Source organism: Haliotis rufescens, unplaced genomic scaffold, assembly GCF_023055435.1.
Source record: "Haliotis rufescens isolate VD_foot unplaced genomic scaffold, xgHalRufe1.0.p SCAF_12, whole genome shotgun sequence".
Lineage (NCBI taxonomy): Eukaryota > Metazoa > Mollusca > Gastropoda > Lepetellida > Haliotidae > Haliotis > Haliotis rufescens.
This window is the reverse complement of record NW_025963802.1, coordinates 26,292,197-26,564,512: the sequence shown is the minus strand read 5'-3', so window position 1 is coordinate 26,564,512 and position 272,316 is coordinate 26,292,197. Positions and strand designations below refer to the sequence as shown.

The window sequence follows — 272,316 nt, the reverse complement described above, 5'->3', positions numbered from 1 at the left end:
TTCACAAGACGATAGACATTCGTCCCGGGATTGACTAGCATCGACAGTCAGTGCACTTTATTCAGTGCAATCATCGGGGGATCGGCATTCAGACTGGGACCAACGGACATCTCACTCTCGACACCGAGGTGATTCACCGAACATCCCACCATCGAAGGTTCCTCGTACTTCCGAACCTCGAACCTCCGAACACCGAACCTCCGAACCTCCGAACCTCTGAACCTCGAACCTACGAACATGGGGCCTACGAACATCGGGCCTCCGAACCTCGATCCTCCGAACTTCGAACCTCCAAACCTCCAACCTCCAACCTCCAACCTCCAAACTTGAACCTCCGAACCTCATCGAACTTCCGACCCTCCGAACCTCATCAAACATTCGAACATCGTGGAACCTCCGAACATCGCTGTACTCCTGAGGTGCGACAGTCACGTTTGAATCGTACATCTTCGGACAAACAAAAGAGATTCGAGCCTCGTTGAACCTCTGAGGTTCAACGAACATCATCGAACCGAACTTCGAAGGACATACGGACTCCTAAGTATCAACACACATCAACGGGACACGAGAGTTCATAAGACCTCCAAGGAACGGAGACATTCGAGAGACTCCCCTAATAGTGACGTTCACCTACAGATCGTTACTCGTCTTATGACAGGCGAGAGGATTATCGCTCATCCCCTTATCATGTCTCACGAAGAGACTTTTCAGACCCATCACGTCTAGGGTCGGAGGATGAACGCTACAACGAGTCTATTAGCCACCATTCATCCTACATGTCTCGATCTTCTCCTTCACTCACCCATCCGGAGTCTCGACCAAGAGATTACCCTCACACTTTTGATTTTCATCAACGTGGTGATTACCCGTGGAACACTACTTTATATAGTGCCTACGCACATGAGTTGGAACGATACCCACACTACAAGTATCCCCACCCTCCATGGCATGGGTATCCTCATGAATCAGATTACAGACCTTATCGGTCAAGCCACTTTTCCTCTTCTCGTCATGAGGATTCTCCTCGGCGACATAGAGATAGACAACTCAGATCAGCTACCGTTAGTAGATGTCCTTCAGCTAAAGATAGGCAGAGTTCTACTTCACCTACTCATCGTACCGGCTCCCCATCGACGCCCTCCTGTTTCCTCTGAATCACAGACTCCTGAAACATCACAAGCTCCATCTCAAGCTATCCCTACATCATGGATCCCTAGCGAACTTTCTGCTATTCCAGCAGAACAGATTCTTTCTCTGTTACAGGCTGTAACAGCAGCATGTCTTCCCCAACCGGCACCTGCTGTACCAACTACGGTACCTCCATCTGCATCGACACCCACTACATCCCTTTCAGTGGATCAACCACCAGAATCAGAGTAATCAGACCACTATACCTCCCCAGCTTCGTCTTCTGGGAGCTTCGACAAAGCGGATCCGATCACTGTACTTATCTGGATAGCAGATAAGTTACAATTGTTAAAAAGCACTTCAACGGAGGACACTTTATCATCATTTGTTGTGCCTTCAGCCTCGTCGCCAAACATCACACTCCTTCCGAGACCAGTCCTACAGGATATGGCCACCAATTTAGACAAAGCATTTGGATCCTTTCGCCATCTTCGTGATCGGCTTCAATCTCCACGCTTTGTATTGGCAGATGCAGGGACGCATGGCTTGTCTACAATTTCTCCCGAACTAGATGGTGACATCGCAACATTAGCTCCTAAGCGTCCATACTCAGCTTCTTCAGTGGATGACAGGGACCTCGTTCACCTCGACACCACTGTTCGAAGGACCCTCCCGTTGGTCTCCACTATTTTATCAGCAACTGAAGCACTTTTTGTCGGCTCTAGCTCATGCATCTTCCTCGGAAGAATCCTGTATTCGAGGTGCTGTGACCCTCATCCAGGATAAAACGACAGCTATACTAGACCTCCTTGCTCACCATGCGGGATCTATCACTTCTCTTCGTAGACGGGGGGTGTTACAACATTGCTCATGGGATGATCAATTCAAAAACAGGCTGTACCAAATGCCATGGTCAACACCCTCCCTTTTTGCTGGGCGCATACAGGAGGTCGCCCATGAAGTCCAAAGAGACACTTCCCTGCAAGTCACTGTTGACTTACTTCGTCTCCAGAGAAATCAACTGGATAAACAAAGGAAAGACTGAAGACGACCAACCTTTACTCCTTCTCAACAAGACCTTAGAGAAGTTTTGAGTAATAGGTCTGCTACTTTTCGTGGCCGTGGCCGAGCACGCCAACATCAGCGAGGAGGGAAATCAGGCGGACGCACCGTCTCCTTTTCAAGGACTAAAGGAAACAAAAACTCTCCTAAGCCAGGAGACACTAACCACAAATGACTCACTACAACAGCAGAACGACAGGGACCTTCCAACTCCAGCCATTCCGATTTTCTCGTCTCCCGTAGGCGGAAGACTAGGCACGTTCGCTTTAAACTGGACCATCCTAGACGACCCATATGTGTCTCGTCTCCTACAAACAGGTTATCCTCTACCTCTTGCCACCACACCTCTGACGACGTGCAAACCGCCTCAGCATCTGTATCCAGCCAAACAACTTCCAGTTCTCATAGACGCCATAAACACGTTACTTGTAAAGAAAGCAATAGAGTGTCTGGGCACTCAGCCAATGACACCAGGGCTCTATTCTCAAATTTTTCTGGTTCCCAAGAAAAACAGTCCTCAACTCCGTCTCATCTTCAACATGAAAACCTTCAACAAACTATACCTACAGACTCCTCCACACTTTCGCATGACATCAATCGCTCTACTACGAACGATTATTCATCCCGGCGACTTCATGATCAGCCTAGATATACAAGACGCGTACTTGCACGTCCCTATCCTGCCAGAGCACCGCCATTTTCTTCGGTTTGTGTTCCTAGGCCAACACTACCAATGGTGAGTACTCCCATTTGGAATTTCTTCGGCCCCGTGGCTATTTACTCGCCTCACAAAACCCATCGTCAAGTTCCTACACACTCGAGGCATCGTCTTCGAAACGTACATCGACGACTGCATTCAAGCCAACAAGGATTCGAACACTCTACTTCATCACCTCGATTTCTCTCAACGCCTACTTCATCAACTAGGTTGGATCATCAACCCAAAAAAGTCCGAAACTATTCCAACACAACATCTCCAGTTCATCGGAGCCCTCTTTGACACGAGTCTGGGCAAGATGTTTGTACCCCAAGATCGTTGGGAGAAAATCCAACGCCTCGTTCCATTGGCACTCAAACAGCCACTTTCCTTACGTCAATGGCAACAACTTCTTGGTCTCCTAACATCAGCACAAGCCCTCACCAAGAGAGGTCAACTTCACTTACGGCCAATCCAGTGCTTCCTCAATCCCTTCCTTCAGGACGACGATTGTCAGGTTCTAATATCTCTTCCAAACCATCTACACCCACACCTCAAATGGTGGTTAACTCCATCAAATGTCTGCGAAGGAGACTCCTTGCAACCATTCACCCCGACCCTCCACCTGTTCGTCGACGCCTCAACCGTCGGATGAGGAGCTCATTGCCAAGACCTACAAGTGGCAGGGCGGTGGTCATTAGAAGAAAGCCAGCTTCACATCAACAATCTAGAATTCAAAGCAGTGATTCTGGCAGTGTCTCATTGGTCAACACTCCTTCAGTCCTCCACACTAATGATTCAGTCAGACAACCTATCGGTCGTGTGGTACATAAACAAGATGGGATCCACCAAGTCAACGTCACTTCTATCTCTAGCACTCGACTTCTTCAAACTGATCGACTCACTCAACATTCAAGTTCCAGCGAGACATATTCCCGGCATCGCCAACGTCATAGCCGACTCCCTGTCCCGACCCGACAAACCATCTCCCACGGAATGGCGTCTACATCCCGTGATTTTTCAATGGATTTGCCAGTTATTTCTGTGCCCAGACGTCGACCTCTTTGCAACCCGATTCAATACTCAGCTATCCCGGTTCGTATCTCCTATCCCAGACCCCCTAGCCTGGGACCACGATACGTTAGCAATCCCATGGGAAGGACTACATGCTTACAGAGTGCGTTTCGAACGAACTGTACATGGGAAAGTATTTTTGGGACTACGATGGGATTTCATCGCCAAAAATCAATTCCCTGGTCAACCCGATCGACTATTCAGTATCCTACCGTTGACTGCCCTCTTAAACCCTGACGAAGACATATCGTTGTGTCCGGTACGTGCACTTCGAATCTATCTGGAAGTGGCGAAACCACTTCGTCGATTACATAAGAGGTTATTCATCCCGCTCTCTGCGGCAGCTACTACGGAAGTATCCCGTACCACAATCTCGTTTTGGATACGCTCAGTGATCCTTCGAGTCTACACCTTCACTGGCCTACCTGCTCCAGTCGCATCTAATCCTCACGAAACCCGTGCTGTCGCTTCCACCATGGCACTTCACAGTAATTGCTCCTTGACCGCAATTATGGAGGGATGTTTTTGGAAATCCGATACTGTGTTCGCATCCCATTACCTCCGAGACATCTCAGTGACGGACGTTCAAGGCCTTCACCAGTTTGGACCCTTGGTACTCGCACAAAAGATCTCCAAGACACACCTGCGCAGATAGGGAGATGTATAACCAGATTTTCATTACATTACATCCATCTCTATTTATAATAAACATTTGTCATGATTATTGGTGTTTATTGTATTCATTCGGGCTTCCCAGACTGAGTATCCGGTTGGAGGGTATAATCACTCGTCTGTAGAGACCTTGGTCTTCAACTTGAAGTCGTCATTAGACGCTCCCGATTTCGGTGTCCTGATCCCTTATTTCAAACACCTCTGCTTTAGGTATGTGTGTTGAGTAACTGATCGATGATCCTTTTGTGGATATTGTTGATCGTTTCCTCTTCTCATTTTTTACCCATGATTCAATCACTGACATGATTGAGGGTTTGACGAAGCGATAAAAGAGATGCCGAGCGGGTCCAACCTATCGTCCTCTGGAGATAGGAATACCCCGTCATGTAGATTCGACGACTGGATGTATACTCTCTCGAATATAAGTCGTACTCGTTCGTTTTAGACATGCGATTACGCTTGATTACGTTTGAACATGTTACACATGTTGTACCCGACTTATTGTGTTTCAATTGTTCACGTATCAGGATCTCAACATTCTTTGAGAGTGTTCTTCTTATCCTGTCTACGAGTTGTTGTTTTTGGGGTTGTTTTTTTTGTTTTTTTGTTTTTTGTCTTACGACACTTAACTGTGTTACTGTATTAAGTATTGTACCACTGATAAGTTCCAGCTTCCTCGTAAATATCCTACGGTTGTGATCTATAGACAAGGGAGTTGCGCCCCACTATCCAACCGTGGGATAAAATGCATAGTGTGAGATCGGATAAGTTCAAAAATTTGAAAATATTATTAAAAATTGTATATTTATATACTTATCCTATCTCACATATGCCTACCCGTCCATCCCCACATCGCAATTCCTTAGTCTATATGCTCTTGAAAGAGAATGAGTTGACTGGGATAGACATGTGATCAGTGCAAGAAGGTCAACCAGCATGCATAGCGCGCATGACCCAGATCTGGGAGGTGACTGTGGCAATGTGAGGTATGACAGGGTTAATTAACTTTAGAAGCTGGAAACTTTTATTTCAGATACGTTTCCACTCAGAATCGAAAGAAGAAAGAGAAATGCATAGTGTGAGATAGGATAAGTATATAAATATACAATTTATAATAAAATTTTCAATTCTGCATATTCTGGTTGATCAAATGACACATAGTGTGATTCTCTATGTAACAGTGTTAGATATTATTGTCAAGTGCTTAGACTACTATTAAAGCATAAGCACTTGAAAATAAGACACATTTGGTGACATATCTCACAAAATAATTACTCCAAAATGTTCATGAAACTCAACAAAATGATCATAAAGTTAAGGCTACCAGTTTCGATCGTCATTGTGATTGGTATGATGAAGTAAAGTCAATATTTTCTTTTCTGATAAGTCAGTGCTCTGTAATCCATAGAACTCACCAAAGTCAAGTGAGCCTTTGTCATGACCTGCTTGTCCAGCGTCTGACATCATTGTTGGCTTTGTCTATGAACATCATCTCCTCAGAAAACTATGGACCAATGAAGCTGGAACTTCACATGATTATTCAATGTTTACTACTGAATTTGTTAAGAGATTACAATCTATTTTCAGCATGGCCACTGTGGCAGTGATATTGAACAACCCATTAAAAGTCAACTCATGTGTGCCGGTAGTTAGTATTAGGGCGTAACAAGTTTTTATTTGTAACATAATGAAGTTTGACCTTGATTCCAGCTATACATCCCGGTGGGGATTCAAGGTTAGAATAGGTCCCCATCAACATTTGCTGGTCATAAGAGATAACCAAATTGATCGGGTGCACGTGGTCAGGCTCGGTGACTTGGCTGAAAGCATGTCGTCGTACCCCAACGGCCTGGATCTTTGTTCACAATGTCAATTACATAATTGTCTGGTCCAGACTCGATCATTTACACATTTCAAAAAAAGATGACAAATCTACTTACAAGGTAGAAAGCTGAATCATTGCGTGAATGGTATGGCTATAAACAGATTCAAGTTTGTTCAAGGCTTCATGATTGGCTGTCAGCCTAGGTATTATAGACGATGTTGCAAAGACTGTCTTACTCCTTTTCCTCAGAATATATTGCACTAAATATTCAAAAGTCATCACACAAACTTGCCATCATTGTAAGGTTGAAGTGATGTAAAATCATCAAAATTGATAATTGACTTCTTTTTAAAGAGAAAAGATTAAGCATTTATTCTGAGAAGTCACATGGCCAAGAGAGTGGAGACTTTGTGCGAATGACAATACATACTTTCATATGTCATTTGTACCAGAAAGTCAAACTTCCAGGTCACTACATACAACTGATGAATATTTGAAATGGATTCAAGTTTTACAATGTAATGGTGTCACCAAAGTGAAATTATGTTGCATAGGGGAACAGTGACAAAAAGTAGGTTATTCTGTGTAACAGGATTGTAACATCAATAGCAGATGACACTCCCACCCAAAAGCAAATATACTAATTCAGCCATCAAATAAAGAATGCATGAGGGACTCCGAGGTAGGGTGTCCCTTGTATCTATAGCTGATTGTTTCATTTGTGGCAGACATACATAATGTCGCAAGAGTGAGATAATGCCCTGCTGATGATGTTACCATGTAGACTTGATTATGTCAAGGGATGCTGCCCATTGTATTGTCATGGTTCTCAATTTCTTGTGGTTTCCCACTTGACTATAGCAGCTGTTTTGAGTTTATATATTTTCATAATAAGAAAGGCTTAAGTAATGAGCTAGAAGGAGAAGGAATAATCTTGGTGAATTCATATCACAAGATTAATGTGTTAACTACATGATGGTTGTCCAACGCCTGAAAACAGACCTCCCTGAAACTGACGCCATTATGACACTCATTCCAGATAGAAATACAAACACAATTGTACTTAATGTTGAAGAAGCTCTTTCTCCAGCTGCAAGCCAAAGGCAGCTGAAACAATTCAATGTATAGATGCGAAGACATATTTCAACAGCAACAGCAGCATCATTGAAGATGGAGAAAACTACTTATGTAACAAGTGTGGTGAATGTTGGCACTATTCATGCTATCCCTTTGTACACAAACTTCATGACATAGTAATAGAGCCACAGGTTTTTTAACTTACCAGAATGTTTCCGGAATATTTGAAACATTAGATCATGAATAAATCAACATACATAAGTTGTCATACATTCTGCCATGTTAAAATCAAATGAACAAAAAAATACTGGTAATATGGTTTGACTTAGGTCTGCTGGTGAAAAAGAATATATTCATGAAAATGACGTTAATTAACATGATGTTATTTTGACATTACTACAAGTGGTATAAAGCTGAATAAACTAGTATGTTCTCCCAACATCAGCAAGTAACATTTTATAGGGGAGGTATCCAGTTACTGGTTATGTAAGTGCATACATAATACTTAATCTGTGAACACAATAAAACTCATGTATGAAAACCCTTGTGAAATGATCCTTCAAACTTAGTCACACATGGCCCAGTATTGTTATATTGGTGACAGGTAACTGTGCACTTGGTTGTGCCAGTCTTGGGCTTTTGTGCCTGAGGGTTTATGATATTTAAAACCCGCATAGGTGGCATAAGGTTTTTAAATATGATAAAAACCTGAGGGGAAGTGTTTATCTAACTTATAAACCCATTAAATAAACTCAAAACAACATTTATCAACATTGTCAACTTTTAAACGTACTTTCCATGAACCTTGGGAAATGAACGTAAAATATGTGCAGCTGGCGTAGGGTACCAGGACACATCATTTCCTCAGCGTGGGAAATAGATGATGCTGTGTTCACCAGGACATATCTCTCACCAGTGTGGGAAATAGACGATGCTGTGTTCACCAGGACATATCTCTCACCAGTGTGGGAAATAGACGATGCTGTGTTCACCAGGACATATCTCTCACCAGTGTGGGAAATAGACGATGCTGTGTTCACCAGGACATATCTCTCAGCAGTGTTGGAAACAGTCAATGCTGTGTTCACCAGGACATATCTCTCACCAGTGTGGGAAATAGACGATGCTGTGTTCACCAGGACATATCTCTCACCAGTGTGGGAAATAGACGATGCTGTGTTCACCAGGACATATCTCTCACCAGTGTGGGAAATAGACGATGCTGTGTTCACCAGGACATATCTCTCACCAGTGTGGGAAATAGACGATGCTGTGTTCACCAGGACATATCTCTCAGCAGTGTTGGAAACAGTCAATGCTGTGTTCACCAGGACATATCTCTCACCAGTGTGGGAAATAGACGATGCTGTGTTCACCAGGACATATCTCTCACCAGTGTGGGAAATAGACGATGCTGTGTTCACCAGGACATATCTCTCACCAGTGTGGGAAATAGATGATGCTGTGTTCACCAGGACATATCTCTCACCAGTGTGGGAAATAGACGATGCTGTGTTCACCAGGACATATCTCTCACCAGTGTGGGAAATAGACGATGCTGTGTTCACCAGGACATATCTCTCAGCAGTGTTGGAAACAGTCAATGCTGTGTTCACCAGGACATATCTCTCACCAGTGTGGGAAATAGACGATGCTGTGTTCACCAGGACATATCTCTCAGCAGTGTGGGAAACAGACGATGCTGTGTTCACCAGGACATATCTCTCAGCAGTGTGGGAAATAGACGATGCTGTGTTCACCAGGACATATCTCTCAGCAGCGTGGGAAACAGACAATGCTGTGTTCACCAGGACATATCCCTCAGCAGTGTGGGAAACAGACGATGCTGTGTTCACCAGGACATATCTCTCACCAGTGTGGGAAATAGACGATGCTGTGTTCACCAGGACATATCTCTCAGCAGCGTGGGAAACAGACGATGCTGTGTTCACCAGGACATATCTCTCACCAGTGTGGGAAATAGACGATGCTGTGTTCACCAGGACATATCTCTCAGCAGCTTGGGAAATAGACGATGTTGTGTTCACCAGGAAATATCTTTCTCCAGTGTTGGAAACAAACGATGCTGTGTTCACCAGGACATATCTCTCACCAGTGTGGGAAACAGGCGATGCTGTGTTCACCAGGATACATCTTTCCCCAGTGTGGGAAACAGACAATGCTGTGTTCACCAGGACATATCCCTCAGCAGTGTTGGAAACAGTCAATGCTGTGTTCACCAGGACATATCTCTCAGCAGCTTGGGAAATAGACGATGTTGTGTTCACCAGGACATATCCCTCAGCAGTGTTGGAAACAGTCAATGCTGTGTTCACCAGGACATATCTCTCACCAGTGTGGGAAACAGACGATGCTGTGTTCACCAGGACATATCTCTCACCAGTACGGGAAACAGACGATGCTGTGTTCACCAGGACATATCTCTTCCCCAGTGATAAGGATCATCAAGGGAATAAAAAAACGTAGTTCTCAGTAAATTGCAATCACGATACGATCGCATGTTTATGGTCTGATGTTTGTCCAAACAAATTCGAATGGTGTAGAGTTCACCTCTTTCATCTGCGCCGACAGAACGTAATGGACTGATGTTTAGATGTGGTTAGGGACACTGCTGGATTACTACACATCATTTTGGAATTATGATGTCTTTTTTGTTTAACCTTGATGTCAAATAAAGGTGATTATGTTGAAAGAAACATAAGTCAAGAGTGGTCACAAAAAGACGCACGATCCTATCGGTTAGATATGAATAAACGTTATGGAAGGTAGAAACCAAATGGCTCTACTGAAGGAGTTATTAGTAACAGACAGTTTACAAACAAAATACACAACAATGATAAAATGTTGGTCGTTCACCCAACTATTAATCGTACTTACCACCAGGTAAGGCTGTTAAAACATGGCAGTCATCAATGTTATCATGGAGGTAATCAACCTCACTGCTTGTCCTCTCCTGGTGACTAGGTCCCGCCATACTCTTGGGGTAATCAACCCCAGTGACAAGTTCCCATAATCATCAGGGGGTAATCAACCCAAGTGACTAGTTCCAACCATCCCCTGGGGGTAATCAACCCCAATGACTAGTTTCTACCATGCTCTGGAGGTAATCAACCCCAATGACTTTCCCTACATATTCTGGAGGTAATCAACCCTAATGACTAGTTCACATCATCCTATGGGGGTAATCAACCCCACTGACTAGTTTCTACCATGCTCTGGAGGTAATAAACCCCAATGACTAGTTTTTACCATGCTCTGGAGGTAATCAACCCCAGTGTTTAGTTTCTACCATACTCTGGAGGTAATCAACCCCAGTGACTAGTTTCTACCATGCTCTGGAGGTAATCAACCCCAGTGACTAGTTTCTACCATGCTCTTGGGGTAATCAACCCCAATGACTAGTTTCTACCATGCTCTGGAGGTAATCAGCCCCAATGACTAGTTTTTACCATGCTCTGGAGGTAATCAACCCCAATGACTAGTTTCTACCATGCTCTGGAGGTAATCAACCCCAATGACTAGTTTCTACCATGCTCTGGAGGTAATCAACCCCAATAACTAGTTTCTACCATGCACTGGAGGTAATCAACCCCAATGACTAGTTTCTACCATGCTCTGGAGGTAATCAACCCCAGTGACTAGTTTCTACCATGCTCAGGAGGTAATCAACCCCAGTGACTAGTTTCTACCATGCTCTGGAGGTAATCAACCCCAATGACTAGTTTCTACCATGCTCTGGAGGTAATCAACCCCAGTGACTAGTTTCTACCATGCTCAGGAGGTAATCAACCCCAGTGACTAGTTTCTACCATGCTCTAGAGGTAATCAACCCCAATGACTAGTTTCTACCATGCTCTGGGGGTAATCAACCCCAATGACTAGTTTCTACCATGCTCTGGGGGTAATCAACCCAAATGACTAGTTTCTACCATGCTCTGGAGGTAATAAACCCCAATGACTAGTTTTTACCATGCCCTGGGGGTAATCAACCCCAGTGTTTAGTTTCTACCATACTCTGGAGGTAATCAACCCCAGTGACTAGTTTCTACCATGCTCTGGAGGTAATCAACCCCAGTGACTAGTTTCTACCATGCTCTTGGGGTAATCAACCCCAATGACTAGTTTCTACCATGCTCTGGAGGTAATCAGCCCCAATGACTAGTTTTTACCATGCTCTGGAGGTAATCAACCCCAATGACTAGTTTCTACCATGCTCTGGAGGTAATCAACCCCAATGACTAGTTTCTACCATGCTCTGGAGGTAATCAACCCCAATAACTAGTTTCTACCATGCACTGGAGGTAATCAACCCCAATGACTAGTTTCTACCATGCTCTGGAGGTAATCAACCCCAGTGACTAGTTTCTACCATGCTCAGGAGGTAATCAACCCCAGTGACTAGTTTCTACCATGCTCTGGAGGTAATCAACCCCAATGACTAGTTTCTACCATGCTCTGGAGGTAATCAACCCCAGTGACTAGTTTCTACCATACTCTGGAGGTAATCAACCCCAGTGACTAGTTTCTACCATGCTCTGGAGGTAATCAACCCCAATGACTAGTTTCTACCATGCTCTGGGGGTAATCAACCCCAATGACTAGTTTCTACCATGCTCTGGGGGTAATCAACCCCAATGACTAGTTTCTACCATGCTCTGGAGGTAATCAACCCCAGTGACTAGTTTCTACCATGCTCTGGAGGTAATCAACCCCAATGACTAGTTTCTACCATGCTCTGGACGTAATCAACCCCAGTGAATAGTTTCTACCATGCTCAGGAGGTAATCAACCCCAGTGACTAGTTTCTATCATGCTCAGGAGGTAATCAACCCCAATGACTAGTTTCTACCATGCTCTGGAGGTAATCAAACCCAGTGACTAGTTTCTACCATGCTCTGGAGGTAATCAACCCCAGTGACTAGTTTCTACCATGCTCTGGAGGTAATCAACCACAATGACTAGTTTCTACCATGCTCTGGAGGTAATCAACCCCAGTGACTAGTTTATACCATGCTCTGGGAGTAATCAACCCCAATGACTAGTTTCTACCATGCTCTGGAGGTAATCAACCCCAGCGACTAGTTTCTACCATGCTCTGGAGGTAATCAACCCCAATGACTAGTTTCTACCATGCTCTGGAGGTAATCAACCCCAGTGACTAGTTTCTACCATGCTCTGGAGGTAATCAACCCCAGTGACTAGTTTCTACCATGCTCTGGGGGTAATCAACCCCAATGACGAGTTTCTACCATGCTCTGGGGGTAATCAACCCCAATGACTAGTTTCTACCATGCTCTGGGGGTTATCAACCCCAGTTACTAGTTTCTACCATGCTGTGGAGGTCATCAACCCCAATGACTAGTTTCTACCATGCTCTGGAGGTAATCAACCCCAATGACTAGTTTCTACCATGCTCTGGAGGTAATCAACCCCAATGACTAGTTTTTACCATGCTCTGGAGGTAATCAACCCCAGTGACTAGTTTCTACCATCCTCTGGAGGTAATCAACCCAAATGACTAGTTTCTACCATGCTCTGGGGGTAATCAACCCCAGTTACTAGTTTCTACCATGCTGCGGAGGTAATCAACCCCAGTGACTAGTTTCTACCATACTCTGAAGGTCATCAACCCCAATGACTAGTTTCTACCATGCTCTGGAGGTAATCAACCCCAATGACTAGTTTCTACCATGCTCTGGAGGTAATCAACCCCAGTGACTAGTTTCTACCATGCTCTGGAGGTAATCAACCCCAATGACTAGTTTCTACCATGCTCTGGAGGTAATCAACCCCAGTGACTAGTTTCTACCATGCTCTGGAGGTAATCAACCCCAATGACTAGTTTCTACCATGCTCAGGAGGTAATCAACCCCAGTGACTAGTTTCTACCATGCTCTAGAGGTAATCAACCCCAATGACTAGTTTCTACCATGCTCTGGGGGTAATCAACCCCAATGACTAGTTTCTACCATGCTCTGGGGGTTATAAACCCCAATGACTAGTTTCTACCATGCTCTGGAGGTAATCAACCCCAATGACTAGTTTCTACCATGTTCTGGACGTAATCAACCCCAGTGACTAGTTTCTACCATGCTCAGGAGGTAATCAACCCCAATGACGAGTTTCTACCATGCTCTGGGGGTAATCAACCCCAATGACTAGTTTTTACCATGCTCTGGGGGTTATCAACCCCAGTTACTAGTTTCTACCATGCTGTGGAGGTCATCAACCCCAATGACTAGTTTCTACCATGCTCTGGAGGTAATCAACCCCAATGACTAGTTTCTACCATGCTCTGGAGGTAATCAACCCCAATGACTAGTTTCTACCATGCTCTGGAGGTAATCAACCCCAGTGACTAGTTTCTACCATGCTCTGGAGGTAATCAACCCCAATGACTAGTTTCTACCATGCTCTGGGGGTAATCAACCCCAATGACTAGTTTCTACCATGCTCTGGGGGTTATCAACCCCCGTTACTAGTTTCTACCATGCTGTGGAGGTAATCAACCCCAATGACTAGTTTCTACCATACTCTGAAGGTCATCAACCCCAATGACTAGTTTCTACCATGCTCTGGAGGTAATCAACCCCAATGACTAGTTTCTACCATGTTTTGGAGGTAATCAACCCCAATGACTAGTTTTTACCATGCTCTGGACGTAATCAACCCCAGTGACTAGTTTCTACCATGCTCTGGAGGTAATCAACCCCAGTGACTAGTTTCTACCATGCTCTGGAGGTAATCAACCCCAGTGACTAGTTTCTACCATGCTCTGGGGGTAATCAACCCCAATGACTAGTTTCTACCATGCTCTGGGGGTAATCAACCCCAATGACTAGTTTCTACCATGCTCTGGGGGTCATCAACCCCAGTTACTAGTTTCTACCATGCTGTTGAGGTCATCAACCCCAATGACTAGTTTCTACCATGCTCTGGAGGTAATCAACCCCAATGACTAGTTTCTATTATGCTCTGGAGGTCATCAACCCCAATGACTAGTTTCTACCATGCTCTGGAGGTAATCAACCCCAATGACTAGTTTTTACCATGCTCTGGACGTAATCAACCCCAGTGAATAGTTTCTTCCATGCTCTGGAGGTAATCAACCCCAGTGACTAGTTTCTATCATGCTCTGGAGGTAATCAACCCCAGTGACTAGTTTCTACCATGCTCTGGAGGTAATCAACCCCAATGACTAGTTTCTACCATGGTCAGGAGGTAATCAACCCCAGTGACTAGTTTCTACCATGCTCTGGAGGTAATCAACCCCAATGACTAGTTTCTACCATGCTCTGGAGGTAATCAACCCCAATGACTAGTTTCTACCATGCTCTGGGGGTAATCAACCCCAGTGACTAGTTTCTACCATCCTCTGGAGGTAATCAACCCCAGTGACTAGTTTCTACCATGCTCTGGAGGTAATCAACCCCAGTGACTAGTTTCTACCATGCTCTGGAGGTAATCAACCCCAGTGACTAGTTTCTACCATGCTCTGGGGGTAATCAGCCCAAATGACTAGTTTCTACCATGCTCTGGAGGTAATCAACCCCAATGACTAGTTTCTACCATGATCTGGGGGTTATCAACCCCAGTTACTAGTTTCTACCATGCTCTGGAGGTCATCAACCCGAATGACTAGTTTCTACCATGCTCTGGAGGTAATCAACCCCAATGACTAGTTTCTACCATGCTCTGGAGGTAATCAACCCCAATGACTAGTTTTTACCATGCTCTGGACGTAATCAACCCCAGTGAATAGTTTCTACCATGCTCAGGAGGTAATCAACCCCAGTGACTAGTTTCTATCATGCTCTGGAGGTAATCAACCCCAATGACTAGTTTCTACCATACTCTGAAGGTCATCAACCCCAATGACTAGTTTCTACCATGCTCTGGAGGTAATCAACCCCAATGACTAGTTTCTACCATGTTTTGGAGGTAATCAACCCCAATGACTAGTTTTTACCATGCTCTGGACGTAATCAACCCCTGTGAATAGTTTCTACCATGCTCTGGAGGTAATCAACCCCAGTGACTAGTTTCTACCATGCTCTGGAGGTCATCAACCCCAGTGACTAGTTTCTACCATGCTCTGGAGGTAATCAACCCCAATGACTAGTTTCTACCATTCTCTGGGGGTAATCAACCCAAATGACTAGTTTCTACCATGCTCTGGAGGTAATCAACCCCAATGACTAGTTTCTACCATGCTCTGGGGGTAATCAACCCCAATGACTAGTTTCTACCATCCTCTGGAGGTAATCAACCCCAATGACTAGTTTCTACCATGCTCTGGAGGTAATCAACCCCAATGACTAGTTTCTACCATGCTCTGGACGTAATCAACCCCAGTGAATAGTTTCTACCATGCTCAGGAGGTAATCAACCCCAGTGACTAGTTTCTATCATGCTCAGGAGGTAATCAACCCCAATGACTAGTTTCTACCATGCTCTGGAGGTAATCAAACCCAGTGACTAGTTTCTACCATGCTCTGGAGGTAATCAACCCCAGTGACTAGTTTCTACCATGCTCTGGAGGTAATCAACCACAATGACTAGTTTCTACCATGCTCTGGAGGTAATCAACCCCAGTGACTAGTTTATACCATGCTCTGGGAGTAATCAACCCCAATGACTAGTTTCTACCATGCTCTGGAGGTAATCAACCCCAGCGACTAGTTTCTACCATGCTCTGGAGGTAATCAACCCCAATGACTAGTTTCTACCATGCTCTGGAGGTAATCAACCCCAATGACTAGTTTCTACCATGCTCTGGAGGTAATCAACCCCAATGACTAGTTTCTACCATGCTCAGGAGGTAATCAACCCCAGTGACTAGTTTCTATCATGCTCAGGAGGTAATCAACCCCAATGACTAGTTTCTACCATGCTCTGGAGGTAATCAAACCCAGTGACTAGTTTCTACCATGCTCTGGAGGTAATCAACCCCAGTGACTAGTTTCTACCATGCTCTGGAGGTAATCAACCACAATGACTAGTTTCTACCATGCTCTGGAGGTAATCAACCCCAGTGACTAGTTTATACCATGCTCTGGGAGTAATCAACCCCAATGACTAGTTTCTACCATGCTCTGGAGGTAATCAACCCCAGCGACTAGTTTCTACCATGCTCTGGAGGTAATCAACCCCAATGACTAGTTTCTACCATGCTCTGGAGGTAATCAACCCCAGTGACTAGTTTCTACCATGCTCTGGAGGTAATCAACCCCAGTGACTAGTTTCTACCATGCTCTGGGGGTAATCAACCCCAATGACGAGTTTCTACCATGCTCTGGGGGTAATCAACCCCAATGACTAGTTTCTACCATGCTCTGGGGGTTATCAACCCCAGTTACTAGTTTCTACCATGCTGTGGAGGTCATCAACCCCAATGACTAGTTTCTACCATGCTCTGGAGGTAATCAACCCCAATGACTAGTTTCTACCATGCTCTGGAGGTAATCAACCCCAATGACTAGTTTTTACCATGCTCTGGAGGTAATCAACCCCAGTGACTAGTTTCTACCATCCTCTGGAGGTAATCAACCCAAATGACTAGTTTCTACCATGCTCTGGGGGTAATCAACCCCAGTTACTAGTTTCTACCATGCTGCGGAGGTAATCAACCCCAGTGACTAGTTTCTACCATACTCTGAAGGTCATCAACCCCAATGACTAGTTTCTACCATGCTCTGGAGGTAATCAACCCCAATGACTAGTTTTTACCATGCTCTGGACGTAATCAACCCCAGTGAATAGTTTCTACCATGCTCAGGAGGTAATCAACCCCAATGACTAGTTTCTACCATGCTCTGGAGGTAATCAACCCCAATGACTAGTTTCTACCATGCTCTGGAGGTAATCAACCCCAGTGACTAGTTTCTACCATGCTCAGGAGGTAATCAACCCCAGTGATTAGTTTCTACCATGCTCTAGAGGTAATCAACCCCAATGACTAGTTTCTACCATGCTCTGGGGGTAATCAACCCCAATGACTAGTTTCTACCATGCTCTGGGGGTAATCAACCCAAATGACTAGTTTCTACCATGCTCTGGAGGTAATCAACCCCAATGACTAGTTTCTACCATGTTCTGGACGTAATCAACCCCAGTGACTAGTTTCTACCATGCTCAGGAGGTAATCAACCCCAATGACGAGTTTCTACCATGCTCTGGGGGTAATCAACCCCAATGACTAGTTTCTACCATGCTCTGGGGGTTATCAACCCCAGTTACTAGTTTCTACCATGCTGTGGAGGTAATCAACCCCAATGACTAGTTTCTACCATACTCTGAAGGTCATCAACCCCAATGACTAGTTTCTACCATTCTCTGGAGGTAATCAACCCCAATGACTAGTTTCTACCATGTTTTGGAGGTAATCAACCCCAATGACTAGTTTTTACCATGCTCTGGACGTAATCAACCCCAGTGAATAGTTTCTACCATGCTCAGGAGGTAATCAACCCCAGTGACTAGTTTCTACCATGCTCTGGAGGTAATCAACCCCAATGACTAGTTTCTACCATGCTCTGGAGGTAATCAAACCCAGTGACTAGTTTCTACCATGCTCTGGAGGTAATCAACCCCAGTGACTAGTTTCTACCATGCTCTGGAGGTAATCAACCACAATGACTAGTTTCTACCATGCTCTGGAGGTAATCAACCCCAGTGACTAGTTTATACCATGCTCTGGGAGTAATCAACCCCAATGACTAGTTTCTACCATGCTCTGGAGGTAATCAACCCCAGCGACTAGTTTCTACCATGCTCTGGAGGTAATCAACCCCAATGACTAGTTTCTACCATGCTCTGGAGGTAATCAACCCCAGTGACTAGTTTCTACCATGCTCTGGAGGTAATCAACCCCAGTGACTAGTTTCTACCATGCTCTGGGGGTAATCAACCCCAATGACTAGTTTCTACCATGCTCTGGGGGTAATCAACCCCAATGACTAGTTTCTACCATGCTCTGGGGGTTATCAACCCCAGTTACTAGTTTCTACCATGCTGTGGAGGTCATCAACCCCAATGACTAGTTTCTACCATGCTCTGGAGGTAATCAACCCCAATGACTAGTTTCTACCATGCTCTGGAGGTAATCAACCCCAATGACTAGTTTTTACCATGCTCTGGAGGTAATCAACCCCAGTGACTAGTTTCTACCATCCTCTGGAGGTAATCAACCCAAATGACTAGTTTCTACCATGCTCTGGGGGTAATCAACCCCAGTTACTAGTTTCTACCATGCTGCGGAGGTAATCAACCCCAGTGACTAGTTTCTACCATACTCTGAAGGTCATCAACCCCAATGACTAGTTTCTACCATGCTCTGGAGGTAATCAACCCCAATGACTAGTTTTTACCATGCTCTGGACGTAATCAACCCCAGTGAATAGTTTCTACCATGCTCAGGAGGTAATCAACCCCAATGACTAGTTTCTACCATGCTCTGGAGGTAATCAACCCCAATGACTAGTTTCTACCATGCTCTGGAGGTAATCAACCCCAGTGACTAGTTTCTACCATGCTCAGGAGGTAATCAACCCCAGTGACTAGTTTCTACCATGCTCTAGAGGTAATCAACCCCAATGACTAGTTTCTACCATGCTCTGGGGGTAATCAACCCCAATGACTAGTTTCTACCATGCTCTGGGGGTAATCAACCCAAATGACTAGTTTCTACCATGCTCTGGAGGTAATCAACCCCAATGACTAGTTTCTACCATGTTCTGGACGTAATCAACCCCAGTGACTAGTTTCTACCATGCTCAGGAGGTAATCAACCCCAATGACGAGTTTCTACCATGCTCTGGGGGTAATCAACCCCAATGACTAGTTTCTACCATGCTCTGGGGGTTATCAACCCCAGTTACTAGTTTCTACCATGCTGTGGAGGTAATCAACCCCAATGACTAGTTTCTACCATACTCTGAAGGTCATCAACCCCAATGACTAGTTTCTACCATGCTCTGGAGGTAATCAACCCCAATGACTAGTTTCTACCATGTTTTGGAGGTAATCAACCCCAATGACTAGTTTTTACCATGCTCTGGACGTAATCAACCCCAGTGAATAGTTTCTACCATGCTCAGGAGGTAATCAACCCCAGTGACTAGTTTCTACCATGCTCTGGAGGTAATCAACCCCAATGACTAGTTTCTACCATGCTCTGGAGGTAATCAACCCCAGTGACTAGTTTCTACCATACTCTGGAGGTAATCAAACCCAGTGACTAGTTTCTACCATGCTCTGGAGGTAATCAACCCCAGTGACTAGTTTCTACCATGCTCTGGGGGTAATCAACCCCAATGACTAGTTTCTACCATGCTCTGGGGGTAATCAACCCCAATGACTAGTTTCTATCATGCTCTGGAGGTAATCAACCCCAATAACTAGTTTCTACCATGCTCTGGAGGTAATCAACCCCAATGACTAGTTTCTACCATGCTCTGGAGGTAATCAACCCCAATGACTAGTTTCTACCATGCTCTGGAGGTAATAAACCCCAATAACTAGTTTCTACCATGCTCTGTGGGTAATCAACCCCAATGACTAGTTTCTACCATGCTATGGGGGTTATCAACTCCAGTTACTAGTTTCTACCATGCTCTGGAGGTAATCAACCCCAGTGACTAGTTTCTACCATACTCTGAAGGTCAGCAACCCCAATGACTAGTTTCTACCATGCTCTGGAGGTAATCAACCCTAAGGACTAGTTTCTACCATGCTCTGGAGTTAATCAACCCCAATGACTAGTTTTTACCATGCTCTGGACGTAATCAACCCCAGTGAATAGTTTCTACCATGCTCAGGAGGTAATCAACCCCAATGACTAGTTTCTACCATGCTCTGGAGGTAATCAACCCCAATGACTAGTTTCTACCATGCTCTGGAGGTAATCAACCCCAGTGACTAGTTTCTACCATACTCTGGGGGTAATCAACCCCAGTGACTAGTTTCTACCATGATCTGGAGGTAATCAACCCCAGTGGCTAGTTTCTACCATGCTCTGGAGGTAATCAACCCCAGTGACTAGTTTCTGCCATGCTCTGGGGGTAATCAACCCCAATGACTAGTTTCTACCATGCTCTGGGGGTAATCAACCCCAATGACTAGTTTCTACCATGCTCTGGGGGACATCAACCCCAGTTACTAGTTTCTACCATACTGTGGAGGTCATCAACCCCAATGACTAGTTTCTACCATGCTCTGGAGGTAATCAACCCCAATGACTAGTTTCTATTATGCTCTGGAGGTCATCAACCCCAATGACTAGTTTCTACCATGCTCTGGAGGTAATCAACCCCAATGACTAGTTTTTACCATGCTCTGGACGTAATCAACCCCAGTGAATAGTTTCTTCCATGCTCAGGAGGTAATCAACCCCAGTGACTAGTTTCTATCATGCTCTGGAGGTAATCAACCCCAGTGACTAGTTTCTACCATACTCTGAAGGTCATCAACCCCAATGACTAGTTTCTACCATGCTCTGGAGGTAATCAACCCCAATGACTAGTTTCTACCATGTTTTGGAGGTAATCAACCCCAATGACTAGTTTTTACCATGCTCTGGACGTAATCAACCCCAGTGAATAGTTTCTACCATGCTCTGGAGGTAATCAACCCCAGTGACTAGTTTCTACCATGCTCTGGAGGTAATCAACCCCAATGACTAGTTTCTACCATGCTCTGGAGGTAATCAACCCCAGTGACTAGTTTCTACCATACTCTGGAGGTAATCAACCCCAGTGACTAGTTTCTACCATGCTCAGGAGGTAATCAACCCCAATGACTAGTTTCTACCATGCTCTGGGGGTAATCAACCCCAATGACTAGTTTCTACCATGCTCTGGGGGTAATCAACCCCAATGACTAGTTTCTACCATGCTCTGGAGGTAATCAACCCCAATAACTAGTTTCTACCATGCTCTGGAGGTAATCAACCCCAATGACTAGTTTCTACCATGCTCAGGAGGTAATCAACCCCAATGACTAGTTTCTACCATGCTCTGGAGGTAATAAACCCCAATGACTAGTTTTTACCATGCTCTGTGGGTAATCAACCCCAATGACTAGTTTCTACCATGCTCTGGGGGTTATCAACCCCAGTTACTAGTTTCTACCATGCTCTGGAGGTAATCAACCCCAGTGACTAGTTTCTACCATACTCTGAAGGTCAGCAACCCCAATGACTAGTTTCTACCATGCTCTGGAGGTAATCAACCCTAATGACTAGTTTCTACCATGCTCTGGAGTTAATCAACCCCAATGACTAGTTTTTACCATGCTCTGGACGTAATCAACCCCAGTGAATAGTTTCTACCATGCTCAGGAGGTAATCAACCCCAGTGACTAGTTTCTACCATGCTCTGGAGGTAATCAACCCCAATGACTAGTTTCTACCATGCTCTGGAGGTAATCAACCCCAGTGACTAGTTTCTACCATACTCTGGGGGTAATCAACCCCAGTGACTAGTTTCTACCATGCTCTGGAGGTAATCAACCCCAGTGACTAGTTTCTACCATGCTCTGGAGGTAATCAACCCCAGTGACTAGTTTCTACCATGCTCTGGGGGTAATCAACCCCAATGACTAGTTTCTACCATGCTCTGGGGGTAATCAACCCCAATGACTAGTTTCTACCATGCTCTGGGGGTCATCAACCCCAGTTACTAGTTTCTACCATGCTGTTGAGGTCATCAACCCCAATGACTAGTTTCTACCATGCTCTGGAGGTAATCAACCCCAATGACTAGTTTCTATTATGCTCTGGAGGTCATCAACCCCAATGACTAGTTTCTACCATGCTCTGGAGGTAATCAACCCCAATGACTAGTTTTTACCAGGCTCTGGACGTAATCAACCCCAGTGAATAGTTTCTTCCATGCTCAGGAGGTAATCAACCCCAGTGACTAGTTTCTATCATGCTCTGGAGGTAATCAACCCCAGTGACTAGTTTCTACCATGCTCTGGAGGTAATCAACCCCAATGACTAGTTTCTACCATGCTCAGGAGGTAATCAACCCCAGTGACTAGTTTCTACCATGCTCTGGAGGTAATCAACCCCAATGACTAGTTTCTACCATGCTCTGGAGGTAATCAACCCCAATGACTAGTTTCTACCATGCTCTGGAGGTAATCAACCCCAGTGACTAGTTTCTACCATGCTCTGGAGGTAATCAACCCCAGTGACTAGTTTCTACTATGCTCTGGAGGTAATCAACCCCAGTGACTAGTTTCTACCATGCTCTGGAGGTAATCAACCCCAGTGACTAGTTTCTACCATGCTCTGGGGGTAATCAACCCAAATGACTAGTTTCTACCATGCTCTGGGGGTAATCAACCCCAATGACTAGTTTCTACCATGCTCTGGGGGTTATCAACCCCAGTTACTAGTTTCTACCATGCTGTGGAGGTCATCAACCCCAATGACTAGTTTCTACCATGCTCTGGAGGTAATCAACCCCAATGACTAGTTTCTACCATGCTCTGGAGGTAATCAACCCCAATGACTAGTTTTTACCATGCTCTGGACGTAATCAACCCCAGTGACTAGTTTCTACCATGCTCAGGAGGTAATCAACCCCAGTGACTAGTTTCTATCATGCTCTGGAGGTAATCAACCCCAATGACTAGTTTCTACCATGCTCTGGAGGTAATCAACCCCAGTGACTAGTTTCTACCATGCTCTGGAGGTAATCAACCCCAGTGACTAGTTTCTACCATGCTCTGGGGGTAATCAACCCAAATGACTAGTTTCTACCATGCTCTGGGGGTAATCAACCCCAATGACTAGTTTCTACCATGCTCTGGGGGTTATCAACCCCAGTTACTAGTTTCTACCATGCTGTGGAGGTCATCAACCCCAATGACTACTTTCTACAATGCTCTGGAGGTAATCAACCCCAATGACTATTTTCTACCATCCTCTGGAGGTAATCAACCCCAATGACTAGTTTCTATCATGCTCTGGAGGTAATCAACCCCAATGACTAGTTTCTACCATGCTCTGGACGTAATCAACCCCAGTGACTAGTTTCTACCATGCTCTGGGGGTAATCAACCCCAGTGACTAGTTTCTACCATGCTCTGGACGTAATCAACCCCAGTGAATAGTTTCTACCATGCTCAGGAGGTAATCAACCCCAGTGACTAGTTTCTATCATGCTCTGGAGGTAATCAACCCCAATGACTAGTTTCTACCATGCTCTGGGGATAATCAACCCCAGTGACTAGTTTCTATCATGCTCTGGAGGTAATCAACCCCAGTGACTAGTTTCTACCATGCTCTGGAGGTAATCAACCCCAGTGACTAGTTTCTACCATGCTCTGGAGGTAATCAACCCCAGTGACTAGTTTCTACCATGCTCTGGAGGTAATCAACCCCAATGACTAGTTTCTACCATGGTCAGGAGGTAATCAACCCCAGTGACTAGTTTCTACCATGCTCTGGGGGTAATCAACCCCAGTGACTAGTTTCTACCATGCTCTGGAGGTAATCAACCCCAATGACTAGTTTTTACCATGCTCTGGAGGTAATCAACCCCAGTGAATAGTTTCTACCATGGTCAGGAGGTAATCAACCACAGTGACTAGTTTCTACCATGCTCTGGAGGTAATCAACCCCAGTGACTAGTTTCTAACTTGCTCTCGGGGTAATCAACCCTCGTGCAGTTTCATCTCTCAGTTGAGTCAGTTCTGTCACAGTGTTTCAAGTCGAGTGCTGCATCAATATTGTATGTGTCCTCATACAGATCTTATATTGTTACCGTTTCTATAAATCAATCAATAAGTAATCGTGGGGAAAATGAGTCAGGGTCACGCTGACCGGGAATATGGATACTGGTCATCCGTGCTGTGTCTGTATCAACTTACAAAGGTATCGATGTATGTTGGCACAGTGTTGTCGTACAGAAAGGTCATCTATCGATACAGAATGATACATTTAGTACACAGTGAGCAATTGATCAGTACATGCATGTATTTGAGAGACCGCCATTGTTACTTGACATAACACACGTTATCTGGAAATTATTCTGGTTGGATCTCACGTTGAGGATGAGCTACGCCCCCTCATTAAGTATCGAGTTTTTTCTGTGCCACTCCACTTCACGGTCGGGATATAAGAAAAGACAGACAAGAAATAAAAGCTTCGTGGTCCAGAGTACATTGAATTGTTGTAACCTATAACTCAACTGGCGTGTAATGTCAGGTGCGCTTATGTAGCCGCAAGTCGACTGTTGTCCGTCGTCGTCTTAAGGAGTTTGCATTTTTTATTTTTCTCTCACGTCAGCCAGGACAAAACGCAAAGGGACAGAAACCATTTGGGTGAGATGGTCGCCATATGTAGTTTGGTATTAGTCAGAGGCATTTTGATCGGAAAATATTGCAAAAACTGTAATTTACGTGAATACGTTACCTCTAATTCTTGGGGATCACACTATCAAATCTTTAGATATTCAACAGACGTCATCTTCACATCCAACAGATCTAATTAGTTTTGATGTAAACCCTATCCTCTGTGTCGATGCAACAGCGGATGCGCAAGGCGGGAATGTGTCACTTTTTTCCTATGTGTACTGATGTAAACCTTTTTTATCACATCCAAACACTATTGGGTTCCTTTTTCACACTTTGAGAGCAGGCGTCAACAGATCGGTGGTATGAGAAGCAAGATCGTTAACATAAGTAGTTAGCTTAGAAAGGTATTGTGGGAGGTGGACTCTCCCTCTCCATCACCATCCGGTGTGTGTTCTAGGTGCGGTGTTGACCAAGTGACCAGGGATCCCCACCCAAGAAGTCAGTCAAGGAAAAAGAAGACATTTTTACCAGGCTCGAGATGTACATATTGGAAACATCTGACTAGGGAGACGTATGATACACTTTCTGAAGCCCGTGGCTTAAAACCTAGACCATCTGGGAAGACAAGATCGTTGGTGAACAAGTTGTATGTTCCAACTGTGACAAAGCAGAGGATTAAATCAGAGAAGGTGTCTCTTTCTGGTATGAAAAAGTCCGCTTCAGAGTGACACCAGGGTGACAAGCGTGACGTTCATACCCCAGCTCACGAGACAGATCATGACAGATCGTTTTCAACCATAGATTACCATTCGCCCAGACATACCGATCTTCCCGAGGCAAGAGAGTTAACTGACTATTAAAGTCCAGTTTCCACCCTTGTCGAACTAGGCTGGTATTGTGGAGTTACATTTTGGCTGGACTAACAAGTCTATGCATAGTCCAATCAAAATCGCGCACCGAAATCGAAATCCGGTTCGTAAACTGTCGTGCATATTTCGGTCGATTGCAAGATTTGCAAAGCATGTGCATCGCCAACTCGTTGTCAGCAGATATTTTCCAAATCTGTTCATGTTTTTAATCAAGGTGCTCATGTGATTTGATGCATTTCGCGATGTAAGACCCCTTTTGTCACAATATAGATCTGGATCATCGATCAGATCGTCCTGACTCGGCGCCACCATTTTGTGTGAAGCAAACACAAGTGATACGAGAGGTGGAATGTGATTGGCCTATAAGAGAGGCTTAGAAGTTACATAACTGGTAATAGCCACTGGTGGCGCTACGATCGAGCCCAGTGAATCCAGCCTAGTTCGGCAAGGGTGGAAACTGGTTCAGTCAGTTAACTCTCTTGCCTCGGGAAGATGAGACATACCGGGTAAATCGAGGAAGGGAACGGTAGGAAATATCAAGACTCTCACATTTCTCCATCTACCCATGATTTACATGATAATAATCGTCCACCACGATCGTCTAGTCGCAGGTGGATATGATTTCATTGTCAATCCCCCAGAAATTATCCACTCAACTAACCAGAAATTTTAACATTCCAACGTCAGTATGGCATCTAGACTCCAGAAACGCCTGGAACCTGGAAACTACTCGGTTTAACGGGATCCACCAAAGGAAAAGACATGTGGCTCCAGGGTGGAACTCTTTTCGTGGCCAAACTTGGAAAGATAGAGCATCACGCCAAAGATGAACATACCTTCCCAAAACGTGACAGAAGCCAAGGTAGAGGCGTCTTCAGAGGCGGACTTTGTTGTTCATGACTATGGTCCCACAGGCTCATCCAAATCCTGTAGACCTTTCAATTCGATTGCAGATTACCAGTTTTCAACATAATGCAAACCCGGTGTAAGGTGCCAAAATCTACCCCCCTTCAGAGTATACCTGGGCAGATTATGGGAGCTCCCAGAATCTACCCCCCTTTCCCAGAATCTACACCATAGGGGGTACAATCTGGGAGTTACCAGAATCTACCCCAGTGTAGATAATAATAAATTGTTATTCTACCATGAATTTGGAATTTACTCGATTCTGATTGGTCAATCAGAGGCTATTAAATCACAATAACCCCCTCTGATTGAAACAGCTGGTTTGACGGCCGCATCACCGCGGAAGCTAAAATTCATAGAATAGTACTATTTTCAGTCATTGTCGGTAGGCATATTTAAATAATTATATTTACAATTACAGGTTACAAAATGCACAGATGCGGTTACTACAATATTCAAAGGATGTGTGGCAATACAATTCGTGCAGAAAAACACGACAGAAATCAACAAAGGGAATGTATTTACGTTTTGGAGACAACAGAGAGCTTGGAATTTTGGCGCTTTTCTATATAAGACTGTGACGTCATATCGTTTGCGTCACAATGAGCGATATGATGTCATAATGGTGACGCGCGATGTAGAGCGAAAGTCTTGCAAAGCTTGCTTTGTTTTCTTTAGGGATGCCCACCTCATGTTAGCTTACCAAGTTGTCGTGCTTATATGCTTTCAATGCCTGTCATATGTTCGATTGAAGTATTACGTTGTAAACAAACTGCTTGAGTATGTACAGCGACATATTTTGTTCGGTGATTCCGTAATTCAGATCGGTAACCCACTCAAAACACTGAACTCAACCTATGCCGCTTCACTCATATTTGCTAACACCAAAGAGTTCGCGTTTTATTTAGTCATGGTAGAATGGAGATAAACATACTGTGTTTTCAATGTAGAGCTAGGTTACCTGCAGATTTAACCGCGCTAAATTTAACATTTGAAACCTCACGCTGCGCGTTCGGTTCCAAATTCAATTTAGCGGGGTTAAATCTACAGGTAACCTAGCTCTACATTGAAAACACAGTATGTTTATCTCCTAATCGAATCCAAAATTCAAAATGTTGTTTTATACATGCAACAAATAGAGAAAACTAACATAAAATATAAGAGCAATTTTATTCTGCAAACCAATATCCATTGATTCCATGAATTATGACAATGTCACTGGACATTTATTACAACGTTAAAGTGTTCATGGAGGTTGGTCAGATACACTGCACCAATGGAGAGCTTCTCAAGCGTGAATGATGCTGGGTAGCATAGCCATTTCAGCTCCTTTCCATAATGGGTATAGACAGCAATGTCAGTGGTCGTCTGATGCAGTACGCTGAAAATTGCAAGTTAATAAACAACGACCCCTGGCTTCTCGACATTGTAAGAAGAGGGTACAAGCTTCATTTCCTACAAAGCCCAGCCCGTAGGGCGCCGTTTCCATAGGCAGAAGCCAAGCTAGCAGCCGTGAACTTGGCCACACACAAGCAACTAGACTACAACCGAGTTGCCGACCATCTCTACGATTCACAGTCAACGGACAGATGAATTCCACATTCTACCGTTTGACATGTCAATCGCTCCATGGTTTATTGGGTATTACCACCCCCTTCATCGGGTTTGCTCAACTGAGTCTAGTAAGACTTCACGACAACATCAATGACTTCCTATCGGCCAATCTAGAAAGGTAAAAAATCAAGCACAACACACTCCTTCTAATTCAGCTACTCTCATATCCGGGGTTCCTTGTTCACACCTACAAGTCAGAGCAACAACCAACTCAAGACATCGTCTATATAGGTGCAAGATTTCAACTTCCCAAAGGTATCCTAGCACCTCCAGAGGATAGATACACAAGGGCCAGAGTAATAATCTTACATGCACACGACCAGCAGTGGGTGAATGTGATGTCTAGGCACTCTTACATCTCTCCAAGATCTCACTCACAGAGGAAGGCTGCAGTTATGTCCCTTCCAAGCCTGGGTGAACACAACCAGAGATCTAGAACTAGACGAACTAACTCAAACTCCCCCAGCTCAGCTGTTAGGACTACATTGGTGGCTACTACGCCACAATGTGATGCCATGTATACCTCTCATTTCTCCGAATCCACAACATCACCTCTATATACAGATGCGTCGGGCGGGGGTTGAGGCTCTGACATAGATGATGTCACACAACGTCACAAGGGAAGTGGTTAGCCCAAGACACGAACACCTATCAACTGTCTGGAGATGAGAGCTATAATCCAAGCAATCAAGGCATGGCGACTACGGCTTCCCCAGTCGTCAGTAAAGATAGCGAGCGACAACACCACAGTGGTAACATATTATGAGCATAAAAAGCACGGAGATTACGCGGTTAATTGATTAAACATGCTTGCAGATTGCCTCTCCTGGAGGAACAAGGTCGTGCCCACCGAATGGTCCATCCATCCGGATGTATTTAAATGTGGGACACGCCACATCTCGATCTCTTCACTACCTACCTCAACAACAGGCTTCCCGTACAACGGCCGTGACAATCGTGATACCGTGACTTCCTACTCCGTCAGAAAAAAGCTGTTGGTTTTTGACATGGCACTATTGAAGATCAGCACTGGCCTCTGTACTTCAAAGTGATGGCCTCTCTATAGGTATATTCATCCATCACTAAAACGACTCTTGAATTCATTTTCACTTGAAGACAATGAAACTTCACGCACATTGCCAAAATGGAATTTGTCAGTACAAATTCATCACAAGCAAGCCTTTGTCAAAAAAGGCCTTTGCAAAGGCTACTGTGGCAGGATGGCTCAAAACATGCAACATGTCAGACACACTCTCTACACCAACATGGGAGGTTTGCACAGCTCACGAAATTAGAGCCTGTCTAGATGAAACTCCATCGAACAAGTGGTGGTTAGCTGTCATTGGAAATCCCACAATGCGTTTTCTAACTTCTACTTGCGTGACGTCAACTCGATCTGGGGGGCTATTCACTTTGAGGTCAGTTGTAACAGTCCAGGTGGTAGTAACCCAGTAACCGCTCATCCCTTCTCTTGGGAGAAATAGCCTTTAAACCTAGTCTAGTGGTGGAGGGCAGGTCGCTGGCTAACGTCTGGATTCAGAGATCTTGGAGATATATAGCTTTCTGCATGATCGTCTACGGACGTAACACTGTACACTGTCAGATCGGTCCACGCCAATAACATGTTGGTTTCATCGTGCGTGTAACCTGACAAAGTTGATATTTTCATGACTTTCGAGATGCCATAAACATGTACATGTATATTCTACACATACATGTAAGTATGGACTATTTATTAAAGAAAACATTCATTTGTATTATGTAATTTGTCAAGAAAATATGGAAATGTATACCTTCTAACACACGAGTATGCGAGTTGTTTAATCGACTATGTCACCCAATGACGGGGCAGCGAAACGTGTCCTGTATTCAATTATGAAACACCTGAGTACATTTTTCATATGCTCATACTTTACAGAGGCATTCAGGGCATATGTATTGACAAAACCAGCCAATTAGTTACAGGTTGTATGGAAAACCATTCCTTGAACGAATGAAACCTTTTTTAAACTTCCCGTGAAGCGACATACCTTGCTTGTTTTGGAGGTGTTCATTTTTTGTCCCTGATGAAAACGAGATATGAGTAAGAGGTTAAGTCGACATTGCTTTTTGGTGGAATCAGTATATCGTCTCATTGACGTATATTGGTGCCATAGTTCATGTCACTGCAATGAAACATGACATTTCGAAGTTAAATTACATAAAACCATACACATAAGTTTCAGTTTAACCGGCTTCCTCCTGCCGCTATATTGGAAGCATCACACAAATATAGGCACCGCGTGTCAACTGACTGCTGTCCACCGACAAACATATCCAAAAGCCACGTCCAAGGTTAATTGTCGCGCGGCTGTATGATGTCCACTCAAAAATGCAATAATTATTTCAAAGTGAAAAACAAACTGCATTAACTGATAAAAAAACCGTGCAGAAATAGCAAAAGTACTCATTAATCATTTTTTATTTGGGTTGCTGTGGGTAAATACCTAAGACACGCTCACACAAGCCTTCTTGTGTGTCACCCGCACGTGAAACTCGTGCCAACTCGTGGTATTCCCGACAGGTGATACGTTCCTGTGAACAGGTATGTTATTGTCTTAATCGAAATCTGCCATACACGCATATGTGTTCCAAAATGGATTAGATGTTCAAACAAAGACTTTAGTAAGTATGATGCTTCTTGTGGATGATTGCTTGGAGATAGGTATCGTGACAATCGGCATTCGAAATAGCTACCTATCCATCAGTATATCCGGTCGACAGAAAGGTTGACCACTGGCATTGATGCATCCAGTGTTGATCACTTTCTTCTATGGGTAGATATTAGACACTAATATACATCCGGACAATTCTTTTTGATCGTTCTCGCCTACATGTAGATGTTATACATACTCACTCGTCATGACAATTCTCTTTGATCATTCTCATCTACATATACATGTTATACATACCCTGGTGGTGTTATTTGACAACCCTCATCTACATATAGATGTTATACATACCCTGGTGGTGTTATTTGACAACCCTCATCTACATATAGATGTTATACATACCCTGGTGGTGTTATTTGACAACCCTCATCTACATATAGATGTTATACATACCCTGGTGGTGTTATTTGACAACCCTCATCTACATATAGATGTTATACATACCCTGGCGGTGTTATTTGACAACCCTCGTCTACATATAGATGTTATACATACCCTGGTGGTGTTATTTGCCAACCCTCATCTACATATAGATGTTATACATACCCTGGTGGTGTTATTTGACAACCCTCATCTACATATACATGTTATACATACCCTGGTGGTGTTATTTGCCAACCCTCATCTACATATAGATGTTATACATACCCTGGTGGTGTTATTTGACAACCCTCATCTACATATAGATGTTATACATACCCTGGTGGTGTTATTTGCCAACCCTCATCTACATATAGATGTTATACATACCCTGGTGGTGTTATTTGACAGCCCTCATCTACATATAGATGTTATACATACCCTGGTGGCGTTATTTGCCAACCCTCATCTACATATACATGTTATACATACCCTGGTGGTGTTATTTGACAACCCTCGTCTACATATAGATGTTATACATACCCTGGTGGTGTTATTTGACAACCCTCGTCTACATATACATGTTATACATACCCTGGTGGTGTTATTTGACAACCCTCGTCTACATATACATGTTATACATACCCTGGTGGTGTTATTTGCCAACCCTCATCTACATATAGATGTTATACATACCCTGGTGGTGTTATTTGACAACCCTCATCTACATATACATGTTATACATACCCTGGTGGCGTTATTTGACAACCCTCATCTACATATAGATGTTATACATACCCTGGTGGTGTTATTTGACAACCCTCATCTACATATAGATGTTATACATACCCTGGTGGTGTTATTTGACAACCCTCATCTACATATAGATGTTATACATACCCTGGTGGTGTTATTTGACAACCCTCATCTACATATACATGTTATACATACCCTGGTGGTGTTATTTGACAACCCTCATCTACATATAGATGTTATACATACCCTGGTGGCGTTATTTGCCAACCCTCATCTACATATACATGTTATACATACCCTGGTGGCGTTATTTGACAACCCTCATCTACATATAGATGTTATACATACCCTGGTGGTGTTATTTGACAACCCTCATCTACATATACATGTTATACATACCCTGGTGGTGTTATTTGACAACCCTCATCTACATATAGATGTTATACATACCCTGGTGGCGTTATTTGACAACCCTCATCTACATATAGATGTTATACATACCCTGGTGGTGTTATTTGCCAACCCTCATCTACATATAGATGTTATACATACCCTGGTGGTGTTATTTGCCAACCCTCATCTACATATAGATGTTATACATACCCTGGTGGTGTTATTTGACAACCCTCATCTACATATACATGTTATACATACCCTGGTGGTGTTATTTGCCAACCCTCATCTACATATAGATGTTATACATACCCTGGTGGTGTTATTTGACAACCCTCATCTACATATAGATGTTATACATACCCTGGTGGTGTTATTTGCCAACCCTCATCTACATATAGATGTTATACATACCCTGGTGGTGTTATTTGACAACCCTCATCTACATATAGATGTTATACATACCCTGGTGGTGTTATTTGACAACCCTCATCTACATATAGTTGTTATACATACCCTGGTGGTGTTATTTGACAACCCTCATCTACATATAGATGTTATACATACCCTGGTGGTGTTATTTGACAACCCTCATCTACATATACATGTTATACATACCCTGGTGGTGTTATTTGACAACCCTCATCTACATATAGATGTTATACATACCCTGGTGGTGTTATTTGACAACCCTCATCTACATATACATGTTAAACATACCCTGGTGGTGTTATTTGACAACCCTCATCTACATATAGATGTTATACATACCCTGGTGGTGTTATTTGACAACCCTCATCTACATATAGATGTTATACATACCCTGGTGGTGTTATTTGACAACCCTCATCTACATATAGATGTTATACATACCCTGGTGGTGTTATTTGACAACCCTCATCTACATATAGATGTTATACATACCCTGGTGGTGTTATTTGACAACCCTCATCTACATATACATGTTATACATACCCTGGTGGTGTTATTTGCCAACCCTCATCTACATATAGATGTTATACATACCCTGGTGGTGTTATTTGACAACCCTCATCTACATATAGATGTTATACATACCCTGGTGGTGTTATTTGACAACCCTCATCTACATATAGATGTTATACATACCCTGGTGGCGTTATTTGACAACCCTCATCTACATATAGATGTTATACATACCCTGGTGGTGTTATTTGACAACCCTCATCTACATATACATGTTATACATACCCTGGTGGCGTTATTTGACAACCCTCATCTACATATAGATGTTATACATACCCTGGTGGTGTTATTTGCCAACCCTCATCTACATATAGATGTTATACATACCCTGGTGGTGTTATTTGACAACCCTCATCTACATATAGATGTTATACATACCCTGGTGGTGTTATTTGACAACCCTCATCTACATATAGATGTTATACATACCCTGGTGGTGTTATTTGACAACCCTCAACTACATATAGATGTTATACATACCCTGGTGGTGTTATTTGCCAACCCTCATCTACATATAGATGTTATACATACCCTGGTGGTGTTATTTGACAACCCTCGTCTACATATAGATGTTATACATACCCTGGTGGTGTTATTTGACAACCCTCATCTACATATAGATGTTATACATACCCTGGTGGTGTTATTTGACAACCCTCATCTACATATAGATGTTATACATACCCTGGTGGTGTTATTTGACAACCCTCATCTACATATAGATGTTATACATACCCTGGTGGTGTTATTTGACAACCCTCGTCTACATATAGATGTTATACATACCCTGGTGGTGTTATTTGACAACCCTCATCTACATATAGATGTTATACATACCCTGGTGGTGTTATTTGACAACCCTCATCTACATATACATGTTATACATACCCTGGTGGTGTTATTTGCCAACCCTCATCTACATATAGATGTTATACATACCCTGGTGGTGTTATTTGACAACCCTCATCTACATATAGATGTTATACATACCCTGGTGGTGTTATTTGACAACCCTCATCTACATATACATGTTATACATACCCTGGTGGTGTTATTTGACAACCCTCATCTACATATAGATGTTATACATACCCTGGTGGCGTTATTTGCCAACCCTCATCTACATATACATGTTATACATACCCTGGTGGCGTTATTTGACAACCCTCATCTACATATAGATGTTATACATACCCTGGTGGTGTTATTTGACAACCCTCATCTACATATACATGTTATACATACCCTGGTGGTGTTATTTGACAACCCTCATCTACATATAGATGTTATACATACCCTGGTGGCGTTATTTGACAACCCTCATCTACATATAGATGTTATACATACCCTGGTGGTGTTATTTGCCAACCCTCATCTACATATAGATGTTATACATACCCTGGTGGTGTTATTTGCCAACCCTCATCTACATATAGATGTTATACATACCCTGGTGGTGTTATTTGACAACCCTCATCTACATATACATGTTATACATACCCTGGTGGTGTTATTTGCCAACCCTCATCTACATATAGATGTTATACATACCCTGGTGGTGTTATTTGACAACCCTCATCTACATATAGATGTTATACATACCCTGGTGGTGTTATTTGCCAACCCTCATCTACATATAGATGTTATACATACCCTGGTGGTGTTATTTGACAACCCTCATCTACATATAGATGTTATACATACCCTGGTGGTGTTATTTGACAACCCTCATCTACATATAGTTGTTATACATACCCTGGTGGTGTTATTTGACAACCCTCATCTACATATAGATGTTATACATACCCTGGTGGTGTTATTTGACAACCCTCATCTACATATACATGTTATACATACCCTGGTGGTGTTATTTGACAACCCTCATCTACATATAGATGTTATACATACCCTGGTGGTGTTATTTGACAACCCTCATCTACATATACATGTTAAACATACCCTGGTGGTGTTATTTGACAACCCTCATCTACATATAGATGTTATACATACCCTGGTGGTGTTATTTGACAACCCTCATCTACATATAGATGTTATACATACCCTGGTGGTGTTATTTGACAACCCTCATCTACATATAGATGTTATACATACCCTGGTGGTGTTATTTGACAACCCTCATCTACATATAGATGTTATACATACCCTGGTGGTGTTATTTGACAACCCTCATCTACATATACATGTTATACATACCCTGGTGGTGTTATTTGCCAACCCTCATCTACATATAGATGTTATACATACCCTGGTGGTGTTATTTGACAACCCTCATCTACATATAGATGTTATACATACCCTGGTGGTGTTATTTGACAACCCTCATCTACATATAGATGTTATACATACCCTGGTGGCGTTATTTGACAACCCTCATCTACATATAGATGTTATACATACCCTGGTGGTGTTATTTGACAACCCTCATCTACATATACATGTTATACATACCCTGGTGGCGTTATTTGACAACCCTCATCTACATATAGATGTTATACATACCCTGGTGGTGTTATTTGCCAACCCTCATCTACATATAGATGTTATACATACCCTGGTGGTGTTATTTGACAACCCTCATCTACATATAGATGTTATACATACCCTGGTGGTGTTATTTGACAACCCTCATCTACATATAGATGTTATACATACCCTGGTGGTGTTATTTGACAACCCTCAACTACATATAGATGTTATACATACCCTGGTGGTGTTATTTGCCAACCCTCATCTACATATAGATGTTATACATACCCTGGTGGTGTTATTTGACAACCCTCGTCTACATATAGATGTTATACATACCCTGGTGGTGTTATTTGACAACCCTCATCTACATATAGATGTTATACATACCCTGGTGGTGTTATTTGACAACCCTCATCTACATATAGATGTTATACATACCCTGGTGGTGTTATTTGACAACCCTCATCTACATATAGATGTTATACATACCCTGGTGGTGTTATTTGACAACCCTCGTCTACATATAGATGTTATACATACCCTGGTGGTGTTATTTGACAACCCTCATCTACATATAGATGTTATACATACCCTGGTGGTGTTATTTGACAACCCTCATCTACATATACATGTTATACATACCCTGGTGGTGTTATTTGCCAACCCTCATCTACATATAGATGTTATACATACCCTGGTGGTGTTATTTGACAACCCTCATCTACATATAGATGTTATACATACCCTGGTGGTGTTATTTGACAACCCTCATCTACATATAGATGTTATACATACCCTGGTGGTGTTATTTGACAACCTTCATCTACATATAGATGTTATACATACCCTGGTGGTGTTATTTGACAACCCTCATCTACATATACATGTTATACATACCCTGGTGGTGTTATTTGACAACCCTCATCTACATATAGATGTTATACATACCCTGGTGGTGTTATTTGACAACCCTCATCTACATATACATGTTAAACATACCCTGGTGGTGTTATTTGACAACCCTCATCTACATATAGATGTTATACATACCCTGGTGGCGTTATTTGACAACCCTCATCTATATATAGATGTTATACATACCCTGGTGGTGTTATTTGCCAACCCTCATCTACATATAGATGTTATACATACCCTGGTGGTGTTATTTGACAACCCTCATCTACATATGGATGTTATACATACCCTGGTGGCGTTATTTGACAACCCTCGTCTACATATAGATGTTATACATACGCTGGTGATGTTATTTGACTATCCCCATCTACATATAGATGTTATACATACCCTGGTGGTGTTATTTGACCATTCTCGTCTGCATATACATGTTATACATACGCTGGTGATGTTATTTGACAACCCTCATCTACATATAGATGTTATACATACCCTGGTGGTGTTATTTGACCATTCTCGTCTGCATATACATGTTATACATACCCTGGTGGTGTTATTTGACAACCCTCATCTACATATAGATGTTATACATACCCTGGTGGCGTTATTTGACAACCCTCGTCTACATATAGATGTTATACATACCCTGGTGGTGTTATTTGACAACCCTCATCTACATATAGATGTTATACATACGCTGGTGATGTTATTTGACAACCCTCATCTACATATAGATGTTATACATACCCTGGTGGCGTTATTTGACAACCCTCATCTACATATAGATGTTATACATACCCTGGTGGTGTTATTTGACAACCCTCATCTACATATAGATGTTATACATACCCCGGTGGCGTTATTTGACAACCCTCATCTACACATAGATGTTATACATACCCTGGTGGCGTTATTTGACAACCCTCGTCTACATATAGATGTTATACATACCCTGGTGGTGTTATTTGACAACCCTCATCTACATATACATGTTATACATACCCTGGTGGTGTTATTTGCCAACCCTCATCTACATATAGATGTTATACATACCCTGGTGGTGTTATTTGACAACCCTCATCTACATATAGATGTTATACATACCCTGGTGGTGTTATTTGACCATTCTCGTCTGCATATACATGTTATACATACCCTGGTGGTGTTATTTGACAACCCTCATCTACATATAGATGTTATACATACCCTGGTGGTGTTATTTGCCAACCCTCATCTACATATAGATGTTATACATACCCTGGTGGTGTTATTTGACAACCCTCATCTACATATAGATGTTATACATACCCTGGTGGCGTTATTTGACAACCCTCATCTACATATAGATGTTATACATACGCTGGTGATGTTATTTGACCATCCTCATCTACATATAGATGTTATACATACCCTGGTGGTGTTATTTGACCATCCTCATCTACATATAGATGTTATACATACTATGGTGGTGTTATTTGACCATTCTCGTCTGCATATAGACGTTATACATACCCTGGTGGTGTTATTTGCCAACCCTCATCTACATATAGATGTTATACATACCCTGGTGGTGTTATTTGACAACCCTCATCTACATATAGATGTTATACATACCCTGGTGGCGTTATTTGACAACCCTCATCTACATATAGATGTTATACATACGCTGGTGATGTTATTTGACCATCCTCATCTACATATAGATGTTATACATACCCTGGTGGTGTTATTTGACCATCCTCATCTACATATAGATGTTATACATACTATGGTGGTGTTATTTGACCATTCTCGTCTGCATATAGACGTTATACATACCCTGGTGGTGTTATTTGACAACCCTCATCTACATATAGATGTTATACATACCCTGGTGGTGTTATTTGACCAACCTCGTCTACATATAGATGTTATACATACCCTGGTGGAGTTATTTGCCAACCCTCATCTACATATAGATGTTATACATACCCTGGTGGTGTTATTTGACAACCCTCATCTACATATAGATGTTATACATACCCTGGTGGTGTTATTTGACCATTCTCGTCTGCATATACATGTTATACATACCCTGGTGGTGTTATTTGACAACCCTCATCTACATATAGATGTTATACATACCCTGGTGGTGTTATTTGCCAACCCTCATCTACATATAGATGTTATACATACCCTGGTGGTGTTATTTGACAACCCTCATCTACATATAGATGTTATACATACCCTGGTGGTGTTATTTGACCAACCTCGTCTACATATACATGTTATACATACCCTGGTGGTGTTATTTGCCAACCCTCATCTACATATAGATGTTATACATACCCTGGTGGTGTTATTTGACAACCCTCATCTACATATAGATGTTATACATACCCTGGTGGTGTTATTTGACCATTCTCGTCTGCATATACATGTTATACATACCCTGGTGGTGTTATTTGACAACCCTCATCTACATATAGATGTTATACATACCCTGGTGGTGTTATTTGCCAACCCTCATCTACATATAGATGTTATACATACCCTGGTGGTGTTATTTGACAACCCTCATCTACATATAGATGTTATACATACCCTGGTGGCGTTATTTGACAACCCTCATCTACATATAGATGTTATACATACGCTGGTGATGTTATTTGACCATCCTCATCTACATATAGATGTTATACATACCCTGGTGGTGTTATTTGACCATCCTCATCTACATATAGATGTTATACATACTATGGTGGTGTTATTTGACCATTCTCGTCTGCATATAGACGTTATACATACCCTGGTGGTGTTATTTGCCAACCCTCATCTACATATAGATGTTATACATACCCTGGTGGTGTTATTTGACAACCCTCATCTACATATAGATGTTATACATACCCTGGTGGCGTTATTTGACAACCCTCATCTACATATAGATGTTATACATACGCTGGTGATGTTATTTGACCATCCTCATCTACATATAGATGTTATACATACCCTGGTGGTGTTATTTGACCATCCTCATCTACATATAGATGTTATACATACTATGGTGGTGTTATTTGACCATTCTCGTCTGCATATAGACGTTATACATACCCTGGTGGTGTTATTTGACAACCCTCATCTACATATAGATGTTATACATACCCTGGTGGTGTTATTTGACCAACCTCGTCTACATATAGATGTTATACATACCCTGGTGGTGTTATTTGCCAACCCTCATCTACATATAGATGTTATACATACCCTGGTGGTGTTATTTGACAACCCTCATCTACATATAGATGTTATACATACCCTGGTGGTGTTATTTGACAACCCTCATCTACATATAGATGTTATACATACCCCGGTGGCGTTATTTGACAACCCTCATCTACACATAGATGTTATACATACCCTGGTGGCGTTATTTGACAACCCTCGTCTACATATAGATGTTATACATACCCTGGTGGTGTTATTTGACAACCCTCATCTACATATACATGTTATACATACCCTGGTGGTGTTATTTGCCAACCCTCATCTACATATAGATGTTATACATACCCTGGTGGTGTTATTTGACAACCCTCATCTACATATAGATGTTATACATACCCTGGTGGTGTTATTTGACCATTCTCGTCTGCATATACATGTTATACATACCCTGGTGGTGTTATTTGACAACCCTCATCTACATATAGATGTTATACATACCCTGGTGGTGTTATTTGCCAACCCTCATCTACATATAGATGTTATACATACCCTGGTGGTGTTATTTGACAACCCTCATCTACATATAGATGTTATACATACCCTGGTGGCGTTATTTGACAACCCTCATCTACATATAGATGTTATACATACGCTGGTGATGTTATTTGACCATCCTCATCTACATATAGATGTTATACATACCCTGGTGGTGTTATTTGACCATCCTCATCTACATATAGATGTTATACATACTATGGTGGTGTTATTTGACCATTCTCGTCTGCATATAGACGTTATACATACCCTGGTGGTGTTATTTGCCAACCCTCATCTACATATAGATGTTATACATACCCTGGTGGTGTTATTTGACAACCCTCATCTACATATAGATGTTATACATACCCTGGTGGCGTTATTTGACAACCCTCATCTACATATAGATGTTATACATACGCTGGTGATGTTATTTGACCATCCTCATCTACATATAGATGTTATACATACCCTGGTGGTGTTATTTGACCATCCTCATCTACATATAGATGTTATACATACTATGGTGGTGTTATTTGACCATTCTCGTCTGCATATAGACGTTATACATACCCTGGTGGTGTTATTTGACAACCCTCATCTACATATAGATGTTATACATACCCTGGTGGTGTTATTTGACCAACCTCGTCTACATATAGATGTTATACATACCCTGGTGGAGTTATTTGAATCCCTCATCTTCATATAGATGTTATACATACGCTAGTGATGTAATTTGACCAACCTCATCTACATATAGATGTTATACATACCCTGGTGGTGTTATTTGACCATCCTCGTCTGCATATATAGATGTTATACATACCCTGGTGGTGTTATTTGACACCCCTCGTCTACATATAGATGTTATACATACCCTGCTGATGTTATTTGACAACCCTCGTCTACATATAGATGTTATACATACCCTGGTGGCGTTATTTGACAACCCTCATCTACATATAGATGTTATACATACCCTGGTGGCGTTATTTGACAACCCTCGTCTACATATAGATGTTATACATACCCTGGTGGCGTTATTTGACAACCCTCATCTACATATAGATGTTATACATACCCTGGTGGTGTTTTTTGACAACCCTCATCTACATAAAGATGTTATAGATACCCTGGTGGTGTTATTTGACAACCCTCATCTACATATAGATGTTATACATACCCTGGTGGCGTTATTTGACAACCCTCGTCTACATATAGATGTTATACATACCCTGGTGGTGTTTTTTGACAGCCCTCATCTACATAAAGATGTTATAGATACCCTGGTGATGTTATTTCATCACACCCATTGCAAAGTTATTTTGTCAATCTGGTCTATTGGTGGATGTTATGCGGTTATACTCACTGAAGCTGGACGTTATACTGTAATACTCACTAAGGGTAGGTGTTATACTGTAATAATCACTAAGGGTATATGTTATACTGTATTACTCACTCAAGCTAGATGTTATACTGTAATACTAACCCTGAAAGTGTTATTTGAGAAATCTCGTCTATATGTAGATTTTATAGTGTTAAACACACCATGTCAGTGCTATATCATCACTGAGTTACGTACATCTGCTATTGTGCATTACCATATTGAAACATGCACTATGTTACCCTGCAAATAGGGTCCTGCGGAACACACCAGCCTTTCGTCCTATCCAAACTGAGAATGTACTGGTCCTTGCAAACATGGCGAATAATGACGCTGTTCCGCCTGTTGCCGACTAAAACAGTACAAACAACTCCAGTGTCTATTGCTTCATTTTTGTCCATTTATTCAACTGTTGGAAAATGGATACATTCAAACTATATTCCTATTCTCCCATCTGCTCTACAAACTGCGGCATTCATATCATTGCAGCTGCATTCGTTATTCTGTTTCCTACTGACAATAGCTGGTTCAATATTCATGGCTCACTAGTGCCTGCTGACCGGGCCCGTTATTGAGACGTGGGCAGCGTATACACGTTTTTTTCCCCAGTAATCTATACAGATGCATGTTATTCCTCAAATATACAACGATATTTTCTTCTTGTGATTAGTCTATACGCAAGGGTATTTCAACGGTTTTATACTTTGCATGTGCACAACCTACTCGTTCTATGAAATCGATACCATTTATTTCTAAGCTTCATCTCTTCATAAACGTTGGTTAAATGTATTCCTGACAATACATTTTGGTTTTGATTCAGTTTGAGACACTTCTGTTGGCTTTACAAGATTTTACAAATGTTTCACTTTTTACATGTATGTGAAGCGGGGCAATATAAGTGTACATGATTTCGTTGTTTTAAACCATGTTCAATGATTAAATGTTCATATCAAGTAGACCGCCTCCGTAGTCCTGTGGATAGAGGGTCAGCCCTCAGAGTGGAAAGTCGGTGGATCGATCAACCGCCGCATCAAACCAAGAGACTTCATAAAATGGTACTTGTTGTTACCCTGCCTAACGCTCGGCATAAGGGGATAAAACAAGTACGTGCGTGCGCCTGTGTGTACATTATATTTCCAAAATGAAATTCATTAATTCTTTTAACTCAATGTCCAAGACGCCCTCACAAAAGCTGGTACGTACGCACATGCGAAAATTGTTATACATGTTACAGTATAACATTTCTCGTATCTAGCTGAAACATCAAACAGACATGTCTGTCTTCTACTTAGTGCAGATAGGCTACATGATCAGTCACGCTCCGAGTGTTATCAAACAGACAACACGATATGAGCAGAAGTTGCTGTAGACTTAGTTTACGATTGCCCATTATGATTATATTGGTTTATGATTATCAATACTTGTTCAGGGGGCACGGGTGGCCCAGTCGTCTAAGGCGCCGCGATTCGCTGTGCAGAGTTGCGTCCCTTGGGCACGCCAGAAACCTATGGTTGTTGGTTCGAATCCCGGTTCGCCCCGATTATGTTTCTAGGTTTGTCAGCACCGTACCCGTGCTCGTGGGTTTCACCGAAGTCGTAAACGTCTGATACCTGCATCACTTCGGGCTTTCCTCCCACATTAAGCTGACACTCCGTGATATAACTGGAATACTGTTAAAAGCGGCGTAAAACCCAACTCTCTCACTCACTCAATACCTGTTCATGTTATCTGTAGCGTGAGGTAGCCTCACTATTTGCAATACAAAAGTGCCTATGCAGAGTTGCGGCCCTTAGACGTGCCAAAAATGTACGACAAATGGTGGGTTCAGTCCCCGGGTTCGCCCTGATTGTGTTTCTGTGTTTGTCAGAACTATTCCCATGCTCGTGGGATTCATCATCCCAGCCCCGTTTCTCCTCCAACATCAAGCTGACTCGCTGTGGTGTTACCGAAGTACTATTCAAAGCGTCGTTAAAACCAGGCTTACTCGCTGAGAGCGGCTCTTTTAAAAATTGAGACAGATAAATATACACAGTTATCTATGTGTGTGTTGCGAGTGAGTGAGTGAGTGAGTGTGGTTTTACGCCGCTTTTAGCAATATCCCAGGAATATCACGGCGGGGGACACCAGAAATGGGCTTCACACATTGTACCCATGTCGGGAATCGAACCCGGGTCTTCGGCGTGACGAGCGAACGCTTTAACCACTAGGCTACCCGACCGCCCCGTTTGTGTTTTGAAGTGTCCTACATTGTCTGCAGGTGCGCCATTGTTCTTTGCTTGTATTCTGCGAACGGAAGAGTCAGTATGTATCGACTGCCTTACACTTAAAACACATCTTAATACATATGTGTGATGCGTGTAAGGCCATACGTATTATTCTGGGCAGACTGGGGCTTGTATTTCTCTTTTGTAAGGCTGGAATTAATTAACATTCAGAGTGTATGTGACTTCAATGTATGTGCCTTTCTGGTAAGTCGAATCTAATGTACATATAAATGGTGTGTGATAATGCCGTTTGTATCTGCCCGATTTCTAATGGTATGCGATATACCGCGTCTGTATTGTTCTGACTCGTTCTGTATCGACCGGCAGCATGTAGTGATGGCTGTCACTGGCACAACTTGTTAAATATTACAAGTTCAAACAGAGACAATATATAATAGTTTATCTATTATATGGTCTCTGGTTCAAACAACCCTTTATATACTCGTTCTTATTTCTGACTGAAGGCTTTATGCTATAAATGATTAAGAAGATTAGATTTGATAGTTTGATTTTTTTTCTGTTTTGTGAATATAATATCAGATGCTTAATAAATCTTCATACATGTGCAGTTTTCAGTGAGTCAATGGATGTGTAAAAACCAACAAAAGTTACCATCGTGTCGGGTACTGTCTGTGGGCCGCGAGAGAGTAGAGCGCGGGGCAGATATAGTTGGTACTGCTAGCAGTACTAAAATCAATAGCCAGCTGGCTTTTACCACCAGCACAGGAGGTAAGCATTGACCCGCACGTTATGGCACAAACGGCATGCGCGGCAATCTCTAACATGGCTATATCTGCAACTTATTTGTACTTTTGATTCTTCGTTTTTGACAATTAACGATGGACTGTTGATGGTCCCTCCAGGTAGTGTGAGTTATCTCCCTCGTGCCTCAGCTCGTGTCGCGAGAGGGCGTCGGATTAAGCCGAGACTAGTGCACTGAGAAAGTTGAGAAGAGCAATGGATTTACTTAGGTGATAATACGTCAAGTGAAAAATCTCAGCATGGCGCTTCAAGTCGTGGTTATTGGTGCCACCAATGTGCCGAATCCAGAATCATTCGGGAAATGTGACCCTTATGCCACCATAGACTTCCAAGGTAAGTGGAATTACTTCTAAGCGAAAAGTTATCAAGCGGAGGTCACCGGCTTCCCAAGCATGACTGTAAACACCTACTGGCGATCTTTCAGTATAGATATTATATTTGGCAAAATCTTATCATACAAAGTAACTCAATGTTTCTCTATGTTTCGCAGGTGCTCGGAAAAAGACACAGGTCATAAAATCTGAACTTGACCCAACCTGGAATGAGGTATTTAATGAAAGTTATTTTTAACTTAACAATGTGTTCAGTGGGCGTGGTCGCCATGTAGTTTCGACGTTGTGGGAGCAGGGGTGGGGTTTATGTTTGTTTAGTGGATTGCTTGTCTGCATCCAGATAATACCCAAATCAACATTGTCATACAATTATGAAAAGGAGTACCTTGTGAGAAGTCCAGAAGAATATATAAATTCCATGGGCAGTTGACAGATTCAATAAATCAAATTTCAGTGTTGGATGTGTCACCTGCCCTGCCTGCACAATGATATATATAACACTGTATACATTAATGTAAATAGTTGCAAATGGTGTAGGACCATGTGGTATAGTGTAGTGGCATATATTCATACATACAGGTGTGGCTAATCACTGCCATAATGTATTGATAATTAAAGTCACTTTCTTTTATGGACAGTTATGATTGCTTTTTGAAAAAGTTTTGTATATTAAAAATGTACTTTAAGAAAAACATACATGGTCACTGAAGCAGTGCAGCATAATTGGTATGTTGATGTACGTTTGGCTGTAAGCTAATGTTTTTGGCCACTGACTGTATGAATAAAAAATACATGTCAATGGGAGTATCTGATTGTGCTAATCAATTTTAATTACTACTCACACCTACTTAGATAGATTTTTTAAAGATATTGGCTATATTTTGTTTATATTATTATTAAATATGCAGTGAAGTAGTTTATGAAAGTGTTGGTGAAGGTATAGTGTGGGTAGGCATGTATGTTAGCATGACCAGTGTATGTTTATGTATGTGAGTGAGGTATGTCAGGCATGTACATGTAAAGAGAGTGTGGAAGGTAGGATGCTGGAGACAGGTCCTTTTGTCCCAGGCATACGTTTGACCTCAGCACACTGTACTGTGTATGTGAACCTGTCCACTCAGCAATGTCTAGCTAAACCTTTAGTTACTGCCTCTTTTCCGCCTTGCACTCAGGTTGAACCAAGTAGTAAATGACCTGTGTCACTGTGGCCTTCCTCTCACCCACGTCATCCTATCAGCAATGTTCAACCCAACTCTCTAATCTCCATACTTATGTCTTAGGGTACATATATATCCTTAGGACAGACAGGGGTTACAACAAATATTTTTGGTATTAGGGTTTGTATCGGAAGTACCCAGATGAATCCCTTGAAATAGGTCTAATTACCAATGTCAAGTACACAGTCACCAGGGGCATAGCTGGGGGAAAATAAATTGTAAGCAATTATAATGCAGTACTTATTTTTCTTAAACACTCATAGCACTTATCAAACACAAACACAAGCAGACCAGTGCAACATATCTAAAACAGAAATATCACGAAATATCCTTACCATGTTCCGTTTCATTATTGTGATCAAACCCAGATATCTTCATAAAACAAAAATTGTCAATGCAAGAGAATAACCACTCCAGATTGTCCACCGAAACATATTCCATCTGGCATAAATTGCAAAATAGCTGTGAAAACTAATTGAATTGACCACTGAAAATCCAACACGACACCCAGTGTTCGCGAAAAGGGTAAAGGAAGTGTAACGAGCAAACAAGAACATTGAACCAACTCATCAAACACAATGTTGACGCTGTTAGTCGGGTCAACCTGTAAATTAACCAAAAATTATCTTACTATAACAAACAACTGAAAGAAGAACACACTGAAGTACTTTTAAATTTTTTTTATTTATTTTGTTTTTTAACAATTTTGATGTGTAAGTTACACCACTGGTCTCAAAGGTAATACCCTACGGATCTCAAAAATACATTTGTAGCATGGGGAAACGTTTTGTGCACACTTGAGTCATGTTAAATGTATGCCACAGACATTGTTTCTGGGTTTTTTACTCTTTGTACCATTTTTCTTAACTTCAAATGACTAAGAAGTTATTATTTTGGTAGTTTTGATTTATTTTAGTTATACTGTTGAGTACACATTTCCAGGAGCTTTCCATATATCTATAAACACATGGTATGGTTTCCAAAAGGTCACATGGCCAGTCCCTAATGCTCTATGGTTGAAAATTATGTTTGAACATGGTTTGGAGATTAATGTGAGATGAGTAGGGAGCTCTACAATATCTGACTGTGGTAGAGATAAATAGATGTGTACAATAAGATGCTCAATCAGCACATACGGAAGGTGCTTGTGACATGAGCTGAACACGCACTGTATGTTGTGGCCATGTGCAGGAAACTTGGAGCTTGATAGATGACAAGTTTGGCTCTATAGGGCAGTGATATCACTAAACTATTGCTGACTTGAGGCTCAGCTACTCTGTCAGGACTGTATTTCTTTGTGCCAAGTCAAACATGTATTCGTCAGGAATGGTTTGCGACTGGTCTACCCTTGCATATTGTACATGTCTACATGTCAGTACCAGAAGTAGACGACTCTCAGAAAGTTTTCAAGTTGCTTAAACACTTTGTGGGACCTCATAATACTGACAAGATTCTGTTTTGTTGTATTTTGACAAACTTTCAGATAGGGAATAGGACTTGGCTGTGAGTTTCCTGTGTTGTTGACTGCTATGAATGTAGGAGGAAATATCTACTACAGCCTGGAGTTGAAGGTCAAAGAGCAGTGAAACCAGACTAATCATGCACTGCGACACTGTAGTTATCACATTACTCAATCAACATAATTGGTGCAGCAATAGTTTCCTACAAGATCAAAGCCACAAGTATGATATGTGTGTTGTGTGTGTTTTGTGATTGTGTTGTGTGATTGTGTTGAGTGATTGTGTTGGGTGTTGTGTGATTGTGTTGTGTGATTGTGTTGAGTGATTGTGTTGGGTGATGTGTGTGTTGTGTGTTGTGTGATTGTGTTGTGTGATGTGTGTTGTGTGTGACTGAGTCCAGGAGAATGTGCTGAATGCAGCTGTGATGGCCTGGGGCAGTGTACTGTGTCATAGATAGGTAGACCTGGTGGGCTGGGCCTGTCGCACACCACACAGCCATATGGCCCAGACTATACAGTACATAAGATTACCCATATTAACATAAGTAAATTCCTGAATGATTCAATCCTGACTGTGTCACTTATAACCAGTTTCTAACAGGATACCTTGTAACAAGATACTTGACACACAGGAAGAACAATCATTACCTCAATTACCTGTGTTTAAAAACTGCCTTAATTGGATAGAAAAGTGCAAGTAGGTTACATGTTCTATGTAATGGGTGTCTGAATCTTTGAGGATGATATGTCTAGGTTTCCAGTTTTGTGTATCTCATATCTGACCTCCACCTACCCCAAAACACTAGTGATACTGCTTATTTGGCATATACACTGCAAATCCATTTGTGTTAAAATTCCTTTCAGTTTTGAGTTTAACAGTTAATAACCATACTGATTTTTATGAAAAGTATTATGAGTTTGATCCCCAATTGTACATATAGGCAATATAAAGACGTCCAGCTGGTTACAGAGACTCATGGTGGATATCCTTTTCATTGATTTTACTACAGCAAGGTTTTCTTTTCTAGAAGAAGTAAATGTTCAGAGAAATGATAGATGCTGTATGCATTATTAAACAAGCAGCACTTGTCATCATGAGTCATTAAGCTTCTTGGTATTTGTAAAACTGTCATTTGTTCCTGAACTGAGTCATTGTCGGAGGCCGTACTGATTCACTGGGGCGTAATCTATTCGAGTTGGCAATGCAAAATGTAACAAATTTTGTTGTTCTTAGGACAGATAAGTCTTCTGATCTTATGGACAACATGATATATGAACATGTGTAGGCCTGAAATCGAAATAGTACATTGTGTTTGTCCTCGTACATAACATATTTTGTCAAAAGAATTCTTTGCTGTTCCTTTCTTGGTTTGGTTTTGTATTACAGAAGATAATGCGTGCATATACCTCGTTTGATTCGATTGCCGCTTCTATATTCTGCTAACTTGTACAAAGCTTTCTTTCTCAATATTCTTCTTGTATGGTAATAAGTATGATCAAAGAATTTCCTTCCAGCTTATAAAATGATTCAGCTTCATTTTTTTACCATCTCGATTTCGAAAATATATTTTATCAAAAGAAACCCCCCACAGAATGCACATATAGCTTCTACTCCCTTTTGGGTGCTGATGGCATAGCACTCATGAACTACAGCACATTTCGGAATAAACCATCTGATTAGAATAAGACTGACACTTTCACTAAACCATGTCATCTACCAAAGCTGCAGGTAGATATATTTGAAGGTGTATGTTCTTTATGCCACTATGTGACAAACAATGATTGTGGACTTGGCCTTAGCAGAGACCATATAATAGAGGGACGGCCCTCACCAACAGTTTATCACTAACCATCAGCGCTACGGTCTGGCATGTAACTGATACACCCCGACACCCTGCTGTTAACCTCCCTGTACCGCTGCAGATGCGCAATAGATGCGCAGACATTCACGACTGACCATTCTGGTAACCACGTAAACAATATTACATAATATCCGGGGTAAGAGTTAATTCCCTTAGCCGAGATTTCTCCGACTACGACCAGCGACAATCCAATAAAAGGACGTCTCTTAGCGGATTACAAAGATTTTTGTATGATATCTCTCATTAGCACATGTCAGTTGGCTGCAAATTATTTGCTGAACATGTGTGTCTTCCGGGACATTTATTTCAATTTACATATCTCATTTTATGCTGCAATTGTTAACTATTATAAATAAACAAATATACCAAATCTACTACGAACGCCACAGAAAACTACGATCCGGTAAATTGCACAGGAACTCAGGAAGTGTAAATAAAACTCATTCAGAAGCAGGGAAGACACTTGTAACATATCACCATATTCCCGATGTTCACAAAATATATCTCCAGATTAACTTCATATCTTATATTAAGTCCAGACTAGATTTACTTGCAAAAATGCATGATCACCGACTGGTGTAAACGCTTTACTATTAGCCAGAAAAAAAATGACGCCATATTAATGTTTTTATTTCATGTAAATTCGCTACTATTTTATAATGCTAATAGTTCCAATGAATTAAAAATACACATTAAACTACGAGCGTTGTTAAATGAATTTTCGATGTGTCTGACAATGGGCTTCGAAAGAATCAAATGTTATTGGTTAATGCCAGTTTGGGGCAAGCAGTGATAATAGGGTTTGCCGGAGCGAGATAAGTTTGACACCTTCGACCTTGTTGTCTGGAACTTCTCTCCCGACGACTGCCGATATAATCCTTCTTTTTTCTTGGCATTTACAAAGCAAATGATAATTTTATAATACAAATATTTCATGTAACAGATTTTTATTTTTGTATGATGTTTTCATTGTTGTGTAAATACACAAAGTAAGTAGTACCTTCATCATATTTACATTATTATGATTGGGTTTAGGCCAAGATCATTTTGCTCATAATCAATATTTACACGGCATAAAATAAATAATTGATTAAATGTAGTCATGATTAATACAGACAAAATCTTCAGAAGATAACAAATATGTAGTATTGTAGTATGTAGTATATGCGCGATATGTGATAGAAGCCTAACTGAAACAAAGTTAAACTTACGAAAAAATGGCGAAAGCAAAGGTAAAAAAAATACGCGTCTTACAAAAACAATTCTAATATCATACAATATAAGTCACTTTGTATAATGTTTCAAAAGATATATGCGGATGATAATCACAGACAAAATACATGTTATTTCGTCTGCTATATGGTAATTTAATTTAAAATATGTGACGTAAAATATGGCCTTGCGCCAAAAATCATACAAAAAAAACTACCGATCGTACCTAAATAACTTTGGTACCAAGCCAAAGGGGAAATCGTGATGAATGTAAAACTATTTAATTCAGGACCGATGATAGGAACACATTCGTCTGAAAGCATGCGGAAATTAAGAGTTGTGGTGTAATTATTTCGGGAAAAGTCAGATTTAGTCCCATTTCTTGAGTCAAAATCTGAAATATCGCATCCGCCCTAAATTTGTAAATGGCACTAAGCCAATTTTTAACATATATCCTTTTTATACACCTTGGTAACCAAGGACTTTCATTGCGAATTAGAGGCCGTTATTGAAAATTAAAATCTGCACTTTTGCCGATTTTACATGTGCGCCATTTTGTTCTCTCGGACAAAGACAAAGCGTGATCACAGTCATCAAATACAGTGACAACGACATGCTTTAGGGCACCAACAAATCTCAGTTGTAATGTTAACAATGTTAAGAAATACATGAGTGTAATTTTGTTTTGTAAAATATATCTTTTGCATGGGAAAAAAAGGCGACAGCGATGACTGCAGTTAACGCGTTTCTGCTCGCTTCCGGACAGGCTGCGCAGTACAAGCCGTAGCACTGATGGTTTCGCGCATAGGCTAGAGGGCCGTCCCTCTATTATATGGTCTCTGGCCTTAGTAAGAGTTCCAGTGCCCCTCTCACATCTGTTACACTGGTTACAATCCAGTCCAGGCACAATCAGGAGGATAATGGAATATTTTGTGTTGGTCAACACTGACAGATGCACCATGTGCTTGATATTAATATGTAAACCTAAATAATATCATTTATTGCATTGCTGTAGTAGCCATACCTACATGTGGAGGCACGTGGAGACGTGTATTTCCAGCAGCCTGCGGCCACCTGTTGCAGGGATAACTCCACCACTGGGGGTGGCTTAACAGTCACAAAAAGCGTCTCAGTGTTAAATATCCCAATGAACATGCACTGGTTATCAATCAAGCAAGTATATAATTAGATAATGGAAATGGCCGACATCACCATTGTCCAAACTGAACTTTAGTTCATGCCACACTGTACAAGATGCATCTGCAATTGTAACCCCAGGAGTAGATTCTTGGTGCACACATTTCTCGCTTTTGCTGTGTGTACATATCACTTTTCAGTGATTCTGGGTCCTTTATTCCTAGTCTGTGAACTGATCCATTTCAATCAGGTGATATGTCATGTTGTTGTTTTAGATAAATTGAGAAACAATACAAATGGAACATGTTTTACAGCACCATGACCTTCCCCCTCCTCACACTTTTATGCAACTAAAACTGGATGCAGAATCCTCTTCTGATTACTTCTGCAGTAAGCATGCTGTATGTGTACAGTCGTAAGCATGCTGTATGTGTACCGTTGTAAGCATGCTGTATGTGTACCGTCGTAAGCATGCTGTATGTGTACCGTTGTAAGCGTGCTGTATGTGTACCATCGTAAGCATGCTGTATGTGTACCGCCGTAAGCGTGCTGTATGTGTACCGTCGTAAGGTTGCTGTATGTGTACCGCCGTAAGCGTGCTGTATGTGTACCGTCGTAAGCATGCTGCATGTGTACCATCGTAAGCGTGCTGTATGTGTACCGTCGTAAGCATGCTGTATGTGTACCGTCGTAAGCGTGCTGTATGTGTACCGTCGTAAGCATGCTGTATGTTTTCTCTCGTAAGCATGCTGTATGTGTACCGTCGTAAGCATGCTGTATGTTTTCTCTCGTAAGCATGCTGTATGTGTACCGTCGTAAGCGTGCTGTATGTGTACCGTCGTAAGCATGCTGTATGTTTTCTCTCGTAAGCATGCTGTATGTGTACCGTCTTAAGCGTGCTGTATGTGTACCGTCGTAAGCATGCTGTATGTTTTCTCTCGTAAGCGTGCTGTATGTGTACCATCGTAAGCATGCTGTATGTTTTCTCTCGTAAGCATGCTGTATGTGTACCGTCGGAAGCATGCTGTATGTGTACCTTCGTAAGCATGCTGTATGTGTACCGTCGTAAGCATGCTGTATGTTTTCTCTCGTAAGCATGCTGTATGTGTACCGTCGTAAGCGTGCTGTATGTGTACCGTCGTAAGCATGCTGTATGTGTACCGTCGTAAGCGTGCTGTATGTGTACCGTCGTAAGCATGCTGTATGTTTTCTCTCGTAAGCATGCTGTATGTGTACCGTCGGAAGCATGCTGTATGTGTACCGTCGTATGCATGCTGTATGTGTACTGTCGTAAGCATGCTGTATGTTTTCTCTCGTAAGCATGCTGTATGTATACCGTCGGTAGCATGATGTATGTGTACCGTCGTATGCATGCTGTATGTGTACCGTCGTAAGCATGCTGTATGTTTTCTCTCGTAAGCATGCTCTTTGTGTACCGTCGTATGCATGCTGTATGTGAACTGTCGTAAGCATGCTGTATGTGTACTGTCGTAAGCGTGCTGTATGTGTACCGTCGTAAGCATGCTGTATGTTTTCTCTCGTAAGCGTGCTGTATGTGTACCGTCGTAAGCATGCTGTATGTTTTCTCTCGTAAGCATGCTGTATGTGTACCGTCGTAAGCGTGCTGTATGTGTACCGTCGTAAGCATGCTGTATGTTTTCTCTCGTAAGCGTGCTGTATGTGTACCGTCGTAAGCATGCTGTATGTTTTCTCTCGTAAGCATGCTGTATGTGTACCGTCGGAAGCATGCTGTATGTGTACCGTCGTAAGCATGCTGTATGTGTACCGTCGTAAGCATGCTGTATGTGTACCGTCGTAAGCATGCTGTATGTTTTCTCTCGTAAGCGTGCTGTATGTGTATCGTCGTAAGCATGCTGTATGTGTACCAACGTAAGCATGCTGTATGTTTTCTCTTGTAAGCCTGCTGTATGTGTACCGTCGTAAGCATGCTGTCATACGCCAGCTATGGTGCAACCTACTAAGCATGGTATGATGTTTATTGTAGCATCATGATGACACTGGCATCATGCAGCAATCTGGAAAATCTGTCACAGGAAATGAATAATAGCCTGATGAGTCTGAAGTATGTGATGTGATTAAACATGGTAAGGGTGACCATCTGAAAATAAACTGTTTGGGTACACTGGAAGCACCACATGAAGAAAATAGCATTAAACATCACATAGGAGTGGTGGGGGTATTACTCAAAATGGTAAATTAATAGGTATTTCCTGACAGATAGACTGAAATGTAGACCTTTAGACAGTTGCCATTACAGTAACATGATGCATCAGTGGCGTCTCAGAGAACCAGGACAGATGACCTGTCTGATGGTCATTCCTCTGGGTGTACATCGCAGTCTGCCTGGTCACTCCTCTGTGTGTACATCCCAGTCTGCCTGGTCACTAATCTGTGTGTACAACCCAGTCTGCCTGGTCACTCCTCTGTGTGTACATCCCAGTCTGCCTGGTCACTCCTCTGTGTGTACAACCCAGTCTGCCTGGTCACTAATCTGTGTGTACATCCCAGTCTGCCTGGTCACTAATCTGTGTGTACAACCCAGTCTGCCTGGACACTCCTCTGTGTGTACATCCCAGTCTGCCTGGTCACTAATCTGGGTGTACATCCCAGTCTTCCTGGTCACTCCTCTGTGTGTACATCCCAGTCTGCCTGATGACTCCTCTGTGTGTACATCCCAGTCTGCCTGGTCACTCCTCTGTGTGTACATCCCAGTCTGCCTGGTCACTAATCTGTGTGTACATCCCAGTCTGCCTGGTCACTCCTCTGTGTGTACATCCCAGTCTGCCTGGTCACTAATCTGTGTGTACATCCCAGTCTTCCTGGTCACTCCTCTGTGTGTACATCCCAGTCTGCCTGATGACTCCTCTGTGTGTACATCCCAGTCTGCCTGGTCACTCCTCTGTGTGTACATCCCAGTCTGCCTGGTCACTCCTCTGTGTGTACATCCCAGTCTGCCTGATGACTCCTCTGTGTGTACATCCCAGTCTGCCTGGTCACTCCTCTGTGTGTACATCCCAGTCTGCCTGATGACTCCTCTGTGTGTACATCCCAGTCTGCCTGGTCACTCCTCTGTGTGTACATCCCAGTCTGCCTGGTCACTAATCTGTGTGTACATCCCAGTCTTCCTGGTCACTCCTCTGTGTGTACATCCCAGTCTGCCTGATGACTCCTCTGTGTGTACATCCCAGTCTGCCTGGTCACTCCTCTGTGTGTACATCCCAGTCTGCCTGATGACTCCTCTGGGTGTACATCCCAGTCTGCCTGGTCACTCCTCTGGGTGTACATCCCAGTCTGCCTGGTCACTAATCTGTGTGTACATCCCAGTCTGCCTGATGACTCCTCTGTGTGTACATCCCAGTCTGCCTGGTCACTAATCTGTGTGTACATCCCAGTCTGCCTGATGACTCCTCTGTGTGTACATCCCAGTCTGCCTGGTCACTAATCTGTGTGTACATCCCAGTCTGCCTGGTCACTAATCTGTGTGTACATCCCAGTCTGCCTGATGACTCCTCTGTGTGTACATCCCAGTCTGCCTGGTCACTCCTCTGTGTGTACATCCCAGTCTGCCTGGTCACTCCTCTGTGTGTACATCCCAGTCTGCCTGATGACTCCTCTGTGTGTACATCCCAGTCTGCCTGGTCACTCCTCTGTGTGTACATCCCAGTCTGCCTGATGACTCCTCTGTGTGTACATCCCAGTCTGCCTGGTCACTAATCTGTGTGTACATCCCAGTCTGCCTGGTCACTCCTCTGTGTGTACATCCCAGTCTGCCTGATGACTCCTCTGTGTGTACATCCCAGTCTGCCTGGTCACTCCTCTGTGTGTACATCCCAGTCTGCCTGGTCACTAATCTGTGTGTACATCCCAGTCTGCCTGGTCACTAATCTGTGTGTACATCCCAGTCTGCCTGGTCACTAATCTGTGTGTATATCCCAGTCTTCAGCAACCCATGCTTGCTGTTAAAGGCGACTATGCTATGTCGTAAGAGGCGACTAACGGGATCAGGTGGTCAGACTCGCTGACTTGGTAGATGTGTGTCATCCTGTCCAAATTCTGTAGATCGATGCTCATGATGTCAATCCCTTGATTGTCTGGCCCAGACCTGATTATTTACAGACCACCGTCATATAGCTGGAATATTGCTAAATGTGTGGTGTTTAACAATAAACAAAAAAATATTCTGTGTGTTGATCTCAGTCTGTTGTTGGAGCAGTGCTAGATGGATATGTTGGTTCTGTTGTCCTCGTGCATTGTTAGACCAGCACTTGGGACAATGGGGTGTCCTTGCAGTTAGAAGGCTTGCTTATAGTGATGAAGACCGGAATTAAATTCCCCACTTAGGGACAATGTATAAAGCCCCTTTCTGGTGTCCCCCTGCTGTGACAGCAGCATGAAACCATACTCACTCACTTCAGCAGCGACCCATGAAGATCTGGGGTAGAATAGTTCTTCAGCAACAGGTGACTATGCTTGTCGTAGGAGGCGACTAACGGGATCAGGTTGCTCAGACTCCATTACTTGGTTGATGCATGTCATCCTATCTTAATTGCGTGGATCGATGCTCATGATATTAATCACTGGATTTTCTGGTCCAGACCTGATTATTTACAGACCGCCGTCATATAGCTGGAATATTGCTGAGTATGGCATTAAACAACCAACCAACACTAGAGCAGCACTTGACAGATATGTTGGTTCTGTTGTCTCTGCATTTTTAGAACTGCACGAGACGGACATGTTGGTCTCACACTCACAAACAATCTGCACATAGTAGTGGCACAAATCATTTAAACACAAAAATATGAAGCACATATTTTATACATAATTTGTTGTTTGCAATTAAGATTATGCCTAATTATTAGTTTTATTCTTAAAAGAAATTGAAGTAATGATGACATCCCCCCCAAAAAAAGACTGAGTGGGAACCAAGACTTTCCAGGATACACCCTGCATCTGTGTCCCCCCAACTTTCCAGGACACATCCTGCATCTGTGTCCCCCCAACTTTCCAGGACACATCCTGCATCTGTGTCCCCCCAACTTTCCAGGACACACCCTGCATCTGTGTCCCCCCAACTTTCCAGGACATACCCTGCATCTGTGTCCCTGACATTCCAGGACACACCCTGCATCTGTGTCCCCGACATTCCAGGATACACCCTGCATCTGTGTCCCTCACATTCCAGGACACGCCCTGCATCTGTGTCCCTCATATTCCAGGATACACCCTGCATTTGTGTCCCTGACATTCCAGGACACACCCTGCATCTGTGTCCCTGACATTCCAGGACACGCCCTGCATCTGTGTCCCTCATATTCCAGGACACACCCTGCATCTATGTCCTTGACATTCCAGGACACACCCTGCATCTATGTCCCTGACATTCCAGGACACACCCTGCATCTGTGTCCCTGACATTCGAGGACACACCCTGCATCTGTGTCCCTGACATTCCAGGACACACCCTGCATCAGTGTCCCTCACATTCCAGGACACACCCTGCATCAGTGTCCCCGACATTCCAGGACACACCCTGCATCTGTGTCCCTCATATTCCAGCACACACCCTGCATCTGTGTCCCCGACATTCCAGGATACACCCTGCATCTGTGTCCCTCACATTCCAGGACACACCCTGCATCTGTGTCCCTCATATTCCAGGACACACCCTGCATCAGTGTCCCCGACATTCCAGGACACACCCTGCATCTGTGTCCCTCATATTCCAGGATACACCCTGCGTCTGTGTCCCTGACATTCCAGGACACACCCTGCATCTGTGTCCCTCATATTCCAGGACACACCCTGCATCCGTGTCCCTGACATTCCAGGACACACCCTGCATCTGTGTCCCTCACATTCCAGGACACACCCTGCATCTGTGTCCCTTACATTCCAGGACACACCCTGCATCTGTGTCCCTGACATTCCAGGACACACCCTGCATCAGTGTCCCTGACATTCCAGGATACACCCTGCATCAGTGTCCCTTACATTCCAGGATACACCCTGCATCAGTGTCCCCGACATTCCAGGACACACCCTGCATCTGTGTCCCCCCAACTTTCCAGGACACACCCTGCATCTGTGTCCCCGACATTCCAGGATACACCCTGCATCTGTGTCCCTCATATTCCAGGATACACCCTGCGTCTGTGTCCCTGACATTCCAGGACACACCCTGCATCTGTGTCCCTCATATTCCAGGACACACCCTGCATCCGTGTCCCTGACATTCCAGGACACACCCTGCATCTGTGTCCCTCACATTCCAGGACACACCCTGCATCTGTGTCCCTTACATTCCAGGACACACCCTGCATCTGTGTCCCTGACATTCCAGGACACACCCTGCATCAGTGTCCCTGACATTCCAGGATACACCCTGCATCAGTGTCCCTTACATTCCAGGATACACCCTGCATCAGTGTCCCCGACATTCCAGGACACACCCTGCATCTGTGTCCCCCCAACTTTCCAGGACACACCCTGCATCTGTGTCCCCGACATTCCAGGATACACCCTGCATCTGTGTCCCTCACATTCCAGGACACGCCCTGCATCTGTGTCCCTCATATTCCAGGATACACCCTGCATTTGTGTCCCTGACATTCCAGGACACACCCTGCATCTGTGTCCCTGACATTCCAGGACACGCCCTGCATCTGTGTCCCTCATATTCCAGGACACACCCTGCATCTGTGTCCCCCCAACTTTCCAGGACACACCCTGCATCTGTGTCCCTGACATTCCAGGACACACCCTGCATCTGTGTCTCCGACATTCCAGGATACACCCTGCATCTGTGTCCCTCACATTCCAGGACACGCCCTGCATCTGTGTCCCTCATATTCCAGGATACACCCTGCATTTGTGTCCCTGACATTCCAGGACACACCCTGCATCTGTGTCCCTGACATTCCAGGACACGCCCTGCATCTGTGTCCCTCATATTCCAGGACACACCCTGCATCTATGTCCTTGACATTCCAGGACACACCCTGCATCTATGTCCCTGACATTCCAGGACACACCCTGCATCTGTGTCCCTGACATTCGAGGACACACCCTGCATCTGTGTCCCTCACATTCCAGGACACACCCTGCATCTGTGTCCCTGACATTCCAGCACACACCCTGCATCTGTGTCCCCGACATTCCAGGATACACCCTGCATCTGTGTCCCTCACATTCCAGGACACACCCTGCATCTGTGTCCCTCATATTCCAGGACACACCCTGCATCAGTGTCTCCGACATTCCAGGACACACCCTGCATCTGTGTCCCTCACATTCAAGGACACACCCTGCATCTGTGTCCCTTACATTCCAGGACACACCCTGCATCTGTGTCCCTGACATTCCAGGACACACCCTGCATCAGTGTCCCTGACATTCCAGGATACACCCTGCATCTGTGTCCCTTACATTCCAGGACACACCCGGCATCAGTGTCCCCGACATTCCAGGACACACCCTGCATCTGTGTCCCTGACATTGTTTGGTTTGGTGGTGTTGTCGCCAGTCCCTCAGTCCGACGCGTGTCAGTGGAGATGTTCAGTTGACAGGGTTTCCATGAAGCTGATTACAGCATGACAATCAGAGACATCAATAATGCACAGTGTCAGTCAGGGAAATTGTTCAACCATACCTGGAGGAAACAATACAACTACATCAGCTGGTATTAAGGTTACCAGTACATATTATAGATGCACAATGAAGAAATTGTTAGAGAATTACAGCAACAAATAAGAAAGGCTGGAATTAGATAGTGACAGTCAGGGTCAAAGTCTGTTGTATTAAATAACATATAATCACTGATAATCCTTCCATCAGATAAATTTAAGACTTTCCCTTGTGATATATGAGGTATCAGATGATATTTTACCATCATCAACAATATATGTATATAACATGTAAAAAAAACTATATCCTTATGATAAAAAGCAAACTATACAACTCAATGTCACTTGTATGGTCATTCACCCAGGAAATGGCTTGTTAAATACAATCATGTTGTCCTCTCAAGACCACTTGCCTGCTGTGCAGAGCATGAAATCAGCAGAGCATTAAATGACTAAGAATTCAATATAAGCATCATTCCCAGTAGACTGACAGTAGGCCCTCACATCAAGGATGTCTAATTGACATGATTAAGGAGCTAGTGTTGCTAGTGGAGAAGATTCAGCCAAGGCCAGATGTTCCCTATCCCTGGCCAGATTTCCCCCCCTCAAATTTAGACCAGAGAAGGTTCAGCCTAAGGCCAGATGTTCCGCATCCCTGCCCCCCACAAATTGAGGTGGGGAAGGTTCAGCCAAGGCCAGATGTTCCGCATCCATGGCCCCCCACAAATTGAGGTGGGGAAGGTTCAACCAAGACCAGATGTTCCGCATCCCTGGCCCCCTCAAATTGAGGTGGAGAAGGTTCAGCCAAGGCCAGATGTTCCGCGTTCCTAGCCCCCTCAAATTGAGGTGGAGAAGGTTCAGCCAAGGCCAGATGTTCAGCGTTCCTGGCCCCCTCAAATTGAGGTGGGGAAGGTTCAGCCGAGGCAAGATGTTCCGCGTTCCTGGCCCAATCAAATTGAGGTGGAGATGGTTCAGCCGAGGCCAGATGTTCTGCATCCCTGGCCCCCTCAAGTTGAGGTGGAGAAGGTTCAGCCAAGGCCAGATGTTCCGCGTTCCTAGCCCCCTCAAGTTGAGGTGGAGAAGGTTCAGCCAAGGCCAGATGTTTCTGCGTTCCTGGCCCCCTCAAATTGAGGTGAGGAAGGTTCAGCCAAGGCCAGATGTTCCGCGTTCCTTGCCCCCTCAAATTGAGGCGGAGATGGTTCAGCCAAGGCCAGATGTTCCGCGTCCCTAGCCCCCCACAAATTGAGGTGGAGATGGTTCAGCCAAGGCCAGATGTCCTGCGTTCCTGGCCCCCTCAAATTGAGGTGAGGAAGGTTCAGCCGAGGCAAGATGTTCAGCGTTCCTGGCCCCCCACAAATTGAGGTGGGGAAGGTTCAGCCAAGGCCTGATGTTCCGCGTCCCTGACCCCCCACAAATTGAGGTGGAGAAGGTTCAGCCAGGGCCAGATGTTCCGCGTTCCTGGCCCCCTCAAATTGAGGTGGGGAAGGTTCAGCCAAGGCCAGATGTTCCGCGTTCCTGGCCCCCCACAAATTGAGGTGAGGAAGGTTCAGCCAAGGCCAGATGTTCCACGTCCCTGGGCCCCCACAAATTGAGGTGGAGAAGGTTCAGCCAAGGCCAGATGTTTCGCATCCCTGCCTCCCTCAAATTGAGGTGGAGAAGGTTCAGCCAAGGCCAGATGTTCCCCGTTCCTGGCCCCCTCAAATTGAGGTGGAGAAGGTTCAGCCAAGGCAAGATGTTCCGCGTTCCTGGCCCCCTCAAATTGAGGTGGAGAAGGTTCAGCCAAGGCCAGATGTTCCGGGTTCCTGGCCCCCCACAAATTGAGGTGGAGAAGGTTCAGACAAGGCCAGATGTTCCGCATCCCTGGCCCCCCACAAATTGAGGTGGAGAAGGTTCAGCCTAGGCCAGATGTTCCCTGTTCCTGGCCCCCTCAAATTGAGGTGGAGAAGGTTCAGACAAGGCCAGATGTTCCGCATCCCTGGCCCCCCACAAATTGAGGTGGAGAAGGTTCAGCCAAGGCCAGTGCTTCCCCACTCTTACTTCCAACCTGTGCTAGTTCCATCTCATCCTAGGCCAGGTCTTATACACTGTGGTCATACCTCCCAAGGTCTTTAAACATTTATTGACAGGGGAAATAGTTTTTTTAGACCTGGCCTCTCCCCTAATGGATTTCTCCAGGAAAACCATATTTTATGTATTTCTCATATTTTTAGAAAATTTATGTTCTTCTTCAAATATTTGAGATATTGCTCTACAATACTGAAATGTTCCTATTTTTATAATAAAGTTATATGAAGATGTTCATGTTAACTGATGATTGACAGATGTTAAGCTTCTATGATGCCCATGATATTCATGAAGTTTTTTTTGTGTACTCGTTTCTCTGTACTATTCAATAATGATTGTGGCATTAAACAACAAACAAACAACATGATACTCAGAAGTACGAGGGGTGTTCATTAAAGATTTCCCCTAAACCACTTAGGGTTATCATAATTGGTTGAAATTTCACATGTGTAATGATACATGTATCTATGCGTTATGTTTGCAGCACCGAACTATTAATCTTACCACTTTTACAGGTGTTATGATCGAGTAGGGTGTGACAGTGGAGCCAGTAGAATACAGAGCAGTGATTAGGTTTTTATATTTGAAAGGTCGCACACCAAAAGAAACTTTCGATGAAATGAAAGCAACTTTTGGGGAAGATGCCCCATCATATGACGTTGTTAAACACTGGCATTGTCAGTTCAAGTGTGGTCAGACATCTGTGGAAACAGCTGCCATTCCTGGTCGCCCCCATTCAGCCATTGATGAGGACACTATCCATCAAGTGGAGACCGCCATTTTGTATAACTGTTCGCCAGTTAGCACAAGATGTCAAGATCAGTGTAGGGTCTGTGGAAAAAATCATCAATGACAATTTGAACATGCATAAGGTGTCTGCACGATGGATTCCCATGTTGCTCACACCTTTCCAAAAGCAGGAACAAGTCAATTGCTCAAAGGATCTTTTTGACATGTGCCAAAAAAAACAGGCAAACTTTTTTGACAGACTTATCACACAGGATGAAACATGGGTCCATCACTATGATCCTGAGACTAAAGTTCAGTCGATGCAATGGAAGCATGTGGAGTCACCACCCCCAAAGAAGGCACGTGTCCAACCCCTCTGCAGGCAAGGTCATGCTCACGGTGTTTTAGGACCAGCACGAAGTAGTTATGATGGATTTCTTGGGAAAGGGTACCACAATTACAGGAGCTTATTATGCTTCACTGCTGCAGAAAGGGTGGGACGCTATCAAGCTTAAGAGGTGTGGCATGCTGACCAAGGGTGTCCGTCTCCTGCAAGACAATGCTCCAGTACACAACTCTCATGTTGCCCAGACAGAAGCATCCTTCCACATCCTCCTTACTCTCCTGACCTTGCACCATCTTACTTCCACCTCTTTCCAACCATGAAGTCATTTTTGAAGGGAAAACGTTTCACAGATGATGAAACACTGATTTCTGAAGTCAAGTCCTGGTTTGAGACGCAAAATGAGGGCTTTTACAAACGAGGTCTCCATAGTTGCATAAAATGATGGGAGAAGTGTGTAACTCTTGGTGGTTCCTATGTGGAGAAAGACTAATACCTATGCCAAGTTTCATTCTACTAGGTCCATCGGAAGTTGGTCAGGGGAAATCTTTAATGAACACCCCTCGTACATTCCATTCTCATGTCAATCTGAGCCTGTCCCTTCAGTGTCCAGGACTGACTGATGTAAGCTCCACTCTGATGTCATACCCACCCCATCCCTTCAGTGTCCAGGACTGACTGATGTAAGCTCCACTCTGTTGTCATACACACTCCACCCCATCCCTTCAGTGTCCAGGACTGACTAATGTAAGCTCCACTCTGATGTCATACCCACTCCACCCCATCCCTTCAGTGTCCTCGACTGACTGATGTAAGCTCCATTCTGATGTCATACCCACTCCACCCCATCCCTTCAGTGTCCTGGACTGACTGATGTAAGCTCCACTCTGATGTCATACCCACTCCACCCCATCCCTATAGTGTCGAGGACTGACTGATGTAAGCTCCACTCTGATGTCATACCCTCTCCACCCCATCCCTTCAGTGTCCTGGACTGACTGATGTAAGCTCCACTCTGATGTCATACCCACCCCATCCCTTCAGTGTTCAGGACTGACTGATGTAAGCTCCACTCTGATGTCATACCCACCCCATCCCTTCAGTGTCCAAAACTGACTGATGTAAGCTCCACTCTGATTTCATACCCACTCCACCCCATCCCTATAGTGTCGAGGACTGACTGATGTAACCTCCACTCTGATGTCATACCCACTCCACCCATTCCCTTCAGTGTCCAGGACTGACTGATGTAAGCTCCACTCTGATGTCATACCCACCCCATCCCTTCAGTGTCCTGGACTGACTGATGTAAGCTCCACTCTCATGTTATACCCACCCCATCCCTTCAGTGTCCAGGAAGGGGCGGTCGGGTAGCCTAGTGGTTAAAGCGTTCGCTCGTCACGCCGAAGACCCGGGTTCGAATCCCGACATGGGTACAATGTGTGAAGCCCATTTCTGGTGTCCCCCGCCGTGATATTGCTGGAATATTGCTAAAAGCGGCGTAAAACCATACTCACTCACTCACTCAGTGTCCAGGACTGACTGATGTATGCTCCACTCTGATGTCATACCCACCCCATCCCTTCAGTGTCCAGGACTGACTGATGTAAGCTCTACTCTGATGTCATACCCACTCCACCCCATCCCTTCAGTGTCCAGGACTGACTGATGTAAGCTCCATGCTGATGTCATACCCACCCGATCCCTTCAGTGTCCAGGACTGACTGATGTAAGCTCCACTCTGATGTCATACCCACCCCATCCCTTCAGTGTCCAAGACTGACTGATGTAAGCTCCACATTGATGTCATACCCACCCCATCCTTTCAGTGTCCAGGGCTGACTGATGTAAGCTCCACTCTGATGTCATACCCACCCCATCCCTTCAGTGTCGAGGACTGACTGATGTAAGCTCCACTCTGATGTCATACCCACTCCACCCCATCCCTTCAGTGTCCAGGACTGACTGATGTATGCTCCACTCTGATGTCATACCCACCCCATCCCTTCAGTGTCATGGACTGACTGATGTAAGCTCCACTCTGATGTCATACCCACTCCACCCCATCCCTTCAGTGTCCAGGACTGACTGATGTAAGCTCCACTCTGATGTCATACACACTCCACCCCATCCCTTCAGTGTCGAGGACTGACTGATGTAAGCTCCACTCTGATGTCATACCCACTCCACCCCATCCCTTCAGTGTCCTCGACTGACTGATGTAAGCTCCACTCTGATGTCATACCCACTCCACCCCATCCCTTCAGTGTCGAGGACTGACTGATGTAAGCTCCACTCTGATGTCATACCCACCCCATCCCTTCAGTGTCCTGGACTGACTGATGTAAGCTCCACTCTGATGTCATACCCACCCCATCCCTTCAGTGTCCAGGACTGACTGATGTAAGCTCTACTCTGATGTCATACCCACTCCACCCCATCCCTTCAGTGTCCAGGACTGACTGATGTAAGCTCCACTCTGTTGTCATACACACTCCACCCCATCCCTTCAGTGTCCAGGACTGACTGATGTAAGCTCCACTCTGATGTCATACCCACTCCACCCCATCCCTTCAGTGTCCAGGACTGACTGATGTAAGCTCCACTCTGATGTCATACCCACTCCACCCCATCCCTTCAGTGTCCTCGACTGACTGATGTAAGCTCCATTCTGATGTCATACCCACTCCACCCCATCCCTATAGTGTCGAGGACTGACTGATGTAAGCTCCACTCTGATGTCATACCAACTCCACCCCATCCCTTCAGTGTCCTGGACTGACTGATGTAAGCTCCACTCTGATGTCATACCCACTCCACCCCATCCCTTCAGTGTCCAGGACTGACTGATGTAAGCTCCACTCTGATGTCATACCCACCCCATCCCTTCAGTGTCCAGGACTGACTGATGTAAGCTCCACTCTGATTTCATACCCACTCCACCCCATCCCTATAGTGTCGATGACTGACTGATGTAACCTCCACTCTGATGTCATACCCACTCCACCCATTCCCTTCAGTGTCCAGGACTGACTGATGTAAGCTCCACTCTGATGTCATACCCACCCCATCCCTTCAGTGTCCTGGACTGACTGATGTAAGCTCCACTCTGATGTCATACCCACCCCATCCCTTCAGTGTCCAGGACTGACTGATGTAAGCTCCACTCTGATGTCATACCCTCTCCACCCCATCCATTCAGTGTCCAGGACTGACTGATGTAAGCTCCACTCTGATGTCATACCCACCCGATCCATTCAGTGTCCAGGACTGATTGATGTAAGCTCCACTCTGATGTCATACCCTCTCCACCCCATCCCTTCAGTGTCCAGGACTGACTGATGTAAGCTCCACTCTGATGTCATACCCACCCCATCCCTTCAGTGTCCTGGACTGACTGATGTAAGCTCCACTCTGATGTCATACCCACTCCACCCCATCCCTTCAGTGTCCAGGACTGACTGATGTAAGCTCCACTCTGATGTCATACCCACCCCATCCCTTCAGTGTCCAGGACTGACTGATGTAAGCTCCACTCTGATTTCATACCCACTCCACCCCATCCCTATAGTGTCGATGACTGACTGATGTAACCTCCACTCTGATGTCATACCCACTCCACCCATTCCCTTCAGTGTCCAGGACTGACTGATGTAAGCTCCACTCTGATGTCATACCCACCCCATCCCTTCAGTGTCCTGGACTGACTGATGTAAGCTCCACTCTGATGTCATACCCTCTCCACCCCATCCCTTCAGTGTCCTGGACTGACTGATGTAAGCTCCACTCTGATGTCATACCCACCCCATCCCTTCAGTGTTCAGGACTGACTGATGTAAGCTCCACTCTGATGTCATACCCACCCCATCCCTTCAGTGTCCAAAACTGACTGATGTAAGCTCCACTCTGATTTCATACCCACTCCACCCCATCCCTATAGTGTCGAGGACTGACTGATGTAACCTCCACTCTGATGTCATACCCACTCCACCCATTCCCTTCAGTGTCCAGGACTGACTGATGTAAGCTCCACTCTGATGTCATACCCACCCCATCCCTTCAGTGTCCTGGACTGACTGATGTAAGCTCCACTCTCATGTTATACCCACCCCATCCCTTCAGTGTCCAGGAAGGGGCGGTCGGGTAGCCTAGTGGTTAAAGCGTTCGCTCGTCACGCCGAAGACCCGGGTTCGAATCCCGACATGGGTACAATGTGTGAAGCCCATTTCTGGTGTCCCCCGCCGTGATATTGCTGGAATATTGCTAAAAGCGGCGTAAAACCATACTCACTCACTCACTCAGTGTCCAGGACTGACTGATGTATGCTCCACTCTGATGTCATACCCACCCCATCCCTTCAGTGTCCAGGACTGACTGATGTAAGCTCTACTCTGATGTCATACCCACTCCACCCCATCCCTTCAGTGTCCAGGACTGACTGATGTAAGCTCCATGCTGATGTCATACCCACCCGATCCCTTCAGTGTCCAGGACTGACTGATGTAAGCTCCACTCTGATGTCATACCCACCCCATCCCTTCAGTGTCCAAGACTGACTGATGTAAGCTCCACATTGATGTCATACCCACCCCATCCTTTCAGTGTCCAGGGCTGACTGATGTAAGCTCCACTCTGATGTCATACCCACCCCATCCCTTCAGTGTCGAGGACTGACTGATGTAAGCTCCACTCTGATGTCATACCCACTCCACCCCATCCCTTCAGTGTCCAGGACTGACTGATGTATGCTCCACTCTGATGTCATACCCACCCCATCCCTTCAGTGTCATGGACTGACTGATGTAAGCTCCACTCTGATGTCATACCCACTCCACCCCATCCCTTCAGTGTCCAGGACTGACTGATGTAAGCTCCACTCTGATGTCATACACACTCCACCCCATCCCTTCAGTGTCGAGGACTGACTGATGTAAGCTCCACTCTGATGTCATACCCACTCCACCCCATCCCTTCAGTGTCCTCGACTGACTGATGTAAGCTCCACTCTGATGTCATACCCACTCCACCCCATCCCTTCAGTGTCGAGGACTGACTGATGTAAGCTCCACTCTGATGTCATACCCACCCCATCCCTTCAGTGTCCTGGACTGACTGATGTAAGCTCCACTCTGATGTCATACCCACCCCATCCCTTCAGTGTCCAGGACTGACTGATGTAAGCTCTACTCTGATGTCATACCCACTCCACCCCATCCCTTCAGTGTCCAGGACTGACTGATGTAAGCTCCACTCTGTTGTCATACACACTCCACCCCATCCCTTCAGTGTCCAGGACTGACTGATGTAAGCTCCACTCTGATGTCATACCCACTCCACCCCATCCCTTCAGTGTCCAGGACTGACTGATGTAAGCTCCACTCTGATGTCATACCCACTCCACCCCATCCCTTCAGTGTCCTCGACTGACTGATGTAAGCTCCATTCTGATGTCATACCCACTCCACCCCATCCCTATAGTGTCGAGGACTGACTGATGTAAGCTCCACTCTGATGTCATACCAACTCCACCCCATCCCTTCAGTGTCCTGGACTGACTGATGTAAGCTCCACTCTGATGTCATACCCACTCCACCCCATCCCTTCAGTGTCCAGGACTGACTGATGTAAGCTCCACTCTGATGTCATACCCACCCCATCCCTTCAGTGTCCAGGACTGACTGATGTAAGCTCCACTCTGATTTCATACCCACTCCACCCCATCCCTATAGTGTCGATGACTGACTGATGTAACCTCCACTCTGATGTCATACCCATTCCACCCATTCCCTTCAGTGTCCAGGACTGACTGATGTAAGCTCCACTCTGATGTCATACCCACCCCATCCCTTCAGTGTCCTGGACTGACTGATGTAAGCTCCACTCTGATGTCATACCCACCCCATCCCTTCAGTGTCCAGGACTGACTGATGTAAGCTCCACTCTGATGTCATACCCTCTCCACCCCATCCATTCAGTGTCCAGGACTGACTGATGTAAGCTCCACTCTGATGTCATACCCACCCGATCCATTCAGTGTCCAGGACTGATTGATGTAAGCTCCACTCTGATGTCATACCCTCTCCACCCCATCCCTTCAGTGTCCAGGACTGACTGATGTAAGCTCCACTCTGATGTCATACCCACCCCATCCCTTCAGTGTCCTGGACTGACTGATGTAAGCTCCACTCTGATGTCATACCCACCCCATCCCTTCAGTGTCCAGGACTGACTGATGTAAGCTCCACTCTGATGTCATACCCACCCCATCCCTATAGTGTCCAGGACTGACTGATGTAAGCTCCACTCTGATGTCATACCCACCCCATCCCTTCAGTGTCCAGGACTGACTGATGTAAGCTCCACTCTGATGTCATACCCACCCCATCCCTTCAGTGTCCTGGACTGACTGATGTAAGCTCCACTCTGATGTCATACCCACCCCATCCCTTCAGTGTCCAGGACTGACTGATGTAAGCTCCACTCTGATGTCATACCCTCTCCACCCCATCCCTTCAGTGTCCAGGACTGACTGATGTAAGCTCCACTCTGATGTCATACCCACTCCGCCCCATCCCTTCAGTGTCCTCGACTGACTGATGTAAGCTCCATTCTGATGTCATACCCACTCCACCCCATCCCTATAGTGTCGAGGACTGACTGATGTAAGCTCCACTCTGATGTCATACCAACTCCACCCCATCCCTTCAGTGTCCTGGACTGACTGATGTAAGCTCCACTCTGATGTCATACCCACTCCACCCCATCCCTTCAGTGTCCAGGACTGACTGATGTAAGCTCCACTCTGATGTCATACCCACCCCATCCCTTCAGTGTCCAGGACTGACTGATGTAAGCTCCACTCTGATGTCATACCCTCTCCACCCCATCCCTTCAGTGTCCTGGACTGACTGATGTAAGCTCCACTCTGATGTCATACCCTCTCCACCCCATCCCTTCAGTGTCCTGGACTGACTGATGTAAGCTCCACTCTGATGTCATACCATCTCCACCCCATCCATTCAGTGTCCAGGTCCGACTGATGTATGCTCCACTTTGATGTCATACCCTCTCCACCCCATCCCTTCAGTGTCCAGGACTGACTGATGTAAGCTCCACTCTGATGTCATACCCTATCCACCCCATCGATTCAGTGTCCTGGACTGACTGATGTAAGCTCCACTCTGATGTCATACCCTCTCCACCCCATCCATTTAGTGTCCAGGACTGACTGATGTAAGCTCCACTCTGATGTCATACCCTCTCCACCCCATCCATTCAGTGTCCAGGACTGATTGATGTAAGCTCCACTCTGATGTCATACCCTCTCCACCCCATCCATTCAGTGTCCAGGACTGACTGATGTAAGCTCCACTCTGACGTCATACCCTCTCCACCCCATCCCTTCAGTGTCCAGGACTGACTGATGTAAGCTCCACTCTGATGTCATACCCTCTCCAACCCATCCCTTCAGTGTCCAGGACTGACTGATGTAAGCTCCACTCTGATGTCATACCCTCTCCACCCCATCCCTTCAGTGTCCAGGACTGACTGATGTAAGCTCCACTCTGATGTCATACCCTCTCCAACCCATCCCTTCAGTGTCCAGGACTGACTGATGTAAGCTCCACTGTGATGTCATACCCTCTCCACCCCATCCATTCAGTGTCGAGGACTGACTGATGTAAGCTCCACTCTAATGTCATACCCACCCCATCCCTTCAGTGTCGAGGACTGACTGATGTAAGCTCCACTCTGATGTCATACCCACTCCACCCCATCCCTTCAGTGTCCTGGACTGACTGATGTAAGCTCCACTCTGATGTCATACCCACCCCATCCCTTCAGTGTCCAGGACTGACTGATGTAAGCTCCACATTGATGTCATACCCACCCCATCCTTTCAGTGTCCAGGGCTGACTGATGTAAGCTCCACTCTGATGTCATACCCACCCCATCCCTTCAGTGTCGAGGACTGACTGATGTAAGCTCCACTCTGATGTCATACCCACTCCACCCCATCCCTTCAGTGTCCAGGACTGACTGATGTATGCTCCACTCTGATGTCATACCCACCCCATCCCTTCAGTGTCGAGGACTGACTGATGTAAGCTCCACTCTGATGTCATACCCACTCCACCCCATCCCTTCAGTGTCCAGGACTGACTGATGTAAGCTCCACTCTGATGTCATACACACTCCACCCCATCCCTTCAGTGTCCAGGACTGACTGATGTAAGCTCCACTCTGTTGTCATACCCACTCCACCCCATCCCTTCAGTGTCCTCGACTGACTGATGTAAGCTCCACTCTGCTGTCATACCCACTCCACCCCATCCCTTCAGTGTCCTCGACTGACTGATGTAAGCTCCACTCTGATGTCATACCCACTCCACCCCATCCCTATAGTGTCGATGACTGACTGATGTAAGCTCCACTCTGATGTCATACCCACCCAATCCCTTCAGTGTCCAGGACTGACTGATGTAAGCTCCACATTGATGTCATACCCACCCCATCCCTTCAGTGTCCAGGACTGACTTATGTAAGCTCTACTCTGATGTCATACCCACTCCACCCCATCCCTTCAGTGTCCAGGACTGACTGATGTAAGCTCCACTCTGTTGTCATACACACTCCACCCCATCCCTTCAGTGTCCAGGACTGACTGATGTAAGCTCCACTCTGATGTCATACCCACTCCACCCCATCCCTTCAGTGTCCAGGACTGACTGATGTAAGCTCCACTCTGATGTCATACCCACTCCACCCCATCCCTTCAGTGTCCTCGACTGACTGATGTAAGCTCCACTCTGATGTCATACCCACCCCATCCCTTCAGTGTCGAGGACTGACTGATGTAAGCTCCACTCTGATGTCATACCCACTCCACCCCATCCCTTCAGTGTCCTGGACTGACTGATGTAAGCTCCACTCTGATGTCATACCCACCCCATCCCTTCAGTGTCCAAGACTGACTGATGTAAGCTCCACATTGATGTCATACCCACCCCATCCTTTCAGTGTCCAGGGCTGACTGATGTAAGCTCCACTCTGATTTCATACCCACCCCATCCCTTCAGTGTCGAGGACTGACTGATGTAAGCTCCACTCTGATGTCATACCCACTCCACCTTATCCCTTCAGTGTCCAGGACTGACTGATGTATGCTCCACTCTGATGTCATACCCACCCCATCCCTTCAGTGTCCAGGACTGACTGATGTAAGCTCCACTCTGATGTCATACCCTCTCCACCCCATCCCTTCAGTGTCCAGGACTGACTGATGTAAGCTCCACTCTGTTGTCATACCCACTCCACCCCATCCCTTCAGTGTCCTCGACTGACTGATGTAAGCTCCACTCTGCTGTCATACCCACTCCACCCCATCCCTTCAGTGTCCTCGACTGACTGATGTAAGCTCCACTCTGATGTCATACCCACTCCACCCCATCCCTATAGTGTCGATGACTGACTGATGTAAGCTCCACTCTGATGTCATACCCACCCCATCCCTTCAGTGTCCAGGACTGACTGATGTAAGCTCCACATTGATGTCATACCCACCCCATCCCTTCAGTGTCCAGGACTGACTGATGTAAGCTCTACTCTGATGTCATACCCACTCCACCCCATCCCTTCAGTGTCCAGGACTGACTGATGTAAGCTCCACTCTGTTGTCATACACACTCCACCCCATCCCTTCAGTGTCCAGGACTGACTGATGTAAGCTCCACTCTGATGTCATACCCACTCCACCCCATCCCTTCAGTGTCCAGGACTGACTGATGTAAGCTCCACTCTGATGTCATACCCACTCCACCCCATCCCTTCAGTGTCCTCGACTGACTGATGTAAGCTCCATTCTGATGTCATACCCACTCCACCCCATCCCTATAGTGTCGAGGACTGACTGATGTAAGCTCCACTCTGATGTCATACCAACTCCACCCCATCCCTTCAGTGTCCTGGACTGACTGATGTAAGCTCCACTCTGATGTCATACCCACTCCACCCCATCCCTTCAGTGTCCAGGACTGACTGATGTAAGCTCCACTCTGATGTCATACCCACCCCATCCCTTCAGTGTCCTCGACTGACTGATGTAAGCTCCACTCTGATTTCATACCCACTCCACCCCATCCCTATAGTGTCGATGACTGACTGATGTAACCTCCACTCTGATGTCATACCCACTCCACCCATTCCCTTCAGTGTCCAGGACTGACTGATGTAAGCTCCACTCTGATGTCATACCCACCCCATCCCTTCAGTGTCCTGGACTGACTGATGTAAGCTCCACTCTGATGTCATACCCACCCCATCCCTTCAGTGTCCTGGACTGACTGATGTAAGCTCCACTCTGATGTCATACCCACCCCATCCCTTCAGTGTCCAGGACTGACTGATGTAAGCTCCACTCTGATGTCATACCCTCTCCACCCCATCCATTCAGTGTCCAGGACTGACTGATGTAAGCTCCACTCTGATGTCATACCCACCCTATCCCTTCAGTGTCCTCGACTGACTGATGTAAGCTCCACTCTGATGTCATACCCACCCCATCCCTATAGTGTCCAGGACTGACTGATGTAAGCTCCACTCTGATGTCATACCCACCCCATCCCTTCAGTGTCCAGGACTGACTGATGTAAGCTCCACTCTGATGTCATACCCACCCCATCCCTTCACTGTCCTGGACTGACTGATGTAAGCTCCACTCTGATGTCATACCCACCCCATCCCTTCAGTGTCCAGGACTGACTGATGTAAGCTCCACTCTGATGTCATACCCTCTCCACCCCATCCATTCAGTGTCCAGGACTGACTGATGTAAGCTCCACTCTGATGTCATACCCACCCCATCCCTTCAGTGTCCAGGACTGACTGATGTAAGCTCCACTCTGATGTCATACCCTCTCCACCCCATCCCTTCAGTGTCCTGGACTGACTGATGTAAGCTCCACTCTGATGTCATACCCTCTCCACCCCATCCCTTCAGTGTCCTGGACTGACTGATGTAAGCTCCACTCTGATGTCATACCCTATCCACCCCATCGATTCAGTGTCCTGGACTGACTGATGTAAGCTCCACTCTGATGTCATACCCTCTCCACCCCATCCATTCAGTGTCCAGGACTGACTGATGTAAGCTCCACTCTGATGTCATACCCTCTCCACCCGATCCATTCAGTGTCCAGGACTGATTGATGTAAGCTCCACTCTGATGTCATACCCTCTCCACCCCATCCATTCAGTGTCCAGGACTGACTGATGTAAGCTCCACTCTGACGTCATACCCTCTCCACCCCATCCCTTCAGTGTCCAGGACTGACTGATGTAAGCTCCACTCTGATGTCATACCCTCTCCAACCCATCCCTTCAGTGTCCAGGACTGACTGATGTAAGCTCCACTCTGATGTCATACCCTCTCCACCCCATCCCTTCAGTGTCCAGGACTGACTGATGTAAGCTCCACTCTGATGTCATACCCTCTCCAACCCATCCCTTCAGTGTCCAGGACTGACTGATGTAAGCTCCACTCTGATGTCATACCCTCTCCACCCCATCCCTTCAGTGTCCAGGACTGACTGATGTAAGCTCCACTCTGATGTAATACCCTCTCCACCCCATCCCTATAGTGTCCAGGACTGACTGATGTAAGCTCCACTCTGATGTCATACCCTCTCCACCCCATCCATTCAGTGTCCAGGACTGACTGATGTAAGCTCCACTCTGATGTCATACCCTCTCCACCCCATCCATTCAGTGTCCAGGACTGATTGATGTAAGCTCCACTCTGATGTCATACCCTCTCCACCCCATCCCTATAGTGTCCAGGACTGACTGATGTAAGCTCCACTCTGATGTCATACCCTCTCCACCCCATCGATTCAGTGTCCAGGACTGACTGATGTATGCTCCACTCTGATGTCATACCCTCTCCACCCCATCCCTTCAGTGTCCAGGACTGACTGATGTAAGCTCCACTCTGATGTCATACCCTCTCCACCCCATCCCTTCAGTGTCCAGGACTGACTGATGTAAGCTCCACTCTGATGTCATACCCTCTCCACCCCATCCCTTCAGTGTCCAGGACTGACTGATGTAAGCTCCACTCTGATGTCATACCCTCTCCACCCCATCCCTTCAGTGTCCAGGACTGACTGATGTAAGCTCCACTCTGATGTCATACCCTCTCCACCCCATCCCTTCAGTGTCCAGGACTGACTGATGTAAGCTCCACTCTGATGTCATACCCTCTCCACCCCATCCATTCAGTGTCCAGGACTGACTGATGTATGCCCCACTATGGATTCGTTGACATGGTATTTCCTGTGTGGGGTGGGGTGGCGTGCAAACACAAATCAGTTGGTTCATATCACCAAAGCTATTTCTGAATTAGCAACACATGAGAGGCTTTAGTTGTTATATACTGTTGATTATGATGGTTTGCTGTCATGGTTATCTGTGTGAAGTAGTTGCTGGGTGGGTGTACCTGGTACAGAAGTCTGTACAGGTGTTGTGTTGTCATCATTATCTCTGAACATCAGTGTGGGGGCTGATATGACAGATACAACACAACATCCTGTTGAATGATAACCCTGTACTGTAGATGGGAATGTCTTGTTGTCTGGCTGTGCTATGGGTATAATTAACATTACATTGGATATGTGTTTAAGGCCAAGAAACCCTGTGTTGTTGTCTTTGACAACTGATGTCCATGCATGTTTAGCTCATGGGTAACAGAATTATTTGAGGTATTGTAGGGATTTCAGTTCAGCAGGCGATCTCTTTTCTTGGAAAATACAGATTGAATATCTGGTGCATATATAGAGAGCTGACCTGCCTGTCAGAGACAAGAGTAGTCGTGTATATATAGAGAGCTGACCTGCCTGTCTGTGGGAGACAGTTGGGAGACAAGGGTAGTCGTGTATGTATATAGAGAGCTGACCTGCCTGTCTGTAGGAGACAGTTGGGAGACAAGGGTAGTCGTGTATATATAGAGAGCTGACCTGCCTGTCTGTGGGAGACAGTTGGGAGACAAGGGTAGTCGTGTATGTATATAGAGAGCTGACCTGCCTGTCTGTGGGAGACAGTTGGGAGACAAGGGTAGTCGTGTATGTATAGAGAGCTGACCTGCCTCTCTGTGGGAGACAAGGGTAGTCGTGTATATATAGAGAGCTGACCTGCCTGTCTGTGGGAGAGAGTTGGGAGACAAGGGTAGTCGTGTATGTATATAGAGAGCTGACCTGCCTCTCTGTGGGAGACAGTTGGGAGACAAGGGTAGTCGTGTATGTATAGAGAGCTGACCTGCCTCTCTGCGGGAGACAAGGGTAGTCGTGTATATATAGAGAGCTGACCTGCCTGTCTGTGGGAGACAGTTGGGAGACAAGGGTAGTCGTGTATGTATATAGAGAGCTGACCTGCCTGTCTGTGGGAGACAAGGGTAGTCGTGTATGTATATAGAGAGCTGACCTGCCTGTCTGTGGGAGAGAGTTGGGAGACAAGGGTAGTCGTGTATGTATATAGAGAGCTGACCTGCCTGTCTGTGGGAGACAGTTGGGAGACAAGGGTAGTCGTGTATGTATATAGAGAGCTGACCTGCCTGTCTGTAGGAGACAGTTGGGAGACAAGGGTAGTCGTGTATATATATAGAGAGCTGACCTGCCTGTCTGTGGGAGACAGTTGGGAGACAAGGGTAGTCGTGTATATATATAGAGAGCTGACCTGCCTGTCTGTGGGAGACAGTTGGGAGACAAGGGTAGTCGTGTATGTTAATAGAGAGCTGACCTGCCTCTCTGTTGGAGACAAGGGTAGTCGTGTATGTATATAGAGAGCTGACCTGCCTGTCTGTGGGAGACAGTTGGGAGACAAGGGTAGTCGTGTATGTATATAGAGAGCTGACCTGCCTGTCTGTGGGAGACAAGGGTAGTCGTGTATGTATATAGAGAGCTGACCTGCCTCTCTGTTGGAGACAAGGGTAGTTATGTATGTATAGAGAGCTGACCTGCCTATCTGTGGGAGAGAGTTGGGAGACAAGGGTAGTCGTGTATGTATATAGAGAGCTGATCTGCCTGTCTGTGGGAGACAGTTGGGAGACAAGGGTAGTCGTGTATGTATAGATAGCTGACCTGCCTGTCTGTGGGAGACAGTTGGGAGACAAGGGTAGTTGTGTATGTATATAGAGAGAGCTGACCTGCCTGTCTGTGGGAGACAAGGGTAGTCGTGTATGTATATAGAGAGCTGACCTGCCTCTCTGTTGGAGACAAGGGTAGTTATGCATGTAAAGAGAGCTGACCTGCCTGTCTGTGGGAGAGAGTTGGGAGACAAGGGTAGTCGTGTATGTATATAGAGAGCTGACCTGCCTGTCTGTAGGAGACAGTTGGGAGACAAGGGTAGTCGTGTATGTATATAGAGAGCTGACCTGCCTGTCTGTGGGAGAGAGTTGGGAGACAAGGGTAGTCGTGTATGTATATAGAGAGCTGACCTGCCTGTCTGTGGGAGAGAGTTGGAAGACGAGGGTAGTCGTGTATGTATATAGAGAGCTGACCTGCCTGTCTGTGGGAGACAGTTGGGAGACAAGGGTAGTCGTGTATGTATAGATAGCTGACCTGCCTGTCTGTGGGAGACAGTTGGGAGACAAGGGTAGTTGTGTATGTATGTAGAGAGCTGACCTGCCTGTCTGTGGGAGACAGTTGGGAGACAAGGGTAGTCGTGTATGTATATAGAGAGCTGACCTGCCTGTCTGTGGGAGACAGTTGTGAGACAAGGGTAGTCGTGTATGTATATAGAGAGCTGACCTGCCTGTCTGTGGGAGACAAGGGTAGTCGTGTATGTATATAGAGAGCTGACCTGCCTGTCTGTGGGAGACAGTTGGGAGACAAGGGTAGTCGTGTATGTATATAGAGAGCTGACCTGCCTGTCTGTGGGAGAGAGTTGGGAGACAAGGGTAGTCGTGTATGTATATAGAGAGCTGACCTGCCTCTCTGTGGGAGACAAGGGTAGTCGTGTATGTATATAGAGAGCTGACCTGCCTGTAACTGGGAGACAGTTGGGAGACAAGGGTAGTCATGTATGTATATAGAGAGCTGACCTGCCTCTCTGTAGGAGACAAGGGTAGTCGTGTATGTATATAGAGAGCTGACCTGCCTCTCTGTAGGAGACAAGGGTAGTTATGTATGTATAGAGAGCTGACCTGCCTGTCTGTAGGAGAGAGTTGGGAGACAAGGGTAGTCGTGTATGAATATAGAGAGCTGACCTGCCTGTAACTGGGAGACAGTTGGGAGACAAGGGTAGTCGTGTATGTATATAGAGAGCTGACCTGCCTGTCTGTGGGAGACAGTTGTGAGACAAGGGTAGTCGTGTATGTATATAGAGAGCTGACCTGCCTGTCTGTGGGAGAGAGTTGGGAGACAAGGGTAGTCGTGTATGTATATAGAGAGCTGACCTGCCTGTCTGTGGGAGAGAGTTGGGAGACAAGGGTAGTCGTGTATGTATATAGAGAGCTGACCTGCCTGTCTGTGGGAGACAAGGGTAGTCGTGTATGTATATAGAGAGCAGATCTGCCTGTCTGTGGGAGACAGTTGGGAGACAAGGGTAGTCATGTATGTATAGAGAGCTGACCTGCTTGTCTGTGGGAGACAAGGGTAGTCGTGTATGTATAGAGAGCTGACCTGCCTGTCTGTGGGAGAGAGTTGGGAGACAAGGGTAGTCGTGTATGTATATAGAGAGCTGACCTGCCTGTCTGTGGGAGACAAGGGTAGTCGTGTATGTATATAGAGAGCTGACCTGCCTGTCTGTGGGAGACAGTTGTGAGACAAGGGTAGTCGTGTATGTATAGATAGCTGACCTGCCTGTCTGTGGGAGACAGTTGGGAGACAAGGGTAGTCGTGTATATATATAGAGAGCTGACCTGCCTGTCTGTGGGAGACAAGGGTAGTTGTGTATGTTTATAGAGAGCTGACCTGCCTGTCTGTGGGAGACAGTTGGGAGACAAGGGTAGTCGTGTATGTATATAGAGAGCTGACCTGCCTCTCTGTTGGAGACAAGGGTAGTTGTGTATGTATATAGAGAGCTGATCTGCCTGTCTAAGGGAGACAAGGGTAGTTGTGTATGTATATAGAGAGCTGATCTGCATGTTTGTATATATAAACAACTATCCTGTCAGGGCACTTCACATGAGTTGAGGATTGGGTTTTTATTTATTGGCTTTATGAGGTTCTGTTTAGCAAAGGTACAGGTCACTATTCAGGATTGTTTTGTCATGGTTTTGTCATTGTACATTTCTGAGGAATGTTACCTCTGGAAACATGAGACACGATTTTTGCATGAATATGTGGACTCAAATCTTAGATCAGTGTCAGTCATGATCTGAAAAAAAGCTCGTTACAAAACTTGTCTAAGTTAATTATAGAAGCAATTTTGATAGCTTGATGCAATTGTCATGTAAACATGCATGTTTTTAGTGTAAGTTCCAGTACACATGTCATACATTAATACATTAACAAGATGAACTGTGATCCATTTCAGACATTTGACTTTGACCTCCAAAGTGTGGGATTGACTGGAGGTGAGGAAATTATCGTTACCATCAAGGATTGGGAGAGAGTTGGAAGAAACCGGTAAGATATTAGTAACAGATGCAGGGTGACATATGTGATATACATATATATGTTATACAGGTTTGATATGCCTGTCTGTGTGATAAAGATGGAAGAAAAGGATGTTGGTGTTTGTATAAAGAGCTGGCATGCCTGATGGACAAAAGGGTGGTGGTGTATACTTAAGAAATAAATGAAGAGAGGGAGTTGTTTATCGTACAATAAAACACTGCAGGGAGAATAAACCATGAGGGACACAGATCGTGAATTCAGATACCAATATTTCAGCAAGTGCAAAGGTCACCGGATCTGATGTCAAGGACAGGGTTTTCTGCTGATAAACTTTCGTAACAAAACTTCTGAAATATTTCTCGTGTCACAAACAGAATAAAGACAAATCACTGCATGGTATCAGTAATCACCAGCAATAGGAAATAACAATGTGACTCTGCCGATATAATTGGCATATTAATTAATCCACTTGACCTTGCATGCTCCTATTACCTGGAAATGGTAGACGATGAATCAACATGCCATATGCAACTTTCTCGGTATCTTTTATTTGAACCTATGTTGATGTTATGGTGAATATAAATGTAACTGATGTACACGCTGATTAGTTTGTCTATAGATACATCTATATATAGATACATCTATAGATATCGTCAATTTGAAATGATCACCCTCCACAACAGGTGCGCAGAAATGGGCATGACAAAACATGTTTCAAAATAACATTCATGGGTTGGTGTATATGGAGGATATACACAAGTGCGCCCCTCATTGTTTTTTCTCCCTGCAGTGTTTTATTGTACGATGCACAGGTAGGAAGTTCAAGCATATTCTCAAAATCCTCACGTGGATTTGTTGTACCCTTTCTCCAAGTACGAAAGGTTTAGTGGTGCATATATAGAGAGCTGACCTGCCTGTCAGTGGGTGACAGTTGGGAGAAAGGTTTAGTGGTGCATATATAGAGAGCTGACCTACCTGTCAGTGGGGGACAGTTGGGAGAAAGGTTTAGTGGTGCATATATAGAGAGCTGACCTGCCTGTCTGTGGGAGACAGTTGGGAGAAAAGTTTAGTGGTGCATATATAGAGAGCTGACCTGCCTGTCTGTGGGAGACAGTTGGGAGAAAAGTTTAGTGGTGCATATATAGAGAGCTGACCTGCCTGTCAGTGGGGGACAGTTGGGAGAAAGGTTTAGTGATGCAAATATATAGAGAGCTGACCTGCCTGTCTGTGGGAGACAGTTGGGAGAAAAGTTTAGTGGTGCATATATAGAGAGCTGACCTGCCTGTCTGTGGGAGACAGTTGGGAGAAAAGTTTAGTGGTGCATATATAGAGAGCTGACCTGCCTGTCTGTGGGGGACAGTTGGGAGAAAGGTTTAGTGGTGCATATACAGTGATCCCTCACTACAACGCCACCTTCGGGGTCCAAATAAGTGATGAGCGTTGTAGATGATCAGCGGTTTAACGAAGGTCGGGTTGCAGGTGGTAGATGACCACAAAACAGTTTACATGCTCTGCCTACCTAACACGATCTACGTAGCACGTTTCAGAAGTTATTTATGATTCATTGTGTAAAAAAAGAATTGATCGAGTAATTAATATGCGCTTTTAAAAAAGAAAAGAAACACATCATATCCCTTCAGGTGAATAAGCAGGTAGATCTATAACAAACTTGTCAATAAAAGTATGAAATTTGATATAAAACATCACTAGACATGATGATTTACCATTTAAAATGTATTTCCTGCTCTCAAGGCATTGATTTATACGCAGAGATTAAGATTACCACGTGTATTTTCTCGTAGATTAAGCCAGAAATAGCAATCAGTTGTGCACATGTTTCCTCCCAATCTACCGGTGATTCAGTTAAAACGTACCCAGTGATACAACTTTTAAGAAATCTGATGCAATGGTGGGAAGAAATTGTATCTGAAATTATTATTTTATCAGGAATAATATATTCCAATATTGTGTTATTTTAGTTGCAGCTTCCACCATATATACTTAAAATTATAAGAAACACAAGCGTAGCACTTTGGTACAGATTGTATGCAGGATTGTTTTTGACGTATGGAACGATTTTGACCAGTCACCGTAGGGACTTCCCACGCTACATGTATCTCGATTGCGAAAACATTATGTTGACATTTAACAGTCAAACTGCCTCAAATATGACTTTTAGCGAGTCATGGTACTGCATTTATGATATGTGTATCCATTCTCTTGCAACTAAAGTTTGTTTCAAGGCGTCAATAGCGGTAATCTGACCGTGGTTGGTGTAAATAACGGTGAGTTGTGCGATCTACCGATCACCTCGCATACGATTTCGCTGAAATTACTGTAAACATTATTATTATTTTTGAATGAGGTTTTGAATATAATTAAAATAATAAATTGCAAACATTAGTCCAGATTAACAATGAACATTTTTTTTATTACTAGATATGATAATGATAGGATCAAATTGTGTACTTCAGTTCTGATTTGTTGACTGGTATTGCCGGTGTTACATGATCGCGGTGATCAGCTGATAATGTTTTCTGAGATGGGGGAAAACATCACATCATTGGAAAACTTGAGTTTATTGAAAATGTTGGTAAATTTTGGGAACCATGCTTTACCTTGCGCTATGAACGAATTAGCGCTATATTGAAGGGCACAATAACATGGGAACACTGTATACCATGGTATACAGAGCTGACCTGCCTGTCTGTGGGAGACAGTTGGGAGAAAAGTTTAATGGTGCATATAAAGAAAGCTGACCTGCCTGTCTGTGGGAGACAGTTTTGAGAAAAGGGTAGTGGTGTATATCGAGAGAGAGAGCTGACCTGACCTGCCTGTCTGTGGGAGACAGTTGTGAGAAAAGGGTAGTCGTGTATATATATAGAGAGCTGACCTGACCTGCCTGTCTTTGGGAGACAGTTGTGAGAAAAGGGTAGTTGTGTATATATATAGAGAGAGCTGACCTGCCTGTCTGTGGGAGACAGTTGTGAGAAAAGGGTAGTGGTGTATATATATAGAGAGAGAGCTGACCTGACCTGCCTGTCTGTGGGAGACAGTTGTGAGAAAAGGGTAGTTGTGTATATATATATATAGAGAGAGCTGACCTGACCTGACCTGCATGTCTGTTGGAGACATTTGTGAGAAAAGGGTAGTGGTGTATATATATAGAGAGAGAGCTGACCTGACCTGCCTGTCTGTGGGAGACAGTTGTGAGAAAAGGGTAGTTGTGTATATATATAGAGCTGACCTGACGTGCCTGTCTGTGGGAGACAGACAGTTGTGAGAAAAGGGTAGTGGTGTATATATATATATAGAGCTGACCTGACCTGCCTGTCTGTGGGAGACAGTTGTGAGAAAAGGGTAGTTGTGTATATATATAGAGAGAGCTGACCTGACCTGCCTGTCTGTGGGAGACAGTTGTGAGAAAAGGGTAGTTGTGTATATAGATATAGAGAGAGAGCCTGTCTGTTGGAGACATTTGTGAGAAAAGGGTAGTTGTGTATATATATAGAGAGAGCTGACCTTACCTGCCTGTCTGTGGGAGAAAGTTGTGAGAAAAGGGTAGTTGTGTATATATATATATAGAGAGAGAGAGCTGACATGACCTGCCTGTCTGTGGGAGAAAGTTGTGAGAAAAGGGTAGTTGTGTATATATATAGAGCTGACCTGACCTGCCTCTCTTTGGGAGACAGTTGTGAGAAAAGGGTAGTTGTGTATATATATAGAGAGAGCTGACCTGCCTGTCTGTGGGAGACAGTTGTGAGAAAAGGGTAGTGGTGTATATATATAGAGAGAGAGCTGACCTGACCTGCCTGTCTGTGGGAGACAGTTGTGAGAAAAGGGTAGTTGTGTATATATATATATAGAGAGAGCTGACCTGACCTGACCTGCATGTCTGTTGGAGACATTTGTGAGAAAAGGGTAGTGGTGTATATATATAGAGAGAGAGCTGACCTGACCTGCCTGTCTGTGGGAGACAGTTGTGAGAAAAGGGTAGTTGTGTATATATATAGAGCTGACCTGACGTGCCTGTCTGTGGGAGACAGACAGTTGTGAGAAAAGGGTAGTGGTGTATATATATATATAGAGCTGACCTGACCTGCCTGTCTGTGGGAGACAGTTGTGAGAAAAGGGTAGTTGTGTATATATATAGAGAGAGCTGACCTGACCTGCCTGTCTGTGGGAGACAGTTGTGAGAAAAGGGTAGTTGTGTATATAGATATAGAGAGAGAGCCTGTCTGTTGGAGACATTTGTGAGAAAAGGGTAGTTGTGTATATATATAGAGAGAGCTGACCTGACCTGCCTGTCTGTGGGAGACAGTTGTGAGAAAAGGGTAGTTGTGTATATATATATATAGAGAGAGAGCTGACCTGACCTGCATGTCTGTTGGAGACATTTGTGAGAAAAGGGTAGTGGTGTATATATATATAGAGAGAGCTGACCTGACCTGCCTGTCTGTGGGAGACAGTTGTGAGAAAAGGGTAGTTGTGTATATATGTATAGAGAGCTGACCTTACCTGCCTGTCTGTGGGAGACAGACAGTTGTGAGAAAAGGGTACTGGTGTATATATATATAGAGCTGACCTGACCTGCCTGTCTGTGGGAGACAGTTGTGAGAAAAGGGTAGTGGTGTATATATAGAGCTGACCTGACGTGCCTGTCTGGGGGAGACAGTTGTGAGAAAAGGGTAGTGGTGTATATATAGAGCTGACCTGACGTGCCTGTCTGTTGGAGACAGTTGTGAGAAAAGGGTAGTGGTGTATATATAGAGCTGACCTGACCTGCCTGTCTGGGGGAGACAGTTGTGAGAAAAGGGTAGTGGTGTATATATAGAGCTGACCTGACGTGCCTGTCTGGGGGAGACAGTTGTGAGAAAAGGGTAGTGGTGTATATATAGAGCTGACCTGACGTGCCTGTCTGTTGGAGACAGTTGTGAGAAAAGGGTAGTGGTGTATATATAGAGCTGACCTGACGTGCCTGTCTGGGGGAGACAGTTGTGAGAAAAGGGTAGTGGTGTATATATAGAGCTGACCTGACGTGCCTGTCTGTGGGAGACAGTTGTGAGAAAAGGGTAGTGGTGTATATATAGAGCTGACCTGACGTGCATGTCTGGGGGAGACAGTTGTGAGAAAAGGGTAGTGGTGTATATATAGAGCTGACCTGGCCTGCCTGTCTGTGGGAGACAGTTGTGAGAAAAGGGTAGTGGTGTATATATAGAGCTGACCTGACGTGCCTGTCTGTGGGAGACAGTTGTGAGAAAAGGGTAGTGGTGTATATATAGAGCTGACCTGACGTGCATGTCTGGGGGAGACAGTTGTGAGAAAAGGGTAGTGGTGTACATATATAGAGAGAGAGCTGACCTGACCTGCCTGTCTGTGGGAGACAGTTGTGAGAAAAGGGTAGTGGTGTATATATAGAGAGAGAGCTGACCTGACCTGCCTGTCTGTGGGAGACAGTTGTGAGAAAAGGGTAGTGGTGTATATATATAGAGAGAGAGCTGACCTGACCTGCCTGTCTGTGGGAGACAGTTGTGAGAAAAGGGTAGTTGTGTATATATATAGAGAGAGAGAGCTGACCTGACGTGCCTGTCTGTTGGAGACAGTTGTGAGAAAAGGGTAGTGGTGTATATATAGAGAGAGAGCTGACCTGCCTGTCTGTGGGAGACAGTTGTGAGAAAAGGGTAGTGGTGTATATATATAGAGAGAGCTGACCTGACCTGCCTGTCTGTTGGAGACAGTTGTGAGAAAAGGGTAGTGGTGTATATATAGAGAGAGAGCTGACCTGCCTGTCTGGGGGAGACAGTTGTGAGAAAAGGGTAGTTGTGTATATATAGAGAGAGAGCTGACCTGCCTGTCTGGGGGAGACAGTTGTGAGAAAAGGGTAGTGGTGTATATATAGAGAGAGAGCTGACCTGACCTGCCAGTCTGTTGGAGACAGTTGTGAGAAAAGGGTAGTGGTGTATATATAGAGAGAGCTGACCTGCATGTCTGTCTGTGGGAGACAGTTGTGAGAAAAGGGTAGTGGTGTATATATAGAGAGAGAGCTGACCTGACCTGCCTGTCTGTGGGACCCCCCAAAAAGAATGTCCAACCAACAATGCATACCTGGTATGTTTGTAGGAAACACATGATGTATGTTCTCCATATCTCATTTGGGATCTGACTTCTGACATAAAACAAACATGTACCTTATTTCATTTGTTGCCACAGTATGTATGTTTGAGTAAATTAATGAGATCAGTGCTGTGAACTCACTTGTTAATGCACATGATATCAATCATTGGATTGTCTGACCCAGACTTGAATATTTACAGATCTAAGTCATATAGCTGGAATATTTCTGAGTGCGGTGTTAAACAACAATAAAACAAAATGTTTCTTTCCACCCAAGATTGTGTGTATTACAAGTTTTTGTAAATATCTTCCAAAACATGCTTGAACATTTTATAAGTTATGACAAATATGATTCATTCCAAGCTTGTATATTATTATCTTACACTATTTCAGTATATCAATTAAGTGACATTTCTTAAAGTTGTGGATGTAAGTCTCCAACAGTGTCAGATCATGTGTCAACAATGCTCAGTGACTTATTCACCTGTAAACCCTAGCCATGTTATAAGAATCTATTGTCCCATAAAGGTCTTCAGCAGCCCATAAAAGGTGGCTATGTTTGACGAAGGAGGCGACTAACGGGATTAGGTGGTCAGGCTTGCTGACTTGTTTGATGTATGTCGTCGTATTCCAATTGCGTGGATCAATGCTCGTGATGTCAATCACTTGATTATAGACTTGATCATTTATAGATTGCCGTCAATAGCTGGAATAAAGCTCAGTGTGGCATTAAACAACAAACAAACAAACAAGAATCTATTCCTCTTGTAAAAGTACCACAATATATGCTACAGGATGAAAGATGTAATGAATACGTGCATCAAAGTAACTAGATTGTGATTAAAGTATTATCCTTGCTCAGCCTGCAGTATCTCAATGAATTTGTACATGTTTGGATGCCACCCCTCAATGATTTGCGTCGACCCAGTGCTCAGTGATATGTGTCCTTTGTGACAAAGTCATCTTTGGTGTCAATGGTGGTTGGGCATCCTCTTTGGGAACATTTCCAATGAATGGCGGTTGACATCTGGTCTTAATCATCAACTTGTATCCGGCAAAAACCAAGTGCCCGACCCTCTTGGAATTGGGAATGAACTGTGAGCGGAATACTGTTTCTTGTCTGTTAGTGTTCCCTCTAGGATTCATAAAGGGCAGGGTATCTTCATAGAAAAGGGGCACTTCATAAACTAAAATGGGCATAATTCTTATGAAACTGCTACCTCTATTATATATCTGCCATAAATCCTGTATTTTGGCTTTAATCACACTTACTAAAATTTTCAGATTTTCAAAAGACATCCTCTTCACTGTCGATTACACACAATTAGTTGCCACCAAGTAGTTCGTAACAACCCATGCTGTGACATCACAATGGCAGCAATATCACTTTTTTCCTGTGTGTGCTAGAGTTAACACCTGCTATAATAGTAGTAACAATCTAGCACTTGGTATTAGGTCACATTAATCATAGATTATTCTCATAAGATTGCTACAATAACAGACATATAAATAAATATATATTTAAAGTAATAGTGCTGCTGGAAGAGACTACACGCACGTGAGTATAGCTGGTTTTGGGATTGTGAGGTCGCCATGCAGTCTCCCACCCCACCTGGGTGTAAAAAGTGGGGTCGATTTATGATCATGGGAAATCCTCACATCCTCACATCCACACATCCACACATCCAAAGAGATATTCTCCAAAATGTCAGAGGCAGCGACTAACACCAAGAGGAGAGAGGTGGCAAAAAAAAAGGTTGACAAGATCATCACTGAAAAATCAACCCCATCATCTCCTGCTCTCACACTGAATCTCATCCAACAACTTCTGAGAGAACAGCAGGAGATGATGAAAGACATGCTTGACTCTAAGCTGTCGGATATGGACGCTAAGATCGCGATGGTAGCTCTGGCTAAGACTACCAGATCTTCTTCCACGGCCATGGGCCATGCTACACAAGATCTACAAGATGAGCCGCACGGCCAGGCCATGGGCCACGGCGTGGATCCCGGTTACCAACCCATGGACCAGTCACCAAGCCAGCCAGCACTAGACCAGAGAACAATACTGTACGGGAGCCGCACGGCATCCAGGCTGTCCACTGCAACCAAGCCAACCAGCCATTCCAACTAGATGCTGTATGGCCCCACGGGCCTGCCTCCCACAGCACTCCAGCTAACTGATAAGCCATGACGACAGCCACGTTGAATGAACATTACATTATCAGCATCACGTTTCAAGGATTTAGCACCGGTTGCCAGATACTACAAGGATATTGAGGCATATATAAATAGGTTCGTCGCCGGAATCAGACACATCATACCGCCTCTACAACCATCCTTGCGCCGTAAACTTCCATGACTATTAGGATCGATCAAGATGGACTAATCCACAGCCTCCATGACTCTATCGTCAAGATGCAGGAAGATTTACTAGCATCCCAAGTCTGGACATCCTCACAGTTACTGAGGCTACAGTAACAACAGCTCATATCCCAGATTAGGTCAAGGGCCGTATCTAGCCAGACCAAGAAGTTTGTGACGTCACAACCCATATCAGTGACCATAACTTTCAATGGGAAACTCAGAAATGTGATAGATGAAGTGAAACAAGATACAGCTGACGTTTCCAGACTTCCACCACAGACCTTGCGGTGAGAGCTCATGAGTCATCACATACTCACAAGCGACCCTGGGACCATAAGTCAAGTGCGCCCAAACAGCCTCCTAAGAAGATGTTTGTCCCCTCCGGGCAGGATTCGTTCCAACCGAGGCGGAGGTACGACAAGCTACAATCTTCGCAGGACTCTTTTCGCCAGCCAGACTACAAGAAATAGGGATATAATCGCCCTGGAAGATCAAGCGGCAAAGGGGAAAGAAAATTCTGACTTCCTTACCCCCCTCTGACATTATAGACCTTTTTGTCCTGGTTACGTCTATGGATTGGTATTTATGCCTACCGTTTTTCAACATAACACCGACCCCAGGCCCAGTGGGAGGGCGCCTTCTGTCATACGTAGAAAATTGGTAGCAAGTTGTGCCTGACCACTGGATTCTAGGCGTTGTGGCTCATGGTTAGAAGCTACACTTCAGGAAACATCCGAGCCTGAACATTCATGCCATGGGTCGAAGATTTTACCTGACCAGTGCCAAGTTAGCAGCTGCAGCATTGGCCATCAGGAAACTACGGAAGAAGCGAGCCATTTCGGAGTCAACTAAAGGAGTCCAACAACACCAAAGGTTTTAATTCCCCAGTCTCTTTAGTCCCGAAGAAGAACACAACCAAGGTGAGGGTGATAATAGATATAAAGACCCTCAACAAGAGATATCTAGTGAAGCCTCCAAAATCCATGATACAGAACTTGCGGTTGACGTTGAGTGAGTGAGTGAGTGAGTGAGTATGGTTTTACGCCGCTTTTAGCAATATTCCAGCAATATCACGGCGGGGGACACCAGAAATGGGCTTCACACATTGTACCCATGTCGGGAATCGAACCCGGGTCTTCAGCGTGACGAGCGAACGATTTAACCACTAGGCTACCCGACCGCCCCCGCGGTTGACGTTGAAGAAGGTAGACTGGCTTATCAGCCTAGATCTTACAGATGCATATCTTCATGTCCCGATACACCCATCATCTCGGAAATATCTACGCTTCGCAATCAATGGCTGACACTACGACACACATTTTATACATCAGAGAAAGATTCCAGCTTGACAGGGAGTATCTATGTCCACCAGAGGATCGATTCGACAAGACTATAAATGATGATCCAATCAATCTCAAGTCAACCCATCAAGTTGCTGAGGTGGTGGATGTGTCTGCTAGGCAACTTGACATCTCTACGAATGTGACCTTCAGAGGAAGACTGAGGCTACGTCCTCAACAGACATGGGTCAACTCTATACGATTGAAGGGCGTAGAATTCCAGTCTCAGTTACCTCCCACTTTGCTACAAGACCTTCAATGGTGGAATCACAGAGAACATGTGATGAGTGGCATCCCGCTGACTTATCCTACGCCAGAACATCATCTATTCACAGATGCGTCAGATTCCAGGTTTGCTATGGTCAAAATCAGCAAATATAACGGTAAATCTAGTGATAATATCACATATTTGACGGATTATTGACATAGCATTCTCATTTTCAAGTCCTTAAGGGGAATTTCAGAGGAAATTATCTCAGTAGGATGAGAATCAGTACATTATGGTTTCCAGAAGAGGATTGCTGTCAATTACACAGGGACTTACTAGAGGCAGATCAAACGGGGGTCCCTCTGGTATATTCTGGCAGATATGTAATAGAGGTAGAAGTTTCATAAGAATTATCCAACAATAGTTATTGTTAATAACTCTAAGAATACTACTTCTATTACATACGAATTACTTCCTCCCACCTCCCCAATTCATCTACCTCTAGTTGGCGATGAGGGGAAAAAGTGATATGGCCGCCATTGTGACGTCAGGATGTGGGTAGTTATGAAACTACTTGGCGGCAACTAAGTGTGTGTAATTGACAGTGAAGAGGACGTCTGTTGAATATCTGAAAATTTGAGTTTGTGTAATTGAAGCCAAATTACAGGATTTATGGCAGATATGTAATATAGGTAGTATTCTTAGAATTATTAACAGTAATAACTTTGTTTGATGTTGGCAGGATTAATGATAAAATAACAAAATTAATAAAAACAAATGTTTAATAACTTTGTTCATAAGTTCCATTATTAAAGTACTCTAATTTTAATTCAAGATTTCAATATGAGAAAATTGTGTTAAGATCTTCATTTATTATCATGATTACTGTCATAATTTTGTCCTTGTACGTATTTCTCACCACAAAAAGTCAACATGGTCAACAAGGCAATTAGTTCAAAGGTCCAATGTAGACACTTTATAACATTTTCACAACTCAATTGTACATCATTCCACTATTAAGCTTCATTGTAAATCTCACCCCATGTTCACATAAACACAGCTAATACAGTTCATACTCTTCTCTTTTTCCTGGAAGAGTATTTGCCCACAACTATGTTCAGGACAATGTCAGATGCAGAAGAGGCATTTTCATTCTTATCATCAGAAGTCTGTTGCAATTCTGGATGCTCAGTCTGTTCCTGTGATCTGCCACTATCATCTTCACTCTGGAAAATACTCTATCAACTTCAGAGGTAGACAGAATTACACTTGCATGGATAGATAAAAGTTTCACAATGTTTGTTTGGGTATATATTCCCAAGTTGAGGCTTGAGGCTGGTCAGTGTCTTCAGGGTGGTTGATTGTGAACTGGTGTCAAGTTCCCCAGAATACAGCCCCTTAACTTGACTCCACTCAAGCTGTGTCTGGGCCACATCAAGTCCAAAGTGCTCTGCCAGCTCTGGGATCTTAAAGAGACAAAGAAGTACACACATGTAATCATAATACACATTTAAAATGCACAGCTAAACAATGGTTTAATGTGTAATAATCATTTCAATAAACATTAATAATATTGTAATTCTTGTAGTGAAAATAATTTCATTCAAGTTAGAAATATACCTTGTAAAATAGTTAACAGGTGATTATATACTCAACAACAAAAGTTCCTGTGACACCAATATTTTAGTGTATTTTTCAAACAAGTAAAGTTTGGTTTTCAACATTGTAGTACATGTATGGAATCAAGTCACAAAAATGCAACTGCTACAGAAAAGCATGCATTCCATGCAAAAGTTGACTTTTATGCAAGCCCGATGCATTCAACTCCCCAAGAATGGGGATAAAAACGTGCACTAACGGGATTCCATATGCATTGTTTATCATCGTGCTGACAACAACCACTCAGAAAAACAACAAAATTACACAATTATTCAACATTACGAAATGCCATGCCTGTCTGAAAATGAGCGTCTGCAAGCCAATGGTATGCTTCAAGCAGGAACGAGTCAACGTGATGTTGCAAGACAATTTAACGTCAACAGAAACACCAGACGAATGCAGTCATAGACCATCCTCGGAGTGGCAGGCCACACATAACCAATAATCGAAAAGACAACTGGATTTGAACAACACACCTATGAAATCGATTCCAGCCAGCAACAGTGACTGCAAGAAGCATCCCTAGCCTTCAACGAATATCTTCACAAACCGTACGTCGTCGCTGGATTGTCACAAGAAGACCCGTCAGACGTCCAATTTTGACAGGAAACCACCGTCAAGCACGTCTACAGTGGTGCAGACAGCATCTACGCTGGACAGCCATGCAGTGGGGACAAGTTCTATTTACTGACGAGTCTCATTTGCACCTCAGCCACAGGGATGGTCGGATTCGAGCGTACCGACATCGAGGTGAACGTTTCGTCAATCATTGTGTCATGGAAGAAGATCGGTTCGGGGGCGGCAGCGTTATTGTATTGGGTGGGATTTCAGCGAGACAGAGGACCCGTTTGATAATGGTAGAGGGAAATCTCAATGGACAGCGCTACCGTGACGAGATCATCGGCCCTGTTGTTCTACCGTTTTTGCGTCGCCAACAATGTTGGCGGAGGATATAGAAATGGGTTCCGTCCGTGTGTGCATGTGTGCGTGTGTGCGTGTGTGCGTGCATGTGTGCGTGTGTGCGTGCATGTGTGCGTGTGCGTCCCAAAATTGTTTCCGGAGCATAACTCAGAAAACGTTAAATATTTCTCTACAAACTTTGCATGTCTATCAGACTCATGCTGAACTGGTACCTTTTGCTATTTAGGAATTTTATAAATTTATATTTTTTACGTTTCCATGGCAACAAGTTGGACTTAGGTTCTATAAGGGTGCTGTTCATTTCCGGAGCGTTCGTTTCCGGAGCGTAACTCAAAAACCATTTAATACTTTCTTACAAAACTTTGCATGTCTACTAGGCACATACTGAACTGGTGCCTTTTGCTATTTTGGAATTTTATAAGTTTTTATTTTTTACGTTTCCATGGCAACAAGTTGGACTTAGGTTCTATAAGGGTGCTGTTCGTTTCCGGAGCGTAACACAAAAACCGTTAAATAATTTCTTACAAAACTTTGCATGTTTACCCGACACATACTGAACTGGTGCCTTTTGCTATTTAGGAGTTTTATAAAAAATTAATGTTTTACGTTTCCATGGCAACAAGTTGGACTTAGGTTCTATAAGGGTGGTGTTCGTTTCCGGAGCATAACTCAAAAACTGTTAAATATTTCCTTGTCAAATATTGCATGTCTATATATAAAGCACATACTGAACTGGTGCGATTTGATATTTAGGAATTTTATTAATGTTTCTTTTAGAATTTCCATTGCAGCTATTTTGACATGGCCTAAGAGAAATGTTTGGTCAGTTACCTGGTTTGGGACCATAACGTGTTAAAATGGGCGGGGGATATAGATGACTTCGTCGACTATACTCTTGTTCAATGTAATATTGGTTACTGCTATATCTCCTGACCACAGAAAGTCTGGATGGTTTTACTTCTTTTCAAATCAAGTCAGATGTCAGATCTTAACTGGTATGGAGGAATCTCATTGTTAAGTATTTTTGGAAAAGTTTTGACTTCTCTTTGAGAAAAGAGACTACACATAAAAATAGATATAAATGAACTTCTCTGTAACACAAGTCAAGAATTTAATGCCATTGTTGTACTTGAGACTGAGATGCTGTTCTTGAGATGCAAATAGTCACAATAGTTGAGAGCTTTGCCTTGGTCATGTGTTTGTACTCATTCTTCAAGGTGACTATTTATGTTTTCATTACATGATGCCTAAATCATTTGAACATTTCTGAGTTAATCAAGCAATAAGAATATGGCAGAATGGGTTTCATAACATAACCATGATTTTAGTTGAAGTTGTTCAGGTCAAATATTATTTGATTGGAAAGCCCCACAAATCTCCTGTAATGACAGAGTAAGGAGGCTTAGCCCAGGCTTGTCACACATTGGAACACACATTCACAAGCAGGAGTCAGGAAAATGCAAGTGAATAATGTTTCTATTATCGTTTCATATTTACATGTAAATGTCTTTTGCCACAGAATCTGTCATGCTTATTCAGACTCCGTGATTCTCAGTAATCTGTATGTGTAGTGTGCAGTGACAGCCTGCTGGGAGGCAACTGGATGTACCACTGGTAGTAAGGTCACTGCCTTCTATTATATATAAATATCACCATCTGCAATTAGAGAAGCAAGGCACGGTTAAAACTCAGCCCTACATGGTGGTGTGCTTCTAAAACAGTACTTCTTGGGGTAGGTATGTGGTTTAATATATGGTCTATATGGATTCATTGTTGTATGTATTTTACACTATACATGAAGGGTACTGGGTAGATGGACTGACTGCCTTTGAACTGAGGTCATGTGTTATACATGCAGGGCATTGTGTTGATGTAAAATCTGCCCATGGGCTCCATCATGCTGAGGTCATGTGTTATACATGCAGGGCATTGTGTTGATGTAGAATCTGCCCATTGGCTCCATCATGCTGAGGTCATGTGTTATACATGCAGGGCATTGTGTTGATGTAGAATCTGCCCATTGGCTACATCATGCTGAGGTCATGTGTTATACATGCAGGGCATTGTGTTGATGTAGAAACTGCCCATGGGCTCCATCATGCTGAGGTCATGTGTTATACATGCAGGGCATCGTGTTGATGTAGAATCTGCCCATTGGCTACATCATGCTGAGGTCATGTGTTATACATGCAGGGCATTGTGTTGATGTAGAATCTGCCCATGGGCTCCATCATGCTGAGGTCATGTGTTATACATGCAGGGCATTGTGTTGATGTAGAATCTGCCCATGGGCTCCATCATGCTGAGGTCATGTGTTATACATGCAGGGCATCGTGTTGATGTAGAATCTGCCCATGGGCTACATCATGCTGATGTCATATGTTATACTACAGGGCATTGTGTTGATGCAGAATCTGCCCATGGGCTACATCATGCTCCATCATGCTGAGGTCATGTGTTATACAAGAAAGGCATTTTGTGGGATGTGGTAAAAATATAATGAAATGTCTACACACTTACATCTTGTATTTAGAAAGAAAACAATGTAATGTACTCATTCAACTGAGTGTTTGGAAGTTGCTTTGCTTCAAGAAATTTGCTGTTCACATGATTACTTGTATGTACATAGTAAGTCATTAAGATTAATATATTCAAGGTAAATATATTAATTTGATGAAAAATGTGCTGAATTGCTATGTACAATTAGCACATGTCAATTGTTATGACAGCACCAGTGTTATCCCTGCATCTGATGTTTGTTTATTCCGATGCTGTTGTGATGTAGAGAGTGTATTACAAAGAGATTACAAAGGGCAGTAATCTGTTTCTTACACACCCTAAAATTGCACTTTTTTAGCATCGAATCGATGCATTTTGTCTGTTCTCATGATCGCAGTGGCACATTAATACATAGTACAACGGTCATGAATGACGTCGTCCGACGTACTGCTTACTATTCATAAATAATGTGACCCTCCACCTGAACCTAAAAACGTTTCCGCCATCAGTGGATTACAAAGGCGATGATGATAGTGCAAACTAGATAAGATCAAAGAACCCACATGAGGAGGATTTTCGTCGTTGATTGAGGGATGGTCTATACATAAATGTGTCATGTAAGTAATCAGAAACAATCAGACAATCTGTGTACTGTTATTTGTTTTTATGTTTTCCAATCTAACCAAGAGAACTTGTCAGAAATGCAGATAACTATCGTCGTCATTGTGCGTGACTTTGCATCAGTCATGGCATCACACAGGTCGGAAACTTTTACGATTTCTGTTGAATTTACCTGATCATTGTAATGTATATATTTTTAATTCCATAAAAATCGTGGTACGAAACTCTTCCCACAAATATTCTCAAATGCGTCAGCCAATGTATGCAACAATTAGACGAATAGATCTCTCAAAATAGGAGAGTGTAAAATCTGAAGTTACATCACAAAAAGTACAGTTTTCCGAGCACAGTGTTCCTTTCCTCACCGACCGCCTCCGTGGTCTAATGGTAGAGCATCTGCCCGGAGAGCGGAAGGTCCGGGGTTCAATCCTCAGCCGCGTCATACCAAAAGACGTTAAAAGATGGTACTTGTTGTTACCCTGGCAGGCGCTCAGCATTAAGGGGCTAAAACAAGGACTAGTTGGCTCGGAGTCAGTATACTGTGTCTGAGTGGGGTATTCATGTTAACCTGCGGCATGGTATCTCAGTGTGCTAGCACTATAAATCGCTATTAGTCTGGACTAGTACAAGCAGCCACACACACACACATACACGTGCATGCATGTCGCTATATAAGTGCAATAATCTTGGACGCGACGTTAAACCCCATTTCACCTCACCTCGTTTGCACACCTAATTTATTTCGCTTGATGCCATCTCGATAATTTGTTTTTGTGACTAAGACCATTTGTCATTTGGTTCCAAAATGTATGAGAAATTCAGGGATGCATGTATAGCAGCTGAGTTTGAAATGTACGTGATTTAATAGGTGTCTGATAACCCGCATACATGAAATGTGATTTTGTTAGCACTATCCAATATGGCGGAAAATGCACTTCAGCGTTCATGTTTGCTAATTTCCAAAACATTCTAAACGATTCCAGGTTCCAGATTTCCGTGATCACTATAATATGCTATTTTTGAAATTCAATCCTTCGACTAAATATCCGATATTCAGATTTCTAAACACACGGAAATTTTGCTTTGTCTAAAATGACAGTGGATGATATCACAGAGGAGGGAATTTCCAACAGAATTCAAAACGTTTCGTGTGCGTGATGTATTTTGAATTTTAATATATGAAGGTGACTGACAACAGTGATCAACGTCATCATAGGACACACAGCTTGTTGCCTTCAAGGAAGGTGAGGGGTAGATCTCCCGTCATTCCTCCGAAGAGATAGCTTCTACACATAGTACAATGGAATTGTAGAGGACTGAGAAGTAATATTAACAATTTACAGCTCTTAGTTCAGGATTTCAGAAAACGTATCTAAAGCAGACAGATATTTTTAACTTACATCAGTTTAATGCATATCATTATTTTTCCTATGGGTGAAAGGGCCACTGGAGGATCTTCAGTCATTGTTAAGAATGATGTTATCCACAGCCCTGTTATACTTAACACCAATCTACAAGCCGTTGCAGTTTGACTTACTTTGAACGTCGTTTTTAATTTGTTCTCACTGTATATTCCGCCTTCTTCCAGCTCTTCAGCTGACTGATCTTCAAGCTCTCAATGATCAACTCCCCAAACCTTGTATAATCATAGGTGATCTAAATGGCCAAAACCCACTCTGGGCAGGTAAAAACACAAACACTATGTATTAAGGTAAAGCACTTGAAGATTTCAATAATGGCCTATGTATATTTAATGATGACTCAAGCACTTATCAGTATCTTACAACTGGGACCTACTCTTCTCTGGATTTGTCACTTATCATGGAACTGTTCTGGGTGAACAATACCTTCCAAATGACGTGCTGGTTTTCTTGGGGAATTAGTCAGCAAAGAGCCAGAGTCACAGGAGACTAATCACAATTTTATTTACAAGAACAATTAACAATTTACAATATACTTAGATAATAACTGAGGGTGCCACAGAGAGTCGGTACAACACTCTGGGCTGTGGGAGAGAGGTCTGCTTGGTAAGTTGGTCAAACCCCTTCTCTGCCTAAAACCTGCCTACAGTATGTATTTAACAAAAATTTAAACAATAGAAAGGAATGTGATTGGTTGATACGCGATTGGTTGTGTCCTAAGCTAAATGGATGGCTAGACAGAGGGGAATACTAAATCCTGTTTATCCTGTTGGACTGGCACTAATCTTGTTGACATATTTACTGGATGCTTTGAAAGAGATTAGGGTGTCACTATAGATGAGCTTGTGTGGGGGCTAATCCTTAATGCCCTATAGACGAGCTTGTATGGGGGCTAATCCTTAATGCACTATAGATGAGCTTGTATGGGGGCTAATCCTTAATGAGTCTTAATTGAAATAATGTTATTCTAATATACCCCGGTAGGTGATGACAGATATACTTAAATAAATATCCTTTGTCTGGGAGATGGGATCTTGATACCTTAGGCTAGCATTTATCTAAAAGCTTCAAATCAATTAAACTATGTAGACGTAACTCTTGTCTTATTGAATAGTATGTCTAGAAGATGCGCTCCCATTACCTTAGGCTAGCAACCATCTAAAAAAAGCTTTAACTGAAACTACTGATATTTTATATATGCATTTTTCCTAATGATATTTATTACTTAAACTATAATTATATGAAATGATGTATAAATATTACACCATGATAACTCATAAAAGCACTTGATGTAGATCTAATTATTATAAGATAACTTAGTATAAATGTTATCCCATGATAACTTCCCCTCCGTCTGAAAAAGTTTGGACCCCAAACGTGTAAAAAAAAAATAATTAAGGCTTAGATGGACAATGTATAAAGTTAAACTGGTAGTAGTGAATAATAATTATTATAGAGTCTCTTTGATATAAGGAAACATAATATAAAAATGCTGTCATCAGGGATTCTGGATGTGGAGCTGGCTTGTCTGGGCAGTCTGTATTGGTAGTTTTATGGGTGATGAAGGAGGCCTTGAGTTCCACATCCTGGATTGGGGTTGTAAGATAGTAGGCTGTGTCCATGGAGGTTTTACATGGAAACAAAGAAAAGAGAGTTAGCATGTTCAAATACTATGTCATATATAAATACTTTCTCAGTTTGTCTGTAATAACTAGAAAATAAAACAAATATGATAATTATGATGTAAAAGATCGGTACATAAATATTACTAAACGGTGTCATGACCAGGAAGATGTATTGGCGGCAAATTACAAAAGTATATCATGAAAAATAGTAATATCCTTCTATTTTTGGATACAATCATTAGACGCATTATATATGCATCTATGTGCATGTGCATATAACAAGTGCATTGGTTTATTACGCTAATACGGTATACAAAAGGTGTATATCCTTTTTAGAATTCTTTGTTAGTTTTCGTAACTATTTGGTTTGCCTTTTTTTTGTTTTGGTTCATGTCAATTTGTTAGGTTTGGTTTATTTTAATTTGGTTTGTTTCGCTTTGCTTCGTTTCGATTTTCGTTCAGTTCAATTCGGTTCAATGCAATGTAGTTCGGTTTCATTCGGTTTGCTATATAGTTTGATTTGCTTCGGTACGATTCGCAGTATCGGTTGCTTTGGTTTGGTTCATTTCATTTAATTCACCATAAGGTTCGTTTCGTTTCGATTCACGGTATGGTTTGGTTTGGTTCACTTCATTTTCGTGATACGGTTCGTTTCAATTCGGTTTGATTTGCCGTACGGTTTGATTCGTTTTGTTACGGTTTCGGTTCGTTTTGGTACGGTTTCGGTTTCGGTTCGTTTCGCTTGGTTTTTGAGATTGGTTGATCAGGTCAATGCTCAAAATTTGTTGTGATACAAATAACTCAGATGATCAGGCTGATGCCATTTGTTCTCAACTGGCGACCCATAGTGAAAAGACTGGACACAAGAAAACATAACAAGATACAGCTAATAACTGTTTCGTGATTTGCACCGTTTATTTAGGAGATTTTGTATTTTGCACAGGAATATTTTCAATTGGCATTCACAAACATATATGGGGAGTTGATCATAAAATGGTGAACTGGGTCTATAGTGTATGCTTGTAGCACGGTAGTAAAACCTGTCGATGTTTCCCAAGTCCCCATGTGGAAAAATAACCCTTTTGGATTTATAGATTGGTAGTTCAGTCGGATCATATGGACAACTGTCTACTTTAACGGGCCACTTAGAAAGATCCTTCCAGCTATCATCAAGGTAGCGCTGTATGAGGTGGAGAGGAACACTTTCAAAATAGCGTGTTTGGTAATCATGATGATCATCTCCATATGAGACCTTGACATAGCAGTCTCCTTGAATAATTTCAATGCCCATTACTCTTTCTATTTCATGATCTACATTTCGAAGGTGTTTTGGAAAAATTGGATATGGTTTGACGTCTAATTCTATGCATGGTTTGGTGTTCTCTTGCTGGACATTCCCTGACATTGTATTCCCTGACAGAACATTGACTGATTTATTGTCTTGTGCTGAATCCTTTTGGTCGAAAAACTTATGATTCTTCAGTGGACGTTTTCGTCGTTTTCCTGACATACTTCTTTTGAGGTGAAATTCTCTCCGAATGGAGTCTGGAATGCTGCTGCCATACTCCCATGTGTTTCCTCTTTCTGGATCCTTCCATTTCACTCTGTAGTAGATTTTGCCATTTGCTCTCTTGGAACTAACAATTGAGTGGATGTCCTCTGGATTGAAGACCTGAGGGATGTCCTTGGTTTGATTACCTGATGTTGGACTTGGAGGTTGTACCTGGCTGTCGTCGGGTTGTTTTCTGGATTTGGGCTGGTGATGCTTACTATTCACTCCTCTTTTCCCTTTATTTACCTTTTCATTTACCTTGGTTGGAGCACTAGGACCTGGTGTGGCATGATTTTCCTTCATGGTTGCCGTGGGACTGGTAGGTTTTTCTGTTGTACTTGAAGCAGGGTTTTTCTTCTTTGTTGGGGTTTTTTGCTTCTGACTCTTGTTGCTGGAAGTACCTGCCTTTGTTTTGGAATTGACCTTCTTACCTTTCTGTTGTGGAGGTGATTGATCAGTTGCCTGGTAAGTTGAACTTGTTGGTGGGGAATTGTTGCTGTCAAGATGAGTATCATTGACTGGTTCCTCGTTGTCATCCATGACTCCTGAATCTATGTTACTGGGGTTATTGAGGTATGGTTCTGGAGGATACTGTGGACGATCAGCAGGATCAAAATATGGCTTCAGACGGTTGGCATGGACCAGTGGTTTGTGAATTTTGTCGTCAGAACATCGGCGCAGTTTGTAGGTATAATTTGGACCTGTATGGATGATATAATAGCTACCATACCACTTTTTGGTTAATTTGTTGGAAAGGCCTTTTTCAACTTTTTGACAGTAAAGCCAAACTCTTTGACCTGGGGCGAATTCTGGTTCTTTAGCCTTTCTATTATATTGTTCTGAATACACCTCCTTAGCCCGAGCAGTGTTTTCAGCTGCGATTGTTCTAGTGATTTCAAGCTCCTCAAGCAAATTGGAAAGATAACTTTTGTTATTGTGGCCTAAATTTTCTTTTGGAATTAATGCTACATCTTGTGGAGCTCTCATTTCCCGGCCGAAAAGCATAACATATGGGGATTTTTGAGTTGATGAATTTGGAGCCATCCGATAGGCCATCATGATGCCAGGAATAAAACGGGGCCAATCATTTTGAGACTTGTTACAATAGGCTCTTAGTGATTGATTGATGTAAGAGTTGAGCCTTTCTACACAGCTGTTTGTTTGAGGATGGTATGGGCTGGTATGGGTAAATTTAATTGCCAAAAGTTCACAAATTGCTTTGATAAGTTTGGACATGAAATTCTGACCTCTGTCTGAAATTAAGGTCCTTGGAGCGCCATAACGACAAATTATTTCTCTGACGAAAACATCTGCTACCTCTTTGGCTTCTTGGGTCCGAAGTGGAAAGGCTTCACACCATCTAGATGATGCATCTGTGATGACCAAAATGTACTTGTACTTATCTGGTGTTGTTGGCAGGGGACCGAGAATGTCAATGTGCCATCGGGTGAAGACCTCTTCTACAGGTAGTGGACGAAGTGGTGCCTTCTTGCCATGGTAGTGCCTCTTGGTCTGTTGACATACCTCACATGTCTGGACATAAGTAGCAATATCGCTGTACATTTTGGGCCAGTAGTACTTAGGTCTCATGGTGTTGTGCATCCTTTCTTTCCCATGGTGGCAACCGCCAAACTCTGAGTCATGATAGGATTGCAGGACTTGATTTCTGAGGGTTCTTGGGACTGCCAGCTGTTTAATGAACTTGTCTGCGTGGCCTTTCTGTCTTTGTGGAACAAATCGGTATAGGATGCCTTCATCAATTTCAAAAGTATTGGCTTCAATAAGAATCTTTTGACGATCCTTTTCATTTTGTGGAAGGACTTCATCCTCTTTGTAGTCAAAGATTTGGATGAAATCTGGACAAATCCTTTGTAGGTGACGTAAATTTGGATGTTCTTTTATACTTACTTCAACCAATGTGTCTTGGGTAACATCAGCATTTGAAGCATGTAATGCTGCGACAACATTAACTGGTACTGACTGATAATCCTCTTCATATTCAAAGGTGGCTGACCAATGTGTTTTCTGTGTGTCTGATTCTAAGTGATTGACAATAGGTGTGCAAATATCCTCAGTCTGAGTTGTCTGTGTGACCTGTGTGGATGAATGGGTGTTTGGCAAGATTGTATTGCTAGTTGATTTGCTTTGCTGAGTTGAAGTTACTGAGAAGACTGTTTTCTCAGCATCTTCTTCTGTCTGATCATTACAGTTAATATTTTCCTCATATTCCCTACGTGACAGAGCATCAGCATTCCCATTGGCTTTGCCGCTGCGGTGAACAATGTCAAAAGTGTAGGTAGAAAGTTCCAAAGACCATCGTCCTAACCTACCTGTGGCATCCTTGATGGATTTCAGCCACTTCAATGCTATATGATCAGTGTAGACTGTGAATTTGGAATTTGCAAGGTATGGACGAAAGGATCTAATGGCTTCAACTAGAGCTAAGCCTTCCTTTTCTGTAATGCTCCAGTTCTTTTCGCTGCCATGAAGAGCTCTACCACCAAAAGCTATTGGATGTTCATTATTTTTCTCGTCTTTTTGACTCAAAACAAAACCTATGCTCATATCACTGGCATCAGTTGCAAGAAGAAATTCTTTGTCAAAATTTGGATACGCCAGAACAGGTGTATTACTCATAGCATGTTTGAGTGTGTTGAATGCCTGATCACACTCAAGTGACCATTGGAACTTTGGTTTCTTTCCTAGTTCTGCCTCCGAATGCTTCTTTAGCAAGGCATTCAGTGGTAGCGCTATGTGAGCGTAATTTTTCACATACTTCCTGTAGAAGTTCGTGAGACCTAAGAAGGAGCGAATCTGCTTTTGTGACTTGGGCACTGGAAAGGTTCTAATTGCTTCAATCTTTTTGTCATCAACTTGAACACCTCCACATGATAAAACATGACCCAGAAAAGAAACTTTGTCCGTTGCAAAATTGCATTTGGATGGCTTTAGTGTTAATTTTGCCTGTTTCAGATAGTAAAATACTTGCTCCAAATGTTGGAGATGCTCTTCAAAGTTTTGGCTGTAAATTATCAAATCATCAATGTATATCAGCGCAACCTTAAAAAGCAATTTTCGTAGCACTTTGCTCATGAGCTGTTGAAAACAAAGTGGAGAATTAGTCAAACCTTGGGGCAATCGTTTGAATTGATAAAGGCCTTGATGGGTGACGAAAGCAGTTTTATGCTTTGAATCTTCATGTAATGGCACTTGGAAGAAGCCATTAGCAAGGTCTAAAGTTGAGAAGATCTTAGCATGTGCATTTGCGATGTTATCAATAACATCATCAAAAACAGGAAGAGGCCAAGACATTGGTAAAGTGACAGAATTCAACTTTCTGTAGTCACAAACAAATCTATATGAGCCATCGCGTTTTTTGACTAGGATAATTGGAGCTGAATACATAGAAGTAGATTCCTCGATCAAATCATACTTCAGAAAATCATCTATAAGTTCTTCAGTGACTTTTTGGAGATGAGGAGATTGACGATATGGTCTACTCTTAACGGGTTGGTGGTTGCCAGTGTCAATGATATGTTGGTGCATGTCAGTCTTACCTAAATCTGCAAGACTCGTTGAAAACATGTTTCTATTTTGTCCCAAAAATCTAAGTAGTCTGTGTCGTTGGTCTGGAGTCAGTTGTGTATTGGTCAAATCAAATCCTAATTCTTGTGCAATTTTAACGTAATCCCTGGTGTCATTGGCTCTCTTCTCAGTGGTGTGAACGGTACTGATGAATGGTTGGTCAGAGTCGATTTCATAAACAGAGCCCTGTTCTATGTAACTAAATTTGCCTACAACTGTACCCTTGTCAAGAACCTTTTCTTCTTGGGAGGGATTCATAAGCCTAAATGTAGCAGTTTTGCTTTTCACTTTGGAAAGAGTTCTACCACCTGCTACTTCAGAATGAGCAGTGAGGGAAGCAATGGGTTCAATGAGGATGAGAGAGTCCTCTTTGGTCTCTGATAGTCTAACCTTGAAATGAATTTCACTCTGAGGGGGGATGTAAATCTGATCTATTGTTTTTGCTAATCCACTAATCTCTTGTACTGAATTGGCTATGAAATTGATATATTGCCTGTCTGAGGTGCTGTTGTTAAGTATCAAGGAATGACAGCTATAATCTAAGACTGCATCATTGTCATCAAGGAAGTTTTCACCTAGTATCACTGCCTCTGGAAGTGTAGGCAGAATGTGGAATCTTTGAGAAAATTCCTGATCCTCAATGACAAAATCTAACACAACTGAACCTAACACTTTATGCAATTCGCCGCCAACACCTTTAACCTGTGGAAAGGGTGAGTTTCCAAGAGTAAGGTTTTCAAAAGCTGTGCTAAGAAAAGCAGACGAAATACAAGAAATGGATGCCCCTGTATCTACTAAACAATTTGTTGTTTTTGTGCCAAATTTTGCCTGAATTACACTGTTGGCAAGGGGCGTAACTAAAGACACTGTTGGAATTTCACTTTCAAAGTTACTTTCCATTCCAGACTCCATATTTGCCATGACACCTATTAGTATGTACTGTACTAAATTAAAGGATGACAAGTATTCAACAATGTATTACTTACAATATTTGAAGACTTTTTCTTCCTTTGTTGGTGTCTTTGGAGGAGTTGGTTGTCTTTAATCCAGTGTTGAGGTCAGAGGTAGATGCAGCTTGCTTGTTATTCCATCAGATGATCACGGTTGGGCATGTCCTCCAATGGGTTCTTGTAGCTGGTCGTAGTTAGTTCCTGGACTCTGTGGTTCCGAAAACGATGATTCTCCGCCAAATTATCATGGAACTGTTCTGGGTGAACAATACCTTCCAAATGACGTGCTGGTTTTCTTGGGGAATTAGTCAGCAAAGAGCCAGAGTCACAGGAGACTAATCACAATTTTATTTACAAGAACAATTAACAATTTACAATATACTTAGATAATAACTGAGGGTGCCACAGAGAGTCGGTACAACACTCTGGGCTGTGGGAGAGAGGTCTGCTTGGTAAGTTGGTCAAACCCCTTCTCTGCCTAAAACCTGCCTACAGTATGTATTTAACAAAAATTTAAACAATAGAAAGGAATGTGATTGGTTGATACGCGATTGGTTGTGTCCTAAGCTAAATGGATGGCTAGACAGAGGGGAATACTAAATCCTGTTTATCCTGTTGGACTGGCACTAATCTTGTTGACATATTTACTGGATGCTTTGAAAGAGATTAGGGTGTCACTATAGATGAGCTTGTGTGGGGGCTAATCCTTAATGCCCTATAGACGAGCTTGTATGGGGGCTAATCCTTAATGCACTATAGATGAGCTTGTATGGGGGCTAATCCTTAATGAGTCTTAATTGAAATAATGTTATTCTAATATACCCCGGTAGGTGATGACAGATATACTTAAATAAATATCCTTTGTCTGGGAGATGGGATCTTGATACCTTAGGCTAGCATTTATCTAAAAGCTTCAAATCAATTAAACTATGTAGACGTAACTCTTGTCTTATTGAATAGTATGTCTAGAAGATGCGCTCCCATTACCTTAGGCTAGCAACCATCTAAAAAAAGCTTTAACTGAAACTACTGATATTTTATATATGCATTTTTCCTAATGATATTTATTACTTAAACTATAATTATATGAAATGATGTATAAATATTACACCATGATAACTCATAAAAGCACTTGATGTAGATCTAATTATTATAAGATAACTTAGTATAAATGTTATCCCATGATAACTAACTGATTCTAACCTTCTCAATGTATTTGAATGATCAGTCCACAATGACCTTTGTAGAAATGACCATTTCTCAACTATTATTAAAACAATAAATCCATCTGATATTCCACCTTCAACAAGATGGACCGCCTCCGTGGTCTAGTAGTAGAGCGTCCGCCCGGAGAGCGGAAGGTCCGGGGTTCGATCCCCGGCCGCGTCATACCAAAAGACGTTTAAAGATGGTACTTGTTGTTACCCAGTCTGGCGCTCGGCATTAAGGGCCTAAAAAAGGACTGTTCGGCTTGGAGTCAGTATACTGTGTCTGAGTGGGGTATTCATGTTAAACTGTGGTGTGGTATCTCAGTGTGCTAGCACTATAAATCGGCATCAGTCCAGACTAGTACAAGCAGCCACACACACACGTGCATGCACGTCACTATGTAAGTGCAATAATCTTGGACGCGACGTTAAACCCCATTTCACCTCACCTTCAACAAGATGGAATTTTACAAAGGCAAACTGGCCTTTATTTCAAACATTATGCACAAACAAAATAAATCCTGATTGTTTCAGTAATGTTGCTGGTCCTATTCAGCTTTTTTCTGAAGTTATAAACGGAATTACTGATGAATTTTTTCCCAAATCTTCTACTGATCCACATGTTCGTAATCCATGGTTCAACACTGATTGTAAACAAGCCAGGGAAAAAAGCAGAAAAATATTTTTGCCACTACCCAACTGTCATAACTTTAAAAATTTAAATGCAAAAGCTTGTCGTATGTTTAAACAAAATAAACACCAATCTTGGCGAAACTGTGTAGATTTCAGAACACCTATGTCTAAGGTTGGGAATATGGTGCAAAGGATTAATGTTAAGGTTCTAAATCTGGTGTTCACCATCTTAAGGATTGTGACACGTACATTATCAACTGCTAAATCTGATATAGCAAATAAATTGGGAGAAACTTTAGCTAAACATTCATCCTCATCAAATTATACCCCAAACTGTAAAGTTAAAAAAACAGAAAAATTGATAGTGAGGATTATGATGAAATCTTTTCCAACCATGAGCTGCATACCGCCTCTGGGCAAGCTCGTGATGCTTCTACAGGTTCTAATAATATCCATCATCAATTACTTAAACATTTACCTGATTCCTGTTTAGAGACATAGGTTAACTACCGGTATGTTTGATAATATCTGGACAACGGGGAATTTCCCTTCATCATGGCGAAATGCTGTCATAATTCCAATACCAAAACCTGGCCAGGATCATACTGATCCTTCTAATTATAGACCAATATCACTTGCCAGCTGAATTTGCAAGACCGTGGAAAGAATGGTAAATAGCAGACTTATATGGTATTTAGAAACCAGTAATCTTTTAACAAATATTCAATGTGGTTTTAGAAAAAAAGAAGTACTATTGACCTCTTGGTTAGACTGGAAACATTTGTGAAAAATGCTATCTTTAATAAACAACAGGTGGTATCAATATTTCTAGTTACTTTATTGTCCATTGATGACAGGTTTTTATTTAATCTAAATATATGTATTCTTAATGTATAACTTCTTTTCATGACTGAAATATTGCCGATGTGACGATAAATATTCACTCACTCACAGAATGTGTCAGCTTCAGAGTGGCAGCAGTGACTTCTTCATCGTAGGGTAGAATCTGTCATCCAGGAACACGGCGGTTACACTCGCTACTCATTTTCATAATTGTGATTATCTTTGTGAGATAACAATAAATGTGTTTGACAGTAATGGTTGATCATACCTGATCATGGAACCTCTTAGGCCCATAGTTTTTGTGGTTATCAATTTTGCTCAATTACAGTACTATCACAACTGTGTTATTACTGCAATTATAACATGAAACATTTCCATCTTTCTCTGTGTTTTCATTGAAGTCTCAACTTACACAAGACATTTAATTCCCCACCAAAGCTCATTCTTGACTTGAATGATACCTTGTTGTTGTACAGATATTGTTGCAACACCAGGGGGTGTGCTTGTCGTAAGAGACGACTAACAGGATCTGGTGGTCAGACTCGCTGACTTGGTTGATGCATGTCATTGTATCCCAAATGCGTGGGTAGATGCTCATGATATGATACACTGGATTGTCTGGTCCAGACTCGATTATTTACAGACCGCCGTCATATAGCTGGAATATTGCTGAGTGCAGCATTAAACAACAAGCCAACCAACAACCGGGGGCTGATTAAGTAATTTTTAACTGTGTAGTTCTTTCACATGTTCTTGGTGAATTTCTTCTGTGCAAAACAGACAGCATTTGGTCGTTGTTGTTAGAAGGCAACCATGGATGTTATTAGGAAAGATGATACTCCAACACCGGATGATGTTACCACGGTTTAGCATACCTGAAGTTTGCACATCAAGGAAGTGCTTTCATGAATCATTGAATGGCCTCCTCTAGTGGCTGCAGTGGACAGCTTGGGCACATAGCAGTAATTGGGGGACAATTCTGTATGCATGTTTCACTGCGTGCCCGATATGTGAGATTTAAGTGATCCACGATCGCTAACATTGTCAGTGTAAACCTGTTCTGCACATCATCTCTTCTGTGTATGTGGTGTATATGGCACCTCTCAGCACCTTATGATGGAAACTAGATGTTTCATTATGCCTTAAATGTTCTGGTACTTTATGTGGGCGACACCATAATGGGGTTTAAAGTTGAAAATTGAGTTTTCGTGAACCTATTTGAAAATATTTTCTTTTGATCTTTTCAGGTATATAATCTTGTCCCCCATACTGACCATTGAGAAGCAGTATCTTGTTTTGGATGTCCTGACATTATTTACAAATATTTGAATTATTGATGCTTACAGAAAGAGTAGGCACTTAATAAACTTGTTAGTTCCCAGAGATATTGGGCCAACTTCATGATCTTCTGAAGACCTTCACAACTGATGACACAAACCCAATAATGGCCATTATTTTGGCATCTCTTTTCAAATGGTATTGAAGTTTGACATATGTTAAGTTAAATGGGGCCAACCACACATCTTCTGTTTTTTTGTGAAATTGTGAACTTTGACCTTGATTCAACCTTTGCAGCACGAAAGAAGTTGTCACCATGGTGAAAATGCTGCCCAATACAGTACTTATCGAAGTAGGCAAAAAATTTGAACAGCATAACTCGGACGCCACCACACTCGCCTGCCACCATATTTCATTATCTGGATAGACTGACTAGGTTTTGACAAGTGGTTGCAGTGGAAACTTGATTTCAAGCAGACTGGTGAAGCAACAGGTGAAGACGTTATTGGTAGCATACTCCAGCAAGTTTTGTTGAAAATGTTGTGATGAGGTGAAACAAATTGAAACACAAAGGTTAACCCAGACAACAGTATGTACAGAACTAAATAGTGTAGTCAGTAAATGATCAATGACTGATCAGTAAATAATACTGAAACTCACAGTTTTAGGTTTCCAATCAAAAAGGCAATACAATACAATAGGTCAAATAAGTGGCAGGAGCAACAAGTAACCAGGCCTGCGTTCAAAAGGCCGTGGTGCTTTCTTAGCGGTTTTCAAAATGTCGTTGCAGTCTGATTTTAGTAATATTGTTGAACATTGTCTATGTAAAGTATTATTGTTTATAATAAAGAAATGATAAACTATCTTGTATTTCTTATATCTTGTCCACAAGTTAACTTTCCACTGAACAGTGATCATGTATCGTATTTGACTTCACAAAATATCTTGTTCCCTTAGCAATCAATACATCAGTGATGTGGTAGAATTCACGACCTTGAAAATGTTCCGAGTATTTTGGAAATCCTAAAATCAAATATCCATATGGTTCTCTATTTGATTTCGGAAATTCCACTAAAGTTTGGATGCCATACTGTTCTTAAATCATACAGAAAATTGCTATTGAATTAAAAAAAATCAAATTCCGTCTTACTACATATACTCTTGAAATGGGTCGAACGTAATTTATTAACTATTCCATACTATTAATAAATAATGAAATAATATACTCTTGAATTACTGTTTGTACATAACGTGTGTATGGGTGGGTAATAAAAATAAATTAATCACCAGATTTGCTGAAATGGGGGCGAAATTGAAATGATTAGGCCTATCAGAAAACCTGTATTGAAGCCCTCAGTCTTTATATACGACGGTGTGGATTTAAGAACCCAAATAAAATCTTATTTCTTAAAATTGAATTCCAGATTTTTCATTTACCCACTAACATAATGGTTTGATGTTAATATTCATATTTATTTAATTTCAGTATATTATGGACAGTTATTAAGGGGAATAAATTAAATATGTCGGGTAAGACATATCATATATTGCCTCATAAATCACATAAAAATAATTCATTATTCATAGAGTTACAAATAACTCGTGCAATATCATTCACATGAACTGGTATATTGTTTGCGTCAACCATGATTGTGGTTTTCTACAACGGCGGACAACAAACAAATAAACCAACAAATCACAATGTTTTAGATTTATTTAAGAAAAGACAAACACCTATGAAAATATATGAATTTATGTTTTCTTTGAGTTTCAACAAATGAAGGTTTATATCACTTCATAATATATTACAAAAAGAAATCATATGAGTGTTATTAGGATAAAAAACTTCATACCAAATATTATTATACATCTATCTTGTTCACAAACAAGGAAAAATACCCAGTGTTGTTAGGGCTTTCTAAATGCAGCTAAAACAATTGGGTTTTATTTGGTTTAACAAGTGACAAGTCTTCCAATAAATGTTATCACTAATGTGAAAGTATTTAACTTCACCATTAAGTGCATGTATGTCTAACAAGTTCTTCCATGTCGAAAATGTAATGTTCACAGGCCCCGCATTTGTGCAAGTCGGCCATTTTTGTCCCTCGGCGTACCTCTTCCTCAGTATGCACGGCGGCGCTACAAAGCGCACACAGCATGTGTTTCATTCATTGGGAAATATTCGGAGGCACTCGCTAGCACTCTCTGGCGCATCAGCACCCAACGGCACCCAACGTCTTAATGAGCGCACCTTAGCCCTAAAATAAATGTAACTGCACTCATGAATGTTAAAAAATGTTGTCACTGCCAAATGTCTTGAAACAGGCCAGGTCTCTGATTAAATGGCTTACATCTCCATAATAAAAAAACATCAACATTTGGCTGCAGCATCTAAATACATACCCCTTCCATGGACTGTCTGCCGAGAAGGTTGCGTTGTGGGTCTCACAGCAGCTCTCTTGGGTATGATATTGTTTGTTAGGTTTTTGTTTAACGTAGCATCCGTCAATGTTCGAGCTATTTGACAGCGGTCTGTAGATAATTGTGTCTGTACCAGACAATCCAGTGATTGACTCATCAACCAAGTCATCAAAGCTGACTACCTGATCCCGTTAGTCGCCTCTTATGGCATGCATGGATTGCTGAAGACATGTTCTAACCAGGGGTAGTTTTAGTGTAAGATTCATTGATATGACATAGGTTTTAGACTCATATGTAGACATGTTTGTTCGGAAAGAGACCTTGGTCCTGTGACATTCATTGGTGCTGTGGTTACAGTGGGTTGTTTTAATGTGCAACGGCCACACCTGTGAGTGTTGGTACACAGTTCTACAAGAGGTGTTGCAATGTTATGATCTACTTCTTACTATTTTGTTAAAATTTAATTCCATGTAAATGTTACCAAAAAGAAAGATATCTTCTTTTGGATAAGAAGATATTTCAAAATGTTGATGCTGTTTGTTTTAATATTAACATATATATTCCCAAAATTCTGAAGAAATTATTATGTGTTTAAGTAGCCATTGTATTCATATAAATTAATTTGTTATTGCTTCTCATGGGTTTTTTTCAAGGTGGAATGAAATTTAAACTCTTTCTTGAAAAAAATCAGTCAATTTCTGATTTTATATATCTTGATTCCATGGTTGACAGAATACTGTTCTGTTAAGAGTTGTCTCCCTTATGTCACATTTGGCATTCATTCATCAGTGTGCGTGCCTGCTTGGGACTGATTGTTATTTAGGGTTAAAAATGCATGAATAAAACACAGACAGTCACACATATTGTATCCCCTGTGTGCTGTATTTTGTTTTGAATAGAGCGCTCAAAAGGTTTTTTTATGAATAGGTGGATGTTAACTGTGTTCATGTCGGTTGGACTGTTCCTCTGTTTGGGCATAGACAAAGTAAAATGCAGACATTTTCACTTTTCAATCTATTTTTCTTTATGCCATGTTTCTGTAATCCCTCGCTGATATCATGTATCAGTTTAAATTGTTTGTAAATCTAAAACACTGCCATGTGTAAGTGAATAAACACTTTGTTTAGGTGCCACACCTACATTCTGTAGAAACAGAAGACTATTGACTAGATTCATGCCAGGGTAAAATATTGTGTCAAGCTGAGTTTCCATATGTTGAACGGAAGAGAATTAATGAATCATGTAATCCAATCACTGTCTTGTCTTTGTCATTACATTACATTTTCATACTAATCAGTGCTCAAAGTATTTATTTCAATGGCTGGTATAGATGATGCTGATTCACAGAGATACACTGTCTTTACAGGGATATCGAGCTATCGAGCCCACTCGGCTCCGCTGGCCTTATTCCATGAGAGAAGATCCTGCCCTTGTGACCACACCATGGATGTAGGGTTATCAATTGACCAGACTTTTCTCTTCTTAGCAAGCTAAAGCACCTAATCTGAAATTAGAACAGAGAGGCTGAATACATGTGTCATAGAGTAACAGTTTAAACAATAAGCCACTCCCCGTGATTTCCACTTAAGCATAATAACTGCTCCCTTAGCAGGGAATTCTGGGAACCCTCGCGACGGCTGTTTCCGCCATGAATGTAAACACTCAAGAAGAGTAAATACATGTACATCTTGACTATCCCTCTAATACCGGGTTGTCTTGTTTATTAAATGATTGTATGTAGTCTGGGGTTACCACATATATTGGCGACGAGGTCAATTTAGTGCGTTTGTCGTGCCGGCGAGTAGTAACAACGATCTTGGTCAGACCACGTGCGTTCGCCCGGTATTTAAACCAACATGGCTACCTTCGGCAAAATAGATGAATATGATTCTCAGACTGATGACTGGAATGAATATGTCGAGAGACTTGGACATTATTTCGAAGCAAACGAAATTACAGATCAGGGTAGGAAGCGTGCTATTCTGTTGAGTGTGATTGGTGCGAAGTCATACAAGTTACGGAACTTGTCTACGCCACAGAAACCTGGCGATCATTCTTATGATGCGTTAGTACACCTGATGAAGTCACATTTACACCCGAAACCCACTATTATGATGGAAAGGAGAAGGTACAATATGCGTGATAGACAGCCTAATGAAACTGTATCGGCATATGTGGCTGAGCTACGTCGTTTGGCATCGACATGTGAATATACTGATTTAGAGACTCAGTTAAGGGATCGTCTAGTGTGTGGTATCAACAATGAAGCAATGCAAAAAAGACTGTTAACTGAGAAAACATTGGACTTTGCTAAGGCTTACTCCTTGTGTTTAGGAATGGAAATGGCTGCTAAGGAAGTGCATGATATTAAAGGGGGAGATCAGTTGCCAAGGCCAGTGCACAAGATGAGAGAGGCTAACAGGAGAAATAATGCAGGCAGGAAGTGTGATCGCTGTGGGGGCTCAAATCATGTCAGTAGTCAGTGCTATTACAAAAACGCTGTGTGTAACAACTGTAATAAGGTTGGTCATATCCAGCGTGCTTGTCGCTCTCGAAGCGCCATGAATGATAGATCTTCAGGTCGTGGTCACAGTCGTGGTCGCGACAGGGGCCGTTGTCATGGTCGTGGTACCCATTACAAGGACAACAGATCTTCCACTAATCATGCTAATCGTATTGACGATGTATCTCAGGTAGACGAGAACAATGAATATGGACTTTTTAAGGTAGAAACTCAACATGCTCAAAACAGATTGAGTGGTAAGCGACACAGAGTGGAGCCCTATCTCATTGAAGTGTTAGTTAATGGTAAAAAGCTAACTATGGAGATAGACACTTGCGCAGCAACTTCAGTGATCAGTTCAAGTACTTTCCATTCAGTGTGGAAGGAGGGTGATGACAGGCCCAAGTTAAGTGAGACCAATGCTATTCTTCGGTCCTACAACAGAGAGAGAATACCGATAGTAGGCACTACAGACGTTCAAGTAAATTATGGAAATCAGTCCGCTACTCTCCCGCTGACAGTGGTTTGAAGGTGATGGCGAGAACTTGCTTGGCAGAGATTGGCTTCAGGCCATCAGATTAGATTGGGGGAAAATTTTGAATGTGAGAAATGAAGGGTTACAAGACATTTTGAACTCTTATTCTGATGTGTTCCAAGATGATATAGGGGAATTCAAGGGTCAAAAGGTCACTATTGAGATCACCTCAAATGTGCCAAGATTTTATAAGCACAGGAATGTTGCTTATGCTCTTCGTCAGAAAGTTGACGATGAACTTGAACGCCTTGAAAAACAGGGTATTATCAAGCCAGTGCAGTATTCTGATTGGGCTGCTCCAATCGTACCAGTGGTTAAATCCAATGGGAACATACGAATTTGCGGAGACTACAAATTAACTGTCAACAAGGTCGCTCGTACTAATGTTTACCCCATTCCACGGATCGAAGATCTGTTCGCATCTTTGTCAGGTGGAAAGACTTTCACGAAACTGGATTTAAGTCAAGCCTACCAACAGTTAACCCTTGACGAGGAGTCGCAAAAGCTCACGACTATAAACACTCATCGTGGCCTCTATCAGTACCAGCGCTTACCCTTTGGCATATCGGCAGCTCCAGCTGTATTCCAGCGAACTATGGAGTGCTTGCTCAAAGACATTCCCCATATCTGTGTCTACTTGGATGATATTCTCGTCACCGGGGCCTCTGAACAGGAACATTTGGAAAACATGAAGGAAGTCCTCTCCAGACTGAGCAAGGCTGGTCTCAGATTGAACGCACAGAAGTGCAAATTCATGGTCGGCTCAGTAGAGTATTTGGGTCACAAAATAGATGCGCAGGGTTTGCATCCCCTTGATGAAAAGGTGAAGGCTATAGTGTCGGCTCCAGCTCCACGCAATGTTGCTGAACTTAAATCCTTCCTTGGACTCGTGCAGTATTATCAGCGTTTCTTGCCTAATCTCGCCACTACCTTGGCGCCCTTGCATCGGCTTCTCAGGAAAGAAGTTACCTGGTCATGGGGAGCTCAACAGAAAAAAGCTTTCAACATGGTGAAAGGACATTTGTCTTCTTGTGATCTCTTGACGCATTATGATCCCCATAAGAAACTTGTATTGGGGTGTGATGCATCTCCCTATGGGGTAGGTGCCGTCCTCTCACATCAGTCTGATGATGGTGAAGAGAAACCAATAGCATTCGCATCCAGGTCTCTGTCGCAAGCAGAAAAGAATTACTCTCAATTGGATCGTGAAGCTCTAGCAATTATCTTCGGAACTAAGAAGTTCCATCAATATATCTACGGGCGTTCCTTTACTCTGTTGTCAGATCACAAACCCCTCGAGAGCATCTTCAGTCAGGACAAGGACATTTCACAGATGGCATCTAGCAGAATTCAACGTTGGGCATTAACCCTCTCTGCATATAACTATACAATCGAGTACAGAAAAGGTACTTCCCTTGCGAATGCCGACTGCATGAGTCGTCTTCCCTTACCATACACACCACCAAATCCACCTCTACCAGGGGACACAATCCTCTTACTGGAAGCAATGGATGCTTCTCCTGTGAAATCATGGCAAATTAAACAATGGACAGACAGAGATCCAACCCTTTCCAGAGTAAGAAATTTCCTTCTTTCTGGATGGCCAAGCATAACTCTAGAGGAGTCTTTCACTCCTTTTGTGAAAAGGAAACATGAATTGAGTGTCCTTGATGGCTGTGTTTTGTGGGGCAATCGTATTGTTGTGCCGCCACAAGGTCGAGAGATTGTTGTGAACATGTTGCATGAAGCTCATCCAGGTATCTCGCGCATGAAGTCTGTAGCGTGTGGATTCGTATGGTGGCCAAAGATGGATGATGAATTGGAACTCAAGGTGAAAACCTGTTCTGTGTGTCAACAGTCTCGTCCAGTACAAGCCGAGGCTTCGCTTCACTTTGGGGAATGGCCCGAACATCCATGGAGTCGTTTGCATTTAGACTATGCCGGACCTTTCCTGGGTAAAATGTTCCTTGTGTGTATTGACGCACATTCTAAATGGTTGGAAGTGTTTCCAGTGAACAGTGCCACATCCACTGCTACAATTGATTGTCTCAGACATATGTTTGCAACTCATGGACTGCCAGACCAAGTGGTCACTGACAATGGCACTTGTTTTACAAGTGAGGAATTCTCTGTCTTTATGAAACGTAATGGCATCACTCATACATGTGTGGCACCGTATCACCCTGCCTCTAATGGGTTAGCAGAACGAGCTGTACAAACCTTTAAATCTGGCATTAAACATATGACACGGGGCACATTGGACACAAAACTTGCACGGTTTTTGTTCAGATACAGACTTACCCCGCAGACTACAACGGGGTTATCTCCAGCAGAATTACTTCTTCGAAGAAGACCGAAGTCTCATCTCAATCTTCTTCATCCAGATATGAGCTGTAAAGTTAGGAACAAACAAGAACAGCAAAAGTCAGTACATGATGCACATGCAAAGGACCGTCACTTGCAAGTTGGAGATCTTGTGTATGTTTTAAACTTTCGGCCTGGTGACAAATGGTTGTCAGGAATCATAACAGAGAGAACCGGTCCAGTGTCGTTCCATGTTCGTCTTGACAATGGTGGTGTTGTCAAGCGCCATATTGATCACCTGCGGTTGCGCCATGTTCTGACGCATGAAAGCCAACATGATAAAACAGTTCCATCAACACATGAACAATCAGTTCTACCAGAACTACCCGACAAGTTACCTATGTTGCCTGAACTTGGCAACATTCCAGTACTTCCGGGTACCCCTCACCTGCAAGATGAAGTTACTTCTACAAGGCCTGAGCCACAGCAAGTCTTACCAGAGGCACTATCTCCTACTCAGTCAGATTCTTGTGGTGCGCAAGAATTTCGTCGTTCTTCCAGAATCCGGAAAGCGCCGGATAGACTTAATCTAAAGATTGCTGCTGAGTTATGAACTGTAATGAGAATGTGATGTATTTCACACTATTTGTCACCTAAGTGAACCATCAGTGATTGATAGTTTTGGATCTTGTTATTGGTTCCCTTATTCAGACATAAGCAGATGCATATCCAGTTATCTTTAATCATTAATGCAAGTGCATATTCAGTTAAAGTGTTCCAGTTATTGTGTGATATGAGAGACTCTAAATAACATCTGGAACAATATTGGTTAAATTTCATTTAAAATGTTCCAATGAGATGTGTGAAGAGACACTTTACATCTTCTGGAGCAATTGTCAGTTCTTTCAACATGTGTAGATTCATTATGGTAGTTATGTTTAAGGTGCAACAAAACTATGGGGGAGGAGTGTCATAGAGTAACAGTTTAAACAATAAGCCACTCCCCGTGATTTCCACTTAAGCATAATAACTGCTCCCTTAGCAGGGAATTCTGGGAACCCTCGCGACGGCTGTTTCCGCCATGAATGTAAACACTCAAGAAGAGTAAATACATGTACATCTTGACTATCCCTCTAATACCGGGTTGTCTTGTTTATTAAATGATTGTATGTAGTCTGGGGTTACCACAACATGCTTCTTGGTGTGCTTTACATAGTGTTTTGAATAATTATATAGATATACTGCTACAACTGTAAAAATGAGGTGCATGACAATATAGCTTTACACATCATTGAGACTGTACGTATTGCTAGCTCTCCTTAGGGCTTCCATGACAACACATAGAGAATAAAACATCCACATGGAAAGGGTTTTCATAGATATTGTCTCAATGAAATTTAAATATTTTATGATGTGTTTATCGAAATGTGTAGACTCATCCAAACTGAAACAGATGAAAAATGCTTGAATGGACTGTGTAAGATGTTAGGATGTGACAGAGGTACTAGGCTGGCCGCAATGAACTCTGGGTAGGAAAGTGATTGGCTTCATAAGATTGATGCATATTTATTTTGTAATCTAGGCTTTTATGTACACTGGCTTCTAATGTAGTCAAGCTGGCAATTAGTATTGGTCAACTCATTCGCGAGAAAAACATGCAAGCTTTCTCTTCAATTTGCCTCTAATAAAAAACATGACAAGCGAGTTTACTCTGCGCAGCGCTTCTGTTGTCGGCAAGAATTGAATCCGGCAGGAACTAAGTGTGTGACATGCATGATGTAAAAACACTGTACTGTCGACAGAATGTCCCTTTAAGATGTGTTGACTGTGTGGCCTAGATTGTGTTTACTGGTGTTGGTTGTCACTAATTACAGTGGCAATTGAACAGTAAAGCCTTTAGATCTATACCAAAACGTCGCCTTTACAGTAATTGAGTAAATGAAGAAGTTGTTATCCATAAATTGTCTCTACTTTGTCATCCATCAACTACATTCTATGTAATGCCTATCAAACAATTAAAGGCTATATTGTGATTGTTACATGTGTTATCAAAGTCAAGTATAATTGTTGTGCCGACAATGAAAGTAGGTTTTCACATGGTAATTTTGTAATATCTATTAAACCTAATCTGGATCAGTGCTATCCTCTTTAAATACATTTATCACATCATAAAATAGTGAATTAAGTTTGGTTTACCTCAACCAATTTAAATAAAACTTTATTGTTTTGTACAACTGTAAAAATTGAGTTATTAGTTGTGTCAGCTATCCACCTGAACGTGCATGTTTCTTGTTTGGTCTGTTTCTAAAAGATGCAAATAAATGCCCAGTCAGAAATACAGCAATGTTTCCATAATTAATACTTTGGAAGTTATTCCATGGCTAACAAAGCAAATGTTTTCAGTTTATGCCTCCATCAACCAAAAACATGTTTAGGTCTTTCCCACCAACAGACCACTGCTTACTGACTGGCTGGGCTGGGCTGGGCTGGGCTGGGCTGGGCTGGGCTGGGCTGGGCTGGGCTGGGCTGGGCTGGGCTGGGCTGGGCTGGGCTGGGCTGGGCTGGGCTGGGCTGGGCTGGGCTGGGCTGGGCTGGGCTGGGCTGGGCTGGGCTGGGCTGGGCTGGGCTGGGGCTGGGGCTGGGGCTGCATTAATGGGCTGATCGATGTCGCTGATTCATGTTGTTTGTACTTTTTATTGTGTTACTTACTATTCTTGATGTATTAATTTATGAGAATTAATGTCAAAATAATTTTGCGTTTTAAGTAGTTATATACATTTAAGTGAATTCTTGAATGAAGTAACAAAATACTAACATCGTGCCAACTGATTAAGTGTGGCCTTGATTGTAAGATCTACATTTTAATCACATTTTAATCATTTCTCAACACCACTTCACGAGGCCATTGCATCACACAATAGGAGATCATGATGACTAAGGGTGTAAACGTGTATGAAATCACACTTTAACCTCATGCCATCACATTGTTGCTCCATCAATGGCAAAACTGAAGGCAGTATTGATTTCTATATTCCTGTGTCAGCCTGTGGCAAGCTTCATGCACCAGCTGGCCAATATGAAAGAAATGTCAGACATTTTTAAAAACGTATTGGCAGAAATTGACTATGCACTGCGAGCACTCTCAAATCACACCTCACTAGATGGCTGGAACAATATAGGACATTTACTGTTGTGGATTCAACATACCTGCTGCCCATCCCCTGACAACAGAGCCAGACTGAATGTTACTCAATGTCATACACTGTTGTTACAATGATTCTTACAGATTAAGGAATATCATGGAAAATTAGTTTCATTTTTAGGTTTCTCTGTTAGTTGGGAATATTTGTTGTGGGCACACAAGTGGTGCAGTCATCTAAGGTGCTCCCTCAGGCATGTCACACCTATCATCGTGGTTTCAAATCCTGGATTGACCTTTATTATATTTCTAGGTTCCTCAGCAGCACCATTCCAGTGCTCATTTCACTGGATTGGCGAACTTGTTAGTCCTATTGTATATCCTTAGTATATCTGTGATCTATATATCTATATATCTATATTTATGATGCATTACATTACCACAGTCCTGTTATAAACAGACTACCTTCTCTAGTAACCTGTCACCACCAACTTTTAGTCTGTTTGACATTCTAAAATCCCAGGGTGCTTATTATGGCAACTATGGTAACTGAGATACTGTTCAAAGTGGAATTAAACCAAACTCACTCTTGATATTTGTGCAGAAAACATTTGAACATCCATGATATGTCAGCAACTGATATTAGTGGCTTCTTTCTTCAGTTGTTGACTTTACATATCCAGGTGGCACCACATTTGGCTGACCAAAGGTCCATAATGGGTGAGCTTGTGGCATGGTTCCTTATATGGCATCTACCTGTCATTAATTTTCAGTTGCTTTCTCCTACTGAAGGAATTTAGTGTGAGGATGAGAGGACTTTAAGAGGATGTCTTGCGTCATTATGCAGGAACTTTTTCATGGTGATGTTATTTTTTTAGTAGAAAAAGCTCAAATTGTGTCAAATCTTTTGAATTTTCTTCTCAGACACCACTATGTCTAAGCTAGTGAAGTATTGATATGTATAGAAGCAAAGCAAGAGGTTTCAAAGCTGTTCAAGCCAGTAGAATTCACAGATACTCTTACAGAAAAGAAACAGGTGAAAATGCAATCGTTTGAAACCCAGAGAACTAAAACAGTTGATGGGTGTCTTGCACCATAACAACACTTTTATTTTTTCATGGCATAGCTTTGATAGATATTTTTATCCTTTTGGAATTGAAAAAAAACATTGATATTATAAGTGTGGAAAATGTGTAATCATTATTTTGTTCTGTTACACTTGCAAGGGCAGGAAAAGAGACACCATCTTATCGATTCGAGTTGACAATTGGAATTATGTCATCTTGAATTGGAACTTTCTCCACAATAAAGTCCCCAATGTCATAATGGAAATGACCAAAGTCACCCTGATTATCTCAAACAACTCTACGTCAAATTAAGAGTCACATGAAAATGTTTTGTTGCTCTTATTGAAGACAAGCAAACTTGCAAAGTTCTTGACAGTTGTTTACAAGCAGCAATCAACTTGGATGCGCTCATGGAGCGTGGTTGCTAACAGATCATGGTCAGAAAGGGGGAAAACAAAAAGTTTTAGAAAGTAATTAAAGAAATCCACTGTGCAATCCAAAGTACCATGTACAGGATGTTTTTTAATAATAGTATTCACGAAAACATTTCTTTCCTAAAAATGCAAATTACTTTATTAATTCATCCCAAGGTCGCAACCCTGATCACATGGGCTTTTGGAAGGAATCTTGTGATGATGCCGTGAATGATGCTGTGTGTATTACATTGTTGAAATCAATTGACCAGGAAGATTGTTGAGGCATTGACATTATGACAGATGCTAGTCATGGATGGAGAAAATATGTATCTGAGAGAAACATTGTTGCTTAGAGCTTTGAGACCAAACATGTTCATGCCGAAGTAGTTTATGAAGATCTGTGTAGCCAGTTACCTGAATAAGCTTGATGAAAATAATGTTGAAATCCATGTTAACGCACATGACAGAATTAATGTGAACAAATATTTATCTGAACATCTTCTAGAAGTATGTGAGGCTGTCCATATTTTATCTCCATTCCGACATGAAATAATATAAAATTTAATTTCATGTCTCAATTTTTCCTACCGCTGTGGAAAATTGTGTGCCAATCTAATAAAAGAAATACTACCAGATCTACAATTACACTGTCATAAAAGAACCAGGACAACTTTATCTTTCTTCAATTAATTCATAGACTAGATTCTAGTACCCAGTGTTTAAACTTTTTTTTAAATGTCATAAAATAACTTACACAATTATTGGAAGACATTTTTAATAAGTAATATATTTTATTTTGTCCGCCCTCTTTCTTGTTAGTTGAGGCTTGAGGGGAGAAACACATACAAAATATATGGATGGCCTTATGCAAATGACATGTGGCATGCCTATCAACAGGGGATCTGGGTCAATGCATGGCACCCGCTAAGTTTCTAGGATCGAGGGACTTCGGCATGAGGAGCTTTTGGACAAGTGTGAATTTGCAAAAAAAATGAAAACATGTGACGGAAACAAAAAAAACAACTACTTTCATCACTTGAAAGTATTTGGGACCATTACCAGGGTTTTTCACACGATCGTTGTCTTCCAGGTTCCAGATGAAAGCAAGCCAAACACAACGGGGAAAAAAACACTGTTGAAATCACCAATTGCAGTATATGTTGTGAGAAATGCTATTTATAAACTGCCGATATACCGTACACCACAGGATTACTATTGGTGCCGTGATACACATTATGGTGTTTTGTTCATTTACACTGCTCTTATTCATCGTTCATTTCATTCTCGTCCAGAGACTAGGGAAGAACTATTATTTGTGTGTTGGACTGTGTTGGATAAATTGTGGACATTCCACAGTATCATTTTATGAAGATGTGAAGACACCATGGCAGGTATATTTTGAAACCAAGAACACGGTTGTTGAAAAGTCTGGGGATCGTTTGATGGATATTTACTACCATTAAAACTTACGTACTTGTTGTCAAACGGCCCACGTGGAGGGATGTTTACATGACATCACCCGTTTACACATTAACCAATGAAATTTGTGTGTTATCATGACGTCATATTGACCTGTCAGATCACTCGTATAAGCTCCGCCCATTAGAGTGCGGTAGTTCCTACAGCAGATGCCACTTTAAATATATCCATTCCTGAGCTGAAAGTGTATAAGAGATATTTCTCTAAAGACGTTAAAGCACACCAGCTTTTTTATTTGACTGTATTTAATCTGTCAAAACAGGTGGGTATTGCTTGTTTTGAGTAGTATATAATGATTATAAGTTTGTTCAATGGTACTTTACCTGAATACTTGTTACCATAACAGTAAATAATACTATATTGATATTATTCAGCCTTATGACATCAAACAGACCACTTTTGAAGCTGACACACTCTTTACTCATTTTCACCACATATAATATTCAGGTCTCTTTGATAGTACCTGGTGAGCTACAGTGCCTCAACACCATTCTTAATGCTTTAATATGAAAATGTTAAAAATTGAATTCTATATTGCATTTTTTGTTTTCATTTCATGAATGCCTTGGTATATTGCCATTCTCCATGAGAGATGATCAGCAGTATGAAATCAAAATAAACTTTGAGCTGAGGATTTTACATAAATAACATCAAGTAACATGTGTTGTGTATCCAGTAAAGAATTTGATATGATCAAGCTGACCATTTGCATCCAGAAGTTTCAATTCTACCTTCAGTCTGTATGTAACGATTGATGTTGCAGACAACTTGGTACCGCCAAAGTACCATTGCGTGAATTGGCAAAAGGAGGTCGTCAGGAACGCCATCTTAGCCTCAACCTTGTTGACGCCAACGAGCGCCCACTGCAGGTAATAACTCTATTTTGAACCTGTTTCACTGTTGAGGCATCTTAAACTAAAGTTAGATTCCTGTAGGTTTGTCAGAACTCCTGCATGTTGTCCAGTACTCCTGTGTGTTGCCCAACACCTGTGTGTTGCCCAGTTCACCTGTGTGTTGCCCAGTACTCCTGCATGTTGCCCAGTTCACCTGCATGCTGTCCAGTACTCCTGTGTGTTGCCCAGTTCACCTGCATGTTGTCCAGTACTCCTGTGTGTTGCCCAGTACTTCTGTGTGTCCAGTACTCCGGTGTGTTGCCCAGTTCACCTGCGTGTTGTCCAGGACTCCTGTGTGTTGTCCAGTACTCCTGTGTGTTGCCCAGTACTCCTGTGTGTCCAGTACTCCTGTGTGTTGCCCAGTTCACCTGCATGTTGTCCAGTACTCCTGTGTGTTGCCCAGTACTTCTGTGTGTCCAGTACTCCGGTGTGTTGCCCAGTTCACCTGCGTGTTGTCCAGGACTCCTGTGTGTTGTCCAGTACTCCTGTGTGTTGCCCAGTACTCCTGTGTGTCCAGTACTCCTGTGTGTTCTCCAGTACTCCTGTGTGTTGCCCAGTACTTCTGTGTGTCCAGGACTCCTGTGTGTTGTCCAGTACTCCTGTGTGTTGCCCAGTACTCCTGTGTGTCCAGTACTCCGGTGTGTTGCCCAGTACACCTGTGTGTTGCCCAGTACTCCTGTGTGTTGCCCAGTACTCCTGTGTGTTGCCCAGTACACCTGTGTGTTGTCCAGTACTCCTGTGTGTTGCCCAGTACTCCTGTGTGTTGTCCAGTACTCCTGTGTGTTGTCCAGTACTCCTGTGTGTTGTCCAGGACTCCTGTGTGTCCAGTACACCTGTGTGTTGTCCAGTACTCCTGTGTGTTGCCCAGTACTCCTGTGTGTTGCCCAGTACTCCTGTGTGTTGTCCAGTACTCCTGTGTGTTGTCCAGTACTCCTGTGTGTTGTCCAGGACTCCTGTGTGTCCAGTACACCTGTGTGTTGCCCAGTACACCTGTGTGTTGCCCAGTACACCTGTGTGTTGCCCAGTACACCTGTGTGTTGTCCAGGACTCCTGTGTGTCCAGTACACCTGTGTGTTGCCCAGTTCACCTGTGTGCTGCCCAGTACTCCTGCGTGTTGCCCAGTTCACCTGCATGCTGTCCAGTACTCCTGTGTGTTGCCCAGTTCACCTGCATGTTGTCCAGTACTCCTGTGTGTTGCCCAGTACTTCTGTGTGTCCAGTACTCCGGTGTGTTGCCCAGTTCACCTGCATGCTGTCCAGTACTCCTGTGTGTTGCCCAGTTCACCTGCATGCTGTCCAGTACTCCTGTGTGTTGCCCAGTTCACCTGCATGCTGTCCAGTACTCCTGTGTGTTGCCCAGTTCACCTGCGTGTTGCCCAGTACACCTGTATGTCCCCCAGTACTCCTGTGTGTCCAGTACTCCTGTGTGTTGCCAAATACACCTGTATATCCCCCAGTACTCCTGTGTGTTACCCAGTACTGCTGTGTGTTGCCAAGTACTCCTGTGTGTTGCCAAGTACTCCTGTGTGTTGCCCAATACACCTGTATATCCCCCAGTACTCCTGCGTGTTGCCCAGTTCTCCTGTGTGTTGCCCAGTACTCCGTGTGTTGCCCAGTACTCCTGCATGTTGCCCAATACACCTGTATATCCCCCAGTACTCCTGCGTGTTGCTCAGTACACCTGTATATCCCCCAGTACTCCTGCATGTTGCCCAGTACTCCTGTGTGTGCAGGGTCAGTAGACCAGTGTGTGGGGTCAGTAGATCAGTGTGCAGGGTCAGTAGATCCGTGTGCGGGCTGAGTTGACCAGTATTTTGGGTCAGTAGATTAGTGGGTGGGGTCAGTAGATCAGTGTGGGGTCAGTAGATCAGTGTGTGGGGTCAGTAGATTAGTGGGTGGGGTCAGTAGATTAGTGGGTGGGGTCAGTAGATCAGTGTGTGGGGTCAGTAGATTAGTGGGTAGGCTCAGTAGATCAGTGTGTTGGGTCAGTAGATTAGTGGGTGGGGTCAGTAGATCAGTGTGGGGTCAGTAGATCTGTGTGTGGGGTCAGTAGATCAGTGGGTGGGGTCAGTAGACCAGTGTGTTGGGTCAGTAGATTAGTGGGTGGGGTCAGTAGACCAGTGGGTGGGGTCAGTAGATCAGTGTGTGGGGTCAGTAGATCAGTGTGTGGGGTCAGTAGACCAGTGTGTTGGGTCAGTAGATCAGTGTGTGGGGTCAGTAGATCAGTGTGTGGGGTCAGTAGACCAGTGTGTGGGGTCAGTAGATCAGTGTGTGGGGTCAGTAGATCAGTGTGTTGGGTCAGTAGATCAGTGTGTGGGGTCAGTAGACCAGTGTTTGGGGTCAGTAGACCAGTGTTTGGGGTCAGTAGACTTGTGTTGGGTCAGTAGATCAGTGTTTGGGGTCAGTAGATCAGTGTTTGGGGTCAGTAGACCAGTGTTTGGGGTCAGTAGACCAGTGTGTGGGGTCAGTAGACCAGTGGGTGGGGTCAGTAGACCAGTGTGTTGGGTCAGTAGATCAGTGTTTGGGGTCAGTAGATCAGTGTTTGGGGTCAGTAGACCAGTGTGTTGGGTCAGTAAACCAGTGGGTGGGGTCAGTAGATCAATGTTTGGGGTCAGTAGACCAGTGTGTGGGGTCAGTAGACCAGTGTCTTGGGTCAGTAGACCAGTGTTTGGGGTCAGTAGACCAGTGTGTGGGGTCAGTAGATCAGTGTGTGGGGTCAGTAGATCAGTGTGGGGTCAGTAGACCAGTGTGTTGGGTCAGTAGATCAGTGTTTGGGGTCAGTAGATCAGTGGGTGGGGTCAGTAGATCAGTGTGTTGGGTCAGTAGATCAGTGTGTTGGGTCAGTAGACCAGTGTGTTGGGTCAGTAGATCAGTGTGTTGGGTCAGTAGACCAGTGTGTTGGGTCAGTAGATCAGTGTGTTGGGTCAGTAGATCAGTGTGTTGGGTCAGTAGATCAGTGTTTGGGGTCAGTAGATCAGTGTGTGGGGTCAGTAGACCAGTGTGTGGGGTCAGTAGACCAGTGTGGGGTCAGTAGACCAGTGTGTTGGGTCAGTAGATCAGTGTGTGGGGTCAGTAGATCAGTGTGTGGGGTCAGTAGACCAGTGTGTTGGGTCAGTAGATCAGTGTGTGGGGTCAGTAGATCAGTGTGTGGGGTCAGTAGACCAGTGTGTGGATCAGTAGATCAGTGTGTTGGGTCAGTAGATCAGTGTGTTGGGTCAGTAGATCAGTGTTTGGGATCAGTAGACCAGGATGTTGGGTCAGTAGATCAGTGTGTGGGGTCAGTGGACCAGTGTGTGGGGTCAGTAGACCAGTGTGTTGGGTCAGTAGATTAGTGGGTGGGGTCAGTAGACCAGTGGTTGGGGTCAGTAGATCAGTGTGTGGGGTCAGTAGATCAGTGTGTGGGGTCAGTAGACCAGTGTGTTGGGTCAGTAGATCAGTGTGTGGGGTCAGTAGATCAGTGTGTGGGGTCAGTAGATCAGTGTGTGGGGTCAGTAGATCAGTGTGTTGGGTCAGTAGATCAGTGTGGGGTCAGTAGATCAGTGTGTGGGGTCAGTAGATCAGTGTGTTGGGTCAGTAGATCAGTGTGTGGGGTCAGTAGATCAGTGTGGGGTCAGTAGACCAGCGTGTTGGGTCAGTAGATCAGTGTTTGGGGTCAGTAGACCAGTGGGTGGGGTCAGTAGATCAGTGTGTGGGGTCAGTAGACCAGTGTGTTGGGTCAGTAGATCAGTGTGTGGGGTCAGTAGATCAGTGTGTGGGGTCAGTAGATCAGTGTGTTGGGTCAGTAGATCAGTGTTTGGGATCAGTAGACCAGGATGTTGGGTCAGTAGACCAGTGTGTTGGGTCAGTAGACCAGGATGTTGGGTCAGTAGACCAGTGTGTTTGGTCAGTAGATCAGTGTGTGGGGTCAGTAGATCAGTGTGTGGGGTCAGTAGATCAGTGTGTGGGGTCAGTAGATTAGTGTGTGGGGTCAGAAGACCAGTGTGTTGGGTCAGTAGATCAGTGTTTGGGATCAGTAGACCAGGATGTTGGGTCAGTAGATCAGTGTGTGGGGTCAGTGGACCAGTGTGTGGGGTCAGTAGACCAGTGTGTTGGGTCAGTAGATTAGTGGGTGGGGTCAGTAGACCAGTGGGTGGGGTCAGTAGACCAGTGGGTGGGGTCAGTAGACCAGTGTCTGGATCAGTAGACCAGGATGTTGGGTCAGTAGACCAGTGTGTGGGGTCAGTAGACCAGTGGGTGGGGTCAGTAGACCAGTGTGTGGATCAGTAGGTGTCCAGAAGGTGGAACTGAGTAAACCAGTAGTGGGAATATGTTGTTACTTGGTGACACATAAATGTCAGGAATACATGTAAGAGACTTGTTTGTCATTTTTTGCTATTTTCAGTTCAATTTTGAATCTGAATGAATTTATCTTGACAGTAAACAGACCTTTGTAAGTGAGTAAGTAGTAATCAATGTTTGTTCATTACACTGTATTGTTGTGGTAGTACAACTGCCCTAAGTGGATCAATCAAATCTCGAATATGCCAACAGCTGGAGATTTTGCATCATAAAACGCTTTGTGTGGCAGCAGTTTAGCCTTGTCGATATCAGGAACTATGTACATTGAAGTGGGCATATTGGACAGTTGGTATCATTGTCAGATGTGTACGTAGCCTGCAGTGCGGTGGTGGTCAGGCATCCTACACCTTCTTAGTCTGGAATACCTCTGCACTGTAAGGTAAAACTGGACACACTCTTACCACATGACCTAATTCATAAAAATGGATAGAAAAAGATTATACACAAGAACTTCTGTGTAGTTTGTGGTAGGATTTTAGGTGAGGGAATGTTGTTGTTTGTGTATTGATGGTACAGCAGTGTGTGGCAAGACTTGTCCAGCTGTTGTTCAGGCACGTATATCTGCCATCAGTGGAGGCACTCTTCATGGACGGTAATGATAGGTTTCATCGGTGTTGAAATCAAATGTGGTTGACAATCACCACAGAAACAAGGCTGTAGTGTCACTGCAATCAGAATTTGTATATTAATTATGAGATTTTTCACATTAACATGTGTTGTGTGCATAATTAAACATTTATACACTATGAGCAAAGTTTGACAATAGGCAAATCTAGGGCAGAATAAGTCCTAAGTGCCCAATGCTTGTCCTAATAGCTCCCTGTGATGGGGATCAGGGTCACTAAAGTATGACTTGTACTGGGTAGGCCACCAGCAACCACCAACTTTCTTGCTGTCACCTGTCTGTGTGTGTGTCTGTGTGTGTGTGTGTGTGTGTGTGTGTGTGTGTGTGTGTGTCTGTGTCTGTGTCTGTGTGTGTGTGTGTGTGTGTCTGTGTCTGTGTCTGTGTCTGTGTCTGTGTGTGTCTGTGTCTGTGTGTGTGTGTGTGTGTCTGTGTCTGTGTCTGTGTGTGTCTGTGTGTGTCCAGCATGGATGTTTGCTGTGCCTGCTGATGTGACCTGTGTCATCCAGGACCACTTTAAAGGATGCTGTTGATGCTGCTGTAATAATACGACAATAATGTACATTGCAGAGTAACAGTCATCGCTCCTTCTCATCACAAAGGAACTCTGTTTTCACAAGTTTCTGTTTCAAAATTAGTTTCATTTTGTTGTTCAAGACATGTTGCTAACCCAACTCCTTTAAGAATATAAGTAGGATTGTGTATTATTCCCCAGGGGCCACAGGAATGTTTCCATTGCCAGGAGATGTAACTTGCTAGCATGGCAAGATGATACAGACAGTGACAGGCCATTCAGTTAACTCACTAGTCTTCCCTGCATTGCTTGTTCAGCTGTTGAATTCAAAATGGCCAACATTGAAAGCACATTTGCTACCATTAGTTGAGTATGAGATGACTCATGTTGGACTGGTATGTTGGAAGGTTTAGTGGGAGGGTTAAGTGGGAGGGTTAAATGGGAGATGTTTCAGTGGGAAAGTGTTTAGAGGGTGTCAGCATCAATGTTTTAGCTTTTTGCAACTTTTCACTTAAAGGGTTCTGTTTCTTTGGCATACTGAAATTCACATCACTAAAGGTCATGATTTAGGTTATTCGGACAGAAGTTGTGTAATTTTTGAGCCAATTATCAGTGATATCCAGAGTTTTTGCATCCCCAAGTGCCATGGTTGTATCTATGAGGACTTTTATGTTTGTGTCTTGCTAACAGCTTCAATCCTTCTGCGATTGGAATGAGCACACTCTCATCATGCTGACCAGGAAGACATTATTTGATTTTGTTGACTCTTTTTACAGTCTTCATGTGTTCAGTATTAGAAAGAATGATAATAGATAACCAAATATCCGATAACTATTCACAAAGAGCAATACTGTGCTTCCATTAGCTGAGTAAGAAATTGCTGTATGGTCTACAGTGCCCAACCTGACAGGAAGTAACAACAAAATGTTGTCCAAATTTGGAATGACTGGAGCACAAAGATGACTACCTTGCCTCCCCATGTAACACTGCTCCACGTTTGTGTTGCAGGCCAAGGTGAACGTGAAGATCACCTACACTCCACCCAAGGGCCAAGGAGGAGGTGGAGACGGAGTAATGGGAGGAGGTGAGGAATCAATCAGCTTCAAGGGCGGATCATCATTTTTAGTAGGGAGGATCACCTTGAAAACCTCTTCAAAATCTTGTGTAAAAGCACAGTAAAATTCTGTGTCCTCAGGAACAGTTTTTTTAAACTATTTTGTTTGTATGAACTTGTGGTCTTTCATGGTCATAAGACAAGGCAACAGGTGTTTGCCTATCAATTGGCCTGGGTTGGTTGGACTAAATATATAAGTGCCATTTATTTGACATTATGTTTTTGGTTAGTCGAGTAGTTGGGGTCATGGGAGGCTCATTGTGGTAAGTGGAGGATGTGCAGGAGTAGGACAGCAACATGCAGCAGATTGGCAGGGAAGGCTTTCAGCACTTCAGGAGGTGTTTGCTGTTGGCGGAGACTTCATTCAATTCATTTTGTCAAATATTATTGGAAATGTTAGGACTATGATGTGCGATTAATAATACAAATAACTTTTATCTATTTGTGTTTTATAATATATTTTTTTACTTTGGCTGCGGTTGGTCAGTCAAATCTGTAAATAGAAAATTAAAAGAAGTGTTGTGTATTGAACATGTATGGTGAAAGAGGACACCATGTAGTAGTCTGTGACATGTACAGGCACAGTGATTGGTGATGTGGGTGAAGAAGAGGAGGAAGGGGAGGAGGAGGAGGATATGGTAGATGCTCCAGTGGACCCTGCTACAGGCCAGCCTAGTAAGACAAAGAGGAAGAAAAAGAAGAAAATGGGCACTCGTCGCCTGCGTGGCAAGATATCACAGAAACCACAAGATTTCCAGGTAGGTTAGACATGTTTCTTTGTCTGTAGGAAGTAAAGATGCTACCAGCTGCAGGCTGTGGGATTGTGTGTATTTTACAGTATTTTACTACTCTAAAAGAAATGTGAAGTCCATTGCAAATTACTTTATTCCATGTGCAACTATGATAGAAAGGGTTATTTTTAGGACATATCCTACAGGGCGTACCTCCGGTACAGCCATGTATACAGGAGGGTAACAGCTAATGCAGGAATGCACCCTCACGTCCACTAAAGTGTCCTGAAATCATGAAATGTTCACAGCAAAATAAAATCTTGTGAAGTATTTGAGATTGCTACACATGAAGAAGTATGACTGCTATGTTGACACACACACATCTATTACAAAACTGCCAAATAATTCCTAAGTTAATCTAAGCAACATAGGCTCAGCATCAAACATCAACAAACTCATGTACTTCAAACAGGACTGTAATAATCAGCTTCAACCCACATCAAGCTGCCATGCTGTAACTCCTGACAGCTGGTGGTGCATCAGGCCAACAGGAAACTCATTCTAGATTGACCATTTCAACTGTACTACGTTGGTAGTTCATTTTGAGAGTGTAAAAAATTCTGTTCAAAATAGAAATTTCGTGTTAAACCTAGGGAAACATCTAACCTATTCTGTCCATAGTGATGGCAATGACAAAGCAAGGCATATTTAACACATGAATTTTAATGTGTAACAGATATACATTTTTCTCCTCCCTAATTGTGTGTCCTGTGGTATAGACTCTCACAGGATGCAGCAGCTGATGTGGTAGAGGGAGACAACTCCTTCATGATTTACTTCCATGCTATCCAGCAGTATCTCTATCGATCTGGAGCTGATGTTCCTTCTGTAGTTCCAGACACCATAATATATAGTTGTGGAAGCATAAAAATAAGTTTAGGTGCAGATTTTGTCTGCAGGTTTTCCTGTCAATAATATAAGTGTGCATAAACAGTGTCACGAGGGGAACATGTGGCTTTATGTGTCCGGCGAGTGGTATAAAACCTAACAAAGGATACCCAAAATCACATGTACCCCTCGTGATACTGCCACAATGAATTTATTTCAATGACATGTTTCAATCTGCCATTGTAAAGGAATTCAAACTAATTACAAATTGACAGATAACAGCTGCTCTATTGAGCTGAGGTTAACCTGTGCTGTGTCACATGACTTTCACTGACTTGGAAAAAACATGCAGACTTTTGATTCAAAACGGGGTTTAAGGGATTTATTCAGAAATCCACGTTGGGTTATAAGGATCTGTTCTCTTGCTCAGATATTTATTGCCATTCCAGGCGTGATACATTGTATTTTATGAAGATCAATTTAACCAATCAGATCTGAACATTCTGACATGGAGGTATGATAAGGAGGCTTATTTATGACTCCTCAGAAAGGCATACAAAGCTGTAACTGCCTGAATAATCATTGCAATCCTTTCCCTACGAAGTCCGCCTATTTGAAAACCACCCCCTGGAGTACAGTCAGTCGCCAGTAACCTTTGCTTGTCGTAAGAGTAACTAACATGGTCAAGTGGTCGGGCATTGTGACTTGGCTGATCAGCGGGAATCATTGCTCCTGCTATCTACCCTTGGTTTGCCTTTCCACAAACTGATTATGTACAGGCCACCATGATACAGCTGAATTAGTAGCAATAACTAGTATGGAAACCAACATCCACTCACTCCATCACATGATGTTTCAGTGGTTATGCACACTGGGCTTTCCTCCAGCTTTCAGCTTACATGCCATCCCTCACACCAGTCCTCTGCCAGCTGTACCAGTATGTGCAGGGACTGTCCTCATATCATCATCTTTATAAGTCTTCCTTCATTCTGAACAGCTTCAAACATGGTCACAAGTTTTATAGCAGGGGCACTGCAAAAGTAAGATTCGTCTGTGTTTTTGCATATTGTGATTTTAGCCTAAACATATTCACCCAAGCATATGTGTAAATGATACTTGAATCAGTGTCATTCAAATACAACCTTGACATCAATGTTATTTGGCCCTAATGCAAGTGGATGTTTATAATATCTTTAATTGATTTATGCATTTTTGAGTTTTACCAAAAAATATTATTTGGGAGTGATCAATGAAGAATCTGAATGCCTAGTATGTTGGTAGTTAATTGATTTACATGTGACCAGGCATGGGTTGGGGCAAGTGGGCATGGGTTGGGGCAAGTGGGCATGGGTTGGGGCAAGTGGGCATGGGTTGGGGCAAGTAGGCATGGGTTGGGGCAAGTGGGCATGGTATGGGGCAAGTAGGCATGGGTTGGGGCAAGTGGGCATGGGTTTGGGCAAGTAGGCATGGGTTGGGGCAAGTGGACATGGGTTGGGGCAAGTGGGCATGGGTTGGGGCAAGTGGACATGGGTTTGGGCAAGTAGGCATGGGTTGGGGCAAGTGGGCATGGGTTGGGGCAAGTAGGCATGGGTTGGGGCAAGTGGGCATGGGTTGGGGCAAGTAGGCATGGGTTGGGGCAAGTGGGCATGGGTTGGGGCAAGTGGGCATGGGTTGGGGCAAGTGGGCATGGGTTGGGGCAAGTGGGCATGGGTTGGGGCATGGATCATTGCTTATACTATCTGTCACCAGTTGTACATGGTCTATGCTCATTTCCTTCCAAACTGCCTTGGTGAAGAATTGAGTACTAAGTGTGAAACAACACTCACTCACTCACTCACTGACTGCAGACTGCCTTGATGAAGCATTGCGGACTGCTGACATAAGCGTGAAACAACATTGATTCATTCACTGACTACAGATTGCCTTGATGAAGCCTTCTGTATTGCTGACATAAGTGTGAAACAACATTCACTCACTGACTACAGACTACCTTGATGAAGCATTGTGTATTGCTGACATAAGCGTGAAACAACATTCACTCACTGACTACAGACTGCCTTGATGAAGCATTGTGTATTGCTGACATTAGTGTGAAACAACATTCACTCACTGACTACAGACTGCCTTGATGAAGCATTGCGTACTGCTGACATAAGCGTGAAACAACATTGATTCACTCACTGACTACAGACTGCCTTGATGAAGCATTGCGTACTGCTGACATAAGCGTGAAACAACATTGATTCATTCACTGACTACAGATTGCCTTGATGAAGCATTGTGTACTGCTGACATAAGCGTGAAACAACATTCACTCACTGACTACAGACTGCCTTGATGAAGCATTGTGTACTGCTGACATAAGCGTGAAACAACATTCACTCACTGACTACAGACTGCCTTGATGAAGCATTGTGTATTGCTGACATTAGTGTGAAACAACATTCACTCACTGACTACAGACTACCTTGATGAAGCATTGTGTATTGCTGACATTAGCGTGAAACCTCACTCACTCACTCACTCACTCACTCACTCACTCACTCACTCACTCACTCACTCACTTGATGGACTCTACTGGTTATGTTGGCTAGCCTGTGGGCCTCCAGGGCAGCACTTCATACACACATCCTTATTAGTTATTACAGCCTGTTATTAATTTGTTTTAGTTATACACATGTGGCTGTATCACAGCCTCACACTGGAAGTAGTGTTCACATGGAAAATACTGTGGAACTATATAGTTGTTTCCCTTTGCACACCAAACCACTCTAGTATTGACGTCGTGGGTTTCCGCAGCCAAGTTTATGATGTGTGAGTTGTGTGTTTGTCAGTACCAAGTTGCTGCATTGTGGTGGTATGGATGCAGGCATGTCACTTGGGCCAGCTGTTGCCATCGGCTGTGCAGCTTCATAATTACACCTACGTAAACAGGCCAACCTGCGTAATGGAGGCATTGTGACCAACATTACATGGAAACGATCAATGCCGTCTTTGAGTTCTTTTGGGTTTTCATCTATTTTTTCTTTCAACTGATTAATCAATTTTCATTCTTGTGTATGTTGATAGTCTCTCATATAGATTAAATGTTATGTTCTTTTGGTACATATACCTTGGATTCACATTTCATTGATCGATAGTGCAATATGGAGTTTAGTGGTCTAAACTGTCATTGTGTTTATGGTGGGGGATCTCCTATTTTGACTCAATTTCACAAGTGTATCTTTTTGTTATATGTTAATTTGACGTTTTATATGTAGATTACTTTGGAATAATGATTCATTAATGTATGAAGTATTTGTATATGTGAATCTGGTATGTATATAGAAACCTGATAACTAGTAGGAATAGAGGTTCAAATATCAGTTTTTGATACAATTTTCATTTTGGACCAGCAATTGCTCATGTTCACTTTGAGAATATTCCTAGTGATGTAAGCCTAGTGGTGGGTTTGTGAAGACATACATGGAAGAACTGATTACATGTGTTATCAGTTACATCCATGCTGTTCATGAGCCAACAGCAGCAGGAAGGGGCATATCAGTTACACTCATACCTCCTATCTCCCGCTGCACCATCTGCTGTAGGTACACATACTGTTTAACTCCTAATTTGATTAATGGTTGTACAACATACTTGGAAAATAGCAAGCAGAAATTCTGCATATCACTGAGATGTGTTAACTGCCTGATATACTAAGTTTGGCTGAGAACAGAAGCTAGATGAACATCCTGAAAAATACCCTGGTAAGTTAATCATCTGCTTCCAATTAGACAATTAGTCTGCAGTGTCAACACTTTACCCCAGCCATTACTACCAGGCAGTGGTATATGTACATACATTACATTGTAGCCCTGAAATTACAGCCTCTAGTTATCTCACAGCTGCTTGTGTGCTGACTGAGGCAACTTGTGTGCACTGGGCTAGGATGCCTAAATGTCACACCAACCATTCTGTCATATTATAGCAGAATCATTCATTGGCAGGTCATAAAAGAATGTACACGGTATTGAAAGCAGTTTGATATAAGAGCATTCAGTATGACCGACAGCTGACGATGGGAATAATAAAACATTGTTATGCATGAGTGGCAGAATAGAAAAGAGAATTTATTGACAAATGTAATTGAAACAAGTGACGTAAATGATTTCCAGTAGAATATGAGAAATGCTGGAACATGTGTATGTGAGATTGGGGAGTGTTGTCTGGTGCCTTCCACAGAGACAAGTCATATACTAAAGACACCAGGGATAAAATCAATGAGAGTTAACGTCCTAGATGAAACATTCACCAGAAGTTTATGGCTGAAATGTTTCTGGAAGAGTGACAGCACATCTAAGAGACTACCATTGAAGAAAACTGACAGTTAGTGAATCAAGGTGATGGGTTGCAGTGGAGAATCCTTGGATGTTGTAATTACTACCAGGGTTTGTGATGGTCACACTGTCTGACCAGCAGGAGATAGTTGTGGCTGCTGTGTGTATGAAAACGTCAGGTAATGATACACTGTGATGGATGGGTTTACTACAAGTACCTACTGTTAAATGAACAACTGACCCTTCTTGGACCAGAGTGATATATCAGTGCTTATTCTATTGAGCTAACTGCATGTTAGTTACCATATTCACAGTCTCTCGGCGCTATATGCTGCTGCAGTAGTGTATGGTATGTCACTGTGGTATAGTTCCATCTGCCGCATGTTTGATCTTTACATGTACATAGTACTTTGGTGTGACCAACATTCCAGGGAGTAGGCCCCTTGAACACTAATTGCTTGGAGCAGTGTACTTCATGACTGATCAGGAAGGCCTATTGGTGAATCTTCAGCAATCATCTGCTGATATGCTGTGTTTTGAGGGTCACTGGTGTTAGTTAAGACATAGAACAGATGGCAAATTTAAGAGGCCTGTTAAGCATGAGAACTTAATTGTGTGGACTCTCGAGGAGGATTGCGTACTTCACGGATAATGATAACCCAGTCCAACATCACTGATTAACATGGTTTTCTCAAAGAAGAAGAAAAGCAAGGAGGAAGGGAGTGCGTCTTCCTCCACCAAGGCAGCTAATGATGTCGATTCTGGTGGGGCTGATGAGCTGGATGCGGTGCCAGATGATGAACCCAGAAAGAAAATGCCAAAGAAGTTTGCCAGTGGTTCCAGCAGCCAGCGCAGCAGAGATCTTCTGGACCCAAACAAACCTCTCCATCTACAGGTGGGCAGGGCTTCAGGGCCGGGGTAGGAAAGGGAGTGTGTTCTGAGGTTATTGTCTCTGGGTTACTATTGTGGGCCAAAACACTGATGCCATTTGATACTGTGTTAGTATTAGTATGACCTCCTGCCTCCTGAATTACAAAGTTAGTGTTTTGTTTGGCATGATGTCCAGGTTAACAGTACCCCCTCAGTCAGAGTACAGCTGGTGGGGGGCAGGGAGTTGTCACATCTTTTCAAACAAGGTTTATGTGGATATTTTAGTGACTGGTTGTGTACTTTTGAGAAGTGTTGCTTATCAGAACAGTCATGTTATTACGTATTTCATTACTGTCAATATGTGGTGTTGTATTGATCTCATTTGTTTCAACCATTGTAACTGTCATTAAACTGTTAATATGTGAGGAAGTTGTTAACCTCTATGTGTAGTAGTTGTAACTGTGATGTAGTGGTTAACTTTATTTGTAGTAGTGGTTAACTGTATGTGTAGTAGTTGTTAACTGTGATGTAGTGGTTAACTGTATGTGTAGTAGTTGTTAACTATGTGTAGTAGTGGTTAACTGTGATGTAGTGGTTAACTGTATATGTAGTAGTTGTTAACTGTGATGTAGTGGTCAGCTGTGATGTAGTAGTTAACTGTGATGTAGTTAACTGTATGTGTGGTAGTTGTTAACTATGATGTAGTGGTTAACTGTGTGTGTAGTAGTTGTTAACTGTATGTGTGGTAGTTGTTAGCTGTGATGTAGTTGTTAACTGTGTGTGTAGTAGTTGTTAACTGATGAAGTGGTTAACTGTATGTGTAGTAGTTCTTAACTGATGAAGTGGTTAACTGTGTGTGTAGTAGTGGTTGACTGTATGTGTAGTAATGGTTAACTGTATGTGTAGTAGTGGTTAACTGATGAAGTGGTTAACTGTGTGTGTAGTAGTGGTTAACTGTGATGTAGTGGTTAACTGTATATGTAGTAGTTGTTAACTGTGATATAGTGGTTAACTGTATGTGTAGTAGTGGTTAACTGTGATGTAGTGGTTAACTGTATATGTAGTAGTTGTTAACTGTGATGTAGTGGTCAGCTGTGATGTAGTAGTTAACTGTGATGTAGTTAACTGTATGTGTGGTAGTTGTTAACTATGATGTAGTGGTTAACTGTGTGTGTAGTAGTTGTTAACTGTATGTGTGGTAGTTGTTAGCTGTGATGTAGTTGTTAACTGTGTGTGTAGTAGTTGTTAACTGATGAAGTGGTTAACTGTATGTGTAGTAGTTCTAAACTGATGAAGTGGTTAACTGTGTGTGTAGTAGTGGTTAACTGTATGTGTAGTAGTGGTTAACTGTATGTGTGGTAGTTGTTAACTGTGATGTAGTGGTCAGCTATGGTGTAGTAGTTAACTGTGATTTAGTTGTTAACTGTATGTGTGGTAGTTGTTAACTATGATGTAGTAGTTAACTGTGTGTGTAGTAGTTGTTAACTGTATGTGTGGTAGTTGTTAACTATGATGTAGTGGTTAACTGTGTGTGTAGTAGTTGTTAACTGTATGTGTGGTAGTTGTTAGCTGTGATGTAGTTGTTAACTGTGTGTGTAGTAGTTGTTAACTGATGAAGTGGTTAACCGTATGTGTAGTAGTTCTTAACTGATGAAGTGGTTAACTGTGTGTAGTAGTGGTTGACTGTATGTGTAGTAGTGGTTGACTGTATGTGTAGTAGTGGTTAACTGTGTGTAGTAGTTGTTAGCTGTGATGTAGTGCTTAACTGTGTGTGTAGTAGTTGTTAGCTGTGATGTAGTGGTTAACTGTGTGTGTAGGAGTTGTTAGCTGTGATGTAGTGGTTAACTGTGTGTGTAGTAGTTTTTAGCTGTGATGTTGTGGTTAACTGTGTGTGTAGTAGTTGTTAGCTGTGATGTAGTGGTTAACTGTATGTGTTGTAGATGTTAACTGTATGTGTTGTAGATGTTAACTGTATGTGTAGTAGTTGTTAACTGTGATACAGTGGTTAACTGTATTTGTAGTAGTTGTTAAGTGTGATGTAGTGGTTAACTTTATGTGTAGTAGTGGTTAACTGTATGTGTAGTAGTTGTTAACTGTGATGTAGTGGTTAACTGTATGTGTTGTAGTTGTTAACTGTATGTGTAGTAGTTGTTAACTGTGATACTGTGGTTAACTGTGTGGTGGAGTGGTCAGCTGTGATGATGTTGTTAACAGTATAGTTAGCTGATGGGATGTAGGGCTCTTGACAGACAGGTGTTGTGATATAGCCTTATTGGACAGACAAGAAACTGAATTAGATATTAGATGGAATGTGTCATATTCATTTTTAATATGACACATTTAATCAATATTTCTGGTTTAAGTGTTTATATATGACCAGTGTCTCGGACATCTATTGCAATTATGTTCTTCCACTATATTCATACTGGTTTGAACTGGCATAACTAGATACCTAGACACATTAATCAATAATTAATATTATACGTTGCACATAGAAGTTTGCCCAGGGTTATAAACTGTTTACTTAATTAACATATTTGTACCTTGATGACAAAAACATAGTTTCCAATGGCTTAATATTGCCGCGTTCATGGAGCAGTAGGGACATCATACAAACAAAGGTCCAATTCCTTGGATCATTACTAAAAAGAGATCCATATATTTCACCCTTTACGTGGAATCTCTGTATAGTTTTGTTTTTAATCAACTACAATGAAAATAGAAAGGAATATTGCCCTGTCATCTGCCTTGTAAATCAGCACCATTACTGCAAGTCAAGCGAGCTATATATGAAATCAAGACTACAATTTTTATTCTCTTGAAGTTAAATTATGTCCCCCATGTCTGTCCTCACCTGTTTCTGTATGCTGTCCCCATGTCTGTCCTCACCTGTTTCTGTATGCTGTCCCCATGTCTGTCCTCACCTGTTTCTGTATGCTGTCCCCATGTCTGTCATCACCTGTTTCTGTATGCTGTCCCCATGTCTGTCCTCACCTGTTTCTGTATGCTGTCCCCATGTCTGTCCTCACCTGTTTCTGTATGCTGTCCCCATGTCTGTCATCACCTGTTTCTGTATGCTGTCCCCATGTCTGTCCTCACCTGTTTCTGTATGCTGTCCCCATGTCTGTCCTCACCTGTTTCTGTATGCTGTCTCATGTCTGTCCTCACCTGTTTCTGTATGCTGTCCCCATGTCTATCAACACCTGTTTCTGTATGCTGTCCCCATGTCTTTAATCACCTGTTTCTGTATGCTGTCCCCATGTCTGTCCTCACCTGTTTCTGTATGCTGTCCCCATGTCTGTCCTCACCTGTTTCTGTATGCTGTCTCATGTCTGTCCTCACCTGTTTCTGTATGCTGTCCCCATGTCTGTCCTCACCTGTTTCTGTATGCTGTCCCCATGTCTGTCATCACCTGTTTCTGTATGCTGTCCCCATGTCTATCAACACCTGTTTCTGTATGCTGTCCCCATGTCTTTAATCACCTGTTTCTGTATGCTGTCCCCATGTCTGTCCTCACCTGTTTCTGTATGCTGTCCCCATGTCTTTCATCACCTGTTTCTGTATGCTGTCCCCATGTCTGTCATCACCTGTTTCTGTATGCTGTCCCCATGTCTGTCATCACCTGTTTCTGTATGCTGTCCCCATGTCTTTCATTACCTGTTTCTGTATGCTGTCCCCATGTCTGTCATCACCTGTTTCTGTATGCTGTCCCCATGTCTGTCATCACCTGTTTCTGTATGCTGTCCCCATGTCTTTAATCACCTGTTTCTGTATGCTGTCCCCATGTCTGTCCTCACCTGTTTCTGTATGCTGTCCCCATGTCTTTCATCACCTGTTTCTGTATGCTGTCCCCATGTCTGTCATCACCTGTTTCTGTATGCTGTCCCCATGTCTGTCATCACCTGTTTCTGTATGCTGTCCCCATGTCTTTCATTACCTGTTTCTGTATGCTGTCCCCATGTCTGTCATCACCTGTTTCTGTATGCTGTCCCCATGTCTGTCATCACCTGTTTCTGTATGCTGTCCCCATGTCTATCAACACCTGTTTCTGTATGCTGTCCCCATGTCTGTCCTCACCTGTTTCTGTATGCTGTCCCCATGTCTATCAACACCTGTTTCTGTATGCTGTCCCCATGTCTGTCCTCACCTGTTTCTGTATGCTGTCCCCATGTCTATCAACACCTGTTTCTGTATGCTGTCCCCATGACTGTCCTCACCTGTTTCTGTATGCTGTCCCCATGTCTATCAACACCTGTTTCTGTATGCTGTCCCCATGACTGTCCTCACCTGTTTCTGTATGCTGTCTCATGTCTTTAATCACCTGTTTCTGTAGGCTGTCTCATGCCTATCAACACCTGTTTCTGTATGCTGCCCCCATGTCTGTCATCACCTGTTCCTGTTTGCTGTCTCATGCCTATCAACACCTGTTTCTGTATGCTGTCTCATGTCTATCAACACCTGTTTCTGTATGCCGTCTCATGTCTGTCATCACCTGTTTCTTTATGCTGTCCCCATGTCTGTCATCACCTTTTTCTGTATGCTGTCTCATGCCTATCAACACCTGTTTCTGTATGCTGTCTCATGCCTATCAACAACTGTTTCTTTATGCTGTCCCCATGTCTGTGATCACCTGTTCCTGTTTGCTGTCTCATGCCTATCAACACCTGTTTCTGTTTGCTGTCTATTTTCTATCATCACCTGTTTCTTGTATGATGTACACATGTCCATGCATGAGATTATGTATCTTTGCTTGATATATATGTAGTGAAACCAATGTTATTATTTTAAAGATGCAGTTAGATGTCCTTTGGATGATCTTCATTGTTTCTCTTTGGAGTTGTTAGTTAAGGAACAGATACGGAGTGTAGGTTCTTCCTCGTCATTCTCACGCGGAAGTGTCAAATAGGCCTTGGTTATATATCACTGTTTCTTCAATCTGACTTAGTGCTGTATGTTGTTATACTGTCAAGTGTCATATCTTTAATTAGCATCAGAGAACTTGTTTGAATATTACGATTGACATTTTGCTGTATGTACTAGGTCCATGTTTAGTTGCCATTATGGTGCACACTTAGCAGAAATACTTAAGTGGAATAATTGTCTGTAGGGCAAGTATGCAATGTATAGGTCAATATTTAGACCAATTGTGGAGTTTTCTATGTGTGCAACATTCCATGTGTGGCTGTGAAGATAACTCCCAAGCATTAACCAAGACAAGTGCTAGTGCTGGTGGAGTGTCTGACTGTAAGTGGCACCTATATGTATGTGGATCAGCAATAACTTTGACCTCTTAAAGGACTTTCACATCCTTGCCCTAAGGTAATGACAGAAACAGACGGAAAATGTTTTGACAATTATTTATCACAAACAAACTTTTCAATGAGTATGAATGTAATACAAGACACATTTATTTTGTCCTTGAAATGTTACCCACTTTCGAACATAATGATGTGACTTGGCACTCATACAGTTTGTAAATGACGTATAACACCCTAATTAAAGCTCTCCAGCCTACATCTACTGACTTAGAACTCATACTGTTCGTAAATGACGTATAACACCCTAATTAAAACTATCCAGCCTATGTCCAGTGACTTATCATTCATACTGTTCGTAAATGACATATAACACCCTAATTAAAGCTCTCCAGCCTATGTCTAGTGACTTAGCATTCATACTGTTCGTAAATGACATATAACACCCTAATTAAAGCTCTCCAGCCTATGTCTAGTGACTTAGCATTCATACTGTTCGTAAATGACATATAACACCCTAATTAAAGCTCTCCAGCCTATGTCTAGTGACTTAGCATTCATACTGTTCGTAAATGACGTATAACACCCTAATTAAAGCTCTCCAGCCTATGTCTAGTGACTTAGCATTCATACTGTTGGTAAATGACGTATAACATCCTAATTAAAGCTCTCCAGCCTATGTCTACTGACTCAGTGCTTATGCATAATCAAATCATATTCGCATAGAGCATCATTAATCTGTTCTTTGCTGGTGGATATTTTAAAATATGTGTAACTTTCTCATTGCTGTACAGCTAAAAGATTGCTGATGTGACATGAATCCTGAGCTCACTCCCCCCTGATTGTGTATATGCTGTGGTAGGAACCCTGTATTCATTATTGTACTCTGTTGGTTGTTTTCACACAAACAACAACACACAACTTTACCCCTGCACAGTGAATGTATTTCATCATAGTTCATGCAGATACACTTCAACGTCAAGCAGAGCTGACATATGCTGTCTCAGTGTGAAGTCCTCAGAATCATTTAGTCAATATAATACATAACTTGAGACATCAATATATTAAATTGCCATAGAGACTGTTCCCAATTGTTGTGTGTAATGTTTATCTGACTGTCAATATTCCTGTGTCTTGGTTGTGTGTGCTGCCCTTGCAGGGGCGTGTGCCAGCTGACGCCAGTGTTGACAATATGCGGTATTACCAGACAGTTCTACAAGCAAACAACATCAGCAGTAGATACAACAAAGTCAGTGCTTGACGAAAGACAGGTTCTCCTTAAGTCACATAGACTTTAAGTTGATGCTAGATAATAAAAAGACATTGATACAAATTACGAAGTAAGACTCTTTTCCAGTGTCCCAGCATGAATATGTATGAAATTATTATTGATATTGTAACTGTATCACGCTGCATCTGTAGAAATAATGTCATTTTGCTTGAGGTTGTATATGTTTTATGGTACTATGGTTCTGGTGTTCAAAACCTTCCCAATGGGTGTGCTGGTTTCCCTGGAGTCACAAGAGACTAAGTTTGGTAATGGATAGATATAGGTTTATATATCTCAACTCAGTAAATAGGGGTACACATGGAGTGGTGTAGGCATGCAAGGCTGGGTATATGGAAACATGCAAGTTAGGGTATTCAGGATGGATGTTTGTAGGTAGGCATGCAAGGCTGGATATATGGAAACATGCAAGTTAGGGTATTCAGGATGCATGTTTGTAGGTAGGCATGCAAGGCTGGGTATATGGAAACATGCAAGTTAGGGTATTCAGGATGCATGTTTGTAGGTAGGCATGCAAGGCTGGGTATATGGAAACATGCAAGTTAGGATATTCAGGATGCATGTTTGTAGGTAGGCATGCAAGGCTGGGTATATGGAAACATGCAAGTTAGGGTATTCAGGATGCATGTTTGTTGGTAGGCATGCAAGGCTGGGTATATGGAAACATGCAAGTTAGGATATTCAGGATGCATGTTTGTTGGTAGGCATGCAAGGCTGGATATATGGAAACATGCAAGTTAGGGTATTCAGGATGGATGTTTGTAGGTAGGCATGCAAGGCTGGATATATGGAAAGCATGCAAGTTAGGGTATTCAGGATGCATGTTTGTAGGTAGGCATGCAAGGCTGGATATATGGAAACATGCAAGTTAGGGTATTCAGGATGCATGTTTGTAGGTAGGCATGCAAGGCTGGGTATATGGAAACATGCAAGTTAGGGTATTCAGGATGCATGTTTGTAGGTAGGCATGCAAGGCTGGGTATATGGAAACATGCAAGTTAGGGTATTCAGGATGCATGTTTGTAGGTAGGCATGCAAGGCTGGATATATGGAAACATGCAAGTTAGGGTATTCAGGATGCATGTTTGTAGGTAGGCATGCAAGGCTGGGTATATGGAAACATGCAAGTTAGGGTATTCAGGATGGATGTTTGTAGGTAGGCATGCAAGGCTGGATATATGGAAACATGCAAGTTAGGGTATTCAGGATGCATGTTTGTAGGTAGGCATGCAAGGCTGGATATATGGAAACATGCAAGTTAGGGTATTCAGGATGCATGTTTGTAGGTAGGCATGCAAGGCTGGGTATATGGAAACATGCAAGTTAGGGTATTCAGGATGGATGTTTGTAGGTAGGCATGCAAGGCTGGGTATATGGAAACATGCAAGTTAGGGTATTCAGGATGCATGTTTGTTGGTAGGCATGCAAGGCTGGATATATGGAAACATGCAAGTTAGGGTATTCAGGATGCATGTTTGTAGGTAGGCATGCAAGGCTGGATATATGGAAACATGCAAGTTAGGGTATTCAGGATGCATGTTTGTTGGTAGGCATGCAAGGCTGGATATATGGAAACATGCAAGTTAGGGTATTCAGGATGCATGTTTGTAGGTAGGCATGCAAGGCTGGGTATATGGAAACATGCAAGTTAGGGTATTCAGGATGCATGTTTGTAGGTAGGCATGCAAGGCTGGGTATATGGAAACATGCAAGTTAGGGTATTCAGGATGCATGTTTGTAGGTAGGCATGCAAGGCTGGGTATATGGAAACATGCAAGTTAGGGTATTCAGGATGCATGTTTGTTGGTAGGCATGCAAGGCTGGGTATATGGAAACATGCAAGTTAGGGTATTCAGGATGCATGTTTGTTGGTAGGCATGCAAGGCTGGATATATGGAAACATGCAAGTTAGGGTATTCAGGATGCATGTTTGTAGGTAGGCATGCAAGGCTGGATATATGGAAACATGCAAGTTAGGGTATTCAGGATGCATGTTTGTTGGTAGGCATGCAAGGCTGGATATATGGAAACATGCAAGTTAGGGTATTCAGGATGCATGTTTGTAGGTAGGCATGCAAGGCTGGATATATGGAAACATGCAAGTTAGGGTATTCAGGATGCATGTTTGTAGGTAGGCATGCAAGGCTGGATATATGGAAACATGCAAGTTAGGGTATTCAGGATGCATGTTTGTTGGTAGGCATGCAAGGCTGGATATATGGAAACATGCAAGTAAGGGTATTCAGGATGCATGTTTGTAGGTAGGCATGCAAGGCTGGATATATGGAAACATGCAAGTTAGGGTATTCAGGATGGATGTTTGTAGGTAGGCATGCAAGGCTGGATATATGGAAACATGCAAGTTAGGGTATTCAGGATGGATGTTTGTAGGTAGGCATGCAAGGCTGGATATATGGAAACATGCAAGTTAGGGTATTCAGGATGGATGTTTGTAGGTAGGCATGCAAGGCTGGATATATGGAAACATGCAAGTTAGGGTATTCAGGATGCATGTTTGTAGGTAGGCATGCAAGGCTGGATATATGGAAACATGCAAGTTAGGATATTCAGGATGCATGTTTGTTGGTAGGCATGCAAGGCTGGGTATATGGAAACATGCAAGTTAGGGTATTCAGGATGCATGTTTGTAGGTACTGGGTAGGTATGGAAGTGAGAGTAAACACTTTGTCAGTGGAAGAGGTCAGGGCATGAATCCCTATGCATGGGATACGAATCTGTGTGTGTAAATGTATATTTGTATGTTTTAATTAAGAAAACAATTGAGGATTTCTATCATATCAGGTTTTATTCATGACTGTGACATTGAAGGTACAAGGTAAAGGTGCCTTAGAGGCCCAGTGAGGCCGGCTGTAGGACTAAAACACTGCTTTTAGCACATGTTATGTACTTTTAAAACACAAGACACTATGATAAATTATTGTTATTATTATATATTTACAAGAACAGAATGAACAATATCTTAAATATAGCTGAGGGTGACACAGAGAGTCGCAACAAACCAAGGCCGTAGGCGAGAGCTCTCTTTAGTTTGACTGTCAAAGCCCTGCTGTTGTTGTTGCTGCTAAATCAAGTCTTTCTGAATACCATGGAAAATGATAATCACTCTTATGTGGTTTTCCCTGACAATGTTCTCTACCATTGCCTCCCTTGATCAAATCCTTGCTATCCCATCACCTCACTTTGCTCACTGAATGCAATATTATTGTGTCTTGGAAAACTTTCTACATCTGTTCTAAATAACTGCCTTAATAACATTTTAGAAAGTAATAGACTTCTTAGTGAAGCACAGGCAGGCTTTTGAAAAAGTTATTCTCCTCTAGATAATATTTTCTCTTGAATCGTTTGCCTGATATACATAAATCTAAAAATAGAAAATTACATACTGTTTTTGTAAGTTTTGAGAATGTCTTTCATAATGTCTGGCAGGTAGGTTTATGGCAAAGTTAATTATTAAAGGAAAATTAGGAGAAACAATTAAAGTAGTCTTCAATATGTATCATACAATTGAGTCATGTATATCATCAGGAGGAATGATTCTGCATTTTTTAAACTATTTTAAAGGTCTACGCCAAGGAGAACATTTGTCACCTCTGTTATTTTCATTGTGTATAAATGATGTTGAATCATATTCAGTAAATAGTGCCTGTGAAGGTGTTAAAATTGATGATATAATTGCATATATGAAGGAATTTCCAGAGTTAATGATAGGACTTTTTGTCAGTCTTGAAAAGAAATTGTTTGTTATAATTATCTTGGGATAATATTTCATAAGAATAATAAGTATAATTCTGCTATTAAATCATTCAGAGGACAAGGTTTGAAAGCAATGTTTTGTATACAAAACATGAAACAAAGCTTGAACTTTACTCTTACCACCAGATTATTAAGGCATATGACCAGATGGTTGTTCTGATAATGCTATATGGTTGTGAAGTCTGGGGGATCTAGTAATTTGAAATGTTAGAATTAGTACATAGAATGTTTTTTAAGAAGGTTTTATAACCACTCCAACCTATATGCTATATGGTGAAACAGGGCGCCTTCCCTTCAGTATCATTATTTTAAAAACGCGTATTATTTTATTGGTGTAATTTACTGAATTTTAAAATCCAAGCAAGCTTTCATGTATTGTTTATGCTAAGTTATGAGAGATCAATAGTTGCAATGTATATCAGCCTCCTTTGTTGAAGAAATACTTCAGATGAATATGGCTATCATCTGTTTGGAAGAGTCAGATTGTAATCAGTGAGAATTGGTTATTTCACCAAGTTGAACAAATGTTGACAGATCAATGGTGGCAACTTTATCTTCAAAGGGTAAGACAAACGATTGTATTAAACCTGTATGGGTTTAGACAAGTATTTGTCACAGAGTGACGAAATATCCCCCGCCATATACACCATAGTACCAAATATGAAGACAATCCAGCGATTAGTTCTTGAGATATTGTGGCAACACCGTTTTCCAACTCCAAAAACAGATTTGCCTGCTGTGACCTTGAAAATGGGGTCAAGGTCACCAAATCTGACAGGTGTATGCGGTGTCTGTATATAGCCTATAGTTCCAAATATGAAGACAATCCAGCGTTTAGTTCTTGAGATATCGCGGCAACACCGTTTTCTAACTCTAAAAGCAGATTTGCCTGCTGTGACCTTGAAAATGGGATCAAGGTCACCAAAACCGACTGGTGTCTGCGGAGTCTGTATATACACTATAGTTCCAAATATGAAGACAATCCAGTGTTTAGTTCTTGAGATATCGCGGCAACACCGTTTTCCAACTCCAAAAGCAGATTTGCCTGCTGTGACCTTGAAAATGGGGTCAAGGTCACCAAAACCGACTGGTGTCTGCGGTGTCTGTATATACACCATAGTTCCAAATATGAAGACAATCGAGAGGTTTAGTTCTTGAGATATCGCGGCAACACCGTTTTCCAACTCTAAAAGCAGATTTGCCTGCTGTGACCTTGAAAATGGGATCAAGGTCACCAAAACCAACTGGTGTCTGCGGTGTCTGTATATACACTATAGTTCCAAATATGAAGACAATCCAGTGTTTAGTTCTTGAGATATCGCGGCAACACCGTTTTCCAACTCCAAAAGCAGATTTGCCTGCTGTGACCTTGAAAATGGGGTCAAGGTCACCAAAACCGACTGGTGTCTGCGGTGTCTGTATATACACCATAGTTCCAAATATGAAGACAATCCAGTGTTTAGTTCTTGAGATATCGCGGCAACACCGTTTTCCAACTCTAAATGCAGATTTGTCTGCTGTGACCTTGAAAATGGGATCAAGGTCACCAAAACCGACTGGTGTCTGCGGAGTCTGTATATACACCATAGTTCCAAATATGAAGACAATCCAGTGTTTAGTTCTTGAGATATCGCGGCAACACCGTTTTCCAACTCTAAAAGCAGATTTGTCTGCTGTGACCTTGAAAATGGGATCAAGGTCACCAAAACCGACTGGTGTCTGCGGAGTCTGTATATACACCATAGTTCCAAATATGAAGACAATCCAGTGTTTAGTTCTTGAGATATCGCGGCAACACCGTTTTCCAACTCTAAAAGCAGATTTGTCTGCTGTGACCTTGAAAATGGGATCAAGGTCACCAAAACCGACTGGTGTCTGCGGAGTCTGTATATACACCATAGTTCCAAATATGAAGACAATCCAGTGTTTAGTTCTTGAGATATCGCGGCAACAAACAGGTGGGATGTACGGACGGACGTACGGACGGTCGTGAATACTATATCCCCCGCTTCGCGCTTTCGCGCGGCGGGGGATAAAAATTATATTTTATTACCATTTAACACTTCTCAGCCTTTTCGTAAGTTAAGAACTCGTAATACAAGGCTGCAAGTTGAAGTGGGGCGTTGGAAAAATATTCCCTTCCAGGTTAGAAAATGTCCTATTTGGAATTCTGGAGAAGTGGGTGATGAATACCACTATATGTTCGAGTGTATATGTTTATAACAAGAAAGAAATAAGTTATTACCTGAGTATTGTTGTAGTCGTCCTAACTTTTTTAAATTCATAATCTCTTTACGGATAGTAATAGCTAAATAATTGATCATTTAGTAAATATATTCCATGTGTTTTTAATTCAGAATCCGATTGAACATAATATCCTCACAAGATCGATACATATTCACTGCAGCCCAGAATGCCATCTGTGATGTATTTCAGTGCCGTATGAAGGATTTCATGTTTCATTTCGCCAACCTACAGACTTACTTTAAAAGGATCAGGGTCTAGATTTTACAAATGATCTTAGCTACGATTAATCTAAACAACTTACGTTTAAAGATGTGATATCTTAAGTTTAATATAAGATACATTTTCGAAACTATTTTAAATATGTCGCAGATTGTACAAGGTTACGATACCTATCGTAACTCTGACAGAGAACTCATTTGTGTCAGAGATTTTAAAAGCGGGGTGTTTCCCAGTGATGTCACAGGGATTTCCCAGCCACTGACAATAACAACAACATGGAAAAGTGACCCGGAGTTCATGATCACATTGTCAGGTCACTCTGTTTGACACGCAACAATTTGAATGACATTCCGTACAATCCTACATATGACCTACATGTAGACATTTTGGTCGTATGATAAAAGATGCCATGACTACCCAAACACAAATAGCATTCATGTGCCAGGCATTTTTCAAACCCAATAAATGTTATAATCAATAAGTGTAGTGTAACCATGCACACTATAGCTATTAGAATTGAAATAACACGCAAAAAGATACTTAACTATTTTCCCTTCAACTGGTGCTCTCGTGGACATGGAACTTTATGTAAACATCGCATACAAAGTCAAGGACGAAAGTAAGGGACGTTATTCTAAATGACAATGACTAGGTGAGACCTTTGATCGAACAGCAGGCGTTCAGCATTTCAGATGCGTGATCAAGTCTGATGTTACATGGTGTATATGGGGTCAATTTGACAATGCTGCATGTTTTATGTGTTTATGTCAAAAGTCGGGTGTATAGAACAAACACCAACATTATACCTGGAAACATTCAAAACAAAAAATTCATGAAGCAGCACTGTATGCTTGATAAGTTTGTCATGTTTATATCCAATATATTTCACGATTAAACAAAAGACTCAAATACAATATCAAGCTTTTTGTATTTAGATGATGTAATTATTTTTGTATCTTTCAAGATCCATAATTCTTTTCCAAATTTGAAAGGGACACTAATTTTCGTTCACACAGGAGATATTTAGGAATTGTCAAGTTATGTTGTCTCATGGAACACGAACATACATATAATGTAGTCCTTTTCTATCCTTTTAAATTCAGTAGAGCTAATAAACTGATTTGTCTGATTTAATTTTTATCTGTCTGAGGAGCGAAATAGCTTCATTGTAAATGTGTGAGATTATTGTGGTGAAAATGTCTATTTCATATTTCTGCAAATATATATTGGAAAGTGAATTTTGGACAATGTTCAATATATCCCACTTTTTGACAACATTTTAAATCCAAACAAGCATGGGATTCCATTTTTTAAAATTTGATTTTGCAAATCGTCATTCTCTAAAATATGATACGAAAATCTGTGCTTACCTTTTGCTGTCACAATTTCAATAAATTGCAATATTTAATGGAATACATCTATGCCGTTAAGCCCCTGTTTTTGAAGCATGCAAATGTTCAACAGATAATATTTAATCACTTGATATCAAATATTTGTCTTTCAATAATATATATAACCTAGGTGTTGTTTTTAAAACAAAACAAAGTACAATTACTTTGGCTGGAAAAATATGAAATGTACTCTTTATACAAATATACTATACAAAATATCTGATCACATGTATTTCCTTGTCAAATCAAGAAATACTACACTGTAAAGTTAAAATTCAATTGTTAAAACCATTAAAATAAAGACTAAAGCATTTACATAAATTCGATCAAGAAACACTGTGACAGCAGAACACCACACTTTATGAAAATGGACACATTGAGCAAGATCTCGCTGGGCGATCACAAAGGGAAACCACTCTCAACTAGTGTATGAACTAAGATTAGACCCTGAGTTATCAATACGGTCACGGCCATTACTATAGCCTTCTGATACCTTCCGTTTTTATCCTTCCCAAAATTATTATAAAAGGTATGTTGTTTCACACTTCTTCAGCATGGACTTGGATAGAAATATTTTGTAAGTTATAGGCTCTATCGTTATGTGGATCACTTTCACGATAAAGGACATTTCTGATGTTAAATCTTTGATGCGTTCTCGTGTTTTTGAAGTGTCAATTTAAATCACACAGTTTAACAAAATGGAATGTCAATGTTTGGACGTAAAGTAGACTATATGTTACTTAGGGCTACGATAGTTTAAAAAATAGGCTACGATAGCCTTCGATGTCTTCACCAAAACTTTACGATAATTTTAGGGCTGCGATCGTTTCTAGGCCCAGAGCTACACAGAAACCATCATGGCCCAGATGATGTCAGTACCTCAAATGAAATATCTACTATCTATAAAGATACTATACTTTTTATGTGCCCTTTTTTGTTAAGAGATGTAGATACAGACACAACATAAATATAGTAAAAGATTCATCTTTTGTTTACAAGTTCATCCTTTCACTTGTTACCATACTTTCTTTACTTGATCATGTTTGTCTACTGCGTCCCTTCCATGGGAACCTTCTTAACTATTTAATAGTAATTATTTCACAGATAGTTTTGTTGAAGATCTTTCTTTACGCTACATATCAATGAAGCAGAACATCATACTTCATGTCTCTTGTGATAACATTGTCTGACCCTCAGAAGGCCTTCAAGTTCTGGTACTGCAACTTGTCCAAGTACGATTTCAAGCTGCAGTTTTGGCGTCTTCCATTGCTATATATGAGATGTCTGTCACACAAGGACCAAAATGTGCCACTGACCTTCAACTACAGTGCATATTACAGGGAACAAATGTTTGTTTAGACATGAAATCATGATAGTGGTAATGGGTTATTTGTGCAGCATTAACATGTATGATGCTTGTTGCAGATCCGCATCAAGGTGATTGAGGCCCGTCAGCTACAAGGTGCCAACATCCAGCCTGTCTCCCGTGTCACAACCTTCAACCAGACCAAACAGACACGTGTCAAGAAGTCAACCAACAGTCCTTTTTGGAATGAGTCCTTCTTTTTCAACTTCCATGCATCTCCAGCAGAGTTATTTGATGAACTCATAGAATTTCAGGTCAGGAAATTTCTCTCAAATTCTTTGGCCCCTGTTTTTGAAAATGTATTCAACTCAAGTGATTTTCCTATACATCTGCTACATACATGCAAGTTGCACTAAAATTTTGACTCCTTTTGTCTGTTGCAGGTATTCAACTCCAGGAAACTACGATCAGATGCTCTCATTGGATCTTTTAAGGTTTGTACTCTTCGAGAGATATTTTGGTGTATGTGATGATGTTCTTACATGGGTTCGAACAACTACTAAACTGATATTGATATTATCTGACACACTGCTTCTATGCAACATTTCAATATCATACAGCTGACTAAATAAAAAAGTTGGTTTAAGAATCTACACCAGATAGTTGCTAAAATTTTAATTGAGAAGTAGATCATCAATACTATCTTGACATTAGTTAGTATATCCAGTGGCCCGAACAACAAATTTCCCCTGATTGGCTGAGTCTTCAGTATAGCTTGTGGTCTAAGAACAAATTTCCCCTTATTTCCAAATTTGAGATACAGATAACAATATTTGCATATGCATGAACATGTTGTATGCTGAGTATGGAAAGAAACTGAAGCATTGTATTTGACAACATGGTGTTGTTAGTGTATCGGCGCACCAGGCCAACAGCTGAGCTACATGCAGAGTCAATGGCTGAAGGTTAATGTCAGTATAGATATATGTTGATGTTGATGTACTTCCCCACTAGTCAGTACTATCGGTGTGTCTTGTGGTTGCAGTGCGACATTGGACTGGTGTATGACGCCCCACAACATGCATTCATCAACAAGTGGCTGCTGCTCAGTGACCCCGAGGACTCCATGGCAGGGGCCAAGGGCTATCTCAAGATGTGTGCTGTGGTGCTTGGGCCTGGGGATGAGGCACCGGTAAGGGCATGCTGAGTGGGGCTGCATCACTTTCCACTAGGTGCTGACATGAGGCCACACAGAAGCAGCTATCAGGAGTATTGTAGTAACATATTATAAAAATAGCTAGATTCTTTGTTAGTTGTTACCTCTTTTGGGGGGCAATATTGATTCTAAAGGAGAATAGTTAGATGTTTACAATTTAAATTTCATTATATTTGAGATGTAACCTAAGTCCATCTTTCCCTGGTAAGGTATGGTGAAGTGTTTTTATTTGGCAAAGCAAATCTATGTCAACACAGGCTGATCAACTGAGCATACCTTATACATATATTATACATACATTATACATATATTATACATACATTATACATTATAAGCCTTTACCTTCATAGGAAAGCTGACATTAAAGTCATCTGTGTTGAAGTGCAAAATTTGCTTTTAGAGTTATTGATTATCTATGTCATCAAAAACACAAGGTTCTTTTACCGTTAATATCTTCTCCCTAGCTACTGGGTGTATCAAGACAAGGTGTGGGGGCATCCCCGACCAAACAGGTGCTCTATTGTTAGATGGTTAATAGGGATTGTAGATGTAAAAAATGTGACAAAGAGAATGGGTTCAAGATCTCTAAAATAAAAAAATAAATAAAAATACAACATGCATAGGTGATCATACAAATACTCTCCTTTTAATGTTTTGTATGTTTCAATGCAACCATGTTGATAAACAAAGTTTTGACCATTATCCCTCCTTTCATATACCGTATTCGACGTAATAAGCGCCCAGGGCGCACTCAAAATTAGTAATAGGGGGCTCTTATTAGAATATTACTTTGGTGAAAAAAACAGAGTTGAAAGATAAATTTTGTGGTTTATACAGCCTGAAATGTTTATATATGACAGATATATTTTTCCAGAATATAATCGCCCATAATTAAGTGTGCATGTAGCACACGAGTGCGTATTATACGCAAAATAAATAAATCTTATGTACATTGATCAATCGGAAAGGGTGCTAAATGAGATTGTTCACTAGCCAATATAAAAGCAAATATCGCCGTGGGCGCTTATTAGATCGAATACGGTATGTTTAAATAGCCTTTTTACACATCACTGTAAACTGAGTAGTGTATTGGTGTCACTTCTTTTATTGTTTACAACCACAGTAGGTGCTCTTGTACTGCAGATAAAGCTTCCTTTCATGCAAGTATTATCTGACCAGGCACTCTAACAGTGTGTGGTGTTCAATAAATCAGTTCCATGATTACACATAATTATCTCAATACAAAGGTAACGAGTAGATATAGATAGTAGGCATGATATCTGAATAAATATAATTTATGATTGATGTCCACATTTCTCACCATAAAGAAATATTACCAATATAAATAATAAAATATGTAACAATCCATATACACAATTTTATCATATAATGGGTAGGTTTCTCGGCAGGATAAAGCCAACGGATAAAAACGATATCCGTTGGGGTCATATGCGGATAGAGATGCAAATATCAAAGGTCAAGTAGGGACTACTTTCACTGTTTATAAACAAACATGGCGTCGTTATGACAGGACAGAGCGACTGTCAACGTCTGACCATGGCCGTGACGTCTCATAGACAAGGGTTTGAGTAGCTTCCCTTTGACAAAGGGCAGTTACTCTAGCGGACAGACCGATGGATTGCCACGAAAGGCAATTAAAAACAATTGTTGTTTTGCGTATATGGTGCTTCGCCACTGTAAAAGAAACAAATTTCAGTTGGAACTATATTGGCTACTGTCACTGTCCGACTGACACATCACTTACCCTGTGACGTAATAAATATTAATGCCCGCGTTCCAGGAAAACTGTTGGTAATGTTTGTGAGAGAGGGAAAGTGATTTTGAAGCACAGAATTAAAGAATGACATTATATGATAAAGAGGTTATCACGCTTGTGTGTTTGGGGATGGTAAATATCCTGTATTAGGAATAAACACTATGTATTTAGCTCGCCAAGGCTCGCTAAATACAATGTTTATTCCTAATGCAGGATATTTACCATCCCCAAACACACTCGCGTGATAACCTCTGTATATTCCCCACTTACCACTGTGTGGCAATGAGCTCAACACTAGGTGCACAGTCAAGTTCAAGGGTAAGGTCACATGACATCATTCTATAATAAGTTGAACTAAGGCCTTGACAAGACTAATAATGGCCATAGAAAATAAGTTACATTCGTTCTTATTCCATACCACATTCATACAGTTATAGGCTTAGGAAATGTTTGAATTATAATTTGGTTTAGTTAAGTTTATACCAGTATAACCATATTTAACTAAATAACATACTGTATTGATGCTATACGATACAGTTTAAATTTAAATGAATTAAAATTTCATTTCAATTTAAAAGCTGAATGAAACATCTAAAATATCAAACGAATATATACAAATACTTAAAACTTGACTTGGCTGCATAGTGTTATGAAACAGATAAAAGACTGGTATATCTTGCTTTCTAAGTATAAGGAATAAGGACAGACCAAACCCACAGCTTAATATTTGTATCTTAAATTGAAGTTGCATCAAATCATTTCCATGAGATTTATGATGTTCTGGTGTGTGCTTTGTTTAGAGTATGAAATCAACATCAGCAGATGAGGATGAGGACATTGAGAGGTAGGTATTTGTATTTCTTTGTCCTTGCCAATCCCGGTCTCCTGAATGCCTGTGTGTGAATGTAGATCTATTAACACCTGTTAAAATGAGTTGTAATATCACCTGACTGAAAGTCAAGTGAGATTATGTCATGGACTGTTTGTCCAGTGTCTATGGAAAACATAGTCTCCTCATTAACCACTGAACCAAAGTTGAAATTTCACATACTTGTTCCCACAAATGATCCACAGCAGCCATATTGCAAAACCTATTAGGGCCATTATTCTGTCATTTTGGTACAAAATATCATTACAGTTGTACATGTGTAGTAAGTAGTCTGGGTCAACATATATGTTGCATATATTGAAATATTTTAAACTTTGACCTTTGACCATGCTCCTAAATTCTTTCGAAATGCATTCCCTTTCACTAAAACATCCTCTCCTCTGAAACCACTGGACCAATGAATCTTCACATAATTATTCTCTGATGTCACCTGAATTTGTTCAAGAAGTTTGATCCCAATTCAAATATGGCCTTGTGCACAGGTGGCCCAGGATTATGTTTCTAGGTTTGTCAGCACCATACCAGTGCTTGTAGGTTTCACCAAAGTGGTGAACATCTAAGTCTTGCATCTCTTGGGGCTTTCCTCCCACATCAAGCTGACACACTGTGATATAGCTGAAATACTGTTCATAGCTTCCTAAAACCCAACTCACTCACTCACTCAATATGGCCACCACAGCAAAAAAAACCCTGGGATATGTTTGAGCAAAATGTGATGTTAATTTTGGGACTCAATCGTACATTCTGTCTTTGCAATATTTAAAAATTTGACCTGGTTATTGTCATGCTCTTGTATTAACTCAAAAATTCATATTGGCTCTGTAAACATCTTTTCTGCAAAGGAGGAGCTGAGCTTTGGCATGTCTTTTTCTCCTTATGACAACATCATATTTTGTTTCAAGCATTAGATTTAAGTGTTACTTTTTAGTTCTCAGTATTTATGTAGAAATAATTTGGTGTTATTAAATAATATGTTGAAGGATGTGTAGTGTTGTTAAATAATATGTTGAAGGATGTGTTGTGTTATTATGTCTCCCCCAGAATGGAGGGAGACATATTGTTTTTGGCACGGTTCCCGTCGGCGTCGGTGTTGGCGTCGGCGTTGGCGTCGGCGTCGGCGTTCCCACCGTTTCCGGACCATAACTCAGAAACCGTTTAATATTTTTTCGCGAAACTTTGTATACACATTAACCCAGCACTGAAGTGGTGCCTTTTGCTATTTAGAGATTTTTGACATTTTTATTTTTTCTCGTTTCCATGGAGATAACTTGAACATAGACTCTGAATGGGGGTAAGCTTTGTTTCCGGACCATAACTCAAAAACTGTTCAATATTATTTCATGAAGTTGTAACATATTAACCAAGTCCTGAAGTGGTGCCCATTAGTTGTTTGAAATTTCTAGGAGTTCTATTTTTGTCACTGTTATTTAGTAATGGAGGGTGGGAATGAAGAGATGGGGTTTAACGTGAAGTAAACGAATGAATGGGGGTTAGGGGAGTGGGGGGAGACATATGTTTTTACGAGTAAAAACACTTTCTAGTTAAATATGTTGAAGAATGTGTAGTGTTGTTAAATAATATGTTGAAGGATGTGTAGTGTTATTAAATAATATGTTGAAGGATGTGTAGTGTTATTAAATATGTTGAAGGATGTGTAGTGTTGTTAATAATGTTGAAGGATGTGTAGTGTTATTATCCCCCGCCACGAAGTGGAAGGGGGATATAGGAATGGGTGACGTCCGTCCGTCCTTCCGTCACATTTCGTTTCCGGAGCAGATCTTGAAAACCGTACCATATTTCTTCACCAAACTTGGCACATAGATAGATCTAGTGGTGAACTGGTGCCTTTTGATAGTTTTGGATTTTAAAAAAAGGTTATTTTTCGAGTTTCCATGGCAACAACTTTGATTTAGACTGAAAATGGCGGTAGTCCTCGTTTCCGGAGCAGATCTTGAAAACCGTACCATATTTCTTCACCAAACTTGGCACATAGATAGATCTAGTGGTGAACTGGTGCCTTTGGATAGTTTGGGAATTTAAAAAAAGTTAATTTTCAAGTTTCCATGGCAACAACTTTGATTTAGACTGAAAATGGCGGTAGTCTTCGTTTCTAGTGGTGAACTGGTGCCTTTTGATAGTTAAGGAATTTTTAAAAAAAATTTGGAGCTAATGCACTGCACACCCCCGACATGTCATACTGGCGGGGAATGTGAGTATTTCATGCTTGTTAAATAATATGTTGAAGAATGTGAAGTGTTGTTAAATAATATGTTGAAGAATGTGTAGTGTTATTGAGTGATATTTTGAAGGATTGCAGTTTTATTAAATAATATGTTGGAGAATGGGTAGTATCTTGAAAACCATGCCTTTTGATAGTTTGGGAGTTTTTACAAATGTTTCCTTAGCAAGAGCATAACTCGGAAACTGTTTACATATTCTACTAAAACATCTACACAGGGTTGTCTGAGAACCGTTACCATAATAACCTAATTAAGATGTATACCACTTGACAAAGGGACTTTGACAAGGAATATGGTGAATTATTGTGAAAACACAATTTACAAGTGGCACCCGAACCAGCCTACTTCCTCACAGTGGGTATCGGTAACATGAACAGGGGCACCTGAACCAGCCTACTTCCTCACAGTGGGTACTGGTAACATGAACAGGGGCACCTGAACCAGCCTACTTCCTCACAGTGGGTACCGGTAACATGAACAGGGGCACCCGAGCCAGCCTACTTCCTCGCATTGGGTATCGGTAACATGAACAGGGGCACCTGAACCAGCCTACTTCCTCACAGTGGGTATCGGTAACATGAACAGGGGCACCTGAACCAGCCTACTTCCTCACAGTGGGTATCGGTAACATGAACAGGGGCACCTGAACCAGCCTACTTCCTTGCAGTTGGTACCGGTAACATGAACAGGGGCACCTGAACCAGCCTACTTCCTCGCATTGGGTATCGGTAACATGAACAGGGGCACCTGAACCAGCCTACTTCCTCGCATTGGGTATCGGTAACATGAACAGGGGCCCCTGAACCAGCCTACTTCCTCACAGTGGGTACTGGTAACATGAACAGGGGCACCTGAACCAGCCTACTTCCTCACAGTGGGTACCGGTAACATGAACAGGGGCACCCGAGCCAGCCTACTTCCTCGCATTGGGTATCGGTAACATGAACAGGGGCACCTGAACCAGCCTACTTCCTCACAGTGGGTATCGGTAACATGAACAGGGGCACCTGAACCAGCCTACTTCCTCACAGTGGGTATCGGTAACATGAACAGGGGCACCTGAACCAGCCTACTTCCTTGCAGTGGGTACCGGTAACATGAACAGGGGCACCTGAACCAGCCTACTTCCTCGCATTGGGTATCGGTAACATGAACAGGGGCACCTGAACCAGCCTACTTCCTCGCAGTGGGTATCGGTAACATGAACAGGGGCACCTGAACCAGCCTACTTCCTCACAGTGGGTATCGGTAACATGAACAGGGGCACCTGAACCAGCCTACTTCCTCACAGTGGGTATCGGTAACATGAACAGGGGCACCTGAACCAGCCTACTTCCTCGCAGTGGGTACCGGTAACATGAACAGGGGCACCTGAACCAGCCTACTTCCTCGCATTGGGTATCGGTAACATGAACAGGGGCACCTGAACCAGCCTACTTCCTCGCATTGGGTATCGGTAACATGAACAGGGGCACCTGAACCAGCCTACTTCCTCACAGTGGGTATCGGTAACATGAACAGGGGCACCTGAACCAGCCTACTTCCTCACAGTGGGTATCGGTAACATGAACAGGGGCACCTGAACCAGCCTACTTCCTCGCATTGGGTATCGGTAACATGAACAGGGGCACCTGAACCAGCCTACTTCCTCACAGTGGGTATCGGTAACATGAACAGGGGCACCTGAACCAGCCTACTTCCTCGCATTGGGTATCGGTAACATGAACAGGGGCACCTGAACCAGCCTACTTCCTCACAGTGGGTACCGGTAACATGAACAGGGGCACCCGAGCCAGCCTACTTCCTCGCAGTGGGTATCGGTAACATGAACAGGGGCACCTGAACCAGCCTACTTCCTCACATTGGGTATCGGTAACATGAACAGGGGCACCTGAACCAGCCTACTTCCTCGCAGTGCGTATCGGTAACATGAACAGGGGCACCTGAACCAGCCTATTTCCTATTTCCATTACTAAAAGGTCCAGTGAACATAGTTCACAGGAGTTAATGCATTGCACACAACCGGACATATCATATTGGCGGGGGATGTGAGTATTTCATGCTTGTTGAGTGATATTTTGAAGGATTGCAGTTTTATTAAATAATATGTTGGAGAATGAGTAGTATTATTGAGTAATATTTTGAAGGATGTGTAGTATTATTGAGTAATATTTTGAAGGATGTGTAGTGTTATTGAGTGATATTTTGAAGGATTGCAGTTTTATTAAATAATATGTTGGAGAATGTGTAGTTTTATTAAATAATGTATCCCCAGCAACCTGTTGCGCCCAGCGGGTGTACAGCTACGCCCGGCCACCTTCTTGCTGCGTCTCTACCGTGCTGAGGACATACCCAGAAGTAAGCTGCTGATCACATATAGGATTCATAAACAGAACGTGACTTCTGATCAAACTGAGGAATATGAACAATTCAGTTACCAACACTTACAAGCAACATGATTTTAACACAGTATTTGTAAATCTATTGGTAAACTTACCAAATCATGTTCATGCCAATCTACGTTGATATGCACACAATGGCCCTGTGTTGGGTGTGCAAGGGAGTGGCGGGTAAGCAGTGTCTGTGTTTCTGTTACAGTGGACTCGGCCTTCATGGAGGGAGTGAAGAAAGTTTTCAACATCGGCGAGGAACAGAAGGAGCTGGTTGACCCCTACTTCGTCTTCTCCTTTGCAGGGAAGGAGGTCAGTGCTTGTCTGTATTGTACATAGACTCAAAGAGGGTAGCAGATGGGTTTATGATTGTTATTGGGTTGAAGATCGACCCATAGGGGTTCTGATTATATATATTTTGTTCCAGTTGAAATTAATCTTCTTTTTGAAATTTCAACTGAAATCTTGTCCAGTAATTCTCGTGTTCTTTACAATTGTGGTACATTTTCCATTAAAACATTTGAGATGTTCCTTTCTTTTCCACCCAAATACGAGACAACATTAAGCTACCCTGGTCTACCTGTACAAGAGGAATGTTGTGTACATATTTTGAAATTAAAAAATAACACAATTTTTAAACTTATCCTGCATTTCTTTTTAATGCATATACCGCGGTGCTTTGAAAGAAAGGCGAGGTTCTGAAAGGACCAGCTGAAGAAGACATTGTTCCAGCTAGTTGCTCCCACATGACCATGTACATGATGACGTCACACACCATCACACTACTGCTGTCAGTTAGACGGAACAGTCCTGTTGGAGTTCTCGAGCTCCAATCCATTGACATCCAACACTATTTGTATTTTTTGTGATTTATATCCTTCTTCTGGTTTGTGATTTCATGTCTTGATTACTATTTTTGCAATTGCATTAATATTTAATGCCTGATGGTGGCTTTTTGTCACAGTAAATATCAAACATATTTTATTCACTTTCCCTTGCGTAATCTTATCCTTTTAATCTGATCGAGGAGTGAACTCACTATGATTACAACTTCTGCTTCATTGCTGATTAATGTCATGTTGTACTCAGTGCCATGGTTACAAGTTGGGCTGTGACCCCCACCCCACCCTTAGTGTCTGGACTGTTCCGATATTTGAAAACAGATGCTAAGTGTAGCTTTTGTATACCCATCTCTCCCAAAGCCTTCTCCAAGTACCTGTGGGTTTCTTGGAAGCGCCGCTCACAGCTCACAGCTCCTGAGCAGCTACACGGTGCTGTTGGTGCTGGCGCCTCTGGGATTCAGCCTTCTGCCATTCCAGCAGACGCCTCGACAGCTCCTCCAGGCTACGTATGGGAATCCCACCTGGTTGCAGATGATGCAGCCTCTTACACACCCGCCAGCGCCTCTGGTTCACAAAGCTTCTGCTGCACTACCGGTGCTTTCTATGTCGCCTTGTTTGGGTACACCCTCTTCCTCTTGGGTTCCATCATCACATGGGTCATTGGGGGTGTTTCCTCCAAGCAATCTTTTAAGTCAGCTCGCTTCAAGCGCTGGTCCAGAAGCCGTTCACCTATCCGCCGCTCGCAGCACTACCACTCAGATTCATCCTTGGTAGAGGATTTTGAGATATTCTCTGAGTGGGACACCCATCCCAGCCTTACCCAGATGCCGGATTGGATAGCAGACCACCTGAATTAGGTTGCGCCTTCACCAAGTCCAAGTCTACCTCCATTTCGCCGGAACCAATGCTAAAGGATCTGGTCTCAGCATTGGATGAAGAATTTGTGATATTATCTTTATCGTTGGCGTTGAAGGTTCCTGGGTTTAGGAGGGACAATTTCCCAATCCATGCTTTGGATATGGTGGACTGGGCACACATCCGGGATGAGGATCTCCATTGTATGGCTGGGTTGTCTAAACCAACAACTATCCAGATACTAGACACCTGATTTGGCTTTCATGCAATGGTCTGAAGTATCCTAAGCCCTTGGCAGCGCCTGGCCCCATGGTGAGGGTTCCCCCCAATATCTCCCTGTCTAATCGACGTTGGCTGAATGATTCCACGAGAATGTGTTTCATGTGGTTTCATGTGGCTTCTGGTAGACATGATCTGCACCAAATTTGATAGTCATCACAAATTCATGATCGGTTAGCCATTTGACAGTATCGTCATATACTACCAGGTACCCACCTCGCGGGATCGACGTTCACAAGACAGGACCAGGCGTCACAAGTATCATGGAGATCAACTTGCTCCTACACCAGCCACGTCACACATTCTACACTGAACTCGGAAACACCACTTGTCTGTCTACCACACTGTTCACAGGGGATTGTCTGTGTGTGGAGCTTGAATCTCGTCTCGGCAAAATGCGGGATTCTAGGTTACTGCACAGGGTGATTTAAATGTCACATGTCAAGAACTTTCTGACTGTAAATATACCTAACCGGAATTAGGTCAACTGACCTTATGCTAACCATGAAGTGTATGTGTACAGGTTGGTTTGCATGCTTACTTGTACGTAATGCTGCATCCACTCAATCAGACTCCTGTCGCTGTACATGAATGTTAACTTCAGTAGACCTCTGATGCCAACATGAGTAATGAGGCAACACCCTTCATCGTCACCTCGATATGAGAATGGGAGCATCTTATACAATGCCCAGGGGATGGAAACGATCACCTTACAAAAGACGTCAAGACCCTTGCTTATCCGTTGCTCTACCACCTAACCTCAGGAGTCATCTCAACTGGTGGACGGTAGAGTCGAATGTCTTTGGAGGTGTCTCCTTAACAGAATTATTCCCGACATCCCACCTGTACATAGAAGCATTTCTACAAGGTTGGGGTGTGCATCCTGAGGTCCAGATGACCTGAGGGCTGTGGGCCGGTGCACGGCGCCTTGACACATCAAGAACCTCGGAGGCACTCATTGACATTATCACACTGGAAGGAGCGCCTCCAGTACACTCAACTCGCCTTTTCCACTGACAACTTCATGGTAGTTTGGAGCCTTGTCAATCAGGGGACGACACACTCTCACTCCCACCTTCATCAGTCGTTCCAGTTCTACAATCTGGTAAATTTGCTTTGGTCCAGCACATTCCCTGATGTTGGAACATTTTGGCAGATCCAGGTCTCGAAGGGAAGCTCCAGGTCTGGAAGGGAAGCTCCATCCTGAGGTGTTTCTTCTCCCATGTCAGCACCGAGCTCATCCCAACTTATCTCTCCCCGATCCCAGACCCGCAGACACATTTAGCATCCCTTGGAAAGGACTAAGAGCTTATGCTATTCTGCCACTAGTACTTCTTCACAAGGTGATGCAGAAGATCAGGGGGAAGGTGGTTCACAGACCTCAGAAGTCTTGCAGGAAGCTATCCACTAACTCTACCAGGGTGGTCCAACCTACTCATCCATCCGAACAGCAGGTTACCACACCTGAAGCCTAGCAGTTTTCATCTGCACACCTGGTTCATCTTAAGAGAGCTCAGCACGGGCAGCCAAGGCCATTGCTATGGTGCATAGACCGTCAACCGGAGACCTTTATGATGAAAAGTGGCAATCCCATGGAACCTTTTGTATAGGAAAGGATCAGGGCCCCATGACTGCTTGCCTCAATTCTTGGCTGAATTTTCCTTTATCTGTGTACCAAGCGACACCTGAAAGGCAGCACCATTACTATACTCTTCCGCAAAACGGATATTTTTTACCATAAAAGCAAAACTAGCAGACCAAAAGGTGCAAAATGACGAGGTTTAATGTGTTATAGTTTCAGTGACAAATCTCCCACCGGATCAAAATGATCACAACAAGGACATGCAAACCATTAGTCAGGAAACACGTACGATTCAGAAAAACGCACCCAGTGCATTAACAAAAGGGCCAAGCAACTGCACGCACTGCATGTGCAGCAGCACTATGAACGGTATCAAAATGCAGGGTTTTTGATTGCCTGGCATCTGGGTCAATCGAACAGTGACAGTTCAACAACATGCCAAGATTAACAGAAGTGCAAAGAAACAACGTCATAGGCCGCTGGCAGACAGGGGAATCCCGATCAGCTGTAGCCAGGGTTTTCAGTGTAGTGCAATGGAATCAGTTTCAACAACATGGCATACTCGTCTCTTCCATGGGAAGCTGCTATCAATTACAACGGGGGACATATGCGTTATTGATGGTAGCTGACCTTCACCTTGGACTTTTCCTATGTACCGATAACTGAGGTGACTGCAATCACCAAGTGTTCTCTCCACAAAATTTTGGCTCAATACATTGTACCGTTCCTCGTATAAATGTATTTTCCTACCTCACACAAATCTAACTTCGCATTTCCTTATTGGTGGCTCTTAGCTTGGTGTTGGCAGTTCCGGAAGATCCCGGAACTGCCATTACGCTCATTGCGCCTTGAAGATCAGAAGGCCAAGACCGGTCTTTCTCCATTCCACCTTTATCATCGATCGTGGGAGCCAAATACAAGGAAGAACTCTTATTTTGCCCTGTGTGTGCATTATGAGTTATATCCATCACAGACTTTGCGTGGGGCTCGGAATGCCTTTTCATTCCCGTATCCCTGACCTCCATAACCAAAGCCAACATCACACCACATTGTGGTTGCGAGTTATCACCCTTCAGGCTTATGGAATCACCAACTTGGATCCGCTGAGAGCTGATAACCCTCATGAGATTCGATCGGTTCGCTCTGCACAGTAGTTGCTCTCTTTGAGCCATCATGGAAGGATGATTTTTGTGGTCAGACACTGTCTTCGCAAGCCACTACCTGATGGGAGATGTCAAAGGCGTACAAAGTCTTGGCCCTCTGGTTGCAAATCAGTTTCTAGCACACACTAATTTCTCTTGCTGCTTTTTACCGGGACGTTCTCATACGCTCTTACCATCTGTGGACAGGATTGGATGAAGTTGTTGCAGATCTGCACAAGTGATGCGCTCAAGGACTGCCATAAACTACTGGAGGGTTTATGTCACTGAGGACTGCATCTGAAGGTATGCTCTCCACCGTACCGTCCGATAAAGATGCATCAAGGAGTAATGCAGGATAAGTTAAAAAATCTTGTAAAAATCTAGATATTTTTTATATTTGTATACTTATCCTGCATTACTACATCTTACTGGCCCACCCGGCACAAAGCGACTTCCTACGATGTCTTCAGATGTTATGATCTAGCAGTAATGTGATGGTCTGTGACGTCCACGCTTCTGTGGTCACGTGGGCGCTGTGTGATGGGATTGGCTGCACAACTAGTAGGAACAACTTCTTCTCCTTCACACAGCTTTGTCTTTCTGTCATTAAAGAATAATGCAGGATACAAATATAAAGAATATCTAGATGTTACTAGTTTTACATCTTAATTATTATTCCTGCCACCAATAATGGACATGATCATAATTTTCTATCTGCATGATGACAGACCTTGAGTAATCAGTATGTTGTGGTTGCAGGTGAAGTCGAAGATCATGTACTGCTGTGATCATCCCGAGTGGAACCAGGAGCTCCGGCTTGGACTGCAGGTATACAGTTGCTATTCTCACAAGCTGACCATGTCCAGAGTCCGGGCAAGAATACCTAGGTCCCCAGGCAGTCACTATCGAGGACAGAATAGCTAGATCCCCAGGCAGACACTGTTGGGAGTCCCAAGCCAGAATAACTAGGTCCCCAGGCAGACACTGACCAGGCCAGTATAGCTAGGTCCCCATGCAGACACTGTCCAAGCCAGAATAGCTAGGTCCCCAGGCAGACACTGTCCAAGCCAGAATAGCTAGGTCCCCAGGCAGACACTGTCCAAGCCAGAATAGCTAGGTCCCCAGGCAGACACTGTCCAAGCCAGAATACCTAGGTCCCCAGGCAGACACTGTCCAAGCCAGAATACCTAGGTTCCCATGCGGACACTGTCCAAGCCAGAATACCTAGGTCCCCAGGCAGACACTGTCCAAGCCAGAAAAACGAGGTCCCCAGGCAGACACTGTCCAAGCCAGAAAAACGAGGTCCCCAGGCAGACACTGTCCAAGCCAGAAAAACGAGGTCCCCAGGCAGACACTGTTCAAGCCAGAATACCTAGGTCCCCAGGCAGACACTGTTCAAGCCAGAATAGCTAGGTCCCCAGGCAGACACTGTCCAAGCCAGAATAGCTAGGTCCCCAGGCAGACACTGACCAAGCCAGAATAACTAGGTCCCCAGGCAGACACTGACCAGGCCATAATAACTAGGTCCCCATGCAGACACTGTCCAAGCCAGAATACCTAGGTCCCCAGGCAGACACTGTTCAAGCCAGAATAGCTAGGTCCCCAGGCAGACACTGTCCAAGCCAGAATAGCTAGGTCCCCAGGCAGACACTGACCAAGCCAGAATACCTAGGTCCCCAGGCAGACACTGACCAGGCCATAATAACTAGGTCCCCATGCAGACACTGTCCAAGCCAGAATAACTAGGTACCCAGGCAGACACTGACCAGGCCAGAATAACTAGGTCCCCATGCAGACACTGTCCAAGCCAGAATAACTAGGTCCCCAGGCAGACTGTCCAAGCCAGAATACCTAGGTCCCCATGCAGACACTGTCCAAGCCAGAATAACTAGGTCCCCATGCAGACACTGTCCAAGCCAGAATAAGTAGGTCCCCAGGCAGACACTGACCAGGCCATAATAACTAGGTCCCCATGCAGACACTGTCCAAGCCAGAATAACTAGGTCCCCATGCAGACACTGTCCAAGCCAGAATAACTAGGTCCCCAGGCAGACTGTCCAAGCCAGAATACCTAGGTCCCCATGCAGACACTGTCCAAGCCAGAATAACTAGGTCCCCAGGCAGACACTGTCCAAGCCAGAATAAGTAGGTCCCCAGGCAGACTGTCCAAGCCAGAATACCTAGGTCCCCAGGCAGACTGTCCAAGCCATAATACCTAGGTCCCCATGCAGACACTGTCCAAGCCAGAATACCTAGGTCCCCATGCAGACACTGTCCAAGCCAGAATAACTAGGTCCCCAGGCAGACTGTCCAAGCCAGAATACCTAGGTCCCCAGGCAGGGACTGTGGGGAGTCCAGGTCAGAATGACGAGGTGCCCTAGCTGTGACCAACTGTCCTTATTGACTGATTTTCATTGTGCACTGAGAGTAGAAGTTAACTCTGCAGCCACGACAATCATAAGATGACTTATTATGTACTGTGAGTTAGCCTTGGACTATGTGTAGCAAGAAACTGTTGTCTGTTTCAGTTTCCAAGCATGTGTGAGAGAATTAAGTTCATGATCCGAGACTGGTAAGTTTTCATTGACATCTGCAAATGTTGGACCAGGTCATACACCTTTGTGTCATGTGTGAAATTACACAATCCAAGGAAATGATATGTTTTCATGCTTGAAATCTCTACTTTTGAAATGTTGATCAGTTAGGTTATGGATGCGTTGTAACTCTCATCCTGAAGTGTCATGTGCTATTATGTAAAAGTATTACTTCTGTAATTCAAGAATGAAATGATTCTGAATGTGGTGACCAAATGTTGGGCCTCTTGCACACAATAGATAACTTTTTATACAAGGCACAGCAAGGGACTCCGATGGCCCACAATTTGGACTTTGCAAATCCTCTGAAATGTTTTCCGGTATCTCAATTTTTAATTTTAAACAGTTGCTATCATGCCTATTTTCTTTATCTTCCTCTTTTATTGTTTTGGCCTTGCTTGCTTTCTTTGCGGGAGAATGAATCTATGATGTGTTTCAGTGTGTTTGTTAGACAGTGAAGTAAGCTAGCTGCTGCTCATTACCTTCAGCCTGAGTTAGTTTGTCAGTAAGTTACTTGTGTAGGTTCAGAGGGAACACTGCAGGATATTTAGTTTTTGTCAGTAACACTTTTGCCAAGAGTTACCTGTTTCCAAGAAGACTTTGTACCCATCATTAGGTGATTGCAGTGTCCAGAGAATACATACCATAAGAAACTGAACAGTTACACATTTTGTTATTTATTTAACTTCTAGAATGCCAATCAAACATACGATTTGAGTATAGTTAATACAGCCAATGTATTTACCAAATTTGCATTTTATTAGTTTTCATATTTTTGTAACTCCTCAGTGATTAAGGAGTGATCGAAAAGTGATCGATGTTGAAATCCTATCTCATCCACCAATTGTTTATGGATGTATGTCTTGATACTGGTACTAGACTGAACTCAGCTGGCCTGTTTGCATTTATGTATACCATCTCCGATAAAATTGAATGAAATAGTTCTTATTAAAGATTATGTATTGTTGATATTTCTTGTGACTACAGGGACCGTGTCAACGATGATGATACCATTTGTTCCTGCATTCTCAACACCACTTCAGTTTCTGCTCCCGGGGAGCTGGGTTGGTTTTGTTTGTCGTCCCAATCCCCCTCCTTCACACCACACCCCGCACCTCACCCGTGCTCCCTGGGCACAACTCAGTGTCCCCAGTACTGAGCTGCTGCTGCTGCTGCTGCACTGAGATGCGGTGGTGTTGTGTGGAGGTCCGGGAGTGACTGTATCCCTGTAGCTGCCGAATGTATCAGCAAACCCACACCCATACACCTTGTTCCTCCCTAGGGTAGCTTCACATACAGTAGCATGTTGTGGGTCTGTAATAACCTGTAATAATGTGGTGGCTCAGTGACCGGGCAGAGCTTTATGGTTGTCATATTTGACATGTGGTATATCCCTGCTTGGCTTGGTCAACATGATACCTCCTAAACTGAGATCTATAATATTGCATGGGGCTCCATTTGTGCTTCTAACATCCAGCCTTTCTTCGTGTATATTTCTTCTTTCTATATTATTTCTACAAGCTGTATGTCTCACTTTCATGTGAGATTGCCCAACAGAATGTTTATCTTGGAATCACAGAAAGAAACTGGTAATGGTTGTAACTCTCTCTTGTTGTGTGACAAGCAATTCCATGACGTAAAAGGCGACTATGCTTGTCGTAAGAGGATAGGGTGGTCAGGCTCGCTGACTTCGTTGAAGCATGTAATCAATTCTAATTGCGTGGATTGATGCTTATGAGGTCCAGCCTCGATTATTTACAGACCGCCGGCATATAGCTGGAATATTGCTGAGTGCGGCGTAAAACAACAAACCAAACCAAACCAAACCAAACCATGACTGTTTAGCTGAAGTGTTAAGTGCCACACAGTAGGTAGAACTGTTGAGTACCTGTCTGACTAGGGGACTAATGACACCCTGAATGTTTGACAGTGTGTGTCTGTTTAACTGTACAACCATGTGACTGACATGCATGTACTAGGGAATTACTGACACCCTGACTGTTTGACAGTGTGTGTCTGTATAACTGTACAACCATGTGACTGACATGCCTGTACTAGGGAATTACTGACACCCTGACTGTTTGACAGTGTGTGTCTGTATAACTGTACAACCATGTGACTGACATGCCTGTACTAGGGAATTACTGACACCCTGACTGTTTGACAGTGTGTGTCTGTATAACTGTACAACCATGTGACTGACATGCCTGTACTAGGGAATTACTGACACCCTGACTGTTTGACAGTGTGTGTCTGTATAACTGTACAACCATGTAACTGGCATGCCTGTACTAGGGAATTACTGACACCCTGACTGTTTGACAGTGTGTGTCTGTATAACTGTACAACCATGTAACTGGCATGCTGTACTAGGGAATTACTGACACCCTGACTGTTTGACAGTGTGTGTCTGTATAACTGTACAACCATGTGACTTGCATGCCTGTACTAGGGAATTACTGACACCCTGACTGTTTGACAGTGTGTGTCTGTATAACTGTACAACCATGTGACTGACATGCCTGTACTAGGGAATTACTGACACCCTGACTGTTTGACAGTGTGTGTCTGTATAACTGTACAACCATGTGACTGACATGCCTGTACTAGGGAATTACTGACACCCTGACTGTTTGACAGTGTGTGTCTGTATAACTGTACAACCATGTGACTGACATGCCTGTACTAGGGAATTACTGACACCCTGACTGTTTGACAGTGTGTGTCTGTATAACTGTACAACCATGTGACTGGCATGCCTGTACTAGGGAATTACTGACACCCTGACTGTTTGACAGTGTGTGTCTGTATAACTGTACAACCATGTGACTGACATGCCTGTACTAGGGAATTACTGACACCCTGACTGTTTGACAGTGTGTGTCTGTATAACTGTACAACCATGTGACTGGCATGCGTGTGTGTTGTGTGTCATTGCTGTATGTATTGTTGTTCCGCATGTTTACATTACAGCCAGGATAATTGTGGTCAACAACTGGAGACAGGGTCTTCGTTCATAATTCAAGCAAACATTTAATTGATTATTTTTTGCATATTCCTTACCATAGTAATATAAACTCATGCTGTAAAACTTCCAGTTTTGGAACTATCCTTTGATTTCATGAAAAAAATGTTGATGTTAAAAACAAATATGTGTTTGAGATAAGACCATAAGATTTAATCTGTGAAAGTGATACTGTAATTGTACAAAAAACAGTATTATTCTAGACATCTGAAAATGAACACTTATTTAGCATGTTCATACTTATGTATGTGAGCAAATGACTCTTGACAACATGGTAGTGTCCCTGGGACTGATAGAGCCACTTGACTGACAACATTGTAGTGTCCCTTGGACCGATAGAGCCACTGGACTGACAACATGGTAGTGTCCCTGGGACCCATAGAGCCACTGGACTGACAACATAGTATTGTCCCAGGGACCGATAGAGCCACTTGACTGACAACATGGTAGTGTCCCTGGGACCGATAGAGCCACTTGACTGACAACATGGTAGTGTCCCTGGGACCATTAGGGCCACTTGACTGACAACATGGTAGTGTCCTTGGGACCCATAGAGCCACTTGACTGACATCATGGTAGTGTCCCTGGGACCGATAGAGCCACTTGACTGACATCATGGTAGTGTCACTGGGACCATTTGGGCCACTTGACTGACAACATGGTAGTGTCCCTGGGACCGATAGAGCCACTTGACTGACAACATGGTAGTGTCCTTGGGACCCATAGAGCCACTTGACTGACAACATGGTAGTGTCCCTGGGACCGATAGAGCCACTTGACTGACATCATGGTAGTGTCACTGGGACCATTTGGGCCACTGGACTGACAACATGGTAGTGTCCCTGGGACCGATAGGGCCACTTGACTGACATCATGGTAGTGTCACTGGGACCATTAGGGCCACTGGACTGACAACATGGTAGTGTCCCTGGGACCGATTGAGCCACATGACTGACAACAAATATATATGAACAAACTTGATTAGATATAATGTGTATACCTTGTTCATACTGCAGGGATCGACTGAATGAAGATGACAACGTTGGAACATTCTGTTTACCAGTATCAGTAATTTCATCACAAGGAGACACTGGTGAATACTTTACTCCAGGCCTCTCTCCCCCATGTCAAGCTCACTTGCTCGCACCTACTTGTACATGCCGCAGTCATGCTGGGGAAACCAAGCAGTGATCCATTGGTATTTGGATACTCTGAGCTCAAATGTTTCCCACTGAAATGACAAATGAAAGGAATAATGCATACATCTTCAGTGTTTTTTTGAAGTAATTAAGAATCACATGTTAAAGTTGCACCATGTGCACCATCTGTCACATTTCTCCTGACATTTGGCTTCTGACAAACTGGTGGTTGTGCATGTGACTAGACCCAGCTGAATGCAGGGCAGTGACATGGGTGAGAGAGTGTTCGGTGAATAGCAACTCCGGCTAACATACAGGCTGCCCCCATCGGGACCACATACAGGCCGCCCCCATCGGGACCACATACAGGCCGCCCCCATCGGGACCACATACAGGCCGCCCCCATCGGGACCACATACAGGCTGTCCCCATCGGGACCACATACAGACCGCCACAATCAGGACCACATACAGGCCGCCCCCATCGGTACCACATACAGGCAGCCACCATCAGTACCACATACAGACAGCCCCCATCAGTACCACATACAGGCAGCCCCCATTAGTACCACATACAGGTCCCCCATCAGTACCACATACAGGTCCCCCATCAGTACCACATACAGGCAGCCCCCATCAGTACCACATACAGGCTGCCCCCATCGGGACCACATACAGGCCGCCCCCATCAGTACCACATACAGACAGCCCCCATCAGTACCACATACAGGCAGCCACCATCAGTACCACATACAGGCAGCCACCATCAGTACCACATACAGGCAGCCCCCATCAGTACCACATACAGTCAGCCACCATCAGTACCACATACAGGCCGCCCCCATCAGTACCACATACAGGCCGCCCCCATCAGTACCACATACAGACAGCCCCCATCAGTACCACATACAGACAGCCCCCATCAGTACCACATACAGACAGCATAATGCATACATCTTCAGTGTTTTTTTGAAGTAATTAAGAATCACATGTTAAAGTTGCACCATGTGCACCATCTGTCACATTTCTCCTGACATTTGGCTTCTGACAAACTGGTGGTTGTGCATGTGACTAGACCCAGCTGAATGCAGGGCAGTGACATGGGTGAGAGAGTGTTCGGTGAATAGCAACTCCGGCTAACATACAGGCTGCCCCCATCGGGACCACATACAGGCCGCCCCCATCGGGACCACATACAGGCCGCCCCCATCGGGACCACATACAGACCGCCACAATCAGGACCACATACAGGCCGCCCCCATCGGTACCACATACAGGCAGCCACCATCAGTACCACATACAGACAGCCCCCATCAGTACCACATACAGGCAGCCCCCATTAGTACCACATACAGGTCCCCCATCAGTACCACATACAGGTCCCCCATCAGTACCACATACAGGCCGCCCCCATCAGTACCACATACAGGCTGCCCCCATCGGGACCACATACAGGCCGCCCCCATCAGTACCACATACAGACAGCCCCCATCAGTACCACATACAGACAGCCCCCATCAGTACCACATACAGACAGCCCCCATCAGTACCACATACAGGCAGCCCCCATCAGTACCACATACAGGCAGCCCCCATCAGTACCACATACAGGCCGCCACCATCAGTACCACATACAGGCCGCCCCCATCAGTACCACATACAGGCCGCCCCCATCAGTACCACATACAGACAGCCCCCATCAGTACCACATACAGGCAGCCCCCATCAGTACCACATACAGGCAGCCCCCATCAGTACCACATACAGGCAGCCCCCATCAGTACCACATACAGGCCGCCACCATCAGTACCACATACAGGCCGCCCCCATCAGTACCACATACAGGCCGCCCCCATCAGTACCACATACAGACAGCCCCCATCAGTACCACATACAGGCAGCCCCCATCAGTACCACATACAGGCAGCCCCCATCAGTACCACATACAGGCAGCCCCCATCAGTACCACATACAGGCAGCCACCATCAGTACCACATACAGACAGCCCCCATCAGTACCACATACAGACAGCCCCCATCAGTACCACATACAGGCAGCCCCCATCAGTACCACATACAGACAGCCACCATCAGTACCACATACAGGCAGCCCCCATCAGTACCACATACAGGTCCCCCATCAGTACCACATACAGGCAGCCCCCATCAGTACCACATACAGACAGCCCCCATCAGTACCACATACAGACAGCCCCCATCAGTACCACATACAGGCAGCCACCATCAGTACCACATACAGGTCCCCCATCAGTACCACATACAGGCCGCCCCCATCGGGACCACATACAGGCAGCCCATCAGTACCACATACAGGCAGCCCCCATCAGTACCACATACAGACAGCCCCCATCAGTACCACATACAGGCAGCCCCCATCAGTACCACATACAGGCAGCCACCATCAGTACCACATACAGGCAGCCCCCATCAGTACCACATACAGGCAGCCACCATCAGTACCACATACAGACAGCCCCCATCAGTACCACATACAGGTCCCCCATCAGTACCACATACAGACAGCCCCCATCAGTACCACATACAGACAGCCCCCATCAGTACCACATACAGGTCCCCCATCAGTACCACATACAGGCAGCCCCCATCAGTACCACATACAGGCAGCCCCCATCAGTACCACATACAGACAGCCCCCATCAGTACCACATACAGGCAGCCCCCATCAGTACCACATACAGGCAGCCCCCATCAGTACCACATACAGGCCGCCCCCATCAGTACCACATACAGACAGCCCCCATCAGTACCACATACAGGCCGCCCCCATCAGTACCACATACAGACAGCCCCCATCGGGACCACATACAGACCGCCACAATCAGGACCACATACAGGCCGCCCCCATCGGTACCACATACAGGCAGCCACCATCAGTACCACATACAGACAGCCCCCATCAGTACCACATACAGGCAGCCCCCATTAGTACCACATACAGGTCCCCCATCAGTACCACATACAGGTCCCCCATCAGTACCACATACAGGCAGCCCCCATCAGTACCACATACAGGCTGCCCCCATCGGGACCACATACAGGCCGCCCCCATCAGTACCACATACAGACAGCCCCCATCAGTACCACATACAGGCAGCCACCATCAGTACCACATACAGGCAGCCACCATCAGTACCACATACAGGCAGCCCCCATCAGTACCACATACAGTCAGCCACCATCAGTACCACATACAGGCCGCCCCCATCAGTACCACATACAGGCCGCCCCCATCAGTACCACATACAGACAGCCCCCATCAGTACCACATACAGACAGCCCCCATCAGTACCACATACAGACAGCATAATGCATACATCTTCAGTGTTTTTTTGAAGTAATTAAGAATCACATGTTAAAGTTGCACCATGTGCACCATCTGTCACATTTCTCCTGACATTTGGCTTCTGACAAACTGGTGGTTGTGCATGTGACTAGACCCAGCTGAATGCAGGGCAGTGACATGGGTGAGAGAGTGTTCGGTGAATAGCAACTCCGGCTAACATACAGGCTGCCCCCATCGGGACCACATACAGGCCGCCCCCATCGGGACCACATACAGGCCGCCCCCATCGGGACCACATACAGGCCGCCCCCATCGGGACCACATACAGGCTGTCCCCATCGGGACCACATACAGACCGCCACAATCAGGACCACATACAGGCCGCCCCCATCGGTACCACATACAGGCAGCCACCATCAGTACCACATACAGACAGCCCCCATCAGTACCACATACAGGCAGCCCCCATTAGTACCACATACAGGTCCCCCATCAGTACCACATACAGGTCCCCCATCAGTACCACATACAGGCAGCCCCCATCAGTACCACATACAGGCTGCCCCCATCGGGACCACATACAGGCCGCCCCCATCAGTACCACATACAGACAGCCCCCATCAGTACCACATACAGGCAGCCACCATCAGTACCACATACAGGCAGCCACCATCAGTACCACATACAGGCAGCCCCCATCAGTACCACATACAGTCAGCCACCATCAGTACCACATACAGGCCGCCCCCATCAGTACCACATACAGGCCGCCCCCATCAGTACCACATACAGACAGCCCCCATCAGTACCACATACAGACAGCCCCCATCAGTACCACATACAGACAGCATAATGCATACATCTTCAGTGTTTTTTTGAAGTAATTAAGAATCACATGTTAAAGTTGCACCATGTGCACCATCTGTCACATTTCTCCTGACATTTGGCTTCTGACAAACTGGTGGTTGTGCATGTGACTAGACCCAGCTGAATGCAGGGCAGTGACATGGGTGAGAGAGTGTTCGGTGAATAGCAACTCCGGCTAACATACAGGCTGCCCCCATCGGGACCACATACAGGCCGCCCCCATCGGGACCACATACAGGCCGCCCCCATCGGGACCACATACAGACCGCCACAATCAGGACCACATACAGGCCGCCCCCATCGGTACCACATACAGGCAGCCACCATCAGTACCACATACAGACAGCCCCCATCAGTACCACATACAGGCAGCCCCCATTAGTACCACATACAGGTCCCCCATCAGTACCACATACAGGTCCCCCATCAGTACCACATACAGGCCGCCCCCATCAGTACCACATACAGGCTGCCCCCATCGGGACCACATACAGGCCGCCCCCATCAGTACCACATACAGACAGCCCCCATCAGTACCACATACAGGCAGCCACCATCAGTACCACATACAGGCAGCCACCATCAGTACCACATACAGGCAGCCCCCATCAGTACCACATACAGGCCGCCCCCATCAGTACCACATACAGGCCGCCCCCATCAGTACCACATACAGACAGCCCCCATCAGTACCACATACAGACAGCCCCCATCAGTACCACATACAGACAGCCCCCATCAGTACCACATACAGGCAGCCCCCATCAGTACCACATACAGGCAGCCCCCATCAGTACCACATACAGGCCGCCACCATCAGTACCACATACAGGCCGCCCCCATCAGTACCACATACAGGCCGCCCCCATCAGTACCACATACAGACAGCCCCCATCAGTACCACATACAGGCAGCCCCCATCAGTACCACATACAGGCAGCCCCCATCAGTACCACATACAGGCAGCCCCCATCAGTACCACATACAGGCAGCCACCATCAGTACCACATACAGACAGCCCCCATCAGTACCACATACAGACAGCCCCCATCAGTACCACATACAGGCAGCCCCCATCAGTACCACATACAGACAGCCACCATCAGTACCACATACAGGCAGCCCCCATCAGTACCACATACAGGTCCCCCATCAGTACCACATACAGGCAGCCCCCATCAGTACCACATACAGACAGCCCCCATCAGTACCACATACAGACAGCCCCCATCAGTACCACATACAGGCAGCCACCATCAGTACCACATACAGGTCCCCCATCAGTACCACATACAGGCCGCCCCCATCGGGACCACATACAGGCAGCCCATCAGTACCACATACAGGCAGCCCCCATCAGTACCACATACAGACAGCCCCCATCAGTACCACATACAGGCAGCCCCCATCAGTACCACATACAGGCAGCCACCATCAGTACCACATACAGGCAGCCCCCATCAGTACCACATACAGGCAGCCACCATCAGTACCACATACAGACAGCCCCCATCAGTACCACATACAGGTCCCCCATCAGTACCACATACAGACAGCCCCCATCAGTACCACATACAGACAGCCCCCATCAGTACCACATACAGGTCCCCCATCAGTACCACATACAGGCAGCCCCCATCAGTACCACATACAGGCAGCCCCCATCAGTACCACATACAGACAGCCCCCATCAGTACCACATACAGGCAGCCCCCATCAGTACCACATACAGGCAGCCCCCATCAGTACCACATACAGGCCGCCCCCATCAGTACCACATACAGACAGCCCCCATCAGTACCACATACAGGCAGCCCCCATCAGTACCATATACAGGCCGCCCCCATCAGTACCACATACAGGCCGCCCCCATCAGTACCACATACAGGCCGCCCCCATCAGTACCACATACAGTCAGCCCCCATCAGTACCACATACAGGCAGCCACCATCAGTACCACATACAGGCCGCCCCCATCAGTACCACATACAGGCCGCCCCCATCAGTACCACATACAGACAGCCCCCATCAGTACCACATACAGGCAGCCCCCATCAGTACCACATACAGGCAGCCACCATCAGTACCACATACAGACAGCCCCCATCAGTACCACATACAGGCAGCCACCATCAGTACCACATACAGGCAGCCACCATCAGTACCACATACAGGCAGCCACCATCAGTACCACATACAGACAGCCCCCATCAGTACCACATACAGACAGCCACCATCAGTATCACATACATACAGCCACCATCAGTACCACATACAGACAGCCACCGTCAGTACCACATACAGACAGCCACCATCAGTACCACATACAGACAGCCCCCATCGGTACCACATACAGGCCGACCCCATCGGTACCACATACAGGCAGCCACCATCAGTACCACATACAGGCAGCCACCATCAGTACCACATACAGGCAGCCACCATCAGTACCACATATAGGCAGCCCCCATCAGTACCACATACAGGCAGCCCCCATCAGTACCACATACAGGCCGCCCCCATCAGTACCATATACAGACAGCCCCCATCAGTACCACATACAGACAGCCCCCATCAGTACCACATACAGGCCGCCCCCATCAGTACCACATACAGGCCACTCATCAGTACCACATACAGACAGCCCCCATCAGTACCACATACAGGCCGCCCCCATCAGTACCACATACAGGTCCCCCATCAGTACCACATACAGGCAGCCCCCATCAGTACCACATACAGGCAGCCCCCATCAGTACCACATACAGGCAGCCCCCATCAGTACCACATACAGACAGCCCCCATCAGTACCACATACAGACAGCCCCCATCAGTACCACATACAGGCAGCCCCCATCAGTACCACATACAGACAGTCCCCATCAGTACCACATACAGGCCGCCCCCATCGGGACCACATACAGGCAGCCACCATCAGTACCACATACAGGCAGCCACCATCAGTACCACATACAGGCCGCCCCCATCGGGACCACATACAGGCCGCCACAATCAGGACCACATACAGGTCCCCCATGGGGACCACATACAGGCAGCCCCCATCAGTACCACATACAGGCAGCCCCCATCAGTACCACATACAGGCCGCCCCCATCAGTACCACATACAGACAGCCCCCATCAGTACCACATACAGGCAGCCACCATCAGTACCACATACAGGCCGCCCCCATCGGGACCACATACAGGCCGCCACAATCAGGACCACATACAGGTCCCCCATGGGGACCACATACAGGCAGCCCCCATCAGTACCACATACAGGCAGCCCCCATCAGTACCACATACAGGCCGCCCCCATCAGTACCACATACAGACAGCCCCCATCAGTACCACATACAGGCAGCCACCATCAGTACCACATACAGGCCGCCCCCATCGGGACCACATACAGGCCGCCCCCATCGGGACCACATACAGGCCGCCACAATCAGGACCACATACAGGTCCCCCATGGGGACCACATACAGGCAGCCCCCATCAGTACCACATACAGGCCGCCCCCATCAGTACCACATACAGGTCCCCCATCAGTACCACATAATGGCTTCATTAAGAAGAAGTCTTCCTTGGCAGCACTATCAAAAGATATCTGCTTGTAAATGTTAGAGCTGAAGTTCTGAAACTGTGGTTAGTTAGGCTGTAACTAACTGAAAACACACAAGACACCAAGGAAAACCAATACCTTAAAGTAAATTTAAAACATGTAGTATATTTGCTTGGCAGAGAGGTAACTGTTTGCTTCATGTGCGAGGTGTGTCACATGCATGGGACTTCGTGTGTGACATACAACATGTGCTCTCTAGCAGTCAGCCATCTCACATGACATGCACATTTGTAACTTTTCCTGAATAAATGTTACAACCTCCTGAAAACTGTCATATGACGGTTACAACAGTATGAAAGGCAATACTACACACATAAAGAATATGACACATCAGCCTTTATCCTCAAAGCGCATATTTATCAGCAACTGCAAAGACTATAAAGACGTACCAGTTATACAGGGAAGTAGGTCCTGCACAACTATTATTCAGATTACTAGCTTTGGTGAAAACCATGTTGTGTTCCCACAGCTAGGGGAAATATAGGGTGTTTATGGGGAAGTTTGGGCAATGAAGTAAGTCATATGGCTGTCTTGCCTGATCAACAATGAGGCACTTAGATGGTACATAGGTTGTATTCATGTTATTATTGTGCCTCTTTTTCCTGATCACTCTTGAAGATCAATCATAACTGCACCCAAATGCTTGCTCCTGACTGTGCAGGTGTTCCAACAGTTCTCTGGACCACACTGAGCGGCCCCATCACTTGACACTCTCCCCCTGCAGTAGTTCTGAAGAGGATGCACCCCAAAAATGCATTTTTGTTTTTTCTGTGAATGTGCATCCTGCATAGATTAGATATAACAGTTCTATGCAGTTTGAAGCATATCCACTCCCTACCCGCAGCCACACAGGTAGACCTACAAACCCTCCTCCCAGTACATGACATGCAGTAAGCCATGGATGATAGCAGGAGTTTGCTCTGTGCAGCCACACATGTAGACCTACATACCCTCCTCCCTGTACATGACATGCAGTAAGCCATGGATGATAGCAGGAGTTTGCTCTGTGCAGCCACACATGTAGACCTACATACCCTCCTCCCTGTACATGACATGCAGTAAGCCATGGATGATAGCAGGAGTTTGCTCTGTGCAGCCACACATGTAGACCTACATACCCTCCTCCCTGTACATGACATGCAGTAAGCCATGGATGATAGCTGGAGTTCGCTCTGTGCAGCCACACATGTAGACCTACATACCCTCCTCCCAGTACATGACATGCAGTAAGCCATGGATGATAGCAGGAGTTCGCTCTGTGCAGCCACACATGTAGACCTACATACCCTCCTCCCTGTACATGACATGCAGTAAGCCATGGATGATAGCAGGAGTTTGCTCTGTGCAGCCACACATGTAGACCTACATACCCTCCTCCCAGTACATGACATGCAGTAAGCCATGGATGATAGCTGGAGTTCGCTCTGTTTGGAGATCTGTTGTAGAAAGAAGTTGTGAATATGTAATCATTACATACCAATATTTTGTGTCAATTGAACAATATGCTGATTTATGCTCTATGGTTAATCGCATGTGTAAAGATGTGTTCTTGTCTCAGTGTTTTCTGTAATTAGTTAATGCAGCACAATAAGATACTTCTTTCATACATAATGTCCTGTTTAGGATGTGTGTCTAATGTGTGACTATGTTTGTATTTGTGCAGACAAGGATGAGGGTAACTTGGTCTCCATTGTTTCTTTACATGTTCCTGTACTCAGTGTTAAACAAAATCCTAATTCTCCATGCTCCATCTGTGCAACATTATGTTATCCTTATTCTCATCTGCATGCTAACTGTTTCATGTAATGAATTCCTAACATCAGTGAGGACACTACTGTAGTTAGTTTTGTTTGAGTGGCATCAACCTTTCCCTCTGTAATACCATGTTTTTCAATTTAATGTAGTTACTCTGAGTTGGGTTCGGTTACAATAACTTCTAGCCCCTTTCATCATTGTTTATGTATCTATTTTGCCTCCAATGAAAATCTTCTTTATCCTGTGTTCTACACATCTGTATTTTACAAGTGATGTGTAACTATATGCCATACATGCTTATAAACAAGTCCCACTTGAGACTGCTTGGTGTTCTGTAACAGCTATTAACTGTCCTGCATGCCTCGAACCCCCACTCCACATGCACAGCTAGGTCCGACACACAGTCACAACTACACCTGTACACCTAGTCCAGCCCAAGTAGTCATGGACACAGCTTGCAGTGAGAGTGCATGGCTGATTGTAATGGCTTTCCTTGACTGATGTTGTAACAAGACATTGACCTTTATACAGGAAATGACCTTGATCTCTTAAGCTCTGGATCAGAGACTTCTCTTCAATACAGCTATTAATTTATGATGCATACTTGAAATCTGAATACTGCCAAAGAATGATCCCTATAAAGAAAGATTTTTCCCATTTTTTAACAATTGTTATCTCATTATGGGATTTGTGTTGCATAATCAGATAGTAAGATGTCGAAATGATGGATAAAGTCTTTTCACTATTTTCATATTTCAACAAATGCTGTATCATATCAACTAAACCTGTTTGTGGTTCTGACTGCATGTAACCTTTGTCCTGTAGGTTTCCTGCCCACATTTGGACCATGCTATGTCAACTTTTATGGGTCAACAAGGGAGTATTCGGACCTGCCCGATGAGTATGAGGATCTGAATCTGGGCAAGGTGGGCAGTACAATGTAGTCTATATTCCCTGAGGGTATTTCCCATTGGATGAGAAATAACACAGTACATAAATCATACGTACTCTATTAGAATATCACTTCAAGAGCACCAGTGTATTGTTTACGTCATCAGGACAACATTGTTGATGTCATCCAAATTTTATTGGAATGTAAGGTCAGAAGGATTCACAAGATTGTTGACAATTGTCGTTTTCTAAGACGGTGGTCGTGGTCCGTGCATTTACTATGGGGGAGCTAAAGATATTTAATCAAATAATATTACACTCCCGTGTGTGTCATATTGATTCTATGACATTGTTTCTTATAATAATCTTGTAAAATAATCTCTATGTTCTGCTTTGCCTAAGCTGTGCAGCCTGACTCCTTGTTTATATGAATTGCAGGGTGAGGGTGTGGCATACCGAGGAAGGGCCCTGGTGGAGCTAATTACACAACTTGGGGAGCTGCCAGAACAGTCTATAGCCGACATAAACAGTGACGATATACTCCGAGTCCAGGTTAGCCATCTCTATCAACATGTACCGGGATCAGTGTATCTATCAGGCTGGAGGCCACATCAACAGTGTATTTAAGTAGTATCAGGCTGGAGGCCACATCCACATTGTATTTAAGTAGTATCAGGGTGTAGGCCACATCAACATTGTATTTAAGTAGTATCAGGCTGGAGGCCATATCAACAGTGTATTTAAGTAGTATCAGGGTGTAGGCCACATCAACATTGTATTTATGTAGTATCAGGCTGGAGGCCACATCAACAGTGTATTTAAGTAGTATCAGGCTAGAGGCCACATCAACAGTGTATTTAGGTAGTATCAGGCTGGAGGCCACATCAACATTGTATTTAAATAGTATCAGGGTGTAGGCCACAGCAACAATATAGGGTGTAGGCCACATCAACAGTGTATTTAACTCTTTCAACACCGTAGGCCGGTTTTCCGGCCAAGAAGCATCGAGTCCCCAGACACCGTAGGACGTTTAACCGGCCAAGCCATAGTCACGTCAAAATAGTATATATTTTTATGGACCTACCTGTAATATCATTCATTTATTAAATCTATCACATTTCACAATGTCTGAAATATGTATTCCATTTCAATTTATCATTTTTTATCGATAAAATAAAAAATTATTCACTATTTCCCGCAATGTTATTGAAAATAAAATTCTCCAACACACATTTCGAAAACGGGTCCACATCGAACATGTCAAAGAGCAAAATAAAGACGTTTTAAACAAATCTTTAAATATATTATACAAAGTAATAAATAAAATCAACAAATATATATCTAAAAGTAATCAAACTTACATCTAAGTTATCATTTCCATCTTTTTGTGCGATTGCGTGTAATGTAAGTCAAATGACATCTTGGCTTTCATCGCCTTGAATTCTCGGCTCGGACACGATGTTTAATGCAAAAATATATGCATGAAAAATCTTTGTCACAGATCGTAACCTAGCACGATACATTCACGAAGTTCCATATCGTGATTTCCTGCTTAAATCTTTCAGAGTAACACGATTTAACAAAAAAAATTCGCCAACTTCTGAAATTTATCAAACATGAGCTTGGTATCACAGCTGTAATTTGATCGGCTACCTTAGGTCACTTGCTCAAAATTGACCAATCACGAAACTTGTAGCAGATTTCGGCAAGAAAGCGTCATTAGAAACCAATTTTAATCCAATGAAATCGCTTGTTATAACTACGAAAAAAAACAAGGCGATGTTACAAGCGTGTAGATGAAGGAATAAGCTTTCCAGCGATGTGTCATATGCAATTCTTCGACGAACGTGTTATTCATACGAAGCAAAACGGGGGTATTTCTTCATGTTACTGAGTGGACAGCCGCTGTTATCGGGAAATGGGAGATGACAGAAACTATTTATAATTCTTTTTAAAATGATTTTCCAATTATGTAAACAATGAAAATAAAACAGAAATAGGTAAGTGGATTTTATGAAATCTTATATTTGCCGAAAAATCGTCAAGCTTTCACTTGCTTGGTCCTTAATCTGGATGTTAACAACGTGTTAGCTTACATTTTTTATTTACAACAAACTTAATTAAGTTGTAAATGCATTATTTTAAATAATGTGAAAAACATAACTTTCATATTTATAAACCATAGGATCAGACCTTTCAAATGATGTATAACATGTTGCAGCAAATATATTTTACAAGCAGATATTTTCTTTGATAAATGTTGGCTTCATCTATCACACAAGAGTCTCTGGGAACTCGGTGTCCGAGCAGTAAACACTTCTGGTTGACTGGTGTTGAAAGAGTTAAGTAGTATCAGGCTGGAGGCCACATCAACAGTGTATTTAAGTAGTATCAGGCTGGAGGCCATATCAACATTGTATTTAACTCTTTCATCACTGGCTGCCCCAGAGTTATGTCCCTTGAGACCCTGCAGTCCCTGACACTGACAAGGCCTGTACACTGGCCTCCCTGGCAGTATTATTGGAAAATCACACTATCATTTTTGATGCACTTTTTCTACCAGAAACTTGCTTTTAATATACATTTATCATATACCATTGTAAAGAGGATTAAGTATACTTTAATATTCTTTGTTGTTATTGTCTCTAACCTTTGTTATTTTCTAATTACAGGTGTTTACAAGTGAAATAAAACTTGAAAACACTGAAAAAATGAAAACAGACAATGAATTTTGGCTCAAATTGTATTACAAATCACAAAAATAAATCACAGATACAAGGTAAACATAACACAGTGGTCTTGTCATCATGCACGGCACAGGTAATCCCAGGTGTTACAGGTAAATTCTCTTCATGCACATCTGTAAACAAATAAACAAGTTTACAACTCTTGGTACTGACTTTGTTTTCAATACTGATGTCACATATTACTTATGATACACTTACAGCCTCTTAGGTAAACTCGTTAACACAGGTAAACTTGTTAACGCAGGTAAACTCGTTAACACAGGTAAAAACACAAATATTTGATTTATTTTGTTCTTTTTCAGGATTTGAAACAAAAATTAAGTTTTTAAGTTTTTAAATAGTAATTTATCACATTACCTGAACATTGAACCACAGCTCCTATAAGAATGACATCACAGAGAAGATATCACAGATTGATCTGAAAGGAGGGAAAAATTGTAACAGGACGGAAAGATCGTAAATTCAAGTTCTGCAAATATACAAGTTGTGATAACATATTTACAATACACTGTTATTTACAATTGCATAATAAATTAAATCAGTACATTATTACATCAATTAATAAATAAATAATCATTACAGTTACTAAAATTTAAATTAAGATGTAAAAAACAAGAAAACAAACATGAATATGGAAATACATTTTATTCAAATTGAGCGAAATATAAGGACATACGACAAACCGGCAAACTACAATTCGGATTGCGATCAGAAACTTAAATTTTTTAAAAAAGAAAGAGATACGTCATGCCATTCACCTTTGTTGTTGTTGTGATCGCTCGTTCACCTGTAGGCTGCATTCTCATTCGTCGCACTGATAATCTGTTCAAACACAGAATCATTGTAAAACAGTTGGAAAAAATCAATAGCACGATATTTCACTCACCGTGTCAATATATATTCTTGAGTCCGGTCGCCTCTTCAAAATCCCTCATGTCTCCACCGTTGTGGTCCCTCTGCCACTCCCATTCTTGAAAGTTGGCGGGGGGGGGGGACACCTCGTCGAAACCGTCAAAATCTTCACCAAAATCTTCACGAAATTCCCTCTCCCCTTCACGTAAATTATTCAAATCAAACACATTATTATTCCCGATAGAGTCGTTGTTAGTCATCTGATCGCTATCCGAATCGTAGTTGGCCGCCATTACGCTAGATTTACGATTCAAGCGAGAAAAATACCTGTCGCGAAAACAGGTGACATTCGCGATTTTCGCGCCAAAAAGACTGGGAAATTCCATCGAATGACGTGTCAATCACGTGTAGATCTCGTTTCCATATTTAGAACGAGATTACACACGAGAAAGGAAGTTGAAAGAGCGATTTTGTAAACACGGTCGCGCCGCCCGATTTATCGGGCAGCCGTGTGTGGGGCTTGGACAATAGCCACCCGATTTTTCGGGCAGCCGGGTACTGGGACACGGTTTATGCTGCCCGATAAATCGGGCAGTCGGGGCGAAAGGGTTAAGTAGTATCAGGGTGTAGGCCATCTCAACAGTGTATTTATGTAGTATCAGGCTTGAGGCCACATCAACAGTGTATTTAAGTAGTATCAGGGTGTAGGCCATCTCAACAGTGTATTTATGTAGTATCAGGCTGGAGGCCACATCAACATTGTATTTAAGTAGTATCAAGCTGGAGGCCACATCAACATTGTATTTAAGTAGTATAAGGCTGGAGGCCACATTAACTGTGTATTTATATGGTATCAGGCTGGAGGCCATATCAACAGTGTATTTATGTGGTATCAGGGTGTAGGCCACATCAACGTTGTATTTAAGTAGTATCAGGCTGGAGGCCATCTCAACAGTGTAATTATGTGGTATCAGGGTGTAGGCCACATCAACATTGTATTTAAGTAGTATCAGGCTGGAGGCCACATCAACGTTGTATTTAAGTAGTATCAGCTTGGAGGCCATCTCAACAGTGTATTTAGGTAGTATCAGGCTGGAGGCCACATCAACATTGTATTTAAGTAGTATCAGGCTGGAGGCCACATCAACATTGTATTTAAGTAGTATCAGCTTGGAGGCCACATCAACGTTGTATTTAAGTAGTATCAGGCTGGAGGCCACATCAACGTTGTATTTAAGTAGTATCAGCTTGGAGGCCACATCAACAGTGTATTTAAGTAGTATCAGGCTGGAGGCCACATCAACATTGTATTTAAGTAGTATCAGGCTGGAGGCCACATCAACATTGTATTTAAGTAGTATCAGGGTGTAGGCCATCTCAACAGTGTATTTATGTGGTATCAGGCTGGAGGCCACATCAACGTTGTATTTAAGTAGTATCAGCTTGGAGGCCACATCAACAGTGTATTTAAGTAGTATCAGGCTGGAGGCCACATCAACAGTGTATTTAAGTAGTATCAGGCTGGAGGCCACATCAACGTTGTATTTAAGTAGTATCAGGGTGTAGGCCATCTCAACAGTGTATTTATGTGGTATCAGGCTGGAGGCCACATCAACAGTGTATTTAAGTAGTATCAGGCTGGAGGCCACATCAACATTGTATTTATGTGGTATCAGGGTGTAGGCCACATCAACATTGTATTTATGTGGTATCAGGGTGTAGGCCACATCAACGTTGTATTTAAGTAGTATCAGGGTGTAGGCCATCTCAACAGTGTATTTATGTAGTATCAGGCTGGAGGCCACATCAACATTGTATTTATGTGGTATCAGGGTGTAGGCCACATCAACAGTGTATTTAAGTAGTATCAGGCTGGAGGCCATCTCAACAGTGTATTTATGTAGTATCAGGCTGGAGGCCACATCAACAGTGTATTTATGTGGTATCAGGCTGGAGGCCACATCAACAGTGTATTTAAGTAGTATCAGGCTGGAGGCCACATCAACATTGTATTTATGTGGTATCAGGGTGTAGGCCACATCAACATTGTATTTATGTGGTATCAGGGTGTAGGCCACATCAACGTTGTATTTAAGTAGTATCAGGGTGTAGGCCATCTCAACAGTGTATTTATGTGGTATCAGGCTGGAGGCCACATCAACAGTGTATTTAAGTAGTATCAGGCTGGAGGCCACATCAACATTGTATTTATGTGGTATCAGGGTGTAGGCCACATCAACATTGTATTTATGTGGTATCAGGGTGTAGGCCACATCAACGTTGTATTTAAGTAGTATCAGGGTGTAGGCCATCTCAACAGTGTATTTATGTAGTATCAGGCTGGAGGCCACATCAACATTGTATTTATGTGGTATCAGGGTGTAGGCCACATCAACAGTGTATTTAAGTAGTATCAGGCTGGAGGCCATCTCAACAGTGTATTTATGTAGTATCAGGCTGGAGGCCACATCAACAGTGTATTTATGTGGTATCAGGCTGGAGGCCACATCAACAGTGTATTTAAGTAGTATCAGCTTGTACGTAGGACACATCAACATTGTATTTATGTTGTATCAGGGTGTAGGCCATCTCAACAGTGTATTTATGTGGTATCAGGCTGGAGGCCACATCAACGTTGTATTTAAGTAGTATCAGGGTGTAGGCCACATCAACATTATATTTATGTGGCATCAGGCTGGAGGCCACATCAACATTGTATTTAAGTAGTATCAGGCTGGAGGCCACATCAACGTTGTATTTAAGTAGTATCAGGGTGTAGGCCATCTCAACAGTGTATTTAGGTAGTATCAGGCTGGAGGCCACATCAACGTTGTATTTAAGTAGTATCAGGCTGGAGGCCACATCAACGTTGTATTTAGGTAGTATCAGGCTGGAGGCCACATCAACGTTGTATTTAAGTAGTATCAGGGTGTAGGCCATCTCAACAGTGTATTTATGTAGTATCAGGCTGGAGGCCACATCAACATTGTATTTATGTGGTATCAGGGTGTAGGCCACATCAACGTTGTATTTAAGTAGTATCAGGGTGTAGGCCATCTCAACAGTGTATTTATGTAGTATCAGGCTGGAGGCCACATCAACATTGTATTTATGTGGTATCAGGGTGTAGGCCACATCAACATTGTATTTATGTGGTATCAGGGTGTAGGCCACATCAACAGTGTATTTAAGTAGTATCAGGCTGGAGGCCATCTCAACAGTGTATTTATGTAGTATCAGGCTGGAGGCCACATCAACAGTGTATTTATGTGGTATCAGGCTGGAGGCCACATCAACAGTGTATTTAAGTAGTATCAGCTTGTACGTAGGACACATCAACATTGTATTTATGTTGTATCAGGGTGTAGGCCACATCAACAGTGTATTTAGGTAGTATCAGGGTGTAGGCCACATCAACACTGTATGTAAGCAGTATCAGGATGTAGGCCACATCAACATTGTATTTATGTGGTATCAGGGTGTAGGCCACATCAACAGTGCATTTAAGTAGTATCAGGCTGGAGGCCACATCAACATTGTATTTAAGTAGTATCAGGCTGGAGGCCACATCAACATTGTATTTAAGTAGTATCAGGCTGGAGGCCACATCAACATTGTATTTAAGTAGTATCAGGCTGGAGGCCACATCAACAGTGTATTTAGGTAGTATCAGGGTGTAGGCCACATCAACAGTGTATTTAGGTAGTATCAGGCTGGAGGCCACATCAACAGTGTATTTATGTAGTATCAGGGTGTAGGCCACATCAACAGTGTATTTATGTAGTATCAGGCTGGAGGCCACATCAACAGTGTATTTAAGTAGTATCAGGCTGGAGGCCACTTCAACATTGTATTTAAGTAGTATCAGGCTGGAGGCCACATCAACAGTGTATTTAAGTAGTATCAGGCTGGAGGCCACATCAACAGTGCATTTAAGTAGTGTCAGGCTGGAGGCCACATCAACACTGTATTTAAGTAGTATCAGGCTGGAGGCCACATCAACATTGTATTTAAGTAGTGTCAGGCTGGAGGCCACATCAACACTGTATTTAAGCAGTATCAGGATGTAGGCCACATCAACAGTGTATTTATGTGGTATCAGGGTGTAGGCCACATCAACAGTGTATTTAAGTAGTATCAGGGTGTAGGCCACATCAACAGTGTATTTAAGTAGTATCAGGCTGGAGGCCACATCAACAGTGTATTTAAGTAGTATCAGACTGGAGGCCACATCAACAGTGTATTTATGTGGTATCAGGGTGTAGGCCACATCAACAGTGCATTTAAGTAGTATCAGGCTGGAGGCCACATCAACAGTGTATTTAAGTAGTATCAGGCTGGAGGCCACATCAACAGTGCATTTAAGTAGTATCAGGCTGGAGGCCACATCAACAGTGTATTTAAGTAGTATCAGGCTGGAGGCCACATCAACAGTGCATTTAAGTAGTATCAGGCTTGAGGCCACATCAACAGTGTATTTAGGTAGTATCAGGGTGTAGGCCACATCAACAGTGTATTTAGGTAGTATCAGGGTGTAGGCCACATCAACAGTGTATTTAGGTAGTATCAGGGTGTAGGCCACATCAACAGTGTATTTATGTAGTATCAGGCTGGAGGCCACATCAACAGTGTATTTAAGTAGTATCAGGCTGGAGGCCACTTCAACATTGTATTTAAGTAGTATCAGGCTGGAGGCCACATCAACAGTGTATTTAAGTAGTATCAGGCTGGAGGCCACATCAACAGTGCATTTAAGTAGTATCAGGCTGGAGGCCACATCAACACTGTATTTAAGCAGTATCAGGCTGGAGGCCACATCAACAGTGTATTTATGTGGTATCAGGGTGTAGGCCACATCAACAGTGCATTTAAGTAGTATCAGGCTGGAGGCCACATCAACATTGTATTTAAGTAGTATCAGGCTGGAGGCCACATCAACAGTGCATTTGGGTAGTATCAGGGTGTAGGCCACATCAACAGTGTATTTAGGTAGTATCAGGGTGTAGGCCACATCAACAGTGTATTTAGGTAGTATCAGGGTGTAGGCCACATCAACAGTGTATTTAGGTAGTATCAGGGTGTAGGCCACATCAACAGTGTATTTAGGTAGTATCAGGGTGTAGGCCACTTCAACATTGTATTTAAGTAGTATCAGGCTGGAGGCCACATCAACAGTGTATTTAAGTGGTATCAGGGTGTAGGCCACATCAACAGTGTATTTAGGTAGTATCAGGGTGTAGGCCACATCAACATTGTATTTAGGTAGTATCAGGGTGTAGGCCATGTCAACATTGTATTTTTTTGATACAGGTTTCAGTTGTTGACTGACATGTCAAAGATTTCAGCCTCATGCACCAATGCCTCTTACTCTTAAACAGAAGTTCATGCGGCGCCGGAAATATCGTCTGCATGCTTCCTTCCTGAACGCCACAATGATCAGTGAGATTGATGCCCCAGTGGAGTTCGAAGTCAGCATAGGTGAGTTGTTAGTAGACCTGTAGGTGTTGCTCAAATTGTTGTTTGTCAGTTCATGTTTTGGAAATCATATTAGAGTAGTAATTCTCTTTTCAATGAAGTGTCTGTAGACTGGTGGAGAGTTTATCCTGTTTGTACAGTGATTGCAAGCACATGGCTAATCATTGCTTAGTAATACCTCGGGTTCAGGAGCTAGGTAGCAGGTTTAGCCTCAGACCTCGGTCCTCGTTTCCGGAGCAGATCTTGAAAACGCTACCATATTTCTTCACCAAACTTGGCACATAGATAGATCTAGTGGTGAACTGGTACCTTTTGATAGTTTGGGAATTTTTAAAAACAATGTTTGTTTAGTTTCCATGGCAACGACTTTGATTTAGACTGAAAATGGCGGTAGTCCTCGTTTCCGGAGCAGATCTTGAAAACCGAACCATCTTTCTTCATCAAACTTGGCACATTGATGAGTCTAGTGGTGGACTGGTGCCTTTTGATAGTTTGGGATTTTTTTTAAAAGTTATTTTTCGAGTTTCCATGGCAACGACTTTAATTTAGACTGAAAAAGGCAGTAGTCCTCGTTTCCGGAGCAGATCTTGAAAAACGTACTATACTACAAAAAGGTCCAGTGAACATAGTTCACAGGAGCTAATGCATTGCACACACCCGACATGTCATATTGGCAGGGGATGTGAGTATTTCATGCTTGTTTGTAGCAGTACTTTTTACACTTAAGACAGGGCGGTCGGGTAGCCAAGTGGTTAAAGCATTCGCTTGTCACGCGGAAGACCCGGGTTCGATTCCCGACATGGGTACAATGTGTGAAGCCCATTTCTGGTGTCCCCCACCGTGATATTGCTGTTATATCGCTAAAAGCGGCGTAAAACCATACTCACTCACTCACTTATTCATATGAAAAATAAATGTTGTTAAAAATGTATTTGAATCTTTAATTTCCTTCCAACATCAAGGAAATTATGGGAACAAACTGGATGAGAATGTGGCCCCCTGTGCATCTACCACACAGCCCACCAATGCTGTGTTTGATGGCTGCTACTACTACTTCCTGCCGTGGGGAAACACCAAGCCATGTGTGGTGGTCGACAGTCACTGGGAGGACATCAGCTTCAGACTGGAGGCACTCAACTGTCTCCTCAAAATCATCATGGATCTGGTCAGTCCATGGATAGTTATCTTGCAGGGCATCACTCGTATTAGCTCTGACATCGTCCTAAACCTGCTCGATAAATGTTCATATTTGGATTTATTCAAACTGAAAGTTCAGTGGTTCTTAATATAATGTAAACATCCATAGTCCCATAAGAACAGAAAAATATTCTAATGTTAAATATGCATTGTTTTTCAGGAAGCCAACATTGAAAGAGTTCGAATAGGTATTAAAGCAAAGTTGCCAACACCTGAATTAGCCCAGCTCCTGATTTCACTGCTGGACCAGCTGACCCAAGACTGTAGGTGAGGGTGCATGCGTTGTATGAATCCTGGGAGTAGATGGGGTCATGTACAGGGAGAAGATGGGGTCATATACAGGGAGAAGATGGGATCATATACAGGGAGAAGATGGGGTCATGTACAGGGAGTAGATGGGGTCATGTACAGGGAGTAGATGGGGTCATGTACAGGGAGAAGATGGGATCATATACAGGGAGAAGATGGGGTCATGTACAGGGAGAAGATGGGGTCATGTACAGGGAGTAGATGGGGTCATGTACAGGGAGTAGATGGGGTCATGTACAGGGAGTAGATGGGGTCATGTACAGGGAGTAGATGGGGTCATCTACAGGGAATAGATGGGGTCATGTACAGGGAATAGATGGGGTCATGTACAGGGAGAAGATGGGGTCATGTACAGGGAGTAGATGGGGTCATGTACAAGGAGTAGATGGGGTCATGTACAGGGAGAAGATGGGGTCATGTACAGGGAGAAGATGGGGTCACGTACAGGGAATAGATGGGGTCATGTACAGGGAGTAGATGGGGTCTTGTGCAGGGAGTAGATGGGGTCATATACAGGGAGTAGATGGGGTCATGTACAGGGAGTAGATGGGGTCATGTACAGGGATTAGATGGGGTCATGTACAAGGAGTAGATGGGTTCATGTACAGGGAGTAGATGGGGTCATGTACAGGGAGTAGATGGGGTCATGTACAGGGATTAGATGGGGTCATGTACAGGGAGTAGATGGGGTCATGTACAGGGAGTAGATGGGGTCATGTACAGGGAGTAGATGGGGTCATGTACAGGGAGTAGATGGGGTCATGTATAGGGAGAAGATGGGGTCATATACAGGGAGAAGATATGGTCATATATAGGGATTAGATGGGGTCATATATAGGGAGTAGATGGGGTCTTGTACAGGGATGGGGCCATGGGGTCTTGTACAGGGAGTAGATAGGGTCTTGTATGGGAGTAGATGGAGTTTTTTGCACAGGGAGTAGATGGGGTCTTGTACCGGGAGTAGATGGGGTCTTGTATGGGAGTAGATGGGGTCTTGTACAGGGATGAGATGGGGTCATGTACAGGGAGTAGATGGGGTCATGTACAGGGATTAGATGGGGTCATGTTCAGGGAGTAGATAGGGTCATGTACAGGGAGTAGATGGGGTCATGTACAGGGAGTAGATGGGGTCTTGTACAGGGAGTAGATGGGGTCATGTACAGGGAGTAGATGGGTCATGTACAGGGAGTAGATGGGGTCATGTGTCACAGCTCTGGGTGTAGAAGATGATTTTGTTTGGTCTGTCATTACAGGAAGCCACTTCCAGAGTCAGTGCCTGGCCAGCATATTGCCACCGAGCTGGACAGACTGCTCAGTGCATATCGCCAGAACGAACTACTTCACATCATAGAAGTAGCCACAAAGCTCAGGGAGAATGCAACTGATGTGAATGAAGCACTGTCTGAGATAGAAGGATATCTGTCATTGCTGAAGAACTTGGCTACAGAGGTAAGAAAGCATTGTTTTTCCTTCAAGTGAAGTACTGGTTCATGTGCCTTTATTATGGACATTGACAATCTATCCTACTATTGTGATGCCACTTGAGTGGGAAATTGAATTCCTGGAAATATTTGAGTTAAGAATACATGGATATTTTGTTTTCAACTTTAAAAGATTTGATGAGATGTATAATGATTCTGCAGCCCCAAAACAGCATGCCTGATGTGGTTATCTGGATGATCAGTGGAGAGAAGAGACTGGCCTACTTCCGTATCCCAGCCAATGACCTGATCTTTGCCTCAGACCCTGCGTCCAGAGGACGACACTGCGGACGTCTGCAGACCATTCAGCTGAAGGTTAGAGGGTGGTATTTATCAGATGCCAAGTGTAATGAACACTGTAGTTCTTGCCACTCACTGTATATAACAGAGGGACAATATTGCTGATTATGGCCCAAATTTAAGTCATTCTGTAATCCATCACTTTTGGAAAGTCTTTGGTGTAAAATTATCCACACCCAACCACATTGTCCATGGTGAATGTGGAAGGTATCCCATATATATATATATATGCTAACCTCTTGTTTTCCAAAGAAAGGATATCATCTACTACTATTGAATGCTAGCCATGGAAAATTTACCTGGGTTTCAAAGTTGAAATCATTAACATGTAAAATGGGATTTGGTTTTGTCAAGTACAATCTATTGGCAGTATAGATTCTTTTGTTTTGGAGTTAATGGCTAGATCACAATACATGTACCAGCAGGATTGGCATGCCTTCTTATCTCTAGGCTCTAAAACATTCTCGTACTCCTTATTTAAACCCATTTTTGGGGTTGAACCATATATTGGCTGCATCACTATAAATAAGTTTCATGTGGCTTTGGCAAGGTTATAAGATGTGGCTCACGTCATCTAAAAATAGAAACTGGTATATATGTGAGCATGCCTAAAAAACAAAGAGTATGTGATATGTGTAGCTGCGGTTATGTTGAAAGTGAATACCATTTTATATTAATATGTAGTGCACATGAACATCTACGGCAACTGTATTTCTCCCAAAGGTATTATATATTTCCTAGTTTACACAAATTTAACATGTTAATGTCAGAAAACAATACGAATACTTTACAAAAGTATGGGAATGTTTATTTCCTATGCTAATAATTTGAGAAAAGAAATGTTAAAAAATGGCTGTAGCACCATTGCAACATGTAATGGGCCGATGACCCATACTTAGTGAATAAATGATGATGACGAAAGTCCTTGTTTGGTATTCCTACTGTATTTGCATGTACAAACCATATACATGCCCCACATATGCTGTGCTTACTGGCATTTGTGTACTGCAGTTCCCTGGCAGCAAGGCTGAGAAGGACAAGAAGTTTGAGGTGCCAGCTATGATTCGTGTCAGGCTGTGGCTGGGTCTACAGAGCCAGGAGATGGAGTGGCACAAGATGCAGAAAGAAGGAGAGCTTGCTGTTTTTGCAGAGACGGTGAGTAGCACAGATTGCACTGGTAGCACAGGTATCAGAATTATGTTTCCCCCAGAATGGAGGGAGACATATTGTTTTTGGCACGGTTCCCGTCGGCGTCGGCGTCGGCGTCGGCGTTGGCGTCGTTTCCGGACCATCACTCAGAAACCGTTTAAAAATTTTTCGCAAAAGTGGTGCCTTTTGCTATTTAGAGATTTTTGACATTTTTATTTTTTCTCGTTTCCATGGAGATAACTTGAACATAGACTCTGAATGGGGGTAAGCTTGGTTTCCGGACCATAACTCGGAAACCGTTTAATATTTTTTCGCGAAACTTTGTATACACATTAACCCAGCACTGAAGTGGTGCCTTTTGCTATTTAGAGATTTTTGACATTTTTATTTTTTCTCGTTTCCATGGAGATAACTTGAACATAGACTCTGAATGGGGGTAAGCTTGGTTTCCGGACCATAACTCGGAAACCGTTTAATATTTTTTCGCGAATCTTTGTATACACATTAACTCAGCACTGAAGTGGTGCCCATTAGTTATTTGAAATTTCTAGGAGTTCTATTTTTGTCTCTGTTATTTAGTAATGGAGGGTGGGAATGAAGAGATGGGGTTTAACGTGAAGTAAACGAATGAATGGGGGTTAGGGGAGTGGGGGGAGACATATGTTTTTACGAGTAAAAACACTTTCTAGTTAACATTGGCAGCACAGAATTAGCACAGGTAGCACAGGTAGCAGAATTAGCACAGGTTGCAGAAGTAGCACAGGTATCAGAATTAGAACTGGTAGTACATGTAGCAGAATTAGCACTGGTAGTACATGTAGCAGAATTAGCACTTGAAGCACAGCTATCAGTATTAGCACAGGTAGCACAGTTATCAGAATTAGCACTGGTAGATTGGTTGACTGGTATCAGATTTAGCACTTGAAGCACAGGTACCAGAATTAGCACTTAAATCACCGGTATCAGAATTAGCACTGGTAGCACAGGTATCAGAATCAGCACTGGTAGCACAGGTAACACAGTTATCAGAATTAGCACTGATAGATTGGTTGACTGGTATCAGATTTAGCACTTGAAGCAGAATTAGCACTGGTATCATGGGTAGCCCAGGTAGCAAAGGTATCAGAATTAGCACTTGAAGCACAGGTAGCACAATTAGCACAGGTAGCACAGGTATCAGTATTAGCATTTGAAGCACAGGTATCACAATTAGCACAGGTAGCACAGGTATCAGAATTAGCACTTGAAGCACAGGTAGCCCAGATGGCAGAATTAGCACTGGTAGCTCAGGTATCATTTGTAGCTCAGGTATCACCGGTAGCTCAGGTAGCAGTATTAACACTTGAAGCACAGGTAGCGCTGGTAAAAGAATTAGCACTTGAAGCACAGAGGGCACAGGTATCAGAAGTAGCACTGGTAGCACAGGTATCACTTGTAGCTCAGGTATCACTGGTAGCTCAGGTAGCTCAGGTATCACTGGTAGCTCAGGTAGAAGAATTACCAATTGAAGCACAGGTAGCGCTGGTAGAACAGGTGTCAGAAATAACACTGGTAGCTCTGCTCGGGTATCACTGGTAGCCTAGCTGCACATGTGAGGTTCAACATGTGTATGGAGAATGTCATCTCTTGGAAGACATGAACTCCAACTTAGAGACTGATAACTGCATCTGTTTTAAGAAGTCAAGTAGAGAATTTGCTTGGAGAATCTGTGAAAATGGAGAAAACTGGGAAACAAGCTGTGATTAAGTACCTTCATAGAAAGGGGATGTCACAAGAAGAACTTCATGAGGGTATGACTTCCTTCCTATTTAGCTGTTGGAAATAGTAATTCAAGAAATGGTCTGCAGAACTTAAGTTCAGGTGTTTTATGTCCTCACTTATTTTTTCAGTATCAGAATGAAGTGAGCATCTTGGGAACCTGGACAAACAAAGGCCCTACCATGACCCGTCCCAAGTGGTCGGACAGCCAAGGGAAGGTCAGTGTGCTGCCCACGTGCCGGCCTCCAGGCAGGAGGTGACACTGACGGTGAAACCTGAAGGAGCAGTGTTCCATCATCAAAGACGAGAGACACAACCAAAATATTTTTTTAAGAGAAAATGTCCTCATGCATACTTTCAGAAAATATGTTTTCATGTCTAATAACTTATCCTTCTTCTGCATATCTTTCTATATTGAGATGACATAAAATTAATCTGGAATGTGGTGATCGATGCACAGATACTTTATTACAGCATTAGTGTTATTATGTGTGTGCAGGTGTCTCTGCCACAAGATGGCTTTGATCCCCCACCGGGATGGCGATGGGATAGTGACTGGTATGTCAGCCCAGAACTCAGGTCAGTAGCCTGCTCTTGAATCTTCTTGTACTGCTCATTTGTGAAGACTTGTAAATGCTTATTGTTAGTAAAGGGTTATGGTTGAATCTGTGTTGTGTATTATCCTCAGCAAGTAATCTGATATCATATTGTGATGGTGGTAAATAGCTTCTATATCATCTACCTTTGCTAGGATTACATACACTAGCTTTCTGTTTTCATTGCAGTATGCTGTTTGACAAAGATGCTGGTCATCATCAGTTTCTGGAGGACATTTATGAGTGCCAAGCCCGGAATCTGCCTGGTGGGCACTGGGGTCCAGCATCCAGACCCTGGGCAGATGTGGTAGGTGTTACCATGGAATGTTGTACTAGCTAATGGATGGCAAGCATGGAATCAGATCAGTCAAAAACACAAAGTTGAAATAAAGGACAAAAGTATGCGATACTGATCAAATGTTACAAATAAGATATTAAATGTTACTAATAAAGGTCAAAATACAAACAGACGCTAATTAAAAACTACAAAGTTGAAATAAAGGTCAAAAGTATGCAATAAATAGTCTAATGTTATGAAAAGAGAGAACAATGTGTACAGTGCGCACAAAAGGACACTAAACTGCTAAAGGACATTGACAATAAAGAATGCCAGATGGCACTGCAATTTGTAAAATATTCCGAGTTTAATTAATTGGCTTGTTTCCCTGTGTATATGATAACTGCATGGCGAGGTGCACAATGTATTACATCATTTTTATAACATCTGGAAGGTGAACATGAATGAGAATTGTGCTCACCCAGCACTGTGTCAGCCTCAGACTATAAAATTACACAGAGATGTAAAATGTTAACTGCAAATATTAAACTGATTTGAAAAAGAGACACTGTTAAGTTTTGTTAGGCGTTAAAAAAACAGCAAATATCGCCACTTATTATCATACACCAAGATAAGTACTGTGCAACAATTTGTTTTATTTAACAGCTTTTTCGCAAACTGAGCGAACAAAATGCTGCCGAATATCCTGAACGACAAAAACCTATATCAAATGGATTTGTATGCATTTGTATAACATTATACATTCGATAGGAAATATGGCTTGCCATAAATGAGGTTGACACAGTGCACAACATTTACTTTCAGATGTAATGAAAAGGTGCGTCTGAAACATAACTTGGCATCATGTAACACCCTCGTGTTGCACCAAGCAAAAAGACCCTTTCCTGATGACGATGCATAAACGTGACATGTATATATACAATGTGTACATCATATACATATGTGATGTCAGACGGTTGGTGAACAAGGGAGATATAGGTCACATACCAATACTTAACAAATTGCCTAACTGATGCCATGTGCTATTTATTTCATTTTATAGATGCCAAATGGGTTTTTTCTATTCAAAAACGTTTTTTGTTAGTATCCTTTTTGATGAGATGCATTGACCCTAAGTACAGAGATTTGCCGTGGGTTGCAATGGTATAGGAATAGTCATGTTTCACACAGAAGACAATTCTCATGTACAAATCATGTAGAATTCATCATTCAAAGATCAATCCGTTTTCTGATTTTATTTCAACTAGGCATACTGCAATGAGGTAAATAACAGCTGACTTGTTTGTTTACTTTCAGCAGCATTGCTGAGTGTTGACTATGCTGTCCTTTTATTATGTTTTTGGATGACACTTTATGAATGTTGTCATCATTTGTTCAAATTACAGTCATCTTTCAGGCTCCACTTCATTTGAATGTTGTGTTTCTTTGGTCATGAATGTCTTTATGTGAAACAATATAAACTATGTGGATATCATTGTTACCAATGAAGTATTGATGTAAGTATTCCACAGAATTGTAGCTCTTGCTACCTTGTGTTGGACTGTATCATCAGTGGTATGTGTGTAGTATGATTGCATGTCTTGCCAGCATTCCCTTCATTCTATGCTCTACAATTCATTGATAGAAGTGACTGATTTCACATTTTCATTAATTATTCAACATTTTACCTTTCTTCTAAACCTTTTTGAATTTATTTTGATTATGTTTGTCTCAGTTTACTAATAGCTATCTGATGTTACAAATTCAGTGAATATTCCACAACAATGAAGCTGTACAGAGTTCTCCAGCACTATGTGTCCTTACATTGGTTTAATGCTGAAGCCTTACTGATAATTGTCCATGGCCTTAACATTGTGTGTAGTAAATTCATATACTGTAAATTATGAAATTAATGTGTCACCAAATTAATGCAAGTGTCTACCCCTAAAATGTGTCAGGAAATTAATGCAGGTAGCCCTACGTTTGAACTTGAAAATCTGATCTAATAACACCAAGCCTGGAGACATAGAATCCAATGATATAGTATGGGGTGATAGCAGAATATTATCTTCACAAACTTAACTTCAACTGGCTGACTTATGATTCAGCTTAAATAAACTCAAACTTACATAAAATCAAAGCAGCAAATTCCATGTAAGGCATATGCAAGTGAGATAGGGCCGGGTAAATGATGAAGATTGTACAGGTTCTAAGTGTTCTTACACAAGTTAGAGCAATCCTTTGAACGTAATGAGCAGTTACATTGTTCTTGTGAGCTTTGTTATGTAGGTCATTGTTTCCACCCATGTGCAGTGAACCTGACATGAAAATATGCTCCAATATGTCCACATACAAATGCGTCATTTTATTAATGCAAGCAAGGGACACTTGCATTTTTCTCATTGATTTCATACTTGCATTAAGTTCATGATTTACAGTTATCTTTAGTTTACATACTACCATCAGTTTGGAAGACTCTTGGTTCTCATTGGTCAATCAGAAGCTAAAATCAATATAACCACCTCTGATTGAACACCCACATCAGCACAGAAGGTAATATTGATCAAAAAGTACTTCTTTGTCAATCACTGTCAGTAGGCTTTTAGAAATGTACAATTATTGGTTACAAATCCAGATTTGCAGTTACAATAGTCTATGCTGGAGTGACAATACATTTTGGGCAGAAAACATGAGAAAAAAATCAATAAAGAGGGTGTAGTTGAAGTTTTATGGACAACAGAGCTTGAAGCTTAATTGGTGTTTTTCTTTAGCCAACTGTGACATCTCATTTTTTGCATCACAATGGCGGTTTAGTAGTGACGTGCGGTGTAGAACAAAACCTTGTAAGATTTGCTTAATTTCTCTAAAGGGTTGCCACTTCATCTTGTCTCATGAAGTCGCTGTGCTACACAGTTTCAATGCTTGTCATATATGCAGGTGAAGTATGATGATGTGAAGAAAATGATGTTTGAGCATACACAACGCCATACTTTGTTTAAAGGCTATGATGAGTGTTTTGTTTAATTCAGATCAAAAACACATTAATATCTTCGCTACACCAAAGATGTCAGGATAGGTATGTACACATTCAAATGGACAGTAGATTTCAACCATGTGAATATTGCTGTGGATTTTGTTACTGTAGCACAAATGTGTTATAGTTGGACAGTTTTCAACATTTGTTATATGGAGAATGAAAGTATTCTTTAATACCTGTGCCCATTTTCAGAAAGGAGACCCATGTCCAGCCAAGGAGGAGGTTCCTCTGCCAGGAGGGTGGAAGTGGGATGACGAGTGGCAGGTGGACCTGAACAGAGCTGTAGATGAGGAAGGTAAGACCAGCCTGCAGCAGTGGGGGGGCCAGGCCCTGTTAGCTTAGACCTGTGTACTTTTCCTTCTATTGCTCTGCTTACTTTTGGCAGCATAGCAGTAGAGGAGAAAGTGAAGACATCAGGTGGTATTTTTCATGCACTAGATGGTTTTATGTCTTCACTGATGTAGTAATGTGAGCTGTTCGATGGGTGTGTTTCAGCATGGGAGTACTGTGTGGAGGCCACGATTGGTGGATATGGGCCTGTGGAGAAAACCTACCACTTGTGTCGACGTAGACGCTGGGTCAGGTCTCGTACCATGGTCATGGATACAAAGAAGCAAGTTCAGAAGGTAAAACAGCACAAAAAGTAATCAAAATGTATCACTTGTCCCCAACTTGTATTTTCATGATTCAAATAAACTGTTTTCTATAAAAAAATCCAGGGGGGCAACTGCAGTTGGGGCAGTTTATAGGTATGTTAAACTTACAAAGAGATTGCAAAACATTGGTTAAATAATAAATAAGGATGTCACAAATATAATTCTGATATATCAATACAAATTTGAAACTTTGTAGAATGGCACTGAATTAAGTTTTACCACATCTCCTTTTCATACACCTCTGTAACCAAGGACTTTCATTGCGAATAAGTGGCTGTTATTGAAAATCACAATATGCACTTTTGCCGAGTTTACATTTGCGCCATTTTGCTCACTTAAAGACAAGCAGGACCACACTCATTGAAAACAATGACAACAATGTGCTTTAGGGCACTAACAAATCTCAGTTGTAATGTTGACAATGATAAGAAATACATGAGCATAACTATAGATTGGTTTTGGAAGGCCTGTTTCCTTACTTTTATTAGTTGTCAGAAATGATGACGCCTCCAAAATAATGTAATTCATGTTAGGGGAAGTTCCTATGTTTGGTTCCAAGTCAATCATCTTGACCAAACAAAACAATACCTCTGTGTTATTCATGGACATAGAAATATATTATTTTCTTGTTTAACGGAGGAAGTCATGAGTAAATTGTTTTTAATAATTAATTAATTGTTTTGATTATTTAGATAAAATGTGATTTAGCTCACCTGACAGAAAGTCAATTGAGCTTATGTCATGGGTTGGTTTTCCTGTGTCAGTTGGCAATTGGCAGCTCAGTATCTGTAAACATCTTCTCCTGAGAAACCTCTGGACCAATGAAGCTGAAACTTTGTATACAAGTTCCCACCTATGATTGCATCCAAGTTTGTTCAAGAGGCACCATGGCAGCCATATTGCAAACCCCATTTATTGCCATTACGCAGACATTCTTGTTTATCTGATGACGTTTGGTAGATTTGCAGTTAGTAGTGGGGCTCAACATATATGTTTGTTTTTGAGATATTTTATAGTTTGACCCTGGTTTGACCTTTGCCTCGACCATACTGAAAGCTGAAACTTGTTGTGGCTATTACTCAGACATTTGTGTTAAAAATTTAATGAAATTTGGTAAGAGTGTGAAAGAGCATGAAAAAGCATGTGAGGTGTGTGTTGTAGTGCTATCTATAACACCCTGTGTACTCCCCAGGAGAAGCAGAAACAAAAGGCAGCTGAAGGATGGGAGTATGCACCGCTCTTCAACATGAAGTTCCACTCACAGGAGCGAACCATGGACTTGGTCAGGAGAAGACGTCATCATCGCAAGATGGTTGCAGAAGACCCAAAAGCCAGTTGTTTCTTCAGCCTAAAGCCTGTGGTAAGAATCTAGCACCATATAGTATATACACATCAGCACTTTGAAATCTAGTGCAATGCTAGACACTGGCAATGCACATTAATTTATAGCCCATGTTTGTGACTGTCACAAAAAGGGAATTCCCCAATCGAAAGCGAGGCTGTGACCTATTTTGTACCCTAGCCTACTTCCGTATAGTATAGTATGGCTGTAACCACAAATCATATCAGATATCACCTTTGGTTTGTGACACTGTAAAGAACTCAATAATCATGTAAGACAATCTAAACTTGAACACTTGAGAGTACTTAAATTTCTTTAATTGATATCTACATGTGTATTGCATAATTGGTAAAATAAAGGACTAGAATGTGATGTGCTTGACAGGGCTGAGTCCCTCTTTCAACTTGACCATACTTGTTGGGATAGGGACCGCAGTCCAGTGTTTTCTTTAAATTGAATATTTTTTACCTATTTCTTTTTAGATCTATTAACCATTGAGAAGAAAAGAAATCATAATAACATCACAAAAATGTATGTGCTTTAGCCAACCCAAAACCACCCAAACGAGTGATTTTCAGATTTTCAGGAACAATAGTTTGTAAGATATGAAAGTTTTCAAGGAGCAAACTGTTCCAGTCCATTCAGTGGCTATAAGTGCATTTGGCCACAACATTCCCTTTGTTCCAGTCCATTCAGTGGCTATAAGTGCATTTGGCCACAACATTCCCTTTGTTCCAGTCCATTCAGTGGCTATAAGTGCATTTGGCCACAACATTCCCTTTGAAAATATTTATTATTACTGAAACTATTTGCAAGTGTGTCAATGCAAATGTCGTCATGAAACAAAACACTGATACAATATCTTGTCATACAATTCTAATGTATGATTACTTTCTTAACATACATTTCTTGATACAATCATCCTAAAAGTAATCACTCATAATTATTTTTCATAGGAAATCATTATACTGACATGAACAGATTTGTATTTTATATACATATATGCATCTTTTTACAATGAAAATATTCCATCTTGATAAGGAACAATCAGTTTGCAAACTCAATGACCATCAAGCCCCCTTCCCCAAAAAGAAAAAAAATACAGCACCATAGTACTAGAAAGTCTAGAAATACTGCAAAACTCAACGGATTCAAAATAGTTCATACTCTAAAATTTGATTTTCCATGTGTGTCAAGGGATTAATTTTGAAACGTGTAACCTGATAATTTAGAAAGAATGAGGAGATTACGCTATGAGATAGATATAATTGTCATGTTAAAAAACTTCCCTAGACTGGTTAGGAATTAGCTGTAATATTTACTATTGAATTAAAAGCTTATAATCAGTGCTGTGGGAATTGTAGACATTGAGATTATCATAACTTGGTCCCCTGCAATGTTCTATTTAGACTTTCTTTTCACGCCATTTCTGTTGGGTAGCTGATCTATGTTGGTCAATAAATGTACTTATGGATAAACGTATAAATCTGTCTTTTATTGCATGATTGATGAAGACTTTGGGATTCAGATATATATTTTGTATGCATACATTTTGTATGCATGTACAAAGTTGCAGTGACCATAAGAACAATCACCTCATGGCGACTGTTTGCTGCTCCAGGAGTACAGAGCAAGTACTAACAGAACGGAGCAAGTACTATCAAGTTCACAAGTATTGGAAAGGGGCTGTGAATTTATCCACTTTTAATCCAATGACTGGGCTAAATGAACATTTTACATTTGAGACCTCATATACATCAAATTCAATTTAAGTGAAGTCTGTACTTTTGATGATGTTGCTGCTGTATAACTGAGGTCTACTTGTTGAAGGGACTTGATCAATCCTGTAAAGTAGGATTACTTTGAAATTAGTAAAAAATATATTTTACCCCTCTCTGACACATCTCAAATGCTACATTAATATGACTTTTGTTATCTCTGCAGTAATTGATGGGAGTTCCCCAGAAATAAATGGAATCAAAATCTTATAGGCCATGTTATTGATTTGGTTGGAATACATTGCCAATTTTGTTTTTGTCATTTGAAAATGAAGGAACTACAAAATTAATTGATGAGATGAAAGTCTTATCACTATGTAGAAATAATCTTTGGATTCATTGCTACCAAACAACATAAGCATATAATGAAATTATCTCTCATAAGTAATGTCATGAAAATTGAACTCAACATAATCCTGAACAGAAATGGAAATCCTGAAAATAAATATTACTTTATTAATTGTATTTTGACATTTATCACTTGTGTGCCTCTTGACAAAATGCCTAATGCACAATTTAGAATTCTGTGTCAAAAGCCAGTCGCTACCATCAGTTGATAGCCTTTTAAAAACCTCTTCAGCACCATTCAGTTTACTTTGGGATAAAACATGTATCTTGTCACCGTCACTTGCGTGGAACAAAATGGAACTTACATACAACAGCATACTCCCATGGTGACCCACATAATAACTTGTTTCATATATTGACGGCACCTGTCACCTGGGCAAGCAGTGGTACACAAGGGTAGTAATTGGGTCAGAGCCTCGCTTAAAAGGGCTTTCCTCTGGGTATAAATAACTCACAAACGTAGTCTATGTAGGCACTACAGCAGTGTTATGAGATCTAGTGCAATGCAATACACTGGCAATGTACAAATATATAGGCAATAAGGCAGTGTCATAAGACCTAGTGCAATGCAATACACTGGCAATGTACAAATATATAGGCAATAAGGCAGTGTCATAAGACCTAGTGCAATGCAATACACTGGCAATGTACAAATATATAGGCAATAAGGCAGTGTCATAAGACCTAGTGAAATGCAATACACTGGCAATGTACAAATATATAGGCAATAAGGCAGTGTCATAAGACCTAGTGAAATGCAATACACTGGCAATGTACAAATATATAGGCAATAAGGCAGTGTCATAAGACCTAGTGAAATGCAATACACTGGCAATGTACAAATATATAGGCAATAAGGCAGTGTCATAAGACCTAGTGCAATGCAATACACTGGCAATGTACATTTTGGTGACACCTATTGAATTGTGCTTGCCTCAGGTGTGCTCCAAAAATCTTCTATGAAGGATTTTCTTGATAAAATAGCATGTCATATTTTTATTATGTTTATTATTCAAATTCATCATAATTAGATTTGGAACTGGCTGATTTGCCTGATCAGGAACAATAAAAGCACAGTTGTAGTCACTTGATACAGTAGCTAGAACGCATCAGTAACTTGAAAAACTGTTCAGTTACACTCCCAAAAGGGGGCTCCTGATATGGTGACCAAGAGAGACAAGATGAAGCTTCACATCTGCAGTACTTCCTCAAATAGTCAGAGGATACAGAAAGCCAGGGTCCAGTTGCACAAGGCGACCTTAGTGCTACAACAGTCATAACTCCTATTCTGCCACATAGACTTACAACAGTCGTAGCGCTAAAAGCGCTTTGTGCAACTGGACCCTGGATGTACAGATCACATTTTATTGTGTCCTCTTTGTTTATGTGCCTCAGACAGAGCCTGAGGTCACTGGTTTCATGTTTGTTGATTTACCTCAAGATACCAGCGGAAAATACTTTCTGTGCATCACTGTCTATCATGGGAAATGTGCAAGCGAAGAAGGACTTTGGGCAGAACTATATATTGATGTCCATGAAACACGAATTCATCTTGACAGTGTCAACACATGTCTTCTGTAAATGTCATATCATGCTGAAAGTGACGTGGGGTCAACTGTCAGGTCACAAGTCAGTATCAGGTATGACCACCATTAGCAAGACACAAGCTTGGCAGTGATGCCTCATTGAGATCACAAGATGGTTGAGGAAAGCTTGTGGGATGTCATTCCAGACCTGGACCAAGGCATGTTGCAGCTGGACAAACATCACCGTTGGTTTGGAAGTCAGTGTTAGCAATGTTTCATTTCATCCCACATTGTTTGATTGGTGACAGATCTGGCGAAACAGCAGACCAAGAGTGAAGGGATGTTTTGTTGTCCAATGAAGTCTGTGACCACACGTGCAACATGAGGCATGCATTGTCCTGTGGTAAAGTGATTTTACAATATGGGTCAGAAGGGACATGATGACAGATAACTTTGTCATGGTACCATACACATGTCAAATTGCCGTCGATGACATTTTGAGGTGTCCTGTGATGTACAGTGATGCCTCCTCACACCATTACGCTCCCACCACCAAATGCAGAACGTTTAACAACACAAACATCAGCCTAACTTTAAATCTGATATCACTGCTGTCAAGATGAAACTTCGACTTATCACTGAAGAGGACTAACCAACAGTCCTTTAACCTGAACCTCCGATGTTGTCTTGGCCATGCCAGGCCTGCAGGTCAATGATGTGCAGTAAAAGTGGCGAAAGCAAGGGTTGCCATGGGCTGTCAAAGTTGCAGTCTGAAATTGATTTTACAGGTGAACCAGATGGATATGATTTTATCATCCACAACTGGCTCCCACAGGAGATATCGCTTGGGTAATATCACTGCAATGAAATTGCATCACAATGCTTTGCAGACCATTGTGACGTCATTGGTTACCATCACGTCACAATCAAATGTCATCACTAATGGCTCTACTACTGAAGCTTTTAGCAGTACTTTTTACACTTAAGACAGGGCGGTCGGGTAGCCTAGTGGTTAAAGCGTTCGCTCGTCACGCCGAAGACCCGGGTTCGATTCCCGACATGGGTACAATGTGTGAAACCCATTTCTGGTGTCCCCCGCTGTGATATTGCTGGAATATTGCTAAAAGCGGCGTAAAACAATACTCACTCACTCACTACACTTAAGACACTGCTTATTACTGTCTACAAACTGCAAAAGTTGGAAGGATGATGTTGGATGATAAATAGAATCTCACTCTGGTGTCTTTTGATATCAAATATATCAATACTCGTTGATATCAAAAGACACTCGGGTAAGATTCTCTACATCTTGCCAATGTGTCTTTACTCATGGATGTCCAGAACGTTTTTGGGCCCTGGTGTTGCCAGTCTTTTGGTAGCGACCCCAGATCATCTGTATATTGCTACGATGAACACCAAAATGCCTCGCAACAACTTTTCATGCAATTCCTGTTTCAAATATTCCAAATGCTCACAACTGCTCATACCTATAATTGTGGGTTTGAATCCCGGTTCGCCCCAATTATGTTTCTAGGTTCGTCAGCACCATACCCGTGCTCGTGGGTTTCACCGAAGTGGTAAACGTCTAAAACCTGCACCACTTCGGGCTTTCCTCCCACATTAAGCTGACACGCCGCGATATGACTGGAATACTGTTAAAAGCGGCGTTAAACCCAACTCACTCACTCACTCACTCACAACTGCTCATAACATTTACGAGGTTTGGCCATCAACAAAGTTGCTTTACACAGGAAAAACACTTCAACAATTTACTCTGTGTTTGAATTGACTCAATCCCACATGTTCTGTGAATGCATGAGATTTAGTGGATCGAGGTAGGACAAGGATGCATGTGCAACTTCAGCAGCAGCGTTGTTGATCATGGCAAAGTGATTCTACACATGATTCTAAAAATACATGGCAATTACCAGTAGATTTTCTTGTGATTTTCATGGCTTGCCTGAGCAAGTTTGTGGACGAGAGAATATAAGTGTTTAACATTGGATGGAACACGCCACTTCTACAAAGTTGTTACCATATGATAACCCTTCAGGGTCTGAATAACCCTCTGATTTTGGTCAGGATGCATCAGTCACACAATGGAGGAGATGCATGAGTCACACAGTGGAGGGGATGCATCAGTCACACAATGGAGGAGATGCATGAGTCACACAGTGGAGGGGATGCATCAGTCACACAGTGGAGGAGATGCATCAGTCACACAATGGAAGAGATGCATCAGTCACACAATGGAGGGGATGCATCAGTCACACAATGGAAGAGATGCATCAGTCACACAATGGAGGAGATGCATCAGTCACACAGTGTAGGGGATGCATGAGTCACACAGTGGAGGGGATGCATCAGTCACACAATGGAGGAGATGCATCAGTCACACAATGGAGGGGATGTATCAGTCACACAATGGAGGAGATGCATGAGTCACAGTGGAGGGGATGCATCAGTCACACAATGGAGGAGAAGCATCAGTCACACAATGGAGGAGATGCATGAGTCACAGTGGAGGAGATGCATCAGTCACACAGTGGAGGGGATGCATCAGTCACACAATGGAGGAGATGCATGAGTCACACAATGGAGGAGATGCATGATACACACAATGGAGGAGATGCATGATACACACAATGGAGGATATGCATCAGTCACACAATGAAGGAGATGCATCAGTCACACAATGGAGGAGATGCATGAGTCACACAGTGGAGGGGATGCATGAGTCACACAATGGAGGGGATGCATCAGTCACACAATGGAGGAGATGCATCAGTCACACAATGGAGGGGATGTATCAGTCACACAATGGAGGAGATGCATGAGTCACAGTGGAGGGGATGCATCAGTCACACAATGGAGGAGATGCATCAGTCACACAATGGAGGAGATGCATGAGTCACAGTGGAGGAGATGCATGAGTCACACAGTGGAGGGGATGCATCAGTCACACAATGGAGGAGATGCATGAGTCACACAATGGAGGAGATGCATGAGTCACACAATGGAGGAGATGCATGATACACACAATGCAGGAGATGCATGAGTCACACAATGGAGGAGATGCATCAGTCACACAATGGAGGGGATGCATCAGTCACACAATGGAGGAGATGCATGGCCCATACAGTGGAGAGGATGCATCAGTCACACAATGGAGGAGATGCATTAGTCACACAATGGAGGAGAAGCATCAGTCACACAATGGAGGAGATGCATGAGTCACACAGTGGAGGGGATGCATCAGTCACACAATGGAGGAGATGCATGAGTCACACAGTGGAGGGGATGCATCAGTCACACAATGGAGGAGATGCATGAGTCACACAATGGAGGAGATGCATCAGTCACACAATGGAGGAGATGCATGAGTCACACAATGGAGGGGATGCATCAGTCACACAGTGGAGGAGATGCATCAGTCACACAGTGGAGGAGATACATGAGTCACACAATGGAGGAGATGCATGAGTCACACAGTGGAGGGGATGCATCAGTCACACAATGGAGGAGATACATGAGTCACACAATGGAGGAGATGCATGAGTCACACAGTGGAGGGGATGCATCAGTCACACAATGGAGGAGATGCATGAGTCACACAGTGGAGGGGATGCATCAGTCACACAGTGGAGGAGATGCATGGCTCATACAGTCGAGAAGATGCATCAGTTACACAGTGGAGGGGATGCGTGAATCACACAGTGGAGGGGATGCGTGAATCACACAATGGACGAGATGCATTGCTCACAAAGTGGAGAAGATGCATGGCTCACACTATTGAGTTAGATATGTTTGTTGATGATGTATGGTACATAGGACAAATTGCCATTGTGTTTCAGAGAAAACCTTCAGTGCTTAAAAGAAGCCAGAGTTTGAAGGAAGCTCTGACCCCGAGGGTAAGGTGATGAAGTTCAGGGTATAGGGGAGTAGTGTTCAGTGTCTGTTTGTAGTCCGGGCTGCTGGCTTATGTGGCAATGGCAATCACTGGATAGTTATAGTCTGCAGTTCCTCCTTACATTTACATGACTTCTGGACTCTTCTGGTTACAGACCAGTAGGGCTGTTACATGGCACGGCATTTGTCCTCATTTGGAGTCTCCAGACGAAAAGTCATTGATATTTACCCAGTTTACTGTTCCCCCATGAAGACATCAGTCAATCATAATAACGTTGTAAGTCTTTGATATGGAATCATTGGTGTCAACAATTAATAATTTTATCTGTCTGTTGAACGTCCCGACTGTGTTCCTATGTTGTGCTACTGTAGTCAGTGGATTTCCGTAGTGTGCCAGTGGCACCAGCAGCATAGCATTAAATTTATGAATTTATGTTTTTTTAATTTTCTGATGCATATCAATTTGGTTAACATAGTTTTCTTTCATTTTTTGCAAATTCAGATGTCATATGTGTTCAGTCTGACAGTAAAACAATGGTTTCTCAATCCTAACTGACAAATATTAGTGAATGTAGAGCTCATTCAGTTTGAAGACGTCATGTGAACACAATGGATTGTATAGCCAGCCAACTCAGTCAGTGAATATTGAGGTAATCTGTCATTGTGTACTGGACTCTTCCACTACTGCAGCATATACCACAGGTGAGCACAAACCTGACAGTATTCCTGGTGTTAGTGTCAGTCTGTCTTGGCATCAACAGTCCCTGTAGTTACTTTTCTCTTTTCGTCTTCATCTTTGAACTAGCAATTTATTTTTTGTATCAGTGACTAGAGGTAAACATCTGATTTAATTTAACTTCCATAGTAGAATCAACAGGTTCAAGTGATTTTGCCAACTAACACCCAGTTATGGGTGATATATGATTTCTCTATAATTTTGCTTAATGACCTGTAGTCAAAAGATTGGGGACACAGCACTACACTTAGATTGGGGACACAGCTTTACATGTAAATTGGGGACACAGTACTACATGTAAATTGGGGACACAGCACTACATGTAAATTGGGGACACAGCTCTACATGTGAATTGGGGACACAGCTCTACATGTAAATTGGGGACACAGCACTACATGTAAATTGGGGACACAGCACTACATGTAAATTGGGGACACAGCTCTACATGTAAATTGGGGACACAGCTCTACATGTAAATTGGGGACACAGCACTACATGTAAATTGGGGACACAGTACTACATGTAAATTGGGGACACAGCACTACATGTAAATTGGGGACACAGCACTACATGTAAATTGGGGACACAGCACTACATGTAAATTGGGGACACAGCTCTACATGTAAATTGGGGACACAGTACTACATGTAAATTGGGGACACAGCACTACATGTAAATTGGGGACACAGCACTACATGTAAATTGGGGACACAGCACTACATGTAAATTGGGGACACAGCTCTACATGTAAATTGGGGACACAGCTCTACATGTAAATTGGGGACACAGCACTATACATGTAAATTGGGGACACAGCTTTACATGTAAATTGGGGACACAGCACTACATGTAAATTGGGGACACAGCTCTACATGTAAATTGGGGACACAGCTCTACATGTAAATTGGGGACACAGCTCTACATGTAAATTGGGGACACAGCTCTACATGTAAATTGGGGACACAGCTCTACATGTAAATTGGGGACACAGCTCTACATGTAAATTGGGGACACAGCTCTACATGTAAATTGGGGACACAGCACTATACATGTAAATTGGGGACACAGCTCTACATGTAAATTGGGGACACAGCACTATACATGTAAATTGGGGACACAGCTCTACATGTAAATTGGGGACACAGCACTAAACATGTAAATTGGGGACACAGCTCTACATGTAAATTGGGGACACAGCTTTACATGTTAATTGGGGACACAGCTTTACATGTAAATTGGGGACACAGCACTACATGTAAATTGGAAACACAGCACTATACATGTAAATTGGGGACACAGCACTACATGTAGATTGGAAACACAGCACTACGCATAGATTCGGAATAAAACCGGAACCATCCACACACACTCCCAACTTGGAAATTTGTTTGCATAAGTTCTGAACTTACTTTTAAGAATGCGTTTTGTTGCAACAAATAATAATGTAGCTTGTTGAGGATTTGCTGATCTCTACTTACCTGCCTCTCTTGTTCACCTGGCTATTATGATAGCCCTCAGCCCTTCCTGATAGGACAACATTTCTTCCTCCACATTTGATTTATTAAGAAACATTAAAGTATGAGAATAGCTCATAGCTACAGTATCATGCCATAAGTTAAGGGACACTTGAGACATCACAAGTTTGACAAGAGACTATCACATTTGGTTTAGCACATCTAACTTTCGACCCGCGAAATGTTATGATGTGGAACTTTGGCCACAGATTGATGATGTCGTCAAGTATCACATGCCACATGCTTTATTGTCGTCAGCTCCGTTTCCCACGATTTCTCCCACTGACTTTATTATGGTTTGGAGAAGGAATATTCTGTCGCCGGACAAAAACGAAGTTATCATAGACATGCATTTGAACGGTAAATCAACTGCTGGATCTACCCTAGAGCACAGTGCATGGCGTGATTCATCGCTTAAGCGAGAGAGTAAGTTTGGAAAATCAAATTTTACTGCTGTCTTTTGACAGAGAGACCCAGCTGCTGAAGAAAGTTGTCCCAACCAGTCCAGAAGGCAGCGCCTTCTCACAGTCGGCACGTGACCCGGAAGTCATGACGTCACACCAAAACACATAACTGCTTTGTCACCTCCACGGACGGACGTACTGTGTATCTCTTGTGGAAATTAAAGCTTTCTATTTTTTGCGTGTTTCTACATTCATCGTATGCTGCTACATTGTCACCTGTTTATTGGCTGTTACCTTTAGGGGCTTCCCATTCGTAATTTGTAACGTTTATCGCTCGTTTGTGGCCCTATCGTTCAACTCTATGAGTATCCAGGACACACCTCACTCAACGTGCTCGTCGACCCCCTGATATGGCTTACAACTCGGAGACCGCGGCCTTTCTACACTCTCACTGTCACCTTTATCAACAACATCATCCCTTCCGGTGACGCCCGTAACAGGGCAGGTCTTCAGTCTCATCAGCCATCTACTTTGACAGCCCTCCCGGTGTCTGCGTATCTCAGCCGAGCTTCCAAGTGCCTCCGGCGCTACCAACACCACCGGCACTCCTGGCACCACAAGCTCTCTGGCGCCTCAATCTCTCTGGAACTCCTGGCGCTTCCAGCACCTCCAGCTGTCTGGCGCCTCAAGGTATCTGGCGCTTATGGCGCCTGCCGCGCCTCAAGCTCTCCAGCGCCCAGATCAACAAGCTGAGTATCTCAACTGATCTTCTGATTCGGCATAAAGAGCGCCATCGGCAATTGCCTCTCCGGCGCCAGTGACATCTGCTACTAGTACTGACATCTCATAGATCGTCACACGGCGAAGCAAGGTGAAACCACGTCTTTCAATTGTCGATGATCCTGTCGCTGCTCTCCTGTACGTCTTCAGGATCGTGACTATCGTTCAATTTCCTGGGAGGAATCTTTCAACCAATAGACATTTGGTCTGATTCAACTTGCCCACTGGCGACGTTCTCCTTAACCCCGTTGTTTAAAGTGCCATGCTTTCGGAGAGATGACCTGCGGGTTTCCATCGAAACAGAGCTTCTGGTGGACAGCGTCTGTATCAGAACTGGCAGACTCATCAAGCCTGTTTGACCCCTTCGTCATAGGCTACCGGGTACCAACTTCTCGGGATCGTTGACTGGTCTCGCATATCACGGTGTATCATATCGTTCTGCACCGGCCCCGCCATTTGACGCCGACATCCACTGTCTTTTTCGTCGACAACACCGACACCAACGCTACTCTACCCTGCTTCGGTGCCAGCTTTCCTCAAAGAAACTCATCCTCGGCACTCCCGCATTTTTTTGCAAAACTTGGGTACACCACTTGTTTGTCTACCACACAGTTCATTGAGGATTGTCATTGTGTGGAGATTGCACCTCATTTCCGGCTCCAATGCGGCTTTCTTGGTTACTGTGCAAAGTGATTTACATGTCACGTGTCAAGTATTCCGACTGTCAACAACTCTGACCGGAATTAGGTCAACTGATCATGGCTAGCGGTACAATGTATTTCTACAGATTGGTTTGCATGCTTACATGTATGCAAGGTGCAACCACTCAACCAGATGCCTGTCGCAGTCCATCCATTCACAGATGATGGAAATGATAGACCTCCGTTTCCAGGCACCTCGTTTCATCGCCCCCTTGCTATAAGAACGATAGCGCCTATACAGCATTCAAGGGATGAAAAAGATCGCCTTCCTTCGTACGGTTTGCTCTTTTAGACTACAACATTTTCATATCTTCAGCCTTGGCTACCAGATACAGCGCCGATTTTCTACTTTGTCCCACAACCGTTCCATCAACCCCTTTTGACTACTTGCCTAGTATCGTGTTGTCGTCCTTCATCGACACCTCGATATAAGAACAGGAGCGCTAATTCAACGCTCAGGGGATGGAAACGATCACATTACTTCACATTACTTTGTGCAGTTCGGTGCGATCTACCCAAACTACAGTTTTACAGAGTTCCTCATTCTCTAATGGACACACTGCTGCGACTTCTGACTACCCTGTTACATCGATGCCTCGGCTGTCGACTGTGGAGCTGGTTAATTTCGTCTACATGGGGTTTGGTTCGCAGGTGAGCACACCTCTCCACGTATCGTCCCGACGGTACACGATCGGAGACCCCTGTTGCTGACTTTTCAACTTTGCAGTCTTGTAGACGCCCTCATTTACCATGACTTCCCCCTCTTCCACTGCCACTTCCACCTTGTCAGTGACTAGTGTTCTGGGATTGCCCACACCAACCCACGTTGTGACCGACTGTGATCTGGAGATCAACACCATTGGCACAGCAACAGCCTCGAGATAAAAGCGCTTATCCAAGACGTCACTTGCTGGCAGAGAATTCTCCGTCACGCCCTGTTGATCATGTCCATTGACAGCATCACCATGGTGTGGTGTTTGAGGAACCAGGGTACTCTCCACTCTCCATCCCTGCTAAACCAGATCTTGCGCTTCCCCGATTTGTTGGTCAGCCTGGATCTGTACTTTAAGAAAAAGGAGCTTGTCTTGCACTCACCAGGTTGAGAGCATGTTCTGGCACAGGCTCTGTCCAGGCCTAACTAGGTGGCTCCCACTGAGTGGAAGCTCCACCCAGAGGTCTTCGCCAGACTATGTCAAATGATGGACACACCAAACATCGATCTGTTCGCCACATCTCTGAACTGCCAGCTGTTGCCTTACATTTCACCGGTGCTGGATCTGGCCGCTGTGGCAGTCGATGCCTTCAATTTTTCCTGGGAAGGATTACACGCATACGCTTCCCTCTCCCACTGATCCAGGCCACTCGGCATCTGACACTGATTTTGGTCGCGTCTTGGTGGCCGGTTGGTTTGTCGACCTCCAAAACATCGCCAGAGACAACCCCTGGAACTTCTGGTGTGGTCCAACCTTCTGCTCAATCCACACAGTCGGTTGCCCCACCCTAAAACCCAAAGGGTTTCGTCTGCACGCCTGGCACATCTGCAGAAAGCCCCATGAGCCAAGGGCTATTCGGCTAAGGCGGCCAAGGCTATTGCTTCAGCACACCATCCATCTACAGGGGGACTGTATGATGATGAATGGTGCTCGTTCCAGGCATTCTGTTCAGACAAACACCAAGAACCGATGACAGTGTCACCGCAGTTCCTGGCGCAGTTCCTTCTGTACTTGCGCAGCACCCGTGGGTTGAAGGGCCCTACCATCTCCACATATCTGGTCGCCATGAACTCTGTTCTTGCCATCCCGGTCGATCGGAGAATGACGAAAATTCCCGAACTACAGGCCTGGCTGCGTTCATTCCGCCTACGTTGGATCTGAATGTGGTCTTAAACGCTCTTCGGACAGCTCCCTTCGAACCACTCCACACGTCTTCCTTATACGACCACTTGGGTCAATGAGCTCCACGCCCCCGACGTCTCCCATGTCTGGTTCGAAAGCGGTACTCAGGGCGCCTTTCATCATTGACTTCATCATAAAGAATCAATTCCCAGGACAGCCTGATAGATCATTCATTATCCCCTACCCCCTCGTCCATTGTGGGTGCCGAGGATGAGGAGGAGCGTTATTATGCCCAGTAAGGGCACTGAAGGTCTTCTACAACGATCTAAAGCCTGCCGCAAGTCTAGGAAACACCTTTTTTCTGTTGGTCTGCCCTTCGTCGCAGTCGTTGGTCAGTCGGAATAATTTTCCCTGTGGCTCCGGGCGGTCATCCTCCAAGCTTATAAAGCCGCCAGATTGGACCCTCTCCCCAAGGCTATCAACCCACACGAAGTCAGGGCAATCACATTTACCATGGCTCTTCACAGTATAATTGTTCCATCCAGTCGCTCATGGAAGCCTGTTCTTGGCAATCGGACACCGCCTTTGCCAACCACTACCTCCGTGATGTAGCCTTGGAAGATGTCACAAGCGTTCACAGTTTTGGTCCCTGGTTGTAGCCCAACAGGTCACCTATCACCGACGCCAGTGATTCTCCGATACCCTGAACGGGGCCTGTCGACCTCTCTGGTGTTTATCACCCCAGACAAGACTGCTCTCATGTGTTCCGCATTCGCTCTTAGGTCAGTTTTAGTTTTTGGCTTACCGCCTCATTCTATTTCTGTCACCTATCAGGGTTTTACTTTTTGCATCAACTCTCGTTTCCTGACGACAGGAATGGTAGCAGATGTTGACACCGACGCCGACGCTGACGCCAATGCCGCCGATACCCAGAGCAGTGCCCGTCGAACTCTCTAGTGTTCCTCACCTCCAGACAAGAGGGCTCTCATGCGTTTCGCATTCGCTTTTGGGAATGGTCGTAGATATTTCCCACAACGCCACTGATTCTTCGATACCCTGAGCGGGGCGTGTCAAACTCTCTCGTGTTTATCACCTCAGATTAGAGAGCTCTACTGCGTTTCGCTTTCACTCGTAGGTAAGTTCTAGTTTTGGGCTACCCGCCTCATTCTATTGCGGTTGCCTATTCAGGTGTTTCCTTTTTGCATCGACTTTTGTTTCCTGAAGACAGGAATGGTCGTAGATGTTCCGATCATCACTTGTATGAGGTGCGGATTCATCGGACCTTGACGAGGGTTTATTATAGATCACATCTGAAGGTATGCCCACCGACCATGCTGTCTGATAAAGATGCAATACAGAGTAATGCAGGATAAGTTAAAAAATTTTTAGTAAAATCTAAATATTTTTTACATTTGTATACTTATCCAGCATTACGAAGTCTAAGGGACCTCCCTTCGCTACGCTACCTCCCCACAAAGTTTCAGATGTTATGTTTAAAAAAGTTATGTGTTTTGATATGACGTCATGACTTCCGGGTCACGTGCCCACTGTGAAAGAGGGCCCTGCTTCCTGTACTGGTTGGAACAACTTTCTTCAGCAGCTGGCTGTCACACAGTTCGTCTTTCTGTCAAAAGACAGCAGTAAATGCAATACGGAGTAATGCAGGATAAGTATACAAATGTAATAAATATTTAGATTTTACTAAACTGGTAGACTGAGGATTCTGAGCAGCTGTGACAGAGGTGTGTTGATTGCTGGTGTCAAAGTCAATAGATGATCATCGCTTACAGAAATTACTAACAACTTCAATGAAAACAGGCCTCCTACTGTTTTCAAGAAATAAGTTATATAAAATAAATTACAAACTCAACATCCAAATTCAGTCACTCACATGGCCAGCACAGTCTCCACATATGAACATCAGAGAAAATATTTGGCTTTGTATCAAAAGAGAGATGACAACATGTTTTCATAACATTGACACTACCAGAGATCTGCAAGAAGAGAATTGTGACATTTAGGAATCTTTGACTGTTGATTACATTAAATATTTATACATGAGCATTCCACGCAGGATTTTGAGAGTATACACAACAAAGGGTTACACCACAAATATTAGGTATGACAGTTTTATATTTTGTCTTTGGCAAGCAACAAATAGAACAATTTACACTTCCAGGTTCGTGACATGACTCAAGTGTCCCTTAGTTAACGCATGGTACCGTATATGAATTTTATCTGGACAAGTACTGCTTGAGCTTATCTTCAGTGCAATTCAAGTGATTTCAGCTGCCTCTATTTATTTAAAGTTTTGTTAGATTATATGATAAATAGGTTTGTCTTTTATGCACATATTTAAAAGGATAATTGGTCTATCATATCAAGATGTTACATATGCAGTTTGCCAAGCGTTCCTCAACTCCGACACTGCCTGAGCCTACAGATCCCCCAGTGGTGAGACAATACTTCAGGCTCTATATTTGAAGGTGCTCAGTAGATTGGTCATTTTGGTGGATCTTTGTAGTTGAAGGATGTCAAGCATAGTGTCATCTGCATAACAGTCTTCGGTTGTAGTCAAAGGAATCCTTGTGGATGATCTTGGTGATTGATGTCATACATGTCATGCATACAAATGTTTTCAGTGTGACAATCTCTGACTGTAGTCATAGCATTCTGTGTAGATATTCTTGAGTTTTGAAGTCCTGTATTTTTTAGGCTTACAAATGTCTTCAGAACAACCATCGCTGACTGTAGTCATAGCATTCTGTGTAGATGATCTTGAGTTTTGAAGTCCTGTGTTTTAGGCTTACACATGTCTTCAGAACAACCATCTCTGACTGTAGTCATAGCATTCTGTGTAGATGACCTTGAGTTTTGAAGTCCTGTATTTTAGGATAACACATGTCTTCAGAACAACCATCTCTGACTGTAGTCATAGCATTCTGTGTAGATATTCTTGAGTTTTGAAGTCCTGTATTTTAGGCTAACACATGTCTTCAGAACAACCATCTCTGACTGTAGTCATAGCATTCTGTGTAGATATTCTTGAGTTTTGAAGTCCTGTATTTTAGGCTAACACATGTCTTCAGAACAACCATCTCTGACTGTAGTCATAGCATTCTGTGTAGATGACCTTGAGTTTTGAAGTCCTGTATTTTAGGATAACACATGTCTTCAGAACAACCATCTCTGACTGTAGTCATAGCATTCTGTGTAGATATTCTTGAGTTTTGAAGTCCTGTATTTTAGGCTAACACATGTCTTCAGAACAACCATCTCTGACTGTAGTCATAGCATTCTGTGTAGATATTCTTGAGTTTTGAAGTCCTGTATTTTAGGCTAACACATGTCTTCAGAACAACCATCTCTGACTGTAGTCATAGCATTCTGTGTAGATGATCTTGAGTTTTGAAGTCCTGTATTTTAGGCTAACACATGTCTTCAGAACAACCATCTCTGACTGTAGTCATAGCATTCTGTGTAGATATTCTTGAGTTTTGAAGTCCTGTATTTTAGGCTAACACATGTCTTCAGAACAACCATCTCTGACTGTAGTCATAGCATTCTGTGTAGATGATCTTGAGTTTTGAAGTCCTGTATTTTAGGCTAACACATGTCTTCAGAACAACCATCTCTGACTGTAGTCATAGCATTCTGTGTAGATGATCTTGAGTTTTGAAGTCCTGTATTTTAGGCTAACACATGTCTTCAGAACAACCATCTCTGACTGTAGTCATAGCATTCTGTGTAGATATTCTTGAGTTTTGAAGTCCTGTATTTTAGGCTAACACATGTCTTCAGAACAACCATCTCTGACTGTAGTCATAGCATTCTGTGTAGATATTCTTGAGTTTTGAAGTCCTGTATTTTAGGCTAACACATGTCTTCAGAACAACCATCTCTGACTGTAGTCATAGCATTCTGTGTAGATGATCTTGAGTTTTGAAGTCCTGTATTTTAGGCTAACACATGTCTTCAGAACAACCATCTCTGACTGTAGTCATAGCATTCTGTGTAGATGATCTTGAGTTTTGAAGTCCTGTATTTTAGGCTAACACATGTCTTCAGAACAACCATCTCTGACTGTAGTCATAGCAATCTTGGTAGCTACTCCTGATGATAGATGTCATTCTGATCACAAATGTTTTAGTATGACAATCTCCGTGAGTAGACATAGCATTCTGTGTAGATATTCTTGAAGATACATGTCATAGCTTTAACTTATAATCTCTTGCAGATTTTGTAGATGTTCTTAAAGTTGATGTCATACCTATTACAGATGTCTTCAGTAGGAAAATCTCCATTCTTGATACTACAATCTAAATATCTAAAGACCCTGCATAACGTTGGGCATTCCTCCACCCACAAACTTACATGCTGTGATATAACTTGAATACTGTTAAAATCTATGTTAAACCCAACTCACTCACAATGTTATGTTGTATATTATCATCATATCACAACAAGTGTTGAATAGGTTATCAATGTATGCATTTCTGGGTAATATGATAATACCAGTTTTCCATTGTCAAGCCATCTAAGTGCATTGTGTGGTCGCGTGCGTACATGCGTGTGAGGGTGAGTGGGTGCATGGATGTGCATGTATGCATATGTGTGTGGTCTGTCTGTTACATAAATAACGTGCAATGGTGTATAAATACCACATGGCACTTCCTTGACCATGCACTAGGAGACCAGTTTGGTGCACTGATTGACAATGTGTATCAGTGCTATGTGACAATTGAACTGTTTTTGCTTCATGCACATGTGTTCTTATGAAGATTGTATGCTTTTCTTACAATTCTCCTTCTTACAAAGGTCCACTGGAATACAGGTCAATGAGGCTGAAGTATTACAAAACTTAGAACCTTATTTTAAGCTTAGCAGAAGTAAGCAGATGATTTTGCATTTTGTCTTTCACATGTTTTGTTAATGTCATGAAATATAAGGTAGGGTGTTTTATATAAAAATGTTTATTTGATTTGCTCATAGCTTGGACAGAAATCCTTTTTATATTGCATATTTGGTCAATATCAGTCATGTCAGAAGACACTTGAAAGTGACTAAAACTCGTCTGGGTCAGGTTTCCAGGCAAGAACTTCAGCGAATAATAATACCATCTGATCATCTGATATTTCTGCTAAACTGGATTAAGACAAACTTCCTTCAGAAGACCAATCACCTGCACATGTCAGTATGAGGGATAACAGTGGCAAGGAAAATGTCCATTTGACCAGGATTTCAAAAATTCTTTTTCATTATTCATAATTTGCTACATGTTTGATTCAGTTAGGTTAATGTCAACATGTTTGGAACGGCAACAATGGAATGAAAGCGCTCTCAGTATTGGTATTTTGGTATTTGATAAAGTTGGTTAATATTATGAGTTTCACAGAGACTTGAAGGAGTCAATCCAATACATTTTATGTGATTATATGGTTTGTTGTTTATCTGTATGAAACCAGGACTTTGTATAATTGAATCTTCGATGTTGCTTTTGGTATCATCTATCTCTGTGGTGAGCTGTTGTATCTCCAGAAGCACCTGCTGCTGAAAGTTACCAGTGTGTTATTGTATGAGGGTTGTGTTCCAGGAAGGAGATGACAAGTTGGATGCGTCCCTCACTGCACCACGGATGTTTCTCACCTTTGACAGTAAGTATGTTGTAGGTCATATACTTTTTCATTTGAAAAGTAAATTCTATTTTTTTTCATTAAAAATCCTGATTATCAATATTTAAACTGGACAGTTGTTTTATATCTTCATAAATATTCAGAATTATTGATAATACTGATGACGCTTGTGTCTGCTGATTGGTCCTGTTGAAGTTATTGTGGGGCTGTGCGGTTCATTGCTGCAGGCATGTATCATTGATAAAGTTGTTGTGTATAATAATATATATAATAAATATTTAATAATAATAATAATAATAATAATACAAGTTTATACGTATTGGGCCAGAATGGGAGTTTGTTTGAGAATCTAAGGTTTCGGGCTGGTTGATATAATCTATGTTTAGTCCATCAAGTAGGCAGGTACCCTTCCATGGTAACATCGATAGGCTATACACAGCACCTTTAATTGGTTTCTTGCCTCAGCTGGAAGCCAGTGCAGGGACCTTAAGGCTGGAGTGATGTGGGATATTGTGTGACATCCATCAGTAGGTCTTGCCACTGCATTCTGTACACGTTGGAGATTCCTCAGTTGTTCATATTTTATATCAGATGATTGTTTCTGTAGTCCATTCTTGATAGTATCAATGAAAACACAAAAAACAACACAGTTAGGCTAACTTTTCCAACATCAGTGCTATATGACAGATCATCAGTGACACTTAACAGACAGTTTCCTCATTGATACTTGTCATGAAGTTGAAAACGGTCAAGGTGAGTTATTTGATTCTGAACAGTCTGTTCCTGAACGTTTACAAGAAGTAGAAGACATAGGTTTGCCTGACATGTATTAACTCCTCTCCCAGAGTCCTACAAGTACCAGCTGAGAGCCTACATCTACCAAGCCCGGGACCTCCTGGCAGCTGACGACTCCGGACTCTCAGGTAAAGTAAACTCTCCCACACAATTAACCCGAACTACTGCTGTTCTGAGTGTACTTAACTTTGTCGAAGGTACTTATTTTGAAAACTATTAATGATTTCTTCTGACTGTCCAAATAAAAAAAGACTTGATAATTACAGCTCTGAATCAATTATTTTTATTGAGGCATATCAAGAAATCACTCATGTCCTTATCCTTACATCAGTACTCTGTATCCTAATCCTTACATCAGTACTCTGTATCCTAATCCTTCCATCAGTACTCTGTATCCTAATCCTTCCATCAGTACTCTGTATCCTAATCCTTACATCAGTACTCTGTATCCTAATCCTTACATCAGTACTCTGTATCCTTATGCATACATCAGTACTCTGTATCCTTATGCATACATCAGTACTCTGTATCCTAATCCTTATCCTTACATCTGTATCCTAATCCTTACATCAGTACTCTGTATCCTAATCCTTACATCAGTACTCTGTATCTTAATCCTTACATCAGTACTCTGTATCCTAATCCTTATCCTTACATATGTATCCTAATCCTTATCCTTACATCTGTATCCTAATCCTTACATCAGTACTCTATATCCTAATCCTTACATTGGTACTGTCTTAATCCTTACGTCAGTACTCTGTATCCTAATCAGTACTCTCTTCAAAGAAATGTATAGGAGAACATATTGGAAGTGTATTCAAATCCTACAATTTAGAAGGCACTTCATTGCATCAAGGACATGACCAACATTTGAAGGGTGTTGGCTGACATGTTACAAATATAATCTGTCACTGAAGTATTTGCTTGTTACTGTCAGTATTAATAATGACTGTGTTATTTGTGCAGATCCGTTTACCCGAGTGTCCTTCCTGACACAGAGCATGGTGACTGAACGTCTACACAAAACCCTCTGCCCCACCTGGGATCAGACACTCATCTTCGGGGAAATCGAAGTGTATGGAAACCCCAAGGGGATTGAATCTCAGCCTCCAGATATAATTCTGGAACTATTTGATCATGACACATTTGTAAGTATGCAACCTTCTTCTGTACAGAGAATCATTCCATTCTCAGCTCTAGCCTGTACTCATCCTATCTTCAGCTCTAGCCACCTGTACTCATCCTATCTTCAGCCCTAGCCACCTGTACTCATCCTATCTTCAGCCCTAGCCGCCTGTACCCATCCTATCTTCAGCTCTAGCCACCTGTACTCATCATATCTTCAGCCCTAGCCACCTGTACTCATCCTATCTTCAGCTCTAGCCACCTGTACTCATCCTATCTTCAGCCCTAGCCGCCTGTACTCATCCTATCTTCAGCTCTAGCCACCTGTACTCATCCTATCTTCAGCCCTAGCTGCCTGTGCTCATCCTATCTTCAGCCCTAGCCACCTGTACTCATCCTATCTTCAGCTCTAGCCACCTGTACTCATCCTATCTTCAGCTCTAGCCACCTGTACTCATCCTATCTTCAGCCCTAGCCGCCTGTACTCATCCTATCTTCAGCTCTAGCCACCTGTACTCATCCTATCTTCAGCCCTAGCTGCCTGTGCTCATCCTATCTTCAGCCCTAGCCCCCTGTACTCATCCTATCTTCAGCTCTAGCCCCCTGTACTCATCCTATCTTCAGCCCTAGCCGCCTGTACTCATCCTATCTTCAGCTCTAGCCACCTGTACTCATCCTATCTTCAGCTCTAGCCGCCTGTACTCATCCTATCTTCAGCTCTAGCCACCTGTACTCATCCTATCTTCAGCTCTAGCCGCCTGTACTCATCCTATCTTCAGCTCTAGCCCCCTGTACTCATCCTATCTTCAGCCCTAGCTGCCTGTGCTCATCCTATCTTCAGCCCTAGCCCCCTGTACTCATCCTATCTTCAGCCCTAGCTGCCTGTGCTCATCCTATCTTCAGCCCTAGCCCCCTGTACTCATCCTATCTTCAGCCCTAGCTGCCTGTACTCATCCTATCTTCAGCTCTAGCCACCTGTACTCATCCTATCTTCAGCCCTAGCCGCCTGTACTCATCCTATCTTCAGCCCTAGCTGCCTGTACTCATCCTGTCTTCAGCTCTAGCCCCCTGTACTCATCCTATCTTCAGCCCTAGCCGCCTGTACTCATCCTATCTTCAGCTCTAGCCCCCTGTACTCATCCTATCTTCAGCCCTAGCCGCCTGTACTCATCCTATCTTCAGCTCTAGCCACCTGTACTCATCCTATCTTCAGCCCTAGCCACCTGTACTCATCCTATCTTCAGCCCTAGCCGCCTGTACTCATCCTATCTTCAGCTCTAGCCACCTGTACTCATCCTATCTTCAGCTCTAGCCGCCTGTACTCATCCTATCTTCAGCTCTAGCCACCTGTACTCATCCTATCTTCAGCCCTAGCCGCCTGTACTCATCCTATCTTCAGCCCTAGCTGCCTGTGCTCATCCTATCTTCAGCCCTAGCTGCCTGTGCTCATCCTATCTTCAGCCCTAGCTGCCTGTACTCATCCTATCTTCAGCCCTAGCTGCCTGTGCTCATCCTATCTTCAGCCCTAGCTGCCTGTACTCATCCTATCTTCAGCCCTAGCCCCCTGTACTCATCCTATCTTCAGCTCTAGCCCCCTGTACTCATCCTATCTTCAGCCCTAGCTGCCTGTAATCATCCTATCTTCAGCCCTAGCTGCCTGTGCTCATCCTATCTTCAGCCCTAGCTGCCTGTACTCATCCTATCTTCAGCCCTAGCCCCCTGTACTCATCCTATCTTCAGCTCTAGCCCCCTGTACTCATCCTATCTTCAGCCCTAGCCGCCTGTACTCATCCTATCTTCAGCCCTAGCTGCCTGTACTCATCCTATCTTCAGCTCTAGCCCCCTGTACTCATCCTATCTTCAGCCCTAGCCGCCTGTACTCATCCTATCTTCAGCCCTAGCTGCCTGTACTCATCCTATCTTCAGCCCTAGCCGCCTGTACTCATCCTATCTTCAGCCCTAGCCGCCTGTACTCATCCTATCTTCAGCCCTAGCCACCTGTACTCATCCTATCTTCAGCCCTAGCCCCCTGTACTCATCCTATCTTCAGCCCTAGCCGCCTGTACTCATCCTATCTTCAGCTCTAGCCACCTGTACTCATCCTATCTTCAGCTCTAGCCGCCTGTACTCATCCTATCTTCAGCTCTAGCCACCTGTACTCATCCTATCTTCAGCTCTAGCCCCCTGTACTCATCCTATCTTCAGCCCTAGCCCCCTGTACTCATCCTATCTTCAGCTCTAGCCCCCTGTACTCATCCTATCTTCAGCCCTAGCCGCCTGTACTCATCCTATCTTCAGCCCTAGCTGCCTGTACTCATCCTATCTTCAGCCCTAGCCGCCTGTACTCATCCTATCTTCAGCTCTAGCCACCTGTACTCATCCTATCTTCAGCTCTAGCCCCCTGTACTCATCCTATCTTCAGCCCTAGCCGCCTGTACTCATCCTATCTTCAGCTCTAGCCGCCTGTACTCATCCTATCTTCAGCTCTAGCCGCCTGTACTCATCCTATCTTCAGCCCTAGCTGCCTGTACTCATCCTATCTTCAGCTCTAGCCCCCTGTACTCATCCTATCTTCAGCTCTAGCCGCCTGTACTCATCCTATCTTCAGCTCTAGCCCCCTGTACTCATCCTATCTTCAGCCCTAGCCGCCTGTACTCATCCTATCTTCAGCTCTAGCCGCCTGTACTCATCCTATCTTCAGCCCTAGCTGCCTGTGCTCATCCTATCTTCAGCCCTAGCCACCTGTACTCATCCTATCTTCAGCTCTAGCCCCCTGTACTCATCCTATCTTCAGCCCTAGCCACCTGTACTCATCCTATCTTCAGCCCTAGCCCCCTGTACTCATCCTATCTTCAGCCCTAGCCCCCTGTACTCATCCTATCTTCAGCCCTAGCCCCCTGTACTCATCCTATCTTCAGCCCTAGCCCCCTGTACTCATCCTATCTTCAGCCCTAGCTGCCTGTGCTCATCCTATCTTCAGCTCTAGCCACCTGTACTCATCCTATCTTCAGCCCTAGCCACCTGTACTCATCCTATCTTCAGCCCTAGCCCCCTGTACTCATCCTATCTTCAGCTCTAGCCACCTGTACTCATCCTATCTTCAGCCCTAGCCCCCTGTACTCATCCTATCTTCAGCTCTAGCCACCTGTACTCATCCTATCTTCAGCCCTAGCCCCCTGTACTCATCCTATCTTCAGCCCTAGCCGCCTGTACTCATCCTATCTTCAGCTCTAGCCACCTGTACTCATCCTATCTTCAGCTCTAGCCCCCTGTACTCATCCTATCTTCAGCCCTAGCCGCCTGTACTCATCCTATCTTCAGCTCTAGCCGCCTGTACTCATCCTATCTTCAGCTCTAGCCGCCTGTACTCATCCTATCTTCAGCCCTAGCTGCCTGTACTCATCCTATCTTCAGCCCTAGCCGCCTGTACTCATCCTATCTTCAGCCCTAGCCACCTGTACTCATCCTATCTTCAGCTCTAGCCACCTGTACTCATCCTATCTTCAGCCCTAGCTGCCTGTACTCATCCTATCTTCAGCTCTAGCCCCCTGTACTCATCCTATTTTAGTGATTCTTGATACTCAAGGGTCTAGATGCCAATATGCATCTCATTCTCAGCTCAAGCTTCTTATGCTCGTCCTATTCTTAATAAAAGCTCTCTCTACTCATCCCATTCTTAGCTCTAGCTGCCTATACACATTCCATTCTCAGCTCTAGCTGCCTATACACATTCCATTCTCAGCTCTAGCTGCCTACACACCTCCCATTCTTAGCTCTAGCTGCCTTTTGGCTAAAGAAATATTAATACTTGGTTCTCAGGCACTGCCTCATCTTCACAAGGGCCGCAGCACGTTTCGTTATTTTTCCATTTTAAAAAAACACCAGATCTTTAAATATTCCACGTCTCAAACACACGACCCAGGCAGTGAAATGCTACAATACTTACATTTACTTCTATTACATTCCTTTTCTCTATATTACTATTCTCAGCTGTAGCTGCCTATACTCATCCTATTCTCAGGTGTAGCTGTCTACACTGATCCATTTATCAGCTCCTGAAATAAAGGGACTTGAGTGTTCCCTGATAGAATGATTTCTATTGAACCTTATACACAACCATATTTCAGGGACAACATGTGAGACTAATGTATCAGGGATGCTGGTTGTTGATGACCCATTGTGTTTTTGGTTCCTAAAAGAGAAAAGAGGTCTAATATTCATATGTCATTGGCATGGAAATAACCCAATACCATAAGATTAGAAAAACCTATGTCATTATCCCATACTTCATTACCTCTGTTTGTACTGACACTGTATGTACATATGTAAGAAGAGAAAGGAAGTCAACACAACGCCTACATGAACACTATGCAGTTCCCCCCAATGAAATACCTCATTCCAGGGTTAAGATTGGTATTTTAACCATGCATCGTTTATTAGTAACATAACTTTCAACTTCTGAATCAATGATGATATTTATAAGAGGGCTACGTGATGCAGTGTCAACCATGTATGCCAGTGTATCCTGGCTGTAGCAGCAAGATGTTTTTCGCGCAGGGCTTAAAGTTGTTCTTATGTCATCCCAGGGTAAGCCTGAGTTCCTGGGGCGGTCCAAGGCACAGCCAATGGTGAAGCTAGACCCAGGAGATGCCCGCACACCAGTTCTGCAGTGGTATGAAATAAACCGTATGGGGCAGAAGGGAGGCGAGCTACTCGCAGCATTTGAGCTATTTCTGGTGAGTCGAACTTTGTGTTCATGATGCCTATGACCCATCTGCCTTGTCCTCTGATTTGGCTTACTCTTCTTTATCTGGGGTTTATAAATCCTCAAACACTCTAAGTTTGAAAGTTATATATGTATGTTCCACTTCATTATGACATTGCGTATTTGAATTAATAAAAAGTATAATTTGAACAGTGCTATATATCAAATATACGTCTATTCACATGAAAATGCTGTTGATATCATGCAGATATTTGTTTTCATTCCACCCAAGCTTCTGACCCACTGTGCATGCATGAAAGATGAAAAGTAACACACTGACACAAGCAGATGACAACATGTCATTCCTGCAGCAGTGTAGCAGAACACACTGACACAAGCAGATGACAACATATTCCTGCAGCAGTGTAGCAGAACACACTGACACAAGCAGATGACAACATATTCCTGCAGCACAGTGTAGCAGAACACACTGACACAAGCAGATGACAACATGTCATTCCTGCAGCACAGTGTAGCAGAACACACTGACACAAGCAGATAACAACATATTCCTGCAGCACAGTGTAGGAGAACAAACTGACACAAGCAGATGACAACATGTTATTCCTGCAGCACAGTGTAGCAGAACACACTGACACAAGCAGATAACAACATATTCCTGCAGCACAGTGAAGCAGAACACACTGACACAAGCAGATGACAACATATTCCTGCAGCACAGTGAAGCAGAACACACTGACACAAGCAGATGACAACATGTTATTCCTGCAGCACAGTGTAGCAGAACACACTGACACAAGCAGATAACAACATATTCCTGCAGCACAGTGAAGCAGAACACACTGACACAAGCAGATGACAACATATTCCTGCAGCACAGTGAAGGAGAACACACTGACACAATCAGATAACAACATATTCCTGCAGCACAGTGAAGCAGAACACACTGACACAAGCAGATGACAACATATACCTGCAGCACAGTGAAGCAGAACACACTGACACAAGCAGATGACAACATATTCCTGCAGCAGTGTAGCAGAACACACTGACACAAGCAGATAACAACATATTCCTGCAGCACAGTGAAGCAGAACACACTGACACAAGCAGATGACAACATATTCTTGCAGCAGTGTAGCAGAACACACTGACACAAGCAGATGACAACATATTCCTGCAGCAGTGTAGCAGAACACACTGACACAAGCAGACAACAACATATTCCTGCAGCACAGTGTAGCAGAACACACTGACACAAGCAGATAACAACATGTCATTCCTGCAGCACAGTGTAGCAGAACACCCTGACACAAGTAGATGACAACATATTCATGCAGCACAGTGAAGCAGAACACACTGACACAAAGCAGACAACAACGTGTTCCTGCAGCACAGTGTAGCAGAACACACTGACACAAGCAGATTACAACATGTCACTCATGCAGGACAATGTAGCAGAACACACTGACACAAGCAGATGACAACATGTCATTCCTGCAGCACAGTGTAGCAGAACACACTGACACAAGCAGATGACAACATATTCCTGCAGCACAGTGAAGCAGAACACACTGACACAAAGCAGACAACAACGTGTTCCTGCAGCACAGTGTAGCAGAACACACTGACACAAGCAGATTACAACATGTCACTCATGCAGGACAATGTAGCAGAACACACTGACACAAGCAGATGACAACATGTCATTCCTGCAGCACAGTGTAGCAGAACACACTGACACAAGCAGATGACAACATATTCCTGCAGCAGTGTAGCAGAACACACTGACACAAGCAGACAACAATGTATTCCTGCAGCACAGTGTAGCAGAACACACTGACACAAGCAGATAACAACATATTCCTGCAGCACAGTGTAGCAGAACACCCTGACACAAGCAGATGACAACATATTCATGCAGCACAGTGAAGCAGAACACACTGACACAAAGCAGACAACAACGTGTTCCTGCAGCACATTGTAGCAGAACACACTGACACAAGCAGATTACAACATGTCACTCATGCAGGACAATGTAGCAGAACACACTGACACAAGCAGATGACAACATGTCATTCCTGCAGCACAGTGAAGCAGAACACACTGACACAAGCAGATGACAACATATTCCTGCAGTGCAGTGTAGCAGAACACACTGACACAAGCAGACAACAACCTATTCCTGCAGCACAGTGTAGCAGAACACACTGACACAAGCAGATAACAACATATTCCTGCAGCACAGTGAAGCAGAACACACTGACACAAGCAGATGACAACATGTCATTTCTGCAGCAGTGTAGCAGAACACACTGACACAAGCAGATGACAACATGTCATTCCTGCAGCACAGTGTAGCAGAACACACTGACACAAGCAGATGACAACATATTCTTGCAGCACAGTGAAGCAGAACACACTGACACAAGCAGATTAGAACATGTCACTCATGCAGGACAATGTAGCAGAACACACTGACACAAGCAGATGACAACATGTCATTCCTGCAGCACAGTGTAGCAGAACACACTGACACAAGCAGATGACAACATATTCCTGCAGCACAGTGAAGCAGAACACACTGACACAAGCAGATGACAACATGTCATTCCTGCAGCACAGTGTAGCAGAACACACTGACACAAGCAGATAACAACATATTCCTGCAGCACAGTGAAGCAGAACACACTGACACAAGCAGATGACAACATGTCATTCCTGCAGCACAGTGTAGCAGAACACACTGACACAAGCAGATAACAACATATTCCTGCAGCAGTGAAGCAGAACACACTGACACAAGCAGATGACAACATATTCTTGCAGCACAGTGAAGCAGAACACACTGACACAAGCAGATGACAACATGTCATTCCTGCAGCAGTGTAGCAGAACACACTGACACAAGCAGATGACAACATATTCCTGCAGCAGTGTAGCAGAACACACTGACACAAGCAGATGACAACATATTCCTGCAGCACAGTGTAGGAGAACACACTGACACAAGCAGATGACAACCTATTCCTGCAGCACAGTGTAGGAGAACACACTGACACAAGCAGATGACAACATATTCCTGCAGCACAGTGTAGGAGAACACACTGACACAAGCAGATAACAACATATTCCTGCAGCACAGTGTAGCAGAACACACTGACACAAGCAGATGACAACATATTCCTGCAGCACAGTGTAGGAGAACACACTGACACAAGCAGATACCAACATATTCCTGCAGCACAGTGAAGCAGAACACACTGACACAAGCAGATGACAACATATTCATGCAGCACAGTGTAGGAGAACACACTGACACAAGCAGATGACAACATGTCATTCCTGCAGCACAGTGTAGCAGAACACACTGACACAAGCAGACAACAACATATTCCTGCAGCACAGTGTAGCAGAACACACTGACACAAGCAGATGACAACATATTCCTGCAGCACAGTGCAGGAGAACACACTGACACAAGCAGATTAGAACATGTCATTCCTGCAGCACAGTGTAGCAGAACACACTGACACAAGCAGATGACAACATATTCCTGCAGCACAGTGTAGGAGAACACACTGACACAAGCAGATTAGAACATGTCATTCCTGCAGCACAATGTAGCAGAACACACTGACACAAGCAGACAGCAACATGTCATACATGCAGGACAGCTAAAGTTATATTTGAGCTTTTCAATTTCATTGAATGCACAGATGACAGGGAAAGATTTGCCATTCCTTCCACCTAAAAAGGGCAGCTTGTACCTGGTACCAAATGGAATCCGTCCCGTCATGCAACGCACAGGCATTGAGGTAGGAATGTTATTTTGACATTGATGTTACAAAGTAGACACAATTTATGGACAACAACAACTTTAATACTGTAAAGGAGACATTTCGGTATAGATCCTTATACCATTTTCAAGCAAGACTGAATGAGGAACATTGTGCAGAATATATATAGTAGGTGGAAGATTAACAGTAATAACAATTGCATGCATGAGGAAGCTGATGTTAGTTAAAAGAACTGCTGTTGATAAAGACCATGAGCTGTATGTTGTGTTAAGGCATTGCTGTTTGTAAAGAACCTGGGAAGTGTATAACGTTGAGTCACAATACTGTGTCAGTTGTGAGAATGAAGATGGATGTTTGAACGAGTCTGTGTTCAGTTGTTGTACATACATCCACAGGCCTTGTGCTGGGGAGTACGCAACATGAAGAAGTTCCAGATGTCCAGTGTGTCGTCTCCAAGCATAGAGTTTGAGTGTGGTGGTCATGTTCTTAGCTCTGTCACCATCAAGGATACCAAGAAGAACCCAAACTTCTCTGAGCCGCTTTTATTCTTTGATGTGGTAGGTGCATTGCTTGAATTACTGTCTCCTGTGTGCCCTTCAGGCAACGTAGCCATCCACATTTCAGTCAATCTCGTAGCAAACTTCTGTAATTTGATTGCAAAGTGATCTCAAAGGTAGGCCTTATATAAACTGGTCATGGACCCCATTATACAAGAGTTTATTTTGGAGCTACATCTGTCATGTCTGTTGTAAATCCATGATAAACTAACAGAGTTATGACAGTGCGTTGTGAAACAGGACGTGGATTGCTTTATAAAGCCGCAGGCCCTGACTATACTCTTATACAACTACAGCTTATTGTGACAAATAAATCAACATGTAAATTTACTGCAGGCCATAAGGAACCATACAAATTTGTAACAAGGGGCCCGAAACAAGATCTACCTGCCACGGGCCTACAGGCCAGCACATATTTCGAACACTGCTCATATATCACACTGACACATGCTACCAAAAAATATACTTTTCTCTCTGATCATTTGAAATTTGTCATTTTTTATAATTTGAGTACCTTTTAAGAAAAAAGAATGTCTGTGTAAAGTTTGATTTTCTATCTGCTGCTGTCCATTAACAGATGCTGCCGAAGGAGGAACTGTACATGCCACCTATGAACATCCGTGTACGCGACCATCGACAGTTTGGTCGGAAGCCAAATGTTGGTGTGTATGTGTTGAGGACCATGGAGGACTTCCGCTGTGAGCCCTTGTTGCCAGCTGCAGATGAGGAGGAAGAAGGTAGGGAAGGTCAAGGTTATTCAAACATGCTCATATTCAAGTATGTGAAGATGCTGCAGTTAAATCATTTCTTACTCTTCATGGTCACTGTGTGAGAAGACGACAGTATTTTGTCATGTTGCAACTTTGACTTGTACCATGAGGATGATGGTGATGATGATGATGATGATGATGATGAGGATTATTATTATCATTATTATTACAAGTATGTAAATGTGAAATATGAACCATGTTAAAGAAGTAGGTAGACATTTCAGAAATGTTATTATGTTTGCAAGATTGATGGTTTTATGAAGCAGAAGGTTACAGCGTTTTGGGATGTCCTTGAACAGGTAGCATTGTGGGGAATGGTCCAGCTGGAGAGCATGTGGTTGACATGCCCCAAGAAGAAAAGCTGCCCAAGGTAAGCTTACATCAAGAGTCTGATCTATGTTTATGGTAGTATTGCATAAGATATTAATGTCATGATAGTAATAACAATAATATTCATCATATCAGCTGCCATATGTTGTAACAGTAGTGTTGCTGTGTTTGGTAGACCATGCAGTCCTGTGTTGTATGTAGTGTTGCCAAGTAGGCATGTCACATTGTTACCTCCCACTCTAGAGAGATCCTATCATCTACTACTCACACATTTGTGCCTGAGCTGTTCCTGTCCATACTCATTGTATATGTTGTCTGTCTCTACTCAGAAACCTTGGTTTAATAAACTGAAAAAGAAAGAGAAAGAAGAAGAGCCTGAAACACCGGTAGTTTTGAGTGCCTTTGGCACAAATATGTTGTTACCATTCTTTTCTAACAATTTAACATCTAATTTTTCAAGTATTTCTTAAAATATAAAATAGACTTTCCTTCATGTTTGAGTCCCATTTTTTGCACTTCATTTTCAAGTGATTTTTTTTTCTTGTCCACTTTTATTATTTCTCAACTTGACTGTAAATCCAAATGAACTCATCATCTGTCTGTCCATCTTCAGGTGCCATCAAAGGTTCATGTTATTCGATTGTGTTGTGAGATGGCAATTGTTAATTTTGACTAACATTGAAGACACCAATATTTGTTGTTTTGGTTCAGTAATGAATTGAACACCATGGGGTCTATATCTTGTGGAGCCATTTTTACAAATATGTTATTATTTTAACTTTCTTTTGCCAAATTGTAACTTCACCTCAAAGGGGATTTCAAGGCATTTTTATTGTATTTCAGTATGTTTTCGATAAAGTCCTGCATGATTGTTTTCATACATTTCTAGATTAAACAAGAACGAACAGTTAACAATGAATATTGTGTTATGCTTAAATTCACAATTCCAAATACAATATGGCCTCTCTCAACCATCTTATGTGCTGGTAATTTGAATGTCATTACCTTCATGTCTTTAATGAGCAACATATTTTCTCTGTAAAACTATATGATACTGTATACGATTTAGAATGTTTTTTTCTAATTACTTTCTGAATTTCAAACTTTCAGCTTTTGTTTAATAGTTAGAAAAGACATATTTTAGGTTATAACTATAGAAAACCAAACAATGAGGACATTATGATTGTAGTGCTGTATGTGTAGGCTGAAGTGTTTCAGGTTGATGCACATCAATGACACACCTGGAAGGATCTGGAAATGGCTCCTTACTTACTTACTTACTTACTTACTTACTTACTTACTTACTTACTTTGGAGATTTAACGTGCGCTTTCCGACTGATGCGTATTTCGCACACGGGCCTGGCCAGGCCATTTAATGTGTTTCCGAAAGGGGCGAAAGTGGTCTTTGCAACCCAAGAGTGAATGGCTCCTTATGCTGTAGCTCATTTATCAAATGTCAGATGTTCCCAAGATGTGTAACATGTTAACATTTTGATTATGTTCAATACATTGGCATCAATAATTGGTGTCAGTTATGTGGATGACCTCTGTTGGAGAGGGCTTTACCCAGAGGACAGCTTCAGGGTGACAACCAGCTACTCACCAGAATTGTTTTTCACCTTTGTCAGTTGTATTTGAACATATTGCTCACATGTTTTTTAGAAGCAGCCTCTTAAAGGAGTTATCAACAAAATTGGAACAACAATGGCGAAATTAGTGAAACGGGTAACAGTGGCATTATGTAGTTGAACTTGTCTGTTGTCTGGCTTCACTGGATGCCAAACATGAATGTTGCAGTCTCTCTCTAGCCTCTCTCTGTATTCTACAGTCACTGTCTGCAACATTGTACATGTATCTGTTTGTGTGATTGGAAGAGGAAACTTGTGTATTTTGTAATTACATGTTTATTCACCAAGCAAAATATTAGCTGAAATATATTGAATAATCCAATTTCTATGCTACCAAGTCATTGGTTTGTTTCTTCTATCTGCAAGAGAATAGTTCACAGGACAATCACCTCAGTGGGAGGGGCCACTATCCAGAGCTTGGTTCAATATGTTAGCTTTGAAGCATGGAAGGTAGTGGTGTTTGGCAGGAAAGGACGTTAGTAGTAGAAGCAACATATTGTCTAGTACAGTAGATGTAGTATTTGCACAGCATGGCATCAGTGTAGAACATGATGGATACTGTAGCCTGTTAGCATCAGTGTAGAACATGATGGACACTGTAGCCTGTCAGCATCAGTGTAGAACATGATGGACAGTGCAGCCTGTTAGCATCAGTGTAGAACATGATGGATACTATAGCCTGTTAGCATCGGTGTAGAACATGATGTATACTGTAGCCTGTTAGCATCAGTGTAGAACATGAGGTATACTGTAGCCTGTTAGCATCGGTGTAGAACATGATGTATACTGTAGCCTGTTAGCATCAGTGTAGAACATGATGGACAGTGTAGCCTGTTAGCATCAGTGTAGAACGTGATGTATACTGTAGCCTGTTAGCATCAGTGTAGAACATGATGGACAGTGTAGCCTGTTAGCATCAGTGTAGTACACGTTTGTACATAGACTCTGCTTTCATACTGGTTTGGATACAATAAAAAGCAGCCAAGAGGACAGCATTTATAAGAAACACTAAATGGCATAATGTCTTCTTATGTCATGAAAGTAATCCATTATCCCAAGTTTAGAATGAATCATAAAATTAATGTGTGTAGAGCTTCTGAAGTAAGTTAGACTACAATATTGTTGTATGGGACATTAGGCATGGGATTGAGTAGCTGCTTCTTCCACATGATGTGGGACATTCTCCTGCAGCTGTTACCGGTAGCAGCAAATTCCAAATAAGGCTGATGAAGATTGTTCAGGTTGCAAGTGTTGGTGTACCATCTTTTGAATGAAAATAAGTATCATTATGTATTCCCCACTGTGTGATAGAGCTGTGGTCTGCCTATATAAGATTACTGGACAAGAAAAGTGAATATTATACCTGCTTGATCAACTAGGTTAACAGTGACCAGTTGTGTCTTGGAACTTGTCTGATTTCTTGGTAGAATTACTCTGGTCTAGAAACAAGCCAGGGTTTTGTGGGCAAGTCAGATATTCTTGTTAAGGTCAACAACTCACAAACTCAGCAGCAATGTTTCATTTCCTCTTCAAAGTGCCTGTTCATCTAGCAGAGCATCAATATGTAACTATTGTCCACAGCTTGTCTCCCACATTAGTGAATTTATTTGGGTGAAGTAAAGATGATGAATGAAACTGTGTTTCTATATGGTGAACATGTACCTTAGTATCTGGGTGGTTGGAACACTAATCCACCGTAACACCGTCACCATGATGTATATATCCTACTCACCAACCAAGTATGATAATGGTTAACTTGAAGTTCAAATTAAACAGACCCAAGTAGATTTTCGGTATTGTTGAGCACACGTACCTAACCCCAACACTAGTTTGCATGGTAATTTGTGTTAGTTCAGAGTCTGGTTTCACACATACCTTCAGACCACCAGTAAAATATGGAAAAATGTATTTTTCTGTTGAAAGAGTTCAGGATCCATGTTTGGAAAGAGGCTATCGTTTCCGCAACTGGAGTTGCCTGATTTTAAGAAAAGTAGACGGGATGTGGAGGTGTGTGGATGACCAATCACAGCCCATTTAACATCACACCAAGCTTGAATTTCTTTCAGTTTCAATATTCACGTTTTTTACAGCTTCCACTTAGTTGGGTCATTGTAGCGGCAGTGCTTTCAACACGCACAAGTTATGAAGCACTATGATTTATTTTGGAGCATGATTTTGATATGATTTGCAGTATGTTTTACTTAAGTATGTTATATCAGGCTTGCACAAACTACAAAATGTAAGCTGTGTGTAGCTTTGACAAATAATACGAAAATGTCGAAGTCTGCCCCCATTGTCTGTTGATGCCCAGACTTCAATATGACCTGAGTATGCTTCTGCTTACACAGTTGTATCTCCACAATGGTTCACCGCACAAACAGCCCTCTCTCAAGTCTTGACAAACTGTAGGATGTACAGGAAAATTGGGCAACTATTACCTCATTTGAAATGGCAGTCAGTTTGAGTACCATAGTAAAGTATGGGTGATTGCTGGCAAGTTTTATTTGGATTTTTTGTTATACTATACATGTTTTCTCTAAAATGTTATCTAGATATTATCTCAGCCATATCTTACAAATATGTGTCATATGGATTATGACAACATACCAGTGTCGGTTCCCACCAGTCATATGGGTTATAACAACATACCAGTGTCTGTCCCCACCAGTCATATGGGTTATAACAACATACCAGTGTCTGTCCCCACCAGTCATATGGGTTATAACAACATACCAGTGTCTGTCCCCACCAGTCATATGGGTTATAACAACATACCAGTGTCTGTCCCCACCAGTCATATGGGTTATAACAACATACAAACATAAAGTATCCAAAGAAATCAAAGCAGTAGTATTTGGTTAGTCAGGCCGTAGGTAGGGATATATTTTGCTCATCTAGTTCAGAACCCAGCTAACTGCTCACCTAACTGATTCAGGGACTGTCTGATGTTGTCCGAAGTGAGTAGTGTTGGGGGTGACTTGCATGTACACCTACTGCTTACTTGAGACTCTTACACAGGTGTGTGGGCCAGGTGTTGAAGCATGTGCATGTGGACATCTGTGTGTTCTCTAGCCTCTTTTACTGTGTACAATGTATGTTGTTACCATCTACACTAGTGTGCTTCCGGATACTTGTTGATACTATGACATGTTAGCAGTGTTTGAAATAGCTGCCTGTTAACCCACAACCAGAGATAGTGTTGCAGACTTGGAGAATAATTGAAGTGTCCTTTCAATCTGTTAATGTACTGCCCTCTGTTAATGTACTGTACCTCCCAGGGATTGTGACAATATTGTCAACTGAATTCTGTCGGCCAGTACATCCATCAGCTTCAAAAGTTATTGTTGTTTCGAACACTGTTGGTCATTATTGTATATCTTCCAGTATTTTGGAGGTTTTGTTTCAGTGTGTATATGTGTTTGAATATGTCTCAAACAGGGAAACGCATTTCCTTGACCATGTTTGGACATGGCGTACACCCTGCTCCTGATTCGCTGCCTTCAGGATTGTTTCATGGACACAATACTTGTCTACAGGCATGCTCAGCAACAACTCAGGTTCAGAATGTTGAGAACACTCAAACATTCTGATATTCAAATATCAAAGAATATATACCTTTCCAAACTTTTTTTATCATTTGTTGTTTAATGTACTGTGGTGAGAGTTTCTTATTTTTGTAGTATGCTTGTAAAGGAGTGATGCCTTCAGTTGGTGGTGGTTGTAACTGTGGTATTTGCAGGCCCAATGGCAGGCAATGAAATGAACCAGTTTCTCTTTCAGCAGTTTGCCACCTATATTTAACAAATTTGTAATTTATGTCTTATCTTATTGAAAGTCAGATTAAAATAATAAAATGACTGTTTGTGACATGTTTGGCTAGATCAAAAGTACAATGTTTGTTCTCTTGATAAATGATATAGATGCCTTATCTGATGTATATAGCTCTAGTATAATGACAACACCTTGATGTGACAGTACTCTAGTGATAACAGCTGGTATGTAGCATTGCTATCAACAGACTTCCTGTATAGGAAGAAAGACATGTTCAGCATTGGTGCAGTTAGCTTGGTGAACTACTATGTTGTAGAGGAGGAGAAGGAATGTGTGTGATGTGTAATGTCAACTCTGCTACAGGATCCTAACCTGCTGGATGAGGAGATTGACTGGTGGTCCAAATACTATGCCTCCACCGGAGAGACTACCAAATGCCGGAAGTACGTGGAGCTGGGATACGACAATCTACTGGTACATATCACATTACTCGCTACAAACATTCAACTCATGCTGTTTTGAATAATCAAAACCTTCAAGTTGATGGTTCAAGCATTGCGATGGACTAGTGGGATGCTTTACAGCCTTTGTATACTGAGACACTCTGAAAATGCAGATCAGAAATATTTTGATTTTTTTTTTTTTTTTTTTTTGTAGGGAGGTTTCATTATTGGCACAAGAGGATGAAATGCTTGAGTTAAACACATTATGTTTGGGCTAAAAATATAATATTTTGATTTCACACCGCTTTTAGCAATATTCCATCAATATATCAAATATCATATAGGAACACCAGAAATGGTCTCCACACATTTATGTACTGTATTCTAGGCCTTGTTTTATACACAGAGATTAAATTTACTCTTTGTAATTGTCTCATTTTCCCTGTCATTTTTGTGCAATTTTCACAAACTTCAGTCCTTCACACAAACAGAAATAAACAAATATGAAAGAATTTTTATTCTTGCGTGATATTTATTTCAGATCTTGAAATCTGAACTGGAGAAGACAGAGGATTTCAATGGCTTTGTTGACTTCTGCCACAGTTTTGATTTGTGTCGGGGGAAAAATGAGGAGGAGGAGGAGTCGAATGTGGTTGGGGAGTTCAAGGTGAGATGATGTCTGTGTGTCTCTAAAGTCTCCCAGGAATGCTTGCTGCAAGCGGTATTTGGATAGGGTGTTCAAGGCGAGATGATATCTGTGTGTCACTAAAGTCTCCCAGGAATGCTTGCTGCAAGCGGTATGTGGATAGGGTGTTCAAGGTGAGATGATGTCTGTGTGTCTCTAAAGTCTCCCAGGAATGCTTGCTGCAAGCGGTATGTGGATAGGGTGTTCAAGGTGAGATGAGTTCTGTGTGTCTCTAAAGTCTCCCAGGAATGCTTGCTGCAAGCGGTATGTGGATAGGGTGTTCAAGGTGAGATGAGTTCTGTGTGTCTCTAAAGTCTCCCAGGAATGCTTGCTGCAAGCGGTATGTGGATAGGGTGTTCAAGATGAGATGATGTCTGTGTGTCTCTAAAGTCTCCCAGGAATGCTTGCTGCAAGCGGTATATGGATAGGGTGTTCAAGGCGAGATGATGTCTGTGTGTCTCTTAAGTCTCCCGGGAATGCTTGCTGCAAGCGGTATGTGGATAGGGTGTTCAAGGTGAGATGAGTTCTGTGTGTCTCTAAAGTCTCCCAGGAACGCTTGCTGCAAGCGGTATTTGGATAGGGTGTTAAAGGTGAGATGATGTCTGTGTGTCACTAAAGTCTCCCAGGAATGCTTGCTGCAAGCAGTATGTTGATGGGGAGTTAAAGGCGAGATGATATCTGTGTGTCTCTAATGTCTCCCAGGAATGCTTGCTGCAAGCGGTATGTGGATAGGGTGTTCAAGGTGAGATGATGTCTGTGTGTCACTAAAGTCTCCCAGGAATGCTTGCTGCAAGCGGTATGTGGATAGGGTGTTCAAGGTGAGATGATGTCTGTGTGTCTCTAATGTCTCCCAGGAATGCTTGCTACAAGCGGTATGTGGATAGGGTGTTCAAGGTGAGATGATGTCTGTGTGTCACTAAAGTCTCCTGGGAATGCTTGCTGCAAGCGGTATGTGGATAGGGTGTTCAAGATGAGATGATGTCTGTGTGTCTCTAAAGTCTCCCAGTAATGCTTGCTGCAAGTGGTATATGGATAGGGTGTTCAAGGTGAGATGATGTCTGTGTGTCTCTTAAGTCTCCCGGGAATGCTTGCTGCAAGCGGTATGTGGATAGGGTGTTCAAGGTGAGATGAATTCTGTGTGTCACTAATGTCTCCCAGGAATGCTTGCTGCAAGCGGTATGTGGATAGGGTGTTCAAGGTGAGATGATGTCTGTGTGTCTCTAAAGTATCCCAGGAATGCTTGTTGCAAGCAGTATGTTGATGTGGAGTTCAAGGTGAGATGATGTCTGTGTGTCTCTAAAGTATCCCAGGAATGCTTGCTGCAAGTGGTATGTTGATGGGGAGTTCAAAGCGAGATGATGTCCGTGTGTCTCTAAAGTATCCCAGGAATGCTTGCTGCAAGTGGTATGTTGATGGGGAGTTCAAGGCGAGATGATGTCTGTGTGTCTCTAAAGTCTCCCAGGAATGCTAGCTGCAAGCGGTATATGGATAGGGTGCTCAAGGTGAGATGATGTCTGTGTGTCTCTAAAGTATCCCAGGAATGCTTGTTGCAAGCAGTATGTTGATGTGGAGTTCAAGGTGAGATGATGTCTGTGTGTCTCTAAAGTATCCCAGGAATGCTTGCTGCAAGTGGTATGTTGATGGGGAGTTCAAGGCGAGATGATGTCTGTGTGTCTCTAAAGTCTCCCAGGAATGCTAGCTGCAAGCGGTATATGGATAGGGTGCTCAAGGTGAGATGATGTCTGTGTGTCTCTAAAGTATCCCAGGAATGCTTGTTGCAAGCAGTATGTTGATGTGGAGTTCAAGATGAGATGATGTCTGTGTGTCTCTAAAGTCTCTCAGGAATGCTTGCTGCAAGCGGTATGTGGATAGGGTGTTCAAGGCGAGATGATGTCTGTGTGTCTCTAATGTCTCCCAGTAATGCTTGCTGTAAGCGGTATGTGGATAGGGTGTTCAAGGCGAGATGATGTCTGTGTGTCTCTAATGTCTCCCAGGAATGCTTGCTGCAAGCAGTATGTTGATGGGGAGTTAAAGGCGAGATGATGTCTGTGTGTCACTAAAGTCTCCCAGGAATGCTTGCTGCAAGCGGTATGTGGATAGGGTGTTCAAGGTGAGATGAGTTCTGTGTGTCTCTAAAGTCTCCCAGGAATGCTTGCTGCAAGCGGTATGTGGATAGGGTGTTCAAGGTGAGATGAGTTCTGTGTGTCTCTAAAGTCTCCCAGGAATGCTTGCTGCAAGCGGTATGTGGATAGGGTGTTCAAGATGAGATGATGTCTGTGTGTCTCTAAAGTCTCCCAGGAATGCTTGCTGCAAGCGGTATATGGATAGGGTGTTCAAGGCGAGATGATGTCTGTGTGTCTCTTAAGTCTCCCGGGAATGCTTGCTGCAAGTGGTATGTGGATAGGGTGTTCAAGGTGAGATGAGTTCTGTGTGTCTCTAAAGTCTCCCAGGAACGCTTGCTGCAAGCGGTATTTGGATAGGGTGTTAAAGGTGAGATGATGTCTGTGTGTCACTAAAGTCTCCCAGGAATGCTTGCTGCAAGCAGTATGTTGATGGGGAGTTAAAGGCGAGATGATATCTGTGTGTCTCTAATGTCTCCCAGGAATGCTTGCTGCAAGCGGTATGTGGATAGGGTGTTCAAGGTGAGATGATGTCTGTGTGTCACTAAAGTCTCCCAGGAATGCTTGCTGCAAGCGGTATGTGGATAGGGTGTTCAAGGTGAGATGATGTCTGTGTGTCTCTAATGTCTCCCAGGAATGCTTGCTACAAGCGGTATGTGGATAGGGTGTTCAAGGTGAGATGATGTCTGTGTGTCACTAAAGTCTCCTGGGAATGCTTGCTGCAAGCGGTATGTGGATAGGGTGTTCAAGATGAGATGATGTCTGTGTGTCTCTAAAGTCTCCCAGTAATGCTTGCTGCAAGCGGTATATGGATAGGGTGTTCAAGGTGAGATGATGTCTGTGTGTCTCTTAAGTCTCCCGGGAATGCTTGCTGCAAGCGGTATGTGGATAGGGTGTTCAAGGTGAGATGAATTCTGTGTGTCACTAAAGTCTCCCAGGAATGCTTGCTGCAAGCGGTATGTGGATAGGGTGTTCAAGGTGAGATGATGTCTGTGTGTCTCTAAAGTATCCCAGGAATGCTTGTTGCAAGCAGTATGTTGATGTGGAGTTCAAGGTGAGATGATGTCTGTGTGTCTCTAAAGTATCCCAGGAATGCTTGCTGCAAGTGGTATGTTGATGGGGAGTTCAAGGCGAGATGATGTCTGTGTGTCTCTAAAGTCTCCCAGGAATGCTAGCTGCAAGCGGTATATGGATAGGGTGCTCAAGGTGAGATGATGTCTGTGTGTCTCTAAAGTATCCCAGGAATGCTTGTTGCAAGCAGTATGTTGATGTGGAGTTCAAGGTGAGATGATGTCTGTGTGTCTCTAAAGTATCCCAGGAATGCTTGCTGCAAGTGGTATGTTGATGGGGAGTTCAAGGCGAGATGATGTCTGTGTGTCTCTAAAGTCTCCCAGGAATGCTAGCTGCAAGCGGTATATGGATAGGGTGCTCAAGGTGAGATGATGTCTGTGTGTCTCTAATGTCTCCCAGTAATGCTTGCTGTAAGCGGTATGTGGATAGGGTGTTCAAGGCGAGATGATGTCTGTGTGTCTCTAATGTCTCCCAGGAATGCTTGCTGCAAGCGGTATGTGGATAGGGTGTTCAAGGCGAGATGATGTCTGTGTGTCTCTAAAGTATCCCAGGAATGCTTGCTGCAAGCAGTATGTTGATAGGGTGTTCAAGGTGAGATGATGTCTGTGTGTCTCTAAAGTATCCCAGGAATGCTTGCTGCAAGCAGTATGTGGATAGGGTGTTCAAGGTGAGATGATGTCTGTGTGACACTAAAGTATCCCAGGAACGCTTGCTGTAAGTGGTATGTTGATGTGTTTAGGTAATAAATCAGGTATTATGAACCTCTATATGAAGTATTATACATGTGTCATTTGTTGTAGGGTTCATTCCGAGTTTACCCTCTGCCTCAAGATCCAAGTGAACCCCTCCCAGTGAAGATTCTGAGCAATCTGCCCAGCAGTGATCCTGATGAATGTGTCATTCGGGTGTATGTCATCAAAGCCATCGAGCTGCAGCCCAATGACCCTAGTGGTTTGGTTAGTGTGCACTATCTATGTGTCAGTAACTAGGTTGTCTAGACCATTTGTCATGCATGTCAAGACAGTTTGATGAGTACATTGTCTTTTATCTATTCCTCTTACACTTTTCAGGATCCATTTTCAGATCCATTATCTTGCTTGGTTTGTTGAGAAACATTTTTTTATATCCAACAAAGGCTTAGGCCAATTCTTAAGAGGAAACCAAAGCATGTTTCCTTTTTGTTGTATATCAATGAAAAAGTTGTTCCTGTGAAAGCTATATGACCTTGTGATCGGTAAATGTTTCTGCAGGCTGACCCCTACCTGGAGGTGTTGCTTGGCAACAAGAAGCTCAACACAAGGGATGACTACATTCCCAACACGACAAATCCAGTGTTTGGCAAGTAAGTGCATACTCTGGCAATGTAGGATGACGTAGGGCGACAGATATACAGGAATCAGTATTACCCCAGTGGGATGGAACTAATCAAACGTTAAGTGGTGATGTATATTTAGCTCACTAGTATTGATATTAAACTTTCATTTGTTCAGGAAAGTTGTCACTTGGCGACCATCTGTTTATCAGCAGTCAATCGACTACCTATTAACTACATCACCTAAAAACTATCTGAAGAGACAAAACTGCATAGCACCAACTTCTATTTTTCATGATGAACATTTTCACATGGCCCCTGCCCTAAAACATGAGACTTTATGTGGGTCCATGAGACGGTCCAAAGAAGTTGGCGGGGGATACAGAAATGGGTTCCGTCCGTGTCTGTGTGTGTGTGTGCGTGTGTGTGTGTGTGTGTGTGTGTGTGTGTGTGTGTGTGCGTGCGTGCGTGTGCGTGTGTGTGTGTGCGTGTGTGTGCGTGTGTGTGCGTGCTGTGCGTCCCAAAATCGTTTCCGGAGCATAACTCAGAAACCTTTAAACATTTCTTTACGAAACTTTGCATGTCTATCAGACTCATGCTGAACTGGTGCCTTTTGCTATTTAGGAATTTTATAAATTTTTATTTTTTACGTTTCCATGGCAACAAGTTGGACTTAGGTTCTATAAGGGTGGTGTTCGTTTCTGGAGCATAACTCAAAAACCATTAAATACTTTCTTACAAAACTTTGCATGTCTACTAGGCACATACTGAACTGGTGCCTTTCGCTATTTAGGAATTTTAATAATTTTTATTTTTTACGTTTCCATTGCAACAAGTTGGACTTAGGTTCTATAGGGTAGAGCTTGTTTCCGGAGCAGAACTCAAAACCCATTCAATACTTTCCAACAAAAACTCTGCATGTTTACCAGACACATACTGGACTGGTGCCTCTTGCTATTTAGGAATTTAATAATTTTTATTTTTTACGTTTCCATGGCAACAAGTTGGACTTAGGTTCTAAAAGGGTGCTGTTCGTTTCCGGAGTGTAACTCAAAAACCGTTGAATAATTTCTTACAAAACTTTGCATGTTTACCAGACACATACTGAACTGGTGCCTTTTGCTATTTAGGAGTTTTATAATTTTTTATTTTTTACGTTTCCATGGCAACAAGTTGGACTTAGGTTCTATAAGGGTGCTGTTCTTTTCCGGAGCGTAACTCAAAAACTGTTAAATTCTTTCTTACAAAACTTTGCATGTCTACCAGGCACATACTGAACTGGTGCCTTTTGATATATAGCACTTTTAGAAATTGTTATTGTTTATGTTTCCAAGACAACAAGTTGGATTTAAGTTTTAATATAGGATTGGTTTACTTAAGTAGTATAACAAATAAACTGTTAAATATTTCCTTGCCAAACATTGCATGTCTATATATAAAGCGCATACTGAACTAGTGCCATTTGATATTAAGGAGTTTTGGAAATGTTTATTTTAGAATTTCCATTGCAGCTATTTTGACATTGGCTAAGAGAAATGTTTGGTCAGTTACCTGGTTTGGGACCATAACGTGTTAAAATGGGCTATAGATGACTTTGTCAAATATACGCTTGTTTATATTGTTTTGATAACTGTTTTCCATAACTACTCTTCTATACGGAGAGATAGATTAGATAGAAATTCTCTCATCCAGTTGGACTTAATGTAACAGTCAGATGATTTGTTCTTTCGAATTTTGGGGGGCCTGGGGCATTTGTCATCTTCTGATGACTCTTGTATTTATTCAGATTGTAAAAATATGACCTTTTCAAAAGCAAGACAGCCAAGAGAACTAGCTGAAGATGTTGCAGGATATGTTGCACTGCAAGGGGACTTTTTATAAAAGGTGGATTACATGCTCATAGCTGGAAAAAAACCCAGAATGTTTTACGAAAAAGCTCATCCAATCTCATTAAAATCAGATCTTCGTTCTCGCTACCGCTAAACAAAGATCTGAGGACATCCCATTACGGGTCACATCAGACCGATCTTGTGCGAACTTTGACCGACCAATGGAATGACCAATCAGAAGGCACCTTTCTCCAGCTTTACGGCACTAATTTCAAATTGGTGACTACGCTTCGAAACATATTTTGACAAATTCTCCATAACAAATTTGAAACCTGAACAAAACAATATTCTGAAATGGCTAATAGATAGTCTAGATTGTATGGATTCGGTCGTCAAACCCATAACTATGTTCGGAATACCCTGTGTTAAAGTTTTCGTGGTTGCATGATTAGAAATCACATTCCGACTGTCACTTTCATAATCTGGTAAGTGACACTCTGATTGGTCAGATGAAAGGTCGTTCTGACGTGACCCCAAATGGGATGTCTTCTGATCTTTGTTTAGCGGTAGCGAGAACTAAGGTCTGATTTTAATGAGATTGAAGCTCATCATAACCAAAGCAAGTTTCTTATATATAACATCACATCTCACGTATATGCTAATGTCCTTCTTGGTGTATAAATAATCTATAGATTTCCTCTCAACACCTGCTTTATCAGTGTGTTCTGGGTAGAATAACTTCATTGTTGTACATTCTTGATGGCTGAAAATGTCACTGCATACATGCTTCTCACTCAAGCAAATCATGCATGTCTGATCATTGTGCTCACATAATGAAAATCTCTATTTTTCAGAATGTTTGAAATAGTGGCCTCCATTCCTTTGGAGAAGGATCTCCTCCTGCGTGTGAAAGACTACGATCTGATCTCATCGGATGATGTCATTGGAGAAACATTGATTGACTTGGAGAACCGTTTTCTCACAAAGCATAGAGGAACATGTGGCTTGGCCAAGTCATACTGCACGTATGTGATTGTGTATATGACACATTTTGAATGTCAAATTGATTCCACGCTAAAGTGTTAGAATCCTAGTGTTATTATTCTAGAAGGGGGAAGACTATTTGGCCACTGGTTCTAACCTTCTCATTTGAGTGGCCAAAATCTTGCAACACTTCCAGAGCTATGGCTGTCCACAGTTGATGCTGATGTGTTTTCTCTTCACAGGTCGGGCATCAATGAATGGCGTGACTGCATGAAGCCCAAGGAATTGCTGGAGGAATACTGTCGAAAGCGTAACCTCACAGGGCCTATGTTCTATGGCAACAACAGTGTCAAAGTGGGCAAGCGAGTGTATAACCTGGCTGAATTTGGTATGATGATTACAAATACTAAGTCCTATCCATGCTACAACGAATCGTGTACCTCATTTGATCATATAACAGTACTGGTCTTCTGTTTGTTATTATTGTTGGTACATGGAAACAGCTATTGAACTGGGCTGACATACATGAGCCTTGTTACACTTCATCTGTCTGATTACACTGACATCTCTGAAGGAATGACTGACACAGGTTTTCTATCTCGCTACAACATCATGCAAATTGCTTCTGATCTTTGATGTCCATAACACAGTGTGAAACTATTTGCACAAACACACCTTGTACCATGGTCAATTTGGTAATTGTTCAGGTAGTAGATTTTTGTGAGATGTTTGACCCTTGTTTGACCTTTCAGTTTGGACCATACTAGTAATTCTCCCAGCATGCAGCATAGTCTCTGAAAACACCATTGTCTTAAGACCACAGGACAGATACAGCTGAAACTTCACATACTTGTTACCACCAATGTTGACCCCTGAAAGCTTTCAGTAGCAGTTATGGCGCAGACCTTTTTATGGCCCATGTCAGCCATTTCAGCTCAGAATGTTAGTATACATCTTGATTATTGTATGGATGCCATTTTGTGTGCAGAACAAAACAAGAAAGCCAACTCCCACTGGGGTCCTCCTGAGGAGCGCCTTGCCCTGGCCGTGCTCAACACCATGCCGCTTGTGAAGGAACATGTTGAAACACGCCCATTGTTCAACCCTCTACAGCCAGGGATAGAGCAGGTGCATACTACAGTAATTCTGTAAAGCAAATCAACAATGTTTAAAGTCACAACCTATGTCCAGTGTTATAACATGAAAAAAAATGTCAGTGAAAATCTGTATGAATTTCTGTTGGGTAAAAACAAAAAAATCCTCCACACACAAAGTGAAAGTGTTGGCTCACATAGGACACCGATTTTTTAACTTATCCTTCATTACTCTTTAATGCATTCACTGCATATTCTTGACAGACAGAAGAGCTGTGTGAGGTCTTGCTGAAGAAGAAGTTGTTCCAACTGCTTGTGTGACTAATCCCATCACACAGCTCCCACGTGACCACAGAAGTGATGACGTCACGTATCATCACATTGCTGCTGTCACTCAGAGAGAACAATCACCTGTTTTGATTACTCAGCTTTACCCATTACAATCCTTAGCATGTTATTACAACACTATTGTTTATGTGAATTATATCCTACCTATGGTTTGTGTCTTCTTATGTTACGTATGACTTTTACCATTGCAATAATATTTAATGCTTGATAGTGGCTTTTTGTCAAGGTAAGTGTCAGGTGTATTGTTGTCCAAATTAACTATTTTGAATTCACTTCATGGTCACATTTTTTCGTGTAATGCGTTTTGTATTCTTTCTATTGCTTGGTTCTCCTCATACATTGTTGTACCTTTACTTCCCTATGGTTATTAAAGTTTTGTATTCTCCTTTCTTTGCGTAATCGGGGGCACGGGTGGCCCAGTCGTCTAAGGCGCCGCGATTTGCTGTGCAGAGTTAATTTCCTTGGGCACGCCAGAAACCTATGATTGTGGGTTCGAATCCCGGTTCGCCCCGATTATGTTTCTAGGTTTGTCAGCACCATACCTGTGCCCGTCGGTTTCACCGAAGTGGTAAACGGCTGAGACCTGCATCACTTCGGGCTTTCCTCCCACATTAAGCTGACACGCCGTGACATAACTGGAATACTGTTAAAAGCGGCGATAAGCCCAACTCACTCACTCACTCACTCACTCACTCACTCACTCACTCACTCACTCTTTGCGTAATCTTATCCCTTCACCATTGTGTTCTGTGATTTGGAATATTACATACACACACAATCATGGTTCGAACGCATTGTGATTACACTTTCTGCTTCATTGCAGATTTATGTCCAGTACTTAGGGCCACGGTAAGAAGTCTGGCTGGAACCCCCACACTTTGTGTCTGGACTGCTACCATATATGTTCGACAGCTTCAAATGTAGCTTTTGCATACCCCTCTCTCCCACAGCCTTCTCCAAGTACCTGAGGGTCTCTCGGAAGCGCTGCTTGCAGCAAGCTTGTAGACAAGCTAAAAGGAAGATGTCTTACTCCTCTGGGACTGCTACATCTCCACTAGCCACAGCTTCTCCAAGTTCTTCTGGCTGGAAGCCCCTACCAGCGTGTACTCCTGTAAGATCAGCCTCCCCTGTATCTCTTCTACCTATGTTGACAGGCAAACACCTCCCCTCATACAGATGTCGGTGTCTACTCCAGAGACAACAGTACTCCAGACGCCGATGACCAAACTGAAGACTATGTCTATCTACACATCAATGACCAGGTGGCGCCTTAACAACTCATCCAGGTTCCCTTATATGGATCCCTCCTAGTTGCAGATGATGGCTTTCATACAACGATCAAAGAATTTTCTTTCTGTCGCTTTTAGTTGACATGATCTGCACCAAAAGTTGAAGATCACAAATTCACGACCAATTTGACATTTGACAGAATCGTCATATGCTACTGGGTACCCATCTCTGGATCATAGTTCACAAGACAGGACCAAACGTCACACTTATCATGGTGATAAACATGCCCCTCCACCGGCCATGTCACACATTCTACACAGACCTGGGAAACACCAGTTGTCTGTCAACAACACAGTTCACAGTCCGGGGTCGACACATTCCCTCCTTCAACTGACGTTCTTGGTTCAGATGGTTCTTGCATCTGATCCTGTTCTGGTCCAGCGCATTCCCAGATGTTGAAACGCCCGGCAGACGCCCTCTCGAGACCAGACAAGGTAGCTCCCACAGAGTGGAAACTCCATCAGGGCCTTTGATCTTGTCAACACCTCGGTTACCCCAAAATCGATTTGTTTGCCACCAGCCAGAACTTGATAGCGTCTTGGTGGCCAACAAAGGTCTGGTTAATGGATCTCAAGGAGATGTCTGCCAACGACTCCACCTCAAACTCCCAGATTGGCCAAACCTGCTGATCCACCCTCACAGAAAATAGCCCCACACAGCTCTAGACACCCTCATGCCTGGTGATCTACTCGGCAAGGGTAGCGAAGGCAATCACCTTGGCGCACAAAGCTTCCACCAGGGGCCTTTATGATTACAAGTGGCACTCCTTTGAGAGTTTCTGCAAGGAGAAACACCAGGATCCCACCTCTGCGTCATCCCAATTCTTGGCTGTATTTCTACTGTTCTGCGGCAAAAGCTTCTTCTGAAGGGCAGCCCCATCACAACCCACCTTGTGGCCCTAAACTCAGTCTTGACCAAGATTCCCGAACTCCAAGCGTTATTACGCTCCTTTCGCCTTGAAGACCAGAATGCCAAGTTCAGATCCCCGGCATTGGATCTAAATGTGGTGCTTACCCTTCTGAGAGGTGCTTTTTGAGCAACTCCACTCGGTGTCTTACTACAACCCCACCAAGAAGGCTTCCTCTTGTCTCTGGTTACAGCGGCACGAGTGAGTGAACCGCATACTTTTGATGCCACCCATGTTAGATAAGTGCAGAGTGCATGGAGCCGCTCATCTTGGGCCGTGCTAGGACTTCATTGCCAAGAATCAACTCCCAGGGCAGCCGGACAGATCTTTCACAATCCTGCCCCTATCTTCAATAATTGGGGTTGAGGATGAACAGGAACTTGTACTTTGTCCGGTGTGTCTACTGCGATGATTCATTCGATGCTCTAAGAATCATCGAGGACAATGTTGCCGCCTTTTCATCCCTGTATCTACAACATTACAGGTGGAAGTTAGCCGCAACACGATCTCCCAATTGCTCCACGCCATCATTCTTCAGGCCTATGAGGCCACGGGACTGGATCCTCTGGGAGCCAACAACCCACATGAGATATAGGCGGTCGCCTCTAGCATGGCGCTTCACAGCAACTGCTCCATCCAAACCATTATGGTAGGTTGCTTCTGTCTCTTGGACACAGTTTTTGCCAGCCACTACTTCCGAGCTTTGGTGCTTCTCCAAGGTCCCGAATCCCGACCTTTTGATCTGTCCGGTGTCACCCCAGACTAGTACGTTACATGCTGCATGCATTGGCTCACCAATCCTTGTTGCCATTAAGAAGCTCCTACTGTCCAGAGCCAGCCTTACCCAACTTGTGCAGTGTTTGCACCCCGACAGGGGCGTTATTCTGCTAACCAGCAGTTTGGCTTGATAATACTTTAGCGCAATTTCTCTTGCTGCTTTTTACCTGGACAGCCTCATACTCGTACCGTCCACGGACTGGATTGATCGCAGTAGTTCCAGATCTGCGCAAGTGATACACTCAGCGACTGCCGTGAACTACTGGAGAGTTTGTCACTGAGGATCGCATCTGAAGGTATGCCCTCTGTCGTACCGTCCAATGCAGATGCATTAAAGAGAAATGCAGGATAAGTTAAAAAATCTAGTAAATCCTAGATATTTTGTATGTTTGTATACTTATCTTGCATTACTTCATCTAAAGTGGCCCACCTGTCGCAGAGCTGCCTCCCTACAATCTAGCATTAATGTGATGATACGTGACGTCATCCCTTCTGTGTTCATGTGGAAGCTGTGTTCCAACAACTTCTTCAGTAAAACCTCACACAGCTCTGCTTTCTGTCAAGAACAAGCTGTGTATGCATTAAGGAGTAATGCAGGATAAGTATACTAATACAGATATAATTCTTGACATGGGTACAGTGTGTGAAGCCCATCTCTTGTATTACTGACATTGCTGGAATAGTCCTAGCAGGCAGACAGACAGACAGACACACCACCACCCACACAATCACACACTCACACACACAACATCTTGCGAGTGAATGTACAGTCAGGTATATCACAGATTGCAGTAATGCTGTTACACAGCCTGGAACCTTTACTGTTCTTGTGTTTCACTTACCTATGTCCCATAGATTGAATCAACATGAAGCCTTCTTACATACAACCCATTTCTATGTGACAATGTTCACTTTCAGGGCAAGCTGCAGATGTTTGTGGATATATTCCCCAAGTCACTGGGGGAACCAGGGCCACCCTTTGATGTGACTCCCAGAAAACCAAAAGGGTATGAAAACAGCAGCTGTCAACTCATAGCCAAGTGTTTCTTGACTATATTGTTAATATATTGTTCTTCAATTCTGCTATATAGCAGTGCTGTAGCTGTGTGTATATTTCATGTCTGTAGAAAAGATGAACTCTGTGTGCATATGGGTAAACCTACATTACAGGTATGTACTGACTCTGTGTGTGTGTGTGTGTGTATATGGGTAAACCTATGTTACAGGTATGCCCTAACTCTGTGTGTGTGTGTGTGTATATGGGTAAACATCTGTTACAGGTATTCCCTAACTCTATGTGTGTGTGTATATGGGTAAACATCTGTGTGTGTGTGTGTGTGTGTGTGTGTGCGTGGGTGTGGGTGTGGATGGATGGGTGGGTAAACATCTGTTACAGGTATGTCCTGACTCTGTGTGTGTGTGTGTGTTTGTGTTTGTGTGTGTATGTAGGTAAACATCTGTTACAAGTATGTCCTGACTCTGTGTGTGTGTATATGGGTTAACATCTGTTACAGGTATGCCCTGACTCTGTGTGTGTATGTAGGTAAACATCTGTTACAGGTATGTCCTGATGCTTTGTGTGTGTGTATATTGGTAAACATCTGTTACAGGTATGTCCTGATGCTGTGTGTGTGTGTATGTAGGTAAACATCTGTTACAGGTATGCCCTGACTCTGTGTGTGTGTGTGTGTATATGGGTAAACATCTGTTACAGGTATGTCCTGAAGATCATCGTCTGGAACACAGTGGATGTTGTGCTGGAGGAGGAGTCCATTACTGGGGAGAAGATGAGTGATATCTATGTGGTGGGCTGGCTGCAGGGGATAGATGAAAAGCAGGAGACAGATGTCCATTACAGGTGGGACTAACATCACTTGTGCACGAGGTTAAACCCGTCTCACCTCCTTGTCGCGCCGTGTATACTTGGTCTCTACACACTATGAAATGGGGATACTTTCCAAGTATTTTAACTTGACATCAACATCTTGATATGATCATTTTTTTACCTTGACAATTTGCACGAAACCGAAGTGTCCAGATTAACAGGAACATTTTCCCTGTATTTATGTTTGTGAATATGACTACGTTAGTTTCTTTATGTAATGACATTAAAGACATTGTAATGCATTTGCATTGAAATTTATAGGTCTTTGGATGGAACAGGCAACTTCAACTGGAGATTTGTCTTCCCATTTGAGTACCTGCCCGCAGAGCAGACGATGGTGGTGCGTAGGAAGGTGAGTCTGTTCACAGACTGCTGCTGTCTTACCCAGTGGACATACAGCTGGTGTAAGGTACATGGACATACAGATGGTGTAAGGCACATGGACATACAGATGGTGTAAGGCACATGGACATACAGCTGGTGTAAGGCACATGGACATACAGCTGGTGTAAGGTACATGGACATACAGATGATGTAAGGCACATGGACATACAGATGGTGTAAGGCACATGGACATACAGCTGATGTAAGGTACATGGACATACAGATGATGTAAGGTACATGGACATACAGATGATGTAAGGTACATGGACATACAGATGATGTAAGGTACATGGACATACAGATGATGTAAGGTACATGGACATACAGATGATGTAAGGTACATGGACATACAGATGATGTAAGGTACATGGACATACAGATGGTGTAAGGCACATGGACATACAGATGATGTAAGGCACATGGACATACAGATGTGTAAGGCACATGGACATACAGCTGATGTAAGGTACATGGACATACAGATGATGTAAGGTACATGGACATACAGATGATGTAAGGTACATGGACATACAGATGATGTAAGGTACATGGACATACAGCTGGTGTAAGGCACATGGACATACATATGTTGTAGGGCACATGGACATACAGCTGATGTAAGGTACATGGACATACAGCTGATGTAAGGTAAATGGACATACAGATGATGTAAGGCACATGGACATACAGATGGTGTAAGGTACATGGACATACAGATGGTGTAAGGTACATGGACATACAGATGGTGTAAGGTACATGGACATACAGATGATGTAAGGTACATGGACATACAGATGGTGTAAGGTACATGGACATACAGATGGTGTAAGGTACATGGACATACAGATGGTGTAAGGCACATGGACATACAGCTGGTGTAAGGCACATGGACATACAGATGTTGTAAGGTATATGGACATACAGATGGGTGTAAGGTACATGGACATACAGGGGGTGTAAGGTACAGATGTGACAGGGAGATAATGCTCTTGTACCGGCAGTCTTCTTTACAACTCTACTGGCTCTTTCAATGCAGGAACACTTCTGGAGTCTGGATGAAACTGAACTTCATCTGTCCCCAATGCTCTCGTGTCAGATATGGGATAACGACAAGTTCTCCGCTGATGACTTCCTTGGTAAGCCTTTTGCTCCCTTAATTATAACCTTTGTCCTGGCTGTGACTTGTCCTCCAATTGCTGCTTGCTCATGTCATGAAAGGCTTTATTTTGATTGTGATTGACTTGAATCAGAGGCCATGTAAAATGTCATTTGTTCAGTCATTGTTTGCTTCAACATATCTAACAACTAGTTTTATCAAACACAGGAACTTTGGATGTCAATCTGAACTCAATCCCAAGGCCAGCAAAGAAGGCTTCCTCTTGTTCCCTGAAAACCATCCCTGATATGAACAACACTAACGCAGTGAAGTCTGTGTCGCTGTTTGAGTGTCGGAGACTCCGGGGCTTTTGGCCATGTTATAGTGACGAGAGTGGAGAGCGAGTGCTTACGGTCAGTTTGTCATCATGTCAACCATAGGAATACAGGTGTTTTGTAAATTATTTACAGATTATGAGACTTGTGTTTTGTTATTTGTCTTGAGACCAACTGATCATACACATTCAAAGACTCAGTTAGTGGACTTATTTTCACTTACAAACTTCAAAACAACAACATTGACGCCTCCAGTGTTGCAGACAGCACATCAGTGGAGAATGGTCCTCATTACTAATGAGTCATGTTTCCTTCTTCACTCAGCCACTGGCAGGAAATGTTTACAGGCGTCTAGGTGAAAGTTACATTGCGCCATATGTTCTTGCAAAGGCGATCACTGTGGAGGGGATTGTGTGATGACCTGTGGTGGAGTAATGGCAATACGGAGGACTTTGATGTTTGTGATAATGCGAATTTGAATGCTGGGAGATGCCGGGATGAGATTTAACAATTTTTGCAACAGAACAGCCCTTGAGTGACCTTCCAGCCCGATAACTCTGTACCATAAGTTGCAGGAGCTGATCAACAGTATCTGATTCAATACAATGTTAGGGTGTTACCCTGGCCTGCACAATCCCCTGATCTGTCACAAATCACACCTGTCTGGAATAAAATGGAATGTTTGCAACATCTTCCACATCCCCCAACAACATTGCAGAAAAAACATTTGTTAATCCTTCCTCAGATATGGAAAGCCATCCCCTAGCCTTTATTTGACATTTAGTGGCTTCTTTGAGGTGGAGGAGACCTGCCATCATCTTTGCACAATGTGGACACAGTCACTACTGTATGGCGGGAACCTGCCTGTGAACCCCCACATGTGACATGACTCATTTGCATATGATTGGAGCACTCTTCATATGTATATATCTAAAGACTATGTATAAAATTTGTATATAACTTTGACATGTTCAATATGAAGATTGAACTTCAATCAGTGTCTCTTTGAATAATGCATTTATACATTGAATTTATTTTTAAGGCGAAGCAACTGGTGGTTTTTTTTTTACAAAGTTATGTTTTTGTCACAGGGAAAAGTTGAAATGGAGCTGGAGTTACTGACAGCTGAGGAGGCGGCAGAGAAAGAATCCGGTCTCGGACAGGAGGAGCCCAACATGCACCCACATCTGGACCCTCCAAAGTGAGATACTACTTCAGGCATATTAATTCAGCTCACACAGATTCCTTCCACAGGACAACAAATATGTCTACCTGCAAAAAAAGAGAAAATCCTAATCTTAAAATCATCATGACAGGTGATAGGACTGCCACAAGTATTTACTGTTGAATATTTGGTTAGCAAGTGGATGATTGTTTCCAGAAACAGATTTTGAATGAAAACTACAAGAGTTCTGTAAGAAACAGGTGATTAATAGTGTTGTGATAGCATAACAGTGATTACTGAAATACAAATGTGTATTTTGCAGGCGACCAGAAACTTCATTCATGTGGTTTACAAGTCCATTCAAGACCCTGAAGTACATCATCTGGCGCAACTACAAGTGGTACATCATCAGCTCCCTGGTCATCCTCATCCTCATCCTCCTTGTCGTGCTCTTCGTCTACTCCTTCCCAGTACGTACTTCTCCAGGTCTTCTCACACATTCAGTATTGCTACACCTTGATGTAACTTGTCAGATGACCAGTCACCTTCACTTCAAAGTGACAGGTGTCATCTGGCCAACCACTGGTGTTTTACAATAATTGTCATTTACAGGACAAATTCTATAACCAGCAACATGGATAAGTAAAACAACAGTGTTTCCCCTTGTCAGATGGATACTAAACAACACAGTGTTTCCCCATGTCAGATGGATAATAAACAACACACTGTTTCCCCTTGTCAGATGGATACTAAACAATATACTGTTTCCCCTTGTCAGATGGAAGCTAAACAACACTGTTTCCCCTTGTAAGATGGATACTAAACAACACTGTTTCCCCTTGTCAGATCGAAACTAAACAACACAGTTTCCCCTTGTCAGATGGATACTAAACAACACTGTTTCCCCTTATCAGATGGAAACTAAACAACACACTGTTTCCGCTTCTCAGATGGAAACTAAACAAAACACTGTTTCCCCTTGTCAGATGGATACTAAACAACACACTGTTTCCGCTTGTCAGATGGAAACTAAACAAAACACTGTTTCCCCTTGTCAGATGGATACTAAACAACACTGTTTCACCTTGTCAGATGGATAATAAACAACACACTCTTTCCCCTTGTCAGATGGATACTAAACAATATACTGTTTCCCCTTGTCAGATGGAAGCTAAACAACACTGTTTCCCCTTGTCAGATGGATAATAAACAACACACTCTTTCCCCTTGTCAGATGGATACTAAACAATATACTGTTTCCCCTTGTCAGATGGATACTAAACAACACTGTTTCCCCTTGTAAGATGGATAATAAACAACACTGTTTCCCCTTGTCAGATCAAAACTAAACAACACTCTGTTTCCCCTTGTAAGATGGATAATAAACAACACACTGTTTCCCCTTGTAAGATGGATAATAAACAACACACTGTTTCCCCTTGTAAGATGGATAATAAACAACACACTGTTTCCCCTTGTAAGATGGATAATAAACAACACACTGTTTCCCCTTGTAAGATGGATAATAAACAACACACTGTTTCCCCTTGTCAGATGGAAACTAAACAACACAGTTTCCCCTTGTCAGATGGAAACTAAACAACACAGTTTCCCCTTGTCAGATGGAAACTAAACAACACTCTGTTTCCCCTTGTCAGATGGAAACTAAACAACACAGTTTCCCCTTGTCAGATGGATACTAAACAACACTGTTTCCCCTTGTAAGATGGATAATAAACAACACTGTTTCCCCTTGTAAGATGGATAATAAACAACACACTGTTTCCCCTTGTAAGATGGATAATAAACAACACACTGTTTCCCCTTGTCAGATGGAAACTAAACAACACAGTTTCCCCTTGTCAGATGGAAACTAAACAACACTCTGTTTCCCCTTGTCAGATGGAAACTAAACAACACAGTTTCCCCTTGTCAGATGGATACTAAACAACACTGTTTCCCCTTGTCAGATGGAAACTAAACAACACACTGTTTCCCCTTGTCAGATGGAAACTAAACAACACTCTGTTTCCCCTTGTCAGATGGAAACTAAACAACACTGTTTCCCCTTGTAAGATGGATATTAAACAACACACTGTTTCCCCTTGTCATATGAAAACTAAACAACACTGTGTTTCCCCTTGTCAGATGGAAACTAAACAACACACTGTTTCCCCTTGTCAGAGAGACAGTGAAATTCTACGCTTTGTCCTCCTGCAAGAATGACAGTAAACTACACATGATATCCATTTGTCAGAGACAGAACACTTTTATCCACCTATGAGAGCTTATTAATGTCGACTTGTTGGAGAAACACTTAACTTTACTGAATGTTTACTGAACGGAGAGACACTAATCTCCACTTTCAACTTTTTAGAGAGACTGTCAACTATACTTTATGTTCACTTGTTGGAGTGAGTGAGTGAGTGAATATGGTTTTACGCCGATTTAGCAATTTTCCAGCAATATCACGGCGGGCACATGTTGGAGAGACATTTACCAACATTTTATACCCATTTACAGGACACCAATGTCTACATGTTTACAGATAGAAGCTGAGATGCACTTAGATATCGCCTTGCAGTAACTGAATACACTTGTTATTCTTCAGGAGCTGAAGGAGTTGTGGTTATTGTTTCTATAGTGTTTATGTATTGTATTTCAGGGGGAGATTTCAAGGAAGATTGTTGGCAACTAAACAGATGATTGCTGCTGCGCCACCAAACCTGCCACCGATGTGTGTGTATATTGTTTGATGCTGGCTCTGAGGCTGTATAGTCTGTAAGTCACTGGAGTGTAAGTACAGTGGCAGGACATAACTACTCTTGCATGTACAGTGTAGAGATTCCTTTCATCAAACTGTGTGGTTACAGGGGTCCTTTCAACAAAATATTTTTGCATACATATAGATAGGTAAAGCCATTACCAATGAACTCTTGTTTCTTTATAACTAAATGTTGTATGATAAGGATATTGGCTGTGAGACATTTTTGACCAGTGTTAGTTCTAGTCTTGTTGACAACTTGTTGAAAATGATTTGTGTCTCAGGGTACTGTGATGTGTGAAGCAACACTTGCATCTGTAGGATGGGTGTAACATGGGTACTGATGAAGCAACACTTGCAGCTGTAGGATGGGTGTAACTTGGGTACTAATGTAGCAACACTTGCAGCTGTAGGATGGGTGTAACATGGGTACTGATGTAGCAACACTTGCAGCTGTAGGATGGGTGTGACATGGGTACTGATGAAGCAACACTTGCAGCTGTAGGATGGGTGTAACATGGGTACTGATGTAGCAACACTTGCAGCTGTAGGATGGGTGTAACTTGGGTACTAATGTAGCAACACTTGCAGCTGTAGGATGTGTGTAACTTGGGTACTGATGTAGCAACACTTGCAGCTGTAGGATGGGTGTAACTTGGGTACTGATGTAGCAACACTTGCAGCTGTAGGATGGGTGTAACTTGGGTACTAATGTAGCAACACTTGCAGCTGTAGGATGGGTGTAACTTGGGTACTAATGTAGCAACACTTGCAGCTGTAGAATGGGTGTAACATGGGTACTGATGTAGCAACACTTGCAGCTGTAGGATGGGTGTAACATGGGTACTGATGAAGCAACACTTGCAGCTGTAGGATGGGTGTAACATGGGTACTGATGTAGCAACACTTGCAGCTGTAGGATGGGTGTAACATGGGTACTGATGAAGCAACACTTGCAGCTGTAGGATGGGTGTAACATGGGTACTGATGTAGCAACACTTGCAGTTGTAGGATGGGTGTAACATGGGTACTGATGTAGCAACACTTGCAGCTGTAGGATGGGTGCAACATGGGTACTGATGAAGCAACACTTGCAGCTGTAGGATGGGTGTAACATGGGTACTGATGTAGCAACACTTGCAGCTGTAGGATGGGTGTAACATGGGTACTGATGTAGCAACACTTGCAGCTGTAGGATGGGTGTAACATGGGTACTGATGAAGCAACACTTGCAGCTGTAGGATGGGTGTAACATGGGTACTGATGTAGCAACACTTGCAGCTGTAGGATGGGTGTAACATGGGTACTAATGTAGCAACACTTGCAGCTGTAGGATGGGTGTAACATGGGTACTAATGTAGCAACACTTGCAGCTGTAGGATGGGTGTAACATGGGTACTGTGATGTGTGAAGCAACACTTGCAGCTGTAGGATGGGTGCAACATGGGTACTGATGTAGCAACACTTGCAGCTGTAGGATGGGTGTAACACGGGTACTGATGTACATTAATAGAGGGATGAGTGGGACTACTTCTGTCTACACACAGTCACACTAGTCCTGTCAGTATATGTGACAGGTTCTGCAACATGCTTCAGTAAAACTCTTCATCTGCAGCATTATTATAGTAGAGGGTACTGTTTGTACATTTGTCATGTAAACAACCAATTGTAACAAAAGCAAATTGGCAATCAAATCTGTTATTAATAAATACCAAATGATGACGTTATCTTTGGTTTACTAATGTAATGATTATAAATAAGATAAGAGATATATTGTGTTGCTCAATGTGATATATTACGTGTGTATCCTTGTGACAGTATTTGTGTTACAGGTATCTGTAATGTTGTGTCACCATCAGTGCCAAGTCTGTTTCTGCATAGCTGGTGAATCTCAATATATATATATACATACGTTCTCCTTTGCAATGTAAGTCAGGTTATTGTAGTATCAATTCGTTGTTGTCACTGACACTGCTTGTTACCTGTATGGCATACTTGAAGTGCACTACACCCAGTTTCTGTCTTCCCTGCGGCAGCACGTAGTTGTGGACACTCTTAGTGTACTGTTACAGTTTCTGGTAACAGGAAAGATGCCAAGAAGATTTGACAGTGCTGATATGACTAATACCCTCAAGGAGAGTTGAATAGTTAACATTGTTAATACCACTGTATGAAACACAATGTGTCACAATGTATAGATATATTTACTTGGTTTATATACCTTCTGGTGCAGGTCGCAGGACATCATCACTCAAAACTACAATATTTTGTTGTCTCTCTCTATGTTCCTCTGCTCATTTCAGTGTGGTTGAGTAGACATCTTCCAGAATAAGGGTCTAGTGATATAACAACTGCCTTTTTGTACTCTGAAGAATGTACCGGTAGTTACCTTCTCACTTCTAGTTCTACCCAAATAACATCTGTAAGTAGTTATCTCATGTCTTGCTCATTTTTCTTTAGAATACTCCTTACAGTTGGTTCAGAAGCATCTGCATGTGTCTCTTGTGGAGACTGTATGGCCTCAAGATTAACTTTACTAATATGAAGAATCGTGTTGTCCTTAACTTTGTTTGAGTAGTGTACTTAGACTAATACTGACACTCTGGGACACTGCAACACATCAATGGAACCAAATGAATTGCTGATGCTGCATATGTTTAACATACAAAACTTGGTATTTCTAAACTTTTTGTGTACCAGAAATTGTGTTTTCTGGTGAAAGATTTTTTTTTAAGGAAGCATAATGTTTTATTGTCCTCCATTAATGTGGCAATGTCAGTGATATTAAGTTCAGATTGTAGCAGGTTCACCAAATTGATTTTCATATGGATTAGCATTTACCCGATTTGGTGCAATATCTTTGTTTGTTTGACCAGGTTTTTCTCAGAACAAAACTACTGGTAGTTGCTTTATCTAATGAAACACTATTGAAATGATGTGGTTAAACGTGAACAAAGTCTCCAACATGTGCTCCACTTTGCACTGTTGTCTTCACTGTCCTGAAAGTAATCTGTTTGGCTGGATATGCTGTCACCGAACTTTGCCAGGGGAGACCTCAGTAGCAGGCTTCTCATGATACTGGTAATCTCTCTAACAACTCTGGTATCATACAGGACTGGTGATACCAGCAAATCCTTCAACCGATGTCACTTGCCTTGCTATCTTCCTCCTTCACATACAACTGTTACACGGCTGGTATACAGCTTCATAATCTTGACTGTCTGCAACTGCCTTACTCATGCTATGTTTGCCATCTTGACTGTCTGCAACTGCCTTACTCATGGTATGTTTGCCATCGTGACTGTCTGCAACTGCCTTACTCATGGTATGTTTGCCATCGTGACTGTCTGCAACTGCCTTACTCATGCTATGTTTGCCATCTTGACTGTCTGCAACTGCCTTACTCATGCTATGTTTGCCATCGTGACTGTCCGCAACTGCCTTACTCATGCTATGTTTGCCATCTTGACTGTCTGCAACTGCCTTACTCATGCTATGTTTGCCATCTTGACTGTCTGCAACTGTTTTACTCATGGTATGTTTGCCATCTTGACTGTCTGCAACTGCTTTACTCATGCTATGTTTGCCATCTTGACTGTCTGCAACTGCCTTACTCATGCTATGTTTGCCATCTTGACTGTCTGCAACTGCCTTACTCATGCTATGTTTGCCATCTTGACTGTCTGCAACTGCCTTACTCATGGTATGTTTGCCATCTTGACTGTCTGCAACTGCCTTACTCATGCTATGTTTGCCATCTTGACTGTCTGCAACTGCCTTACTCATGCTATGTTTGCCTTCGTGACTGTCTGCAACTGCCTTACTCATGCTATGTTTGCCATCTTGACTGTCTGCAACTGCCTTACTCATGCTATGTTTGCCATCTTGACTGTCTGCAACTGCCTTACTCATGCTATGTTTGCCATCTTGACTGTCTGCAACTGCTTTACTCATGCTATGTTTGCCATCTTGACTGTCTGCAACTGCTTTACTCATGCTATGTTTGCCATCTTGACTGTCTGCAACTGCCTTACTCGTGGTATGTTTGCCAACTTGACTGTCTGCAACTGCCTTACTCATGCTATGTTTGCCAACTTGACTGTCTGCAACTGCCTTACTCATGGTATGTTTGCCATCTTGACTGTCTGCAACTGCCTTACTCATGCTATGTTTGCCAACTTGACTGTCTGCAACTGCCTTACTCATGCTATGTTTGCCAACTTGACTGTCTGCAACTGCCTTACTCATGCTATGTTTGCCATCTTGACTGTCTGCAACTGCCTTACTGAGGGTCTGTTTGCCATCTTGACTGTCTGCAACTGCCTTACTGAAGGTCTGTTTGCCATCTTGACTGTCTGCAACTGTCTTACTGAGGGTCTGTTTGCCATCTTGACTGTCTGCAACTGCCTTACTGAGGGTATGTTTGCCATCTCGACTGTCTGCAACTGCCTTACTGAGTGTCTGTTTGCCATCTTGACTGTCTGCAACTGCCTTACTGAAGGTCTGTTTGCCATCTTGACTGTCTGCAACTGTCTTACTGAGGGTCTGTTTGCCATCTTGACTGTCTGCAACTGCCTTACTGAGTGTCTGTTTGCCATCTTGACTGTCTGCAACTGTCTTACTGAGGGTCTGTTTGCCATCTTGACTGTCTGCAACTGCCTTACTCGTGGTATGTTTGCCATCTTGACTGTCTGCAACTGTCTTACTGAGGGTCTGTTTGCCATCTTGACTGTCTGCAAGTGCCTTACTCATGCTATGTTTGCCATCTTGACTGTCTGCAAGTGCCTTACTCATGATATGTTTGCCATCTTGACTGTCTGCAACTGCCTTACTCGTGGTATGTTTGCCATCTTGACTGTCTGCAAGTGCCTTACTCATGCTATGTTTGCCATCTTGACTGTCTGCAAGTGCCTTACTCATGCTATGTTTGCCATCTTGACTGTCTGCAACTGCCTTACTCGTGGTATGTTTGCCATCTTGACTGTCTGCAACTGCCTTACTCATGGTATGTTTGCTATTGTCACTTTTGACAACTGTGCCACGCATGGTAGGTCATTATTCTTTCACCGTCCTCAACTGCCTAACATGTTTAATGGATGCTTTGAGGACAGTTAATCTTGATTAAAGTGGCAAGCACAAAAGATAATCACACATAAGAACTACTAGATGTTTATTTTTGCAGCATTCATATCATATGTTGGGGCTGGGTTTTATTTTTTCTATCATTTTGTACTGAATATTTAGCTGAATCATATGAACAATAATACCTTTACCATCTAATGTTTTATCAATATACCTACCATGTGTTTGTTACTCACAACAAAATGATGTCTGTATGCTACAGACTGACCATTTATTCCTTTCCTGACTTGATAATAATGAAACTTTAGTTTGTTGAGTGACGAATAGACAGGTCAGTCCCTAGCAATCAGGTCATGGCCGATTTACATCTTGCTACTCTGGCAAGCAACATCATTTATACCTAAAGACCTTGCTCTTATGACAACCAATACCGACCTGGTCATAATGAGGTATTACTGAATGCCACAGCCTACCAGATGTAGCAGAGGGCAATGGTTGTTTCATCCACCTTGGATGGTATTTATACTTGGCTCTAACTTTGTCATCTTTTTTTGTGTTTCCTGTCAACATATTTATCTACTATGTTATGTATACATCTTGCTCTTTATAATATCTACTCATTAAAGAATTGTAAAAACAACAGTAGTTTTGTTGTGCTTGAATAGGATGCAACTAGGTCAAGTGTAATCCAGAGAAACAAAATTTACTTGCTTGATTCTGAACCTATTAATTCTTATGACTACAAAAACAGTAAATACATATTCATAATACATGATTTCTGGCAGTCATTACACTATAAAAAAACTTCTGATTTTAACAGAAGTCCTCTTCACTGTCAACTATTCATAATTAGTTGTGGAGGTAATAGTATCATGCCTCCGGAAAATCTCACTTCTTTCCTGTGTGTACTATTGTCAACATCAGAAACAATCCAGAGTTGTCGCAGCACTTTATTTGGTAGTTGTGTTTGTATCAATAGTTATTATTCTGTGATACAACTGAAGATGAATTATTATTAGTTAACAGTTAAATCACGGTGTGCCAGCTTAATGTGGGAGGAAAGCCCAAAGTGATGCAGGTCTCAGACGTATACCACTTCGGTGAGACGCACGAGCATGGGTATGGTGCTGACAAACCTAGAAACATAATCGGGGCGAGCCGGGATTCGAACCTACAAACATAGTTTTCTGGCGAGCCCAACGGACGCAACTCTGCACAGCGAATCGCGCCGACTTAGACGACTGTACCACCCGTGCACACAGGTGGAGCTGTGTTGGATCCCATCACACATAGATATTCGTGGAAATGAAAAAGCACACACACTGGCGAAGCTAACTCTAGAGTGAGTGAGTTAGGTTTAACGCTGTTTTTTATCAGTATTCCAGTTATATCTCGGCGTTTGAGCTTAATATGGGAGGAAAGCCTGAAGTGATGCAGGTCTTAGACGTTTACCAGTTCGGTAAAACCCACGAGCACGGGTATGGTGCTGACAAACCTAGAAACATAATCGGGGCGAACCGGGATTCGAACCCACAATCCTAGGTTTCTGACGTGTCCGAGGGACGCAACTCGGCAGTTAGTTAGAATTGCAGTTAGATCCGCTTTCCGTCGTAGATCTCCTAAAGCCAAGTGATGCATCTGCGAAGGCGAAACTAACTCTATTTCTGAGAGAAGGACATGCAGCTACTCGAACATATATAAACAGAACAACCAAAGACAAAATTGATAATCATATCAAAATACGAAAATAGGAATCATATCTATATGAAAACAGAAAGTTTATGAATACAAAAACTCGAAATAGATATGTCTACCCTACTCGCACACACGAGTCCCAAAGAGGGGCAGGTCAGCCGAAAGTGCAAAGGCAGAAGGTGACCTCTTAAACACTTAAAGCAACACCGACATCGACACGTTTTATGATAACGACAGAGAGATAAAAAAAAAAAGACGCAGGCAGGGTTAGCATTATTTCCTTGGTTACAGTTAATAGTTAATTATAAGTTGACATTTTTAAAAAGTTTTAAATAACATTAAAGATATATTGGTGCATATCAGACTAGCAATTAACAATATAACCGTGATGTAATACAACCCAAAAGGAACACTTTATAAGGCGCTGTTTTAACTGTTTATTCTGCATTTCATGATGTCAGTAATTCATTTATTCATTCCAAAGAATGAATTTATATCACAAATTTGATTTTATGATATGAACTATTTATTGATATCGCAAAGTCGATGTTAAGATACTAGTAAAAGAATTTATTGTATCAATGTATTTTATCATATAAAGAATCGGATTTGTGATATTTGAAATATCAAAAGTGTTTTTTATATCACAAATTGAGAGAATTACTTTTGTTAGAGTGTTTTGGCAATCGGTTCTAGCATATTGGTAGATATATATTTATTGGCGCATCTTCTACTGGTAACCTCCCAGTGTGGCCACCGACCTGCCTTAGCCTCACAGAACACATTGTCCAGACTGGGAATTGGATGAAGTCACAGTGTCCACACTAGGACAACTGATCGCAATTATTAAGTAACTGTAAGGAGGGATTAGCAACTAATTCTGTACTGATAAAGACAATTTCTGTCCTGTCCAGAAATGTTTTTAAAGCATTTTTAAGTATTGCGGTTTAAGATTTTTTTAGCAGAAAATTAGTCTGTAATAAATATCCCCACTTATGTCCGTCAGTCACATTTCACAATGGATGCTAGAGGTGACATTGTAGCTGGTAAACATCACGGGGTAGACATCTTGCTTGATGGAATTAGATACAACAAACGGAAGGACAATAAGAACAACTTGGGTCCATTTTTGAACATTTCGTGTAGATGTCGTAACTTTTACATATGTAATCATATTCAGGTGATGTCTCTGCATGTATGTTATGGCAAACTCTTTTTGTTATTTAATCAATTTTCCTTACTTACTGCATGCTCTACTTGAGACGTTTTATGTTTACATGTCACCATAAATTATAGTTATTGCTTGTAAGCTCAACACAATTGACTAATACTCCAAAACACCCGATTGTAAAACTATTAATGTACTTTAAAAAGAATTCATTATTGTAAATAGCAAACTGATGTATCAAGGATTGAGTAGAAGATATATTTTCAGTGTATCCTCGATAAAATGAATCAATAATGACCACGTGAATAGTTCCTCATGGTATTATATAAGAGAGCTACGCGATAAATCGCAAACAACAATGATGAACGAAGCGTGGTTTATTTCATGATAAAACATTGTCATTTCTGGAGATTCAACTTGAGGTCGTAATTAGGACGACGATATCTTTGAGAGGGGAGTGTCTATTAAGTTGCTCACCATAGATGTAACTGAACAGCGCATATGAACGCAATGGCCGAACGATCGCACCCAAAAGTGGGAGAAATATGACAATCGGTATTGGGAGAAAACGTGCAGATAATCGACGTGAAAACTGAGAATACCCAACTTAACACACACACGCACGCACGCACGCACACACACACACTCACACTCACACTCACACACACTTGTACATAAAATGGAGTTGTCCGATATTGCCGAGGTCGGATTGTAGTCGGGGAGTCATCATTACTTAAATACTAGTAAATGTTTTTTAAATCTTGCACAATTTATTGACATTCTTAAAAAGGCTGTGCATATGTTGATATCTCATAAAAGAAGTAAACGACGAGTGGTATATTCTCCCAGCAGTGTTTCATTGAACGATAAACAACTTCCGCTCTTTGTTTATTTATTAAATATCTTTAGCCTTTGTCTCTATGACCTTAGACCCATTTTGGAATAGTTCGTGTTGATAGATATCGTAACATTTACATATGTTATCATATTCAGGTGATGTCTCTGCATGTATGTTATTACTTTGTTACACAGTGGTTTTTGTTTGGTGATATGATCTCCGTTATCTGTCTTCAAGATAAGCCATCCCCAGCCCTCACAGCATAAGGACCAGCATAGACTAACATTTAGTCTCTGAAATCTTATATTACACAATATCCTTCTTGACTCTAAAAATAAAAATAAAAGCTAGCTTGAGCTGGCTAGACTTGCTTTTGTATGCATTTCTAGATTATTATTTTTTCATAAAATAAAAATATTCCACAGTCATGGTGCAGGACTAGGTCCAGCACTGAGCCTGTTGATGGTTTCATTTTGTAACTTGAAACTCCACAATCTCTGCTCAGATCCGAGCACATTCTGTCCACTGGAGGATAGTGTTATGGCAAACCTCTTCCCATATTTAATCGACTTACCTTCTGCCTATTCCGGGCATGTGGAACATAAGGTTTAGGATTACAGATGTATCACTGTATATATTGTATTAATATTACTATTTACCATGTTACTTACTACACGCTCTACATGAGGCGTTTCATGTTTACATGTCACCATAATTTACAATTATTTAAGCTCAACACAATTGGCAACTACTCTAAAACACATGATTGTAAACTAGTAATGTATGTTGAAAAGAACACATATTGTAAATGCCAAAATGATGTATCAATGATCGGGTAGAAGATATATTGAAAGTAGTGCGTAGAAGTTATTCAACAGACCTGTGAAAACAGTACTACTTTTACCTAATATTGTACATTTTTACCTCTCCTGGGGGCCATTATGCAGCGGCCATCTTATACATAATCCCGCGCTCACGTCTACTGATCAATGCAGGCGGTACATTTAGTAGAACTCTCTCTGCCTCAAATGTATCCTCCACGATATAACCTACTCTCATTAAATAAATGCTGTTCTTTCTCAGCGTCATGACTTTCGCGAGACAAAGAGACCCAACCATCATTAAGTAATTCGGGTCCAGTAAAAACAATGATCCGCCAAGCCTCATTAACATAATCACTGGACGTCGTACTACAGACGTTTAATGTCAAATCACACAATCTTTTCAATGACAATAACATTTTCCAGGATCATGTGTTCTCTTAACACCATCGCAAAAGATCTTGCAGAAGCCAATGGTCCTATAAATAAGATGGATCTGATTGATCACAACGGTACTCATATTTTCCAACAAAATTACATCTAAAAACAAGACGTCAAAAAGTACATATCATAAAATGTGTTTTAACACTTTTCGTCAGGATATCAAAACTCGCTCTCCTTGTTATTACCTCCAATTTCAGCTTAACATGGGTCCTCCTTTGATCCCTCTTAAATGAGTGTGTCCCGCGTTGCACACGGTTGGCGATCGGGGTGCACACGGTATACGCATTTCTGTGTTTTTCTTGTAATTTGAGAGTCCCGGTATAGCAATATCCCGTGTTTACTGTAGCGTGACCAGTCTTACTGTAGCTTCACGAAAGCGAAGAGATTTTAGAGTTGATTATGGCTAGGTTTCGCTCTTCCGGCCCAGAACCACCAAGGTGAACCGTGACCAACGGGGTCACATGTTGTACTGCAGAAGCATAGACACGCGGGCATTTCAGACATTTCATTTGCTTATTTTTAAATGTTTGTTGCTTTCACATTTTCTCAGTATTCAGAAACCAGCAAAGAAAAAGGCGATATGAAATATATACACACTAGTACAACAGCTGAAACTGTCTGCAACACTAGTTCGAACCACGTGCCCGCGGCAGAAAGAAACGTTCGTAGTTGCATCACATCCCTGTTGGTCGAATGGGGAGTAAAGTACTATCCACTAAGTGTTCATAGCTATCCTCAACTAACGCCGAGCGGTATGTTTATACACTTTTCTAAACTCCAATTGGATATATTTATAGTATACTACACTTAACTGACATGAATGTGACATGGTATGTTTCAAGATACCTTATAATATATGTTATAATTAAATAAAATACGCATGGTTGTTGAGTTTAGCATGTTCAAGCGTTCGGCGGCTTGACTCCTGAGAGTTTCTAGGACTACACAACCTCCTGTAACACCCAGCCACCCACCCAAAGCCACATACCCACATACAACTGTAACCCTGTAACACCCAGCCGTACACAACCGACACCCTATACCACCCAGCCGTACACAACCGACACCCTATACCACCCAGCCGTACACAACCCATACCCTATACCACCCAGCCGTACACAACCGACACCCTGTACAACCCAGCCGTACACAACCGACACCCTATACCACCCAGCCGTACACAACCGACACCCTATACCACCCAGCCGTACACAACCGACACCCTATACCACCCAGCCGTACACAACCGACACCCTATACCACCCAGCCGTACACAACCGACACCCTGTACAACCCAGCCGTACACAACCGACACCCTATACCACCCAGCCGTACACAACCCATACCCTATACCACCCAGCCGTACACAACCGACACCCTATACCACCCAGCCG

The 272,316-nt window shown here is 42.9% G+C and overlaps 2 protein-coding genes and 3 long non-coding RNA genes across 20 annotated transcripts; 4 read left to right on the top strand and 1 right to left on the bottom strand.

Moving 5' to 3' along the window:
- Positions 1–45,049: 45,049 nt before the first annotated feature.
- On the top strand, positions 45,050–261,268 carry LOC124115927 (myoferlin-like). 13 transcript variants are annotated; one of them, XM_048393446.1, is made up of 56 exons: positions 45,051–45,372; positions 45,530–45,585; positions 79,571–79,662; positions 123,105–123,210; positions 129,716–129,791; positions 130,401–130,579; positions 152,226–152,420; positions 152,550–152,600; positions 153,152–153,298; positions 155,900–155,943; positions 160,504–160,586; positions 160,827–160,930; positions 166,078–166,146; positions 167,847–167,890; positions 171,954–172,030; positions 181,557–181,568; positions 182,474–182,574; positions 182,978–183,091; positions 191,517–191,616; positions 192,576–192,778; positions 192,971–193,077; positions 194,373–194,568; positions 194,763–194,915; positions 195,912–196,055; positions 197,939–198,025; positions 198,307–198,386; positions 198,593–198,710; positions 199,949–199,963; positions 201,910–202,012; positions 202,213–202,343; positions 203,566–203,733; positions 222,840–222,900; positions 223,725–223,802; positions 224,644–224,825; positions 229,389–229,538; positions 233,248–233,346; positions 233,724–233,885; positions 234,463–234,622; positions 234,955–235,025; positions 235,315–235,371; positions 238,538–238,621; positions 240,749–240,859; positions 241,370–241,495; positions 245,505–245,660; positions 245,955–246,046; positions 248,700–248,870; positions 249,072–249,217; positions 249,818–249,957; positions 254,164–254,252; positions 254,960–255,103; positions 255,392–255,482; positions 256,551–256,650; positions 256,839–257,023; positions 258,037–258,146; positions 258,433–258,580; positions 260,776–261,268. In XM_048393446.1, the coding sequence occupies exons 1-56, from the start codon at positions 45,279–45,281 to the stop codon at positions 260,806–260,808; spliced, it is 6,195 nt and encodes a 2,064-aa protein (XP_048249403.1). In that variant the 5' UTR covers positions 45,051–45,278; the 3' UTR covers positions 260,809–261,268. The 13 variants fall into 13 exon arrangements, with proteins under 13 accessions (XP_048249405.1, XP_048249404.1, XP_048249403.1 ...); XM_048393449.1 differs by lacking the exon at positions 238,538–238,621 and adding an exon at positions 236,649–236,711; XM_048393448.1 differs by lacking the exon at positions 181,557–181,568 and having other exon boundaries at positions 45,050–45,372.
- On the top strand, positions 172,037–174,063 carry LOC125378235. 3 transcript variants are annotated; one of them, XR_007220125.1, is made up of 3 exons: positions 172,037–172,677; positions 173,223–173,454; positions 174,051–174,063. It is a non-coding gene; the product is annotated as an uncharacterized LOC125378235 (long non-coding RNA). The 3 variants fall into 3 exon arrangements; XR_007220124.1 differs by lacking the exon at positions 174,051–174,063 and adding an exon at positions 173,635–173,646; XR_007220123.1 differs by lacking the exon at positions 174,051–174,063 and adding an exon at positions 173,557–173,569.
- Positions 174,180–176,825, top strand: LOC125378236. The gene is made up of 4 exons (XR_007220126.1): positions 174,180–174,206; positions 175,624–175,907; positions 176,453–176,684; positions 176,813–176,825. It is a non-coding gene; the product is annotated as an uncharacterized LOC125378236 (long non-coding RNA).
- Positions 185,269–186,882, bottom strand: LOC125378234. Of its 2 annotated transcripts, XR_007220122.1 has the most exons (3): positions 186,045–186,827; positions 185,644–185,704; positions 185,269–185,399 (listed from the first exon to the last, which is right to left on the bottom strand). It is a non-coding gene; the product is annotated as an uncharacterized LOC125378234 (long non-coding RNA). The 2 variants fall into 2 exon arrangements; XR_007220121.1 differs by lacking the exon at positions 185,644–185,704 and having other exon boundaries at positions 186,045–186,882.
- Positions 261,269–262,609: 1,341 nt separating the features above from the next.
- On the top strand, positions 262,610–266,596 carry LOC125378233. The gene has a single exon (XM_048393456.1). It carries the CDS (start codon positions 263,899–263,901, stop codon positions 265,987–265,989), a length of 2,091 nt encoding a protein of 696 aa, XP_048249413.1. The 5' UTR covers positions 262,610–263,898; the 3' UTR covers positions 265,990–266,596.
- The last annotated feature ends 5,720 nt before the right edge of the window (positions 266,597–272,316 follow it).

What these genes read in the sequence shown, in the direction of transcription:
- LOC125378233 (XM_048393456.1), top strand. Translation starts at nt 263,899, where the DNA reads ATGCTGTCACCGAACTTTGCCAGGGGAGACCTCAGTAGCAGGCTTCTC.
- LOC124115927 (XM_048393446.1), top strand. Translation starts at nt 45,279, where the DNA reads ATGGCGCTTCAAGTCGTGGTTATTGGTGCCACCAATGTGCCGAATCCA. An exon ending in CTCTCATTGGATCTTTTAAG is followed by an intron (nt 152,601 to 153,151) that starts GTTTGTACTCTT and finishes TTGTGGTTGCAG; the next exon opens with TGCGACATTGGACTGGTGTA. An exon ending in ACTCCCAGAAAACCAAAAGG is followed by an intron (nt 254,253 to 254,959) that starts GTATGAAAACAG and finishes CATCTGTTACAG; the next exon opens with GTATGTCCTGAAGATCATCG.